Source organism: Theropithecus gelada, chromosome X, assembly GCF_003255815.1.
Source record: "Theropithecus gelada isolate Dixy chromosome X, Tgel_1.0, whole genome shotgun sequence".
Classification (NCBI taxonomy): domain Eukaryota; kingdom Metazoa; phylum Chordata; class Mammalia; order Primates; family Cercopithecidae; genus Theropithecus; species Theropithecus gelada.
The window spans coordinates 21,060,842-21,349,199 of record NC_037689.1 but is presented as its reverse complement, the minus strand read 5'-3'; the positions used below and the strand labels follow the sequence as shown (position 1 = coordinate 21,349,199).

At 38.7% G+C, this 288,358-nt stretch overlaps 2 protein-coding genes and 1 pseudogene across 2 annotated transcripts; all 3 read left to right on the top strand.

Annotated features, from left to right (window-relative positions):
• Window positions 1–57,297: 57,297 nt before the first annotated feature.
• On the top strand, window positions 57,298–285,505 carry SYTL5 (synaptotagmin like 5). The gene is made up of 18 exons (XM_025371943.1): window positions 57,298–57,765; window positions 186,713–187,189; window positions 213,834–214,043; window positions 231,057–231,172; window positions 232,599–232,707; window positions 235,584–235,718; window positions 248,558–248,699; window positions 253,404–253,533; window positions 255,246–255,346; window positions 261,424–261,516; window positions 262,112–262,177; window positions 265,690–265,868; window positions 267,710–267,809; window positions 269,428–269,589; window positions 279,078–279,186; window positions 280,803–280,938; window positions 284,075–284,283; window positions 285,363–285,505. Exons 2-18 carry the CDS (start codon window positions 187,071–187,073, stop codon window positions 285,503–285,505), a joined length of 2,259 nt encoding a protein of 752 aa, XP_025227728.1. The 5' UTR covers window positions 57,298–57,765; window positions 186,713–187,070.
• Window positions 98,725–99,662, top strand: LOC112616377 (annotated as a pseudogene).
• Window positions 146,137–146,630, top strand: HYPM (huntingtin interacting protein M). Its single transcript, XM_025371965.1, has one exon. It carries the CDS (start codon window positions 146,153–146,155, stop codon window positions 146,504–146,506), a length of 354 nt encoding a protein of 117 aa, XP_025227750.1. The 5' UTR covers window positions 146,137–146,152; the 3' UTR covers window positions 146,507–146,630.
• Window positions 285,506–288,358: the final 2,853 nt, after the last annotated feature.

The window sequence follows — 288,358 nt, the reverse complement described above, 5'->3', positions numbered from 1 at the left end:
GCCCAGGTTGGAGTGCAATGACGTAATCTCGGCTCACCCACCGCAACCTCCGCCTCCCGGTTTCAAGCAATTCTCCTGCCTCAGCCTTCTGAGTAGCTGAGATTACAGGCATGCACCACCACGCCCAGCTAATTTTGTATTTTTAGTAGAGACGGGGTTTCTCCATGTTGGTCAGGTTGGTCTCGAACTCCCAACTTCATCAACCTCAGGTGATCTGCCTGTCTCAGCCTCCCAAAGTTCTGAGATTACAGGCATGAGTCACTGCGCCCGGCCAGGGTTTTCCTTTCAATTTAGTTCTAGGAAGTCAGCGTGAAACAGTTTTAAGTTCCCTGCCTCCTGACCCTATTCTCCTGCCTCAGTTCTGGAGGTCAGAAGTCTAAAATGGGCCCTTAGAGCTGCATGCCTTCTGGAGGCTCCAGGAGAGACTCTGTTTCTTTGCCTTTTCCAGCTTCTAGAGACTGCCTGCATTCCTTGGCTCATGACCCCTTCCTCCAAATTCAAAGCCAGCAGTATCTTTTCTCCTGTCTTGCCTCTGCTTCAAAGGAGATGTGAGGCATCTCTACAAAGGAGAGATGTATAACTCTTGCCCTCCTGTTTCCCTCTCAAGACCCTTAACTTAATCACATATGCCATGTGTGTTTTGCACTCTGTATCATATTCACAGATGCTCAGAATTCAGATGTGGACAACTTTGAGGGGGAGCATTATTCAGCCAACCACAACACTTTTCTATTTTGCTCCCCAGAATGAAAGTTGGAAGCCATTAGTCTTCTAGTCTAACTCCCTTATTTTACAAATAAAACTGAAGGTGAAAAGGTAAAGTAACTTCTATAGGACACATAGGTGTTACCTGGACTCCTGGGCTTCTGAATCTCAGGCTCTTATTTTATGAACTTAGAACCAAACAGGGCTGTTTACTTGACAATATGGTGTTTGTTATTGGTTCTCCTAAGTTGTGGATCATGCAGGGTTACTGCAGAAAAGTGACTGAAATCATAGAGGAAGCGCATCCTCTTCACTCGGGAGGCTGAGGCAGGAGAATGGCATAAACCCGGGAGGCAGAGCTTGCAGTGAGCTGAGATCCGGCCACTGCACTCCAGCCTGGGCGACAGAGCGAGACTCCATCTCAAAAAAAAAAAAAAAAAAAAAAAGAAAAAGAAAAAGAATTTCTTTTTACCAAAGTTTTCATCCTATGAGCAACTCCAGCAGTCTATTCATGAGAAGGATTCGTAGTGTCTTTGTGAACATCATCAGTTTTATTTCCCTAAAGAACTGTTTCTATGCCTGGGTGGGTTAAATCCTTAAGTTACCTAATCTTAATACTGCAAGGGCTGCACCAGCACATCTCAAGTTTGTGTTATGTGATCATTCATGATGCATATAAAGTGAGATGAAGAAGTGTTGTTCCAGTTATCATTCCTGTGTAATAAATTACCCCAGAATTTAGCAGTTTATTTACTGTATTATGCTCATGGATTCTTTTGATCAGAAATTTGAACAAGGCACAGCAGAAATAATTTGCCTCTGCTCTGCGATGTCTGGGGCCTCAGGTGGGGAGACTCAAAGACTGGAGGAAATTCAATAGTGGGGACCAGAATCATCTGAAGACTTGTTCATTCACATGTCTGATATCTGGGCTTGGATGAATCAAATATTAGCACTGCCAACTGGAGCAACAACACATGGCCCCAATGAGTGGATTGGCTTCTTACCATCATGGCAGTCTTAGGGTGGCCAGATATCTTACATGGCAACTCAAAGCTCCAAGCATGAGTGTTCCATTGAGCATGGCAGAAGATATGTCGCCTTTTATCACCTAGTGTCACAAGTTACACAGTGGCCCTTCTACCATACTCTAATCATTGAAACATTCACTCAGATTCAAGGGGAGGGGACACAGAATCTACTTCTCAATGGGAGAAGTGTCAAATAATTTGGGGGTCATGCTTTAAAACTACAAGTGGGTTTATTAACTAACATCCTGTGGTTGCAAGTAACAGAAGACCCAAATAGGATAAGCTGAAATAATGACATTTATTTTCTTATATAACCAGACTGATATGGTTTGGATCTGTGTCCCCAGCAAATCTCATGTTGAATTGTAATCCCTAGTTTTGGAGGTGGAGCCTGGTGGGAGGTGATTGGATCATGGGGCAGATTTCTCATGAATAGGGTAGCACCATCCCCTCAGTGCTGTTCTTGTGATAGTAAGTGAGTGAGTTATTATGAGATCTGGCTGCTTAAAAGTGTGTAGCACCTCCCCTCTCTCTCTCTTCTTCCTGCTCCAGCCATGTTATATGTGCCTGCTTCCCCTTCACCTTCCACCGTGATTGTAAGTTTCCTGAGGCCTCCCCAGAAGCAGGAGTCACTCTGCTTCCTGTGCAGCTTGCAGAACCACAAGCCAATTAAACTTCTTTTCTTTATATATTATCCAGTCTCAAGTATTTCTCATTGCTGTAAAGCAATGAGAGAACAGACTAATACATACACAGAGGCAGAGATATTCCAGGTTCATTTAGTTGCTCAACAAATTTTGGGGGCTTCTGTGCTTTTCATCTTTCCATGCCGATATCCTCAGCATATCAGCAACATTTAGCCTTATGGTCATACATGGCTGCATTAGTTCTGGTATCGCTAGGAACAAAGATACCACGTTCAGTGAATAAGATGAGCATTTTCTGGGGTTGATCGGATTTTCTAAGGAAAGCAAATCTTTATTTCAAGTCCTCAGGAATTTTCTCCACAGGTTCCATTGGCCAAGATTGGGCCACGTGACTCCCCACTAGGCAAAACATATGAGACAACAAATGTTGGTTTTTTCATTCTGTATGGTGAAAAGTGAGTTCTGCCAGCAAGAAAAAAAAAATGGATGTAAAATAAATGTTGGTAGGTTAGTCCTTTCCAAACTTTTCCATGCTATGGCCCACATAGAGGATAATATTTATATGGCACATTGAGGTAAACTGGAGGGGCTTTGTGGGCATCTGTATGGGGCTTGGTGAAAAAATATTTTCTTTACATTATGTAATTATATAAAAAAATAAAATAGAAAGGGTGTTAAAAATGAATTTGTAAAATCTTCCAAATAAAGTCTCTTTCAATGCTTTAGTGAGACCCTCAATCTTGCTTTCACCCATATAATATTTTATATCTGGCTCTATGCATTGAATAGCCATAAGCAATTCCTGTGAATGAATTTTTAATAATGATTTTTCCATAAATCTGAATAAATTATATTGTTGGGAAAGGTTCCCCATGGAAGTAGCTGATAAAAAACATTTGGACCCACTTTACAAACCACTAAAATTATATTTAAAGGCTTCTGTAATGGTAGACTATGTAATTAGGACCATCTCTTTCACTGATAATTACAAAGGTTGGACAAAATGTAATAGACATTTGCTCAAGGGAATTGGATTTTTAACAAGATGGGGAAGAATTATGGATGTAAGACATAGAATAATGAAACCCAGAAAGATAAGCTTGGCATTTGGGATGAGCATGGCATTTATCTCAAGGTGAGAAGATGCTAAGCCTTTTGTTTATGGGCCAAGGGGTAAAATAATCAGACTGCATGGCCTGCCAAGGAAGATGATTCTGGTAAAGAGTCTCGCTTTGGGTTGAAACCCCATGGATTAAACCCTGGGAGTAAAACACTCAAACTTGATCTTGCAGACTGAATCTCAGTTTTAAATTACCCAAACCCCTGAAATTGATTTAAGGTGATCTGGAATTGCTAATGCCTCTAGCCAACTTCTAGAAGCAAATGTAAATTCTCTCTGAAGGAAGAAAACATTATCTTAGGTCTCAAATCAGACATATGATTTTTTGCATACATCAAGTGGACAATAAAACATAACTAGACACATAACGAGACAAGACAACATTATCTTAAATCAATAGACAATGGAAACAGCCCAACCAGGGATGAAGATGATGGAGTTATCAGAAACAGACTTTAAAATAACTATGCTTACTATATTAAAAGAGATAAAAGACAAGGTTGAGAATTTCATCCAAGAACTTGAAATTATAAAAAGTATACAAATGGAATTTCTAGAAGTGGAAAGTACAATAACCAATTTTTAAAAAAGAACAAAGAATCGGTTCTATAGTGGTTCCGACAAAGCTGAAGATTTAGTGAAGCTTAAAAAATTGGACAGAATAGACCGGGTGCAGTGGCTCATGCCTGTAATCCCAGCACTTTGGGAGGCTGAGGTGGGCAGATCACGAAGTTAAGAGATCGAGACCATCCTGGCTAACACGGTGAAACCCCATCTCTACTAAAAATACAAAAAAAAAAAAAAAAAAATCAGCCAGGCATAGTGGCAGGCGACTGTAGTCCCAGCTACTCAGGAGGCTGAGGCAGCAGAATGGCATGAACCCAGGAGGCGGAGCTTGCAGTGAGCTGAGATCAGGCCACTGCACTCCAACCTGGGTGACACAGCGAGACTCTGTCTCAGAAAAAAAAAAAAAAAAAAAAAAAAATTGGACTGAATAAAATAGCCAAAGTGAAGCACAGAGACATAAATTAATCTAAAATACAGAAGAAAGCATACAGAGAAAGTTTCACATACATAATGAGATTTCCAGAAGGAGATGAGACAGAATGGACAGAAACAATATTTGATGAAATATTAGCTGAAGGTCTTCCAAAACCGATGAAAGAACATATTAGTCAGAGTCTCTGTAGGAAGCAGATTAAACTCCCAAAATAATAATTCAGGGAGGATTTATTTACAACGCTGTGTGCTAGGATGGTGGATATAGCAGATCTATAAGGAATAGTTTCAGGAACCCAGTATAGCCTATCACTTTTCTCCATCAATATCCATCCACTTGCCCAGCTACAGAGGCAGGGACTATAGAAACTATTCTGTTACCTCATCCCCTCTCCCTTTTACTTCCACTGATCATTGCTAGTGTTTTTGATTGCAGGTGGTTGTGTGACCAACTTAAATGCTATAATAGATGATGGACCTCCTCTATATGTCAAGCAGCACATTTTATGCTCTATATCTACTATATTTCCAGGGACTCTGAGATTACAGTTCCAATTAATGTCAACTATGTCATGGATCAATGTGATGTGGTATAGCTCTAAGATATGAGGGACTGCCTTAAGTCTGACGTGGAGGTCTTCTAGTTTATGTGTGTATATATATATTTTAGATCTAGTCCTGAATCCAGACTAGTGTTACATTCATGTTCTTCATTTCATATTTACAACTCTTACATTTTCCCTATCTGTGCTTTCTAAAGCTATAATAAAACACCAGGTGACTCCACAATCTTTATAAGAAACTTTGTTGCTATAGAGATTAAGTGCTACAGCCACTTGACCTCCAGTGCCTTGCCCTCTACCAGCATTACATCCTCTGGTGATCAAGTGAGTAATCATTATGCCACATCATGGTCATGAATTACATATGCCCTATTTCTTCCCAGTAAGAAGATTATCCATGTGCTCCGTTAAGTATATGAACAACCAATTCTCAGAATTTCATTTTGAGTATGTGTGTATATAAAGAGATTTATTTTAAGATATTTAAGAGTCCCTTATATTTTCCTTTTTTTGAACTGTTTCTTCCTATCCCTTTCCCATTTTCGAACTGCACTCTTAATCTTTTATCTTGTTGATTTTTGAGAACTTTTTATAAATAACAAATTATCCTTGTGTTTGTGATAAGTTGCACATTCTTTCTCCCAGTTTTTCCTCTTTTTATTTTGCTTAAGATAATTTTTGCCATACACACTTTTAAAATATTAATATCATTAATTTTATCAAAAAATACTTCTTCTAAGTAATTGGCTGACACAATTGTAGAAGCTTGGCAAGTCCAAAATCTCATGAGGTAGACCAAACAGGCTGGAGGCTCAGGAAAGGGTTACAGTTAGACTCCAGAAGCAGCCTGATACAGAACCAGGAAGTACCAATGTTACAGATAAAGCCTGAAGACTATCTGCTGGAGAATTCCCTTTTGCTCTGGGGAGGTCAGCCTTCCGTTCTAGTCAGGCCTTCAACTGATTAGATAAGGCTCACCCACATTATAGAAGGCAATCTGCTTTACTGAAAGTCTAGTGATTTAAATGTAAAGTCAACCAAAACATCCTCACAGAAACATCCACAATAATGTTTGACCAAATATCTGGGCATTGTGGCTTAGCCAAGTTGACACATAAAATTATGGTACCAGTTCTGTATCAATCAAGTTGTCAAGAAGAAGCAGATGGCACACTAAAGTTGGCATAAATTAAAGATGGCACAAAGATGTGGGCAGGTGAACTAACGGCAAGTGCATGGGGCTAACAACAGTGAAGCTGTCACTACTCCTAAGCTGTGAAGTTTGAGGGGAAAGAGGATTTAACAGTCATGTTGACAAGTCCACTTTAAGAGGAAAAATGATCTTTTGTCAAGGGATATAACAAGCCCGAGGTGGCCTCCACAAAGGGAACCCAGGGAATAATTATCCTGACCCTTTCTCCTTCCCTCTGATCCCTTATTGCTGTTTCTCATTAGCTGAACTCAACTGTAAACTAGAGGACATGGGAACGACTGTAATCCATATAGGTCAGTTTCCCAAAGCATGAAGGAGTGTGGACTGTGTATGTGGAGAGACAGAGAATATTTAGCACAGATCTTGAGCCACAGGTCCAAGAATCCCTATGATCCCCAAGCAAAATGAATAAAAAAACTGTATTTTGGCACCTCACAATAAAATGGCTGAAAACCAAAGGAAAGAGAAAAATTGTAAAGTATCACTGCCTCACCCCAAAAAGACAAATTACCTTCAAAAGTGAAACAAGAATATTCAAATCTGACTTCTCATAGAAACAGTGGAAACTCAAAGACAATGTATTTTCAAATTGATACCCCATAATTTTACATATTTATGGGGTGCACAGTGACATTTTGATAAATGCATAAAGTGTGTCATGATCAAATCAGGATATTTAGGATGTCCATCACCTTGCACATTTATCATCTCATTGTGTTGGTGTTTTGGGTTGTTCTTGCATTGCCATAAAAAATACCTGACCAGGCGCAGTGGCTCATGCATATAATCCCAGCACTTTGGGAGGCCAAGGTGGGCTGATCACCTGAGGTTGGGAGTTTGAGACCAGCCTGACCAACATGGAGAAACTCCGTCTCTACTAAAAAATACAAAATTAGCTGGGCATGGTGGTGCATGCCTGTAATCCCAGCTACTTGGGAGGCTGAGGCAGGAGAATCGCTTGAACCTGGGAGGCGGAGGTTGCAGTGAGCCAAGATTGTGCCATTGCACTCCAGCCTGGGCAACAACAGCGAAACTCTGTCTCGAAAAAAAAAAAAAAAGAAAGAAAGAAAGAAAAAAGAAAAGAAATACCTGAGGCTGAGGCTGGGTAATTTATAAACAAAAGAGGTTTTAATTGGCTCGTAGTTTCAGAGGCTGTACAAGCATGATGCCGGCATCTGCTTGGTTTCTGGGGAAGCCTCAGGAAGCTTTTACTCATGGTGGAAGGTGAAGCAGGAGCAGGCACATCACATGGCCAGAGTAGAGAAAAATGGGAGAGAGGTGGCACACACTTTTAAACAAACAGATCTCATGTGAATTCACACACTATCCTGAGGACAGCACCAAGCCATGAGAGATCTGCCTCCATGATGCAAACATTTTCCACCAGGCCCCATATACAACATTAGGGATTACATTTCAACATGAGATTTAGAGTGGACAACATCCAAACTATATCATTTTACCCTTGGCCCCTCAAATCTCATGTTTTTCTCACATTGCAAAATACAGTTATCCCTTGCCAGTAGTCCCCCAAAAGTCTCAACTCCTTTCAGCCTCACTCAAAAAAGTCCCAAGTTCAAAGTCTCATCTGAGATAAGGCAAGTATCTTCCATCTATGAGCTGTAAAATCAAAAACTAGTTGTTTACTTCCAAGATACAATGGAAGTACAGGCATAGGGTAAACACTCCTGTTCCAAAAGGGAGAAATCAGCCAAAAGAAAGATGAGCCCCATTCAAGTCTGAAACAAAGCAGGACACTCATTAAATCTTAAAACTCCAGAATAATCTCCTTTGACTCCATGTCCCACAATCCAGAGCACGCTGATGCAAGGGGTGGGTTCCCAAGAACTTGGGCAGCTCTGCCCCCGTGGATTTTCCATGCTGAAGTTGCAAACTGTTAGCGGGTCTTCCATTCTGGGGTCTGGAGGATGGTGGTCCCCTTTCCACAGCTCCACAAGCCAGTTCCCCAGTGGGGACTCTGTGTGGGGTCTCCAACCCCACATTTCCCCTCCTCACTTTCCTAGTACAGATTCTCTGTAGGGTCTCTGCCCATGCAGCAGGCTTCTGCCTGGATTCCTAGGCTTTTCCATACATCCTCTGAAAGCTGGGTGCAGGCTGCCAAACCTCCTTAACTCTTGCACTCTGCATGCCTGCAGGCTTAGCACCATATGGCAACTGCCTAGGTTATGGCTTGCACCCTCTGGAGCTTGTGGTCCAAGTTGTACTTAAAACTCTTTGAGCCAAAGCAGGAGTTTGGGCAGCTGGGATGTGGGGAGCAGTGTCCTGAAGCTGTGTAGGGTAATGAGGCTGCGGGCCTGGCCCAGGAACCATTTTTTCCTCCTGGGTCTCTGAACCTGTTATGGGAGAGGCTGCCTCAAAGATCTCTGAAATACCTTTTTGTTTTCCCATTGTCTTGACTATTAGCACCTGGTTTTTTTGTCATGCAAATATCTCTAGAAAGTGATTGCTCCATTGCTGGCTTGGATTCTTCTCCTGAATCTTTAGGGCTTTCTAGATAGAAGATCATGTCACTTTCAAATAGGAACAATTTGACTTCTTCTTTTCCAATTTGGATGCCTTTTGTTCCTTTATCTTGCCTAATTGCTCTGGCTAGGACTTTCAGTAATAGAGTGGTGAAAGTGGGCATCCTAGACAATGTATTTTGACACCTTCAAAACACTGAAAGAAAATACTATGAATTTAGAATGTCTATACAGCAAAAAATCCTTCAAAAATAAAGATGAAATAACAAAAATTTAGGCCAATAAAAATGAAATTAGTTGCCAGCAGTACATTTCAAGAAATGCAAAAATTTATACTTTTGGCAAAATACAAACTAATTTTAGTAGAAATTTGGATGATGTAGGAAGAAATGAAGAGTAATTACAGGGCTACATTTAATGATTATGAACTCTATAGAACAATGATAATAATATCTGTGGAATTTAAATTATATGCCAAATTCAAATACAGAATAACAGTAGCATATAAATTGAGAGGAGGATAAATTGAGTTAAAGTGTTCAAATGTCCTTTTATTGTTCAAGAAATGGGTAAGGTATCAAGTAATATTATACTTTGATAAATCAAGGATGCATTTTTGTATAGAGTAAAATGCACTAAATGAAAAGTTTTTTTAAATGTATAATTACCATGCTAACAGAGTAGAGAAATAGAATTTTAACAATACTCAGTTAACCCAAAAGAAGGCAAAGGAGAGAAAAAAAGAACATAGTAAAAGCGAGATAAATATGTAAAAATAATAAAATGATAGATTTAACTCTAAATATATCTTATTTATAATAAATATAAGGCCGGGCGCGGTGGCTCAAGCCTGTAATCCCAGCACTTTGGGAGGCCGAGGCGGGCGGATCACAAGGTCAGGAGATCGAGACCATCCTGGCTAACATGGTGAAACCCCGTCTCTACTAAAAATACAAAAAACTAGCCGGGCGTGGTGGCGGGCACCTGTAGTCCCAGCTACTCGGAGGCTGAGGCAGGAGAATGGCCTGAACCTGGGAGGCGGAGCTTGCAGTGAGCCGAGATCGCGCCACTGCACTCCAGCCTGGGTGACACAGCGCGAGACTCCGTCTCAAAAAAAAAATAAAAAATAAAAAATAAATAAATAAATAAATATAAGTAGATCATACATTCCACTTAAATAACCAAGGACAGAACAAAACACACTCCACTTATATGCTGACTATAAATGTCACATAAAAATATCAAGGATACAGAAAAATTTGAAGTAAAAGGATGCAAAATGCAACATTATTTAATGCTGACATATATGTTTTAATCTCAAATAAAGTAAGTTTTAAGCAAAAGACGTTACTAGAGGAAAAGAGACGTGTTTTATAATGGTAAGAATCAATTCAATGGGTGGACATAAGAGTCCAAAATGTTATGCACTTAAATATGCAAAATAAAAAAGAATACAGTTAAAAGATGAAAAAGATAAATTCACAGTTGTATGGAAGATTTTAATGCTCCTCTCAATAGATGACAGAATAAGCTAGAAAAAAGTACATTAGAAAAGATAAAGGAAATTTGTTCAATATGATTAACACATTTTATAATTGATGTGTGTAGAACTCTGAATACAACAACTGCAGAGCACATATTCTTTTGAAGTACAAGAAGTACTTTATGTGAAGTAGATTATCTTGCTTGAGGAATTTAATCATTACTTTTATGAACAATGATTGTAATATGGTGATAGATAATTTGTCTATTTGTTTTGTAGCTGGCAGTCCTTCAATTTCAAACCATAGAAAAACACATACTCTCATAAGAAAACGTTCCGGGAATTGGAAAGTATTTATTTTACTTCAAAACGATTCATCTTTGAGAACCAGAGTTTATTGATCGAGTCACAACGTACCACTTTGGGAGTGAAAAACTTTGTGGATTTGAATAAGATACTTAAAGTCAGTTATTAATGTTGTCACTAGTAGGCCATGATATAAGTATTCATAGAACTCTCTAATTTAAAATGCTAACTCTACTTCCCTACAGGCTCTTTTGTAGGTATCTTCTTCTATTATTCTTTTGTTTCTAGGATGTAAGCCACTGTAGTCAAGACTCTCACATAGTACTATTTCAAGGCCTTTGTAACATCTGGTCCCAGTATGACAAAATGAATTTTCTTCCATAGCACAAGCCATTATTACAAAAGAAAATTGCAAAGTAATACTTTTTTTAATTACCAGAACTAATTACCAAAAATAGAACACTAATTTTTAAATTACCTTACTTAGGATGAACATAGATCTACAATGGGGCAGGGAATAGAAGATATAAATGGAGCAGGAAGTTACTGTGCTGAGATATCCTTTCTTTCATTTCCAAGGAATTGATCACTAATGTAGACGTGTGAGGAGAAATGTACTGACAATGAGGATTGCTATGCTGTAATACTAGTCTTTGGAGAATAGAAAGGAATAGGATTTTAACACTGGCTGCAAATCAGAAGCACAGGATGAGGTGTTAAAAAATTTATTTGCTAGACCCCACCCCCCTGAGATTCTGATTTAATTGTTCTGGAATCAAAACTGGCATCAGTAGTTTTTCAGAAGCTTCCCCAGTTGGGTGATTATAACATGAAGTCAGTCAGGGTTGAGAAACCTTGGTGCAAAATCTTTTTTTCCCCTTCAGATATTACAACAAGGTAAATTCACTTTTGCTGGACAGGCTGAAACATAGTTCTGCTGGACATTAGAACAATACATTTGCTACTTCTTGGGAATGTTTTTGTGCGCTATGGGTTTGTCATTTATTCATTCATTCATTCAACAAAGGTTTACTTAGCACCTTCTATTGCCAAACGTTGTATTAGAGAAGCAGTCCTTAACCAGAGCAGATTTTTACTCTCGCCCCCACTTCCACCCCAGGGAGATTTGGCAATGCCTGGAGACATTTTTGATTGTCATAAGTAGGGTGAGACCTACTGGCTTATAGTAGTTAGAGGCCACGGATGCTGCCAAACTTCTTACAACGCACATGACCGTCCCCCACAGTAAGTTATTTGCCATAAAATGTCAATAATGCTGAGGTTAAGAAATTCTGTATTAGAAGATGGGAATGAACAAGAAAGATTGCCCATCTCTATGGAGTTTATGATCTATTTGGAAAGGCAGACAATACACAAGCACTATATATATATATCATATATATATCTCACATATATTTATCATATGTAGATATATATATATGAGATATGTATATAATCTGTATTATATGACAGAGCAGGAACATCGCCATCTTGGGTAAGCCCCTCATTCTAAAGTTCACTTAATAAAAAACTGCCTAAATCCAAAGGGCATCAGCCTAATGGCTAAGGTCAGCATGACCATAAACCACAAATAACATCTCCAACCAGAAACATTCCAAACTCCTCCCCGACCATAGACACATGCTAGCCCTGAGATCATCTCCCTTTGGCTGGGAAGATGCCAGCCTCAAGATAATCCCCCTTCAGCCAGAAAGATGTCTGTCCAAAGGTAAACTCCCTTCCTCCTAAAGACATTCCAACTCTGCCATAAAACCTCTCCCTCACACTGAAACATTCCAAGCTAGTGATAAGCCCCCTCACCCTAAAACAAATATATTCTGTCTGTAAGAGAAAGTGCTCCTGACCAAAAAATTGGTCAGAAGCCCCTTTCAGGTTTTATCTAAAGTAAACGTGTCTTTAACTGTCAAGCTGTGTTTCATGTTTCTTTCCTCTTTAACTCTTACATTATATGTGTGTGTGTGTGTGTATATATATACACACACATGACATGAGGTAGCTGTAAGTGTTATAAAGAAGACATAAGAAAAGTAAGGAAATAGAGAGTGACTAGGGTGAGGCTACTATAGATAAGATGAAGAGGGAAGAGTTCTCTGAGAAAATGACATTTAGACAATCACTCAAATAATGTAAAGAAGTTAGATAAGAATATGAAAGTTACATTAGAAGTTATATTTGAAGTTTGACGTTAGATGAGAGAGGACACTGGATTTTCTCAGACTGCGGGGAAAGAAATAAATTAGAAAAATATGGCAAAATCTCAGGCAACTCAATTGGGTTTTGTGGTCATAATTTTAAAATGAAAACAATCATAGATGTTGCAGCCTCTGGCCATGTTCAGCTCTTGGAAGCATATGCAGAAGAGTAGGGTTAACCCGGATTGGGGCTTTTCCAAGTGATTTTGATAGAGGAAGAGAGAATCATGGCCTTTGAAGGCATTTTCAGGGGAGTGATTGGTCTGATAGATTGTGGATTCTAAGCTTGGTAAGTAATGATGGACAGCAAAAAAGTGATAGGATCATTGAACGCTAGGTCCAAATGGTGTCAGATAATTACTGGTGAAAGTTCTAGAAAAAGTGAGATGGAAGGAAAGAGAGTTGGGGTCAGAAAGTCGGATGATTAAATATGAAGTGTGTGTGTATATATATATATATATATATTTTTTTTTTTTTTTTTTTGAGACAAGATCTCTGTCTATCATCCAGGCTGGAGTGCAGTGGTGTGATCTTGGCTCACTGTAACCTCTGCCTCCCAGGTTCAAGTGGTTCTCTTGCCTCATCCTCCCAAGTAGCTGGGACTACAGGTGTGCACCACCACGCCTGGCTAATTTTTGTATTTTTAGTAGAGATGGGATTTTGCCATGCTGGCCAGGCTGGTCTTGAACTCGTGACCTCAAGTGATCTGCCCACTTCGCCCTCCCAAAGTGCTGAGATTTCAGGTATGAGCCACTGCATCTGGATGAACATAAAATATTTTTGAAGCCAACATCTAAGCAGGAGTGAGGATTCCTCTTTTTCTTGGTGCCTCTTTTACATCCTACTGCAGGCATTGTAGCCAGGAGAGTGGTACAAGAAGCTTTGTATTATCAGCTAGGGGACAACATTTATATCAGGTTCTGTGATTTTGACTTGGTATTTTTCCCTGGCTTTTTCATACATGTGAGTAGGAGTGAATAGGGACAACTGAGTACAAATCCTAGAGTACAGTGCCATGATAAACATACTGGGCGGGGGAAATAAGCAGGCACCAAGGAAAAACAGGAAATAAGACTTTTCCATATAGGTTGATCCCTTTTCTCCAGACGTTCATAGATTCTATATGAGACATCTTATATCCCTTCTTTTTTTTTTTTTCTCCTGCCCTTGTCTCTGCCGTACAATTTTATTATGCTTTAGTATTTGTTCATGTAAAGATGAAACTACATTTATGTTTCAGGCATGCTCTGCCTGCATAATCACAATAAGAATGTTTTTGGCTAAGGTTTGGAAAACTTAGTTTTTTTGTGTTTTGGTCCCTCTTGTGCCTACCATTTCTAGTGAAGGTTGTGATTTTTTAACCATTTATTTAACTAAAACTTCTACTAGTGTTGTGGCTAATTTATGCCCCACCTCATCCTCATATTACAAACTTTAAACAAATATCAAACTGAGAATATTTCCTTCCCTCACAGAGAAAAAAATCTGTTTTTTATTTAGTGTCTGTCTTTTAGTGGAAAGAATGATGGCTTTTTGATACAGGGTACATAAACTGACCCTGTTGTTTATTATAATGCTTTATTGCACTGAAGGGGAATATAAACTGGATAAGAAAAATGCTTGTGCTGCATGAATTGGTTCGGTACTGTTTCAGGGAAAGAACACATGCAAGGAGATTCATTTAGTTATACTCAGCTCTTAATCTTTGTAATTCCTCTAAGCCATGTCTCACAAAAGATGTTTCTTGGTGTTTTTGAAGAGCTGGAGTAATGTATTTACAAGCATAAAATGGCTTCATTAGGTATAGTCATTTTGCTCATCAAAAATCTGCAGCTTTATCACAGGGAATCATTCATTGTCAAAGTGCATACGCTAATGACCTTCTTCATAGTCAAAGCACATTTTAAATATTTATTCATAAGCCAGATGAGGACTTTTAAAGTAGTTAATTTTAAAACAAAGTGACCTTTGTACAGGGAGGAAAAAAACACTGAATATGAACAAAATGAGCATTTGTATCATGGTTTTACATATAACAAAGCATTTGCCAAGCATCAGCACCAATCATGTATACTTATTAAACCCATGATGCAGCCCTGGTTTTCAAATGCATAATCAAATGTAAACATATATAGATTGGCCTCAGTTGACATTAAGGGACTGTGGATAATTTTCTCCTTATAACAATCATAATTATATTCCATTCTCCTTAGGTAAAGACATGGATGATGTCGATGTTGAACAAGGTGCTGAAGTAACATGATTATACACATTTCTCATTCCTAGTGGGGCTGTTTCAAGGTGTAAAAATTAGAAATAGGCACTGATTGAAACATTCAAGTCTCAGTTTTCTCCTTCTAAACAGAGACAAAGACTTGGAGAACAACAAAAACTGTTTACAAAGGGTTTTCTGTCCACATGGTCTTATCTCCATTTTACTCTGAGTTAATGTTTGATAGAATGGGGGTATTTGGAGTCAAGAGATTGCCAGTCATTATAGTGAGGACATCAGGTCAGTGTGGTGGAATCGTGTTTAAATTTGTATGAGGCCCTCACTGAGGGCTTTTAACTAGGATAATCTCTCCTGGAGTCATTTTGGTATTTGGTTGTTGGCTATTTCTTTTAGGAATTGTCACATAGCAAAGAAAACTGTAATTTTTCTCTGATTCTTTGTTGGTTAAAAAATTAACCCAGCTAAACTCTTGAATTGATCCAATTCATAGACTTTTCTCCACCTAAATCTAGGCTGGTTGAAAATGTCTCTCAATGAACAGACTAGGGCTCTGTAACTCTGTGGTCTGCATCCACAATGGGGTTCTCAGAGCAGGAGGGGAAACCTCTGATGATTCTCTGATCTATCAGCTTTGGTTCCCCACCACAGCCATTTCAAACATTTTCCCACTCTCCAACTCTCTGACTCCAGAACATTCCTGTCACTATCAACATATTGCTTCCCACTTTAGCAAGAAACTGGATCCATCATTTGAGGGCTCCTTTAACTTCTTGCCATTGAATGAAAGAACACACTTGCATGCTTAGCTATTATTTGCTTCCCTTATAACAGAGTGGTAATTCTTCCACAGGTTCTTTGACAGTTCGTTCCTTCTATCTTATTCATAGACCATGGAACAACATTTTTCTTCTTTCTCCTTTGTTTTTAATCCCACTCCTTCCAGTGTTTACTGTAACTGCCAAACTGCTTATCTTGTATCTCTTACTCAAATGTAAACCCCATAAGAAGCAGGGAACTGGTCTATCCTGCTCCCCATTGTATTTCTAGTGCAAAGATCTATGCATGATTCAATAAATGTTTTTGTTTTTAAGTTAATGAATGAGAGCTAAGAGGGGTGTGTGGTGAGGCAATGTGGTGTTGTAGAACACAGAGTGTTTTAAAGTTCAACTGCAGTGGGGGTGATTTGTCCCATGTGTAATCTCAGCACTTTGGGAGGCTGAGGCAGGTGGATCACTTGAGGCCAGGAGTTAGAGACCAGTCTGGCCAACATGGCAAAACTCAGTCTCTACTAAAAATACAAAAATTACATGGGTGTGGTGGCACACACCTGTAATCCCAGATACTCAGGAGGCTAAGGCATGAGAATTGCTTGAACCCGGGAGGTGGAGATTGCAGTGAGCCAAGATCATGCCACTGCACTCCAACCTGGGCAACACAGCAAGACTCTTAAAAAAAAAACATGTTAAAAAATTTAAAAAATAAAGTTCAATTGCTATAATTTTGGTTTTATTGAGGTCCCTTATGATGGTCTATACTAATAGGTAGTCTTTGATCAACAAATCAGTAGCACTATTAGAAGATTTTTCTGTAGTTGCTTGTTTATTTCTAACTCAACACAGAGTCTATGTCCTCATCCAGTTGTCCAGTTTATGGCATTCATACCATGCCCTGTTACGCAGTGACTGCTAATGTGTAAATTTCACAGTAAATTACTTATCAGAAAGGTAGGCATTAACACTCAGCTTGATGAGGGTAAGCTGCATAAGAAAATGTTTTGATAGAATTATGCTTATTCTATCAAATTTAATGGAGCATTGCATAATATATGTTAAATACCAATGACATGGTTGAACATAGTGTGCTTTCCCCACTGTATTAGTCCGTTCTCACGCTGCTACAAAGAACTGCCTGAGACTGGGTAACTTATAAAGAAAAGAGGCTTAATTGATTCACAGTTCAACATAGCTGGGGAGGCCTCAGGAAACTTATAATGATGGTGGAAGGCACCTCCTCACAGGGTGGCAGGAGAGAGAATGAGTACAAGCGGGGGAAATGCCAGACACTTATAAAACCATCAGATCTCCTGAGAACCCATTCACTGTCATGAGAACAGCATGGGGGAAACTACCCCCATGATCCAATCACTTCCTACCTGGTCCCTCCCATAACAAGTGGGGATTATGGGAACTAAAATTCAAGATGAGATTTGGGTGGGGACACAACCAAACAATATCATTCCACCCTAGCCCCTCCCAAATCTCATGTCCTCACATATCAAAACACAGTCATGCCTTCCCAACAGTCCCCCAAAGTCTTTTTTTTTTTTTTTTTTTTTTTTTTGAGACAGAGTCTTGCTGTGTCGCCCAGGCTGGAGTGCAGTGGCTTCACGATCTTGGCTCACTGCAAACTCCACCTCCCGGGTTCACGCCATTCTCCCGCCTCAGCCTCCGAGTAGCTGGGACTACAGGCGCCCGCCACCACGCCCGGCTAGTTTTTTGTATTTTTAGTAGAGACGGGGTTTCACCATGTTAGCCAGGATGGTCTCGATCTCCTGACCTCGTGATCCACCCGCCTCAGCCTCCCAAAGTGCTGGGATTACAGGCTTGAGCCACCGCACCCGGCTAGTCCCCCAAAGTCTTAACTCACTCCAGCATTAACTCAAAAGTGCAAGTCCAAAGTCTCATCTGAGACAAGACAAGTTCCTTCCACCTATGAGTCTGCAAAATCAAAAGCAAGTTAGTCACTTCCCAGATACAATGGAGGTACAGGCATTGGGCAAATAAATACACCTGTTCCAAATGGGAGAAGTGGGCCAAAACAAAGGGGTTACAGGGCCCATGCAAGTCCGAAATCCAATAGGGCAGTCATTAAACCTTAAAGTTCCAAAATGATCTCCTTCGACTCGTGTAGGGAGACCCCCTGAAACTATTGTTATGGAATAAAAGATGAAATGCTCCTGATTATTGTAAATACAGAATTGCATGCAGGATTGTGTAAAGACAAAGCCAGGTTGGACTGCCAGAATGAGCCAACAGCACGTGATGTGCTTCTCCCTGCAGAGAGCCTATGAACAGACGTGCAGTCAGGGAGGTTTCACATAACCAAGATTCCTATCCCAGAAAAACAGATGTTCATAGCTCTGGGAATGGAATGCAACCCTCGTGGAGAGCCTATAAATGGATGCACGAGGGGCGCCTGTTCATATGGGTAAGATAGGGCTATAAACGCCCTCATCTTGCCACGGCTCTTCTAGGCCTCTTTAGGCATACTCCCTTCTGAGAATTTCTGGTCTAACTGGTTGTCTAGCTTCACGTCCTGTTTCTATTGATTGTTTGTAACCAGCTTTTGTTGCAACTGTTACTGCTGATTAATATCTTGCTAATCATAGTTTATGGAAAGACTGTGTTTCTGTTTTAAGGCTCTGTTAGAAATTACTGATGCACACACTATATTGTAAATTCTTATCTCTGTATACTGTACTTCTGCATACAGATGTTATGTTAAAGAATTACTTCATCCCCATGTGACCATCTCACCTCATATCAAATGACCCTAAATCCCTCACTAACCTACTCCTGCCCTCACTAAACTTAATAATAGATGCTAGTATATCCAGTGCATTGGTGGCATCACAGGACCAGAAGACGGTGACCCCCCTGGACCCAGCTTTCACTATCTTGTGTGTGTCTATTATTTCTCGACCTGCTGATCCACCTGGGAACAAAGAGAGAGCCCTGTTGCATTGTGGGCTGCTGGCCAGATCCCGCAATAGACTCATATCTAGATCCTGCTGATGCAAGAGGCAGACTCCCATGGCCTTGGGCAACTCCGCCCCTGTGGCTTTGCAGGGTACTAAGCCTCAAACCCCCAACCCCCGGCTGCTTTCACAGGCTGGCATTGAAAGTCTGTGACTTTTCCAGGTGCATGGCACAAGCTCCAGGTACATGGCACAAGCTCCACTAGGCAGTGCCCCAGTGGGGACTCTGTGTGGGGGCTCTGACCCCACATTTCCCTTCTGCACTGCTCTAGCAGAAACTCTCCATGAGGTCTCTGCCCATGCAGCAGACTTCTGCCTGGACGTGCAGGTGTTTCATACAACCTCTGAAATCTAGATGGAGGTTCCCAAATCTCAATTCTTTACTTCTGTGCACCCACAAGACCAACACCACATGGAAGCTGCAAAGGCTTGGGGCTTGCACCCTCTGAAGCAATGGCATGAGCTATACCTTAGCCCCTTTTAGCCATGGCTGGAGCAGCTGAGACACAGGGCACCTAGTACCAAGGGTGCACAGAGCAGGGGGGTCCTGGACTTGGCCCAGAAAATGACTTTTCCCTCCTACGCCTCCAGGCCTGTGATGGGAGGGGCTGCCATGAAGGTCTCTGACATGCCCTGGAGACATTTTCCTCATTGCCTTGGTGATCAACATTGGGCTCCTTATTACTTATGCAAATTCCTGCAGCCAGCTTGAATTTCTCCTCAGAAAATGGGGTTTTCTTTTCTAATGCATCAGCAGGCTGCAAATTTTTAAAACTTTTATGCTTTGTTTCCTCTTGAATGCTTTGCTGCTTACAAATTTCTTCTACCAGATACCCTATATTATCTCTCTCTAGTTCAAAGTTCCACAGATCTCTAGGGCAGAGGCAAAATGCTGCCAGTCTCTTTACTAGAGCATAGCAAGAGTTACCTTTGCTCCAGTTTTCAAGAAGTTTCTCTTCTCCATCTCAGACCACCTCAGCCTGGACTTCATTGTCCATATCACTATCAGTATTTTGGTCAAAACCATTCAAAAAGTCTCCGAGAAGTTCCAAACTTTCTCACATCTTTCTGTCTTCTGAGCCCTCCAAAGTCACTTCCACATTTTTGGGTATACTTGATGCAGCACTACACTCCCTGCAGTACTAATTTACTTTATTAGTCCATTCTCATGCCACTATAAAGAAATGCCCAAGACTGGGTAATTAATAAAAGAAGTTTAATTGACTCGCAGTTCCATATAGCTGGGGAGGCCTCAGGAAACTTACAATTCTGGCAGAGGGCACCACTTCCCTGGGTGGAAGGAGAGAGAATGAGTGCAAGCAGGGGAAATGCCAGACAGCATGGTGCAAGCTGCTGGTGGATCTACCATATATAATGCTTATATACCATATGATGCTTATAAAACCATCAGATCTTGTGAGAACTCACTCACTTTCATGAGAACAGCATGGGGGAAACCACCCCTATGATCAAATCACTTCCCACTGAGTCCCTCCCATGACACATGGGGATTATGGGAACTACCATTCAAGATGATATTTGGGTGGGGACACAGCCCAGCCATATCACCCACCAAAAATACATTCAGCCATTTACACATAAGATGAAAGTGAAAGTACAAAAGGTCAACTCCAGGAAGCAATGCCATCCACTAAGTGGGAAAAGAACCATTTAAGGTCTATCATTTAGAGGTTATATTTCAGGTTCAAATAAAATGAATCATTCACTCCCAGCCAGTATGTATCATGTTGTGAATCTTTCTTGAAGAGGAGTAGGAGGAAAAGAGCAGTATAAAATCTGGTTATATGTCACCTTTCATCTTAGTAGTCTAAAACAAATTCTGGTGTTATGTCTTTGCCAAACAGACTATGACTTGTTTAAAATTTTGGAACAAAATGAAATGCATGCTACTTTTATTTTAAATAATTATTTCAATAACAGTTTGTCAATAGCCTATTATGTTCTAACACTCGCCTGGTCTTTGAAGTAAGAGGAAAAAAAGAGAAACTGATGCTTCAGCTGGTCTGATTCTTGGAGAAGCTATAGATGTGAATGAAGCTAAGGAAGGTGGAACTGCCGGGAAAAAGTAACAGAATGTACGAAGGCATAGAGGCATGAAAAAGCACGTGTGGAAAATTACAAATGCTTCAATTTGTCTAAAGAAGGGTACATGTGGAGATATAAATTTGAGAATCCTTAATATATAGGGGATAGTTAGATCACCCAGGAGGAGTATGCAGAGAGAAAAATAAGCACAGAGGCTGACATACCAGGAAACACTCACATCCAAGGGATGGGATGGGCAGTAGAAGAGTCCGTAAAAGATAGATAATAACAATTGTAGAAGAAGTGATCATACACACACACACACACACACAGAGAAACAAAAAAGGTAATAGAGTAGGTAAATTGCATTAATGACTAATTTTTACCCCTCCCTATATTCATTCCCATTATCCTGTACATTTTCAGTGCTCTTCTACTCTAACTCTAGGCTCACTCATATGGCATACTTTAGCCAGTGAAATGCCAGAAAATATGACAAAAACAGAGATTTGAAGAGCAGCTTGCACAATTGGTCCCGTACTGTTATGTCTCTGCTATGAGAAGGACAAACCTAGGTAGCTTACTGCCCACAGCAGAATAAGTTATTCTCAGCTGAGCCCAGCCTAGACCAACCAACCCCCACCTAACTCACAGACTTGTTTTGTAATAATAAATGATTGCTTTCCTTTAGTCACTGAGTTTTGGGGTGGTTTGTTATGCAGCAATCGTTGACTAATACACAGAGTTTTCAAAAAGAGAGTGAATGACAAATAAAGAAAATGAGATAAAGATTGAAAAGACCATATTTGGGCAATTAGAAGGATTCTGCTTACCTTAATTAGAGCAAATTTAACGGAGTAGTGGGTTCTAAACCACAACTGCAGAAGATTTGCAGAGTGTAAAAATAGAATAATCTACTGTTTTGTGGAGACAGACTAAATGCAGACTGAAGACTAAACGCAATGTGGAGAGGTAGAGGGCAATAGGTAGATGGGTATGAATAAAGAGAAAGTGTGCTGTTTGAAGATAGTGGAGATACAAGTACATTTATATGCTTAGGAGACAAAACCAGCAAAGAGAGAGTAGTTGAACAAACAGAAGAGGGAATGACTTAGGCAGAGTGATCTCTGAGCAGGTAGAAGGCAATGACCACTAGGGCACAGTAAAGGGAATTAGCTTTGGTTAGAAGAAGGGGTATTTCTCCACTGAACTGGGAATATAAAAATAAGGATGGGAATAGATAAAGATAAGTTTTCGGGAAAGAAGGGAGAGGGAGAAGAAAAGTGAAATGGAGTTCCCATATTATGGTCTCTATATAAAGTACAAAATGATATTGGGTAGGGCACTCTGCGAAGTCACATTGCAAAGAGTAAAAAGAATGATAAACATTAATAGCTGTTACTAAGTGAAGACAGGGAAGATTTACTCTAGTACTGAGGACATACTAAAGCTGCAAATGATAAATTTGTAGTGGTAAAAATACATGCTTGTATGATTTCTCTAGAAGGACTTTATAATTCAAGTCTAACAGAAGATGGGCGGTTTCAGAGATTCTAATTTGAAATATTTCAGGATAGTGTGATAGAAGGCAAGAGTTAATAAATACAGAAGGAATAGCTGGGCACGGTGGCTCACACCTGTAATCCCAGCACTTTGGGAGGCCGAGGTGGGTGGATCACGAGGTCAGGAGTTCGAGACCAGCCTAATCAACATGGTGAAACTTTGTCTCTACTAAAAATACAAAAATTAGCCAGGTGTGGTGGCACACGCCTGTAATCCCAGCTACTCAGGAGGCTGAGGCAGGAGAATCGCTTGAACCCAGGAGGCAGAGGTTGCAGTGAGCCAAGATCAAGCCACTGGACTCCAGCCTATGCGAGACAGTGAGACTCCATCTCAAAAACAAAACAAAACAAAAATCCAGAAGGAACAAATAGGGAAGGACATTGTATCAGTATAACTTTACAGTACAGTCATGAGCAACAGAAAACCTTACCATATGTAATAGATTAAATAAGTAAGAAATTATTTTTCTCATACAACAAAAGTCCTGAAGAAGGAGTTTTGGGTCATGTTTTAACTCCACAGTAACATCAATATATCATTCTTCTTCCTCATCCTTTTTGCATGGCTTTTATTTTTGTTGTTGTTGCAATATAGCTACTGAACAAGGGCATCATCCCATATGAGTTCCAGGCAGAAAGGAGGAGGAAAGGATCAAAAACTTTCTCTTAATGAAGTGTTACCTTGGGAGGGCAGTTTTCAATTGAGTCTCCCCTTAACCTCTTTGGACAAAAGTGTGTCACATTGCATCTCTTGTTGCAAAGAAGACCAGAACTTCAAAGCTTTAACATTCTAGCCACTATAATAGAAGGAGGACCAGGAAGAAGGGTTTGATGTTGGAGTTAAGTGAGCCAATGAATAGTGTCTATCATTTAAGCGAGAGCAACAGGAGCTGACAATTGCAGAAAATAAAGGAACCAAGGATAGAAACTAAATAAATTTGAAAATCAGATATGATGAGACACGAGAGGAGACTAACAGACGTTAGAGATTATAATTTCTGGTGTGAAGCAATTTAGGCAAGAAGAAATGGTTGTTGAAGAGTCATAGGGTTTAAGTTTCTTGGAATTCAGAAGGTCAAGAAAACATCAAACTAGAAAGGATCTTCCATATGGATTTTGACGTTTCTTAAGATGATGGAGGGACTTGGGGTTTTAGTAAAGTAAAAAGTCTATAATAAACAATATCCTCTTCTGAAGATTACATCAGAATGAAAACATGTCCTGTTGCACATTCTTAAACCCAAAAAGAAATTAGAATGACTTAAATTGCGCAGCAGTTCCCAGAGAAAGTTAATATTCACTGACATATCACTTACCGATTTCTTTGTAATAAACAATTTCAAAATGTAATGACTTAAGGCAACAACCATCTATAATTTTTCAGAAGTCTGTTGGTTAACTGGGTGATCAGAGTCTTGCTAATTTGGGCTGCACTCAGCTGATTTCAGCTTGGCTCATTCACAGATCTATGTTCAACTGGTGAGTCAGCTGGTGGCTGGCTGGTCTAGGTTAGCCTCAGCTGGGATGACTAAGCTCTGCTCCTCCTGCTCTGTCACCTTTCATCAGGCTAGCCTAGACTTATACAAAGGAAAGAATCCAAGAGGGAAAGCAGAAGTAAGCAAGATTTCTTGCCACCTAGGCTTAGAATTGGAACAATATTACTTCTTTTGTATATTGGGCAAAGCAATTCATAAGGTGGTTAGATTCACAAGGTGGTTAGATTCCTCTTGGTGGGAGGAATCTACCGCATTGTTTTCTCAAGTCATTATTGTAATTCATGGCCATAGAAAGTCTGACTATTATATCTACTTCATGAAAATAAGCATAAATGTTTAGAGCTTGACTAAGTGGCCTCTTTTAGATTAGTCAGATTTGATTATTTGAAATGTCAGTGGATAGCAGTCATAAACATGGATAGACATACCTCATTTAGAATTTTGTATAGGTTTTTTTTCTTTTTCAGGTTGAATTGCTAACCCAAGTAGCTACTACACATATTGAGCTCTTGACACTTGTTTAATAATAATTTTTTTCATCATCTCCCAAGCCATGTAATAAAGTATAAACTCATCATTGCATTGCTTGGCTACTATGTGCCTGATTTATTAGGCAACTTTTTAGAACACTGGTGAAGCTCGAGCACAGAGTAATCGCTTCCTACTATTTCCATGAGAATGATAAGAGAGAAAAAACTTTTTGTAAATCCAATGACCCTTCACAGGTCTGAAACAAACAACATCAAGCCTGTTTTTCTCAAAGCTGTGACTACCAAATGTTCCCCTGACTGTGTTTGCCCCAATCCAGAGCACACACACATCCAACTATGTCCACATGGCTCATCCTCTCCCTGCTTCTTTTTGCCTTTCCTCTTACCCGCCCTCCAAGTTAGCTCTATATGAACGTGGGTTTGGAAGAGAAAGAAAGTAGAACACTCAGCCTGTTTCTCTGGATGAATGAGTTTCTCAAACAATGACACTCCCCAATGCCAAAAAGAAGCTGTTACCAGGTGTGCGACCTGAGGAGAAATACAACTCCCTTACCAGTTGTTCTTTGATGCACCACTTCAGGAGCCATGAAACAGAGGAAATTTAAGATCAATCATAGCTCTTCACACAGTTCCATAAAACATTTTTTCCCTTGAAAGTCACTTTATTTCTAATGATACTTTCCATGCCAGTGTGTTAAATATGTCACTGAATCAAGCTTTTTATTAAGCTGTCAGTGTAGCCAGTGTTTCACAGAACCTCTGTGGGGGACTTCCTTGTCTTTTAAACCTACACATTGCCACATAGGTTTTCCTCCATAATTAGCACTGACAGGTTCTCGTTAGAGGAAATATCCCACTCTCAGAGTACAAGAGGGAGCAGGTGGGTGTAAGTAGATTTGAATCATTTGTGAGACAGGAAAAGGGAAACCAACAGTGCTCATGGCATATGGCTGTGAAGAGAATATTGAACGAATGGGTTCTGGACAAGTGAAGTCATACAAGTCAACAGTGGATTGAGGTAATAACACAGGCTACTTATTCCAAGAGAGATGCAAGAGTTTGGAGTGAGATTTTCCCCAAATCAGGATCACACTGCTGAGTACATAACCTTAGTCTACATTTCTGTGGTCTGAGACTATTCTGGGAACCATAATATTACCCTGTGGCCACCTATCCATGGAAGTCTTGGCAAGTCAGAGCCTCTTGGTGTCTAGGTGGTTTCTGTAGGATATCTTCTTCCTTGGCTCTACTGATTTTTATGGCACTAAACTCTGAACACCCATTCAGTTTCCTGTCCCTTTCCCCATCCTAATGGACTCAAATCTTTAGGAAACCATGAGTCCACCCTCATGTCACTAGAAATTCATTCACTTAGCTTAAGGTAAAATTCAAATTCACTGAATGTCCTTTGACATAAGCCAGGAAACTGTTTGGTGGTTTTAGTAGAGCCAGCCCAGAAGGTTCCCATCTATGTATTATGATCTGAGATGGTAGACTTAGCCTATAACATCCTGATATTTTTAATTTATATGAACAGCTTGCCAGGGAATCCAAAGATCCTACTACTGGAGTAAATGATCCTTTGCACCAGATCTAAGTTTCTTTTTTTTCTTTTTCTTTTTTTTTTTGAGATGGAGTTTCACTCTTGTCACCCAGGCTGTTGGGCAATGGCGCTATCTCAGCTCACTGCAACCTCCGCCTCCCAGGTTCCAGTGATTCTCCTGTCTCAGCCTCCCGAGTAGCCGGGATTACAGACTTCCACCACCACGCTCGGCTAATTTTTGTATTTTTAGTAGAGACGGGGTTTCGCCATGTTGAACAGGCTGGTCTCCAAACTCCTGACTTCAGGTTATCCACCCACCTCAGCCTCCCAAAGTGCTGGGATTACAGGCATGAGCCACCGTACCCGGCCCTAAGTAGCAAATTAAAAAATTCATTTATAATTTCCATTTAAATTCAGTATGGTATACAAACATATTACAAGTTAAGATAGCATGTCGTTGGACTCCTTATTTCAGCTCTAACATGTAAAGAGCTCGGAAAGTTGTCACACCCATCCTTATGACAGGAAAAGGTGAACTAAAAGGCAATTATTTTTTTCTTGGACCCATCAGAGAACTGAAGTACAGGGCAAACCATCACCCTGAAATCTAGAGAGATGGGTGAATTAAAGGAGTCACAGATGAGGTCTGTTAACCAGGAGCGGAAGCAGCTAGAGCCATAAACCGGTAGGAATACTTAAATGGCAATAATAAGAAGTTGCTAGAGGTAGAGTGTGGACTAAAATGAGAGGAAGAAACTTCTGGAATGCAGTCTTATGGTGGGGGGAATCCATATTTTCTTGGAATTTACCTCCAGGATCCCCACCACATACTTATGGGAAAAAAATTGAGCATGATCTCCTGGTGGCTCTGACAGGGTAAAAGGAAGAGCAACCATCTTGAAATATGCCCAGGGTATTCTATATGACAAAGGCCTAATCTCCAGTGGAAAAGATTTTAACCAGGATCTTATTCCAAGTTAAGGAAGGGCATTTTTCCTACTCCATTCCCTTCTAGCATAAAGCCAGGAAACACTGGTGATGGTCACAGCCCAAAGATACAGGCCTATTAAAAGATTAAGATTTCATCATAAGTTTGTAGAATGCTTTCCCTCCCCAGTACCTTACCACCACACCAATAGGGGTCTAGTAAAATGGCAGTGGATTTTAGCTGAAATAGCAGCAAGATGCAGACTCTTTGAGGAGTATTAGGGAAGCCCAAAGTCAACAGGTGAGGCAAAAACAAAAACACTAGAGGAATTTGAAGCCTCAGATACCTACAGCTACAGCAAACATTAAACACAGCCCAACTTCTAGCCAGGTTAACATGAACATTTACATTAAAGGCCATAATTTCTATTTTCTGATACATTATGTCTGGCTTTTAACAAAAAATTCAAGCCATTCTAAAAGGCAATAAAAATCACAGAATATAGAAACAAAACAAACATCAGATCCAGATCTGGTTCTGACAAAGATCTTAGAATTATCAGACAGTGGATTTAAAATAATTATAATTAATATGTTATGGGTTCTAACAGATTAAAAAAATAGATAAAAACAGATAACACTCAAGAACAGTTGGATAATTTAAGTAGAGAAGTGGGGACTCTTAGAAAGAATTTTTAAAGTGCTAGAGATCAAAACCACTGTAATAAAAATTTAAAAATGCCTTTGATGATCTCATTAGTATACTGGACATGGCTGAGAAAAGAATCAGTGAGCTGGAAGATATTGAAACTTCCCAAAATGAAATGCAGAGATATAATACTATCCGAAAACCTTCAATAACATATCAAATAGTAATTTTATCATAATTACACCCATCAAACAATTAAAACATGTTTTAGGAAGAAATATGAGATTGCATAGGGGCCATATCTTTCAATAGAAAAACTATATTGGTCCATAAAATGTTTCAATAAGTTGATTACTTATAATCAATTATTTCTGAAACAGGAGGAGGGTTCTTAGCAAAAGCATTGGATAGTGTCTTATTTCAGAGAACTGGAATTATTGTTATCAGCTTCTGTATATTGCTTTAGCTGTTTTAGCAGAGAATAAATAACAATGGCTTTAACGAGAAGGAAGATTTGTTTCTTTTTTTGTTTTTGGAGATGGGAGTCTCGCTCTGTTGTCCAGGCTGGAGTGTAGTGGCATGATCTTGGCTCACTGCAACCTCCACCTCCTGACTTCAAGCGATTCTTCTGCCTCAGCCCCCAGAGTAGCTGGGACTACAGGCACTTGCCACCACGCCCAGCTAATTTTTTGTACTTTTAGTAGAGATGGGTTTTCACCATGTTAGCCAGGATGGTCTCGATCTCCTGATCTCATGATCCACCCGCCTTGGCCTCCCAAATTGCTGGGCTTACAGGCATGAGTGGCACCCAGCCCAATTTGTTTCTCTTTTATATGAATGTCCAAGCTGCTAAGTAGGACAAAAGGATAAAGAAGCTCTGGTCCATAAAGTCATTAAGAGATTTTCATTTCGTTCTTCTTGTTGCTCCGCCATCCTCTATGATGTTTTTCTTATCCTCAAAGTCACAGGTGACTCAGCATCATCATATCTGTTTTAACCTATGTAGAAAAAAGGAGAAAAATAAGTAGAGGTCACTCATCTTCCTTTTAAGAATGTGACCCAAGAGTTGCACAGACCACTTCTGTTCACATTGCTTTGACCAGAATGTGGTTGCCACGCTTAACTGCAAGGGGTCTGGAAAAAGTGGCCTTTAGCTGGGTGCCTAGCTACCCAGTTTTAAAATGGAGATTTCTTGTACAAAGGAAGGAAGGAAGGAAGGAAGGAAGGAAGGAAGGAAGGAAGGAAGGAAGGAAGGANAAGGAAGGAAGGAAGGAAGGAAGGAAGGAAGGAAGGAAGGAAGGAAGGAAGGAAGGAAGGAAGGAGAAAGAAAAGAAAAAAAGAAAAGAAAAGAAAGAAAAAGTGAATATTAGGGACAATTAGCAGTCTGTGCCACAGTGTACCTTCTGAACACCCAAGTATCCATGAATACCACTTCCCTCCAGAATACAATCGAAACAGCAAAGCGGTTACTTTTTCCAGCTCAAAACATGGCATCTAATATGCCACTGGAGGGGTAAGACACAGATTGCATTCACAAGTGTACCAGAGTTGACTTGCACCAGCTTGTACTAGTTCACAAGAAGCATTTGTTAAAAAGTTTCAATTTTGTGAGCCAGTTGTTAAACACAGTCATTACTAAAAATTAAATTGTATACAACGTATCATTAAACAAATTATATTAAAAATAAGGTAAATATTCCAAACTCATCTTTTGAAAATTATTTTACTACGTTTTACTATTACCAGGCAGATCTGTGCTTCACTTTGTTGAACTTTGCAGATACGTTTTTCACAAATTGAAGGTTTATGACAATCCTGTGTTGACCAAGTCTACTAGCACCATTTCTCCAACAGCTTGTGCTCACTTTATGTCTTTGTGTCACATTTTGGCAATTCTCACAATATTTCCAACTTTTCATTATTATTATATTCATTATGGTGATCTGTAATCAGTGATCTTTGATGTTACTATTGTAATTTTTTAGGGGTGACATGAACCATGCTCATATAAAATAGTGAACATAATTAATAAATGTGCATGTGTTCTGACTGCTCTACCAACTGGCCATTCCCCTGTCTCTCTCCCTGTCCTTGGGGCCTCCCTACTCCCTGAGACCCAACAATATTGAAATTAGGCCAATTAACAACCCTACAACGGCCTCTAAATTTTCAAATGAAAGAAAGAGTCACATGTCCCTCACTTAAAATCAAAAGCTAAAAATGATTAAGCTTAGTAAGGAAGTCATGTCAAAAACTGAGACAGGCGAAAAGCGAGGCCTCTTGTGTCAGTTAGTCAAGTTGTGAATGCAAAAGAAAAATTATTGAAAGAAATTAAAAATGCTACTCCTGTGAACATGCAAATGATAGGAAGATACGGAGAAAGTCTTAGTGGACAATCAAACCAGCCATAACATTTCCGTAAGTCAAAGCCTGATTCAGAACAAAGTTCTAACTCAAACTCTATGAAGACTGAGAGAGGAAAGGAAGCTGCAGAAGAACAGTTTGAAGTTGGTTGGCTCATGAGGTTTAAGGAAAGAAGCTGTCTCCATAACATAAAAGTGCAAAGTGAAGCAGCAAGTGACGATGTAGAAGCTGCAGCAAGTTATCCAGAAGACCCAGCTAAGATCATTGATAAAAGTCACTACACTAAACAGTAGATTTTCAATGTAGGTAAAACAGCCTTCTATTGGAGAAACATGTCATCTAGGACTTTCATAGCTGGAGAGGAGAAATGAATCCTGGCTTCAAAACTTCAAAGTACAGACTGTCTTATTAGGGACTTAATGCAGCTGCTGACTTTAAGTAGAAGCCAAAGTTCTTTTACCATTCCAACAATCCCAGGACCCATAAGAATTATGCAAAATTGACTCTGCCTGTGCTCTATAAATGGAACAACAAAGTCTGGATGACAGGACATCTGTTTACAGTTATTTTACTAATATTTACTAATATTTCTTTACTAATTATTTTAAGCCCACTATTGAGGCCTCCTGCTTAGGAAAAAAAAATACCTTTCAAAATATTACTGCTCAGTCCTCATAGACAATCCATCTGGTCACCCAAGAGCTCTGATGGAGATGTACAAGAAGATTTATGTTGTTTTCATGCCTGCTAACACAACACCCATTCTGCAGCCCATGAATTGACTTTCAGGTCTTATTATTTAAAAAAAATATATTTCAATAAGGCTATAGCCGCCATACACAGTGAGTCCGCTGATTGATCTGGGCAAAGTAAATCAAAAACTTTCTGGAAAAGATTTACCATTTAAATGCTATTAAGGACATTCATGATTTATTGGAGGAGGTCAAAACATCAACACTGACAGAAGTTTGAGAGAAGTTGATTCCAACCCTCATGGATGACTTTGATGGGCTTGTGGCTTCAACTGAGGAAGTAAACTACAGATGTGGTGGAAATAGCAAGAGAACTAGATTTATACGTGAAACTTGAGAATGTTACTGAATTGTTGCAATCTCATGATAAAAAATTTAACAGATCACAGTTGTTTCTTATGGATTAGCAAAAAGTGTGGTTTCTTGAGATGGATTCTAATCCTGGTGAAGATGCTCTGAGCATTGTTGAAATAACAACAAAGTATTTAAAACATTACACAAACTTAGTTGATAGAGCAGCAGCAGAGTTTTGGAGGATTGAATCCAATTTTGAAAGAAGTTCTGCTGCGAGTAAAATGTTATCAAACAGCATCACATACTACAGAGAAATCTTTCATGAAAGGAAGAGTCAGTCAAAGCAACAAGCTCTATTGTTGTCTTATTTAAAGAAACTGACACAGCCACTCTAGCCTTCAGCAACCACCACCCTGATCAGTCAGTAGCTACTGGTTATGGCAAAAGCCTCTATCAGTAAAAAGATTATGACCTGCTGAAGTTTCAGATGATTGTAAGCATTTTTAGCAATAAAGTATTTTAAATTACAGTACGTGCATTGATTTTTAAAGACATGACACCATTGAACACTCACTAGACTACAATACAGTGTAAACATAACTTTTATGTGAACTGGGAAACAAACTTATTTGTATGACTCACTTTATTGTGATAACCATTTTATTGCAGTTGTCTGGAATTGAACATGCAATATTTTTGAGGTAAGCTTGTATCTAGGCTATTGAGGTTATTTGCATCTATGTCATCTGTATGATGGAAATACCATCTAATGGTGTGGAAATCTCTTCCCAACTTTGCATCGAGGGACACTGTATCTAGAAATTACACATGATGGGAGTATTTACACCACAGAGATCAACACTTGCTAGAAATTAGCTCCCACTTCCCCAGCTGAAAGCTAGTTGCTAAACAGCACAGTACTGTTTCCATTATATCTCTTTGACTAGAATTTACCCACACGGCCACACCTATCTGCAAGGGAGGCTAAGATATGTAGACTCAAGCTGAGTGGCCATCTAAAATTTGGGAATTCTGTTAGCAGGAAGAGAGAGAGAATATACGTTGGCGGATGATTAGCACTCATATTTTAATGTAGAAGAGCAAGTTCCAGACAAGTTTCTATACCTGGGATCCACTCTGTCACTAGTTCATCTTTCTGGGGAGGGCAGGTATCTAGTCAGCCATCTTGAACCAAAATTTTGTCACAGGTTCATTAGCAGAGATTATAATAAACTCAAAATAGAGATTTTAGTACCTGTGTGGTCCCTCATCACAGGGTTAGTGAAAATTCAAGATTTCAATTTATGATAGTAGATTAATCCCATAAAGCAAGCTTTTTTGTCTTATGCCCAGTTTCCAGAAAATGTAAAAGATAATTATAAATATATAAATAAATCTATAAACATGCTGAAAAACAGGAAAATGAGCCCATTACAACCCAGAAACTATGAAGAATCACTGAAGGGAAGAAAGGTGAGATAGGATTCAATTATGTATCTAAACCCCAAAATGTGCCTAGGTGAATGGGGGCTTTGAAAAGTGGAAGCCACTCACAGAGAGCTCCATACCTGGCTCTGCTTTCAGGAAGATTCAAATGAAGACATTGGATATATACAGGTATAAAAGAAAGTCTGTACTTTTGATTTGCTGAGGAACTGGAATGTGGGGATACCTAGCCCCTGGCTCCTCCTTCCTTCCTTAGTGAAGTTCCTATACAGGTTCATCTTGTTTTAAACTTTTAAGCCTGTGAGTATTTTTTTTTCAAGTGATATACGAAGCTCTACAATTTAGTGCTCAATAGAGGCTCCTAGGTTAGAAGAGACATGATCAGTGACTGAATGCAATGTTTGCATGTTTGTTTACAAAGCAAACATCCTCAAAAGCTGTTTGCTTTTTCTACATTAAAGTATAATAAGGATATTTAGACGATATAATATGGTCAGAGACTTGTCTTATGCGTATACGACTTATATTAAATGAGCATTGTACCCAAATATTTTATCTTTCAAAAATCATGTTGGAACTGAGAACAAAAATCCAAAAGTAAAACTATTAATATTCCTAGGATGATGGATGTTGAAGTACATACTTCTTCCTCACACACACAAAAAATGGTGAATATTTATTTTTAGCAGTATTTTCCCTCAGGAGATCAGAAGAGCCATTACAGGGTTATGGATGAATTCTCGGTTCAATAATAAGAATGACTAATGTTTCTATGGATTTAACAGAGCTGGAAAACGCTTTTCAGATAAATAATATATTTTAGAATGTTGGAAATTTGCATTTTGGAAGGAAGGAAAATAAAATTACAATTTTATTTTTAAATGATTTATCTGTTTCTCATTTTTGGATCATTAGACACATATCTTGAAATAATAGTAATTGAGCAGTTACTATAAGTAAAGTGCCACTAAGCCCTAAAGTAAACACAATGATGCCCTCAGGGGGCTTACAATTTAGAGAGAAATAAGAAAAAGATATCTTAGCTCAACTTTTTAAAAAAATGTTGAGGCCAAGTACACATTGACTGTTTCATCTTTAAAGCAGGTTCTGTCTTTCTCAACAAGTTGGGAATGCCCATGCTGTGAGATTTGTAATATTAGGCAGGATATCTGTAATTCCTCAATTTCTTCAGTAGAGTATAGCCTGTGTATCTTAGTTTAGAGAGGAATATAAATCCTTTATAACAAGTCCACCTTTACCCTAAAGGGGATGAATTAGGAGAAGAGGAAGAGAGGACAGGACTGAGCTGATAAATTTTCACCGCAAGTGCCTTGAAAGTCTGTTTTTAGCTATAACAATAATCGATTTTAGTAATGTGTATACATTCCCAGCCTTTTGCCCTCTTTCACCTTTTGAGAATCCTTGGTTGTTGGATTACTGATGCTAGGGTATTAAGTGAAGAGAAGAATTAGAGAAAGTGAAAACACTAAGTTGATTTACATATGAAAGAGTATAGAGCTACTCCCAGAATAGAAGAATCTAGAAAGGCTGGAGATCTATGTGAGAGAGTCATCTGGGAGATTAATGAGAGAAAGGAGAAAGATTGAGAGATGCTACCATAAATGAATGTGCGGAGTGATGCCTAAAAGAGTAATTTCTAGAAGCTTTGCTCCCTGTTAAGTATAGATCTTCTTTACTGCTCTGTGAAAGACTTTAGGATATTCTGTCATTCCTTGGTATCTGAGAGGGATTGGTTCTGTTACTGGAAAGAGGTCCCAATCCAGACTTCAAGAGAGAGTTTTGGATCTTATGCAAGAAAGAATTCAGGGTGAGTCCACAGAGTAAAGTGAAAGAAAGTTTATTAAGAAAGTAAAGGAAGGCTGAGTGCAATGGCTCACACCTGTAATCTCAGCACTTTGGCAAGCCAAGGCAGGCAGATCATTTGAGGTCAGGAGTTCCAGACCAGCCTGGCCAATATGGTGAAACCCCGTCTCTACTAAAAATAAAAAATTAGCCGGGCATGGTGGCATGCACGCCCGTAATCCCAGCTACTTGGGAGGCTGAGGCACAAGAATCGCTTGAACTCAGGAGGCGGAGGTTGCAGTGAGCCGAGATCGCGGCACTGGACTGCAACCTGGGCAACACAACAAGACTCCATCTCAAAAAAAAAAGAAAAGAAAAGAAAAAAAGAAAAAGTAAAGAAAGAAAATAATGGAATAAAAGAATGGCTACTCCATAGATGGAGCAGGGCATTCCCAAAAGCAAGAGGAGGAAAATGCCCACGTTAGGTACAATGCTTGATTATATATAAAATAAAGCAAAAAATCATGGTGGAGATGTGCTCTATTACAAGGGCCTGTAACAAAAGTTTGTTAATGTTTATGTAAATACTGTCTTCTGCAAGAATATATATTATCATCTTTAAAGTTAAACTTATTCTTAAACTAAGAATGCTTTTGTTTTTAAGGTATCAGAACATCAGAACATTTCCAGGGTCTGTTATTTCCTGGGTCTATTAAATCCTGGCTCTGTTCAGTAAACAATATTAACTTGTTTCCTTAACTGTAAACATCCTCTGACTAAGAATGCCTAACCTCCTGGGAATGCAGCCCAGCTGGTCTCAATCTCATTTTACCCAACCTCTATTCAAGATGGGCTCGTTCTGGTTCAAACACCTCTGACGTATTTCCTCCTTCCTTTTACAAGGGGACCCTTAATTCTAAGGAGCTTTTTTTCAGGCTAAATAGGGGCAATGATATTGCTGCATTAACTATTAGGATCTCTTGTATTCATGGTAGAGAGGAATTCAGTTAGAAAGTGTCAGTAGGGTGACAGTCAGTTATATAACTCTGGGTCCCAACAAAAGGTGATATTTATTCATCTTGTTTCTTTGGAGTAGCAGCCAGAGATCGTTGGTTGGTTCACAGGAATAAGCAGGGTCAGTCTAAATTCCAGAAAAAACTGAAATACAATGGATAATACTAGGATCTAAAAACAAGTGTTCCATAGTTGTTTAAAAATATAATCTTTTTCTCTCCAGTCCCAATTTTTATTAAAAACAAATCATAGTAGGATTGATTTGTTTGCAAAATAAGCTTTAGTATTATTATATTCAGCCTGATTATTTGCATAAAGTACAACAAGAATGATTATTTGCCATGTAGGCTCGTTTTTAAAATTGGCTTTATTGGAATCTCAGGTTAAACTTTTTAAAGCCTTGAGCCCAGCCATGGGTTTATCTGTTCCTGAACATACTTGTACAAGTTGGGTAAATTCCTCTTCTTTCAAAGTCCCAAGATAACTTGGGCCTCCTGAGCCTGTCAGAAAATGGCATTCTTTACTTATTGCAGTTCAGGGACCTGTACAGGGACTGTGTAGACAAGGTATGACGCCAGTTTTTCCATGGGGCTTTTATCAGCCTATGAGTAAAATTCGATTCCTTAAAACAGTCTACTTATATCTGAAAGCACACCATTCCAGTCAAAGCCTTGGTAAAATAACAAGTGTCTCCAATTGTGTCCTGCTATAAAATAAAGCAGATTCTTATTGTAGTTATTATGCCAATAACTGTATTGCCCTAAATTAATAATGCTCACAGATAGTTTCTAAATTCTGGAGAAATTTGGTAGAGAGAAAGAAATATGCTCCAAATTTTGTTTACAGAAGTGTACTTTACTCAATTGTTAAAAGCTGTAAATAGTTCAAAAGAAAAGTCTCCTTGATTCTGAAAGTTTGTCAAATATCAAAGGTTTAAAACACTTGATATTATAAAATAGAATCTCAGGTTACCGTAAGTCATTATTAGCCAAAATGATAAAGATTTTAAAAATGCAAAATCCTTTACTTATTGATGCAGGGAAGACTTAGCTTTCCAAACAATCTTTCTTTTTTTTTTTTTTTTTTTTTAACAAAAATTTTTCATTATCTCTTTAATATTACATGAAAGCCTTGTTCAAGAGAGAAAGCCAACTTTCAACTTTGTATTAGTGTACTATTAATGTCAAACCTAATTCTTAATAAAACCTTATAGACAAATCTATCCAATCTTAATCTCTTTGGCAAAAAGGTAATATTTTCAGAAAACTTTTATAACACTTTACAACGTTCTGCAAAAGAGCACATCAGTGTGCTAAGAAAACTCTGCTGTGCTTTTATTCCAATGTTCAAGTTATGGGGAAACTAAATAATACCCCTTCAGCTTTAGCCAATATGTTCACACACAGAATTTCTATTACAAGGTTAACCTTTCAAAAATGTTCCACAACATACTCAAACCTTTTGCTTTATCCTATTGAAATTAAAACAATCCTTTAACCCTCTAAGCTAGGCAAAAATCATGCTCCTGTGCCTTCTTATAATCTTTTATCAAAAACACATTCCACTTTCCTTACAAACATTGCACATGAGACTGTTTCACCAGTAGTCTCAATTACGTATGCTACAATGTTAACTTTTAGCAACTTTTACTTTTGGTAAAAAACCTGGTAAGTAGTCAATTTTAATTATGTACTGAGTGTGGAGCTTAGGACACTAGACAGAAATGCAGATAAGGTTTGATTCTTTCCAGCACAGCAAGGGGGCGTGGCTAACTCTACATGTCCCAAGGCCTTACCTAGAATCTAACAGCTCTAAAGTAGGTAAGTTGAACAATTATCAAAAGTGAAAGACCCAGATTGTGTAGTTTAGTAAACACAGTATCTGAGCGGCCTAATTGAGATCAAATGTCTACATTTTCAAAACATTTTTATTTTACCAATAACCTTTAAAATTATCTTTATTTCCCAAAGATTACTAAAGCCATGTGAACTAAAAGGCATTAAAGTTTCTTTTTTCTGGAAAGATATTTGACTTAAGTGCTTATTACTTTTAAGCCCATTAATCAGAGCTCTCATTTATTTTGGTAGCAAGATATCAGACACACACAGCACATAAATACACAGATGGACAGACAAGGCAGAGTTGATAGTTAAAGATTTTTCATTGGCTAGCTTTTAAGTTTTTGTTTCACATTTTCATGCCAAATTCTGGGTCACTAAAAAGAGGGAAATGCTATAGGACCAGACAGTGCAATGCCTTTACCATGAATTTTACTGCAAGGACATTCCCCTGAAGCTGACAGGCAATCCAAAGCCAATCAGCCCATCTCCCATGAGAGTTTTAACTTTTGAGGGAGGGGATGGTGGTGGACATTTTCATATTTTGCAGGTGGCTGAAACCATGCTTCTCTGATTCAAACATGCAAGTAGTGGACTATTTCTCCCCTATAACTGCCATTAGCCAGCCCCAAAAGTATATTTCTTACCTAGTTATTACATGCCAAGGCTAAAAGCTCTTTAATAATGCAAAGTAATTTTTAATAGCCCCAAAAGTCAAAAAGTCAGGTAATGCAATGCAAAATGGAGGAGAGCCTTAGATTTTTACAGGTATCTATTCACTTACAATTCCCGGGGCTTTATGAGGAAAACAGAAGTTTCTCTCCAAAAAGGGTCTGTGGTGCCTTATCTGTATTTTTCCAAGGAGTGCCAGGCTGTCAAAAATCATTTTAGGCCCCCTCATTTGGGAATTGAGGGCAAGAAAATAGACTGGGGAGATAATTCAGTCAATTGATAAGAACAAAACAAAAAACTTTTTATCAAACAAACAAGACCCAAGAAGAGAAAAAGCATAAAGGTCTTTTAAATAAGTTTATAGATTGGACATATGCTTTTAATTAAGCTGATTTTTAGCCAAATCTCTTTTACCAGATTCTAGCCAGGACAAACAGCCAGTATTTCTGGCTTTTGAATTTTACCAAAGGTAACCAACCAGGTGAAACCAATAAGCCTTAACTAAGGGTATGACTTAACCATGGACACAGAAGGTGTCTTCAAAGAAATGGCAAGCAGCTTTACAAGATTTAGAGTATCCAAAGGTAGCTTAGAGAAAAGAAAATTCAAGAGAGGAAGTCAGAAGTTGTTCATGGAGGGGTAAATAATAAGTCAATGGCAAAGGTCACACAAACATAAAACCAGAAGGGACTCATTACCTAAGCTGGGAATTGAACACGAGCCACCATTGTAAAGAGATAAAACCGACCGGGTGCCGTGGCTCAAGCCTGTAATCCCAGCACTTTGGGAGGTCGAGACGGGCGGATCACGAGGTCAGGAGATCAAGACCATCCTGGCTAACACGGTGAAACCCCATCTCTACTAAAAAATACAAAAAACTAGCCGGGTGTGGTGGCGGGCACCTGTAGTCCCAGCTACTCGGGAGGCTGAGGCAGGAGAATGGCGTGAACCCGGGAGGCGGAGCTTGCAGTGAGCTGAGATCCGGCCACTGCACTCCAGCCTGGGCGACAGAGCGAGACTGCGTCTCAAAAAAAAAAAAAAAGCGATAAAACCTTAGCTACTGAGCTATAGCATGGAGCAGTCTCTAGTGCTCTTCCCAGAAGGAGCCTAGAGCAGCCAATTTTGAGTTTGCAAATGCTTTTAACTGCTCAAGATAAATTTATGGCTAAGTATGACATGAACTTTAAAATTCCCACACCCCAGATGGTGGATACCAAGAGAAGGTACCCTGCATGGTCACAAGGTTAAGCTCCCAAGGACATAAAACAAGACAAGGGGTAAACCTCACCTAGTTCTTGCTTCAGGGATCTGTAGCAAAGTTTGTACCTGACCAGTTTGTTAAGCCAGCTTGAATAGTGGGCTTAAAGGGGTCCTAGGCCCACATTTTATTCTGTTACCCCTTTTTATGACAGAGTGACACAGAAAGACTAATTCATAGCACAAAATGCACTCGATTCACTATAGCCTAAGACTAGCCTCACAAATCCTTTTTCCAATTAATCAAAACCTTGCAGAGGAGACAAATAGTGATTTTTACCATTTATTCAACTGGTTTACACAGAAAGAGAGAGACCAGAATCCTGACTGCTGAGAAATTCTTACACTTTTGCTGGGCTTCCTTTCTCTGGGCGTTTGATGGCCCTGCTTACTGTGCCATAGCTTTGTGCACCAAGACACATTACAAAAGAAAATCATGTTTTTTCATTTTTGCAAGATGCTGCATGGGGGAGCCAAATTAACATTTTGCACTCTGGCTGGGACAAAGTACATGTGACAAAACATAGACTTTAGCCATCCCACTTAGTACCTAATATCAACCTGGCCTGGCTCAAACTTGCCCTCATTGGCCCTTGTTGTCTTTGGTCCACTCAAAGTGGGGTGGAATGATCTCTGACCAGGAGTTTCCACACAGGGTCTCTAGGCAAGATGGAAGAACAGTCGCCCTGAGTGATAGAAAAGATAGAAAAGGGAAAAGAGAGAAAGATAACAAGAAAAACATTGCTTACAGCAGAGTGGGGGAAAGTGAGGAGCTCAGGGAGGCCAGAAAAAGATCCACCCATTGCAGCGACCCTGAATCAAAAGTTCAGGCAGTTGCTTGTCAGTCACGAAGGGATCTTTTCCAGCAATCCCATCAGCTCTCAAGTTTCCCAGTTTGGGGGAGAAAGAAAAGCTCCCCATGTCCCATCATTTTGCACGTGCCTAATCGTGTCAACCACAACCATGAAATACCAAATTTCAATAGACAATCTTAGGGATTGAGACTTAAAATGAAACTAAATTCTTCAGTGCCTTATTGTCCCCAGTGTTTCTCAGCTTTGTGACAGAGCCAACAAGCAAACAGATGGAAATCAGGTGGTGCATGGGGTAAGGGTGAAAGGAATGAGGCACATCCCCCATATATCTCCCAACTTCCTGAGTCCAGCACAAACACATTCCTCCATATTTCTTTCAAACTTCAGAAAAACATCACCTGGGAGATCTCCGATAAGGAATGCTAAATGTATAATATTAACCAATTGTAATGCTGTAACCGAGAGAATTACCTTGTTCCCTGTAACTTTACATATCCTGTTTACATCGGGCTATAAAAAGCAAGCACTCGCATTGTTCGAGGCCCTCCTGTATGCTGTGGAATGGAGGGACCAAGTTCGAACTTGTAGTAAAGATCCTTGCCGCTTGGCTTTGACTCTGGACTCTGGTGGTCTTCTTTGGGGAACAAACGGTCTGGGCATAACAAGGGAAAGTTAAAATTCCCAGAACCAATTAAGCGAGGTCTCCTGAAAGTGGCATTGAGCCACCGCACCCGGCCACACTGGAGTAGATTTTGAAGTCTGAAACCTAGAACTTGTCAAATAAACCGCCCTAATAAAGCACCCCTGTCAACGAAGGGCAGTTCTAAGGCTTGAAGTCAGGTCTGACCCTCTAAGTTGACACTCTAGCTTCTTTGACTCTCAGATCTTTGAAAGAAAAGGGAAAGGTCCACCGTGACTTAATTCCAGAGTGAATTTCTTTAGTTTTCAGAAGCCGTTTTACCATAAATAGATATGCCTTGGGAAGTGAAATTCTCTAATCTGAAACTTTATTGCAAAAATTGTGGGCATCTAGGAGAACTGGAGTTGTGAGCAGGTCAGAAGAGAAACTTTGCTGCTTCCTTCGTCAATGCCGTATGGAGAGAAATTTGAGATGCTCTGGATATTAAAAGAAAGACAGGATGGCAGAAGATACTGAATTAACCATACCAATGAAGAGTGGTAAGCAGACCATGCAAGTAGCAAGACTATTTCTGCAGAGTTCATGATAGGAGCTGTAAGTGACCCAGAGAACACTCACTGTGGAACGTTGAGATATCATCAGGCTCTATAGGACTTCAGGTCGTAGCATTTTACTTGTTGCAAATTATGTAGTGGAATTATACTTCTTTATCATAAAAATCTCTTGCGTTGTGGTGTGGCCAGGGCTCTTTCATACATGGGAGTTGGTGTCAGTCTACTAAACAGTCCGGTGGAGACAGCTCTTTTTGTTTCCTGTTGAAGTCTCATACTAAAAAATAAAAGTTGACTATTTTACTACAAATATCATTGATCCTAAAAATAGTTTTAGATGGTACACAGGTTTTAATGTTTTCATAATAAGGGCATATGAAACCAAATAACTCCTGGATGTGGGATGGGCTTGAGTGGGGGGATAATCATACAAAGAGTCTTTATTAGATACATTGAAAAGCAAAGTAAAATGTACCTAATAATAGCCCACCCAGTGGAAAATAATTGCTTTAACTTCTCTTGGATATTTTAATCTCAATTCTGACAAAATGAAGTCCTCAATTGAACAGTTCTTTGGCTTTTAGCTGAAAGAAAATAAAAAAAAAAAAAAAAAGGAAGTGCTGCTAATGCTTGAGATAAATACTAAGTCTTGCAGGACTGGAGTTAAGTTGTTTTCCAAAGAGATAAAAACATATCACAATTATGCTTCATTTAGGTTTTATTCTCTGCATTATTTTATCTTCATTGTGTCATACTAACATGGCAGACCAGGACTCACTAACGCAGGCCCCCATAACAACTGTTCCTGCACTGACTGAGTGGTGAAGTTAAATATTAAAAGCTGATAGAGCCAGTGCCCTTACACAAAGGGTGGAAGGTAACAAAAGCCCACCAAGAGTTTTGCCCAGGCCTTTCCTGGGCCTTGAAGCATGGCAAGATAGTGAAGGAATTCTTAATAGGACCCTTTTAGGATTAAACAAGTTTTACTGGGGGTCTGAAGAAACTCCCCAGGCCTCCACAGACAAGCTTTATTGGGGACTAAAGGAACTCCCCAGACCTCCATGACTTACCAGGAGACAAGATAAGGGTAAACACTCCAGCACCGGGTCGCATTTAGATTAAATACATTTACTGAGGCTTCAGAGGAAGGTCTTCAGGACTCACATCTTAGTTATAGATTAAAAGAAGTTAATCACTTCTATCTTTAGATGAACGCACATTTATATCTAGACATATAGCTTAGAAGGCATATAAGCTCCGAAAAACTTTGTTCATTTTGGGTTGGTCTGGCAATAATTTCCAGGCCTTCTCCCTGTAACTGGTTACGGAAATAAAAACTCCCTTCTCTCCTAGTTCATCTGCATCTCATTATTGGGCCGCGAGGATCAGCAGCCCGACCCTCGGTTTGGTCCAGGAACACTAATACCTGATATTCCCAAATGTATGTTGGCCTTGCCACTGTGAAGGAAAATTAAATGGGAGTCACATGTCCTCTTATGTTTTGCATTTGTGTTTTGCTCTGCGTAAGAATCGTGCAAACACACTCCAGTTAAAAGTGGACACAGAATCTAAATAGACATTTCTCTGAAAAAGACATACAAATGGCCAATAAGCACATGAAAAGATGCTCAACATAACCAATTATTAGGAAAATGCAAATCAATGTAACAGTTGAGATACCAACCCACTAGGATGGCTATAATAATAATTTTAAAAAACAGGCGAGGCATGGTGGCCTATATCTGCAATCCCAGCACTTTGGGAGGCCAAGACAGGAGGATCACTTGAAACCAGGAATTCAAGACCAGCCTGGGCAACAAAGCAAGACCCTGTCTCTACAAAAAAATAAAATAAAAATGTAAAAAGCAGATAATAATGAATGTCGATGAGGAGGTGGAGAAATGGGACCCTTATAGTTTAAACATAGAGTACCATATGATCCATCAGTTTCACTCCTCAGTATATATCCAAGAAAAATGAAAACAAAGTCCACACAAAAGCTGATACATGAATGTTCATAGGAGCATTATTCAAAATAGTCAAAAACTGGAAACAACTAGAATGTCCATCAATTCATCAATGTATAAACAAAATGTGCAATGTCCATACAATGAAATATTACTCAACAAAATAAATGAACTAAGTATGGATACATGCTACAACATACATGAACCTTGACAGCATGCTAAGTGAAGGAAGCCAATGACAAAAGATCACACATTGTGTGATTCCATATATGTAAAATGTCCAGAATAGGCAATTCAGTAGAGGTAGAAAGTAGATTAGTGCTTGCCTAAGCCTGGAGGATTGGAAAAATGAGAGGCAACTGCTGATGGTTAAGGGTTTCTTTCTGGGATGATGAAAATATTGTAAAATTGATCGTGGTGATGGCTGTACAACTCTGTGAATATACTACTATTGAATTGTACACTTTAAATGGGTGAATTACGTGTTATGTAAATTATATCTCAATAAAGCTGATATACACACATATACATATATGTGTGTGTATGTGTGTGTGTGTGTATGAATTATCCAAAGGATTTCATATGAGTGTTTGTGTTTTCAGGCAAATATCATAGGTATACTTATAAAGAAACAAACATGGTTCTCTTTATGTTCTGTAGGCAATGCTTTGCAACTCTCTTTTTCCAATAACCTTACATTCTCCGGACATCTCTGATAGATGTATGGAAAAGCAAATCTGGGAGCAAAGAATGCTTGGGGCAAAAAGCTTGCATGCTACCTCTGCCTCAAATTGTTCATCTCCTTGGAAAATTAGATGTGGATGAAATATGTAAAGCAACTTATTCTGTGGTTTAATTCAACAACTATATTGAAGTTCCTTTGTTGGCTTTGCACTGAGGCAGGAACTGTGGGAAAACAAACACATATGAAACAGAGAGATTACTGTGTAACGGGCTGACAGTGCATGAATAAATAGGTCAACTACTAATCTGAGAGATAAATGTAATACAAGCCTTAGGTATACCTGGGATAAGGGAGGCTTTTGAGTAGAGCAGTAAATAATAGGTTGCCTTCTGACTAGACAGATAACAGTAAAGGGGCATGATTTTATCCAGTGAATGTAAAGCACACGACATTGGAGCCAAACATATATTAAAGCAACTTCTCAGACAAATTGATTTCTAGTATATGACAAAGGTTTTATTTATTTATTCATATATAATATATATAATACTTCAAGAAAGTTAAGAATAATCCTATTCACGATTCTTTACCTTCATTTGCTGTAAGTTTGAATAACACCTTTGACATATACAATATCTATGTGTATATGTGTATATACGTATAGAAGGTATATAAGCTCTGAAAAACTTTGTAATTTTGAGTTCGTTTGGCAGTAATTTCCAGGCCTTCTCCCTGTAACCGATTACAGAAATAAAAACTCTCTTCTCTCCTAGTTCATATATATGTATATACATATATACTAATCTATGCATATATACAATTATATACATACACACGAATATATGCATATATACAATTATATGCATATATGCTAATATATGCACACATACATGTTAATGTGTGTGTATATGCATATATGCTAATGTGTGTACATGCATATATGCTGGTGTATGTGTATATGCATATACTATACTATATACGATATATGTGTATATAATATACTATACTATATACTGTATATGTATATATAAGTTTGAATAAAACCTTTGACATATACTATATAGTATATATAATCTGCATATTATATATAGATTAGTGTATATAATCTATGATTAAGTATGTTATGTTCATCTTAGTTGCTTGATAAATTTTTAAACCTGTGTAACCACAATTCACAATTCAGATTATGGTAGAGAACATTTCCACCCCGCCAGGTTGCTCCCTTGTGCCATTTCCCAATCAATACTACTTTATCTCACCCAGGTAACCATTTACAAGTTTTGCCTTTTCTTGAACTTCATATAAATGATACTACACTATATGTCCTCTTTTGTGCCTAGTCTTCTCTTGCCCTACAAAAAAATGTCTGTGAGCATCATCCATGCTTTTGCATGTAGCAGTAGTTCATTCAATTGCCATGTATGTATATTTTTATGACTATATCACAGTTTACTTGTCTGTTTACCTGTTGTTGGACATTAGAGTTGCTTCCAGTGTTTGGCTATTATAATTAAAACATCTGTGATCCTTATTGCTTAAAGCTTTTGGCAGAACGTGCACTAATTTCTTTTGTGTACATACTCAGGAGTAGAATTGTTGGGTCATTGGGTTTGCATAAGTTAGCATTTGGAAATACTGCCAAACAATTTTCCAAAGGAGTGGAAGTGTACATATTTACACTCCACCAAGCAATGCATTGGAGTGCCAGTAGAATATATTTTTTAAATAAGATGAAAGTATGGCTAGATACTGTCATGCACGTCCGTGTGAAGAGACCACCAAACAGGCTTTGTGTGAGCAACACGGCTGTTTATCTCACCTGGGTGCAGGCGGGCTGAGTCCGAAAAGAGAGTCAGCGAAGGGAGATAAGGGTGGGGCCGTTTTATAGGATTTGGGTAGGTAAAGGAAAATTACAGTCAAAGGGGGGTTGTTCTCTGGCGGGCAGGAGTGGGGGTCACAAGGTGCTCAGTGGGGGAGATTTTTGAGCCAGGATGAGCCAGGAAAAGGAATTTCACAAGATAATATCATCGCTTAAGGCAAGGACCGGCCATTTTCACTTCTTTTGTGGTGGAATGTCATCAGTTAAGGCGAGGCAGGGTATTTGCACTTCTTTTGTGATTCTCAGTTACTTCAGGCCATCTGGGCGTATACGTGCAAGTCACAGGGGATGCGATGGTTTAGTCTGGGCTCTGACAGATACTAATGTTAAACTGGATAATAGAAAGAAGGTCTGGTTCTGGAATCCAAACCAAAAAATGACTGACTGAGTAGTTAATGCATTGTGAGCATAGATTTAACTTCCCAGACCGGTCTTGTGATGGCTAATTTCATGTGTCCATTTCACTGGGCCAAGGGATGACCATATAATTGGTAAAACTTTATTTCTGCAAGTGTATGTGAGTTTCCTGGAAGAGATTAGCAATTTCAATTGGTAGACTGAGTAAGGAAGCTTGCTCTCACCAATGTGGGTGGGCATCAGCAAATCCACTGAAGGCCTGAATAGAACAAAAAGGTGGAGGAAGGGTGAATTTACTCCCTGTTTGAGCTGAGACATGCATCCATCTTCTCTTGCCCGTGAACATTAGTGACACTCCTGCTCGTGTCTGCATCACTACTCCCTCTTTACTGGTCCCATCCCCACTTGTTTTCAGTCCTTCGGATTCTGTCTGAGTTATACCACCAGCTTTCCTGGTGCTCCAGCTTGCAAAGGGCAGATCATGAGACTTCTCAGCCTCTATAATTGTGTGAGCCAATTCCTGTAATAAATCAATCTCTCTTTACCTATGTCTATGTCTACAACTATATCTATCACCTTTGACTCTGTTTCTCTGGAGAATCCTGACAGAGCTGTAAATCTCAACATCTATTAGAAAAATGCTCAAACATTTTTATCAGAAATGCAAAATACTTTCCAGGAGTGGTTGTTAATTACATCCTCAAAAAGCTCTGCTCAAAGACTTAAGTTCAAAGCTAGATATGCCATTTAATAATTGTATGATCTTTGGTAAATTATTTAACTTCTTTGTGCCTTTGTTTCCTTAGCTGTAAGCTGGGGACAATAATATCTACCTTATAGGACGAGTTTAGGGTTTTAATGTCTGGCACAGAGCAAGTGTTCAATTAGTTTTCTTTCTTTTCCTTCTTTCTTTCTTTCTTTCTCTTTCTTTCTTTCTTTCTTTCTTTCTTTCTTTCTTTCTTTCTTTCTTTCTTTCTTTCTTTCTTTCTTTTCCTTTCTTCTTTCTTTCTCTTTCTCTCTCTCTCCTCTCTTTCTCTCTCTGTCTCTCCTTCCTTCCTTCCTTCCTTCCTTCTTCTGAGGTCAAATGTAAATTGCTAAAGAGTAATGTCATTTTGAACTCTTAAAATTATCTTAACAAACAAAATTATAGGCCAACATTGAGAAAAGTGGGATGGTGGAGGGTGGTTGGGGAAAAGAAGAGAAAAAACGTAGGAAGGCAAGACATTATGTCCCCATCCTTAAAATAATGTTCTCTCTCGGAGGTGGTTAAGTAATGTGCAGAATAGAACACCTGATATTCTAAAAATTAAACCTCATTGTCTGTATCAATATTAAGCACATTAGAAAATAGACTGATCCAGCTTTAATGATATATTACAAGTGAATTTGCATTGAATTGAAGCTAGGTCCATGTGAAAGTGTATCAAAATTAAAATCTCATTTGCATATATAACATCAGTTAGCACAAATGTTCTTTGCATGATTATGCTCCCTCTAGGAGAAGCCATTAGGTTGATTTGCATTCATTTAAATGTTCATGTGGGATGTTGATTTTGTCTGTGCAATTACTAGGGTAGTTAATACATTGTTCTGTTAAAACAGCTAAAAGACTGCACAGATGCTGTTACATACAAATGTGGCAATTGATGGATTGATTGGAAGGAAACCTTCTCACATAAACAGTCACCTTTTTTTTCAGCGTGAGCAAAATAACTGAAACTGATCCTTCTACACAAATCCCTCTCAACCAGTGTTATTCTTGTGCCCTGGATTCACAAATGAATGGAGAGTCTTTTTTTCAATATGCAAAATAAATAAGTAAATTACATGATATGCTAGAAGGTGTGGTAGATTGCAATATGGCCACAAATTATTCTTATCCCTCTTTGCACATCTCTTTACCATGTTTCCTTGCAGCATATCTTTGCAGCTCTTCTCACCAAGAATTGGAGTCTATTTTCTCAACTCATTAAATCTGAGCTGGCTATGTGACTTGTTTTGGCCAATAAGACTTTAGCAAATAAGACATAAGCACAAGTAGAGGTTTGAAAAACGCTGGTTCACTGGGGCTTACTGTTTTACTGCTCTTGAAATGCTGAGATGATCATGTGAATGAATCCAAGGAAGCCTGCTGGAAGATGAGAAAGCTGCATGCAAGAAAGCAGAGGTCTCCAGCTGACAGCCTGCCAAACACTAGAAATGTGAATGAGGCCATTCTGGATCATCTTGTCACCAGCTGACCTCCCAGCTGACCATCAGTGCATGAGCAAACCCAGAAAAGATGAGCTGAGTCAGTCCAGTCTAGAAGAATTGCCCAGTCAACCCACAGTATCATGGGCTGAATAAAATGTTGTTTCAAGCCATTAAGTTTGTGATGTTTTATTACTCATAATAGCTAACTGGTACTGAACGTTATAATTACTGCAGAGAAAAATAGAGCACAGAAGGAGGAAGTAGAAGTGTATATGTGTATGCATGTGTGTAGAGGACGGGCTGTTGAAATTTTAAAGAATTTTGCCAGGGAAGGCCTTGTTGAGAAGATAACATTTGAACAAACATTTGAAGGAGATAAGCAAGTAATTCACATGGTTATTTAAGAGAAGAACATGGTAGGCAAAAAGAATGGCAAGTGGAAATTTTCCTGAGGCATAGCATGTCTGGCTCTTTAAGAAAAGCAAAGAAGTCAGAGTGCTGGAGCACTATAAAAGATGAGGGCAGAGGGCCGGGCGTGATGGCTCACGTCCATAATCCCAGAACTTTGTGAGGCTGTGGTGGGCAGATCACGAGGTCAAGAGTTCGAGACCAGCCTGGCCAATATGGTGAAATCCCATCTCTACTAAAAATACAAAAATCATCTGGACGTGGTGTCAGGTACCTGTAGTCCCAGATATTCAGGAGGCTGAGGCAGAAGGATTGCTTGAATCCGAGAAGCAGAGATTGCAGTGAGCTGAGATCACACCATTGCACTCCAGCCTGGACAACAGAGCAAGACTTCATCTCAAAAAAAAAAAAAAAAAAAAAAAAAGATGAGGGCAGAGGACAGAGAGTTAACAAGGGGCCAAATACATGTCTCATGTGAGAGCGTGACCACTAATCAACATGCAAGTTAAAAACTGACATGAGCTGAACCAATCAGTTTCTCCCTCCTGAAACTGTGAAACTTAGGACACAGAGCCCCAGAGATTGGGAGATGTTGGAGCTGAAGTCACCTTACTGGTTGTCATAGTCTGCTTAGGCTGCTATACCAAAAGTACTATAAACTGGGTAGCTTATAAACAACAGGAATTTGCTGTTTACAGTTCTGGAGGCTGCAAAGTCAAGGTGCTGCCAAATTTGGTATCTGGAGGCCAGGCACGGTGGCTCACACCTGTAATCCTAACACTTCGGGAGGTCAAGACAGGCAGATTGCCTGAGTTCAGGAGTTCGAGACCAGCCTGGGCAAGATGGTGAAACCCCATCTCTACTAAAATACAAAAACTCAGCTGGGTGTGGAGGTGGGTGCCTGTAATCCCTGCTACTCAGGAGGCTGAGGCAAGAGAATTGCTTGAACCTGGGAGGCGGAGGTTGCAGTGAGCCAAAATCACGCACCACTGCACCCCAGCCTAGGCAATAAAGTGAAACTCTGTCTCACAAAAAAAAATTTGGTGTGTGACAAAGGTCTTCTTTCTCAGAGATGGTGCCTTCAACTTGTGTCCTCACGTGGTGGAAGGGGCAAGGCAATTCCCGAGGGTCTCTTTTGTAAGGTACTAATCCCATTCAAGAGGGCTCCACCCTCATAATCTAATCACCTCCCACTTGCCCCAAGTCCTAATATTATCATATTGGGGATTAGGTTTCAACATATGAATTTTGGGGGACACAAACATTCAGACTTTAGCACTGCCTGAATTCAGGGGTACATAGAATTAATACTTTGTTCTAGTTGCCAAATTTCAGGAGCTAGCTTGCTTCTTGTCCTTGTCAAGGTTTGATAATTGAACTTGTTTTTTGAGTCTGTGGAACACTCCTGAATCATTAAAATGAATTTGCTCCAATACTCAATCTTTCTTTCTTAAATAAAACAAAGTTAATTTCTGTTGCTTGCAAATAAAACCCTTAACTAATATAATTATCTTGTGATTTCTCTCTAGCTCTTTAATATAGTCCTTTTCTTCTGAAATAGATTATTAGTTTCTTAGAGACAGGAATAATTCCTTCAATTTATTTTATATCCTTTGATGCAACTATACTTATAGGACAAGATAATAACAGCTAAGCATTCATTCAATGATTATAATATGTCAAGCACTGTGCTAAGGACTTATGTAGATTATCTTATTTAAACTTCATGAGAATTCTGTGAATAATTACTCTGATTATTTCTCTTTTTTACAGATGAGGAATCAGAAACCAGAGATGGGACATGGCTAATAAATAGTGGAGTGGAGACTCAATCCTGGGCAATCTCACCTAAGGGCCCGTATTCTTTCAGGACCCAGCACTTAGTAGGTACTTAAAAATAATTGTGTATTGATACATTGAAAAGTACTAAGTGTCCACAAAATCACAGTCTTGGGTGATCAACTGGCCTTTACCATCCAGGCAGGGTTGCCCATGCATCTGTCTACTGAGGGTGGAAAGTTTTCATTCTAGGAACAAACTATGGGTGACAAGTTAGGTGGTATGATGAGCAGATGCAGCAAACCATTCCTGTTCAGAATGTATTTTTTTTTTTTTTTGCTAGCTGCTCTCCCATCATAGTGATCTCCAGAGACCTACTGTTCCTGCATTAAAACTTTGGCTTGCAGTAAGAATACTTGAGACAACGTGAAATTTTGAATAAGAATCTTATAACATACCAAGGAAGAAAATACAAGAAGTATTGTTTGTAGAAAAACTCAATTATTCCCAGTAATAAAGAAAAAACATTAATCTATTATTCATTATTATTAATCTTTATTATTATTGTTATTTTAGAGACGGGCCTCATTAGGTCGCCCAGGGTACAGTGCAGTGGCGTGATCATAGCTCATCGAAGCCCTGAACTCCTGAGCTTAAGCATCCTCCTGCCTCAGCCTCCTGATTAGCTGAGCTAGTGAGGCTCAGGCTTGAGCTACCATGCCCAGCCTATATAAATCTTTGATATTTCTTCTAACAGCCCTAAAAGATAAGGTAGGTGTTAGCATGCTCACTTAACTGACGAGGAAACTTAGGCTCGGAAATTTAAGTGCTTTGTCCCAATCTGTTAACACCCAACCCTAAAGGTGCTAGATTCAGTGAGCTGAAAATGTTCACTGAAAATGCAAAATGCAAAATGCCTAACCCTTAGAACCAGACACTCCAGTCACTACTTATTTGTCCACGTCTGAGTTCACAGCACATTCTCTCTCCCTATTTCGTTTGCCATTTAATTATGTGCTGCCCCATGACACTGGCGTGCTACTCCATAATTATGATCGTGCTATTTTAGTACCAGGCAGCTTCATTGTAATTTTACTTGTGAGACCCTTTTTTAATATATTGGGTACCTGTAAGAATGAAATATTTCCATAACAAAACAGATTTAGAGTCAGCTTGTAATGGTTTAATGCCAAGATGTTATAGAACTATCTACCAATGAATAAAGGGTTGAATTGGATCAGATAATGATTATATGGGCTGTTCAAATTAAAAAAAAAAAAAACAAGCAACACTTCAGAGAGAATTTATATAATTTGCAAATATAGGTAAATATGCAAGCGAATCTTCATTATATCATATTCATTATTTGTTCTCTTAAGCGTAAGAGTTTTGCTTGTCCGTATAGAATAGGCTGAATGAAACTGAAACAAGTCTTGCTTTCTGTAAGCTAATATTTGGGAATTGGTCACACACACACACACACACATTGGTGAGGGAGGGGCTTACCTCTTTTATTTACTGTCCTATTCCTAATGCCTAGAACAGTGCCTGGTGCACAGTAGGCAAATATGCACTCAAATATTTCCTTAGTGCCTACCACAAGCCAGATAGTGTTCTAGGCACTGGGGATACAGCATTGAATAAAACAGAATTCATGCTTTCATAGAGTTTATATTCTACAAGTGGGAGACAGAAAATAAAGACATAATTGAATACGATATTTAGTATGTCAGATAGTGATAAGGACAATTAGAAAAATTAAGCAGGAATAAGGGATAAGGTGGGAGAGTTGCCATTCAAAATAAAGTAGTAAAAGAAGACCTCAGTAATACATGACTTGAAGGAAGCAGTCAGGAAACATTTCACCAGAAGATGACAATTAAACTGAGTCTTGAAAAACAACTAGGAGTTTTCCAGGAAGACAAGAAGGGAAAAATATATAGAAGATGAATAATTTACTTTGAATTCCAATTTGCATCTCCTTTTCCATGTAATGGCATCATTTTTAAGGCAGATGGTGTATAACTTTGCTCCAGAGTTAAGAATTCTCTTTCCTGAAAACTCCAGGGATAATTCTGATTGGTTCTGCTTGGACCATGTGTCCATCTCTGAAACAATGACCGTGGCCAGGCAGGTAGTGTATTCTGATTGGCTGCCCTGGGTCATGTGCCCACTCCTGGGATTTTGTTTTTTGTGTGTGTAGAGGGGGCTTCAGAGCCCCTACTCTGTGTAATCTTCCCCAGTAGATCATCAGTTAGGGGAGGCAAAGACAGTAACTCTTCTCTTTTTGACCTATCAGGGTTTGCAAGTTCCTTTGGAAGAAGAGAATTACAGACATATTGAGACTGGAAGGAGCACTTAGCACAGGACCACAGGATGATTGATTCCTTAGCACAGCTTAGCATCCTGGTGCCAAAGTGGGTGCTTCACAAAGATTTTTTGTATGAATAGAGTGGACCATCACAAACCACATGCTGACTGAATGCCTTCACCATTGTCTAACCACTGATTTGGAGGGGATCCCTTGGGACTATCCCATGGATCCAAGTTCACCTTACCTTGGGAGCAGATGGAACCAGACCCCAGGTGCTCTGCCATGCATCTCCCTCGGGGAATCCGGGCATCCCACAGATCTTACCTCATAGGAGCTACTGTAGAAGCAATTGCAGGAAGAGGCATTGATGCAGTGTTGTTGTCGTTAAGCAAAAAGCCAGGACTGCAGACACTACCCTGCCAGCAGACAGTCCTGCAGCTGGGCCTGAGGCTCTCACAGGATGCAAGGCAAACACAGGATTCATATGGGGGACAACTAACCAATCGGAAAACACAACCTCGATCAAGCTTTCGCTCTGCAGCTTTTCTCTGAGATCTTTCCTGCCTCTCCTCTACACAACCAAACTGAAGTTCTTATCTAAGAATTAGGCCCATATTATTCAATCATAAGAAGGAATGAAGTTCTGATGCATGCTACAACACGGATGACCTTGAAAACATACTTAGTGAAAGAAGCCACACACAAAGGCCCATATATTTTGTAATTTCATTTGTATAAAATGTCTAGAACAGGCAACAAACAAAAGAGTTGAGTATTGTATAAGGGAAGTTTGAGATTCTTATTGCCATTCAGGTGAGGATGTGGAGCAGGTTGCTCAACAGGTTGCTTGATAAGTGTCGGGAGTTCAGAAGAAATAACCAGTCCAGAGACATAAATTTGGGAGTCATTAGCAAATAATTGGAATTTTAAAGCATGAGACTAGATTAGACTCCATGGGCCTGATAAATAATTGATAGGTAATAAACAAATATACAAAATCTTTTCTGCTATAACACATTATCTATAACAAATAGTATGTATGTAATTGGAAATAGGGGAAGAATGTCAATAAAATGTGGACGTTGTGTGGAAGTAGAATTATAACCTTCAGCATGAAAGGAAAAATCCCTCAATTTGGCTGCTGCACAGTCAAAAGCTCTTTTAGCCTTTTTTTTTTTTTTTTTTTAATTAAAAGTGAGGTTCTACACCCAGAGCTTCCTCCCCAAGGAAGCAGACCCTCAGCCTTGCATGATTCTTGCCTCAGGCGGAGTGTACTTCTTCCTGTGCCCACCTTAACAGCAGTCTTTCTGTCTTAGACTTCCACTTCCATCTGCATTGTCTCAGCTCTCTCAAGTAGAATTTCCTCTCTATTGGTTTCTTGTATGTTTAATATCTACTGAGGTGGCCTCTAGCCATAACAAGCTGTGTGTCTGAGCTGTGCACAAGTCATCACCTGGTATATTATTTTTAAAAAAATTGTTAATGCTCTGCTTATAAAGGTGCATAAGTTTTGAATGATCTGCCCTAACTCTTATGCCTTGTTAGTTTTAGTGTGTGATTTTGAAAAATGAGAGATTTTTCAGAGTCAGGTATATCATTTTATGTCAGAAATGCTTGTATACATATAATTGACATGCTACTTTTGTTCTCATCTTTCCTGGCAGGAACTGAAAGGTATTTATATTTATGTTTCTCTCTCCAAAAAAGAACAAAAACCCAGGAGTGGGCACATGACCCAGGCCAACCAATCAGAATATACTACCTACCTGGCCATGGTAATTGTTTCAGGGATGGACACATGATCCAAGTAGAACCAAGAATTGTCCCTGGAACTATCAGGGAAGAGAACTCTTTTAACTCTGGAACAACGTTACACACCATCTGCCTTAATAATGATGCCATTACAAGGGAAAGGAGACCCAAATTAAAATCCAAAGTAAATTACTCATCTTGTATACATTTCTCCCTTCTTGTCTTCCTGGAAGACTCCTAGTTGTTTTTCAAGACTCAGTTCAATTGCCATCTTCTGGTAAAACGTTTCCTGACCACCTCCTGCCTCCTCCATGAAGTACTGTGTGCTTCCTTCTTATTCCCACAGCACCTTGTACACATTTCTCTTACAGCATTGTTGTGTAACTTTGTTCTATTATCTGCTCTTCTCCTTCCCCCACCCCTTGGTCTGTGGCATTCTTGATGGTAGTCACATTGCCTTATTCATTTCTATAAACCTAGGACCTAACACAATGTCTGGTACGCATTAGGTGCACAGTAAATGTGAGTTGAGTGAATTAATGAAGACATGGTTCTGGTAATACATGGTTGATTGCTTTGCGCGAGAAGACACATTGTCTTGGATGCACACGCGCACACGCACACACACACACTTACTCTCTGGGGAATGTAAGATTTTTGATAGGTAAGAATTTTGATCCAACCTTAAAACAAACAAACAAAAAAGGTGTGTGTGTCTGTGTGTGTGTGTGGGGGGGGGACAGTTCCTGCAAGGTAGGGCTTGAGGAAAGGCACTTCATTAAAATTAAACTTGAAAACATTATTCTTAGTGAAAGAAGCCACACACAAAGGCCCATATATTTTATAATTCCATTTGTATAAACTGTCTAGAACAGGCAACAAATAAAAGAGTTGAGTATTGTATAAGGGAAGTATTGTATAAGGGAAGTTTGAAAATAGGGCATCGGAAGAGAAAGCAGAGTAGGGGGACTTTAGAAAAAGAGAACAAATAAAATTGGAAATGAAACACTGCCTTATAAAATTAGAAAACAGAGGTAGAAAAACTGAAGGTTGGTATTATTCAGGGAAGTAGGTATAGACAAGGAAGAAAAGTAAAGGGAAAGAAATGGGAAAAGATGAAAAGAGGTGGGAGCCAGAGACAGGGGGAGGAAGGTCCTGGATACTAGACTTCTGAGCTTTCAATAAAGCTTCATTTTCCACTATGTGTTAGGCCATGTGCTGGATTACTAATACATTGAAATGAGTAACTTATAGTCCCTATGTGTCCAGTTGTGGGGGAGATCTCAGTTTATAATGGTAGAAGAAAGCAATGGGATGATAAGAAAGGGCGTGTGTTAGGGGATATTGCCCACTTTTTGAAATTGGACCCCCATCCTTTTTTTTTTTTTTTTTTGAGACGGAGTCTGGCGCTGTCGCCCAGGCTGGAGTGCAGTGGCCGGATCTCAGCTCACTGCAAGCTCCGCCTCCCGGCTTCACGCCATTCTCCGGCCTCAGCCTCCCGAGTAGCTGGGACTACAGGCGCTGCCACCTCGCCCGGCTATTTTTTGTATTTCTTAGTAGAGACAGGGTTTCACCGTGTTAGCCAGGATGGTCTCGATCTCCTGACCTCGTGATCCGCCCATCTCGGCCTCCCAAAGTGCTGGGATTACAGGCTTGAGCCACCGCGCCCGGCCTGGACCCCCATCCTTTACCAGAGTTACAAGAAGTCTGACAGCTGAAATGCTGTCCTCAAGTTGAGAAAATGACCCACCCCTTCCCTATTCTTGTTTCTTTCTCTCTGAACTCTATAATCCCTCACCCTTGCCAGGGATAAAGGAACTCTTTTTATACATTTTCTTCTTCCCCCCAGTTTTGATATGGTGAAGGCAGGACTGAGGGTTCATCACCCCTACCCCTCCTCCTAGCAGAACAAGATGACCTTTACCAGAACACACAAGGTCGTGAGACAGAATTCCCATGCCATGTTTGCTGACGCTATTAACCCTTCTATAACCTGGCACCCTAGGACACCTTGACTGTCCCAATGAAGCACTGCCACCAAACCCAGTTTGGGTGGAGTCTTGGCTTTTCTTATTCCATGTCAGATTAGAGAGGTGACCCTTGGCACCAGGGTCCCATCATTCCCCACAGTACTTTTCCAAGACCCAGAGGGGATATGAGAGAGGAGAGACTTGCAGACTCCTCCACAAGGAACGGGGCTCCTAGGAGATGAGATGGGAGTAACTTGTGCCTTGGCTGTGGTGAGCAGTAAGGGTACTCCTGGTATAGGTACAAACTGTGGGAAGTTTGGACATCGCCATATCCACCTTGCAGGCGGATGTGTCAGATGGGCCACGGGTGTGTGTGTGGCGGGGGGTGCGGGAGGGTGACAGTTCCTGCAAGGTAGGGTCGGAGGAAAGGAAAGACCTATGGAAAAGGATACACCTGGGGTCTTGAGGAGCCAGCTGCACCTGTTTCTGGGCTGAGAGGCTTCCGGAGCCACCACAAGGTGGAGACCAAGGATGGCGGGGGTGGGGTCTTTTCAGACCGGTTGTAAGTCCTGGGGCTGGTTGTACCTCCTGAAGCCCGTTTGGCACAGCCTGCAGGAGGGACTTTGCAAGGCCGCGTCCAGGTAGTATATGAAAGGTGTGTTGAGCTCAAATGGTCAGCCCGGGGTCAGGGGGTTCTGGGGTGGCGGGGAGCCGAGAAGAGTGAGATCCACGGAGGAGGCTCTCACCCCTTGGCAGCGGGCGGTTGCCTTGAGGGGCGGGCTGTGCCTAGCGCGACTCTGGCGCCGCCGCCTGGGGGCAGCCGGCTGTGAGCCCCGTGGACAGGGGCGCCTGGAGACCGCCTCTCATGAGGCACTAGGTCCTGGTACTTGCTGGGGGTGGGGAGGGAGAGGGGCGCACAGCGCCCAGAGGCGGAAGCCAAGCGCGTGAGTCACTCTGTTCCCCTGGGTTAGGAGCGGGACTTTGCCTCCCGCCTGGGGTCTGCATTTCAGCTCCAGCTTCAGCGACTCATCCCAGCAGGCTGACCCCCTCCAGAGGCTGGACCAGCTGCTTCTCAGTCTAGGTGAGGTCCAGGCAAGTTTCTCGTCTTCTGATGCTTACTGTTTGGGGGACTCGCGGGGTGGGGGTCTTCCAGTCTGTGTCTGTCTGCCTTTGCTTCCTCCCTCTGGCTCTCTCCATTGGAGACAGAAAGTTAGATTTAAAAAACGCAACAGAGAATATAAAATCTATGCTCAGACCGCAGATAAACAAAACTCTGGGGCCATATTCTTAATTTCCCAAGTACCTTCACATGTCCGAATGCGGCGTTTATGGAGCTAGGAATGTTTTGTTTGTTTCGTGTATTTCCCTCCTCCCCCACTTTCCTCCGGTGTAATTCTTAGAGGTGGGGACAGGAGAGTCAGAGGGCTTAGCCGGGATCCTTTGCCAGAGTGGCTTCTTCATTCTCTGCGAGGTGGCAGATGTTTTACTGTAGCCTGAGTTGGGATCTTGGAACAACCCTCTCCAGCCCAGGACATGCCAGCGCTTAAGGTAACTGCAGTTGTTGCATATCTATCTCGCTATCATTGACTGAATCAAAATGTTCCGGAGGCACAATTAGTGTGAATGCCACAATGTTGAAACATTCATTGAAGGACACTATTGAATGTTTTATTTTTTAACGTATTGTATTCCAGGAAAATTTTAGAAGACTATTGCTGGTTTTATTTTCTCTATTTTCAGATATGCTCCAAAGCCTATTATTCCCTTGCAAGACAACCAGTGAGGACCTGTTCTGTTTCTTATAAGGATTTAACAGTGCAAAACTACGTGTTAGTTTCTCCTCTAAGGTTAGGGAGTTCCTTCTATTAACCACTTTTAGAAAAACATTTTGGTGGTGTGGTGGAGGGGGGGAGATATTTCCCCTTTCTCTATCACTAAATGCAAAATGTTTCTGTGACTGTTAAGTAAATACTAATTATTGTCATTTTTGCTTAAAAGGAGCAGAGGAGAGCATCTCCTGGAATGCATGAATTTGTGGTTCATGTTGATGATTGATTGCTTTACCATCAAATTGTTTGGTTTGATGCAATGTTAACAGGTGGTCTTAATTCACAACACGGAAGTATTCTATTCTAGAAAACAACCCTGTTGATATGCACACCACCGCCCCCCCACCCCCAACATGCACACACGAAACCATGTTTTTGTCTTGCTTTGTGGGAGAGAAAAATGGATGGGGGACTCTTTTCTGGCAGTTGATTAATCCCTGATCTTTCTTGAATTGCCATTTGTTTTATAACCTATAATTATAGAAAAGACCCCTCCTTGAAATAAAATTAATAAAACCTTACATGTTTAGTCAGATCACTGGAATAATTTTTTAGAGTTGAATGGAAGCTTCCATGATCCTCTTCCAATGTCCTCCCCAGGGAGCCGTTAAGCTTCCCACTTCTCTGATAACATAACTCCTCTCCTCTACATACCTCTGTCTTAGCTCTTACCACCTTATGATTCTTGGTTTACATATCCATCTTGCTTAGAGTAATAACATTGATTTGAAAACAAGGGTAATGCCTTATTAATCTCTGTATCCCTGGAGTCTAGTAAAGTAAGGTCTGTTTAAAAAAAAATGAATGAAGAAAATAATTTGGCAGTCCAGATTAGGTTTACCATTCCTTGAAATCCACCTGGGCATTCTTTCTCTTCACTCCTAAAAGATAAGTCATTTAATTCAATGATACTCAAAGTGTGGATCCTCAGAATACACTGTGTCCTAAATAAATGAGAGTTTTCTATATTTGAAAAAATCTGTATATTGTTGTGAACTTGAACTTTATTTTTATTTATTTATTTATTTATTTTTGCTGAAAGTAACAGAAAAGCCAACTAAACATGGCTTGTAATACTACAGAAGTGTAGCTGGGCATAGTAGCATGTGCCCGTGGTCCCAGCTACACAGGAGGCGGAGGTGGGAGGATCCCTTGAGCCCAGGATTTTAAAGCTGCAATGGACTATGATTGCACCACTGCATTCTAGGCTGGGTGACAGAGTAAGACCCTGTCTCTCAAAAAGAAAAAAAAAAAAATAGAGAAGTCTGACAGCAGGTGATAACTGGAGTTGTTTCAGTGACCCAACAATATCGGGGTTCTGAGTCAGTGTCTTACCCTCACGGCTTCAAGATGGCTCTAACAGCTCAAGACACTGAGTCCTGATCCCATGTTCAATGACAGGAAACAGGGTGGAAAAGGTCAGAGTATTTTTCCTCATGCAACTTTCTTATCAAAGAAAAAATATCTTTCCCCAAATTTATCTAACAGAATCCTACTTTGATCTCATTGGCAATATCTGGGGCACATAGCTGCCCTTAGTGGCAAAGGAGACTGGGAAAGTATCAGTTTTTTTCAGCTTCTATAGTGGAAAGGCAGCCAGGGAGAGGCAGGTAGGTGATGTATCTGGGGAACTAACCAGAAAGTCTACTAGACTGTCAAGAAGATAAGTCTATTTGAACCTGTGATCAATGTTCGGGCCAAGTAAAATACTACACGTTAATCAACATAGCAAAAGCACACATTTAGAGCAGAGTTCCCCTCTCCACAAGGGTGTATGGTATTTTAAGGGTGCCAAATCACTTTTATGGAGTGTGCTAACTTTTAGAGACTGCACCTTGCGCACGCGTGTGTGTGTGTGTGTGTGTGTGTGTGTGTGTGTATAATCTCATAGGGTTTCTATTAAGTCTGAATCAAACCCTCGAGTTCCTGGAAAAGAGTAAATATTCAGTAAATAGTTGTCCTTTGAGTGGAGTGTTGAGTTTGGGAGCTTCAAAAGTTCACAGGGACATGGGAAAGGATTTAGTGAAAGAAAAAAAAAAAACTGGTTAGTGGTTTGCTGCCAATGCCTTGGAAGGCTGGTTTACAGCATCTGAGTGTCCTTAATTTGGATCCTAGGAGCCTTGAGGGAACCTTAACAGGAGGGAAAAGAAGAACCTAGGGAGAGGTAGTGGCACTGACAACTTGGTTCAACAGATTATCTTTGGGGACCTTCCCTATACCTGTACTGGGGAAGATGTACTACCACACACACACACACACACACACACACACACACAAAGTTCAAAATGGTCCCTAGCACACACACACAGACACTAAAACTTAAAAAGTTGAAGCACGAAAAGAGTGTATATTATTGCCAGCTTTGATTTAACTTTCTCTTTTCCAGTAGAATATTCTCTTAAATACTTACAGAAGGTAGTTTCGGTACATAATGGTAGGAGATCAGGTAAGCAAGTATCAAGAGATTGAAATTTAAGAGTTACAATTGTCTTAGATTTCTCATCAGTGAAAAGAATGGAGTAGACCAAGCTTGTCCAACCTGCGGCTTGTGGGCCACATGCAGCCCAGGACGGCTTTGAATGTGGCTCAACACAAATTTGTAAACTTTCTTAAAACATTATGAGATTTTTTTTTTCGATTTTTTATTTTTTAGCTCATCAGCTGTCATTGTGTTAGTGTATTTTATGTGTGGCCCAAGACAATTCTTCTTCCAATGTGGCCCAGGTAATCCAAAAGATTGGACACCCCTGGAGTAGATTAGCAGTGGTATTCAAACTTTGTTGCACATTAAAAATTACCTGGGGATTTTTTTTGTTTGTTTTTTGTTTTTATTTTTTTTGAGATGGAGTCTCACTGTTGTTGCCCAGGCTACAGCGCAAGTAGTGCGATCTCAGCTCACTGCAACCTCTGCCTCCCGGGTTCAAGCGATTCTCCTGCCCCAACCTCCTGAGTAGCTGGGATTACAGGCACCTGCCATTACACCCAGCTAATTTTTGTATTTTTAGTAGAGAAGGGGTTTCGCCATGCTAGCCAGGCTGGTCTCCAGTTCCTGACCTCAGGTGATCCACCTGCCTCAGCCTCCAAAAGTGCTGGGATTACAAGCCTGAGTCACTATGCCTGGCTGGAGAGGTTTTTAAAATCAAGATTTATGAGCTGATCCTCAGACCACTTAAATTGGAACCTCTGGGAATGGAAACCAGGTATCAATATTTTAAAAACTCCCTAGATGACTCCTGAGTTTGGAAACTGTATTAGTTTGCTAGGACTGCCATTCAAAGGACCACAGACTGGGTGATTTAAGCAACAGAAATGTATCTTCTCACACTTCTGGAGTCAGGAAGTCCGAGATCAAGGGTTGGTTGATCCTGAGCCCTCTCTCCTTCACTTGCACCTGACCATCTTCCCCCTATATCTTTACTACGGTCTTTTCTCTGTGCATGTCTGTGTCCTAAGCTCATCTTATAAGGATGCTGGTCGTATATTGTGTCAGGGCCTAGTCTAAAGACCTAATTTTAACTTGATTACCTCGTCAAAGGCCTATCTCCAAATAGTTATATTTAGAGCCCCTGAAGGCTAGGACTTCAACGTGTGAATTTGGGGAAGACACAGTTCAGCCCATGAAAGAACCCATTGGACAAGTATGATATTTCTCAAACTTTAACATGCGCACAAGTCACCTGGAGACGCTATTAAAATTTAGATTCTAATCCAGTAAGTCTAGGTGGGGTCTGAAATTCTGCAGTTCTAACAAGACCCTAGTGATTTCAATGTTACCAGTTGACAGATCGTACTTGAAGTAGCACGGTTCTGTCTAGATGAGTGGTTCTCAAACTTTAATGGACATCGGAATCACCTGGAGAAATTGTTAAAATTAGATTGTTGTGATCCAGCCCCAGAATTTCTGATTCCACAGGTGTCGGGGTAGAGCCCAATAATTTGCCTTTCTAACAAGTTCCTAGATGATGTTGATGCTGCTGGTATAGGGATGATACTTTGCAAACCATGTATCTCTGACATTTTGAGACTTTATGGTATTGGATGTGTCAGGGTCATTATATACATCATTGTACGTGAAGTTTGTAATTCTAATTGCTGATAGCATTACTTTTTTTTTTTTTTTTTTTTTTAACAGAGTCTCTCTCTGTCGCCCAGGATGGAGCGCAGTGGCACCATCTCAGCTCACTGCAATCTCTGCCTCCTGGGTTCAAGTGATACTCCTGCCTCATCCTTCCGAGTAGCTGGGATTACAGGTGTCTGCCACCACACTCAGCTAATTTTTTAAAATATTTTTAGTAGACACAGGGTTTCACTATGTTGGCCAGGCTGGTCTTGAACTCCTGTCCTCAAGTGATCTGCCCACCTCGGCCTCCCAAAGTGCTGGGATTACAGGTGTGAGCCACTGTGCCCGGCCAGCATTACATTTTTCTTTTTGCCAAGCATAATTGCTTTTTCTGTTAATAGGAGGAAGGATGAGAAAGTGGGAGAAAATGCTGTATTGGGATTTCTTTTAATCTCATACAAATAGAAGTGAATAAATACAGAGGCTACACATCAGCCCATTAGTCTCTATTCATGTTTGTTCTCCAATCATAGAGCTATTTTGCAGCTTGCTCTTCTAGAAGCTCAAAGTTGATTTTATGAGATTGGTTGCATACTTCTCATAATGCGATTTTTAAAGGATTAACCATTCTAGAGATTTCAAGAGGCATTGCAAATTTCCCCCAAAAACATTAATTTTAAATTATTTCTAATTTAATCACACAATTGTTTCTACACGAGACCAACAGTGAGCTACATCAAACAGTATCCCCTCCCCAAAATTATTGGATATGAAGAAAATATTTTACCTGATTTCATAGAATTAGATCAGTAAAATTCACATTTTGCTACTATTATTAGAAAATTTGATATATATATATGTGCTATATATAGGTGCTATATATACACACACACACATATACGCACGTGTGTATTGTATACACATAGGTTACGATTTTCTATTTGCTTAATTTAAAGCATTTTATATTGTTTTAAATTGTTCTTAAATCTTTATTTATATCTCCATATGAAACAGTGAAAATATTTATATTTTAAACTTAAAAATGTATTCAACTTGCAATCCAATAAATTTTTTTTATTTTTTTATTTTTTATTTTTTATTATTTTTTTTTGAGACAGAGTCTCGCTCTGTTGCCCAGGCTGGAGTGCAGTGGCCGGATCTCAGCTCACTGCAACCTCTGCCTCCTGGGTTCACGCCATTCTCCTGCCTCAGCCTCCTGAGTAGCTGGGACTACAGGCGCCCGCCACCTCGCCCGGCTAGTTTTTTGTTTTTTTTTAGTAGAGACGGGGTTTCACCGTGTTAGCCAGGATGGTCTCGATCTCCTGACCTTGTGATCCGCCCGTCTCGGCCTCCCAAAGTGCTGGGATTACAAGCTTGAGCCACCGCGCCCGGCCTCCAATAAATATTTTAAACAAAGATGTAATCAGGTTTCTAGCTGCCCCATTTACTCTGGGCCTCTTATCTAAAGAATGGGTCTTGCTAAAGTATTTCCCTTACTTACAACTTATCCAAAATTATGCCAAATGTATAGGGCTTCTATTCAGAATAGATTTACTATGCCATAATTGTTTTAGTTTACCCTCATAGCTTTTCCACATGTTCCACATTCTTGGTGAATTTTTCCAGTAATGCACCTCCTAGCACTGTCAATGGGAAGAGGTTACCTGTCATGTTTCTAGCCTGAGCTTCCGACCACCAGATAACAGAAGCCCAATTGCGGAGATGGATACAACAGGCCCAATGCCACTAAAGATCTGAATTGTATAATGAATTCCGTTTCTCCTGACTTCATGCTCAGCAATCAACCTTAGTATGCCACATGTTCATTGCCTTCAGGGTGAGAATAACCTGGTCAGAGTGTCTGGTCTCCCTCACAGTTATATTTCCCATTGTAAATTACTAAGCCGCCACTCTAGCTTTAAACACTTATGAGTGTTGTGGGGGTGAGTCAGCACCCAACACCCTCAAACCTAATAAATGCAGGGACACTGATAAAGATCAGTTATCTGGGGGTTGGCTCAAAGCTAGGCCTTGATGCTGATGACTCATAGAAGTGAATTAATACCAGCTAGCATTTATTAAGTATTTTCTGCATACCAGGCACTGTGCAATTTTATTTACATTATCTAATTTTTCCTCATAGCAACTTTGTGAGGTAGTCATGTTAATTTCCATTTTACAAATAAGAAGACTGATACATGTATATTAAAAACCTGCTCTAAATCAAATGACTACTGTGGCAGGGACTTTTAGTTGCCATGCAATATCTATTCCCACCTTCTCCCTTAGTAACAGAATACCAGTTTTATTACTGGTAGTGATGTATCTAGCAAATAGTTTCTATTTCCTGGCATCCCTTGTATCAAGGTGTGAGCCTATGACTGAGTTCCACCAGTGAGAGGTAATTGTGTTGGGTGGTACTTCTAGGAAGCCTGCTTAAAGGGAGTTGATTTGGCTGGGAGGAGGGCCCTTTTGTCCCTCCCCCTGCTTCCTCCTGCTGCCAGTCTCCAACGCAGGCATGATGCCTGGAGCCATCTTGGACCATGGAGTGACTGACTGGATGTAAGCTAGCATTAAAGATGTTGGAACAGAAAGGTAGAAGAAATCTGGGCCTGTGGTGGCACCATGGAGCTACTGTGCCAGCTCTACCCCAGAGATCTTTGTCTGCTACTGAAACCAATTGGCATTCTGTCAGCAGAGATGAAAATTAGAGATGGCTATTGGTAGGCAGTGGACAATGTTTTCATGCTATGTGCCAAGTACCTAATTTTGATCTGTGATGGATACATGTGTTTGAGTTTCATCTCTGCCACTTACTAGCTATGTCTATTGGACATCTCTTGTGCCTCACTGCACAGCCTTATAGCCTACCATTTAGTTAAGCCATTAGTCCATTAACCAACTTTATGTGGGTAAAACCAGAGAGTGCCTTGCCTTAGCCTCAGAGCGAATATCTCACTTCTCATCCCAGGACTTCTTCAATGTTTCAACAGGAAGGCCTGTTGGAACACCCTTGTACCCACACATGTGTGTTATGGAATGTGAGGGAGTTAAAGGCCCAAGAACCAACCCTTAACTAATGTGAGATGGGAGCCTAAGATAAATAGTCCCTCCTCCATTCTTGGCCAGATAATTCGCAATTGCATTTTAATAGTGTTTGTTTCCAAGAGATTCTCAGAGGGTCTGACTAAGCAGGATTAAGTCCTAGTTGTCTACAGTTGTGACCAACTCAAAAATATACTCCCGTATTGGTTTTCTCTCTTCTTTTCCTTTCCCGAATTTCCTACTTCTATTCCCTAGAATCACTTCCCCAAACAAATTATCTACATTGAAACCCTTGTTTCAGCCTCTGTATAACCTTCTTTGTAACCTTGAAGTAAGCTATGCTGACAAAACTTTTTAGCACTTGCTGACATTTTTATGTCCCTTCTATGATGAGGCAAAATACTCTCTTTGGTGTACAAAGATGAGAATACATCATGAGATCTGATAATTCCAACTATTGGATGAATGTGGATCAATAGGAACTCATACTTTGTTGATAGGAGTACAAATTGGTACCATTCTGGAAAAGAAAATTTAGTACTATCTTGTGAAGTTGAACATTTTGTATACCCTATGACCTAGTAACTTTACTTCTAGGTATGTCACCTAGACAAATTCTCCTGCATGTGAAGCAGGAACCCTCCTTAGGAATGGCCATAGCAACATGATTCATAATACAAAAATTCTGAAATAATCTAATTGTCCATTGATGGAAAAATGATAAATAAATTTGATATTAATTATTTCAACAGAGTAAAAATGAATTAACCATTTCTCTATGCAAGAACACTGATGCATATTATTAACAAAATCACCAAAAACTTCATGCAGTTGGGTATCATTTTTATAAAGCTCAAAAAAAGCAATACTACACAACACATTCTTAGGAATCACACGCACATGATAGATCCTAAAGCAAGGTGAACCCAAAATTCAGAACAGTACTGGGGAGACAGGGATGGGATAAGGTAGGAACAGGTAGTAGAGGTACTAACATTGATGATGTTCTGGGTCTTGAATGGGGTGATGGGTTCATAAAAGCTCATTTAGTATTACTCTTTATAACTTACTTAAACGTGATACAGATTCTTTTATATACATCAAATTTTATGGAATAATTTAAAGAAATGAAACCATCACCAACAAAGATGCTGTACTAACGAAGGACAGCCTCAGTGAAAAGCCTCCTCTAGCCCTCACTCTAAACTAATGGCTCTCAGAGTCAATATTTCTCATCATGTAATGTATTTTTTTCTTTTGTGTTATTAAGTATATTGTAATCAACTAGAATGGCAGGGTACAAGATTCCTTTTTTCTCATGGCCCTTAAGGGTCACATCTTCTACTATATTTAGAAAAAAACAGTTTGCTGTGTCCTCTCTGCACCTGTGTCCATTTGCCTGTGATTCTTCTATGTCCTGAAGCTGCCCATTGCTCTTTGCTGTGCACAATCCACCTCTTATTTTACTGCTGTCTCAGTACAGCACACAGGGGCTACATTCCTCCTTGTTTCGTGTGTGTGTGTGTATGCGCGCGCGTGTGCACGTGCACAGGCGTGTGTTGAGAGGTGGTAAAATGGTAGTGAGTAGGGAGGCAGTTGACATGACCTTTTTCTTTATACTTCCAAACCTACTCCTTGCTTTCCTTAACAATGCTGCCAAACAAAGCAGTAAAACTGTACCAGATTTTTAAACTCTGGGCCAGGATTTATAATATTTAAATCATTTGTGCCCTGGAAACTTTGATGGGGTCGGTGACCTCCTTATCAAAATAGTGGCTTAAATACATGCACTCAAACTCATTGGATTACAAAGGAAGCAAATTTTATTGAAATACAGTTATCAGAAATTAAAAGCAATTGTGTAGTATAGTAATCTACGTACTTTTTAATTAAGTTATTAAGCAACAAGATCTAATGGTGGATCTAATGACCTAAATTTTAAAGTAGTAATGATTATGAAACATATTATATGATATCTACAATAACTGTAATATGATATGAAAAATATCTGTTTCTTTGGTGACAGTCACAGGTACTGCTAATACCATTGTGGTTTGTTGCTTACATTCATACTTGCAGGAAATATTAAATGTCAGATAAAGATTAGTGAATGTAAGGATGTCATTTTTTTTTCTTCCAAGTTCATGGACTCTTTAAATTCTACTGATATATTCTTGGGGGTTCGTGGATCCCAGATTGAGAAACTTGCTCTAAGCAAAGCAAAGGAAACTACAACAGACGTGGGAAATAATTTTAAACTGGATACCAAATATTATCTAACCCATAGCCCACAAAGAAAGCAGTTAGCTGTAACCTTTCATGGAGGGTAGGAGAGTCATCTCAGTTTCCATTCTTACCTCACAGATCTTTTTAAGAGGACTTTACTTTTCAATTTTCTGCAGACAAGTCTCCATACTTCTGTTAGGAACTCCTGCCTCATTCTCAAAGGATCTGATCTTGCTCTTGGATTCATCAGTCTTCCTTCTCCACTATATTTTCCCACTAAGAGTTGCCCACTTTAGAATAACTCCCTAATGGCTCCCACACAACAGCATAAGGTGGGCTTTGGCATGCTGAGCCTTGTTTCCTTTAAGACCTTTACACTGGGGTGAGTTGTAATGATCGGAGCCCATGCACCCCTCCTAACCTTCCACTAAAAACACTTATTTTCAGGGATAGCACAATCTTAACACATAAGGAAAAAGAAGCATTTTCCTGACTTTCCCATATATTAAAAGACTGCTGAAGCATACAGGAAAGCTAGTACTGTACACTTATTATGCAGATCAGGTATAGTTATTTATTCATACCATAGCTGCTTTCAAATGGGCTCACTACTGAGCTATGTAGATCTTGTGATGGCTGTTTTCTGAGCTACACAAACACCTGGCTCCAAGTTTGAAGTTTCTGTTTGTATGAGTCCGATTAGGTGTTTAGATAGCGCTACTTGTATCTTCTACAATACCTACTGATTGAATGACTGATTGATTGATTATTTTAATTACTTTTTTCAGGATTAGTAATGGATTTTTAATAAACTTTATTTTTAGTACAGTTTTGGTTTGCAGAAAAATTTTGAAGATAGTAGAGAGTTACATATACCTATATCCAGTTTACCCTATTAAAATCTTACATCAGTATGGCACATTTGCTACAGTGCAGCAATATTGATACATCTTCGTTAACTAAGGCTCATGTTTTATTCAGATTTTCAGAATTTTTACCTAATGTCCTTATTCTGGTCCAGGATCCCATGCGGTCTTCGTGTCTCCTTAGGCTCCTTTTGGCTGTAACATTTTTTCAGATTTTCTTTGTTTATGATGATCTTGACAGTTTTAAAGAGTACTGGTTGGACATTTCATTGAAAGTTCATAATTGGGATTTGTCTGATAGTTTTCACTGATTAGACTAGGGTTCTGTGTTTTTGGGAGGAGTGCCATTCTCATAACATCATATAAAGGGTATATACTATCAACATAACTTATTGTTGATGTTGACCTTGATCACCTGGCTGAAGTAGTGATTGTCACATTTCTTCACCATAAAGTCACATTTTTTTCTCCCTTTCCATACTGCATGCCCATATTTAAGGAATGAGGAATTATGTTCCACCTCCTTGAAGGTATTTACAAAAATTATTTGGAACTTTTCTGCCCTTAAGATTTGTCTCTTCCTTCCTTCATTTATGTATTTATTTATTCAATAATTTATTTGTGTTTGTGTGGATTCATGGTAATGACTTTTTAACTAAACAATTCCAATCTTATTTATGACCAGTGGCATGAATTTCTGGCTAGCCCTATATTTCCTAAGCACAGAAAAGAGTAAAACCAATAGCTACACATAGAATTTGTTTCACTATTGGTCTATTCATCTATCTCTTTCCATTTCCTTATCTAATTTTTGGTCTAATTTTTCACCAAAAGAATAATTCAGTAACATGTTAAAAAATTCAATCATAAAAGATCACACAGTGAAAATTACTTTCCACCTTTTCATGTTTTTGTATCCCTCTTCAGCGGCAACTCCTGTTAACTGTTATTGATGTTTTTTCAGACGTTTTCAATGCATTTATTAGCAAATAGCTATCATTCTGCTTCTTTATACTCTAAGGAAAAAGGCCAGGAAAGGGACAGCAGGGCAACAAAAGGAAATAAGAAAGGGGAGAGCAGGAGCAAACCAAAGATCATGAGGTCAATCATAGAATTCTTAATTCAGTTACTATATTTGCTTGGCAAACAATTCAGTTTTCCAAGATTTTTTTCTGGTGTAGTTTTCCCACAATTGTGAGTTTCAATCCCTGATTATCAAGCAGTGTGGGTATATTACTTAAGTTTTTTAGTTGAAAACAACTAAATCCCCTCTGCCCAGTTTAAGCAGAAGAGTTTATTTGAAGGTATTGGGTGGTACGATTTTTATGGCCCCAATTGTCTCCATCCCTAATCTTGCCTTTTGGACATGTGACTTTGTAGTTTCTCTCATTAAGGACAATATCTATATGTCCCTTGATTCTAAGGTTGACTATGTGACTTGGTTTGGTGAAGGAGATGTTAGTGAATATGAAGCACATAGAGGCTTGAAAAAGCATGTGCACACTTCTACTTCTGGTTTTGTTCCTCTGTCATCTTCAAGAAGATGACAAGAGCCAAAACTAGCCTGCTGAAGGATGAGAGACACGTGGTACAGAGCCAAGTCATGAAAGTTACCCCAGCTGAAGCTGTCCTGGATTGTCTGATAGTCACTTGATCCCCAGGCATTTAGCAAGCTGAATTGCAGCTGTCTATAGATATATTAGCAAACTCAGCCAAAATCAGCCAAGGCCAGGTCATCTGAATTCTGTAGATTTATGGGATAACTAAATGCTTATTTTTGTATGTCACTGAAATTATAGGGTTGTTGTGCATCATTTTATGGCAATGAATAACTGAGGATCGTACTTCAAGGAATTTCTGGGAGGGGCAGAGAAGGTGGTTTGGATGCTACATGACCAGAAGTACCAGCAATCACACTGCAGAATGTTTCTAGCAAACAGTTCACCCCTGCTGCCTTATGGTGCTCAGCATCTGTCATTCTAGAGAACAGCTATTAGAACCTTCACCAGTGCTCTCCAAATGAACTGAATGCCTTGAACTCACTGCTTGCAAGAATCACTGACATCCAGCACAAAGTTCACGTTCTCATTCCAGTCATCCTGTGGATGCATCCGACTACTAGATTATAAACCACAATTAGAACTCTAGCTGCAAGGGAGTCTGGAAAGTGTGTGTGTGTGTGTGTGTGTGTGTGTGTGTGTTTAGCTTTCTAGCATCTCTAGTACAAGAAGGCCTGCTAGAAGGGGTTTGGAGAAACTGTGAGTCATTCTCCAGTATCTGCCATGGAGGCATAGACAAAAGAACTCAACTTCCTGATCCCCTGAGTTTCTTCCATCTCTGCATAGAGAGAGTCAAGGTGTTGACAGGACTTAGAATCCTGAGGGGAGGACCCCTGGACCCCCTGACTACTCTACACCAAACTTGACATGGCAATTTTAGCTCTAGAAAAGCAGTTTCATTCTGATATTAATGACTGGGAGTATTCCTTGATTTTTCCTCCCTTGGCATTTGGCAGAGTGAGTAGCCAGGTGAAGCAACACTTTATTTTAATTACATTGGACACTGTAAACAAGGAGTCTGGCCTCATTTCACTTTCTCTATAGTTGAGTAAAAAGCTATAGTAAAAACACTTAGAGAAGTGTATTGTATATTCTTATATGGTGAGAATATAAAGGAAGAAATAAATCTCTGTCTGCCCCATATTCATATGCCAATTCCCTTTGATCTAAGTATCCTAAATACCTAAAATGTGACCATATTAGGCTGATACATTGTAAACTCACCCTTGCTCTTTAACTCTACTCCCACCACAAGCTAGAATGGTTATCTGCAGTGTCTGGTCTAGGACACATGTCATTAACTGATTGATAGAAGACATTTCCACAAAATGAAAAGGCTTTGGATATAGATGTATTTATTTGTAAAGTGCCACTTGTAAGATTGGTCACATGAAACCTTTACTTGTTCTCCTTTATTTTTCTTCTGAAGATCTTGTTCTAGCTAAATATTTGCTGAAACATTTTTGTAACCTTTTTGTGTTTTAACTTAATAGACAAAGCCATGCTGTTGCTGACACTAAAAGCACTGAAAAAAATTACATTTGGGCAGTATTTTAAGGTGTGCTTTTTAACTAAACTTGGTGAGAAATTAAGTATACCTAATATCTGTATAGATAATATCTGAATCCTTGACTGGTTACCAGTAAAAGTAGGAGAAAATCTATTGGAATATATATATGCTTCTGAAGAGCATATGATCTGTGAACATTCCCAACAGTGGAACATGATGAGAGCATTTACTGGGAGGATCAAAAGGTATTCTGATGTTGCCAAGATGCTATTTGGGCCATGGGCTTTGCGCATTCGATCAGTAGGTTTAATATCCTTTGGAATTGATGAAAAAATCTGAATAGGAAATAATAATCCATTCAGCTCACTGGGAATTTGTGATAACCACTCATTATTATTGTTATTTTCTGAAGTAGTTTTCCTTGTATTTTACCAAAAATATTTGGGACAAGGTCTGAAACTTCTGCTCACCAAGGTGCCAAACTGGAATCAAGACTTCAGGCCATGGAAAAGCTACCTCCACAGATGGAGTCAAATCTGTGGAGGTAGTTTTTCCTCCTACACCTCTCACTGCAGCTCCCACTACTCCTCTACCTGTGGAATCTTCTCCTCTAGCCAATTGGTAGAACTGTTGGACTCTAGTCATATCATATACATTTCTATATTTTTCCTGTACCCTTTGCCATGCCTAGAGGACCTCCCTGGCTCTCTTGGCATCTATGATCTGCCTGGATGATATCAAGATAAAACTTGGCTGCAAATCCAGAATTCTCCTGGTTTGCTCAGCCTTTGCCCACCATTCTCTTCTTTGAACTTCTAACGCATCTATATCTAGCATCTAGGCTAGCCCTTCTGTACCCCCAAGATGTCTACTCATAACTAAAATGATAGTTTCTGGAGGATAGACCGGTTTGCAATTCTGTGTATCCCCATTCCCTACATCAGTGCCATATGGATACAATAAATCCTCAGTTGATGGAATATGATGCCTAGAACATCTAGCACAAAAACCACAATGTTTAAGGAGCAAAATTCCTTGCATTTACCTGGAGCTTCCTTCACAGGCCCACCTGACTACTGACTTCATTCTTATTCTTAAAAGGGTCACATGATCCCTTTCTTACAAAGGTGACACGATTATTTTACTGCTTCCCTCCAGTAATAAAGAGGAAAGGGCTCTGTATTGGTCTTTCATCTCAATTTTCTTCTTGTGCTTTCTGTGCGTGAGGTGCTAAAGCAGTATGGCCCTTGACCTATGCGCTTGACTGATTCTATTGTTTAATCCCCACAACAACCCTAAGAGTAAGCGCCGTTATTATTCCAATTTGGAGATATGGAAACTGTCATGGAGAAGTTAAGTAACCTATTATCTCAAGCTATTAAGTGGAGGAGCCAAGATTCAAACCAAGACATTATGTCTCCCAGGTCTGTGCTGTTAACTCCTACATGAAACTGCACTTCCTGATGCCCAGGTATTCCATTAGATGATCCTTGAAACCTCAGAGTTTCCTGGGTCAGAAAATTTAAGTAAACGGAAGAAATTATAGCTCCGGGAACCTCTTCTGTTATTCTCATTGTGCTACCAAGAATGCCACAACATCCTCTTGGTGGAAGAAACAAAAGAGTAGGAATTTAGTATATGATATTCCCTCAAGGCTGCAAAATACAGTACTTCAGAATTATTCATGTCATTAAGATCAAATCTGGTCTATAAGTAAATGCAGAGTCAGGATATGAACTCACACTAAGTAAAGCACAGTGGTTGGAATTCTGCTATTGTCACTTACCAGTTATAATATGGGTATGTTACTTTACCTCTTTTTTTTTTTTATTATTATACTCTAAGTTCCAGGGTACATGTGCACAACGTGCAGGTTTGTTACATATGTATACATGTGCCATGTTGGTGTGCTGCACCCATTAACTCGTCATTTACATTAGGTATATCTCCTAATGCTATCCCTCCCCTCCGCGCCACAATAGGACCCGGTGTGTGATGTTCCCCTTCCTGTGTCCAGGTGATCTCATTGTTCATTTCCCACCTATGAGCGAGAACATGCGATATCTGGTTTTCTGTTCTTGCGATAGTTTGCTGAGAACAGAAGAAAACCTAGGTAATACCATTCAGGACATAGGCATGGGCAAGGAATTCATGTCTCAAACACCAAAAGCAATGGCAACAAAAGCCAAAATTGACAAATGGGATCTAATTAAACTAAAGAGCTCCTGCACAGCTAAAGAAACTACCATCAGAGTGAACAGGTAACCTACAGAATGGGAGAAAATTTTTACAATCTACTCATCTGACAAAGGGCTAATATCCAGAACCTATAAAGAACCCAATCAAATTTACAAGAAAAAAACAAACAACCCCATCAAACAGTGGGCAAAGGATATGAACAAACACTTCTCAAAAGAAGACATGCATACAGCCAACAGACACATGAAAAAAAATGCTCATCATCACTCGCCATCAGAGAAATGCAAATCAAAACCACAATGAGATACCATCTCACACCAGTTAGAATGGCAATCATTAAAAAGTCAGGAAACAACAGGTGCTGGAGAGGATGTGGAGAAATAGGAACACTTTTACACTGTTGATGGGACTGTAAACTAGTTCAACCATTGTGGAAAACAGTGTGGCAATTCCTCAAGGATCTAGAACTAGAAATACTTTACCTCTTTTATCTGGCACTTAGTAAATACTAACCAAGTATTAGCTACTATTTCTATACCACAATATTTCCCTGTTTCTGTAGCCATCTATGCTTCCTTACAACAAAGCACAGTGTAAAGCTCTTTGCCTCTACCTCATTGGATTAAATAAACAGGTCTGTAAATATAAGAGAGAACAGTAATAGTGAAAAAATTGGATACTCAAGAAGTCTGGATGATCAGAGTGACTTTTTTTCTTTTGTTAATGAAAGGATGAGTTGGACGGAAAAGGAGTGAGTCACCCTGACAATGAAATGCTACCAATTTAGGATTTGATTCATTATTTTATGACTGTTGCTTATTTCCTGATGCTATTCATTTCTTATTCATTGGAGGAACAATAATCCCGTTTTGGCTTTTTTAGTTTTATAGCTGAGACATCCACTTCTAAGTACATCAGCTACACCTCTCCCTTTCCCTACTACTTCATCACCATCTCAAGCATCAGAAAATCAAATTTCGAAAATTGCCCAGAAGTATTGGGTGTACAAAAACATTGGTTTCTCTTTTGGAAGTTCTTCCTGTGATAGTTTAAGCATGGGGATTTTATAGAGGAGATGAACATCAGGGATATTTGTGGCAAAGTCACTTCCCTTCTCTTAAAATGATGTTGGATGGAGAGCCTCCAAGGTAAAGATTCTCAAATTGTCTGCAGTTATAATGTCCAAATATTCGGGGGAAAATCCCATACGGCAAGCAATAAAACAAAATTATTATGACTTCCCGTTGATGATCCATTTTTTAAGGGATAGTTTGAAGTAATAAAGTAAGTAAATATTAGTCTAGGGAAAATGTGGATATACTTTATGGAGTATTTAAATACAGATTATCTTTTCATTTTGTGCCGTGACCTGAGACTACTCAATGAATTTTCCATGTGTATGCATTTGTTCTTACACGTCCCTTTTGGCAATGCCCTTTATTATCCTTGAAAACAAAGGCACCACTATAGTATAATTCAAATGTGTCTAGTTCTTTAGTCCTTAAAGATTGGTGGAGGGGCTGCATTACTTCTCCCTTTAATATAAACTAGGAACATGATTATTTGAGAATGTTGGGAGTCACTTTCCTCTCCCAGTAAGATTGAGGAACCCTGGGTATTTTTACGTGTGTCACAAGCTTAACATGAATTTTCTCTTGTCCCCTCACTTAGTATCACATACATCACAGCTTTTCTTTCAGTTACCCCTGCTTCCTAGTAACTGGTTCTCCATGACACTACTACCTCTCTCTGACTCATTTCATCCCCAAACTGTGGAAAACAGCCTCTTTCTCAAAACCCAGCTAACACAAAGTTGTCTTGTTTAAGGCTTGAGGATAACATTAGGGATTTACAATGCAGAAAGGAAATTTAAAACTTGGTATCAGATATATTGTGCTTTCACTCCATTGGCCCTGCCCCTTTGCAGGGAGGCACACTGTCTTTACCCTCCTTATCTCTTGGCCTGCAGCTGTGTTTCAGATGTCCACTTATTCCCCTGCTGTAAGAGTCATTCTTTTCATGTCCTCAAATCTTTCTCTTCCTCTGTGCCAGAGGAAGCAAAAGCCGTTTACAAATTGATCCTGGGCATAACAAAGGCACTGTTCTACGTTGTTCTACAGAATCTGTTCATGGTTTCTCCAGTAGTTTAGTCTTGGGTGTGTAGTAATCTCTCACCTGCTTGGTTACGAAGATGCCCTTAAGTAGTGTGTCCAAGAACGAAAGAAGTACTGTTTCATTTATTATTCTGAAGAGTAAAAATGACTACAGGTTCAAACAATATCTTTGATCCTCTAGTCCAGTGGTTTTACAAAGGGAAAATATGACTATGGAATCTATAACAAACATAAATTTTATATATATAGAAAGAATGGCATATATATACATATATATATATCTGTGTTTATATACAATTCTCAGATATATTCTCAAAAGGTTAAAGGTCATGAAACTCATGTGCCTAGCAGTAGGAGGGGCTCCTTGTGTTAGAAAAACACCACTACCAACAACAACAATCAACACTTTGCTTCAAAGAACACTCAAACCCACTTAGTCAATATTGTGAATTTCACCTGCAGATCCTGTTTCTAATTTTATTTAAGTGCTTATGATTTAACTATTCATTACCTTGGTAGAAGCAGATGACATTCTTAGTTACCATAAGACTTTTCCCTAGTGTGTTGTTCGAAAAACATTAGTGTTATATGAGGAAAGGCTTAATAGTTAGTGACTTAATTCTAAGTTTCTGGGTTTATTTCATTCAGTCAAGTATTTAGGCACGTGTTTAATGGGTTCCTGCCAAGGTTCTGACACTCTACCAGACACCAAAGATGATTCAGACACAGATGCCACTCTCATAAAACTTATATAACCTCTTGGGAAAAATTGACACAATATAAATAAATACAAGGTAGAAAGTTCTGCATGCCCTAAGGTAAGTCTAGATAAAAAGTAAATTTACATCACTTAATATGCAAGGCAGTATAATTTCTCTGACTGGCACTTTCTAGTAGCTACCTAGGGCATCCAACTTTAGCTTCATGACTTTGAATCCCATCAGACATGGGTTCAAATCCTGCCTCTGATATTTAACAACTATATGGTCTTGGGTTATTCACTTATTTTCACTGAACTTTAGCATCCCCATTTATACAACAAGCTTACTAATACTTCAGAGGTTGATGATGAGGATTAAATGAGATAACATATATCGTATATAAAGCGTGTGGCACATAGTAGGTACCTGGAAGGTGGCTTCTCTTTTCCCATTGCTCCATAAACTGACCAAATAGATGTAAATACCTTAATGTGTGAATACTTATTGTATAGTTTATAGAAGAAGTAAGAAGTTACATCTTCCAATCTGAAGGCATAAAAATTTTATGAAATACTTGTAAGTTACTTTATCATGAAGCTTTCCCTGACCGCCCTGTATAAAATAGCAACAGAGTACTCCTAACCTCTTTTTTACTTCATTTTTCCCTACCATATATCTGAAATATTATATATTTATTGTTTCTATTAATTTTTGCTGATAAATATTAGTTGTACATATACCCCAAAAGTTGTACATGTTCCCAAAAGGAATACATGCGATATTTTGATACCTGAATACAATGTGTAATGATCAAATCAGGGTAATTGGGATATCCATCACCTAAACAATTTATCTTTTCTTTGTGTTGGGAACATTACACATCTTCTCTTGCTGTTTTGAAATACATAATAAACTATTGTTAGCTAGAATTTCCCTACTGTACTATCAAATGCTGGAACTTATTTCTTTTATCTAAACGTCTGTTTGTATCCCTTAAGCAATCTCTCATTCCCCCTCCCCCTACCCTTCCCAGCCTCTGGTACCACCATTCTACCTTTCGTCTCCATGAGATTCACTTTTATAGTTCCCACATATGTGTGAAAATATGTGCTATTTGTCTTCTGGCTTATTTCACTTAGCGTAATGACTTTCAGTTCCATCCATGTTGATGTAAATGACAGAATTTCATTTAAATTTTTAATCTTTTCTAATCTTTTTTATGGCCAAATAGTATTCCATTGTGTATATATACCACATTTTCTTTATTAATTTATCCATTGATGGACACTTGGGTTGATTCCATAACTTGGCCATTGTGGATAGTGCTGCAATAAACATGGGAGTGCAGATGTCTTTTTGATATATGGATTTCCTTTATTTTGGAAATATTGCCAACACTGGGATTGCTGGAGCATATAATAGTTCTATTTTTAGTTTTTTGGAGGAAGCTCCTTACTGTTTTCTGTAGTGGCTCTGCTGGTTTCCATTCCCACCAACAGTGTATAGTGTTTCCTTTTTCTCTGCATCCTGCCAGCATTTTAAAATTATTGTCTTTTTGATAATAGCCATTCTAACTGGGATGAGATTATATCTCATTTTGGTTTTAATTTTTTTATTTCCATAGGTTTTTGGGGAACAGGTGGTATTTGGTTACATGAGTAGGTTCTTTAGTGGTGATTTGTGAGGTTTTGGTGCACCCATCACCCAAGCAGTATACACTGAACCCAGTGTGTAGTCTTTTATCCCTCACCCCCCTCCTCCCTTTCCCTCAAGTCCCCAAAGTCAATTATATCATTCTTATGCCTTTGTGTCCTCATAGCTCAGCTCCTACTTATGAGTGAGAACATATGATATTTGGTTTTTCCATTCCTGAATTACTTCACTTAGAATAATAGTCTCCAGTTTCATCGAATTTTCCGTGAATGCTGTTAATTATTTCCTTTTTATTGCTGAGTAGTATTCCATCACATATATATGTACCACAATTTCTTTATCCACTCATTGATTGATGGGCATTTGGACTGGTTCCACATTTTTGCAATTGTGAATTGTGATGCTGTAAACATACCTGTGCAAGCAAGTATCTTTTTCGTATAATGACTTATTTTCCTCTGGGTAGATACCCAGTAGTGGATCAAATGGTAGCTGGATCAAATGGTAGTTCTACTTTTAGTTCTTAGAGGAATCTCCACACTGTTTTGGTTTTGATGTGCACTCCCTGACGATTAGTGATTTTTCATATACCTGTTTGCCATCTGTATATCTACTTTTGAGAAATGTCTTTTCAGATCACTTGCCCATTTTACAATAAGATTAATTGTTGTTTGATATTGAGTTGTTTAAGTTCCTTATGTATTCTAGTTATTATTTACTTTTTTTTTTATTGGCTGACCCCCTCCCTGATAGAACATGTTTCACAAGAGCAGGGGCTTTGTCATTACACTGCTGTATTCCTGGAGCCTAGAATAGTGTTTAAAATATAGTCAGTGTGCTCAATAAATATTTTTTAGATGAACGATTGCAGGAATTAAGTAAAATTTTAGTCAAATAAAATTGAGGAGTTTTTCTATTGGTTTTAGTAATAAATAGAAAACTTTTGACAAGTGAAGTGGTAGTCGCTGCTATATTGGATACTGAGGTTTTACAATTGCATCATGTCTGTTAGTAATGATCATCTCTTAGCTATTTTTAAAAAATTTTTCATGTGTGCTATCAGTCTCCAGAATCTCTTTCTCTCCATGAACCTTATCATTCTCTCTCAACTCTGATAATTTATTTCTGTCAGGGGTATCCCTGATTGCATATTTTGAATTTCTAATCTTTGTTTCTTTTTTCTCTCTGACTCAGTGGTTTCTGTGTGATAGCTGCTCTGTCATATTTTCACCAGTAGGTGCCAGTATTTGCTATAACTTATAGAGACAGATCTACAACTTATGGAGGATTGACTTTCCAGGAAATGTTTTCTCTCGTGTAGATAATTTAGAAAGAGCAAACCATTCTCTCTGCTTGCAGTAAGCCTGCATTGAATCTTCTTTGCCTACAAAAAGATGGCGTGATTGGGGGGTGAACAAAAGGCTCTGATAGCATATTTTCACATAAATAAATGCAAATTCATGATGGAATCCTTCTGATGGATATGTCTACATACTGGAAAACTTTAAAAGATGTATTTCAATCAACCTAAAAGGTAATTACACCATTCCATTCCTCAAATATTCAAGAAACTTTTCCATGCATTTGGGCTACACATCAGCGAATCCATAATCATGGTTCCCAGTTTGCGTCTTAGTTTTAGGGTTTTGTTTAAGGCTCTGTGGTTGGGGGAAGAGTTTAATGTAAGATCATCTTAAACCAAATCAGGATACTTCTGAGAACAAAGGGATTCTTATGAGAGACTAAAGCAGGTAAACAAAGGCAGCTCTGACTGATAAAATACTTGTTTGAAGGTGTATGGAGGAGATGGTGGTATGCAACTTTTAAAAACTGGCAGGGCTGGGTGTGGTGGTTCACTCCTGTAATCTCAGTACTTTGGGAGGTTGAGGCGGGTGGATCACAAGGTCAGGAGATGAAGACCATCCTGGCCAACATGGTGAAACCCCATCTCTGCTGAAAATACAAAAAAAAAAAAAAAAAATTAGCTGGGTGTGGTGGCATGCACCTGTAGTCCCAGCTACTCGGGAGGCTGGCAGAATTGCTTTAACCCGGGAGGTGGAGGTTGCAGTGAGCCAAGATTGCACCACTGCACTCCAGCCAGGGTGACAGAGCAAGACTCTACCTCAGAAAAGAAAGAAAGAAAGAATAACAACAACAACAACAAAAACCTGACAGAATCCACAGATACTCCTGTCTTATCATGTGCTTCCCCCAGATTCTACTCTACAGCATCAGTTAAGCCACCATAACTTTTCTTGGAAGTGAAAAAATGGCCTGAAAATATGGCTAATCCCCAAGATAACTTTAAAATACTTTCAGAAATAGTTTCAAAGAAAACAATGGAAATGGTGAGGTTGTACAGGTCTGGCTCAAACTTTGTGTGAGCTAATATAGAAAAGAAAATTTGATTTTATTACTTAAAGATTTTACATGAATTGCAAAGAGGAAGTGAAGACATTACATATATACCTGTCCCAGAATCATTCCCTGATTTCATGACATTTCCACATCTGTATCTACTTGTTCACTGCCTACGCACGGGGGCTGTATCAAGTTTTGGGGGGCCTGCACCTTATACTATTTAAGTGGTTGCCATTAAGAAAATGGTTACAAAATAAATATCTCACACATTCAACCTAACTAGTCCCCTTTTCCAGAGAAGGAACTTTCTCATCCATTCACTGCAGTCCCTTACCTAATATATACCCTCACACCCAGGGTCAGCAAGCTACCACTTTGTGAGCCAAGCCTGGATCACCACATGTTTCTGTATTAGAACATAGCCGCATCCGTTGAGTTACAGATTGTCTATGGCTACCTTTGTCCTACACTTACCAAGTTGAGTAACTGCCACAGAGACCATAAAGCCCTGCAAAGCCTAAAATATTTACTCTCTGGCCAACTACTCAAACTGTTTACCAACTCCTGCCTTACACAATAGCTGTGGGTTCTAGACCCACTTCTCTCTGGATCTACTCAAGAGAATCTAAAAGAACCGTTCACCACATCATAGGATCGTATAAGACGCATCAGGTTAATCAACTAGACAAACACTCATGCTTTTTGATTTTGTCTTCTAAGAAGTCCGAATCAAATTTAGTCCTAATTATAATAACTCATCCCTGATTACTGGCACAATTATTTTTCCATTTCTCATTACATTTTATTTTTTGTTTATCTTAGTCGAATGGTGGTGACTTTCTAGTAAGCCATCTCATTTCTTATCCAGAAGGTGGAATTTAAGTGATACATTAACATGGGAAAGTATTATCAGCCTGCCTAATTAGTCATATGTGCTTTAAAAGCACGACTAAAAGTTGCTATTTTTAAAAAGCTACCTTGGAATTTTTGCTTGTAACTCCCAAGGTGAAGGCAGAATTTATCACTGGGATGCCTGAGCTTTTGTGTACACAGGAAAAATACTACTTTAATGTATCTCTTAGTTATGCAGAGGCAAGGCCCAGATCTTATGATGCATAAAAATGTAAAATGTTCTTCTCTTTGGAGGAAGACTACATCTCTGAAGGATTATTATGCTATGAATGGGCTTTTCACCTGTTTTTTCTTCCTTAAAGGGAGTGTGCTGTAGGCCCAAGAGTTTAAGAGAGAGCACAAGACAGAGGTCACTAATCTGAGGAGATAAGGGCTTTTCTTCTCAGCAACAGGATGGCATGCTGAGTGGCTAAAGAGGAAGGGGGTCAGTATGAGACTTCTGGGAATGAGTAAGACCTGTGGGCTCTAGAAAAAAATATCTCAGAACAGGTTTTAAATCTTTCCAAATTAGTGTTTAAATTACCCTCTGTTTACCACAAAGCTTCAACAAAGTATTTTAAATAATAGCCTACTGTTTATTTTGCTTTAGCAAAAGATGGGCAAGGCTGTATCGGATGTTTTGCATCAACTATTGTTGAGATAAGTGGAAGTGAGGAAGGCACCATGCAGAGGAAAACAAAAGGGAGGGGCAGTTACAAAATGGGTAGGGGTGGTCTGGGGAGGATTGAAGAGGTGATCCTAGCCTGATTTGAGACAAATGGCCACCTTTGGGAAACCTCAGGAGCATTTTAGGAAGTTATTTCCTTTTGCTAAATCTAGAGAGATATCTCAGAAAGCTGGAATGCCAGAGTTGCTTACGTAAAGCACTCTGATGATGATGTTATTAGATGACGTTAGGGTTATGACTGAGAGACATGAAAACTGTAACTGATTTGGTTTTCATCCTTCTAAAAAAGAAAAAAAATAATAAGAATTCAGAATTCAATCAGGCTGCACAGAGGTTGACTGAAGGAAGTTAGCTGAAAATTAATTGGAATTCAGGGTCGACTTCTAGTTCAGTCAAATGGAGCCATTAACTTTAGGGTAAAGCTTGAAACCAACAAAGACCAGTCGCTCTCAAAAAAATAGAGTCTCTTGTTTTCATAGCAAATGTATAAAAGGTAAGGACACCTATTAGGGCCTTACCCTAGTAGTTTCTGTGTCCTGACAACCTGGCCTGTCTGCTGAGATGGTAACCCTAGTTTAACTAGTTGGTAATTCCAGTTTGTTTAAGCATTGAGATTGCAATGTTGAGATAGCTGGTTATCCTTAAATATTATATTTTACTTTTTTTATTTTAATAGAACCCCAGATTTTTAGCTGGGCATATGTGTGCTCAGAATCAAGATTATATTTTCTAGCCTTCTTTATAGCTAAGTTTGACCATATGAATGTGTTTTTGTCAAAGTGATATAAGAAGTGATGTACAACATCCAGAAGCTATCTCTGAAGGGAGAAAAAGCCTATATTTATTCTTTCCCTTTTTTCCCTTCTTTGTGGCTGGAATATAGATAAGATGGCTAGAAGTGGGGTAGTCATCATTGACAATGAGGTGACCTATACTAGAGCAAAAAGATAGAAGGAGCCTGGGTCCTTGACATGATGAAACTGCTGTACCAATCTGACTGCCTTTCTCTAGACTTTTACATCAGGGGAAATACATTTTTCCTTGGTCAGTTACTTTTGCAGGTGAATCTCATCTTGACTAATTTTGCACAAAACGCTCAACTCCCTTGAAATGAAAACATTTTGTCTTAGTTGTTAAGTTTATTTTCTACCCATGGAACATGAAGAACAAATACAGGGACTGTATCAGTTATCTTTCTCTACTATAATGCTGTGTAACAACCACAAAATCTCTGTGATGCAACTCAAATTTCCTCCATGTCTCCCTCATCCTCCAGCAGGATAGCCCTGGTATGGTCTCATGGCAATGATAGAGGCAAAAGAGAACAAGTACTTTTTCAAGCCTCTAGTTGTCTCATGTTTGTTAACATCACATTTTCCAAAATAAGGCACGTGCCTGGACTCAGAACCAAGGGATAGGAAAATATATTGTCTCTTGATAGGAGGAGCTGCAGTCAATTGGCAAACGGCATGGATACAGGGAAGGGTAAAGAATTTATGTCATTATTTCAATCATTCTAACCTTAATACTAATGTTTTAAAATAAGCTTAGAATTAAATTTTGGGATAGATTTTCATAATCATTACAATACTCTATACATTTTGTATGTAATGTTTTTGCAATATCAGAGAGAATTTGGCATGTTAGAGAATATGCAAGACTTAGATTATGATTTCAATTTCAAATGTAAGATTTTGTCATTGATTTTAGTCTTTTGATTGATATTTGGAAAGTGTGAGATAGATTTACTAAGTTGGCAAACAGTACTGAAGGCCTAAGAGAGGTTCAGGTTCACTAGGTCTCAAGTTGAATTTTTAGATTTTCTAGCATTAAGTTTTGTGAAAATATCTCATTTGGTACTCTTCTTAAATGTTAGCCCTTCTAAAAGGCTTTCCCTGACCATTCAATAAAAAATGACTATATCACTTTACTTTCTCTTCTATAGAGCATTTATCAGTATCTGGAATGATATCATATATTTATTTATTACCTATTTTACCCACTAAAATATAGTCTCCACAAAGGCAAGCAATTTGTTTTGCTTGCTCCTGTATCCAGAACATTTATAAAGGAGCTTGGCATATAGTAGGTGCTCAAAAATTTGCTGAATGACTGAATAAAGCTTTTAGTTTTAGGTCATGCCTTTGAAATACTTAAAGAGAAATTTTAATATAATAAATTTATGAATGTAATTTAATTTTTGTAAATGAATTAACTGAATTATAAACAGGGCTAAAAGTTTAAGGAGTTCAGTCTGGTCAATTTGAGTTGACTGAGTATTAATCAAAGGTTTTCTAGTCAGTGACTGTTAAGATTTAGTGTGTATATAAATAGAATAATAGGATTTGCAAACTGGTCTTAAAGACTTGAAGGAAAGCTAGCTTGTTAAATGTTGTTTCAGTAATTGAATATTATTTTTAAAAGTAAATTTTGAGAATTAATAAAGTAACAATATTGACTATTTCTGAATTTAAAAAAACTGTGCAAGGACTTAAGAATCCTCATGCTGTCCACACGAAGTCTGTATAATACACATATCGAGGGGCATGGAGCAGTAAACAGCTGAGTCCCAGAGAAGGAGCAAGGAGACATTATTTACTGGGATTGCTGTCACTGTGGGGAATGATGATGGTGTAACACAGGAAATGTAGGGGTTGGGGTAAAATGGAAGGGGGAGCCATCTTTACTTTAAAGAGATGGGTAAACCTTTCCATGTCTCCAAAACTGAAATTGACTTCTGTCTCTCCAAAAACCCCATGAGTGAAGACATTAGAGTTGAGGAGAGAGAATAAAGGAATATTTAGGAGGAATTATGGTAGCCTTCCTTTTACAAATCAATTGAAAAGGGGAACAAATAAACAATTTTCAACGACTTAATGATAAAGGTACCCACTGGGAGTGTTGGAATAGCAGTAATGGCAGTCACAATGACTCTGGTTTCATCAGGGCAGAATCTCCTGTCTCTGGCTTTAATTATCTACCATTTTGGCTATATTATCACATAACAACCACCTCAAAAACTAGTGGCTAAAAATAACTATTTTATTTTGTTCACAATTTTGTGGGCTAAGAATTTGGGAAAGGCTCAGCAGGACAAATTTCTGGTTCAGATTGTATGAGCTAGAAAAGACTGCAAGGTTAGCTTCCAAGAAGGATTTTTTTACCCATGTGCCTAGTACCTTAGTGCTCTTTGATCTCTCACTCTCTACATGTTGTATCATTCTTCAGAGCCTCTTGTGTAGCTTGAGATTCTCATAGCATGATGGTCTCAGGGTAGTTGCCCTTCTTACAGGATGGCTGGCTTCCAAGAGGCAGAAAGTAGGATTTGGCAGGTAGTTATGGCCTACAAGTAGAACTGGAGTAGCATTACTTCCACTGACTCAGTTGGTCAAAGCACTCACAAGGCCTGTACAGATTTAAAGGAGGTGGAGATATAGACTCCACTTTTTAATGGTGTGGTGTCAATGTCACATTGACTGAAAATGGCACAGTAAGGACCTCTGAAAATTCACTCCTACATAAAAATAATAAGAACACTGAAAAATGGTCAGAATCAACATTTTCAGAACTCTGGAAATTAATCAAAGGGTTGTGCTAATCTGGGTAGCATTTATTCAAGCACAATGGCTAAAACTCATCAAGAACAGCAAGCTTTCTGGCATTTTAACTTTCCATATTCCCATCCCCCTCTCTTCAGCTCCATGGTAGCCTTAAACACCAACAGCCTACAATCAGTGAAAACCAGCATCCTGACAGCCACCGGAACGGGTAGAACAGAGTTGAAGCACTTTGCGACATTCCAGAGAATTATCATTATTTGACCTGTCTGTGGTTCCCTGGAAAACATCAACCTCAAGGCTATCTTTATTTTACCTGACTTGGAGCTTGCTCAGTATGTAAAACTTTCTCTTCAGAGAATTCATCAAAAACAACGGAGGCAATTGTTGAACCTTGAAGCTGCCTGAGGTGGTAGATAGATTGCAACTGAGGTAGACAATAGGCTAAACAAAAAACTTAAATGGAATAATTGAGAAATGAAATGTCCATGGGGGCTTCAAAAATTGTAACATGTTCCTGGAAATCTGGAGGGCCATGCACATATATAGGGCTCTTTGCATGCTCAAGAAAAACCTGAGAAGTCTCTAACTTTTTATGTCTGACTAACTTCAAGGTGCTATTCAAATAAGAAGTGAAGGCTAAGGCGGAGTTGTCAACTCTGCCTGAGTGTTGAGGGGGTGCCTCAACATGCACTCAGAGACCCTCAACAAAGACTGGGAGACTTATTGGTTTCAGACATGAAAGGAAATCTCAAGCGAATCATTAGCTAACAGAGTAGAAACTTCACTGGCCACACATGACAAGGAATACAGATTTCACCGAATTAGTTTAGAAAAGTCACTAAGCAAACAAGAAACCCTGGGCAAGTAGGAGAAATTGATTTCCAGAGTTACCACGTTATATTATTTTAAATGTCCAGTTTTAAATTACGAGGCAAGCAAAGGAACAAGAAACTATGACGTATCCACAGTAAAAATGAGTCAATAGAAACTATCTTTGAGGAAACCCAGTTGCTGGGGATACTGACTTGAAATCAGCTATTTTATAAAGAGCCGAAGAACTAAGGCAAAGCACAGAACAATGTCTTACAAGTACAGAACAGAACATCAACGAAGAGAGAAAGTATTTAAAAAGAAACTTGCAAGCTGAAAAGTTCAGTAACTGAAATAAAACTTTCAGTCAAGGTGTTCAACAGATTTGGGCAAGCAGAAGAAAGAATCAGTGGACTTGATAATAGACTGATTGAGATAATCTAATCTGAGGAGCAGAAAAAAAAAAAAAAGAAAGAAAAACATAGCCTAAGAGACGTGTGGGACACCAGAAGGCATACTAGCATACTCAAAATGGGAGTCCTAACAGGAGAAGAGAGAGAAAAGACAGCAGAAATAATATTTCTTTTTTCTTTTTTTCTTTTTCTTTTTCTTTTTTTTTTTTTTGAGATGGAGTCTAGATCTGTTGCCCAGGCTGGAATGAAGTGGCATGATCTTGGCTCACTGCAACCTCCGCCTCCTGGGTTCAAGTGATTCTCCTGCCTTAGTCTCCCAAGTTGCTGGGACTACAGACACCCACCACCACGCCTTGCTAATTTTTGTATTTTTAGTAGAGACAGGGTTTCACCATGTTGGCCAGGCTGGTCTCAAACTCCTGACCTCAAGTGATCCGCCTGCCTTGGCCTCCCTAAGTGCTGGGATTACAGACGTGAGCCACTGTGCCTGGCCGAATACTTCAAAATAAAATGGCCAAAAACTTCACAAATTCAATAAAAGATATGAATCTACACATTTGAGAATCCCTATGAATTCCAAGTTGGATAAACTCAAAGAGATCCACATTTAGACAAATAATAATCAGACTGTCAACATGAAGAGAAACTTTGAAAGCAGCAATACTATCACAGATCAGGAATCTCCAATAAGATTACCAGCAGGTTTCTTATCAGAAACCATGGAGGACAGAAGGCAGAGTGTTGATATATTTGAAGTGCTAAAAGAAAGAGACTGTCGGCCGGGCGCGGTGGCTCAAGCCTGTAATCCCAGCACTCTGGGAGGCCGAGACGGGCGGATCACGAGGTCAGGAGATCGAGACCATCCTGCCGACACGGTGAAACCCCGTCTCTACTAAAAAATACAGAAAACTAGCCGGGCGAGGTGGCGGGCGCCTGTAGTCCCAGCTACTCGGGAGGCTGAGGCAGGAGAATGGCGTGAACCCGGGAGGCGGAGCTTGCAGTGAGCTGAGATCCGGCCACTGCACTCCAGCCTGGGCGGCAGAGCGAGACTCCGTCTCAAAAAAAAAAAAAAAAAAGAAAGAGACTGTCAACTAAGATGCTAAGACTTCTATATCTATCAAAACTATCATTCAAAAATGAAGGAGAATTTAAGACATTCCAGATAAATAAAAATAGAGAAAATGTGTCACTAGTAGACCTGTCCAACGGGAAAAATTAGACAGTCTTTCAGGCTAAAATGAAAGGACACCAAACTGTTACTCAAAACCATGTAAAGAAATAAAGAACCCAGATAAAGATAACTATATAGTTAAATATATATAAAATACAGCATAAATTTATTTTTTAAACTATTTTTTTCTCCTCTTTGATTTAAAAGGCAATTTCATAAGGCAATAATTATAAGTCTGTATTGATGGGCATGCAATGTTTAAAGCTTTAATTTTTATGACAATATCTACACAAATAAGGGTGCATAGAATGGAGATAAATTGGAGCAATGGTTTTTGTATTCTGTTGTAATTAAATTGGCATTAATCCGAACTAGTTTGTTTTAAGTTAAGCTGTTAATTGTCATTGCCAGGGTAACTACTAAGAAAATAACTTAAAAAAATACGGTAAAAGTAATGACAAGAGAATTAAATGGTACACCAGAAAGTATCTTTTTAACACAAAATAAGGCAATAATGGATGACTAGAAGAACAAAAAGGCATAAGGCATATGAAAAATAAATTTCAAAATGGCAGATACAAATCCTGCTTGACCAGTAATAGCATTAAATATAAGTGAATTAAACAGCATAATGGATTTTAAAAAATGATACAACTATATTCTGGCCACAAGAGACATACTTTGGATTCAAAGTTACAAATATGAAAGTTAAAGAATGGAAAAAGATATACCATGCAAATAGTAATCAAAAGAGAGCTGGAGAGGCTTATTCTAATATCAGACAAAATAGACTTTAAGACAAAATTGTTGCTAGAGATAAAAGAATACATTTTATAATATAACTGTCAATCCAACCAGAAGATGTGAAAATTATAAACATATATGCACCCAAGAAGAGAATGTCAAAACACATGAAGCAAAAATTGACAGAAAAGCGTACGTGATGGGAGTTATTGTTGTGGTCATCTTTAGAAAATATAATCTGCCACATGCACTAGAAAAATAACACTATGTTTAGTGTTCACATTATCTTGTTCTAGTAACTCTCATTTAGATATCTGTTATAGAAATTAATGGACTGATTATCCCTCAAATCTCAAGATCATTTATTAAGACTTCACATTAGCATCCAAAGGTTGAGGCAGTGCAGAGTTCATATGATACAGCTCATATAATTTTAAAAAGAAAGCATCCTGTTGTCTAGGTTTTTCATCTTTTATATATAAGCCTGCCTTCCCCTAGAGGTCTAGATGTGATGTATTGATAGCCAGCTGTTGAGGACTGTAGGTGATTTACTCACCTCCAAGTTCTAGAGGCAAATTCTTGTGGTGAACCAGGAAGCTGAGGCTTCCTTCATTGAACATTTAGAATGTTGTTATTCACCCAACAGTTGATATAGTCCATGTCATACTTATAAATTGTTCCCACAAGGGGACAGCATATATCAAAATGGGCTAGGTGCAGTGGCTCACGCCTGTAATCCCAACACTTTGGGAGGCAGAGGAGAGCCGATCACCTGAGGTCGGGAGTTCAAGACCAGCCTGACCAACATGGTGAAACCCCGTCTCTACTAAGAAAAAAAAAAATACAAAAATTAGCTGGGCGTGGTGGTGAGTGACTGTAATCTCAGGTACTTGGGAGGCTGAGGCAGGAGAATTGCTTGAATCCAGAAGGGGGAGGTTGCAGTGAGCCGAGATCATGCCACTGCACTCCAGCCTGGGCAACAGAGCAAGACTCTGTCTCAAAAAAAAAAAAAAGTACGTTGATAGGTGTGGTAGGTACATTTTCTAGACATTCTCCCCATGATTCCAGGTCCCAATCCCCAGGACCTGTGAATGTAATTGGGTATGAAATTTGTGATTGAGTCTTGTTACAACTGTGTTACTTCATAACACAGTTGTAAAGGTAAGCTATCAGGGTATCAAGTAGCCTAATCTAAACACATGGGCCCTTAAAGTAGAGAATTTTCTCCAACTGGTGGCAGAAGAGGGCAGACGGGAATGTCAGAGACATTCAAAACACAAGAAGGCTTTGATTCACGACCATTCCTAGCTTTGAAAATGAAGGGGACCACATGAAAACCGTGGATGGCCTCTACAAGCTGAGGGAGGCTGTCAGCTGCCAGCTAGAAAAGGAAGGAGGACTTCAGTCCTACAACTGCAAGAAAATGAATGCTGCCAACAACTTAAATGGACTTTCGGTTGAAGCAGATTCTCCCCCATAGCCTCTTGAAAAGAGCTCAGCCCAGCCAGCACCTTGGTTTCAATCTTTTGAAACTCAGAGCAGAAAATCTAGCCACGTCCACCCGGAATTATGGCCTACACAACTGTGAGGTACTAAACGAGTATTCTTATAAACTGCTCAGTTTATGGTAATTTGTTACACATCCATGGCAAATCAATACAATGGATCAACAGAGTACCAATGTGGAACCCCCGTTAATTCTTATCTTTCTTCTTCCCATGATCACATGAGTGAGCTACACAGATGTTGTATATAAAGCAAATGTGAAGATGTCTATGACAAGCGATGGGCATTGCAAATTCAGTGATTTCCCCAATACAGACGGAAAGTCTATGGATTTAATGATTGTTGCATATGTGATATGGGTTTTATTATCGCTTCAAAACATTATGTTTCATTATGGAAGGGGGTTGGGCTGTAATCCTGGTTGGGGGATATATGAACTAAGATGATATTCTTACACAAATGATTGGGGGGAATATGTGAGAAATGAATACATGATATATGGGCACAATTTCAACTTTATTTTTACTGCTGCAGATAATGATAAGATGTATTTTCACTGAGCCTGTAGAACTTAAAGGGCTTGTCCAGGGAGATTTTTTGAATGTACAGTTTTGGAAATCTTTTCAGAAAATGAATAGAGAAACTTACCTTTGGTTGTCCTTTATTGTTCAATCTTCCCTCATTGAAAATAACCCTGTGTCAGACACTGGTGATAACTATCAAATTGTTAATCATTCTGCAGCCCCACCAAAGTAGAAAATCTTTCTGCTCTCAGATGCTGCATCTCTCTAATAGTAGCAGCCTAATCTTGCACCTTGACATGAATCAACTCATGACTGACTTTAAAATGCTTAAACAGGCCGGGCGCGGTGGCTCAAGCCTGTAATCCCAGCACTTTGGGAGGCCGAGACGGGCGGATCACGGGGTCAGGAGATCGAGACCATCCTGGCTAACACGGTGAAACCCCGTCTCTATTAAGAAATACAAAAAACTAGCCGGGCGAGGTGGCGGCGGAAGCCTGTAGTCCCAGCTACTCGGGAGGCTGAGGCAGGAGAATGGTGTGAACCCGGGAGGCGGAGCTTGCAGTGAGCTGAGATCCCGCCACTGCACTCCAGCCTGGGCGACAGAGCGAGACTCCGTCTCAAAAAAAATAAAAATAAAAATAAAATAAAATAAAATGCTTAAGCAAATGCTTATTTGCATTGAGTTTTCCATTTCTTTATACTATATCCCTGTTGTTCATAAAGTCACATGCTTTAAAACTTTGGTTTGAATGGAAAAGAAACTTAAAGATACAAAGAGCTGAGATTGATCCTTAACCCACAAAATAAGAATTTTCCATCTCTGCCATTCATTGTGTCATTTTGTCATATTCTCTCTCTCTGTCTCTCTTTCTCTCTCTCCCCCATCACTCCTTTCCTCCTTCCTTCCCTCTTTGGCCTCCTCCCTTGCCCCTGTTTTAAATATATATTCCTATTCCATTGTAATGCCAAAATGCTTTAGACTGAGCATAACCCTCACTTGAGCTTTTTCCCTTTTATCAGCTAAGCTTGGAAATTTTCAAAAGTTAGATATGATTAGTTACTGTGAAATACTAAGACAGACCTTTTGGCAATTGTCCTCTCATCCAAATGGAGGGTTCAACTTTCAAACAGTTCATTTACTAGGTACTGCACCTATTCAAATGAGCCTGCATTAATACAAACATTTTTGAAACAAAGTTGTTGAGATCGTTTGAAAGATGGCCAGGCACGGTGGCTCACAGCTGTAATCCCAGTACTTTGGGAGGCAGAGGCGTGCAGATCACCTGAGGTCGGGAGTTCGAGACTAGACTGACCAATATGGAGAAACCACGTCTCTACTAAAAATACCCAAAAAACTAGCCAGGCATGGTGGCAGGTGCCTGTAATCTCAGCTATTTAGGAGAATGAGGCAGGAGAATCGCTTGAACTTGGGAGGCGGAGGTTGCGGTGAGCTGACATCAAGCCATTGCACTCCAGCCTGGGCAACAAGCAAAACTCCTTCTAAAAAAAAAGAAAAAAAAAGAAAAAAAAAGAAAGAAAGATAACCCATTCCACAAGAAGAAGATCAGTTTCCTTACAAGCAGGTTATTCTCCTAGTCACAAATGTATACATAGGCTTAACTTCTTTTTATATTTTAGCTTTATCTTTATCCTTCCTCTGCTGTGCTGGTGCTGCACAGAAATTATCTAGAGGAAGACCTGTATAGGGCAGGGGCAGGGCCTAGCTTAAGATGAGACCTAGAGAATATTGCTAATAATTACAACAGGAAATGGAAAGGCTGTCTTAGAATATTTTATGTGCTATTCATTGTCATCCTAGGTGCACTGGCTGAGCGCCATCAATTATACACAGTAATGCAATTAGTCAACACACAGAAGCTTGTATTCCAAATGAAAATTTCCTACATCTGAGGCATCTGTGTAAAAGGTAAGATGCACTACATTTCCAAAACTGTGTCTAAAATTCTATTTACAATGGGTTACGAACTCAATACCCCTAGAGGCAAGGCAGGTAGACAATAAGGAAACAGTGGTAACTATGATAAATTGGGTGTGTCTGCCCTATCTTTTTGTCTTGTTTTGTTTTGAGATGGAGTCTCCCTCTGTTGCCCAGGCTGGAGTGCTGTGGCGTGATCTTGACTCACTGCAATCTCCGCCTCCCAGGTTCAAGCGATTCTCCTGCCTGAGCCTCCTCGAGTAGCTGGGACTACAGGCGTGCGCCTCTATATCCAGCTAATTTTTTTTGTATTTTTAGTAGAGATGAGGTTTCACCATGTTGGCCAGGCTGGTCTCAAACTCTTGACCTCAGGTGATCCGCCCGCCTCAGCCTTCCAAAATGCTGGGATTACAGGTGTGAACCACTGCGCCTGGCTGTGTCTGCCCTATCTTAAGGAGACAGCCATTCTCCAACCTCTGCCTCTTGTTGCCACACAGATTCTGAGACCACTGTTGCCTGATACTGATTCTTGAAAGAGGAAGCGGAAACATGGATTATTTTATTTGAATTCCCCCATATATAAATGCTTATTCTTTTTTCATACAAATGAAACATAATAGACAAGACAAACAAAACACTCCTATATGCTGAATTTAGCCACTGGATCATTAATATCAAGGTGACCATTAAAATCAAGGGTTCCCAGTGATCTCGTTTCCCTCATTGGTTCTGTCTCTTTTACTAGGTAGACATGTTTAGTATAGAAACAAATATTTTCAGTTAGGGATAGGTGTATATGTATGTGTGTGTATATATATGTGTATATGTGTGTGTGCGTATATGTGTATATATGTGTGTGTATATATACGTATGTATATCTGTGTATGTATATATGTATATAATTTGTGCAAAGATGTTATCTTTTGCATGAAAATCAATCTAGGTGTATGAACTGGGCCTGGGAGATTTATTGGAAGTCAGTAATAAATAAATATGACCACTGTGTTTATTTTACTGTCTTCTGATTAAATTTTATGTTGACTCTGGGGTCACTTATCTGATACGCTGCAATGGGATATTCCAGGAGACTTATTTGGAAAACCTGATTAGAACCCAGTAGAGGGTAAATGACAGAGTCCAGTAAAAGAAAACATTCTTGGAGGCAGTTGTATTCACTCTTCGTGACTATTTCTGGAAATAAGCTTTAGGGAAGGATGTTGCCTAACTAGGGCTTACTATAGAGGGATTTTCCTGTTCCTGCTGGCAATTTATGTGGTTACTATGAATCAGTAGTAGAATTAGATGAATTTGTTGACTGAATCAGTTGGAGTTTCTGTTTGTTTTAAATCAGGCATACAATATATCATGCCCTGCAATGACATTTAAATAGAGATTTAGAATCACTGGATAATTGAATATAAGTATCATATGGACAAGTAAAACGCATCAACTTCAGGGATTCCCCGCCAGAAAGTCATGCATACTGGATTCATTGCACAGCCGTATCTGGGACCAGTTCCCCACCACATTCAGCTTGTGCAGGGACAATCCCAGAAAGAAATGTAAAGTGGCTGATTACAGTTTTGGAGTGTATTTCCTGAGACCCCTTCCCCCTTTCTGACTGTGTAATTCATCATTGATATTAACACAATAATGATGATTGAGGTAATAAAACCTAGATCTTTCTCATATGAAGTTCAGAGACCGTAGCAGAGGCTGCTGGTGCCCTACCATATCCCTTCGATGTTCACCTGGACATGCAAAAGGCTGCTTGCTACAAAAACCTGCTATGGTTACTCTCTGTCTGAGAGCTTTTTTTCCCCTGTGGTCAAAGAGGCAAGCTCTCCTTCTGTCTAGGATAAGGTCCCCAGAAGTAGCCTTTAACCAATGACTGACGGGAAGTTGATGGATAAAAACATCCCAACCTCGTTGACTGTCAAATGATGATTCTCTAAGATGTGACTTTGCATTTCCAGCAAGTTCCCATGTGATGCTTATCCTGCTGGCCAGGGACTACACTGTGAGAACCACTGTACTAAAGACATTGAGCCACATCAAGGACTGAAGCATTTTAGGATTTGATCACATGTTCTTTTCGTAGAATAATTTTCTAAAATCTATTTTTAGTTATGCCTCCTACCCATGGAAGTCAGTTACTGAAATAACCTGTAGGGAAAAAAAAACTTTTCATTTATATTTTATCTTAGCCTTTCCCTCATTGGGATTTTGATTTTCTTTCTGTCAAAGTTAACCTTTTTGGTAGGCCTAAATTACCATTGAAAGTCATTAGTGGTATACATTTTCTAATAATTCAAAAAAATTCGATTGCATTATTTGTGAATCTAAATGGGTTAATGAGTTTTATTCTACAAATAATATTTATAATAATAGGCCTTTCATAAACATAAGCACAAATTCTTTCATTAGTACATTTTTCCTGTATGTCAACATTTTAAATAAAGTACATATGTGAATTTTATGGCATTTTTTTTTTCATTTCTGATCATATATTTCTTTAAGGGAAATAACACATCACTTCAGATTCCTGTTAATTTTACCTGCTGTCATCTCCTACCTAAATGAGTCATGTCAAGTATTACATGCTGCTTCTCCTGACAAGAACCTGAAAGTTGGAGCAATTTTCACACACTGTGTCCTATTCTTCTGTCATAGTTCTTTAATGCATTATGGGCAGGAAATGACTTTGACTGATGAAAAGAGTTAGTGGGAGGATGTTCAAATCAAATGGCACTTATCCTTGCCCTCCACCCCCTTATCTCTCAGAACTCCCCAGAGATGGCTTACGTCGTCCTGGGCTGGTTTATGGTATAGCACCATTCTCTGCTAAGCTCTTAAACAGCAGTGCATCTGTTTAATTCTACGTCTTCTCTATCTGTTCTGGGCTCTCCTATCCTCTTCCCCATTGCTGTGCTTCACTTTATTCCTTTTTTCAAATAAAACTAACATATGGCTTTTGTGTGTGGCCGATTTCTAAATCCTGGAAATAACAGGGAAGGGAAAAAATGATGACAACCCAGCCCAGTACCACAAACTTACAACAGAATATCATGCCACCATGTTCTCAGTTCTCTAGCTATGCCCAGTCACAGAGAATTTCTCCTCAGGCCTCCATATTGCTTATATCTTTGCCTCTTCGTCTTTCTCTCCCCTGCTTTCATCCCATCTTCCCTTCTTGCTGGCCTCCCTCCCGGCCACCTTAGTCTCTCTTACTCTGTTTCATGGTGTAATTTGGCTTTCATTCATTTAAAATTTGAGCAAGGATCCTCACATTTCTCTATGAACAAGTCAGTCAAGGCCCATCATCAAAGTATTTTTATAAACAAAAGAGCTATCTACCTCAGAGAAGATTTGAATCATTCCCCTAGAGAGGATGAAGTGACTATAGTCAGTATTGTTTTAAGTACCATTTTAAATACCCCCTACATTTGTTGAAGGGAAGACAATAGGGAGGCTTACTGCTGAGAGTATTTTTGTGAATTGACACAGGTCTGGAAAGGAAAACTAAGGTGAATTAGGAAGTGCATTGCTGGCTTACGTTAAAGAAGAAAATGTTTAAGGACTCTTGCTAAAGATGGTAATGAAGGCTTTATTTGGGGAGACTATCGCTGTAGGTAGAGGAACCACTGCAATGAGGTCTTGAAATGGGGGAAGGATATTGGGCTGAACTCCAATAAGGACAAGTGGGGATTTACAGCCAAGGAGCAGGGTGAGGATCAGTGGGTGGAAAATTACTAAAAGGAAACCTCAGGGTAAGGGTGACTCTTACTAGACCAACTCAACATAATTCCTGCTGAAGGCTGGCCAGGGTGATTTGATATCGACGATGGGGGATGAGAAATTTGATGATACAAAGTGTGGGGGATTTTCAGTAAAGTAACTTAGCCCCATTCTTGCTTATACTTGATTCTACAGGGACAAAGAGGGAAGTCCAAGGTCAGAACTAGGTTAAAGGAGAGAGTCTTTGTTACTTGGAAGTCAGATTCCTCATTCTAGCTCTGCTTCTGTCTGGCAGTGTGGTCTTTTACAAGCCACTTAATGGCTCCCAGCCTGTGTTTCATTTGTAAATCGAAGAGTTTGTTCTGTGTTTTTCAAGCTGAAGCATAAGCCTACACAAAACAAACAAAAATTCACCATGGCTCCTGTTGAAGCAAGGGAGGAGTCCAGACCCACCCCTTTATTTTTTTCTCTTCCATGGCCTCATGGGCACAGTTCTGAAAACACTAATCTAGATGGTTTTCATAAACAATTGTTCCCTGCTTTTCTGGAGCTTTTCATCAAAATTCGGTTTACTATAAATGCTCCTCATATGTCAGGCAGAAGCCTCTCAGGTGGAAGCCTGAGGAAGGAACTTCCCATGGCCTGACATAGCTGAGGAATTTTGGAGCACAGTCGTTTCGTGTTTATGTATGGGTTGTTTATGGCCCTAGGCTAAGCTATAACCAAATCTTACTCACCATCCTATGTATTCCTAATATTTAAAAGTCTATCACAGGTCTGGTCTATTTTGGAAATGATGTACCTGTTGAAAAATATTTTTTTTTCTGGGAAAAGAGTCTGGGGTTCATTTTGATTGAGATTTGACATTTGGCAATAACTGATGAGTATGTTTTTTATCTTAAAATGCCTGCGTAATTGATAATATACTTAAAGAAATCTATTACATTAGCAGGTGATTCCATGAAGAAGGCAGAAATCACTTAAACCTCTATAGCAGGAATTTGTGACATACCACAAGACTGCCCCAACCCCTTGGGAACTTGATTTCCATTCACTCGTGGAGATGAGTCCCCTGCACTTGCCAGAGACCCATGCCAAGTGGGCAGTGGGGCAAAAAATGGAGGGTCATTCCATGAATGCAGGCACAACTGAAAGTAAGTTAACACCTCCACAGGCAATCCTTAGCCAACGGTGAGTAGGAGTAGGTAGATTGATGCCCCAGCCACTCCTACTTTCGATGGTATGATTTTGAAGGGTATTCTGTGCAGTTCTTCACAGTATCCTCAAGGAGACTGAGTCTCATTTTTCTATAGAAGTAGCATACATTTGATTTTCTTTCTTCCTTTCTCCATTTCACTTTCTCTGTCTCTCACTTTTGCATCTTGGGATTACCTCATAAATACTTATCTGCCTCCAATTCCTTGCCTCAGGGTCCACTTTCTGGGGGAACCCAAATTAAACTAACTTCCAATGCTGGTACAACTTCCTATACTAATAATTAAATAGGTGGTAGACTGATTTCAAAGCAAAGCTTTTGCATTCTGCAACTATTCTTAACTACATATATGTTATTGTTTCAGTACATTGTACTGTGTTCTTGAGAATACAATCTGAAGTGAAGCAGAGGAATAGGTACAGTAATTCTATTTTTACAAGAATTATAAATTGAGATAACCGTGAATTATATGATTTTAGAATTTACCTTTTTAGCTTTCATGGAGCAAGTTTGTTGAGGGTTTTTAATTCAGTAAGAAGATAAATATGATGTGGTTTTATTTTTGTCAGTTAACTATCCCCCAACTGTGTCAACACCCCTTTCCCAAAGATTTTATACTAACTTTATGACATCTTAGATTCCATGACTCTCATCTTACTTTGTATTCCTGTAAATAATCATTTTATTTCAGAAAATTATTTTCTCCTCAGTGGGAAGGGAGGGAATTATCAGTCTCCATGAACACCCCCTAGAAGACTGGTGACTTTTCCACCTTCTGCACAGTTCTCCAGTCTTTATGGGAAAGCAGGGTGGTGTTGGTTGATGATAAGGGTGGCACTGTCCTGGCACCTTCCAATAAACCTGATCTCTACTGTAGGTGGCTCACTGAAGACTCAATGAACTTAGAGCGTGTCTTCAAATTGCTCCTTAAACTCCCATCTGCATCTTGTTGTGGTATGTTTACTTAATCTTAACAGTAAATGAATTTGTACTTCCTGAGTTCACATCAGTAAGTCTGTTATTAGAAGTCAGTTTGAGTTTTAGAAATTTATTAGGTATGATTTACTCATAGTAAATGAGAGTTGGCTAAAACAGGTGGAATGACAAAATCAGAAGCATCAAAAATCATGGCTACAGTCACCTTATGACCATCCAGAATTAGAAGGCTATCTGCAGAGATTTGAGAAATGGCAACAAATGAAAGTGCCAACATCTTTAGTTCAGCATTTGTAACTGTGGAGTATGTAGATTCACTTTTACCTGAGAGTCCTCTGCAAGAACCATTTTAAAATGCTTGGAATTATATGTTAATAATTATACAATGTTCTAGATTGCAACATGGGGATGTGCTATCATTCATGAAAGCTTTTATTTCTTGTTCTTTTTGCTTGGATTTCTATTTCAATTTATACCGTGCATTAAAAAAAAATAACATTGAAAAATATAAACCAGAGACATGGGAAAACCAATGGAAATGCTTTACAGTACTTCTCTTTAATCACTTTTATATCCAGTTGTTTTATTTGTGGAACCTATCATTTTACAGAGTATATCAATATTATTTATGATTGAAAAAGAATGACAAAATGGTATATGCTTTTGGCAAGGTGCTTTGGCTATACTACAGTCTTTGATATTACTTGGCACTATTTCTAAGCCTGCATAAATTCTTGTACCACAAAAAGAGTATGTAAATAGATTCATAAAATTCATCAGAAGTTTGAAGTTCCATTTGGAATAGAAGCTGAATATGCACATCCTTTGGAAATTCTAATTCTTGGAACTGGATTTTTCGTTGGAATCACGCTTTTGTGTGATCCTGTAATGAATTCTTCTTTGGACATGGGTGACAATTTATTTGATAGAAACTATTGATGCCCATCGTGGTTATGATATTCCTCTCAAACCTTTAAATCTCATCCTTTTCTATGCTGGTTCTCAGCATCATGATTTACACCACATAAACTTCATCAGAAAGTATGCTTCTACATTTTCATGGTGGAAAAGAATTTTTAGAACACACTTTCAGTTTAACGTTTATAGTGAAAATATGAAGAAGTTTGAGAAAAAGCTGAATAAATATCTCATAAAAACCTTTCTGAAGATATACATTTTCCTGAATTGAAACTAGTAGCTAACATTGCTTCTGGGGAGCAGAAATAAGCATGTGGCTTTGGTTGCTGAGTGATAAAAGGAATATTAATAACCTTTAGTTATCTTCCTAGTGGAGACTTTTTCTACTTTACACACAAATTCTGTATATGTAGAAATACACAGATAATAAGTATTTCCTGCAAAACTAGGCCCCTGTTCATCACCTCACTGCCTTTCCCTCTTGCCCCACTTTCCTCTCTCCCTCATTTCCTCCTCTCCTTAAACTTTCCTCTTTCATTCACTGTCCCTTATTTCTCCCTCACTTCTGAGGGGCCAAATTGGCTGTCTTCATATTATAAGGCTCACCTTTTTCTTGATAATCTCTGGTCAATCAGTTTCATTCAGTGATTGCTTTGTGAACATTCCTGTGCATCATAAGACATTTCCTATTTCCATCTGATATGATTTGGCTCTGTGTCCATAACAAAATCTCACCTCAAATTGTAATCCCCCTGTGTTGGGAGAGGGACCTGGTGGGAGGTGATTGGATCATGGGGGAAGTTCCCCCATGCTGTTCTCATGATGGTGAGTGAGTTCTCACAAGAACTGATGGTTTAAAAGGATGTGGCTTTCTTTGCTCTCTCTCTCTCCCGCCACCATGTAAGACATGCCTTGCTTCCCCTTCATCCTCTGCCATGATTGTAAGTTTCCTGATGCCCCCCAGCCATGCAGAACTGTGAGTAATGTAAACCTCTTTCCTTTATAAATTACCCAGTCTCAGGTACTTCTTTATAGCAGTGTGAAAACGGACTAACACACCATCAGAAAACTGATATCATTTCAGCTAAGATTTATATCTTTTTGGGCATGTGTTCTGATCTCTCTTTCTCTGTTGGATAGAAGAAATAGAAACTGCATAGATTTGGCAGACAGACTTTGATGTAGATCCTAATTTTCCCACTTTGGAAGTTTGGCTAAGCTGGTTATTTTTTTCTGTATTCAGTTTCCTCACATTAAGTGAGACTAGTAATAGCCACCTTGAAGGATTTTTCTGAGATTAGATAAGATGAACTGTTTGATTATTTGTTAACATCTTAATCTGAAAACATTTTCTCCTGTGCCCCCCAACTCCATTTCATATTTCTTTTCCTGATGCTTTTATACATTTCCAAACTAAACCAAAGTACCAAATGACTCAGTCACTTTAAGCCCAAATACACAGAGTTTCAAATCTTCTCCATAGCTTCATTTTTTTTCAGTATGAGAATATTTCTTAAGTGGGCAAATTCTACTCCAGGAGGCTTCGGAATTGTCAGAATCTTTTTTTCTTATCTTCTTACACTTATTTCATTTAGATCCTGCATAATTTCTCCCAAGTTTATCCTATTATCAAGCAGTCTAATGGACAATAATGACAGGGAACCTCATATAACAGAGTAGTAAAGGTTTATGACAACGAAAGGTATAACATGAGCTGCTTTTATTTACTAGGAATATTAGTTTTTCTAGAATTTGAAGTCCAAAAGCATCACTGGAATTGATTTTCTAAGCATTAGTTTTATGTTTTATTTTTAAAAATAAAAAAGTATATATTATTTTAAGGAATATTATTATATAATATGTTATAAAATTATATATTCTATTATAAAATCATTTACATAGTTTTTGCTTAAATTATTTTTTGCAACTTTATTGAAATATAGATGATGGTTAGAATTTATATATTTACATATATTTTTATATATATTTAAAGTATACAACTTGATGATTTGATTATATGTATACATTTCCACTTTCCCCATCTGCCACCACCTCCCACCTCAGCCTCTGATAACTACCACGCTACTTTCTACATTCAACTTTTTTAGATTCCACATATAAGTGAGATCATGGATGTTTGCCTTTCTAGGCCTGGCTTATGTCACTTAACATAATGTTCTCCAGGTACCTCCATATTGTCACAAATGATAGGATTTCCTTCTTTTTTTATGGCGGAATAGTATTCCATTTTGTATATGTACCACATTTTTAAAATTCATTCATCCATTGACAGACACTTAGGTTGGCTATTGTGAATAATGCTACAATGAACATAGGAATACAGATATCTAGCGGGCAGAGATTTTAAAACAAACTGAGCCTCAATTTGTTGCTATTTCTTTTCTGTATGTAAACTCTAAAGGTTCCTATGCAATTTCAAGCATGTTATCTGATATGGCAGGCATTCACATTGGAATCTAAAAATCATTTCCAACCCCTTTCTTCTCTCATCCACCTCTACCATGGAGGCTGAAAAAGCCTGAGACTCACTTTCCTATTCTCCCTTGCCAATGAGATATAAGGGAAGTTATTATGGGGCTTCATGGAAAGTTTGTACTTCCTAATAAAAGGAACAAAGTACGTAAATGACTTGTCTCAGTCTAATTTCTATGAATTCCTGCCTTTAAATGTTACTTTGTTATTGTGATGCTTGGAGCTAGGAAAAGCATCTTGAAACTATGAAGCAACCATTCAAAGAACAAAATCCCATATGCTAAGTATGGTCAAACATAACAGTAGAAAAAGCCTATGTCCTTCATGACATGGGTGTGCCGCCAAACCAACCTGACATTGAGGTACCTCCAATGGTTTATATCATTGTAGTTTGTTTATTATTGTTGTTGTTATTGATATTGCTATTGCTTGCTGCTCAAAGCATTCCTCATTGATTAAATCTGGAAAGAGTAAGCTATCACGCCATTAGTGCTTCCACCTTAATCAGCTTAATTTCTTACACCTCACAAGATCTGAGAAGAACAGGTACATTTTGATTGTGGTTGGAGGGTAGAACATGAAAAAAGGAAAAATAAATAATGTTCACCATAATGAGGGAAGCTTATTCGGCACCAAGGAAGACAAAAAGAGAAAATATACACTTGTTAGGGGAAATAAAAGGAAATGTAGAGTACACGTTTCGCCCTTTTAGTTGCACCTGGGTGCTGAGTTGATCCTGGGTACAACATTAAAAAAAGAAATGTAGTGTTTAATTTGTAATTATATGCTGTTTAATTGCATGTGAACCATGACAAATTATTAATTCCACTCTAGATCTCGCCTGTCACATAGACAGTGGTTTGAATGCTTAGGACATGGAAATCAATTTCTTGACTTGTCTAAAGTACACATCATTAGAAAAGAATATCTGTTGCAAAAAAAATTTTTTTTTTTTTGAGACGGTGTCTCACTCTGTCGCCCAGGGTGGAGTGCAGTGGCTGGATCTCAGCTCACTGCAAGCTCCGCCTCCCGGGTTTACGCCATTCTCCTGCCTCAGCCTCCTGAGTAGCTGGGATTACAGGCGCCCGCCACCTCGCCCGGCTAGTTTTTTGTATTTTTTTAGTAGAGGCGGGGTTTCATCGTGTTCGCCAGGATGGTCTTGATCTCCTGACCTCGTGATCCGCCCGTCTCGGCCTCCCAAAGTGCTGGGATTACAGGCTTGAGCCACCGCGCCTGGCCCATGCAAAAAATTTTTAAATGTGAGTGATTTGTTTCCTTTGTTGTTTCGGACTATTCACGCTCCCAATGCTTTTCTGTATTTTAATAAGTCTTTCATCAATACCTATTTTAATCTTTGAGGAATGCCATCATGATCAAATTGGAACTTCAGGAAGTTTAAAAGATTTTCTCTCAATAGATTAAGTCATTGCCTTTCACCTTTTTTCCTACTTAAGGAAATGTAAATTATGTATTTAAACATTGTCTTGCTCTCAGATACGGTATATATGCTTCTGGAACCCTTTCTGTTGGCAACTGTTCCTCTACCCTACAGTATTTCTCACTTAGAGGAAACCTGATAAATGTATATCTAAAATATATTGCTCTATTATGCATATATATTTTATGAAATAATTATTTGCTGAAAGTATTTTCAGAAGAGCTGTTTTAGGTAGGAAGACTTTCAAATACCATTTGATAACTTATATGTGAATTACTACCTTTCAGAAGTAATAACTGTAAAGCAGAAAATATATTTATTTACTTTTACTTTTCCTAAGGTTTGATATATGCTTTCAGTCTTCAGAACCTGTACTTGGAATTCTGTTTCTAACCGAGAAGTGTGCAATGCTTTCCTATTTAAGAAACTCAGAAGCGTATTGCTTTTTTGGTGGCTTTAATATTGGTTGAAATCACCTTTAATGTGTGATATATATTCAGTTGGTTGTCACAGAAAACATTATTCATTAACAGTTTTATAAAAGATAGTAATTGAAAATACACCAAATATTGATTTTCGACCAAATTAAATAAGTACTTTTTCTGAGAGCTTTTCAGGCTACGTAAGTGTAAAGATGTTTGGAAACATACCTTGATATGTGTTCATTTTAAGTTGTACTGAGGTTTTTCAATTGTTAATCAGTGCAGCACATGATGGATGTTATCCGTCCAACATGTAATACAATTTTACTTTTATAGCAATTACCGAAATTGACTAAAGAGCCTGAATAGAGCAAAAATCATTGAAGAAATTGGAATATGTGTAAATTGATCTGATCTGAAGGGCAGAAAGACTTTCAAGGAATAAAAAACAGTTATGGATCCATAAAGTAAAATAATTTTTTTTCAAAGTTTAGTTCACTATTGTATACCAAAGAAAAGTGCAATCTGACTAAGAGGCCCTGTTCTATTAAATTCTTACTAAATATCTGTTTCTATGTGGAAACAAATGCTAAACTCCGTTATCTTGCTTTCATATTACTAACGTCAGATCTGTTAAAAGATCCTCGGTAAGTAAGTGAATTGATTTCAATGGTGATTTTTTGAATCACATGTATTAATAGCAAGAAAAAATATATTATTTGGGAGTAGGAACAGAAAATATCAAAAGCATTTTCATAAACAGTATAAATATGTTTTATGAGTTTTTTTAAAAATCAGTCATTCATTCATTTACTCACTAAATATTTATTTAGCATGTCATACATGTCAGGTTCTGCCCTAGGGCGGGGGATTCAAATTAAAGCACAAGTAAGACAGTCTCCCCTCAAAAAGAAAGTAGGAGAGATAGATTGATAGGTCATTATGCTGTGGTAAGTACATATAAATATGTACAGCAAATTGTGGGGAGCAAGAAGGAGAAAACCATAAACTGGGGTAAGGCGATGCTCAGGGATTGCTTTCTGGAGAGATTTTGAGAAACTACAAGCAGTGTTGCTATAGTAAAAATTGCAAAGCAGGAGTGGTGAGGGATGAGTCTGAAGAGTTAGCCAGGGCCAGACCGTGAGAGTCTTGTTTGGAAGTTGGACTTTATTCTGTGGATGATGGAAACCCATTAAAGAATTTTTAGGAAAGAGGAGGAAATGGGGAGAAATGGCCAAATTTCCTTAGAGAAAGGTCCTTTGGTGGATACATGGATCACATTCTTGAGGAGGATGGGCTAGACACAAGGAGACCAGGTAAATCTATTGCAGCAATCCAGGATCAAAGATATGAGGGTTTGAATCAGAGCAGTGGCAAAAGAAATACAGAGGGGAATTTGGATTCAAGAAATGTCTGGAATATAGATTTGTAAGATCTAGGAATTGTTGGAATGTAAAGGTTAGGGTGAGGAGGGAAAATCAAGGATATCTTTAGGCTTCTCTTTTGGGTGAATTCAGTATTACTAACTAAAATAGAGAGGGGAATTGTGTCAATAAGCTATTGTTCCATTAAAAAGCACAGCAAAATTTACTGGCTTAAAACAACAATAATTTATTCTTCTTCACCCTTCTGCTATTTGATTGGGAGTTAAATGTTCTGCACTTGGGTTTGTCTAGTCCTGGGTTTGTCTGCACTTGGCTGCAGGTGGTAGACAGGGTCCAATTTTTGCTGACCTGACTCTTGTCTTTATTAGACCTAAGGGCTAGCCAAGAAATGCTCTTTCCACGACAAGGTCAAAAGCACAAGAACTGAAGTTGCCAAACTCCTACTTGAGTTACATCTGTGGTTATACTGACCAAAGCTAATCACCTGGATAAGCCCAAAGTCAAAGGGTAGGGAAATTGACTCCATCTCTAGCGGAAGAAACTTCAATGTCATTAGCAATGGTAACTGGGGTAAGGACAGGGCCAGGGATTGATTTCCGAAGAGGACACTAGGAGGATGGACACTAGGACGGATGAAGAATTTGGACCAATAATTCAACGCCCTTATTGTTATTGTGGATGATAGATTTGAGAGGAAGAAGACTGGTGGTTAAGAGGCTATTTCAAAGATGGTAAAAGTCCAGAGCAGTGGCAGCTGGAAAAGAGAGAAAATGATAGAGTCAAGAAGTGTTCAAGGCCTGGATATTGTTATAACATGGAGGACAGATTCAGGGGAAAGAGTCAAGGATGACTCTAAGCTTCCAATTTGACTGACTGAGATATGGAAAGAAGGATAGTGGGTTCAGTGTAGGAAACATTGAGTCTGAGAGAGAGTGACAATGAATTTTATCCTCAAAACCAGGACACTTCAGAGAATGTGAAAGAGTGCTATTAATAATTACTCCAGAACCACCAGGGTAAACATGTCCTGGGACTGACCTCAGGAAAACGGGTTTATATTCACTCTGGAGTGAGTTGCCCTTGGGTAATCAAAGTGAAGTTATTGGGCATCAGAGAAAGACTTGGTCTAAAAAATAAATTAATTAATTTAAAAAAGTGAAATTATTTAGTATAATGTTGGCATTTGAGTATGAAATTCAGGGGAGAGAACTGGTCTGGTGATATAGACTTGGGAGTTATCAGTTCATAGTTTAAAGTTTGAAAGCATGAGTCTGGTTGAAATCATCAAAAGAAGCATATGCAGGATGAAATGAATATAATAGAGTGAGAAGATGATGCTGGAGTAGATGACAGATGAGGAACTTGAGAAGGAAAGGTCAACAAATAAGAATTTGACTTAAGCCAAAGAGTAGAATTTAATGGATAAAATAATCATATCAGGACACTCAGGGTCAGAGCTGACTTTGAGTATGACTAAAGCTAGAAATTTTAACACCGTCTTTTCTTCCCTCAGACTCTCTGTTTTTTTTTTTTTTCTTTTAAGCTGAGTGATGCTTTGAGGCTAGAGTCATGATCTTAGGCAGTTCCAGATTCATATTCTGTTAGCTCCAAAACCAGAAAAAAAAAGGAGTTTTTTCCTTGTTATCTCAAAATACAAAATAAACCTGAGGGAAGACTCTGATTGGTCAGGTGTCAGTCACATGCCCATCCCTGTACTAATCACTGTGGCTAGGGAGTTGGGACTCCCACATTAGTGAAGATGCAAGAGAGCAGTCGGGGTAAAAGTCAGATTACAGCAACTTGAGAAGTGACTGACAGGTGGGATGGACGCAGCAAGTACAGATAAGAATTTTAATAAATGTACTATAATAAATACGAAGAAGAGACAAATTGTACAGTAGATTACACGAAGGGCAATGCATATGTATTTTTCGACTTGTTTATAGGCTGAGATAAAGGAATCAGTGAAACTTGAGATATTCAAGTTAAAGAAAAAAGAGAATGCTTGTTGGAACAAGATCGTGGAGCAAGTCTGAGGAGATGAGATTAAGGACAAAAAAAATGAAAGAATGTAGATTTGAAAAGAGAAAAGAACATCTAGTCCTCTGAACCTATGATGAGGTACAGCTAAGTGTGAACATCAGTAAGTTAATGGAAGGGCAGTATATTGAGAGAACCAAGGCTAAGAGGGAGGGCATCAGGGCCTGAGTAATTTCAGAAGAGCATTGAAAAGTCATTGAGGGCACTGTCTTCAGGAACTGACCAAAGATAAGGAAAAGAATGCACAGGTGATTAGGCTTAGCTGATTGGTGGACCACGAGTTTGTCTTCTCACCCAGTCTGTAGGGCTGTGTGATTTTTCTCTAGCTGTCCTGGATATGGACATGAAGAACGCAGATTGATCTAGGGTTGATGCTTTGATGAGTTCACATAAATGGGGACAAGATGCTCCCCTCAAGGAAACATACAGCTTTAGAGGCAAATACAAGGTCTTAAAGATAAGTAAGCAAGAACAAGAAGGGAACTTTACTTATTCCTGGCATTCTGATATGGTAATGGTAGACCTCTCTATGAGATAACATTTGTAATTGATCTTTGCTTTCAATTTCTGTTGTGATGAGAAGTTTATAACTCTTGGACCATGCTGGAATAAATCAAAACATAATAGACATTTCACAATTTGCAAAATTGATTTAATTATGTTTTATGTTGCATTATATTTCTGATAGTTATAACTTTCCTCCCCATCTTTCACCACACACACACACACACACACGCACACACACACGCACAAATGGATATATAGCAACATTGTGTGCAAAGATCTTTAGGTGGTGTCACTATGAAGCTATAGTGAGTTAACCAGTTATCAGAACATAATTTCAGGTCTCTAAGTTTCAAGTCCAGCATGCCATATGAAGAAAAATTATTATCAAAAATAGAACGACTTTATGTAACCTTTATTTAATGATACCAAAATTCTTAGAGGTCATTGCAACAAAGTCTTATCAATAGCAGGAAATATTTCGCAGCATACTGTAAAGAACACTGGATCTTTTTACCACTAATGAGATACGAAATCCAGGGCAAATGAGTTTTCTCATATCTGTAAAATTAGGGTTATGGTCCCTTCTTTTATACCTCACAATGTGGTTATTAAAAAATCAGAGAGGATGTGGCAAAAAATGTTTTATAAATAATAAATGAGATTATAATTTATTGATCAATTTTTTTAACATTACATTTATATTCATTTGGCACCACAGCATGGATTATTTAAAAACTGATAATTACACATTGGTCTCTTTCCAGGGAACTTAGAGGAATTGTTTGAACTGGTTGCCTATTATATGTAAGTTTGCTTAAAAATATCTAAATTCTTTATGCTTCTTTCAATTTATGTAATAGATTTTAAGAGTCCAAAGATGATGATGCAAACTATTTACTTTGTTTTACTGTGTTTGCAAAATTAGTGAGGTAAAAGACTGGAATTATCTGCCAACATCGTCTGTATTGTGTTATGCTAGAAACATATAATTAGATGAACATTTTTTACTTATTTTTGTTCTTAAGGTTAAGAGATGACAGCCTTTTCTGACTGGGCAAAATGCTCACATCTTTTTAGTTGAGATTCACCCTTATGTAGCAATACACTGGCCAGGAAATGTAAGGAAAGTTCTAGGTTTTAGGTAATTAAATTTATGATTACCTTTCCTTAAGGGACTCTGTGAATTGGCTCAATAGCTATTTCCTACCTCAGGTTTCAAGTTCCATGTTAGGCTTTGGTAAGGACTCCTTCACTCCTACTCCTAGACTGAATCCCAAGCTTCCAACCTGAGCATCTGTATCATCTGGAACAAATGATCATCTTAGGCATCACCACAAAGTGATCACGAGAGGAACAGGAGACAAATGCAGACCTTAGTCATTTACTTATGGCCTGTTTTCTATGGTGGACCATGTTAAAATTGAACACACCTGTATACAAACATACATATTTTATTGATTCTCCTAAGCCAACTCTACTGGTTGAACTGTGTGGGAGAGATACAAAATGTAACTACATGGACTAATCTTGCAATTTCAAGTTAAACAATTATTTGGCATATAATCTCAGCTTAACATGCAAAAGCAGAAACTACTGTAGCTAGAGAATTAGAATTCAACATCTATACTTGTAGTTCACTTTGCCTAGTTGCTGGTTCTTGTCTTTGCTCAGTGTAATTTGGGACACTTTACTGAAAAATCTGTACTTAAATCAAGTCATTTAATTAATTAGATAATTAATTTAGTTCATTTTTATTTTGGTAAGAGCATTTAACACGAGATCTACCCTCTCCACAAATTTTTAAATGTACAATGGAGTGTTATTTACTATAGGCACAATGTTGTACAGCAGCTCTCTAGAACTTAATCATCTTGCATAAGTGAAACTTTGTACCGATTGAATAGCAAGTGCCCATTTCCCCCCCCGCCAGTCCCTGGCAACTGCCACTCTACTCTCTGCTTCTGTGAATTTCACTATTTCAGATACTTTATATAAGTAAAATAATGCATTATTTGTTCTTCTATAACTGGCTTATTCCACTTAGCATAACGTCCACAAAGTTCATCTATGTTATCTCATGTGGCAGGATTTCATGATTTTTAAAATAATGAATACTATTCAATTGCATTTATATACCACATTTTTTATCTATTTATCCCTAGTTGGACATTTAGGTTGTTTACATGTCATGACTATTGTGAATAATGGTGTTATGAGCATGGGAGCTCAGATATGCCTTCGAGATCCATATTTATATTTAATACCAGTAAATACCCAGAAGCGGGATTGCTGGATCATCTGGTAATTCTATTTTAAATTTTCTGAGGAACCTCTGTATTGTTTTTTGTAGCAGATCCACCATTCTATAGTCCCACTAACACTGTACCAGGGTTCCAATTTCATCACATCTTCACCAACGCTTGATATCTTTCCTTTTTATCGTAGCCATTCTAAGAGGTATGAGGTGATATCTCATTGTGGTTTTCATTCACATTTCCCTGATTATTAGTGGTGCTGAGCATCTTTTTATATGCCTCGTGGCCATTCGTATGTCTTGTTGGGAAAAATGTCGATTCACAGTTTTGCTCACTTTTTAAATTTGGTTATTTGTTTTTCTGCTATTGAGCTGTAGGAAACCTTTATATATTTGTATATTTGCCCCTTATCAGATACATAGCTTGCAATTTTTTTTTTTCTCATTCTGTAGGTTGCCTTTTACCTGTTGTTTCCTTTTCTGTGTAGAAGCTTTTGGGTTTGATATAGTCCCCTTTGTCTATTTTTTGCTTTTGTTGCCTGTGCTTTTGAGGCTATAGCCAATAAATCATTGCCAAGAACCAACATTATGGAGCTTTCCCTACTGTGTTTTCTGCTAAGAGTTTTAAAGTTCAGGTCTTACACTTAAGTCTTTAACTCATTTTTAGTGAATTTTTGTGTATGGTGTATGACATGGGTAGAATTTCAGACTTTTGCATGTGAATGTTCAATCTTCCCAACACCATTTACTGAGAGGACTCTTTCCCAGTTGTGTGTTCTTGGCATCCTTGTTGAAGGTCTGTTGACTATATGTATGGGTTTACTTCTGGGCTCTCTGTTCTGTTCCATTGGTTTTATAGGTCTGTCTTTATGCCAGTATCATACTACTGGGTTACTGTATTTTTGTAATATATTTCGAAATAGTGAAGTATGATGACTCTAACTTTTTTTTTAACAAGACTGTTTTGGCTATTCTGGGTATTTTGTGGTTCCATATGATTTTAGGATTGTTTTTTCTATTTCTGTAAATAATGCCATTTGAATTTTGATAGAAATTGCATTGAATCTGTAGACTACTTTAGGTAGTATAGATATTTTAACAATATCAACTCTCAGTCAGTTTTCTGTTGCTATCACAGAATACCATAGACTGTAACTGGGCATGGAGGCTCACGCCTGTAATCCCAGCACTTTGGGAGGCCAATGTGGGCAGATCACTTGAGGTTGGGAGTTCGAGACCAGCCTGGTCAACATGGTGAAAACTTGGATCTACTAAAAATACAAAAATTAGCCAGGTGTAGTAGTGGGCACCTGTAATCCCAGCTACTCGGGAGGCTGGGGCAGGATAATTGCTTGAGCCTTGGAGACGAAGGTTGCAGTGAGCTGAGATCGTGCCACTGCACTACAACCTGGGCAACAGAATGAGACTCCATCTCAAAAAAAAAAAAAAAAAAATACCACAGACTGTGTAATTTATAAAGTTTTTTTACCTCATAGTTCTAGAGGTTGAGAAGTCTGAGAGCATGGTACCAGCATCTGCTAATGGCCTTCTGACTGTGTCATAATATGGTGGAGGACATCTTATGGCAAGAGGGAAGAGTTTGTCAGTTCAGATCACTCTTCCTCTTCTCATGCAGCCTCCAGTACCATCATGGGGGCCCTAGCCTGATGACCTTATTTAATTCTAATTACCTTTCAAAGACCCCATCTCCAAACACCATTAACATATGAATCTGGGGATTAAGTTTCCAACACACGACATTTAGGGAACACCATAAAAACACCGTAGCTTTCTGCCCCTGGCCCCCAACATTCATTTTCTTTTCACATGCAAAATGTATTAATTCCATTCCAGTAGCCCCATAGTCGTAACTTATTTCAGCATCAACTCAAAAGTTCAAAGTCCAGAGTCTCATCTGAATCAGATATAGATGAGACTCAAAATGTGCAATTTCCTTGCCAGCTGCAAGCCTGTAAGATCAAAACAAGCTATATACTTGCAAAATACAATGCTAAGCACAGGACAGTCGTTCCTATTAAAAATGGGGAAAATAAGCAAGAAAAAATAAGTAACTGGTCTTAGCAAGTCAAAACCCCAACAGGGAAACAACATTAAACCTTAAAGCTTAGAACGATCTTTCACTCCATGTGCCATCTCTGGAATGTACTGTGAGGGGAGGGGTTGGAATCTTCAAAGCCTTGGGCAGTTCCATCCCTGTGGCTTTGCTGGGCTCAGCCCATGCAGCAGTTTATACAGGTTGGAGCCTCATGCCTGCAGTTCTCCCAAGGGGACTGAATGCTTGTAGCTCTACAGTTCTGAAATCTTATGGGCAGTCCTTCCCCTGCAGCTCCACTAGGCATTGCCCTAGTGTGGACTACCTGTGACAACTCTAGCACTGACTGAGGTGTGACTCCTCACAAGAGGGCATTAGCTGCGGGGATCTGCCCACAGGTCTGCCCACAGACCCTGACCTAAACGACGGATGAATAAAACGCACACTGACACACAGATATTCTGTTTTGCCAGTCCTGCTGAGCGTCCGACCGCCTGCACACCAAGAGGGATTTGCCACTGCGGCCGGCCCTGAGCGGCTCGCACTCCAGCCATTTATTTAGTATAGAATTAACAACAGAAGCTTTGAGTAAACACACTTGTGGATAATTAACATGGTTAAGAGAGTAGTTCTACGAATGATTAAAGCTCAGGTACTGTGGTTTAAAGTAAATACTATTATGGGGCAATATGCTTGGTCGACCTTCCCCCATGAGGGCCATCTGGCCTAAAGGTTAGTCATTGGAGGTAGGGTAAACAGACTTAAATGAGGAAGCCTCTATTGTCCCTAGTATTTACCCTATGACCTAATGCTCTAAGGTAAGAACCGGCTGCCTTCAGCCTGTTCAATTATTACAAGCTATGTAACCTTTCGGCCTTCCAAACAGTTTGTGACTACTCCCTATAACTTTGCCTAATATTTCCCTTTAATATTTCCGCCACCATCCCGCGTGAATCCCAACGACTGACCTTACATTTCTGCTCAGCATTGCCCTTGTAGGCGCTCTCTGCTGTGGCTCTACCCTGTGACAACTCTCTGCCTGGGCCTCCACGCTGTTCGTGCCATCCTTTGAAATCTGGGTGAAGGAAGCCATGTTCCCCCAGCTCTTACATTCTGCACATCTCCAGAATTAGCACCTCATGGGTGCTGCCAAGGTTTATGTCTCGTACCGTTTAGGGTGGCAGGTCAAGTTGCACCTGGAGCATCTTGGGCCACAGCTGTTATGATAAGGAGTGCTGCACCAGAATGCAAGGAACGGAGACCTAAGGCAGCCCTGGCCAGTGGCCCATCCCTCAAAACCATTCTACCCTCCCAGAGCTCTGAGCCTGTAATGGGAGGGGAAGACTCGAAGATCTCTAAGAGTTTTTCTCCTATGTCCTGATACTCTCTGGCTTTGTTTCATCCATACTAATCTCCTTATCAATTGATCACTTAGTCATACCCTTGGTTTCCTGTGCTGAAAATGCTCTTTCATTCTCTACCACATGTCCAAAATCATTTCACTCTGCTTTCATTTTAATTACAAATTCTCTCTTCAAATCATCTCTTTCCTCTTTTGTTTTACTATAAGCTGTTAAAAGCAGCCTTGAAACATCCTGAATGCTTTGCTGCTTTCGTATATGTTCCACGAGCTAGTCCAGTTCATCGCTCTTAAATTCTGCCTTCCATAAAGCTCTCAACCAGGAACACAGTTCAGCCAAGTTTTTTGCTACTTTATAACAAGAATGACCTTTTCTCCAGTTTCTTTAGTTCCATCTGATACCTCATTAGAGTGGCTTTCACTGTCCATATTTTAATCAATATTTTGGTCAAGGCCACTTAAGCAATCTCTAAAATGTTTTAGAATTTCTCAGGTCTTCTCTTTTTTCTGAGCCCTCACAAGAGTCACCTTTAATGCACCATTTATGGCAATACAGGTTTTTTTTTTTCCTAGTCTTTTCCTCCAGATTCTTTTTTTTCTTTTTTTTTTTTTTTGAGATGAGTCTCGCTCTGTCGACAAGGCTAGAGTGCAGTGGCGGGATCTCAGCTCACTGCAAGCTCCACCTCCCGGGTTTACGCCATTCTCCTGCCTCAGCCTCCCGAGTAGCTGGGACTACAGGCGCCCGCCACCTCGCCTGGCTAGGGTTTTTTTTGTATTTTTTAGTAGAGACGGGGTTTCACCGGGTTAGCCAGGATGGTCTCGATCTCCTGACCTTGTGATCCGCTCGTCTCGGCCTCCCAAAGTGCTGGGATTACAGGCTTGAGCCACCGCGCCCAGCCTCCTCTAGATTCTTACAGCGTCTACCCATCACCCAATTCCAAAGCTGCTTCCATATTTTCAGATCTCTGTTACAGCAATGGCCTCACTTCTTGTTGCCAATTTTCCATTGCTATGGCAGAATACCATAGACTGGGTAATTTATAAAGAAAAGAAGTTCATTTATTTCATAGTTCTGGAGTCTGAGAAGTCCAAGAGCATGGCATCAGCATCTAGTTTGTTTGAAAGCATTTATCCCATTACGTTTACCTGATTAATTTAGTAGTTTACCTAGATTATTTACAAAAACTGTGACAGCCAATATTTAAAGTTATTTTTCTATTAACCATTTTTATAGCTGTGAGTTTCAGGTATTTACTGAGCTGTGCCCTAGGGTTCTTGTGTGGTGGATCCATGTGTGCTATTTGTGGGCAGGACTCCACCGTGTGTCACCACTGAGTCGTTTCTGCCCTCTTAGTGTCTCAGTTTCTCCCTCCAGAGATCTATGACCTCTGAAAGGGCTCAAAACGCTAGGTAATGAGCCCTTATATGCGCTTCCTGGATGAGCCATTTTTTAAATTAATTTTTGTTGGGGATTTCCCTGCAGGACCGCTGAGCATCGCGGGGAGTCAACCCCTCAGACACTCCCACGAGGCTCCCGGTCACCCAAGGGTGCCTTTCGGCTGGGAGGAGCAAATGCCCTTTCTCTTCAGAGCTGAAAAACTCAAGTCCCTCTTTTATCTAGGAAAACAACAGTTCAGTTCCTCATGCAAATGCACACAGACAAACCGAATAAGGATAAATTTTAGGAAAAAAAGCAATAGATAATTCCCTTTAGAATGCATCTCTGAACTAGAATTAGGATCCTTAAACAACTTCCTAGGAGAAAACCAACTCAGAATAAATCAAGGACAATCAACCAAAGTGAGGTCTGGGACTCAGGAGGACTCACCAGTTCCACCGGAGGAGAAGCTCCAATTTGGTGGGACTTCAATGGGCCCCTGCTTGTACCTTAGCTCCGGTTTCGGGCAACTCCTTCGGGGTCCTGAGTCTTCTCTGAGGCCCCACAGGTTTTGAGAGTCAGATTATTGTTGACGAAAATAGTCAAACTCTGTAAAATATTCTAAGAGATTTATTCTCAGCCAAATATGAGTGACCATGGCCCATGACACAGCCCTCAGGAGCTCCTGAGAACACGTGCCCAAGGTGGTTGGGGTACAGCTTGATTTTATATATTTTAGGAAGGCATGAGACATCAATCAAATACATTTAAGAAATACATTGGTTTGGTTCAGAAAGGCGGGACAACTCAAAACAGGGGGCTTCTAGGCTATAGGTAAATTTAAACATTTTCTGGTTGACAATTGGTTGAGTTTGTCTAAAGACCTGGGATCCATAGAAAGGAATGTTCAGGTTAAAGATAAAGGATTGTGGAGACCAAGTTTTATTGTGCAGAGGAATCTCTCAGCAGACTTCAGAGACAGCAGTTGTAAATTGTTTCCTATTGGACTTAAAATGGTGCCTTGCTCTTAGTTAATTATCTCCTGGATCTAGAAAGAAAGGAAGGAAAACAAAGGGGGAAGGGGCTTCTCTATAGAATGTGGGTTTTTCTCACAATAGACTTTACAGGGGAATTTCAAGGTATGGCAAGGAAATATATTTTGGGGTTAAATATTTTTTTCCTTGTCTCATAATGTTATGTCAGAGTCAGATTGAAAAGTAAGTCACAATACAGAGGGTCAAATAAAACTCATCTGATGAGAATTTATGGTTTGAAGGGCATGACTCCCTCGACCCCTTAGGTAGGAATTTGGGTAAGAAAAAAATCAGAGCTTAGTCCTCAAATGCATCATCAGAAAAGGTCACCGAATTATTGGAGTAGGGCACTCCAAAACCCTGTTCTTCCACTAAAAGAAAAATTAAGCAAAAGTGGTCAGAATCAAGCTTTTCAGAACTCTAGAATATAATTCCAAATTCACAACAACTAGGGGAGTGCTTAATGAAAGAAGCTGCTGAAGTTCGGTAAGATAACTCTGATGATTTAACTCCTCACTTTCCATTCCCCACTCCCACCGCTCAGTGGTATCACAAAAACAGCAGCCCACATACCTGGTGCAGCTTGCTAGTACCAGAGGAGCAATATAAAACTTTTTTTTTTTTTTTTGAGACAGAGTCTCCCTCTGTCGCCCAGGCTGGAGTGCAAGTGGTGTGATCTCAGCTCACTGCAACCTCCGCCTCCCGGGTTCAAGCGATTCTCCTGCCTCAGCCTCCAGAGTAGCTGGGATTACAGGCACCCGCCACCATGCCCAGCTGTTTTTTTAATAAATATTTTTAGTAGAGACAAGGTTTCCGCAAGTTTGCCAGGCTGCTCTTGAACTCCTGACCTCAGGTGATCCGCCCAATTGTACTTGTTTAAAGACTTAAAAATAAGGACACTATGCTAAGTGAAATAAGCCAAAAACAGCAAGAAGAATACTGAATAATTTCACTTATATGTAGAATCTAAACAAGTCAAATACATAGAAACAGAGTAAAATGGTAGCTACCAGGGGTTGGTGGGTAGGAGAAACAGGGAGATGTTGGCCAAATGGTACAAAGTTGCAGTTATATAGGATTAATAAGTCTAGAGATATAAGGTACAGTATGGCGACTATAGTTAATAATACTGTATTGTAGACTGAAAATTTGCTAAATAAATGTCTATCAGCTAATGAATGGATATCAAAATGTGTTACCATCCATACAATGGAACATATTCTGTCATAAAAAGGAATAGAGTGCTGATACATACTGCAACGTCAATGAACCTTGAAAACATTATTGTAAGTGAATAAAACCAATAAAAAAATCACATATTATATGACTTTATATATATGAAATATTCTCAATAGGTAAATAGAAAGAAACAAAACTAATGGTTGCCATGGACTGGGTGAAGGTAGGTATGGGAAATGATTGCTTGGGTAGTGAGCTTTCTTTTGGGATGATGAAAAGGTCCTAGACTTAGGTAGTAGTGATGGTTGTACAATATTATAAATGTACTAAAGGCCACAGAATTGTGCACTTTAAAATGGCAAATTTATGTTAAGTGATTTTTACTACAACAATAATTTTATAAAACAATGAGAAACAGAATAATGAAGCAAATGCGGTAAAGTATTAACATTTGGGAGTCCTGGTTGAATATGAGAACTATTTGCAATTTTGCAGATTTTCTATAAATCTAAAATCACTTCAAAATAAAATGTTACAAAAAGTTTCAAGACTAATGAATCTAGATAACAGATTGCTGGGTTATTCTCTATTTTTTTTTGTTGTTGTTGTTGAGATGGAGTCTCGCTCTGTCGCCCAGGCTGGAGTGCCGTGGCGCGATCTCGACTCACTGCAAACTCTGCCTCCCGGGTTCACGCCATTCTCCTGCCTCAGCCTCCTGAGTACAGGCACCCGCCACCACGCCCGGCTAATTTTTTGTATTTTTAGTAGAGACAGGGTTTCACCGTGTTAGCCTTGATCTCCTGACCTCGTGATCCGCCCGCCTTGGCCTCCCGAAGTGCTGGGATTACAGGCGTGAGCCACCCGCGCTGGGCCTGGGTTATTCTTAAGCGAAAGAATAGGCAACTCTTCCACTGAGGGTGAAGGGCAGAAGGGAAGTATGTGTGTGGATTTAATTAAGCTTGTAACTGGATCACCAGGGTTATAGATCACCCCTGTGATAGGGCTGGGGTCGTTGTTCTTTCTATGTAATAGGAGGTTAGTGCTTTTGCCGAAAGAGAATGTCTTAACATTGTACCCTCAGAAGCTAATACTGAGACAGGGTTTGCGTGAACGTAGTTTATTTGGATGTTAATTCCAAAAATCACCATTAGATTTATTTAGGAAGTTAGACAGGTAGGAGAAGGAAGCCAATAAAATGTGTACTATGCAGCATGTTTCCGCTTTGGCCAACTGTGGCTCAGTCTTGCTGGGAAATGCTAGGAAACAGAGCAGAACATACATCAGAATTACCCCATTTTAGAAGCAAGGGAACTGGAATATTTCTTCTCCAACTTCCACTAGTCATTGGCTGAGAGCTGCTCCCAGGGACATTAGCTTTCCATGACTCCAGTCCTCCCCAGGCCAACTGAGATAAAAGATTTTAGTTGAGAGGTATGGGTGTTTAGAGTAAGGTGAAGTCAGCATGTACTGGAGTGGCAGGGACTGAGGAGTTATTGGAAAGCACTGACAGCACCTTCAATAATGAGATAGAAAATGAGGGAAAACATAGTTCGAAGAGAGTGATGAGGTTAAAAACATACACTAGTTAGGAGTGGGCAAAGGGATCCTCTAGGGAACATGTATATTTGTTGCCATGATTGCCATGCAGGTTTTTGAACCTGATGAAAGTTGGTGTCCATGGATTTATCATGGCACCAGTCCTCTCATGGCCACAGAGTAGGTGGAGTATAGAAGCTGTGGAAGCAGTCAGGAATTTGACCTTTTGTGTTTTTCTTAGCAATTGTATAAACCTATTAGCACATCTCACTGAGACTTTGGACTACAAAAACATTTGCTCATATATTTTCATATGAAGTACAGTACTCTTAAGCTAGTTCTCTTTCTTATGCATACTTAGGATGTGAACCTCAATATATAAGTTTACATTTATATAATCCTGTTGTTTTCAGGATTTCCAGGCTTTAGATATCAGTAAATTTCATAAGGTCATGAAGCTCTTCTTCAGCACTGGATGAATGTACCAACTCAGTGCATAGTAGTGGGTACTATATACAATTAGAATGGCCTCTGCCCTCAAAAGCTCAAAAACTTGCAGGGGAGAGAAACCTGTAAATCGATAAGCAGGATACAGTGGATTCAGTGCTGTGATAGAGATACATAATAGATGCTCAGTTAATATTTGTTGAATAACTGAATGAAATGTGATCCAAAATACAATTTTGTTTTGTTGGAATATGCTTATCTTTAAGGGTGTCATCTAAGTTGTCAAAATGTTGCAAATGGCATGTTCTTAGATAAAGTCAGTGACTACAGACTTCAACTGTTATCAAGGAAAGATGTAAATATTCACCATCACATGGTGAGAAGGTTTTCTTAACTCTTGCATAAGCAGACTAGGGAAAACAGAATAAGACACTGTGACCCATAATTTTCCAAATTTGTTTTTATGGGAGGGGAGAATGAGACACATGAGTCATTTTCACTTGTGTTACTTGATTTTTCTCATAATTATTAAGCCACAGAGGCCACGTTGCTTCTTCTATGGTGATCAAGTTTAACAGAGAAGTGTCATGAGTCCTGAAAGAATCTCACTCCATAATGATGAAGTGTGTATATTCTGAGAATAATAAGGAACTCATCTTACCTTGACACTCATAAAAATGAAAGCCTTCAGTAGCTAGACTTTAAATATTTTACAATTGTTTTATTAGCCATGCAACAATTTCTTAACATTTATTTTCATCTAACAGTAGAGACAAATAAAGAAAAATCCTGGCCAGGCGTGGTGGCTCATGCCTGTAATCCCAGCACTTTGGGAGGCCAAGACGGGCAGATCACTTGAGGTCAGGAGTTCAAGACCAGCCTTGCCAACATGGTGAGACCCCTGTCTCTAATAAGAACACATTTAAAAAAAGAGCTGGGTGTGGTGGTGCACACCTGTAGTCCCAGCTACTTGGGAAGCTAAGGCAAGAGAATCACTTGAACCTGGGAGGCAGAGGTTGCAGTTAGCAGAGATTGTACCACCGCACTCCAACTTGGGCAGCATAGCAAGACTCCATCTCAAAAAAGAGAAAAATCCTGCTCTATCTCAAAGAACTCACAATCTTCTGTTTACTAACATCACTTTACTCCTTTTTTTTTTNTCCCCCAGGCTGGAGTGCAGTGGCCGGATCTCAGCTCACTGCAAGCTCCGCCTCCCGGGTTCCCGCCATTCTCCTGCCTCAGCCTCCCGAGTAGCTGGGACTACAGGCGCTGCCACCTCGCCCGGCTAATTTTTTGTGTTTTTAGTAGAGACGGGGTTTCGCCGTGTTAGCCAGGATGGTCTCGATCTCCTGACCTTGTGATCCGCCCGTCTCGGCCTCCCAAAGTGCTGGGATTACAGGCTTGAGCCACCGCGCCCGGCCACTTTACTCTTAATAAGAATTTGACTTCATTTTGAAAAAATTACTTATTTACTCAACCAATATTATTTAGCACTGATTATATTCATAAGAATGTGCTAGAGACCAAGCACAGTAGATGAAAAAAGTAAGGTCCCTACCATCGAAAAACTCAGATTCTTGCAGAGGGAGAGAGACCTGTAAGCAGGCAAGAACAATGATTTCAATATTGTTATAGGCCAGGAAAAGAAGAGAAAATATCTGCCTAGAGAAATTAGTGGAGACTTTAAGAGGAGGAGACACGCTACCTAGTATTACGGATGGAAAAAAAAAAAAAAAAACTTCTTGTAGACATCAGGGAGAAAGAAGGTGGCTTGGGAGTAGGAATAATAAGGAACTCATCTCACCTTGACACTCATAAAAATGAAAGCCTTTTAGTAGCTAGACTTTAAATATTTTAAAGGTAGGAAAGGGAAGAGGGAAGTGAAAGTATGAAAGGCGTTCCAGGTAAAGGAAATAGGAGATATACAATCAGCAATTGTGACAGGGCATAAAATGTTCTGGAAATGAATGGTCAGTGGGTTAAATATTGGTTTGTGTGGGGAGGAGGAAATGAGGAATGATGCAAGGGAGGTAGGATAGGGAGAAATGGTGAAGAGTCATATGAGATGTATTTTGTAGTCTACTTTGTGGGGTAGCGGGGACTGAATGTTAGGGAAATACTGTTGTGTCCATTTTAAAGATCCAGGATGAAGAGCCACCCAAATTTGATGCCGGTGTGGGGACCAATGATCACACACACACATACACGAAGAGGGTATGAAGATTTTTTACTCACATAATAAGGTTTTCTAGGAAGAGTAGGGTGACTCACAAGCAGTGAAAATTGCTTGAAGTTTTTGCGGTGATTAGTGAGTCAGGCCACGGTGAAGGTTCCCATGCACGGGAAGGGGTCGGTGGCGGTTTGAATTTCCCACTGGCACCAAAGGAGAGAATACCTAGACTTTATTGTTAGCTTGACCACTTGTAGGATAGAAGAAGAAAAAGGAGTGGGGCTGGCCAGGTGCGGTGGCTCACGCATTTGGGGGGCCGAGGCGGGTGAATCACGAGGTCAGGAGATTGAGACCATCCTGGCTAACACGGAGAAACCCCGTCTCTACTAAAAATTCAAAAAATTAGCCTGGCGTGGTGGCAGGCGCCTGTAGTCCCAGTTACTCAGGAGACTGAAGCAGAATGGTGTGAACCCGGGAGGTGGAGCTTGCAGTGAGCCGAGATCGCACCACTGCACTCCAGCCTGGGCGACAGAGAGAGACTCCCGCCCCAAAAAAAAAAAAAAAAAAAAAGGAGTGTGGCTTAAAAGCTCTCAGAAATCAAACTTTTAAAAAAATGGAGTCAGTCTCTTCACCTCACTAGTGCAATCATATTTTTGAAAATTCAAGTCAAAACCAAAAAGAACCCAGTAATAGTGAGAAAATAACCTGGAAAAGGATGAGAATGGACCAGAGAAAACAGCAGGAGGTCGTGGCAAATACCCGGGCAAACGAAAACGAGGGCCTGAACTATCACACTGACAATGAGGATGGTCTGGGGAATATTTCTGAGGAAGAATTGAGAGTTGGTGCCCATAATGAGTGAGAGAGGCTGTTAGATGACTTTGAGAGCTGATTGGGCAACTGGAGAAAAAATGACAACTAATGATGGGATATATGGGAGGAAAGACAGGTGGTTAGGGGGAGAAAATGAGTTATTTCAGTTTTGAACATGTGATTGAAACGGCTTAGAGCCACCTTGTCTTTCGAGAAATGAACCACAGTAGTTCCAGGCTCTATCTTTTCCCAGATCAACTTATGTGATCACATGACCTGGTCACACATCATAATGCTTACAAATAAAGCCCCTCTGTGAAACTTAATTGAACATGATTTAATTTGCATTTTCTAAGGAAATTTTATTGTTTCTTTCCCTATTACAAAAGCAATTCATGTTTTATATAAACAATTATGAAATCTAGACAAGTAGAAAGAGGAAAATACAAATGACTTTTCATGCAGAAGTGATAACTAATACCATATTGGTGTATTATCTTTTAGAGAGTACCACTGGAGCCCAAATATGAGAACAAAATACCTAGAAAACTGAGGAAAAGCTTCAAAGATGAAAAAAAAAGTTTTATTTGGATCTTTAAGGATGTTGAGTACATTTGCTGGCTATAAAGGGGAGAAGATGAGCTGAAAATGGAAGTTCAGGGGAAGAAGGAAGGGTGAACATTTTAAAGCTAAGGTTGTACAGTACATTCTGTATTATAACAATAATTTTTAACTTAACATATTATTTAACTTAATATTTAATCTATTATGAACACAAATTATAAGTGAAATTTTTGCAGTGAAATATATACACTGATTTTGACATTTTGTTTTGTAACGGAAGAGTGTCTGAGACAGGTCTCCATCAATTTAGAAGTTTATTTTGCCAAGGATAAGGAAATGTCCTGAAGAAAAAAACATGAAATCACATAAACAGTCTGTGGTCTGTGCCTTTCTCCAAAGATGATTTTGAGGGTTTCAATATTTAAAAGGGAAAAGTGGACTGGAGGGGAAAGAAGGAGGTTATAGTCACATCACTGAATCCACATGTTGCAAGAGAAAAGGAGCAGGTAGGGGAAAGGTTAATTATTTATTCATCTCACTTTACATAAGATAAGGTGAACATAGCATAGCCACTGTGGGGATATTAAATCTTATATCTCTAGCTGTCTGCTTTGGAACAAAAAGAAAGACAGTTTCTTGCATGGCTCAGCCTTCAACTTAATTTTTTTCATTTTGGATAGTGAATTGGGTTCTGGTTTTTATTTTTTTTCTTTCACAGTTTGTATTATGAGTAAAGCATACTAGATAGACTATCTTTCTGACTCTGGAATTAAAGTAAGGAGGTTTTTAGTTGTGATAATACCCACTCTCCTCTTTCTCTCTTGTTCTGGCAAAATGTCTGAGGGAGGATCTCACTCTGCAAGTTTAGCTTTCATGAAATGTTGATTTCAAATGGAGTGATGGCTCCTCCTAACTGAAGACAGATCTTCAGTCTTGTTGTGTTTGCTTGCCACTGAATTGTGAGAGTACTTTTTCTCTGCAATAGAATAAATGACTGGCCATTTCTTACTGCCTAAAGAATTAAACTTCCTTCGCACCTGTCTATAAGTCAAATTCTTCCAATATGACTTAGTTTGTCACTTTTGGAAATTACATAATGAAGTGTTTTTCAGACCACTGGATTGTGTATCAAAGAAGTGTTTTCATGCGCTAAATCCGTATGGTGGTTTCAATTGACAATAGAGGAAATACTCTGGATTCCCCACGAAGTACTGGGAGCCTGGGGTTCTAGTGGTTCCACAATTAGGTAGTGTGCAACAGTTATCTATTGCCCCAATAATGCTGTGTAATAAACTGCCAAACCTTAGTAAATCAAAAAACAACCAGAATTCCACTTTCAGCATAACAGTGTGAGATGCTCTGCAAACTCAACCACTTCAAATCTCTAGAAATGGTTCTAAAGGCATATAGCAAGTGAAAAAAATATTTATTTAAGAAAATCTATTAAAATTGGTGAGAATAGCAAAAGTCTATGGTATTTGAACTAAGACCCAGCCTATTCTTGTCCCCTTCAAACTTAGTGCAATGGAAACTCCACTTAGGACTGGTACTGCAAAAAACACAGGGCTCTTTCTCCCTCCAGTTTCCATTCCAAGGGCTACCTTTAAGAGAGGTTCAAGACTTCAGCATTTTTTAACCTGCCCCCAACTACTTGTTGCTAAGTTCTGGACAGGAGTGACCAAGAAGTGGGGGCTTCCTTCTTCATCCTAGCCTCCACTGTATAGGATGGAATCTCTACCTTAGGTGGGGCAACATTGAGTACACTGGGACCTGATCATCTTTGCATAGGTTCTAATCCATGTGTGATCCACGTGGGGAGAGGCAAGCTGAGAAGAACTAATGTTACTATCTACGTTCAGAAGTGTTCAGCTCCTATGACAAGAGATGTTACTCAGAGAAGGATGTGCCATTATTTCCATTCCCAGCTTTAGAGCCAAGGTATAGAGATTTTTCCCTGGAGGAGAAGCAGACCATAAAAGAGAGAACTGTGAATCTGTTCCAAAGGAACTGACTTTACTTGCAAGAGGAAGTGGAGAAATTCAAGCCTAATGGCACTCTCAAAAACTGTGGAAGTTCTTTTAAAAGACAGTTTAGGGTAGATTGGTAAATTAATCAGATATATAGAGAAAACTGTAAGCTGACTACTTTGCTGGAGAGGAACTTGGAAAAGGACAGCTGTGAGGAGCCCTACTGGGGATAGAACAAATTTTATTTTTATTTTATTTTCGAGACAGGGTCATCCAGGCTAGAGTGCAGTGGCGCGATCACGGCTTAATGCATCCTCAACCTCCTGGGCCCAAGCAATCCTCCCACCTCAGCCTCCTGAGCAGCTGGGACTACAGATGTATGCCACCATGCCTAGCTAAGTTTTGTATTTTTTTGTAGACATGGGGTTTCTCGATGTTGCCCAGACTGCTCTTGAACGCCTGTGCTCAAACGATCCAACTGCCTCAGCCTCCCAAAGTGCTGGGATTCTAGGCATGAGCCACCGTGCCCGGCCTGAGAGCAAATTTTAAACATTGACCTAGGAAACTAACCCATCAAGAAAGACCACACTAGATTGGATCAGTCTGTGGAGCAATTTATGCCCTATGTTAGAAGCAATAGAACAATCAGCCAGTAATTAGTGGAATTTAATGGCTGGATGTGATCAGGGAAAGAGAAAAAGAGAGCTCTGCCCAAACCAATGTCATCCCAGGGTGACTATGGTCATTCCCAAGTCTGCACCCCATAAGGAGCAGCATCAAAGGTTTTATACTGCAAGAGAGGGAGAGCGGGTTGAACTAGACTTCACTAAAATAATCCAACAAGTCACTAAACAAACAGGCAGAAAACAGCAAGTACTTAGGGGGAACAAATACCCAGAGTTGCCACAACATATTATCTAAAATTTCTGGTTGCCAACACAAAATTATAAGCCATTCAAAGAAACAGGAAAGTATAATCCATACACCAGAAAAAAGCAGGCAACAGAAGCTGCCCGTGAGAGCAACAAGATGTATGATTTAACAGACAAGGACTTTAAAGTTGTAATGATAAATATCTTCAAAGGACTAATGGAAACTGTGATTAAAGAAGTAAAAGAAGATATGAAAATGCCACATCAAATAGAGTTTGCTAATAAAGAGATAGAAATTATAAAAAGGAACCAAATTGAAATTCTGGATTTGAGAGTTATAATAACTGAAATGTAAAGTTCAATAGAGGACTGACTAGTATATTTGAATGACAGAAGAAATAACCCATGAACTTCATGATTTGTCAACTGTGATTGCCCAATTTGAGGAGCAGAAAGAAAAAAATAATTTTAAAAAATTAAAGAAAGTTCTTCAGACTGAAAGCAAGTGATCCCAGATAGTAATTCACATCTATGCAAATAATGACTAAATAAGTAAGATAAAGAGAGCACTGGTAAAGGTAATTATGTAATTATGAAAGACTGTATATGTATTTTTTCCTATCTTCTCTTAACTGATTTAAAAAGCAATTGTATAAAGCAATATGTAAATAATGTATGTTGTACATGTAGTATATAGAAATGTAATATAATTTTCCAATAATACCACAAAAGAGTATGGGTGGGACAAAAGCCATATTGGGTTAAGGAAGTGACTCCAGATTTTAGCTGAAATCCACAGAAACAGATGAAGAGAGCCATAAATGAGAAATAAGAAGGTTCATATAACAAAAGCTGTAAGTATATGTTTGCTCTTTTTCTCTCAGCTTCTTTCCAATACATAAAATATATGAAGTAACAATTATGTCAATGTACTGCTGGGTTTGTAGAATTTATAGTTTTGATATATATAATAATAATACCATAACATGGGGAAATAAATAGAACTATATAGAAATAATGTCTCTGTATCTCAGTGGAATTCAGTTTCTGATAAGTTAACATATGATAAGCCCTAAAGAAATGACTAAGGAAATAACTCAAGAAAATATAGTGAAAAAATAAAGAAAATTCTACATCAGAAAATATTCATTTAATGCAAAAGGAAGCAGTAAAGCAGTAATATAGGAACAAAAAGGACATGTAAGCTGTAAAAAACAGAAAGTAAAATGGCAGAGGTAAATCTAGCTGTATTAGTAATAGCATCAACGGTAAATGGATTAAACAGTTCAAATAAAAGGCAGTTTGTCAGCCTTAATTAAAAAACAAGATCCAACTGTGTGTTGTCTATAGAAAACATACTTTAGATTCAAAGATAAAAATTGTAAGTAAAACAGTGGCAAAACATAAATCGTGCAAATAAAAACCATAAGAAAGCTGGAGTGGCTATATTAATGTCATAGGAAACATATGTTAAAATAAAAAAAATGTTACTAGAGATAAAGAGGGACATTTTCAAATGATTAAAGGGTAAACCCACTAGGAAGATATAACAATTATGATCATCTATACAACACAGCACCAAAATATATGAAGCAAAAACTGACAGTAATGAAGGGAGAAATAGACAATTTAACAATAATAATTAGAGACTCAATACCACACTTCCAGTAATGGAGAGAAGTAGGTAGAACATAAATAATAAAGAGGATATTTGAATACTACAAACCAACTAGACCTATTAGGCTTGCATAGAACACTCTACCCAAAAGGTAGGATGTGTATTTTTCTCAAGTGCACGCAGAACATTCTGAATAGACCACATGCTAGGCCATAAAATAAACCTCATTAAATTTAAAAGGGTAGAAAAAACATCCACTGTTTTTTCTTTTCACAATAGAGTGAAACTACAAATGACAGAAAGAAATGTAGGAAACCCACAAATATATGGAAAGTAAATGACATGCTCCTAAAAAACAATGGGTGGAAGAAGGAACCAAAATGAAAATTAAAAAATAATTAGGAATGAATGAAAATATAAATATCACATACCAAAACTTATGAGATGCAGCTAAAGCAGTGGTTAGAGGGAAACGTATAGATGTAAATACAGATGTATATTTAAAAGGAAAGAGGATCTCAAATCATTAAATTAACCTTCCACCTAAGAGACTGAAAAAAGAAGGACAAACTGAACCTAAAGCTAGTAGAAGAAAGGAAATAATAAAGACTGGAGCCGAAACTAATAAATAGTTAATTCAAAAAAAATAGAGAAAATTAAAGAAACTAAAAGCTTGTTCTTTGAAAAGGTGACGAATTTGACAAACTTTTAGCTAGACAATAAAAAAGAGACAATTCATGTTGCTAGAATCAGTAATGAAAAGGGAACATTACTACTGACACTGCAGAAATAAAAATTATCATAAGGAAAGACTATGAACAATTTTATTCCAATCAATTAGATAACTTAGATAAAATGGACAAATTACTAGAAAGGCATAAACTACTGAAATTGACTTAAGAAGAAATAGATAATCTGAAAAGACTTCTTCTAAGAAATAAATAGATTGAAATTGTAATCAAAAGACTACCTACAAAGAAAAGCCAGGCCCAAATGGCTTCATTGGTGAATGCTACCAAATATTTAGAGAACAATCAATAGTAATTCTTCACAAACTCTTACAAAATAATGGAAAAAGAGGGCCAACTTTCTAAATCATCCTGTGATGTCAGCATTGCCCAGATACCAAAGCCAGATAGATACATCGCAAGAAAACTACAAACCATATATCTTATGAATATGGTTACAAAAACCGTCAAGAAAATAATGGGAACTGGAATCCAGCAACATATAAAAAGAATTGTACACCATGACCAAGTGGGATTTATCCTAGAAAGTTCAAGTTGGTTTAACACCCCAAAATCAATTAATGTAATATTCCATATCAATGGAAAAAACATGTAATATTCTCAATTGATGCAGAAAAATAATTTGATGAAATCCAAAACCATTTCACGATGAAAAGTATTCAACAAGCTAGAAATAGAAAGGAACTTCCTCAACTTAATAAAGGGTATCTATGAAAAATCTACAGCTAACATCATACTTAATAGTGAAAGACTGAATGTTTTTTCCCTAAGATGAGGAACAAAACAGGATGTCTGCTCTAACCACTTCTACTCAATATTGTACTATGGGTTCTACCCGGGATAGTTAAGCAATGAAACAAGTAAAAGCCATCTAGGTTAGAAAGGAAGAAGTAAAATTAACTCTATTCATGAATGACATTACCTTATATATAGAATATCCTAAATAATCCACTAAAAGTCTATTAGAACTAGTAAATGAGTTCAGCAAGGTTTATGGGATACAAGATCAATATATAAAAATCAATTGTCTGAGTTACAAGCATAAAGGTAAACGAAGAAAAAATATCAAAAACAAAACTATCAGTTGTCTTTCTATACACTTCAAATGAACAACCTGAAAAAGAAACTAAGAAAAATAATTATAGTGCCACCTAAGATAATAAAATATTTAGGAATAAATGTCACAAAAGAAGGGCAAAAACTATACTCTGAAAACTACAACATATTGTTGCAAAAGTAAACATTTAAATAAATGGAAAAACATATCATTTTCATGGATTAGAAGGTTTAATACTGTTAGATTGGCAATATTCCCCAAATTTACCTACAGATTTAACATAATCCATCCCTATCAGAATCCCAGTTTATTTCTTTTTTAGAAATTCACAAGTAAATTCATGTGTAAAATTTCATATGAAATTTCAAGGGACTCAGACTGATTAAAACAATATTAAAAAAACAAAATTGAATAACTTACATTTCCTTATTTCAAAATATATTACAAAGCAACAGTAATCAAGATATTGGAACTGGTGTAAATACAGACAAATGGATCAATGGAATCAAATTGAGAGTCTAGAAATAAACCCATACATCTATAGTCAAGTGATTTTTGACCATTGAATGGGGAAGAAAGAGTACTATCAAATGAATTGTGCTGGTATAACTGCATAGCCACATGCAAAAGAAAGAAATTGGACCCTTACCTTAGACTATATAAAAAAAATTAATTCAAAATGAATCAAAGAACTAAATGCAAGAGCTAAAACCATAAAACTTTTGGAAAAAATATAGGAAAAAAATCTTCATGACCTTTTCTCGGGCAATTGATTCTTATATGTGACAAAAGCACAGGCATCAAATGAAAAATATAGATAAATTGGACTTTATTTTTATCAAAATAAAAACCTTTGTGTTTCAAAGGACACTATTTTAAAAATAAAAAATATTCTATATCTTGGCTGTTGTGAATAGTGATGCAATAAACATGAGATTGCAGGTATCTCTTTGATATACTGATTTCCTTGCTTTTGAAACTATACCCAGCAGTCTGGATTGCTGGATCATGTGGTAGTTCTATTTTTGGTTCTTTGAGAAACCTCCATGCTGTTTTCCATGGAGGTTGTACTAATTTACATTCCCTCCAACAATGTATGAGGGTTCCCCTTTTATCACATTTTCATCAGCATTCATTATCCCCTGTCTTTTTTATAAAGGCCATTTTAACTGGGATGGGATGATATCTCATTAGTTTTGATTTGCATTTCTGTGATCGTTAATGACACTGAGCATTTTTTCATATACCTGATGGCCATATGTATGCCACCTTTTGAGAAATGTCTATTCAGATCTGTTGCCCATTTTTAAATTGGATTATTTGTTTTGTCCTATTGAGTTGTTTGAGCTCCTTATATATTCTGGTTATTAATCCCTTATCAGATGGGTAGTTTGCAAATATTTTCTCCCATTCTGTGGATTGTCTCTTCACTTTGTTGAGTGTATCTTCTGTAGTACAGAAACTTTTTAGCTTGATGTGATCCCATTTGTCCATTTTTGCTTCAGTTGCCTGTGCTTTTGAGGTCTTATTCAAGAAATCTTTGCTTAGACCAATGTCTTGGAGTGTTTCTATAATTTTTTTAGCATTTCATAGTTTTAGTTTTATATTTATGCCTTTAATCCTTTTTGATTTGATTTTTATATTTGGCAAGAGATAGGAAATCAACCTAAGTGTCCATTGAGGGATAAATGGATCATGAAAATGTAGTACATATACACAATGGAATATTATTTAGCCATAAAAAAGAATAAAATCCTGTCATTTGCAACACCATGGATGAAACTGGAACACATTGTGTTAAGTGAAATGTCAGGCACAGAACAACAAATAATCACATGTTCTCACCTAGACGTGGGAGCTAAAAAAAATTGGAACTCATGGAGATAGAAAGTAGAATGATAGTTACCAGAGGCTGGGAAGAATAGTGAGGAGGAGGGGGATAAAAAAGGGATAGTTAATAGGTACCAAAATGTAGTTAGATAGAAGGAACAAGATCTAGTGTTTGATGGCACAACAGGGCAACTATAGTTAACAATAATTTATTGTGTATTTCAAAATAAAAAATGTTAAACACTAAAATTAAAATGTTCCTAACACAAAGAAAGATAAATGCTTGAGGTGATGAATATTGCAATTGCCCTGGTTAGATCATTTCACAGTGTATGCTTGTATCAAAATATCACATGTACCCCATGAATATGTACAACTATTATGTGTCCATAATAATTAAAATAAAAAAATTTAAAAGACATGAAAAGACAACACACATAAGAGAAAATATTTGCAAATAATTTAGCTGATAAGGGACTTGTATCTAGAACATAGCACTCTTAGCAATACAATAATGAAAAGACACTCAATTAAAACATGGGCAAAGGATTTGAATAGACATTTCTCCAAAAATATACAAGGCCAGGTGCAGTGGCTCATTCCTGCAATCTCAGCACTTTGGGAGGCCAAGGCAGGAGAATCACTTGAGTCCAGGGGTTCAAGGCTGGCCTGGACAACACAGCGAGACTCCATCTCTACAAAAAATTAAAAATTAGTCAGATGTGGCACACACCTGTAGTCTCAGATACTCAGGAAGCTGAAGCAGGAGGATCACTTGAGCCCAGGAATTGGAGGCTGCAGTGAGCTGTGATCATGCCACTGCACTCCAGCCTAGGTGACAGAGTGAGACCCTGTCTCAACAAAACAGAAGGTATACAAATGACCAACAGGCACATGAAAAGATGCTCAATGGCATTAATAATTAGGGAAATGCAAGTTAAAACTACAATGAGATACAGCTTCACATCCACTAGAATGGCATTAATACAAAGAAAAACAGAAAATAACAACTGTTAGTGAAGATGTGGAGAAATCGGCATCCTCATACATTGCTGGTGGACATGTAAGATTGTATAGCCACTTTGTGAAACATTTTGGCAGTTCTTCAAATGGTTAAACATGACCCACCAATTCTATTTCTCGTTACATATCCAAGAGAAGTGAAAACATGTCCGCATAAAAACTTACACGTGAATGTTTATATAAGCATTATTCACACTAGCTAAGAGGTGAAAACATCCCAAATATCCATCAAATGATGAATGAATAAACAAAATGTGGTATATTCACACCTTTCCATGTGCCTGGCCAAGTGAAAAAGACACAGTCAGAAAAGACTGCATATTGTATAATTTTATTCATATAAAATGTCTACAATAGGTAAACCTATTGAGACAGTAAGAAGATTACTAGTTTTTTGGGGGATAAGGGGATAGAAAGGTGATAGCAAATGAGTACAAGGTTTCTTTTGAGATGATGAAAATATCTTAAAAATGACTAGGACAGTTGCACATATCTGAGTATACTAAAACCTATCAAATGGTACACTTGAAATGGGTGGATTGTATGATATTTGATTTGTGTTTCAGCAAAGGCTTTATAAAAGCAAAACCCCAAACCACGTATTTCTGATGTGTTTCTGTGGTTTGGCAATATGAACTGGACTCACGTTGGTGGTGGTTTTCTAAATCTCAGCTAGGCTTCCTTTATACCAGTGGTTACCTGTGAGTTGACTGTACTGATTGAATGGTTTGGCTGTGGCCCCACCCAAATCTCATCTTGAATTGTAATCCTCATAATCCCCATGTGTCATGGGGGAGGCCCAGTGGGAGACAATTGAATCATGTGGACCGTTTTCCCCATGCTGTTCTTGTGAGAGTGAGTTCTCATGAGTTCTGATAGTTTTATAAGCATCTGGCATTTCCCCTGCGGGCACTCATTCTCTCTCCTGCTGCCCTGTGAAGAGGTGGCTTCCCCCATGATTGTGAGTGTTAAAAGAAAAAGTCAGCTGAATGAAATTTAAGAGTTTAACTGAGCAATGAACAAGTCATGAATCAGGCAGCCCCCAGACTCACAGCAGATTCAGAGAAACTCCAGGGATGCCCCGTGGTCAGAACAAATTTATAGGCAAAAATAGGGAAGTGATGTACAGAAATTAGAAGTGAGGTACAGAAACAACTTGGTTGGTTACAACGTGGCATTTGCCTTATTTGAACACAATTTGAACACTCAGCAGTGTATGAGTGGTAGAAGTACGGCTGCTGGGATTGGCCAAGACTCAGCTATTATTACAGGTGCATACTCCTAAGTTAGGTTTTCAATCTTGTCTACCTATTAAGTTAGGTTGCAGTTCATCCACAAGGACTCAAATACAGTAGTACAGAGTCCTTCTTAGGCCATATTTAGTTTGCTTTAACAATTCCTTCCTTTTGGTATTTTCTCAATTTTGAGAGACTGACCAAAACTTTAGTCATTGATGTCACCATCACCATCATAAATGTACCTATTTGGTCTTGAAACCCACTGGAAATCAGTGGAACAGTGAGTTTTGCAAAGGTAGGAACAAGGACTGAGTAGAGGATACCTCCTTATGCTGGAATGTCTTGTTTACAGGAGAGAAACAAAACCTGCTCTGTTCTGGTCTAGGACCTATGTGTTTCCTAAAAGTCTTAGTTTGATTATGTCACATTTAGCATGAACGACTCCATTTTTGTTTGGTTTAGTCTGTTGGGGCCTAGTGCATGAGCTCGGTCCAAAACAATGACCTCCCATAATTTTGTTTTGAAAAATTCCCCCTTTTTGGCAAGATTCTCACTTAGGTGAGAGTGTGACAAAAACTTAGGGCCTTAGCATCACTTTCAATTACCATCATTTTGGGTTTCTGGTCTCAGCATGTCACTCATAGGTTATGGTGCCTTCATGGTCGTACATTTCTTTCAGCTCTTGTCATTCCAATTGAAGAGAGACCATTTGATGTTCAAGAGATTGCTGCATGCAAGCATTTAAAACCTTTGAGAGAATACAGCACACCAGGGAGAGTGTTAGGACTATCAGGAGGATAATACTAAGAGTTTGGAGTATGTTCCTTACCCAGGGTCCCTATAAATCAAATCACCTAAAATTAAATTGATCAAAGAATGAGCTAGATAAAGAGTCTACTTACTTAACTAAGCAGTCTCTTTGTTAATCCCCTGCAACTGAATCTCTTTAATCTACATTTGATGTATTTCTTCATAGGTCACAAGTGCCAGCAGCTGCACAGATACTTCTCTGTTTAGCCAATTCTATTATTTAGCATAACTTTCACAAGATAATTTAAAGTCTGTTGTGTAACTATAGCCTTTACAGTAGAATCTGCTCTAAAATCTGTCATGAGGGATACATTTCTGATCATTGCCTCTTTTACTCCAAACCATGCAAAAATGACCTAACAAATGATGCCCTTCTAGAAGAGTGCAGGCTTCTTGGCAATGCTCTCTTTAACCCATGATGTGGGTTAAGAGGAGTGAACCAATGTTCTGTTTCTGCCTGATTGTGAGGCAACATGTACCATTTAAGTTTCTTGCCTACACTGGCCTGTCATCTTTATTAAAATATAAGGTTATCCATGTATAAAGCTGGCTGCAAAACAAAATCCTTCACAAATATAAGTATGCCCCATAAGTGAACACAACAGACCCCCTTTTCATTTCTATTGCTCATAGAGGCATAAACAAGGAAAAAATATTTAAAGATAAGAGTCTCATGATGCTAGAGAAGTCTTGAACAGTGATCTTGGGAAAAGCTGTTCATATCAAGGAAGTCATCTTCTTCTGGGCAGTGACATCCCTGGTTAGCTTTACCTTAAGGGTTCTAATGAGGGTACATTGTCAATAGTGCAGAGGGATCCTTCTCAGTTGTAAGATTATGAACCCAAAGTTCAAGATCCTAAAATTTTGTTGCAATGTGGATGGCAAGGAAAGTCTTTCTATGATGTTCCCAGAAGATCCAATCTTTGGGTTCTAGATTGTGAAGGGGTTGATTGTCCTCAGTTAACCATAAAAAGTTTCCTTTACCTGGTGAAATTACACTGTGGCATAATAACCTAGTATGATAGCATCAGCTGTCTTTCATGGTAAAGCTTTTATACAACCAGAAAACATGCATTGAAAATGACAATAGAATGAAATCCCTTTATAAATGTTTAAATGACCCATCAGGTAACTGAATGTACCTGAAGCTTTAATTATCTTCCCAGGAGTATGTAACGAAACATCAGTTATAAGCTGTTTTAGCAATTTATAAGTCACTAAACCAATATATTTAGTTTGGATCATTTTCCATTTTCCATGATGAGTCACGGAATGCAGAACTTTTAATAACAAAAGCTAAAGCATTTTTTTTAAAAAGGACTCTGGAAGGACTCGCCGGCCATCTTGGTTCTCCATGAGTCCATGCTTAATTAACATTAGACTTATATCCTCTTGAATACCAATTGTGTCTCCAAATTAGGTGCATAGCACTGATAGCTGATGGGTTATCATATATAATTTGACTTAGACCATGGATTTCATTTAAATTGTATATCTAAACAATTTTAATATTAGCTGACTTAACATGAAAATGTGGCAAAGTATTTTCTTGCTATTCAATTAATTTTTGTTCCACTTGGGTTAGCAGTTTTGTAACCCAGTCAGTCTTTTCATTAAAGTTCCAGGAATTCTTACCCAATTAAAATGATATGATTCTAAACTTATTAGAAATCTGTAATCAAGAATGCTTTTTAGGGTCCTTTCCATCCTTTGATAAACCTCCTAAAAGACACCATGCTTTTGAAGTTTTCAGAAACTGCATCAGCATTAAGCAATTAGCTGTGGAAATGACTTTAAGTAATCATAGCTAAAAACACAATTGACAAGGAAATTTGGTTATTTCTATGGTTTACAGTAACTTAACATAATAACCATAAGTATGATTGATAGCATATAATGTGACATATTACAATTTTAGAAAGCCCATACAATTTTGGAACATATGTTAATGTCATTTACTAAAATACAACCTGAAGAAAACTAAAAATTACTTTTTTTATTTTGACAATGTTTCCCATGTAATTAGCATGTCAAACAATCCTGTTTCCCTCTCTTTTGGATGTTTCAGGGGTCCTCTGTAGCTTCTCAAAGTCAGAGGTTAGAAAAGACAATTTTGAAGCTGAAATTTGATTTGGAGAAGCCTATCAAATATGTAAAAAATTTAAAGCACTTGATATTATGAAATAGAATTGCAGGTTACTGTAAGTCATTCATTTAGCCCAAATCATGACTCAAAAATTTTTTAAAGGGCAAAAACCTTTAGTCATTGATAGAGGGAAGACTGAGCTTTCCAAACAGTCTCATCTTTCCCTTCTTTTTTTCAGAAGTTTATTCAAGAGACAAACAAAAATATTTCATTATTCTTTAATATTATACAAAAATCTGGTTCAAGAGAGAAAGCCAAATTTCACCCTTGTATTAGTGTACCATTAATGTCAATCCCAATTTTTAATAAAATCTTATAGATAAGTTGATTCAATCTTAATCAGTTTGACCATAATGTGATATTCTTATAAACCTTTTATAACCCTTTACAATTTTTGTGAGAGAGCAGATCAGTGCTTTAAGAAAACCCTGTTGTGCTTTTATTATATTTTCATGTGCAATTTACAGAAAAACTGAATCATAACCCTTTAAATTTAGTCAATATGTTCACACACAGGATTTCTTTTGCAAGATTAATTTTTACAAACCTTCTACAACTTGCTGTAACATTTAGCTTTATCTTATCTAGTTTAAAAAACCTTTTACCGTCTAAACTCAGCAAAAATTTATATTCCAAGGCCTTCTTATAATCTTTTACCAAAACCACATATTCCTCTCCTCACACATCTTGCATGTAAAACTATTGTTTCAATAGTATCAATCATGTGTTATAATGGTAACTCTTAGCAACTTTTACTTTTGTTGCATAAATTTTGTTTCATGAATCCTCTGCAACTTATGCAGATCATCCACAACATGCTTGAACTTTCTGACTTGTCCTAAGCATTCCTCTTTTTAAACAACCAGTTATTTTACTTTAGGACAAGAATTTACCATACAAGATCCTTTCTTATATAAAATCTCTTTTATTTATAACCTTCTTTGCATAGCTGGGAGACATGGCTAATTCCACATGTCCCCAAGCTTTATCTAGAATCTAATACTGCAAAATAAATTGAACAATTTTTAAAAGTCAAAGAAACAGCTTGTGACCTTAAAGCATTTAGCAGCCCTAATATCCGACCTGCATAATTTAGACCAAATGTTTACATTTTTGAAGATATTTTTATTTTACCAATAATCTTTAAAGCTGTCTTTATTTCCTAAAGATTACTTAAGTCATGTGAACTAAAAGCAGTACAGTTTTTACTTTTCTGACAAAATATTTTATTTAATTGATTATTTTTCTCTAAGCCAATTAATTAGCGCTCTTTCATATAAACATCACACACGCAACACATATATTACTACACAGACAGACAGAAAAAGATCCAGTCATTGTAAGATATTTTTATTTTCCAGTTTGAAGCTTCTTAATTGGATTACTGGCTTTAAGGTAGTCCTTCAAGAAGCAGGGCTAAGAAGACACACAGTTTTTTAAAAAACTTCTAGAATCTTCAAAGGTAGCTCAAAGAAAGGAAAATTCAAGAAGGGAAGTCAGAAGTTGTTCATGGAGGAGAAGAGAATTAACAATTGGTAAAGGTCACACAGATATCAACCAGAAAGCACTCATTCCCTAAGCCAGGATTGAACCTGGGCCGCCATTGTAAAATTGCAGAGACCAAAAAAAGTACTGCCACATGTTGCAAGGTTAAGCTCCCAAGGACGTCAAATAAGATGGAGACCTCATCCACTTTTTTTTTTTCAGGGTCCTGAAAACTTTTATAACTTTCGTTTAAGGGCCGTCTTGAACAATGGGCTTACGGGTGTCCTAGGCCCACATTCTACCCTAAGATACCCCTCTTCCTGACAGAATGACACAGAAAAACAAATTTATAGCACAAAATACACCAGATTTGCTACAGCTTAAGGCTAGCCTCAGAATTCTTTTTGCATTAATCAAAACTTTACAGAGGAGATAAACAGTGATTTTTACCATTCATGTAACCAGTTTGCACAGAGAGAGGCCAGAAGTCTGACTGGCAAGAAATTCTTACCCTTTTGCTGGCATGTCAGGTTTCCGGGTTCACCTTCCCTGAGCGCCCCTAGCAATCGTACTCACCACACTACAGTCCTGGGGGACAAGCTGTAACACAAAAGAAAATTATGGAACCACAGGCAAAATCCTCTCAATTTTGCAAGATGCTGCCCAAGGGGTTGCATGGGGTAACCAAATTAGCATTTTTCATTCTGGCCAGAGCAAAATATGTGTGACAAAACATACACATTAGCCACTCTGCTTAGCAGCACCCAAAATTTAACTGGCAAGGCTCAAATTTGCCCCTGGTTGGGCCCTATCATCTTTAATCCATTTTTAACAAAGAGGAATTTTACTGAGGGGAGTGCCTCTAACCCAATCCCATCCTTTAGTCAGGTAAAATGTACCCCATTACTTGTCCAAAGTCAGCCAGTTGGTGCTGCAGTCTACTTCCTTTGGATCAGGATAGTAACTAAGTTAAAAGATTAGCAGATTTAATTTGGGGGGATCTCCTCATTTTTAAATGCACTGCAGTGCATTGTTGTTTATTCAGAAAGTTCTGCTGTAAGTTATCTTTAGTTAAATTTCACCATTTCTCTAAGACTTTGCAGCTTCTTGGGACTATCATATAAGCTGGAAGAAACTCAGGTTTTCGGAAATTAAGGACCCAATTTTTACCTAAAATATTGGCTTTGCTCTCAGGTTCTGTTGATTAACTTAGCCAATGATTTTTCCTACCTAAGCACTCAAGAAAAATGAAACAAAGGGGCAGAACACAAAAATCCCTGTGGATTTTCAAAAGCCAAATTTTACAATCCCTACAATATTACCATTTGCTACCAGTTTTTTTCTGAACCAGTCATAGGTAAGAGGTCTCTGACTGAATCCAAGGCAGTTAATTATCGGATTCAATACAATCCCGAACCCAGTACCGTTCCTGTCGTGACTTCCAAACCCAATCTGGAAGATAAATTTGCTCAAAGAAATTCAGAGATCTCAAAACACAAATCTGTGGAGTTCCAAAATCCAAAAGAGAACTTATCATGATCCCCAGGCACTCAGAGATCAAAGGACACAAGTGGGTCCAGCAAGTACCTTGCTTCTTCACTCAGCACTCCTGGAGGTCATTAAAGCTCTACTTTGGACCATGCTTCTGACATCATCTGTTGAAAGAAAAACTTCATCCAAATTAAATTTAAAGGAGTTCATTCAGCAATGAAAGATTCACGAATCAGGTAGCTCCCAGAATCATAGCAGATTCAGAGAAACTCCAGGAATGTCTCATGATCAGAGCAAAGTTATAGACAAAAAAGGGAAGTGACATACAGAAATCAGAAGTGAGGTACAGAAACAACTGGATTGGTTACAGCTCAGAGTTTGCCTTAATTGAACACAGTTTGAACACTCAACAGTGTATGAGGGGTAGCAGTACAGCTGTTGGGATTGGCCAGGGCCCAGCTATTCTTACAAGTGGATACTCCTAAGTTAGGTTTTCAATCTTGTCTACCTATTAAGTTCATATATTTGAGTCCTTGCAGTTCATCCACAAGGACTGTGATATAGAAGTACAGAGTCCTTCTCAGGCCATATTTAGTTTGCTTTGCCATAGTTTCCTGACCCCTTCCCAGTTATGTGGAACTGTGAGTCAATTAAACCTCTTTTCTTTATTAATTACCCAGTAACAGGTATTTTTCCATAGCAGCATGAGAATGGACTGATACAGTAAATTGGTACTGGGGGTGGGATACTGCTATAAGGATACCCAAAAATGTGAAGCAACTTTGGAACTGGGTAACAAGCAGAGGTTGGAATAGCTTGGAGGGCTCAGAAGAAGACAGGAAGATGTGGGAAAGTTTAGAATTTCCTAGAGACTTGTTGAATGGCTTTGACCAAAATGCTGATAGTGATATGGACAATGAATTCCAGGCTGAGGTGTTCTCAGATGGAGATGAGGAACTTGCTGAGAACTGGAGTAAAGGTCACTCTTGCTATGCAAAGAGACTGGTGGCATTTTGCCCCTGCCCTAGAGATGTGTGGGACTTTGAATTGAGAGACATGATTTAGGGTATCTGGCAGAAGAAATTTCTAAGTGGAAAGCATTCAAGGGGAAGCAGAACATAAAAGACTGGAAAATTTGCAGCTTGATGATGCAATAGAAAAGAAAAACCCATTTTCTGGGGAGAAATTCAAGCTGGCTGCAGAAATTTGCATAAGTAATGAGGAGCCAAATGTTAATACCCAAGACAATGAGGACAATTTCTCCACGGCATGTCAGAGACCTTCACAGCAGCCCCTCCCATCAAAGGCCTGGAAGCCTGGGAGGGAAAAATGATTTTGTGGGCCAGGACCAAGGGCCCCCTGCTCTGTGCAGCCTTGGGACATGGTGTCCTGCATCCCAGCTGCTTTCAGCTCCAGCCGTGGCTGAAAGGGGCCAAGATACAGCTTGGGACATTGCTTCAGAGGGTACAAGCCCCAAACCTTGGCAGTTTCCATGTGATGTGGGGCCTGCATGTGCACAGAAGTCAAGAATTTGAGGTTTGGGAACCTCCACTTAGATTTCAGAGGATATATCGCTTCTCGGCCTTTTGGCTAAGATCAAGTGTGATTTCAGAGGATATATGGAAAAACCTAGATGTCCCAGCAGAAGTTTGCTGCAGGGCTGGAGCCTTTGTAGAGAATCTGTGCTAGGGCAGTGTGGAAGGGAAATGTGGGATTGGAGTCTCCACACGGTTTCCTCACTGGGCCACTGCCTGGTGGAATTGTGAGAAGATGGCCACTGTCCTCCAGACCCCAGAATGGTAGATGTACCAACAGCTTGCACTGTGTGCCTGGAAAAGTTGCAGACACTCAATGCCAGCCCATGAAAACAGCTGGGAAGGGAGCTATGCCCTTCAAAACCACAGGTGTGGAACTGCCCAAGGCTGTGGGAGCCCATCTCTTGCATCAGCATGCCCTGGATGTGAGACATGGAATCAAAGGAGATAATTTCAGAACTTTAAGGTTTAATGACTGCCCTATTGGATTTCGGACTTGCATGGGGCCTGTAACCTCTTTGTTTTGGCCAATTTATTCCATCTGGAATGGGTGTATTTACCCAAAGCCTGTACTCCCATTGTATCTAGGAAGTAACTAACTTGCTTTTGAGTTTACAGGATCATAGGAAAAAGGGACTTGCCTTGTCTCAGATAAGACTTTGGACTTGCACTTTTGGGTTAATGCTGGAATGAATTAAGACTTTGAGGGACTTCTGGGAAGGCATGATTTTGTTTTGAATTGTGAGGACATGAGATTTGGGAAGGGCCAGGGGTGGGATGATATGGTTTGACTGTGTCCCCACCCAAATCTCATCTTGAGTTGTATTTCCCATAATCCTGAAGTGTGGTGGGAGGGACCCAGTGGGAGGGACCCAGTGGGAGGTACTTGAATCATGGGTGCAGTTTCTTCTATGCTATTCTCATGATAGTGAGTGAGTTTTCATGAGATCTGACAGTTTTATAAGTGTTTGGCATTTCCCCTGGTGGCACTCATTCTCTCTCCTGCGACTCTTTGACGAGATGCCTTCTGCTATGATTGTCAGTTACCTAAGGCCTCCCCAGTTATGCAGAACTGCAAGTTAATGAAACCCCTTTTCTGTGTAAATTACCCAGTCTCGGGTATTTCTTTATAGCACCATGAGAACGGACTAGTACACTGATCATGGCTGGGCTCACTTATCTCAGACCTTAGAGGGGACAACTGGACTGACTTGACTCAGTCCACATGGTCTCTCGTCCTCCAGCAAGTTAGCTCATGCTTGTTGACATGACAAATGTAGATGTTTAAAGTGAGAGTGAAAGAGTACAAAGTTTTTTGGGAACCAGGCCCATTACTATCCCACCATCACTTCCCCATCTTATTTTTCTAAGTATGTGGGAAGGCCAGCTCAGATTTAAGAGGTGAGAAGGTCAGCACAATGTCTTTATTGGATGAGCTGCAAAGTCACATTTTAAAAATATGAATACTCAGAGTAGATACAGAGGATGGGATAACTGTGGGCACTTCTGAAAATAATCTGCTATAAAGTATTACAATCATTTATTTTGCACTCTTGCCCTCTCAGAATCTTTTTGTGTTTTATCAATAGTTCATAAAAATACATAAATTATGTTCATGTTCATTCACATTTGAGAGATGGATCCAACTGCCAGGACGTCTATAAGTTCAGATTCTTCATTGCTTGGGGATGAATACAAGGTCATCTTAAACCACTCTCATTTTTTGCACTCAGGTTCAGCATACTTACTAGCTTTCATTTAAAACACGCCAAATACTTTACCAGTCTGGGGATTTGTCCATGCTACCTTCTGGAATTTTATTTTTCTTACCACTTCTCTGACTCATTCCTTATTCTTGTGACAGTTCTAAGGTTCAATGTCATTTCGACATTCCTTCATAACCCTATGTAGATTACATCCCCTCACTACATCTAAAAGTAACATTTTAAACGTAAATAAGTGATTATCAATTGAGAATAATTTTGTCCCCTAGCTACTTTTTGGCATCACAGCCGGAAGATGCTACTATCTAGTGGATAGGGGCCAAGGTACTGCTGTCCTTTTATACCAGGAGCAGCCTTTCCACCACAAAACAAAGAATTATTCAGTCCAAAATGTCAATAGTGCTAAAGTTTATAAACTGCTTTTGATCATGCACAGTAAGTTTGAAATACATATTTGTTTGGGTGTTTGTTTTAACATCTGTCTTTCCTACTAGACTGAATGTTTCATACAGATGAGATAATACCTATTTTGCTTAGCATTGAATATCCAGCGTCTTCCTCAGTGTCTGATGCCAGGTAGCTACATGAAAGGATGAAACAGCAGGCATGAGGTAAGAAGAAAATGAAAAGCTTTATTAGGAGGGTATACAAACATTTCTTGGTGTAGAAGATGTTGTCAGTGCCCTGTCCATACTCCAACAGCTCATACCATTTAAGTAGATATTTGCCTGACTTTCAAATGTCAGAGCCTTTATTTCTTTGTGTGAGACCTTTCATTAGGTCACCAGAGTCCATTGTGCTCAATAATATGACAGTCCAGAACAGTGGGGCATCATCTGCCCCCTGGAAGATGTGTTTTCTACATGGTTCTCTAAAGTTTTTCAGTAACATTAGCTGCTTGATAACAAATACTTTGTTTGCTTCCTTTCCTTCTCTGTCTCAGTTCCTCTCTTCCCTGCCAGAGTTTCCTGGGAATAACTCCCATGGTAGGCTGAATAATGGTCCCCAAAGGTACTTCGATCCTAACCCCTTGCACTTATGAAGTTGCCTTATATGGAAAAAGAGAATTCACAGAGATGATTGTGGAAGATGGGAGATTATTCTGTATTATCTGATAGAACTTAAAGGCAATCACACACGTTCTTAAAAGAGGGAGGCAGAGGTGGATTTGACACAGAAGAAGGAAATGTGACTACTGAAGAAAAATACTATGCTGCTGGCTGTAAATAGGAAGGAAGGGGTCCATGAGATAAGGAATGCAGCTCTAGGAGCTGGGAAAGACAAGGAAACAGACTATCCTTTAGGGTCCCCAGAGGGAGCATGGCAATGTTGACACTTTATTTTCAGCCTAGTGAAACTGATTTTGGACTTCTGACCTCCAGGTTTGAAAGATACTAAATGCATGTATTTTAAAGCTACCAGATTTACAGCATTATAGCAGCCATAGGGATCTATTACAATTTTTGGTCCCTGGAAGTGGGTTGCTGCTATAACAAATATCTAAAAATGTGGAAGTGGTTTTGCAACTGGATAATAGCTATAGACTGGAATAATTTTCAGGAGCATTATATAACAACCCTAGATTATGTTGAACAGATCATTAGTAGAAATATGAATGTTCAAAGTGTTCCTGGTGAGAGCTCAGACATGAGGAGCACAGTAGAGAAAGTCTATATTGTCTTAGAGAACACCTAAATTATCATAAACAAACTATTGATAGAGATAAAATGTCGAAGGTGTTGCTGGTGAAGGCTTAGAAAGAAATTAGTAACATAGTATTGGAAAAGGGAGTTTGTGTTAGATAGCATCAGAAATCGTAGCTGACTTGTGCCCTACAATTATGTGGAAAGCAGGACTTGTAAGCAATGAACTTGAATATTTAGCTGAGCAGATTTTCATGCAAAGGATTAAATGAATGGCCTGCTTTTATTGCTGCTTATAGTAAAATGCTAGAGGAAAGACATAAATTGAGGGAAGAACTGTTAAGCAAAAAGAAAGCAGGATTCAATGATATGAGAAATTTTCAGCCTATCCAGATTGCAAAAAGACACCAAAATTAGGAAATTCATTGCCACGAAATCATCCTCCAGAGATAAAATCAAGGGCATGGCTAGACATCCTTTTGCTAGTGCCTTTAAGGGATCAACAGATCAAAGTATTCAATCACACAGATGGTGTTTTGAAGAGATATGGGGTGTGCTTCTCAGAATAAGCAAGGGATTGTCTATGAGGGATCTTGAAGAAACCTCTTGTCTAATCACATGAATCCCCATGACATACCTAAAAGACCTATAAGTTTTTGAGAATGTTATATCAGCAGAAACAATGCCAGCTTAGACTAAAAGGGACAAATTAAGGAAGAAATGAAAGAAGGCCATAGGACTCCCAAAATTTGACAGGAGAAAGTAGGCTGATAAAACTACTCAGCTGTAAACATATGCTACCATTCAAAATAAAGGAACAATGACTGAGGGCAGAACCTAGAGGCCAGAGGGCAGATTTATGACCCCAGGTGAAGTCATAGGATCAGAGCGATCAAAGGGAGGAGTCTCAAGTCATAGAATATTCCCAGGCCTTGAAACCTAATGGTTGGATTTTGAAATTGTTTGGATTTGAGACTCTTTTGTTCTTTCCACGTTTTCCCCTATGGAATGGCAAAGTTATTGGCTATAAATGAACCAAAGTCAAAGGGAAAACACAGAATTGCTAGAGAGGAAAATTAAATAATAGAAAAGAAACATCTCTTTGTGCTTTTGCTTCACCTAGGAGAGACAAGAAATACACATCTGGGCTTAAACTGAGCACAAGATGCACTTCTCTATCAACTGCTTACCTGGCACTGACAGGTAAACTTATTGAGCATCTTATTATTAATTGAAAAATGATTAAAATTTATTTTTCAACCATTGTGGAAAACAGTGTGGCGATTCCTCAAGGATCTAGAACTAGAAATACCATTTGACCCAGCCATCCCATTACTGGGGATATACCCAAAGGATTATAAATCATGCTGCTATAAAGACACATACACATGTATGTTTATTGTGGCACTATTCACAATAGCAAAGACTTGGAATCAACCCAAATGTCCATCAATGACAGACTGGATTAAGAAAATGTGGCACATATACACCATGGAATACTATGCAGCCATAAAAAAGGATGAGTTCATGTCCTTTGTAGGGACATGGATGCAGCTGGAAACCATCATTCTCAGCAAACTATCGCAAGAACAGAAAGCCAAACGCTGCATGTTCTCACTCATAGGTGGGAATTGAAGAATGAGATCACTTGGACACAGGAAGGGGAACATCACACACCGGGGCCTATTGTGGGGAGGGGGGAGGGGGCAGGGATAGCATTAGGAGATATACTTAATGTAAATGACGAGTTAATGGGTGCAGCACACCAACATGGCACATGTATACATATATAACAAACCTGCACATTGTGCACATGTACCCTAGAACTTAAAGTATAATAATAAAAAATAAAAATAAAAAAAAATAAATAAAATGCATTTTTCAAATAGGGTAAAATCATGACACTCATACAGATACGAAATGAACACATGCTAAAAGAAAAAGATGTTATGACTGCTTCTAAAGGGAAACCAAAGAGTCAATATGGGAATATTCATCAGTAATATTAAATGATTGTGCACATGGAGGCAAAACTGGTTTCATAAGGTGAAGACCAACTGAACCTCTACTAAAGAATATACTGTACATGTATCAGCAGCCTACAACTAACAAAAGGCTATAAAAGACTTCACAGATAATGTAAGGCTAGAATCAGATAACCTGCAGTGGTGTCCTAAAGATAGAGAAAAGTTTTCCATTGAAAAACACTTTTGTTTTTATAATGTCAAAATCAGGTAGAGAGTTATAGTTCCCTCAAAATCAGGGTTCAGTCATTAGGGTGACTAGATCAGTGTCACAGACATTTCTAAGCTGAGGTCTGATCAGGGACCAGTGGACACCAATGAAATCACAAAGCCTACGGATGTCACAAAGGCAGCTAGCTCCCTGACCAATCAGGGCCTGGAGCAGAGGGATACAATAGGCAGCACCAGTGTCCTCAGAGACCTACTTGAGCTGGAGAATCAAGCAGAGCTGATCAGAGCCAAACCCAGCAAATATCATGTCAGAGAAAAATAACCGTAAGAACTCCTCTACAAATAACAACCAGACTCAAGACCGGTCTAGAAATGAGCTGCGGGTCCCTATGAGCTTCGTGGACCGAGTTGTGCAAGATGAACAAGATGCCCAAAGCCAGAGTTCCTCCACAATAAATATCCTCCTTACCCTGCTCGATTGCCTTGCTGACTACATCGTGGAGCAGGTAGGCTTGGAGGTCATCAACAATGGCAGAATGCGCAACACTTCACAAGATGGGGAGAGAGAAGTGGACAACCACCATGAGCCCCACCGCACTGAGAGTGATGGAACCCGCTTTGTGTTTGATGAGATGCCCAAATCCGGAAAGAATGACTGAAGACTGGGTCCCAGAGCCTTGAGGGGATCCTCACAGGCTTAGCCAGGGCAAAAATGTGTCACAGCTGAGGAATATCTGCTGCTGTCATCAACAAGTGCTACTAAAGGATGTAAATCCATGAGTATGTTTCTGACTCCTTCCAGTTTCCGTCTCTTTGGGTTGTAGGTGTCTGTGAGACATCAAGGAGAAGCTATCCCCAGAGAGCTGAAGTAGGGGGGGCGGGAAGTGGTGGCCAGTGTGGAGTGTTTGAATCAGTGATTTAGAGGGGGCAGTTTCCAACGGTGACAGAGAGGGCACGGGCCCTGTGGGGAGGAACTGGCTGGGATAAAGACACCGAGACTTCCTCATTGCCTCTGAACAGGAAGGCCTTGTGAGACCGGGGAGTTGGCTGGGGGCCTCTGAGGCTTGCTGAATTCCCAGCCTGATGCTGGGGCCTGGGGTGGAGCTGCAGACTCTGGCTGAGGTGCAGGAGGCAGAGGGTGGTGGCCACAGGGGCGGGTGGAGAGGGGGCACACTGGCTGGCATGAAGTTCATGGGATAGGGACTTTACATGGAGATTGAGAGTGAAGGAGAAACCATGATGAAAAATGCAAAAAAGAAATGATGGCCTGCTGGATTTCATTTCTTATTTCTTTATGCCCTGACTTATTATGAAAGAGGATTTGAGACAGGGATTAGTAGCTAGTGCTGTGAATATATCTTTCTGTCCTCTCTTCAGGACACTGGTAAAATAAATCATAATAATACATAACACTTATGATCTGGCCTAAGATGGGCAATTCAAGAAGTTCTTAATGGTTGTTAATTATTAATGAATCAGCTTAATTATATATGTATTTCATTTAAAACACAATTAACAATTTCATTTTTAAATTAAATACCTATTCATTATAATTACTATATATTGCATAGAGCACCAAAGAATTATTAGTGACTCAATACATGTTTTAAGAGGTATAGAAATAATTCTGTCCCAAGTGACGGCCTCTAAAGCATGTGCAATCCTTTTCAAAACTTCCTGCTCTGTGCTAAGTTTAAAAGAGGTGTCACATCAAACGTTGTAGCAATCTGTCCCCTCGCCTGTGAATGCCCGCATTTGAGGTTTCCACCTGTTCCTTGGGTCCTTGGGTGCCACAGTCTGCTGCCTGCTGGCCTTTCACAGAGGATTGGTCAGAGGCTGCACAGGCAGCTCCCACAGTGGGAGCTGAGGGCCTGGGTTTCAGATCCCAGTTCACCACTTCCTGGACATGTGATATTAGACCTTCAATTACTACCTCTGAGCAGGTCTCCTCATGTGTAAGATGGGGATAATAAGAGTCTCTCCATCTGTGGGTTTTCCCAAAATCGAGTCTACTTGTGCCTATAAACGGCTCCTCCACACGGTGCATGCACAAGGTCGCCCTTAATAAACAGCTGCATCTCCTTTCTTCCCTAACAGCAGACCTGTAGGCAGGCTTCCCTAAGGTGCAGTGGGCCTGGTTCTCAGGTGACCGCTGGGGACTTAGGCCACTGGCTGTGAGAACCACATCCTGCTGAGCCCTGTGGAGAGACAGGAGGAATTTGGGAATATTTAATTTATGTAAGCAAAAGAGACTTTATAATCCAATACGTCAATACCATCCAGAGGCAGGAAAACTTTACATAATCACACAATCAGAGGTGGAGTTATTTCAGAATTACAAGCACATAGATATATAGGCACAGAGAAATAGAGCTTAGAGCTTCAGTTCCACAATTTCAACCATGAGTCAAGTGTAAATAGAAACAGTAAAGTTCTCTGATCCAAATATATATATATATATATATATACTGTTCTCCTCTAAGAGAGTATAAAATTCTTAATTGATTTGAGCCACAAATAGACAAATGGACAAATAAAAAGACCGTCAAACCAGATTTTCTGTTGTCTTTTACACAACAGACTGGATTTCTGTGAATCATTAACTCATTTACACAACTCTCCAGATGGTCAGATCCTAAAACTGAATTCCCAACCATTTGGTCAACAATGCAAATAAGTTACCTAATATCGATGAACAACAACAACAACAAAAAATACAAAATTAGTAGAGACAAATACTGAAATCAAAATTAAATGTTGAAACTAAAATTCGAAAAACACAATGAACAAAGACCTATTTGGGCTTTGCAGTCACCTAGATGGGGCAAGCAAAGACATTGCTGGGTTTAACCGAGCATGAGGTACACATCTCTGTCACCAAGTTTGCCTAGCTCTGACAGATGAATCCACTGGGTATAACATTGTGACCTTTAAAAACAGGTAAAAGGTATTTTCCAACAGAGTAAAATCGTAACACTGAAACACCTATGATATGGAAATGCGTTGAAACAATCGGTTAACTCATGAGGAAATTTTCAGATATTATAAGCCATTCAAAAGACAATTCAAAGAATAAACATAGGAATATTGATCATGAATGTATACAGGGAGGCAAAATCGGGGGCAAGGCCGTGAACACTACTGTAAGTGACTTACAGCTTCTAGGGGGAATGTAAATTAGCTCACAGACAATGCAAGGCTAAACTTAAAGAATCTGGAGTGGTGTCCTAAAGACGGGACAATACTTTCATTGAGACAACTTTTTGCTAAAATGTTAAAATATGAGCCTTTCCTTAAAAAGAAGTTCCAGCTACTAAGGCAACCGGGTTCCTCTCAAAAAGAAGTTCCAGTTACTAGGGCGACCAGGTTCCTCTCAAAAAGAAGTTCCAGTTACTAGGGCGACCAGGTTCCTCTCAGAAAGAAGTTCCAGTTACTAGGGCGACCAGGTTCCTTTCAAAAAGAAGCTCCAGTTACTAGGGCAACCAGGTCCCTCTCATAGGCTTTTCTAGGCTGAGGCCTGATCAGAGACCAATGGACACCAATGACATCAAAAAGTGGAGGTTGTCACAAAGGCAACCCCTGACCAATGAGGGGCTGCAGCATAGGGATACAGTGGGCAGCAATAAGCACTGGTACCTTGACAGGCTCAGGCCAGCAGGAAAATCAAGCTGTGCCAATTGGGGCAAAACACAGCAATCCTCATGGCTGGAAACAAACGCTCCGTAGGCCTAGGAGACAACGCCTTTCCTGTTCCAGAAGAGCAGAGCTGCAGTTTCCTGCCAGCAACTTGGAACGCTGCCTGCGAGAAGGTCAGTATGCCCGGCGCCTGAGCTCAACCACACCTGTTTTCCCGGCTGGTGTTCTCGAGTACCTGACAGCCAACATCCTGGAGAAGGCTGGGCAAGGAGGCCGAGAATAGCCACAGGGTGTGCATCACTCCAGAACACGTGAAGAGGGCACTGCAAAAGGATGAACAGCTCAGATGGCTCTTGGAGTTGGAAGATGACACCCACTCTCAGGAAGAAGAAATGCCCCAACCCGAGGAGGAGGAGGAGGAGGAGGAGGAAGAGGAGGAGAAGGAGCAGGAGGAGGAGGAGGAGGTGGCGGTGAGGGGGGGAAGGAGGAGGAGGAGGAGGAGGAGGAGAAGGAGGAGTAAGGATTCCTGAGTTTCGGAGCTGTGCAGGACTTCATCGGCAACCTCCTCCCAATGCCAAAATTCCCACAGATGAAAGACCCCAGGTTGCTTCCATCTGCCCAAGCTATTAAACTGTGTAAATGCATGACGGTGCTCCTGACTCCTCTCAGTTTCCACCGCTTTGGGTTGGAGGTGCCTGTGAGACATCTAGGAGAAACTATCCCCAGAGAACTGAAGTGGGGGAAGGGGTGGCCAGTGTGGAGTGTTTGAATCAGTGATTCAGAGGGGGCAGTTTCCAATGGTGGTGGTGAGGGCACGGGCCCTGTGGGGAGGAACTGGCTGGGATAAAGACACCGAGACTTCCTCATTGCCTCTGAACAGGAAGGCCTTGTGAGGCCGGGGAGTTGGCTGGGGGCCTCTGAGGCTTGCTGAATTCCCAGCCTGATGCTGGGGCCTGGGGTGGAGCTGCAGACTCTGACTGAGGTGCGGGAGGCTTTATTCAGGATAGCAAAGGTCTGAAGTCAGAGGGCGGTGGCCACAGGGGTGGGTGGAGGGGGGGCACACTGGCTGGCATGAATTCATGGGACAGGGGATTTACATGGAGATTGTGTTGGGGTTGTCCTTAGGGTCATTTGGGAAATGTGCTTGTCTGAATCCCAGAAGCCTTTCTTGCCACGTGATGTCCACTGAACCTCATATTCCCAGGCAACTCATTGTGAAGATGCCCACCCCACCACTGGGTGATTCCTTATGGAGAGCTATAGAGCATTCCCAGCCTTAGCTCAGATCGTCACTTTCTCCTCTGTGCATTTGAGAAGCAAGCAGGCGTCTCTCCAGCATCTGCAGGTAGCGAGTCTCCTTCAGCTGATCACATCATGGTGACAGCAGCATCCCCTCCCCTTGCCAAAGTGAAACATCTTTGGTTTCAGGGTATGTGTTCCTGCTAGTCCAGTGTCCTCCAGTCAGAAGTGAGTGCCTCTAGGATGGGTAATGGTAGCGAACTGAGTATTTTCCTCAGATCTTGACATATTGGCTACGTAGCTGTCTGGTGTTCAAAAGCTGTTGATGTTGCTTATGGCTGTGGCTTATTGTAGAGCTAGACATAATGTCCTGGATACTTCACTGGAATGCACATCTGAGGACTTCATTCAAGGCAGGAGAAGCCATAGTAGGTGGGTGGCCCGTGGCGGGTGAGTCCCTCTGTGCAGTCAGGTGGTCACCTTACAGTGTATGCAGTCGTCAACACTAACGGTCACTCTGACCTTGTAAGGACCCGGGCTTCTGGGCTCTTTCAGACTCTGTTTCATGTCTGAGGTGGAGTTTGGAGGTTGACCTTGGATGAGCCCCTGTTGCAAGCTCTCTGCAGAATCAAGGGGCATGGGACAGCCAGCAGGAGTGACCGCCATCCCTTTAAGAATTGTGCTCAGCTGTGCTCGTGGGTTTCAGAGGAATCGTGGGGGGCCACAGCCAGCATAGCTTCAGACTAATGCAGCACTCTGCCAGACCCCCCTTCCACACGTGCAAGGAATCCTACACTCAGGGGAGATGGGGAGGCAGAGAGAATCACTGCCATTGGGAAGGCGTGAGCCCACCCATGTTTAGGCCTTTTGTGCATTTCTAACAGGAGGGAGGGAAAGGTGAGGAAGGAGTCCCTCTGGCCTTTATCCTGTGGACAGGACGGCACTGGTGGCCAGTGCCCTATTGGGAGTGTGAAAATTAACGCCCAAGTAGGCAAGGACAGAGGCTGGGGTGACTGTGGCTGCCAACCAGGCCGGTGATCATAAGCCGTGTCAGGGCAGGCCGGTGCCAGACTCAGGTCAAGACTGCAGAAAACATCATGTGTGAAGAGAGACAAGCCCCAGAGTCAAGCCTGAGGGCAGGAGACTTAGAGGGTAAAGGCAACTTTTTGTTGGCTTTAACACAAGGCCTGGTTATCAGGCTGGTCTCCCACCTAGAGCATCTTTTGGGAAGCAAAGCATTTTGAAGGCCCAGGCCTCCTGTTCCCTTTATGCGATAGATCCTACATGATGTAGCCTATGGAAGATGGCCTGACTCCTTAGAGAGTACCTCTCTTACTCCCAAAATAGGAGTCTGGAAAGAGAGGTACTTCTGTGAACATCTAATACATCATTTTCCCAATGCTCAGATTACAAAGCGGCAGCTCACATACCTCCTCTGGACAGCAGATGGGATCATTAGGACTACAATGATGTTTTTAAGGAAAATTATTTTGTTGCCAACATTGAAAAATCTAGATCTTTCATCTGAAAATTTCAATTTCTAGGTTTCCTTAGAAAATCAAAATGTCTCAGTATATATGTGGCTACAGTTAGATAGAAATAATTAGCTCCTACCCCATTAAGACGAGATATCTCGTTTCCTACATTCCTCATGATGGCAGTGGTGACCCATCTGGGGTGGCCGCTGCCATCATGCCAGCTGCAGCAGGGAGTCATGATCGGGGCTGCACACTTTGTGGAGCTGGTGGGAGCTGGGGACAAGTGGGAGCCCTGTCCCTTTCAGATTGGCGTGGCAGTAGCTCCCTGGTTGCAGCCGCAGCTGCCCGCGCGGTGGTTGTGGACCCAGGCCTCCCACTACATGGAGCAGGCAAGAGTCTTGCCCTCCCAGACACAGCTGCAGCCACCCAAATCGCGGCTGCAGACCCAGGCATACCTACCCTCTTGGAAATGTCTGCTTCCACTGCTTAGCTTCTCCCTGCTGTCAGTGCCCACTCCAATCTCAAAGCAAAGTCAGGGCTGATCCCGGGTGCTGTCACAGCCAGGCCACGTGCGCACATGCTTGAGGCAGTGCTGACACACCAGTTCACTGCTGCCTTAGCCCCCTCCAGATCTTGGGCTCTGACAAGCATAGGAAGGAAGCCAATGAGGGGAGTCAAGGGCAGCTCGGTGCTGGCCTGCAGACATCCCCTGGCACCTACAGCCTGGGTGCCATGAACGGCGGCATGAGGCAGACAGGTTCCTAGGTGGAAGATCCACAGTGAGGCCCCATGTTCAGGCCAGGAAGGGCCTGAAGGCTGGGGGCTGGACTGCCAGTCCTACAGACCGGAGCGGGAATTTGTGGTGCTTTATCTGGGCCCACCCATGGCCACCCATGGGCCAGTCAGCATGCACTTCCTCCCCTCTGAGGCCCTTAAAAGTCAGAGGACTCAGCCAGAGCTGAACAAATGTTGGGACCACCAGCTGCAGAGAGGAGCTAGCTGCCCCAGGTCCTCCTCTCTGCTGAGAGCTGGGAAGATGACAGGAAGACCTGCCTACAGTGAGGAGCTTCCCCCTCCAGGGTCTCCTCTCTGCTAGAAGCTGAACACTCATCAGGACACCTTTGCTGCAGAAAGAAGCTGCCCCTCTGTGGGAGACTGAGCTCTTCTATTGCTCAGTAAAGCTCCCCTTTGTCTTGCTCACCCTCCACTTGTCTGTGTACCTCATTCTTCCTGGTCACAAGACAAGAACTCAGGACCCGTCAAATGGTGGGGCTAAAAGAGCTTTAACACGAACAGGGTTGAAACATGCCCCTTGCTTGCCATGTTGCAGGCAGAGAGAAGGAGAGAAGAGTTTTGCCCCTTCGGGGAGCCCAGACCTGGGAACTCCTTGAGCAAGGGCTGTCACTCCCTCTTTGGGGCCCTGTGGTTCACTGGCATCTCCAAACTTCCGGGTGCCACCATGTTTCCCGGTGCCAGCTGTGGAAGCTGCTTGTCGTGCTTCTGGTCCAGTGGCAGCCTCACAGAGAGCCGGCACCTGTTCTGGCATCTGGAGCTGCCTGCCTGCCCTGTTGCAGCAGCTGGCATGTCTGACTATGTGCGGTGGCTGAACCCCATGCTTGCTCACACACCCCTTGCCGTTCCATACCTTACTTCCCCTTGGCAGATGTGGGACCCAGGCTGGTAACATGAGCCAAGCACAGCCTGCCAGGCTGAGTGGGCAAAACGAGCCCAGCAGGACTGAGCAAAACTCAGACAAAGGTGCCACCTGCCACAGAGATTTCTGGCCAGAAAAACGACACCCTAAAGATCCCACAACACAGGCCGGGCGCAGTGGCTCACGCCTGTAATCCCAGCACTTTGGGAGGCCGAGGCGGGCGGATCACGAGGTCAGGAGATCGAGACCATCCTGGCTAACACGGTGAAACCCCGTCTCTACTAAAAAATACAAAAAACTAGCCGGGCGAGGTGGCGGGCGCCTGTAGTCCCAGCTACTCGGGAGGCTGAGGCAGGAGAATGGCGGGAACCCGGGAGGCGGAGCTTGCAGTGAGCTGAGATCCGGCCACAGCACTCCAGCCTGGGCGACAGAGCAAGACTCCATCTCAAAAAAAAAAAAAAAAAAAATAGATCCCACAACACTTACTCTTCCCTATTGTATCCAATTACTGACTCATCCCATTCCTTAAAGTACCTGCCTGGCTCCTACAGATGAGTTCATTATTCTCACTGTAATTTAAATCTCCAACTCTAATGTTCAGAAGGGTTCCTTCTCGAATTAGTATAGTGCAGTGCAGCACTCCTCAGACTATGTATGGTGTAAAGCCACCATTTTCTGTTTTTCATGTTCTGTTTAATTTAGAGATGATATGTGGTCCTATTGTGCATGACTAGTGTATGGCTCACCATTGAATCATCACTGGAGTTTAACAACACTCAGACTGGTATACACTCTGTCCAATAAGATGACCTCACTCACTTAAATGTGTGGCAAAGACAAATTTCTATAAAGGATCCTGAATGGTGGTATTCAATTCCTGTACCTGTTGCAATCAATCAGTAATAAAAAAGTTTGTAGCCATACACTGTTCCTGAAATCACAGTGTGTATAACACTGGAATAGTGAATTTATTGTATTGTATGATTTAAATGTAATGAAAGGCAATAAATAGAATCTGCATTTGGCATTTTCTTAACGTGTGTCTTCCAAAGGACTTTATGAGAGTAAAAGATTGGTTCCTCTTAATGTTCTAGAATAACTATGGGGAAATATCTCTAACTTATTAAAGCAAACTCTAGTAAAGGAAACCAGTTAGCATCAGGGAGGCAGGTTATACACTGTGGTGGGGAGTTACTTGCATTCTGAAATGTAGGATGAAAATAATTCACCAGCTCAACTGTGAAGGGGAGTCTTCATGCCAAGAAAGAGGAAAATAGTGAAAGGAGGGGCAGAAGAGCTGGCTTCTGGTCCCCTCAGTAGAATTTACTTGGGGGACCATCAGCTTCTGTGGCTGTAAAATGAGGTTGAAAAAATTATTTCAAAGGTCTTCCCGAGGTATATAGTTACCAGACTATGCTCTTTTCCTAAGAAAGAATCTACTGAAAATGGGTAAAAAGGGACCAAACTTTTTTCTAAGGTCTCCATTTTACAGCTGAGACCACTGTGGCCCAAAGATGATAATCAGCTCTTTCAAGGTCGAAGCAGGGATGAGAGCTGTTCATCCCACCTGTTGTTGAAGCTCTTTCCTCTCCTTTATCCTTAGAAATAGTCCTCAAGATAGAAGGTGTTTAATATTCTCTTCTGGGAAAAAGAAGCTCATGTGTTCAATGTCAAGATATTGGGGGGTCTCTTGGATTTCTAGGAAAGCACTCACAAGAACTTTTGAGCTCTCACTCTTGATAGTGAGTCTTGACAATACTCTCACTTAACAACTCACTCTCGAGAACTTTCACTTGTGTTTTATTTGGGGAAGCCCAGACAGGTTGGGAGAAAATGGCTGATTTTATAATACGGGTCCTTAGACTTTGCAAACCTACGTCTTGTTCCACTGGACATTGTGTAACCATGGTGTGAACACAAATACTTCTCAGTTAAGGTGTTCTGGAAATTCTGACTGTGTCCACTAACATTGTCTTAAATGTGGTTATGGGGTGATATGATGAGCCCATGCCCAAAAAGTCAATTTTTTAAAAAATGTTATGGGTACCTAGTAGGTGTATATATTTATGGGTTACATAGAAATGGGAAAAGTTCCCTTGTCCCCCTCACAGGCCTGTAATGGGAGTGTGGCTCACTCCTTTAGTGCCCTGCTGCTCAAACCCCTAGGGGAGCATGCAGATGTAGGTTGTGGGGCTCTGACCCCACGGCAGTGTCTAAAGGTGACTGTTTACAGATGAAGCCTCAGTGGGCATGTGTTACAGTAAGCTCTTTCAGTTTAGCCGTCTGTAGGTAGCTTCTGTTAGTCAGCTCAATTAGGCCCACTGACTTATCGCAAGGACAGAGGTCTTTCTGTATCCTGGGGTTTCTTGCCCTGGTGTACTGGAAGGATTGGATTACACATGGGTTTGGAGAATGAGTGCAAGGTGCAAGGTTTTATTGAGGGGAAGTAGCTCTCAGCAGATAGGGAAGCCAGAAGGGAGATGGAGTGGGAAGTTGGGTTTCCCCTGGAGCCAGACCCGCTCAGTGGCCGGGTTCTCCTCCTACCACCCCAGCCAAACTCCACATTGTTCTGCTGGTCAATGGCCTGCCAACCCGCCAGCATCTGCCAGTGCCTGTCGGTGTGCTCTGCCAGCGTGCTCCTCTTGACGTCCAGCTGCTTGTGTCTCTACCTGCAAAGGTCTTGGGGTTTTTATAAGCACAGGATGGGGGTGTGGTGGGCCAGTGTGGTCTTGGGAAATGCAACATTTGGGTAGGAAAAAATGCCTGTCCTCACCTAGGTTCTTGGTCACAGGCCCGGGGGTGGAGCCCTAGCCAGAGACCACACCCTCCCTTACCCAGCACTTCCCTGCCCTCCTCCCGTATCAACATGAGATATTTTGATATAGGTCTTCAATACGTAATCATCACATCAGGGTAAATGGGGTATCCATGACTTCAAGAATTTATCCCTTGTGTTACAAACAATCCAGTTATACTCTCATAGTCATTTTAAAATGTACAATTAAATTATTTTTGACTATAGTCACTCTATTGTGCTAGCAAATACTAGCATGGAAAAAATAGAAAGAATTAATGTCTTATTTATTCTTTCTATTTTTTGCGCCCATTAACCCTCCCAACTTCCCTTCCAGCACCCTACTACCCTTCCTAGCCTCTGGTAAACATCCTTCTACTCTTGTCCCCACGACTTCAAATATTTCAATTTTTAGTTCCCACAAATAAGTGAGAACATGTGAAATTTGTCAATCTGTGAATGGCCTATTTCACTTAACACAATGCCCTCCAGTTCCTTCCATGTTGTTGCAAATGATAGGATCTCACTCTTCTTTATGGCTTGGTAGTACTCCATTGTGTATATGTACCACATTTTCTTTATCCATCTGTTGATGGACATATAGGTTGTTTTCAAATTTTGTCTGTTGTAAATGGTGCTGCAATAAACATGGGAGTGCAGATATCTCTTGGATATACTGATTTCCTTTCTTTTAGTTATACACCCAGCAGTGGGATTGTTGGATCATATAATAGCTCTATTTTGAGTTTTTGGAGGAACCTTCAAACTATTCTCTAGAGTGGTTGTACTAATTTATATTCACACCAACAGTGTACAAGTGTTCCCTTTTCTCTAAATCCTCACCAGCATTTGTCATTGCTTTTCTTTTGAGTATAAGCCATTTAGCTTTAACATTTTGGGTATAAGCCATTTTAAGATGACATCTCATTGTAGTTTTGATTTGCATTTCTCTGATAATCACTGATGTTTAGCACCTTTCCATATGCCTTTTTGCAGTTCGTATGTCTTCTTTTGAGAAATGTCTATTGAGATCCCCTGCCAGTTTTTAAATCAGATCATTAGATTTTTCCCTATAGAGTTATTTGAGCTCCTTGTATATTATTCTGGTTATTAATCCCTTGTCAGATTGGTAGTTTGCAAATATTATCTCCTGCTCTGTAGGTTGGCTCTTCACTTTGTTGATTGTTTCCTTTGCTATGCAGGAGCTTTTTAACTTGATGTGATCCCATTTGTCCCTGTTTGCTTTGGTTGCCTGTGCTTGTGGGGTATTACTCAATAAATTCTTGCCCAGTCAAATGTCCTAGAGAGGTTTCCCAATGTTTTCTTTTTGTTGTTTCATAGTTTGAGGCCTTAGATTTAAATAGTACAATTGCATGGAGAACAGTCTGGAGGTTCCTCAAAAAATTCAAAATAGAGCTACCATATGATCCAGCAATCCCACTGCTAAGGATATACCCAAAAGAAAGGAAACCAGTATATTCAAGAGATATCTGCATGCCCATGTTTACTGCAGCACTCTTTACAATAGACAAAATTTGAAAGCAATATAAATGTCCATCAACAGATGAATGGATAAAGAAACTCTGGTACATATACACAATGGAGTGCTACCATCTATAAAGAAGAATGAGATTCTGTTGTTTGCAACAACATGGATGGAACTGAAAGTCATTATGTCAAGTCAAATAAGCCAGACACAGAAAAAAAAAAATTGCATATTCTCACTTACTTGTGGGAGCTGAAAACTAAGATAATTGAACTCATGGAGATAGAGAGTAAAAAGATGGTGACCAGAGGCTGGGAAGGGTAGTGAGGTGCTGGGGGGAAGTAGGGAGGATTAATGGGTACAAAAATAGAAAGAATGAATAAGACATAGTATTTCTTAGTAAAACAGGGTGACTATAGTAAAAAAAGAATAATTTAATTGTGCATTTTAAAATAATGAAGAGAGTACAATTGTATTGTTTGTAACACAAAGGATAATTGCTTGAGGCTATGGATACCCCATTTACCCTGATGTGATCTTTATAAATTGCAAGCCTGTATCAAAATATCTCTGTAACCCATAAATATATACACCTTTTATTTTTCCATAAAAATTACAAATAAAAAATCCTAAAAGTCAGCCCTTACAAGATCTACAGGGGAGATAGAATTTGTAGGTTGCTCTCCCCAAATTCATCAGGCTTGGAAAGGACCTTAGGCTTTCTGCATAACTACATTAGCAAAACCAAACCAATTCTATGGAAATGCCAAATATTAATAGAACAAATATTAATACTCCTCAGAGAGAGATAGCAGAACTCAGTCTTTACACTATATGATCCCCATTGTCCAATATACAGTAAAAAATTCAACATGCAAAGAAACAAGAAAATATCACCTACCATTGTAAAAAGAAATCAATAAAAACAGATCCAAAAATGTCCAGTTGTTAAACTTCATAGAAAAAGACTAAATCAATTATTATGTGTTCAAAGAACAAACAGAAAATAGTTTCAAAGAATGAAAGGAAAATATGATCTTTATGAATGTACAGATAGTGAATTTCAGCAGATAAATGGAAACTATGAAAATAACCACATGGAAATTTTAGAACTTAAAAAATTATAGTAACTGAAATTAATAACACACTAGATGGGCTCACGTTAGTTTGGAGATGACTAGAGTCAAGTGAGCTTGAAGACAGATCAAAAGTAATCATCCAATCTGAAAAAAACAGAACAAAACATATATCTCTAAAGCTTTTTAAAGGTGTTGTATTGACTTCTCTGGTATGAGTTTTTTAACATAAGAAAGTAATAACTCTCTTGGTACCTCAAGCTGGACTCATGTTTTCGATTCTCCAGGACACCACCTTTGGGGTTCCCCGCTGCAGCTAAAAGGGACCTGGCTATGGTAACGTAAATGGGTAATCATCTTGGGGGCAGTAATCTCAACAAAAATTTCAATTACTTCAACTAAAGATTCAGTATCGTACAAGCACTGAGAAAACCTCACTCATTCTCTAATGTTCATCTGAGAATTCACATACTGTTACACATTTGTCTTCTAAAAGTCATACATACATAGTACAGTGCTATGATTAGATACCTGGACTATGGTTATTAAGTGCCTGGATTTAACGTTTGACTCCAGCACTTACTAACTAGGTGACTGTTGGCAGGCTACTTAGCTTGTTCAATTGTAATATGGGGATAATAATAGTACATACCTAATACATTTGGAGAATTATTGGAGATGATATATGTAAAGCACTTACAACAGTGCCTGGCACACATGTGTTCATTGTTATTATTACATTTTTCCCAGGTTTTTTGAGAATAGAGTTTTCCAGGGGTAGAAGAATATTAAAAGAGTGAATCACCTTTAAAACACTGGTGTAAAAAATACTTCATGTCAAAAATGTTTTTAAATGTGCTTTTGATGAAACCTGTTACCTTTCCCCTGCTGATCAACAGAGACATTCCTTTTTGAAAGCTCAGCTTTAGAGATACTGCCTTCTTCTTGGAATAGCTGTCTGCAACAGATAAGCATTACTCTGTGCTACTGGGTGTGTTCAATGTGTAAACAGATTGTGGGAATATGAGAGGCTGGTTTTTCAAGTTCTTGCTCCAAGTAGTTCACAAGGGTCAAGTAGTCCAGCATTCTACAGTTTGTGTGTCTGAGAGAAAAATAAGCCCACAAAAACAGTCTAACCTTCAGATTAAGGTAAGACTAATGTGTTTAGGGATCTCCAATGTGATATCTGATTTCTTGATTTCTGTATTTTGTGTGTAGTGGGGGAATACTGGGATTTGCTGGTCAGGAAGAAAACAGCTCCTTCCACCATTCGATATTGGATTTTACAATAAAAAAGGGATAAATACATACAGAAGGGACATTTTGGCCACTGGTCGCTATGAGTTTAATGGATTGAGGAGGGAAATATAAGTATCTTTTTGTTATTAACACTTGATTCTATCTACAAAGTGAAGCATTGCACTAGGTTCTACTGAAGAGTGAGTGCCTCCAGCAACAAATATGCCTTCTAGTGACAAAAAAGTCAAATTCACAGCAGAAGTGTTGCATCATTTTGCTATAAATCTCTTACACCTGTCTATATAAACCTCTCACATCTCTAACATAGATGGTCCTCTTGCTCTGAATTTCTTTCATTTATTAGAAAACTTAGATGTTTCATTTGGAATTATTTAATTGTTATTACATTCAGTTCGGTTTTTGATAAGGACAAATATCCAGTATGGATATAAATTCAGTAGAAGGATTAATAAAGTCTGAAAACCCTGTAATAATTTCAACATGAATATGATATTGCAACAGCTTACAGAAATGAGATATTAACTGTGAACACTAATATACTCTGAAAAGATGCATCAGGGTTTAAAAAATTTATCCTTAATATAGATTGTTTTAATTACCAATACTATCTTCCTCATTTAAATGAAAAATGTAATTTTACAACTATTAATACATAACTTCTGTTTGTTCTAAATATATGTGTATGCTTGGAGAAAAGCATATGCCTGGAGAAGACAGGAGTTGTATATTTATAGCATTTGATTCAAAATAGTATAAAATATTGTTTACATGTAATAATGCATTTAGGCTACTTAAGTAGTAGTCTCCTTAAAAAGTATTTTAAACACAGGAATTAAGTATTTAATTTTTTCATTTTATAATAAGTTGTTTATATGTTATTTGGACAACAGCTTACACACAAAAGTGTTACAATTCATACCCTAGGTCTTAAATGCATGAAGCCATTTTATTTGACTCTAGTGAAATCCTTAAATTGGTCCTTGCATCCCTCAGTATATATATGTACATACCCACATATACATGCATATTTACATGTGGGGAACTAATATCTGAGAAAATGTCTTACTGGCCTTTTAGTTGTTGAATCATGCTTTTTCTATGTATTTATGATTTCCTGAAATTCTTTGCTATTTTAAGTTTGGGTATTAGGTATGTTATCCTTCTATTTTTTCAGACTCATTAAAGTCTTCTGATAGGTTTGGTGAATAAAATTATTGAGTTTCTACCTCTTTTCTTTTGGAGGCACATTTAATATTTTTGTTGAAATTACTTCCGCATTATTATTTAGTATGTTAAGGGAAGGAAAAGGAAATGCAGCTTTAATATGTAAAATGAGCAGTTCATTTTACTTAAGCTCTATTATATGATGATATATATTATGACTATTTTGCCAGCCTGCGTAAGCACTTAGCTAATCATCTTTAATGCATTCTACTTATAATCTACTTGTAAATATGCTTTTGTACATTCATATCTTACTTGTATGTGCTCTCTCATCCTCTTTCTCTCTCACCCCTCTATATACATTCACACATTTTCCATGATTTCACAGAACTTCTCTTCAACCTGGTTCCATTCCTGGTTATCTCTTTCTGTGGGGAGTATCATCATTTCCTTTTACCTCTGTTTCTCTACATCTAATATCATACTCAGCCCATGGACTTTTGATTTTACTGAAGACAGCAAAAAAGCAGATGGTGCTTCTGTTACTTGCGGAGTTAGCAACTGCTGTGGCTACCTTACGTTCTGGAAGATTATCTAAAATAGGGAGGAGCTCTTAGAGGAACAAAATATAATAAATATGTAGTGTACTAGGATAGAAAATTCACTTGATCTGGTCTCTCTCTCCTTTTAACAAAAACATTTCTCTAAGAAGTGATTAATAAAACATACCCTACTGCCTCACTTTCTCTTTTAAAATCTTTCTTTCAAATTCCTCTATGACATAAAATCAATCTTGATCACTTTATTGACACTGTACTTCCAAGGGTCACCTGTAGTGCTGCTAGGAAATCCAAGTACGTTTATTTATTTATTTATTCATTCATCCATTCAATAAATATTTATTTAGTGACACATATGCATCAGGCATTGCTGAGCACTGAAGTTACAGCAGGGAACACTTAAGTCTGCCTTTATGTACCTCCAGTCTAGTTAGGAAGGACGTTAACTCACCCAAATACTTCATTACAAGTGTGATAAGGGCTATAAGGAATACTTTTCCAAATTCTCATCTTATTAATTCCCTTGACTGTATGTGACACACATGATCAATTCCTAGTTCTTAAATTTTCTCTTTCCTTGTTGTCCATGACTCTATACTATTTATTCAACTACTTTTCTACCACTTCCTCTCTTGTCTATTTTTCATTTTCTCTTCCTTAAGTTTGGGTTTCCCTCAAAGGTTTAGCATTTATTTAGCCTATAACCTATTACGTTTTTCCTTTCTCTGTAACTTATCATCAACCCTTAGTTTTAAATATCACCTCTAAGTGGATACCTCTAAGACATCCATTTCCACATCTTATCTTTTCCATCTGCTATACATTTTCCCACTGTATGTCCAAGGATCACTCGATATTCATCATGATTATAGCCAAACTCACAGCTTTATGTCAAACCACTTCCCCTTTCTTTTCATTTGTTTCTGTGAATGACATTAACGGTCTCCTCGTTTCTCACATTTGAAACCTTGGAGTCAATTTTGCTTCTAACTTTTCCTTTGCTCTCGATATCCGAACCACTACCAAGTCCGTTCATTTATTTAATTATAATGTATCCAGAAGCCATCCTCTCTCATCTCCTTTTTCTATTATTTTTTTCTTTTATTCTCTATTTCTTCATCCTTTTTTCCCTCAGTCTAAGAGCTACCTACAATTCAAGGTTTTGGTCAGGCCCCATCTGCATCAGAAAGTCCACACCTCATGGATATCTTCGTTTTCTAAGCCCCAGAATCATGGGGGTAGTAAAAAGAATGTAGTCAAAGAGCCAGATTTAAGTTTTGATTCTACCATTCACTGCCCCCTGTGTACTCTTGTGAACCACAGTTTCCTCAGACTCATCCTGTCTCATATAGTGGCCACAGGAACAAATATGGTCATGGAGATGAAATCATTTTGAAATATGAAGCACTATACAGATATTAAAGTAAGATTTGTTGCTGGAAGAATAACTCAGGAGCAGAGACCAGAGCCCCAGGTCTTCACTATTGACATAATATTGCCCTGGGGACAAGAGTGTTGACTTTGCGGTCAGATGACTTGAGTGAATCTCAGCTCTGCTACTTACCAGCTGCATGAAATTGAGAAAACTTAGTTAGCTTTCCTGTTCCTGAGTTTCCTCACTGTCAATTGGAGATAACAATAGTTTCTACTGATAGTAGTCATGTAGGATTAGAAGGGTTAGTAAATGTAAAATACTTAAAATAGTGCCTAGCTCATAGTAAGTGCTCTGCAAATGTGTAAGGGGTAGTGGGGGTCTATGAGGCTAAGTGTGGTTACGAGGTGAAAGCCAGGTATTAGAACTGAGCCACCAGATGAGGATTAGGTACAGCAAGGATGCAAGCACAGAGCTACAGACTGGACACATGTACCTAGATGAATCCCTCATGATTCAGATTAAAAAAATAAAAGATAGATCTTGCCATTTGGGACAGAACTGAGCAAATGATGGAGGTATGATCGTTCTGAGCGACCATTTGGGGCACAAAAATGGGGATAACAGTCTTTCAGACACATTTGCTTTTTGTTGCCCTTTTGTGTTGTGAAATATGTCAGTATATCATGAAATCAAAATGTCAGTATCCAATTAAATGTCCAAATGTTGAGAAAGCTGACTCAACTGTCCTCTATATTCTAGAAATCCCTCTCTTTAACAAGCATACGCTTATTGCATTTCAGAGGACAAGGGCCCTTAGAAATGTCATTCCTCACAATTTATAGGATTATTGCCTAGAGTGTGTATTTTTACTAATACACTTGGAGATTAGTTTGTTTGATTGTTTCATGTCAGAAAGAAAAATAATAATAATACTACTTAGAATATTCTAAGGGTTGTTCTAAGTGCCTTAAATTTTTTAACTCATTTAATCTTCACAAGAACCTCATGAGATAAACATCATCATCATCAACATCATCGCCACTACCATTTACATAAGAATAAACTGAGGATCACAGAGGTTAATTGGTAATTGGACCAGATTTCAAACCCAAGCAGCCCAGCACCAGAGCCAATTTTCTCAACCACTGAATGCTATCATATCAGCAACTCTGTGTTTTAGAATCTGGTTAAGAGGGCATGCTCTGGAGTCCTAGACTGCTGTTACGTGTTACATCTCCAGTTTTCCTTGAGAAGTGGTAATAAATGTTTCATATTTTTCATAATTGATAAAAATTACTTACATAAGATTTACACTAAGTAATCCAGTGTCCAGTAATGCTGTGCAAGAGGAGTCTGGTTTTTCTCATCCATTATTCTGTATCTGAACATCAAACAAAGGTCTCAAATACTGATGCCCTCTGTTTCCTAGAGAGTATATTATACTGCTTTGCCCTGTACTTAACTGATGTTGTACCCATGTACTTAACTGCTGCTGCTACCCGTGTGGATATTTTCTAGGGTATGTATGAGTTTCCATCTTTGTCTTTGCTAACTATTTCAAAAGTTCAGGCTCAATTTTTGGACTTGCTATGTTTGTTTTCTATTTCCTATTTTAACTACTTCTTGTTCATTTAAATGTTCTCTCTCCATAGTTTAATGGGACTTTTTTTTTTTTTTTTTTTTACTTTTCTCTAAGTGTTAGCTACAAAAATAACTTAATAGACTTTTAGTTCATTTTCTTCTTCACTGAATAAGAATATTAAAATCAAATTTACCTTCACCGAACACTTAATAACTTTTTTCATTTCCAAGAAGGCCCAGTGCCACTTGTAACTCTTGTTAAAGTTTAATTTAGCAGTTTCCAATTTTTGTAACAGTTGACTTATCCAGGCTAATTTGATTTAATCTTTCTAACAGAATGCCAGGAAACACTCTGTTCCTACAATAAGAACATGTCTGATTCATTTAAATGAATAAGAACACGTCTGGTTCATGTAAATAGACTTCAGTAGCATTTTTGTTTTGGTGTTGTGCAGTCAAAAAATATTTCCGAGAGAATATCAGGACTTGGAGGGAAACCAAGAAAATGAATACAAAACAACTATAAGATACATATCATTGTAAAGCAAGTAAAATCCTCAAGACCAAATAATATGATTTAAACAACCATTTAACATTGACAATGTTTACTAAGAATGGAAGTGGTAGACTTTTCCAGAAAATATAGTTGAGTTGGGGTGGGAGGTGGGGGTGTGCAATAGAGAAATCAAACTTGGAAAGTAGCCATCAGATAATGATGTTCTAGGTTCAAATATAAACTTTAAATCCAAATATACTTTTATCTGGATTATAAAAGCGAAAGTTCAGCAACAGCCCACTTGGTAAACAGAGAACAAGAGCGATCATATCAAACAGGTTTACTTAATACAAGCAGCAGAGTATAGACAAATCCATTAATATATCCCCCTAAGAGCTATTTATGTACAACAATAGTCTTCAGTCCCTTGTGTGAACTTACATTAAAATCAGTATATGATTAAAATTTTTGAAATTGATTTCATTAAATCAAGCGACGTTATATCAAAGATCAATTTTCAGACAAAGTAGTAAGAGCCTATTGCAAAATAGGCATTTTTCCCAACTTTCAACAGATAATGGTATATCCAAAGATGTCTGTGGCCACAAACAAATGTGTAATTTTTAAGTTGCGTATTTTGACTAGAACTAGATATTACTAAAAAAACATTTTGTGATGAAGAATCACTTCCCACTAATTGAGAGACCAGCACAGGGAGAATACTATTGATCTTAACTACAAGGAAGTCCAGACAGTAATATGGAAAAAATATAGATTGGGATGTCCTGTTTGCATTAGCCATGTTCAAGAAGGAAGAATTTAACTTGCTTTGAACTACTCACAGTTGCCATCTAATTACTTTTGTTGACTGTTACAGAGTTTGAACTCCAAACACAGGAAGGTTATTTCTAAATCAGTTATACACAGCAACCAAACAGCTATTGATTTTCTTTCAAGTGAATTCCCATCTGATTATTGTTCTTGTGAATAATAGTCATATGTCTGGCTTTATACTTAAGCACAATAGGATATAACTAAATATTGGCTCAAGTCAGACCTATACAGTAGGTTCCTGAACAATGAGAATAACATCTAGTGATAATCTTTCACTGTTTATACTGGGAAAAATATTGAACCTGGGTCAGCAAACATGAAATGTAGGTTCAGTACTGCCCCTAATAATAATGGCAAAGGCTCACACTTTCTGAGGATTTACCATGACTCAAGAACTATTCAAGTGTTTTCTGTGTAACCAAGGCATACAGAGGTTCAGTCATGTTTCTCAGAAATGTTAGAGCCAAGATTTAAACCAGAGTTCCTGCTCTGTACCAGAGTCACTTTGGTCAGCTTAAGTAACTTTCAAAAGCATCTTCATGGGATATTTTTTCCTGCTGCACCAATTTTTACTTTTCTTCCTGATTCTCAGACTCACCCAATCTATACTGGTATCTGTGAACCTGTCACTGACCTCACCCCGTCTCCAGCATCTCACTGATTGGTTTCCTCTCCATGATCTTTTCTTAAGGGGACCCTGCATTCTTTGGGCCCCTCATCATTACTCAACGTCCCTAGATCTACTGGCCCCCTCAGTCCTCCTAGTCCCTCAACCACCACCAACTCCTCCTCTCCTAGCTTAGCTCCCTCTATTCCTGCTCACAGAAGCCAGGTAGCATCAGGCCCTCCCCTATCTCATTTCCCTCTCTACCCTCTCTACACTCTGACCACTGCTGCAGCTTTTATTTCTTTCTTTAGTCAGGGCAATCTGCTCTGATGTTGTATCCTACATCCTCTTTACACTGTCATATAATAAAACTCTTTCGGGAGTGCTGGGCACTGGTATAAATTTGACCAACACAAAATTAAACACACACACACCCCTATGTGTTATGTTGTATATTATGTTATATATAATATTGTGTGTGTACATATATATTATATGTATGTATGTTTAATTCTACAGTATATTATAGTGGTCAAGAACACAGTCAATAGAGTCAGACCCCTTAGTCAGAATCTAGCTTCACCACTTACAAGTTGTGTTAACATTGGACAAGTTATTTAACCTCCCTCTGCCTTGGTTTTCCTACCTGTAATACGGGAATAGTGAAAGTATCTAAATCAAATGATTGATGTTGTAAACCAAAAGGTATCTGAGACAGGTCTCAATCGATTTACAAAGTTTATTTTGCCAAGGTTGTGGATGCGCCCGTGACACAGCCTCAGGAGGTCCTGACGACATGTGCCCAAGGTGATTGGGACACAGCTTGGTTTTACACATTTTAGGGAGGCAAGAGACATCAATCAGTATAGGTAAGATGAACATTGGTTCAGTCAAGAAAGGCGGGACAACTCTAAGTAGGGAGGGGGCTTCCAGGTCATAGGTAGAGAAGAGACAAATGGTTGCATTCTTTTGAGATTTTGATAAGTACAATTTACAGGAATAGTCACTTATGCCTTGGTCTGCCTTGGTGAAAAAATAGGGCAAAGGAAGCAATCAGATACGCATTTGTCTTCTGTGACAGAGGGATGACTTTGAGTTCTCTCTGTCCTTTGTCCACAAGATATTTCCCTGTGAGAAAATTGTGAGGAAGGGATGTAGCTTTTTTTTATCTTTGTAGGTATCTTATTTAGGAATAGAATGGGAGGTGGGCTTGCCCAGTGAAGTTCCCAGCTTGACTTTTCCCTTCAGCTTAGGGATTTTGAGGTCCAGAGATTTATTTTCCTTTCACAATGTAAAGATTGAACTGTTCGTATGTATAAACCAAGAATTCGTAACAGGGCCTGAAACTTGTATATAAGTGCTGAGTGTTCACTACCATTATTACCATGACCCATAAGGAAAAAGCATTGAGACAAGTATAACAAAGGAGCAGAAAATATACATTTAAGTGGAAAATATAGTACAACATGGATAATATGACATGTGTGATTAATTGTGACTTGAATAATGCGAAGCATATAATTATTTTTTGGTTTTGCATTTGATATCTGAGGAATCCCAGATATCAAATGTGACAAGGAATCTTCCAGGAATTTTGCATTAGAAGTTCCTTTTGATCCTCCTCAAAACGCCGTGAAGTTAGTTCTATTATTATCTCCACCCTGTATGAAAAGAAACTGAGGTTCAGAGAGGTTAAGTAACTTAGTTTCTGTAACATAGTAAGTGCCAAAGCTGGGATTTGAACTCAGAGCTTCCTGAATCCAAACCTGACTCTTTGCAATTCTCCACTTGAGGTGTCCATTGGAACCCCATAGGACGTTAAAAAAAAAAAAAAATGAAATCCATAGAACACAAACTCAGAGATTCTATTTTTTTGAAAAGCAACTTTTATGAGATATAATGTACATACTATACAATTCACCCATTTGAAGTGTACAATTCAATGGTTTTTTATTTTTTTCTAGTCTATTCAGAGTGCGTTTAACCATCACCACAATCTAATTTCAGAACACTTTTGTCCTGGGTGGGCGTGTCAACAGAATCCTTGGGGTCTTAACCTCAAAGCCACAGACCTTGTAGGAGTCCTGAATGAACTTCAAATGATTTGTGAACTTTTTCTAGGATACACAGCTTTCACTATCTTCTCTAAAGTGATAAAAAATATAAGCCAAAAAAGTATTAAGAAACTCTAGACCAGAATGGCCTTGAACTTTAAGGTACAAATCACTGGGGGACCTTGTTAAAATTTAGATTCCAATTCAGTAGGTCTGGAATGGACTAGACCTACTATCATTAATTTTAATGCTCACTTTAAGTTAGATGTTATGTGCCATAAAATTCCATTCTTTTCTTTAGTAGAGTTATGCTACGAAATAACTGTACTCAATTATTATTGTTATATTGTTAATGTCATTGGTAAAATATTGGTAGACATTTATTTTCTTGATTGATGCATAATTATCCACAAAAAAGCTATGGTTTTGGCTCTTGGCACAAAACATCTAAAATATTTACTCACTGTTCCTTAATAGAAGTTTGCCAACCTCTAATATAGACCATGGGGGAAGGCCACCTTTAAGGAGCAGAATGTTGTTCATCTTACTCTCCACAGCTCCTTGCTACATGTGGCAGACATATTATCAATCAGACTTATAGGAATCCTAACCAAGTATAAGGGGCAGCAAGCTGGCTATGTTTATGTATAACTCCTCCTCTAGAGGAGAGATCTGGGCAGATGAGGGTCAACTTCATGTTTAGTTTAAAAATACATCTCCCTAGAGCTTCAAGCTACTCTCCTGGGTGATAGCATGGGTGGGTGTCCACAAAAGACCTTCGTGCCTTTTCAGTTAGGTCACGTCTCTGTGATCTTGGAAGCAAGATTCCGTAAGAGTAATCCGCAATCCATATAGAGAGCTTGGTTAATTGGGATTGGATGGTGGTTCACCAAACTTACAGGTAGAATATTGTATCTTCTTACACTCACCTTCAAGCTACTTACATTAAGGTGTTTGTTCAGAGCACTGAACTTTCAAGAGCTGTCTGACCATGCATTTCATATGCCTTCATATATGAAGGCATTTCTGCTTATTTTCCAACACTAACTCACTTTGAATCCTACAAAAATGATCTATGCTATGTTAATGCCTGAATATGCATGACTTCAAAATTCTCCATGTTTCAGGTGGTCTCCTGCACCACAAGCCTCTATTGCAGAGCATCCTCTCAGACATCCATCTTGAACTATTTTTTCCTTATGTCTTAGTCTATGACAACTTTAGATCTCCTAACTAATGGTTAATTTTTCAGCCAATTTTTTTGTCGTTGTCATTTTTTGATGCGAGAGGTTACCCATTCTCAAAACCCACTTCCTTCTTCCAACCAATCCCCATTACCACAAGGCCCACAACTGTGGTCAGCTTTCAGCATGCTCCAGGGGAACAAGTACAAAGTCTGACCTGGATGGGATTAGATTACACACCAAAATAATTCCAGGATTTACTAATTTATATCATTAGAAACCTAGAACGTTAGGCCAAGGAAGATGTAATATAACACTGGATAGGCTGAATGTATTGATATGGTGCATTTTTCAGAGATTCTGGGTTTAGTGTGACACTTCTTGCAGCTGGAGGTGTTAACAGTTTACTTGATTGTTTAGTTGAAATCTGAACTTAGCAATGACCTACATCATTGACTCTGTGTGATATACTTGACTCCCAGTTCATTAGACTTAACTAACTGCTCCTCCCATTCTGTTGATCATCCCTCTTCAGTCTCTTTCATCATCTCATTTATTCCTCTTGTTCCTGGACCAAACCGAAGACCAGGCTGCTTATTCTCAGGGTCCAATAACGAGATTCAGATAAGCTGGGAAAGAAGGAAGTTTATTTCTGTAACCGAGTACAGCTGAAAAATATCTCCAGTACAACTCAAAATTACAAAGTCAAAAAACTTAGATTAGAAGAAGTGATTTACTTCTTCTGAGTCCTGAAGACCTTCCTCTGGAGCCTCAGTAAATTTACTTAATCTAAATGGGTCCATGTGCCAGGGGTGATTACCCTTATCTTGTCTCCTGCTAAATCATAGAGATCTGGGGTGTTCCTTCAGACCCCCAATAAACTTGTTTGTGGAGGTCTGGGGAGCTTCTTCAGCCCGCCAATAAAGTTTGTTTAATCCTAAAAGGGTCCTGTTAAGAATTCCTTCATTATCTTGCCATGCTTCAAGGCCCAGGAAAGGCCTGGGCAAAACTCTTGGTGGGCTTTTGTTACCTTCCAGCCTTTGTGTAAGGGCACTGGCTCTATCAGCTTTTAATATTTAACTTCACCACTCAGTCAGTGCTTAAACAGTTGTTATGGAGGCCTGCGTTAGTGAGTCCTGGCCTGCCACACTCTGTCCATTCTTTAAATATTGTTGCTTCTCATGATTCTATCTTTTGCCCCTTTCGCTTCTCTTCCTGGAAATCTCGCTTGCTTGCATGGCATCAGCCACCATCCACCATCTAGGCACCAATGATTCCCAATTAAATACCTCTAGTATAGACATCTGATAAACTATGAACAGTCTATTGGAAGTTTCCTATTCTAAATGCCCTTCTGGACAGGTCTTTGTTGTTGCATCATAAGTACCTGGACCTCAACATATCTAAATTGCAGTTAATTATTTTTTTTCTCTTTCAGCTTTTTTTGTCTTGTACTCTTCATCACTGTGAACAGTATTATTATCAACATTTCTAGGCTTTACCCCAGTGGTACTGAATCAGGCTCTCTGAAGATAGACACCCAGAAATCTATTTGTAACAATCTACTTAGGTATTCTTATGCAGACTAAAATTTAAGAAACTTTGCAGTTCCCCATGGTGCAAACCTCAGAGTCGCTCTCTTTTCTCTTCCATACCACCCACATCTAGAAGGTCACTGGATCTTATTGAGATTATTCTAAAACATCTCAAAAATGACTCTTATTTCCCTTCCCACTACCACAGCTTTAGTTCCTAATCTCTCCCTGGCACTCCTGCAGGAGCCTCCTCATTTTGTCTACCTGACCTTTCCCCTCTCTTTCATCCAGTCACTGAGTGCTGGTCTTTCAAAAAACAAATCTAAAATTCAAATACGATTGTGCTGTTCCTTGGCTTTAAAGCATTCAACAGCTTGATGGCATGAGAACAGTTTTCAGGCTTCTTAAGGTCATGGAATTCTTTCTTCAAGTAAAATCCTACCAGGAAATCCAACTTATAGAACAGATGAAAACGGAGCTGCTCTGTTTGAAGCAGGCATCGGCGCCACAGGCTTGGCCACTCAGCCTCTTTCGCTGTGTTTCGTAAGAAAACATTCCTGAAGATACAGTTTGAAAAACACTGGATAAAGTCCATATTCTTTGGATGCCAAATTCCTCCCACTCTGACATCCCCCTTTCTCTTAGCTTTCCAATATTAACCCAGACCCCAGACCTGGAGTTAGTCACTATTTCTTCTGGACTAGTTTTGTGTTCTTATGACTTTTTCACATTTGCTGTCTTTACAACCTAGAATGACCACTTTTTTTTTCCTAATTGTTTTTTCCTTTATGTTCTCGAAGCCAAAATTGGGATTTATGAAACCGTGATTTTATGTTTATGTTTGTCTCCACCAGAAAATAATAGAAAATAGAGAGAAGCCCCTTGAATACAGAACCTATGCATTATTCATGAATGTGTCCCCTAGATCTAGCATAGTTTCTTTTTCTGTTTTTTTGTTTGTTTGTTTGTTTGAGACAAAGTCTCACTCTGTTGCCTAGGCTGGAGTGCAGTGGTGTGATCTTGGCTCACTGCACCCTCCACCTCCCAGGATCAAGTAGCTACTCAGCCTCCCAAGTAGCTGGGACTACAGGTGCGTGCCACTATGCCCAACTAACTTTTGTATTTATAGCAGAGATGAGATCTCACTATATTGCCCAGGCTAGTTTCAAACTCCTAAACTCAGGTGATCCACCTGCTTTGGCCTCCCAAAGAGCTGGGATTACAGACCTGAGCCACTGTGCCTGGCCCCACATAGTTTCTGACACATGATTTTATACATGTTTACTGCATGAACATTTATAAGCTCTATAACTCATTCTATCTGTTCTTTGGTTTTATATTTTCTTCAGACTAAACATGTCTTTGTGAATTAAACATTACTTTAAGAACTAGATTTATTAACTTCAAAACTATATGGCACTCATACTGTTCTTTTCCTGTTCAGTAGTCTAGCATGATAATTATTGATAATCAGTGGATATATGCATTGTGTATCATGACATATGAAGCAGAGGTAATATGGCTATAAGATATTTTTGACAGAAATGCCATTTGCTGTGTTTTTAAACTGATTTTATATGTAACATGTATTCATTGTAAAAACATATAAATAAATAAAATTATAAAGAAGATATTACAATACACTTATAACTATCCAGAAATAGACTTAATATTTTGGCTTATTTTTCTCATTTTTTCTTCTATAATACATATATGTGTGTGTGTGTGTGTGTGTGTGTGTGTGTATATATATTTCTTTTAATATAATTGGGACCATACTGCATAAGTAATTTTGTATCCTGAGTTTTCTTTTCACTGCCTTTGTGTTGTGAACCTTCAAGCATGCCATCACATATAAAAAGAATATTAGTATTATTAATAATTGTATTAATTAAAAATTATGATGTTTCTAAGAAATTGTTAAGATTTATAAATTATTAATAGAAAGTCTAGGAAGCCAGAGACCTCTGGGTATTTTGTGAATCAAAGGGAATGGAGGTTTGTATTGGACTGATGCATTTTAACGACGTATTGCTTAACTTCAGTAAGAATAGAAAGGATGGAGGGGTCTAAATTTTCTGAGCATCTGTTATGTGCCAGGCATTGTGCTAGACACTTTTTATACATTAACTCATTTTAATATTCACTTCAAACCCAGGAAGTAGATATTAATATGCCCATTTAACAGATGGATAAACTGAGATGCAAAGACAAAGTAGCACGTCTATGTTATTCTCTCAGGGAGTAGAATTTTAATTCCATTAGTTTCCAAAGCCCACACCCTTTCCCTTACCCCACACTTTTTCCAACACCAACTCTGAGAGAGTCCACAAAGTCAGTCTTTTATTCTGAAGATGTTGTATTAGCAGTGCTTACCCTGTGGACCATAAGCCCTCGGGTGACCACAGTTTATAAACCCCTGAAATTACCTCCCTTTGTCGTTAGAATGTATGTGTATATTTTTTAGGTGAAGAGCCTATAGTTGTCATTGATGATCTAAGGGACCAACTGTTGCCAACAATATTTATGAATCTCTCCTGCAAACAAAGAGATGTATGCAAGTATTGCAGAAGCCCTTTGAGGAGTCTTTAGTTTTGCTTGTCAGGCCTTGTGGTGAGGGGCTATATTCCAATTTCCATTTTAAGCACCACTTCTCAAATGTTGTATTTTGCATTGAATTCATTAATTTATTCATTTGGCAATATTTTCAAATACCTACTATGGTGCCAGGAGCTGTGAGGTGTTAAGAATACAGGGCTGATCAAGACAAAATGAGATATCCCACAGAGCTTAGACATTAGCAGGGAAAACCAATGCATGTTGGTTAAAATCAGCATTTTAAATCAGCATGATGTGTGCTTGGCATAGTCCTTAGCATTGTTCACCAAATATTTATGATTTCTTCCTCTTGTAGGCAGATGGTAGGATACCATTTACTGGCCCCCTTGTAACTGGGTAGGGCTGAGTGACCACCAGTTCTGTTTAAGGAGTTGTAAGTAGTAAGTAGAAATAATGCTTTTCACTTCCAGGCCAGGACATTTAACTCCTAGAATGAGACCTTTCAGAACTCTTTTTTCCCTCTAGTGTGGCAACTGGCAGTGTTCAAGATGGTAGCTACCTAAACAGCCTGGATTCTTGAGGGATACATAACATGACCAAGAAATATGAAATAAACCTGTGCTGTTACAAGCTGTTGCAATTTGCAAGTTATTTGTGTCACAACATAGTCTACCCCAGTATTGCTCAAAATATCTGTGGTGAAGGATCAGGTTGTTTGTTTTATTTTCAACCTGGATAGAATAGTATTTTCGTAAAATACAATTTAAATAAATTAGCAGATAAATGAGACAGGAAATACATAAACATTCAAGTATAAATTTTCATTAGATGCAACAGATTTAAAATTACTCTGTCAAATTGCTATAAACATTTCTAAATGCTTATTCTCAATTTCTTTACTTATATAATTGCAAACTCGTAAGTTTACAGATCTGCACTGGTCTGCAAGCCACACTTTGAATAATGCTGTATTAGCCTATCCCAAATGATACAGTGTTACTGTAAGAGAAGTATGAAAATGTATTGAATAGATACTATGAGTTTCCAATTGCTGCTGTAACCAATCACCACAAACATATTGTGTTAAAACAACACAAATGTATTATCTTAGAGTTCTGAAGGTTAAAAGTCCAAAATGAGTCTTGAGAGACTAAAATCATGGTGTTAGCAGGTTGCATTTCTTCTGGAGCCTGCAGGAGAATCTTTTTCCTTGTCTTTTCCAGCTTCTAGAGGCCATCTGCATTCCTTGGCTAGTGGCTATTCCTCCAACTTCAAAGCCTATCACCTCAGCCTCTGCTTGTGTCGTCACACCTGCTTTTCTGACTTTAACTCTACTACCTCACTCTTATAAGGACCATTGTGATTACATTGGGATCACCCATGTAATCCAGGCTAATCTCTTCATCTCAAGATCTTTTGCGTAATCACATCTGCAAAGTTTTGCCATCTAAGGTAACATATTCACAGGTTCTGGGGATAAGGACGTGGACTTCTCTGGGAGCCATGATTCAGTTTATCATAGATAGCTAAGCTAAACTAGGAGTCAGCCATTTAAGCAGATCCCTGTGGATACTTAGGAATTGGGAGATGGAGAAATGGGGAAAGTATTCCAGGCAGAGTCTTACAAATAGGAGGATCTGGAGGTGAGGAAGATTACAGCTTTTTTAGAGGAATGAAATTTTGAGCGTGATTAGAGGATAGATACGTTAGAGAGAGGTAAGCAAGGGCCAAATCATGAAGGGTTTTGTAAACCATATTAAGCAACTTGAACTCTTAAAAAGCAAAGGGAAGACATCAAAGGGTATTCAGTATAAGAGCAACAATTATCAATTTGTATTTTGGAATTGCACATAGAAGAGCCAGATTGGAGGCACAAAACTATGATGCTGATGAACCATGGTGGTGTCACCCAATTCACAGCATATCTGAAACCCAAATCCATTATTTCCCACAGAAGCCAGCACATTTTTCAGCTTCCATGTTCCTAGCAATGTCACCTGTATTCTTCTAGGATTCAATTCTTAACATTATTTTTGGCCTCTTTCTTTCTTTGGCTTCTTACTCTAGTCAGTCACCACACCTTACTGGTCCTTGAAAATTTTTTGAAGACATAAAATAATATATGGTTATATGAATACATCCAAAATAATAAACAATATGGAAATAAGTCCCTGTTCATCCCTTCTCTGACCCCTAACAATCCAACTCTCATCTTCATATGCAACCTGATTCACGATCAATATGCATTATTCTGTGCCTTTTATTATGCATTTACATTTATTATATACATGCATATATCTACTGCATTGTTTTAAAAGCATTTGCATTAAAAAGTGTAATTATCTTGTCTATTTTCAGCTCAAAATATAACTTAAGATATTTTCCATGTCCATGTATATTAAATGCCTCATTTTAAAATTGAACATTGGTATTGTTGTCTTTTCCAGCTTCTAGAACTTCTAACTCTAATAGAATCTAACAGCTTCTAACTTTAGACTATTGCAAAATTTCTACTATTGATAATTACACTATAAAGTAAGTGTATCTTATAACTTATTTTCCAAATCTTTCTCTTTTGAAATGTTTATTAAGGCTTTCTCTTTGCCAGCATTTTTAAAGGTAGAAGTAGTCTTCTCTTTAAAAATATCAAAATACACAATGCCAAGAAAATAACCAATGATCTTAAATATTAGGTTGGCACAAAAGTAATTGCAGTTTTTGCCATTTTGCCTTTTTCCAAACTGAGAGTTCTGTGAAAATTCACATGGACATTAAAGACTCTGAGAAGTTCTGTAGAAAAAGAAAATATTTAACTTGGTTTAACTCTAAGTATCCAAAATTTTTGTTGAATGACATCACTTGATATAGTTTGGCTGTGTCCCCACCCAAATCTCTTGAATTGTAGCTCCCATAATCCCCATGTGTTGTGAGAGGGACCTGGTGGGAGGTAATTGAATCATGGGGACAGGTTTTCCCATGCTGTTCTTGTGATAGTGAATAAGTCTCATGAGATCTGATGGTTTAATAAAGGGCAGTTCCCCTGCACTCGCTCTTTTGCCTGCCACCACGTAAGATGTGCCTTTGCTCCTCCTTTGTCTTCCACCATGATTGTGAGACCTCCCCAGCCATATGGAAATGTGAGTCCATTAAAGCTCTTTTTTTTTTTTTAAATAAATTACCCAGTCTCAGGTATTTCTTCATAGCAGTATGAAAATGGACTAATATAGCACTGTTAACAATTCCACAGAATATCTAATAACATCTCATGGGATACTGTTGTTCCATGAAGGCAATGTGTGGCCTCAAATGTAGTGGTTACAAGCAGGGTCCCTGAAACCAAACTGTTCTGAATTACTTACCAGTTGACCTTGGGCAAGTTACTTAACATCTCTGTGCCTCAGTTTTCTCATCTATAAAATAGGAATAATAACAATTTTTTTCATTAGGAAGTCATAAGGATTAGTTGAATAAGTGTTAGTGGTTATTATTTGGAGCATTCTGAGGATACTGCTCTTGAAGCATTGGTATGAAGTTGATGGCACCGTTAGCCTCTCTATTGTTATTTGGATAATCAATATCATTGTGAAATTTTTAAAAATCTTGACTATGGCACTCCCACGTAATGTACCACACAGAATTGCCCGTGTGAGAAGAAATGGCTCTGTTGCAAAGAAATGCCTGCAATTTCATAGCATCTATCCTTGAATCATTTAGTTTGGGGTTCGTTGTAAAAGTACTACTTTTATCTCTATCCACAGCGTGGCAGTTCTCACCTTTTGACAGTCATGTGGACTGCTGTACTTGTGGTAATCCAATCACAGCTGCCTTGCAGGATGACTGCTCCTCTATTTGAAAGGCATCCTCAAGGGAATTTTGCATATGTGATTTAGCTTGTATTCTAAGCATCCTAAACATGTCTGTAAGTGTGCTGAAAACTCATCTAATTTGTGTTGTCACATGGTGACAGGCAAACAGGAAATTAACTTTATTTCTATTAATTTCATCCTAGGAGCACTCTCAGAAATATTCTATATTTAAAGCTGCATTTCAAGTACACAGTAATGAGATATATTTAGACATACCCTTTCCTTTGATTCAAATATCGGCCCCTATTATTTTTAAGTGTGTGTTACTCAAAACAGATGCTTTTTAAACTTATGTCCCTTTGTGATGCTATGAGAATATTTGATTATCACATCTTTTTGATAATCAGAAGTTAATGACTTGTCCAAAGTTATCTATGCTGAAATGCAACAGAATGACGTACAAAGCATCTTGTCACCTTTTTAAATAGCTTAGCGTAGTTCAACAAGGTTACTGGCCACAGAGGGAAAAATCTACATCTACATTTAAAGAGAGAGATCTGTTTAAGTTAGGAATTGAAGAATAAAAGAAAAAGGAATTTCACTCTCCTAATCTGACTAGTGTTTACTAGCCACATTTAACTAAAAGAATGAGGATCAATTACTCATTTTTTCTCTACTTGATTAAAATGTGTAATGGGTAAGGGATTCTCCAGGTGAGGTATGAGATAGCTGAAAAGAGATACGCAATGATGATATATCCTCAGGTGAAGTCATTGCAGCCCAGATGCTGGTCTTCAGTGCAAAGGCTGAAAAATTTGATTTGGTTAGCACACAGCAAACAGATCTGAAATGGGTTCAAACTAAACCAAACATGGAGAACTCCATAAACAGGACCAGAACATTCACTCCTCAAGGGAGAGCTCTATGGGAAGCCAACTTATAATCAAAAGTGTCTGGGAGGAAGTGAGATTGAGCAAGGGGAATTAGCTGTATGATTTGAATGATTCATGGCATGAAAATTTCCCAGAATGAGGCTCCATCACCTAGTGTGGAACATGCACTACAGGGAACAAACAATTATTTTCATTTTCATTCCCTTTCTCTAGTTGGAGTCTGGATGGGCACTGTCATCACCTAGCTCCTTAAATCTTCCTTGTCTATGCTTTCGTTCACTGTCTCCTTTTCTTCACCCTGTATTTCTCTGGAAGGACTGTGTTATCATCAACTGCATTCTATCTTACTAAATTTATAATCATAGTCCAGTGCTGCCTTCTGGAGAAAACATCCTGATTTTCTTGATAGAGTTTTGCCTACTTCTGATCTCCTTAGCCAACTGTTACTGGAAAGGGGTCCTGATCCAGATCCCAAGAGAGGGTTCTTGGATCTCACACAAGAAAGAATTGGAGGTGAGTCCATAGAGTACAGTGAAAGCAAGTTTATTAAGAAAGTAAAGGAATAAAAGAACGGCTACTCCATAGGCTGAGCAGCCCCGAGGGCTGTTGGTTGTCCATTTTTATGCTTATTTCTGGATTATATGCTAAACAAGGGGTGGATTATTCATGCCTCCCCTTTTTAGACCATACAGGGTAACTTCCTGATGTTGCCATGGCGTCTGTAAACTGTCATGGCACTGGTGGGAGTGTAGCAGTGAGGATGACCAGAGGTCACTCTTATCACCATCTTGGTTTTGCAGCTTCTTTACTGCAAACAGTTTTATCAACGAGGTCTTTATGACCTGTATCTTGTGCTGACTTCCTGTCTCATCCTGTGACTTAGAATACTTAACCATCTGGGAATGCAGCCCAGTAGGTTTCAGCCTCACTTTACCCAGCTCCTATTTAAGATGGCGTTGTTCTGATTCAAACACCTCTTACATTTTCCCCTTCCCTTTTACAAGAGAATCCTTAATCCTAAGGGTTGCAGAGAAATGAAGATCCATCTTCTGTAACTTCTTCATGCTGAACAGGGGTGATGATATTCCTGCCTAACTATTAGGGTCTCTTGTATTCAAGGTAGAGAGGAGCTCAGTCAGAAATTGTCAGTATCGTGAGGGCCATTCATAACTCTTGAGTTCTGACAAAATGTGATATCTGGAAGATTAGTAAGTATTCAATTTAAGAAAATTTTCAGTAAACTTATTTTGCATTATTACACAAAGAGTACAACAGCAATATATTCCATAACAGTAAAGCAAGATAAGCAAAATTATCCCAAGTAAACTAAATTAGAAGGCTTTCCATGAACTGGGCAACTGTTGGAAACAAGCTGATATGGAGTCACTAGCCAATTTCAATATGTGCCCAGAATTAGAATATTGAACCATATTTTTACATTACACATCCCTTTTGTGTCTTTTGAGATGCAGTCAGACATCACGAATTGGTTCACAGGAATAAGCAGGGTCAGTCTAAATTGCAGGAAAAAAACGACAACAACAACAACAAAAAAAACAACTGATGAGAACTAGAGTTTAATAACAGGAGTACCATACTTCTGGAAACATAATTTTTCTCTCTCCAGTTTTCCATTTGTATTAAAGACAAATCATGGTAAGACCGATTTGATTGCAAAATAATCCTTAGTCTTATACTTATCCTGATTATTTGTATAAAGTGCAGGAAGAATAATTATTTTTCACATAGGCGTTTTAAATTGGCTTTGATGGAACTCTGTTCCATGAGAAATCTCAAATAATACCTTTTTTTAAAGCCAAGCCCAGCCATGGGTTTATATCCTCAAATATCTATGAATAAATTCTTCTTTTTTTTTTGAAATGGAGTTTCACTTTGTTGCCCAGGCTGGAGTGCAATAGTGTGATCTTGGCTAACTGCAACCTCTGCCTCTTGAGTTCAAGATACTCTCCTGCCTCACCTTCCTGAGTATCTGGAATTACCGGTGCCTGCCACCATGCCTTGCTAATTTTTTGTATTTTTAGTAGAGATGGGGGTTTCACTATGTTCGCCAGGTTGATCTCGAACTCCTGACCTTGTGATCTGCCCACCTCAGCCTCCCAAAATGCTGGGATTACAGGCGTGAGCCACTGCGCCCAGCCAATTCTTCTCCTCTTGAGGTCCCAAGATAACTTGCAGCTCCTGGACCTATTAGAAAGTGACATTCTTTACTTACCACAAGTCAGAAACCCTGTACAGGGAATGTGTAGAGAAGGTATAAGGCCAGTTTTCCCAAGGGGCTTTTATTAGCTCTGCAAGTCAAGTTTGAATCCTTAAAGGAAAATGCACCACTCCAGTCAAAGCCTTGGTAAAATAACCAGTTTCTCCAATTGTGTCCTGTTGCAAAAGAAAACAGATTCTTATTGTGCTTATGCAAATAACTATATTGCCATAAGTTAAAAATACTCACAAATAGGTTCCAATTCTGGAGAAGTCAGGTAGAGAGAAACAAATATGCCCCAAATTTTGTTCACAAGAGTATACTTTACTCGACTGTTAAAAGCTGTAAATAGCTCAAAAGAAAAGTTGTCTCGACTCTGAAAAACAAAACAAAGGATCAGCAATGTTTTAAGCAAAAAATCAAAAGATCACTTTGGTCTTCTATTAGTTCAATCCATGCAGTTAACTCCTGTCCTGCTTGATATTTATTAACATTTCAGCTTTTCATGAGAGTCCTGAAAGTTTTTTTATTTATTCTAATGTCATAATCCCCAACGTTATCAGAAACCTGCATTCAAGAACACCTGTCAGAGTCCTTTAGCTGACTATAAACCACCTTTTAAATAGGACTAAAATAAGACAACTGTTGGTGGATGACAAAAATTTCTCAGGGCAGCCACAGTCAAAAAACATGATTGACAAAGAAATTTGATTACCTTGGTGGCAATGTTGACAATGTTTCCTGTATGATTTTTATACCAAATAAGCCAAATGTCATTTTTATATTAGTGTACTATTAATGTTAAACCCTATCCTTCATAAAACTTTATAGATATATCCACCCAATTTTAATATTTGACTTAAGGTAAGATTCTTATACCTTTTATAAACCTTTACAAATTTATGTTAAAAAGCAGATTAGTGCTCTAAGAAAAACCTTTTGTGCTTATATTCCAATGTTCAATTCATGGAAAAACTGAATAATACCCCTTTAACTTTAGCCAGTATGTTCACACACAGAATTTCTTTTATGAGATTAATTTGTCACAAGCCTTTCACAGCTCACTCAAACCTTCAAGTGTTTGAGTGTCTAATTTCAAACAATCCTTTAAACTCTTAGGCAAAAAAATCCATATTCCTATGACTTCTTATAATATTTTACCAAAAATGCATTTCAGTTTCTTTACACACTTTGCACGTAAAACTGTTTCTTCAGTTGTCTCAATAACATATTACAATGTTAGCTTTTAGCAATTTTTACTTTTGGTGGAAAATCTGGTTAGTAAGCGATTTTAGTTATGTACTAGGTATGGAGCCTAGGACAACAGATAAGATGTGACTTTTTCAAGCATAGCTAGGGGGCATGGCTAACACCACATGTCCCCAGGTCTTATCTAGAATCTAATGCTCTAAAGTAGGTAAATTGAACAATTTTCAAAAGTCAAAGAAGCAATTTATGACCTTAAAGCATTTAGTAAACTTAATATCTGACCTGTAAAATTTAGACCAAATGTGTTTATTTTATCAATAATCTTTAAACTCTGTTTATTTTCCAAAGATTACTTAAGTCACATGTACTAAAAGGCATTACACTTCTTACTTTTCTGACAAAATATTTGATTTAAGCTCTTATTTTTAAACTAATTAAAGATATTAAACGTATCACACACACACACACAACACATAAATATACATACAGGAGAAGATTCAGTAATTGTAAGACTTTTCATTTGCCAGTTTCTAAATTTCTCTTTAAGGCATGCAGTTTCTAGGGCTTAACTTGCAGGCACAGCTGGAAGGCAAAACAGATATACAAAATTAACGATCCCATTTTCATGCCAGATCCTGAATCCCAAAAAGAGGGAATCAGCCCATCTCCATGGGAGTCTTATCTCTCAGTGGTGGGTGGGGACTTTTTTTTTAACCTTCTAGGTTGCCAACAGCATGCTTCTCTGATCTAAACATGCAAAAAGCCACATATTCCCCAATAACTGCCATTAGCCTTCCCCAAAAGTATATTTCCTACCTAGTTATTACACACCAAAGTTATCTCATAATACTAAGCAATTTCTGACTCCCCAAAAGTAAAAAACATTGGATAATGCAATGCAAAACAGAATAGAATCTTAGATTTTTAAAGGAATCTATCCACTTCCAATTCCTGGGGTTTCATGAAGAAAACGGGTATTTCCCAAAACCCAGTCTGTGGTGCCTCCTCTGTTTTTCCCAAGGAGTCTCATGCTGTTAGAGCTTGAATATCCACTTAAAAATAAGCTAACTTTTAACCATAGCACTCTTTTTAAAAAGTCCTTTTAAATATCTTATTCCTGAACTTTAGCCAGGCCAAATGGCCAATATTCCTGTCTTCTGAGCTTTACCAAAGGAAACCTCCCAGGTGCTCAAAGAAAGGAAAAATTCAAGAAGTGAAGCCGGAAGTTGTTCATCATGGAGGGGAAGAGAATCTACAAATGGCAAAGGTCACACAGATATCAAACTGGAAAAGACTCATTCCCTAATCCCGGAATTGAACCTGGGCCACCATTGTAAAACAGTGAAGCCTCTGATGCTGAGCTACAGCATTGGGCAGTTTCCATTGCCCTTCCCAGAAGGAGCCTAGAGCAGCCAATTTTGGGCTTGCAAAGGCTTTTAACTTCTCAAGATAATTTTTAGTGCTAACCATGACATGAATTCCAAAGTTCCTGTTCTCTGGAAGGTGGAGACCAAGAGAAAGTACTGCCACATAGTTAAAAGGTCAAGCTCCCAAGGAAATAAAACAAGATGAGAGGGAAACGTTACCAGTTTTTTGTTTTTGTTTTTGCTTTTTTTTAGGGACCTGCAGCAAAGTTTTAACTGACCAGTTTGCTGGGCTGGCTTGAACAGTGTGCTTACAGGAGTCCTAAGCCTGTGTTCTATCCTAAGGTACCCTTCTCCATTATAGAACAACACAGAAAGACAAATTTATAGCACAAAGTACAGATTTTCACTACAGCTTAAGACTAGCCTCACAATTCCTTTTTCCGATTAATCAAAACTTGATAGAGTTTTGGCTACTTCTGATCTCCTTAGCCACCTACTTACATACCAGTTCAGATAATATTAGTCTGTTGGTCCAGGTACAGAAGAATAAAAATTCATTTAGGCCTAATTTTGTTAATTACACTCTCACAGGGCAATTTTATTTCTCTTATATTCTTACTTGATCTCTCATCTTCTCTGTCACCTTCATATGCTACCCATGGTGTTACTTTCCTCCCTTCATTCTCTTCACAGGCCAGACTCTTGGATTTTTAGAGAGCAGATTTGTATTTATAGCCCAAGGCAGGGATACCTATAAGCTTCAGGTCAAGCATTTTTATAGCTACCAACCCCTTGAATAATTTCTGAATACGATTCTATAAAATATTCACAGAGTACAGTCTAAGTCTGACATTTTAAACACAAAATATGTCTTCAATGAATGCTGACTGTAATGATAACATAGTCATTCACTGAGTTTTCTTTTTTTTTTTTTCCATTTCATCACAAAACCAGATGAGATACACAAGGGATGGAAAAAAACAACTGTGTTCTTTCTCTGCGGAGACTGTAGTTGACAGTGATGCAAAAAAACAAACAATTAACCTTTCTGAAAAGCCCGGTTGGTCCTAAACTAATTGCTTCCTCTTCTTTTCAACCTTGGAGCACTCTGGGCCCTGTTGCCTCTAGAGCTTTCAAGATGGAGGGAAGACCTAGAGCAAATCCAAAGAATACACACTGACCTGAGCAGCTTCTTAAGAGGGGGTTGGCTCTAGGTCTGTAGGAAGCAGTTCAGTTCTGAGTCATTTCAGCAAAGTTCTGGTTTGGTGTACACTGTATAGAACAAACATATGGGGGTTTGTGGAAGTTGAGAAGGATCTAGACAAGATCCTCTCCTTTCAGATCTCCTGAGATTTAGGGGTCAGCCTGACCTTATGGTTACTGGGAAGCCCCAAAGTAGCCTTTAAGTATGTATCTAGTTATTCGTGGAAGCCTTACTAGAGGCAAGCAAACCAAGTGTAACTTGCAGGTAGACTGTAGTTCATAGCTCTGGGGGGAAGCTAAGGGACAGTATCATGGGATGATACCCAATCACAAAAATCAGGTAGATTACCCAAGAAGTCATCATTCTTAAGCAGCTTTAGAGAGAGAATCCAGGTAACAAACCCATGAAAGAATGTGCTCAAGAGTTAGGATGAGAGTCAGGGCCTGGTGAACTTTTTATGTTGACAAAGGGGTAGTTTTAAAACATCTATTTTACAATATATGATATGTACCTAGAATAATTCGCAAACAGCCATGTACATCAGGAGATATAAGCACTCATTTTGGGAGTAAAACATTACCCAATGCATTGAAGCCCCTGTGTTCTCCCCTGTAATTGAATACCTGTGTCCCCCAGAGGTAATCATGATCTTGAATTTCCTTATTTGCCTATATTTATACTATGAATGTATGTGTTTCCAAATTTTATATATATGTATATATTTGTAAGTTATACAATTCATGTGTGTGTGTATATATATGCGCTATCATTTTTTCATGAATTCTTGCACAACGTAATTTTTTTGTTTTTAAGAGACAGGGTCTCACTCTTTTGCCCAGGCTATAGTGCAGTGGCGCAATCTCAAAGCTCACTACAGTCCTGGGCTCAAGTGATCCTCCTGCCTTAGCCTTCCAAGTACCTGGGACTACAGGTGTCTGCCACCATGTCCAGCTAATTTTTAAATATTTTGTAGAGACATGGGTCTCACTATGTTGCCCAGGCTGATCTCAAACTCCTGGCCTCAAGAGATCCTCCCACCTTGGCCTTCCAAAATGTTGGGATTACAGACGTGAGCCACCACACCCAGCCTGTAACTTAATTTTTTTATTCAGCTGTGTTTGTGAGATCTATTTAGGTTGATGCATGTAGCAGAGGTTCATATTTGTTTCAACAGCAGGGCTTTCTATGCTGTGGGCCTAGTTTCGGAAGGGAAGGAAGAAAGAAGGAGGGAGCCACTTAAAGGCCCTGACCTGTTATAGGCAGTCCAGATTGTGCACTTAGTGTCCCAAAGTGGTGACCCAATTCACCCATCAGTCAGCTGCAAGAGTGGCGATGTGATGCAGCTGGTGGAGGAAGCTAATTATAATGGAGAAAACTGAATTTGCATAGAGAACCAGGAATCAACTAAATACAAATAACATTTCCTGGTTAAAAAAACACCAAATAAGGATTTAAAAAATGCATGTTTACTGTTTTAAAAAATAGTTTTTTGAGTTAGATACAGCAAAATTTCAAAATTAGGCAGTTTTACAAGTGCTATGGGAAAAATAGCCTAATTAAACTTTTCTCTCCTCTTTTTTTTCTCCACCGTCTTAGTGTTTTCTGCATTCTGTCCCAGCGGATCTGATTCCTGTTCTGAAGAACTGAAGTTCAGCATCGTTAGTTAAATTCAGCTGCTGCCTGACTGTACACCACAGCAAAGGCTTTGGAGACATTTCACAGTTAAAACTATAATGACTTTCTTGGAGTGTAATCCCAGTGGAGGCTGTTCTACATATAGCCTGAAAGAATACTTAACTACCATCAGCAATTCTGCAGAGACCTTGTAAAAAACACACTTTACACCAAACAACTGAGTGATTCTGAGTTGGTTGGGGGAACCTTAGTTGTAGATACCAATTTACCTTCTTGAAGATTCAACCACTGCTACTCAGAGAGCTGCTGCTGAAATACCATGTCTAAGAACTCAGAGTTCATCAATCTGTCATTTTTATTGGATCATGAGAAGGAAATGATCCTGGGCGTCCTAAAGAGAGATGAATATTTGAAAAAAGTGGAGGACAAGAGAATAAGGTAGTATTCTTTTTATTTTTTCAGTCCTCCTTGACTGCTTTCTGTTTGTTTGAAGCAATTTGGATCAGAAATGGGCCAAGTGCAACCACACTGGGGACAGAGGTCAGTTAGGAACTTCATGAGTTCTCAGCAGTAGCCCAAATATCAGAAAACTTTGGTGTTTCACCATTTAGCCAGATATGAAAATGAAATTTAGCTAATAAAATGGTGTTGATGAGAACACTTAATTTGCTAATAAAGTCATAATTTTTAGTTAAAAGGAAGGACTACCCAAGTTTGAGTACCAGCTCTGGCAAGTATTAGTCGTGTGACTTTGAGCAAGCTACTCAACATCCCTGTGCCTTGGTTTCCTCGTCGGTAAAACAAAGATAATAGTACCCACCTCATAGGGTTGTTGTAAAGATTAAGGAAGTTTGTACATATGTAGTGCCTGTCACCTAAGTGTTCAATAAATGTTAGCTATTATTTATTTGTAATGCCTTTGTCAGATCAGTCTTACTGGGGATTTGCCTCCAGGACAGCTGGGAGAAGAAAGGGACCTGGAGAGTAAAAAGTTCCCATCATACCCCAGAAACCACTGAATTTTTAAAAACAAGTTTCTTGTGAAGAAAGTTGAATAATATGAGCACAGCTGAATTTCATATCTACTGTAGGCAGAGCTCATATTTAGCTGGTTTCCTGGGTATGACTTCACCTACTATTTCAGCCAGCATCAATTCTGATTGGTTGCGTCACCTGCTCTAATTGGTCACATCATTGTTCTGATCATGCGCAAGATCCACTGTGATTGGCTGCTGCCTGTACTGTCTTTGTTTTAAAATATATTTGGTCATTACACGTCACCCCAGAAAAAAAGGAGCAGAAATAGAGTTCCCTCCTCAGTCACTGCCAGCTATACAATGTGTAGGTTTTTTGTCTTGTATGGCTCCCCAAGTTGCAATCAGAAGCTTATGTTTATTTTACCTGAGGAGAAAACTTGTCATATGATTATCTTCACATGTTGAAAAAATCTTTCATGTGCCTAAAGCCACTAGGATCTTAAGAAATGGAAATACATCTAAATATTCTTGATTTATGTTTATTTCACAGGTAAGAGCCCAGAAGCTTCATTTCCATTTTTCCAAGATATTCAACTAATCTTGAAGAAGCAAAAGTTTTGATGAAAATTATTGCACTTTTTCTATGCATACAATTCAGGTGGCAACAAAATGTAGTTAATGATTTTAAAGAAATCATGAATAGTATTTCTGACATTAGTAGTCATGAAAAGTAACTGATTTGTGCAATGCACTGCCAAAAAGAATTATGTTGTTTATAGGGGTGACATATTAACTAGGAATTGATGACATTCTAAGGGGAATTAAAAATCATTTCTGGCTGGGAGTGGTGGCTCACACCTGTAATCCCAGCACTTTGGGAGGCCAAGGTGGGCAGATCATGAGGTCGGGAGATCGAGACCATCCTAGCCAACATGCTGAAACCCCGTCTCTACTAAAAATACAAAAATTAGCAGGGCATAGTGGCACACACCTGTAGTCCCAGCTACTCGGGGGGCTGAGGCAGGAGAATCACTTGAACCCAGGAGGTGGAGATTGCAGTGAGCCAAGATCTCGCCACTGCACTCCAGCCTGGTGACGGAGTGAGACTCTGTCTCCAAAAAAATATTATTTCTATAGGAATAAACAATTTAATAACCAGATGCCCAGAAACATTGAAGTTCAATTTAATAACCAGATGCCCAGAAACAATAAAGTACAATGAATAGGACTTTGTTCAGAATATTTGTTTCTGTCATTATCAATAACTTGTATTAATAATTTTTGGCCAGGCATGGTGGCTTACATCTGTAATCTCAGCGCTTTGTGAGGCTGAGGAGGGTGGACCACCTGAGGTCAGGAGTTTGAGACCAGCCTGGCCAACATGGTGAAACCCCGTCTCTACTAAAAATACAAAAAATAGCCGGGTGCAGTGGTGTGCACCTGTAATCCCAGCTACTCAGGAGGCTGAGGCAGGAGAATTGCTTGAACCCGGGAGGTGGAGGTTGCAGTAAGCCAAGATCGTGCCATTGCACTCCAGCCCGGGTGACAGAGCCAGACTCCATCTCAAAAAATAATAATAATAACTATTATTATTATTATACCCTATCTTCCTTTTTCTCATTCCATTTTTCTTCCCTAGTCTTCTTTCCTTATTCCCTACAAGTAAATTCAGTTAAATTGTGTAATATACAACAGAGTATCAAGAATAAAGTCATTGATTTCCTGGCTCTTCAAACTTTTTTGAGAATAGCATAAGAAAGGCTGTTTATAAATCCAAGAGATACTTTTACAGAAAACAGATTTTCTGAAGCTGTGTCTTATCTCCTTGTTCGATCTGCATTAACTGCATCAGATGTGTTATCTCATTTTGTTCTGAGTTCCTGTAATATGACTCAGGCTCCACCACTCTTAACAGCTTGGTGTATTGAAAAGTCATTCCAAAGTGGGTGGCATGATGTTGAGGGTGTATGCTATTGAATCACACAGCCACAGTTCAAATCTTACTTTCGGCATGAAATATTTGTGTCATTTTAGACAAGATGCTTCCATGGATAAATCTAGTTTCCCCATTTGACAATAGAAATAATATTAATGACCTCATAAGATTGTTCTAAGGATTAAATAAGCTAACATTATAAACAGTTTAGAGCAATGCCAGCATACAGTAAGCACTCAAAAACTGTTGGTTATAATCATTAGCCCTATAGTTGGTTTGTGGTGCCCTTGATTTGCTAGTTGCAGTGGACACTATCAGTGCTCTACTCAGATCCCCTGGAGTCCCTCTCACCTCCTAGTTTTCATGCGCTTTACTTCTAAGGACTTGAAGTTCAAAATTACCTTCAGGTGACTGGAGTTTCCCATAGGATTAAAGAGACACAAGTGCCAGGTAAACTTGAGTGTAAACTGGGTAGCCCAAAGCCAATGGTTGACAGGTACAGAAATCCTTTGCCTCAAGGCAGGACAGACTCTGCGATGCAACTTGAGCTTCCTGTGGAATGATGCTGAGGCTGGACTTCACCTAAAAATCACATCCTTGCCTAGCCCCTCTCCCTACCTTCTCCTGCCTCCCTCACTCCCTTACAGATTTCTCCTGAGAGCACTCCATAAGCCGCTTGCACACAAATCTACATAGCAGAATTCGCTTCTGGAAAACCTAGTCTGAGACACTATGAAGTTTGTATTACCAAAGCTATTGCTATTTAATAAAGTTCGTTTCAGGGGAAATATAATAAGTCTGCAAGGTGAGCATTAAAGTAAAGGATTTTGGTTCATTTGATTTACAAGCTATGATCTTCCCAACAATTTTTATCACAGTCATTGTGATTTACATACTGGTAAAGAAAAAAGTCCAAGCTAAAGAAAAATCCCAAGATTAAGCATCTTGGTCAGATAGTATAACTTTCTGTTGGCTTTTCTCCTTTTATCTCCTCTGAATAGCCCTCCTTTTATTATGAATTTAAGTACAACCTAAATCAGTTCAGGGTACCTTAACTCTAGCCCAGTAGGTCTGCATGGCAATTAAATTCTGCAAGCATTTTTTTATAGATAGATGATAGATAGAGATAGATAGATAGATAGATAGATAGATAGATAGATAGATAGATAGACAGTTAAAATTATTTATTATAAGGAACTGGCTCATATGAGTATGGAGGCTGAGAAGTTCAGACCTAGGAGAGCTGATGGTATAATTTGAGTCTGAGTCCAAAGGCCTGAGAACTGGGAGAGGTGATGCAATAAGTTCCAATCCATGTCTGGCAGTCAGTAGCAAGGGAAAACTGATGTCCCAACCTGAAGACAGAGAGAGAAAATTCATTCTTACTCAGCTCAGCTTTTTACTCTATTCAGACCTTCAGCAGATTAGACGAGGCCCATCCGTATTGGGGAGGGCAACCTGCTTTACTCAGTCTACTGATTCAAATATTAATCTCATACAGAAACACCCTCACAGAAACATCCAGAAATAATGTTTAGCAAAATATCTGGGCTCCTAGTCATCCAGTTAAGTTGACACAAATACTTAACTGTCTCAGGAATTTATATAAAGCTGGCTATAGCCCCCGTTCCCACACTTCTGTGAATTGTATAGCTCATCCCGGCTCTGTATCCCTGCTTCTGTTGAACTCTCCTCTCTCCTTGAATCTCACCTCTTATGGCCATTCCTTACTCTTTTCTTTGCCAGGCCAGAGAGAACTTAGTCCTTTTTCCTTGATATCCTCCAAAACCATCAACACAAGAAATTTAGGTGGGTAACAGATTTTATTACAACAGTAAGCTTTGGTGCTAGCTATTACAATAGTTTTCATCATGCTATAGAGGTACAAATTGATATTTTGGGGGGAGTCTAAAGGAAGAAGTAATTAATTATGAGTAAGATAGAAATTGAAGCAATGGTTTCACAGAAAAGGTGAACATTTGTGCTTGCCTTTGAAATGTGCAAAGGACTTTTCACATTGGCAAATATAGGTCAACTATGTTTGGCTGTTTACCATGAGCCCCAAAGCCCCCTTCAGACTGTACTAATCAGTTTCAGAAGGAAATGGAAACCAAATGTTTTTTTAGACTGAAAAAGATTACAAAGAATAAACTTATCTGAAAAGTTGATAAAGTGGAGTTTGGGAGGCAGTGGATTTATTGTTTGTTTGCCTGTTTATTTGTTTGAATAGGTAGGTTGTCCTTTGAGATAAAAAAGTAGAAGAGGGAAAAAGTGTAAAAACTGTACTGAATCAATATTTTAGGCCTGACTCCCAAATGTGTTTCACAGTCCACATACTCACTAAAGTGTGACATTGATTAAGGTGGGACTGGTCTTTGGGGACTCGTAGAGGTGCTCCATACCCAGAAGGCACATGGCAAGCCTGATAATTACCTCCAGGCATAAATCATCAGCTGGGGAATAGGCATCTGCCGACTACCATTGCATTTTAAGTTCATTCAAGAGGCTCAAATATATTTATATACATTCTTCTCCTTCAGACTAAGCAGGAAGGGGTGGTAGGAGATAGCTACACACAGGTTTTCACTGTTAGAGGGTAAGAGTATTTTTAACGTTCTCTATGGAGAACAAGTCACTCAAATTTATTGACAGCTTTACTGCAATGAAGAAAAAGCAGAAATGTTGCAAATAAAAGTGAGTTATCAACAATTATTGCAAATGGATAAAAATACTGACAGGTTGGAAGAACAAAATGGAAATCGTTGTTGATTATTTTGATTTTGTACCTTAGATTGCTTTTCACTTACTTCGAAAGAACTCAGACTAACATGTACATGGGTCATAATATCTACTCCAAAAAAATCTCATTAACAAATTCTTACTCTACTTGATCTCCCACATCTAAAAACAAATACTGTTAAATATCTACTTTGTGGTATTGACCTGTATTTAAAATCCTCAACTTATTAATGAATATTCATTTCAGCAGCATATTGTGAGCTTTATTCTCACTAAGGGTACATCATTTCCATTTGACCACCATGCATGAAAACATATCTGCACATATTTTCTTTGGCACCTAATCTTGGGCTTGCCTCAGGGGTAAACTCTATTGGTTGCCCTGCAGCATACATTTCTCCTTTCTTCCTTTCTATCCAAATCTAAGTTTTATTCAACTCTAGCAGTGAATTTTTTTTAAAATTTTTTCTTAATTTTTTTTTATTATTATTTTTTAAGAAATGTTTTAGGCCAGGCGTGGTGGCTCATGCCTGTAATCCCAGCACTTTGGGAGACCGAGGAGGGCAGATCACAAGGTCAGGAGATCGAGACCATCCTGGCTAACACGGTAAAACCCCGTCTCTACTAAAAATACAAAAAATTAGCCTGGCGTGGTGGCATGAGCCTGTAGGGCCTACTGGGAGGCTGAAGCAGGAGAATCGCTTGAACCTGGGAGGTGGATGTTGCAGTGAGCCGAGATCGTGCCACTGCACTTCAACCTGGGCGACAGAGCAAGACTCTGTCTCAAAAAAAAAAAAAAGTTTTAAATATTTGTGGGTACATAGTAGGTGTATATATTTATGGGGTACATGAGATGTTTTGATACAGGCATGCAGTGTGAAACAAGCACATCATGGAAAATGGGATATCCATCTCCTCAAGTGTCTATCCCATGAGTTACAAATAATCCAAATAAATTCTTTACTTTGAAATATATTAAGTTATTATTAACTATAGTCACCATACTGTACTATCAAATAGTAGGTCTTATTCGTACTTTCTATTTTTTTAACCCATTAACGATCCCCCCACCTTCCCCTCACCCCAGCCCCACACTACCCTTTCCAGCCTCTGATAACCATCCTTCTACTATCTATGTCCAGGAGTTCAATTGATTTGATTTTTAAATCCCACAAATAAGTGAGAACATGCGAAGTTTGTCTTTCTGTACTGGGCTTATTTCACTTAATATAGTGATCTCCAGTTCCATCCATGTTGTTGCAAATGACTGGATTACCTTCATTTTTATGGCTGAATAGTACTCCACTGTGTATATGTACCACGCTTTCTTTATCCATTCATCTGTCGATGGTTGCTTCCAAATCTTGGCTATTGTGAACAGTGCTGCAACAAGCATAGGAATACAGATATCTCTTCAATATACTGGCTTCCTTTCTTTCGGGTATATACCTAGGAGTGGGATTGATGGATCATATAGTAGATCAATTTGTAGGTTCTTGAGGAACCTCCAAACTGTTCTCTATAGTGGTTGTACTAATTTACATTTTCACCAACAGTGTATGAGAGTTCCTTTTCCTCCACATCCTCGCCAGCATTTTTTATTGCCTGTCTTGGAGAAAAGCCTTTTTAACTCGGGTGAAATGATATCTCCTTGTAGTTTTTTCATGCATTTATCTGATGATCAATGTTGTTAAGCACCTTTTCATATGTCTGTTTACCATTTGTATGTCTTCTTTTGAGAAATGTCTATTTAATTATTTTGCCCTTTTTTGGATCAGATTATTAGATTTTTTTTCCTGTAGAGTTGTTCAAGCTCCTTGTATCTTCTGGTTAGTAATCTCTTGCCTGAAGGGTAGTTTGTAGATATTTTCTCTTATTCTTTGGGTTATCACTTCACTTTGTTGACTGTGTCCTTTGCCGTGCAGAAGCTTTTTAATTTGATATGATACTACTTGTTCATGTTTGTGTTGGTTGCCTGTGCTTGTGGGGCATTTCTCAAGAAATATTTGCCCAGACCAATGTCCTAGAAATTTTCTGCAATGTTTTCTTGTAGTGGTTTCATAGTTTGAGGTCTTAGATTTAAGCATTTAATCCACTCTGATTTGATTTTTTATATGGTGCGAGATAGGGGTCTAGTTTCATTCTTCTGCATATGGATATCCAGTTTTCCCAGCACCATTTATTGAAGAGACTGACTTTTCCCCAGTGTATGTTCTTGGCACCTTTGTCAAAAATGAGTTCACTGTAGGTGTGTGGATAGCAGTGAATTTTTAAATAAATAACCGTACCACTACTGGTATTCCTCTGGAAAATATCATTGATCTGGAGGTGGACATGAGACCAAACATGACCCTCTCAGACATGTGGTCCAGATTTTATCAAAGGTCCTCTTTCCCACTGGATGTATTCAATGAAACATATTATCCCAGTTGCCGTTAAGGACAAAAACTAGCATGTCAACAAAGCTGAGCCAAAAGAATGGCAAAAAATTATTGTTAGTATACTGATATACTAGAACCTGCCACACCTCTGAGATTGTTATTTAAGCAATAAAATATGTTTTCTTATTACTTATAGCAATTTGAATTGGATTTTCTGTTATATACAGCCAAAAGCACCCTACGATCCTCAGAAGTCAGAATTAATCAATGTTTGTTGAGCTCCTTCTATGGTTCAAGTGCTATTTTTATTGTTGGAATAATGGAGATGAGCAGAGATGCAATGTAAGGAGTTAGCAATTGTGGATTGGGCTTTATCCATGATATAGACTAGGGGTTAGCAAATATTTTCTGTAAATGACCAGATAGTAAATATTTTAGGCTCTATGGGACGTATGCTCTCCGTTACAACTACTTTGCCATTTCAGTATAAAAACAGCAATAGACAATATGTTTTTTTTTAAAGAGAGTGGAGTGGTTTTGTTCCAGTAAAACTTAGTTTACCAAAATAAGCAGAGGGCTGGATTTGATCCAGGGGCCATAGTTTACTGATCTTTGGTGTTTAAGACAATACCTTGGTAGGTTCTAGCCTTGGAAATAGCTACATTATACCCGAAAGCCCTGATAGCTATCTCAGGAAGAAAGAGAATATCTGTAGTCCAAGAAATTATATGGAGTTGGGATAGAGATGGCTGTCAGAGATGGAGCATGGGCACCTGTCTGGGAGGTTAGATGATTTCACAGGGTCTCACCACCTTCAGATTATGCCCCACCCAATCTGTAGTGCTCATGTCCTGAAACAATTTAAATGTGTTTTGTTGCCTCTAGTAGAATAACAGTAAAGTAAATCCGGAGGTATAGAAAATACCAAGAAATAGAAGATTCTACAACTTTGTAAAGGATAGGATATACATTCATTTTACCAATGAGATAGGAACTATTAGTATCCCATTTACAGATGAGGAACCCAAAGTTCAAAGTTAAATAACTTGTCCGTGTTTGCACAGCTGTTAAGTGGCAGAACTGTGATTTCCAGCCCTGCAGCCCGACTCCAGAGCCTGCACTCAACTCTTAGGCCACTTTTAACCTCTGAAAAATTTATCTGACCTTGCAGGGGCCCCCCAAAAAATAAATAGTAAACTATACAATGCCTACCTCACACCAGATAATGTATTATCCAATTCACAAATGTTTCCTCGCTTAATCCCCATGTCATCTCTGAAGTGAGTAGTGCTATAATGTACTACAGATATGGTACCTGAACTGTAGAGGGATTAAACATTTTTCCAGCTGGGAAACAACAGAGCTGAGGTTCTCTCATTCCATACTGCCACCCTTTCCTCTTCGCTGTGATGCTTATGCTAGGACTGCACCTATTTGGACCCTATTGAAAGTCTACCCACAACCTTACTAATAGCTATCAGAGAAATGGAATAAAACAGAAATCATTTCCTTAGCCTGGTATTTACTGACAGTGTTGACCTCTAAGTCGTGTGGCATCATCCAAGTTACTATGACTTTTTATTGAACCATTGCTCTTGCACACTGAAACCTGATGAGCATTCCTTAAATTGTTCTACTCCTTATGCTGACTGAAAACCAGAGTGCAAATGTATTGTGATTTCTTCTGTAAAGCTGGCTCAGCTAAAATGGGCCACTAAATAAGCCAGAACTTAGTATCTTCAAGAGACCACAGACCCCAGCCTAGTAACTGCCATTCACCTTATGGTTTTCTCTTAATGTGACTGATTTCATCATTTCAGTGCTAGGAGAAGAGAAGGAAGGAGAAACAGGAGGGGAACGTGTATTCAAATTGCTTATTAAGAATCCTGCAGATAAGTTAAATATTTGGTTCAAACGGACTTTGAAGTGATTTCAAGAATTATACATTCAGCCTGGAAGTCAGGGAGTCTAAGCGCCAAGCAATAATACCCTTTTAATACACTACAAATGTTTGATCATTTGTTTGTTTTTCCAAATCTTATCACTCTACCACTAAGAACAAAATTAGTTTGACCTTCTCAAAAGCCTAAAGGCTCATCGTCCCCATAAAACACCAGGAGAACTGCTGGACTGGACTTCTAGTTTGGTAAACACTTTGGTTTAATCCCTAATAGAATTGCCACAAAGCTTCTTAATGGATTAACAGAAACTCCCAGCATGAACATATTGGCTCCCTAATGGAACTCAAATGCTTAATGAGTCACAGAGAAATGAACAAAAATATCCAGATCTGCCTTAAACCTTGGACGTTTTCCTAGCAAAGACCTTACCAATTTCAATATATAATTACATTTAGGGAAATTAACTTAAATTTTGATTCTATAGCATTTTTCTCCAAGGAAGTTTTACTTGTAAGGCTCACCATAGGCACAGGGCCACAAATACCTGATATTCAGAGACATGTTAAACATTGGATTGTCCAAATAAATAAACTTACCAGACCATTTTAAATATGTTTTACATTTTATTTTATTGATACTTAGTAGATTTACATATTTTCAGGGTACATGTTATAATTTCATACATTTATATAATTTGTAAAGATCAAATCAGTGTAATTGTGATATCTATCACCTTAAGTATTTATCTTTTCCTTATGCTAGAAACATTTGAATTATTCTCTTCTAGCTATTTCAGACCATTTTCTTGGGGGTTTGAAATAATAGGTCACCATAGTCATAAGTAAGATTGTTAGCTGAGACTATATCTATTATCTGTATCTATATATGTCTCTATATAGAGATCTATATTATTTCAAATTATTAATGTGTCTATATTATATTCATATTATTATAAGGTATATATTATTTCAAATACCTAGACTATATATAGAAATATAGAGATAGATAGGTTTTCTCTCTACATATATATCTATACTTGGAGACAGTCTATATAAAGAGAGACTCAGTATAGGCTGGGGAATGGTTTCAGGGCCCTGGTGTATACCAAAAGCCACACATACTCAAGGCTACAGTTGGCCTTGTGGAATCTGTATATAGGGAGAGTTGGCCCACTGTAAATGCGGGTTTCATATTCCACAAATACTGTGTTTTCAATCTTTGGTTGCAATGCAGAACTCAAGGTTACGGAGATCCAACTTTGTTTATTTTTTAAAATCCACGTATAGATGAACCTGGACAGTTCAAACTCATGTTGTTCAAGGATCCTCTGTATATGTTTTACTCTTCCCAGTATTCCCATTTTACTACCCTTTCCTTTCCTGGTGTATTGTCTCTAGCCAGAATTGGTATAGAGGTCATGCCTCTAGGCAGCAGGGGTTAACTGACACTCACATCCCAAGAAACTACCATTCCCTTTCAATGCAAATTGCAGAAACAGAACAACAAAGCCAATGTAATCCAGAACATGGCTGAATGTTGGGGCTGGAAGGGGGAGTAAAGAAGACCCATCCCCTCAAAGGTAAGTCAGTTCATAAGGGAATATTTAATATCAACTATATCCTTGGAGAAATAGGTATTTTATTCCTAAGAAAATGATATAAGTGAAAACTTTACTAATAAAAATGTCACCACTATTGTGAATAGTGCCGCAATAAACATACGTGTGCATGTGTCTTTATAGCAGCATGATTTATAATCCTTTGGGTATATCCCCAGTAATGGGATGGCTGGGTCATATGGTACATCTAGTTCTAGATCCTTGAGGAATTGCCATACTGTTTTCCATAATGGTTGAACTAGTTTACAATCCCACCAACAGTGTAAAAGTGTTCCTATTTCTCCACATCCTCTCCAGCACCTGTTGTTTCCTGACTTTTTAATGATCGCCATTCTAACTGGTGTGAGATGGTATCTCATTGTGGTTTTGATTTGCATTTCTCTGATGGCCAGTGATGATGAGCATTTTTTCATGTGTCTGTTGGCTGTATGAATGTCTTCTTTTGAGAAATGTCTGTTCCCTTTGTAGGGACATGGATGCAGCTGGAAACCATCATTCTTAGCAAACTATCACAAGAACAGAAAACCAAACACCGCATGTTCTCACTCATAGGTGGGAACTGAACAATGAGATCACTTGGACTCGGGAAGGGAAACATCACACACCAGGGCCTATCATGGGGAGGGGGGAGGGGGGAGGGATTGCATTGGGAGTGATACCTGATGTAAATGATGAGTTGATGGGTGCTGATGAGTTGATGGGTGCAGCACAGCAACATGGCACAAGTATACATATGTAACAAACCTGCACGTTATGCACATGTACCCTAGAACTTAAAGTATAATAATAATAAAAAATAAATTAAAAAAAAAATGTCACCACTAACGTTTCAGATTTCAGGCAGGTGACAATTTTGTATCAACAGTAATCCTATAAGAATGTTCCTATGTTAATAGGAGTTATGGTTTAACCAATTTAAATTTATAATGAGATTAGGCTAACATGCATTTCATAATTTTTATAATTATTCTTTTATTGTAATTAAGCACAATGCAAATATTTAATGCAAATAACTAAATTAATAAAATTCTTACACAGCAAACAATTTTTTAAAGTTTTTAATCTCAGTATTGTACTAGGATCTATAAAGGGCATCAGTGTGTGCAACTTTTAAAATATCATAAACCTCAACCTGCTTAAACATTTAATATCTTCTGATACATATTTTCATTATAGAATCAATGGGCTTATTATAGAAAATTAGATAACCATATAATATGAACATTAAAGTCTCACATAGAATTCCACTTTCCAGAAGTGAATAGTCTCCATTTGTGTTGACTTTCCTTCCTGTCACACACACACACACACACACATATATATACATATATATATGCAATTTTCATATAGTTGGAAATTGCATGAAATTTACATATACATACTGTATAAAATATCATAAACATCAATCCACTCAAACATTTAATATCTTCTGATACATGTTTTCATTATAGAATCAATGGGCTTATTATAGAAAATTAGATAACCATATAATATGAACATTAAAGTCTCACATAGAATTCCACTTCCCAGAGGTAGTCTCCATTTGTGTTGAATTTCCTTCCTGTCACTTTTATGTGTGTGTATATTTTCATATAGTTGGAAATTGCATGAAATTTACATATACATACTATATAAGTAAATTTTACTTTATTTTTGCTTTACATTATTTCATGAACATTTTTCATGTCATTAAAAATTATTTGTAAACATTTTTATTGGCTGGATAAGATTTCATAACATAAGATTTTCCGTATAACATGAATGTGCCAGGTGTTTCTTAACTATTTATTCTTATTTCCATGAACGTTCTCATTCATAAATCCTCTTATATTGTGATTCATATCTTGATTAATATTTCCTTAATTTTAAAAACCAGCAATCTGAGAAAATCGATTCAATTAAGACTATGCATCTTGTGAATCAGATTGCTTATTGCTTATCAGAAATCTCACCTTCCTTTCGTAGAATCTGAAAATTTGTAATTAATTGCCAGTGATGGTTTCCGGTGAAGCATATAAGGAAAGGACAACGCATAAAGGAAACATTTATATGCATATTCAACAAATTTCAAAGCAATGGTGACAACATTTCTTGTATCATGTACTGTTACTGACAACTAGGAAAACTGCTCGAAATGTGTTTTGCAATAACCTTTATCTATGAAAATGTGAATCTCCATAAGTATCACCTAAAAAGGTAAAATGGGAAAAATTAAGTACTGATAACTGCCTTTGATGAACATATAACCCCTTCCCCACCACATTTAAAATAATTTAGTTTGCACAAATTCAATTTAGAGTCATTCTAGAAATAAACTTCAGTTATATATCTACAAAAACTAAAATGGAAACCCTCTACTATGTGTCCATATTCAGCAACAGAATTGGTTTTAAAGAGTTTTTCATGAGCAACATGTTCTCTTTAAAGTATCAGTTTTTTGTATAAATGCCTAGTTTTCTTCTATCAAGTCAGTTCTATCATTGCATTGTGATACCAAATATTTTAAGAAGCCCAGCATTTTATCTTGGTTGTTTTTTAAAGAAATGCAGCTTTCCTACTTCTTGCTATACTGATTCTATCTCCATCTCCGTTTTTTTCTGAGTAATTTATCATATCCATAACAAGACTTTCTGATGTTTTTAATGCTTAAGCAAGGTATTCTTTAGCTTTCAGATTAGCAAAACACATTCTTGTTCCTTGATGGGCCAGGAAATTGAGGCAATAATTATATTAAGATAGTTCCATGTGGGAGATTTGTTTGCTAATTACTATGAGATAAATTTCTGCTATGATTTTAAGACTATAGTGAATAAACAGCAAGGTATCAAATTGCGGTGATTCCTAACTCCTTTAGAGTTGTAACGAGCTGTTTTTGTCATATAATTTATAAGATCCCTGTCTTAGGTTGAATTCCCCCAGAGGTAGACCTTGAGCTCATGATTTGTGTGCAAGTGATTTATTAAAGAGTAGTTCAATATTTAATATTAACTATTAATTAATTATATTTTTATTAATTGATTATATCTATAGAATTATCTTATTAATATATTAATTTATAATTAATTGATTGATATAATTAATTGAATTATAATTTATTTATTAAGTATAATTAATAATTATTTAATAAACTACTAGTAGGGAAAGCAATACAGGGAAGGAGAAGAATCTAAGCAAGGGTGAGATGTCAGGCAAAGTTTGGCAGAGGTCACTATCAGCATGACTTTACAGGGACAGATAATGTTTGCTGTTTTGTCTCCATTGTCCTTTTTAAAAAGAATTCAGAATGAATACTTGAGTCATTGTCCCTTTGCATATATGAGCACATTTAATGTTTCTGGAAAATCTGTAATAAGTCATTGATTCTCTTGGGTTATAAGGGATTGGTTAAGTTCTTCCTTGTATTTCTACGGTTTTAATTATTTTCCCTAATGCTGTTGCTTTTCAGCATTATCGCTCCTTTTTTTTTTTTTCCGGTTTTTTTGGAATTTGGGTTTTTTGGGGTTTTTTTCAGTCAATTGCCTGTCAGTTGACATGGTTTTGTGAGATTTTCCGGTGTATTCCTATGAGCCAAGCTTTTTAATACCAGGAAGTGTCTTCTGCAGATATTAAGATTTCACAATGCCCTCTTTCCTTGAGACTATTTGTTGAGACTATTTGTAAACATGAAATTGGCACAATTCACAAGACTTCTTTATCTGAACAAGTGTTCTTTTACTCCTCCTCCATGTTAGTTTCTCTTAAGCAGCTTTTTATCCAGGCAAAACTTTTTCCCAGTTCTCAGAGAGTCTTGATTCTTTTTAATAGCCTTTGATTTAAAAACTAATCAAAAGTCGTACAAAATGTATTAAGATAGAGTCATGCTCGTTGAAGAATGGCTCTGTTGGGGAATATTTGTCATGAGAAACTTTGTGATAAGATCCAATTTGGGCAGATGCCATATGTTGAAAGAAGCCGAGCCGGCAGAAGAAACCCTCTATGTTTACTGAGGCTTAACTTTGAGTGTGCTCAGCATGGCTTTGCACAGCTAGGAAAGAAACAGCAGTCATTAATAAATATAGGGTCCTTTCTGAGCAAAAATATTTTAGTATATTGAGAGCCAGTGAGAGGATACTGATGTGTGGGAAGAGTGCAGATTTTGGAATATAAAATTCAGGGTCTGAATCCTGACCTCCTTATTTAGTAGCCCTGTGACCCACAAGTTACTTCTCGGAGATTCCACTTTCTTATCTATAAAATGGGATTCATAACGTATTTTTCATGGGTTGTTGTCAAAGCAATGGTATGACATGTGTATTAATTCATTTTCATGCTGCTGATAAGGACATACCCGAGACTGGGCAATTTACAAAAGAAAGAGGTTTAATGGACTCACAGTTCCACATGGCTGGGGAGGCCTCACAATCAAGACAGAAGATGAGAGGCACGTCTCACATGGTGGCAGACAGAAGAGAACTTGTGCAGGGAAAATCCCCTTTATAAAAGCATCAGATCTCATGAGACTTTTTCAGTATCATGAGAATAGCATGGGAAAGACCTACCCAAATGATTCAATTATTTCCCACCAGGTCCCTCCCACAACACATGGGAATTATGGGAACTACAATTCAAGATGAAATTTGGGTGGGGACACAGCCAAACCATATCATTCAGCCTCTGGCCCCTCCCAAATCTCATGTCCTCACATTTCAAAACCAATCATGCCTTCCCAACAGTCTCCCAAAGTCTTAACTCATTTCAGCCTTAACTCAAAAGTCCACAGTCCAAAGTCTTATCTGAGACAAGGCAAGTCCCTCCCACCTATGAGCCTGTAAAATCAAAAGCAAGTTAGTTACTTCCTAGATACAATGGGGTACAGGCATTGGGTAAACACAGCCATTCCAAATGGGAGAGATTGGCCAAAATGAAGGGGCTACAGGCCCCATGCAAGTCTGAAATCCAGGGAGCAGTCAAACCTTAAAGCTCCAGAATCATCTCCTTTGACTCCATGTCTCACATCCAGGTCACACTGATGCAAGAGGTGGGTTCCCACGGTCTTGGGCAGCTCCGCCCTTGTGGTTTTGCAGGGTACAGCCTCCCTCCTGCCTGCTTTCACTGGCTGGTGTTGAGTGTCTGTGGTTTCCTAAGCACACAGCGCAAGCTGTCAGTGTATCTACTGTTCTGGGATCTGGAGGACAATGGCCCTCTTCTCACAGCTTCACTAGGTGGTGCCCCAGTAGGGGCTCTGTGTGGGGCTCCAACCCCACATTTCCCTTCCATACTGCCCTAGTCGAGGTTCTCCATGCGGGCCCTGCCCCTCCAGCAAACTTTTGCCTAGGCATCCAGGCATTTCAATACATCCTCTGAAATCTATGCGAAGGTTCCCAAACCCCAATTCCTGACTTCTGTGCACTTGCAGGCTCAATACCACATGGAAGCTGCCAAGGCTTGGGGCTTGCACCCTCTGAAACCATGGTCTGAGTGCTACATTGCCCCCTTTCAGCCACAGCTGGAGCAGCTGAGATACAGAACACCAAGTCCCTAGGCTGCACACAGCATGGAGACCCTGGCCCTGCCCATGAAACCATTTCTTCTTCCGGGTCTGTGATGAGAGGGGTTGTCACAAAGGTCTCTGACATGCCTTGGAGACATTTCCTCCATTGTCTTGGTGATTACATTTGACTCCTTGTTACTTATGCAAATTTATGCAGCTGGCATGAATTTCTCCTCAGAAAATAGGATTTTCTTTTCTATCACATCATCAGGCTTTTATGCTTTGTTTCCCTTTTAAAACTGAATGCTTTTAACAGCACCCAAGTCACCTCTTGAATGCTTTGCTGCTTAGAAATTTCTTCCCCCAGATACTGTAAATCATCTCTCTCAAGTTCAAAATTCCACACATCTCTAGGGCAGGGGGAAAATGCCACCAGTCTCTTTGCTAAAACATAACAAGAGTCACCTTTGCTCCAGCTCCCAACAAGTTCCTCATCTCCATCTGAGGCCACCTCAGCTTGGATTTCATTGTTCATATCATTATCATCATTTTAGTCAAAGTCATTCAACAGGTCTCTAGGGAGTTCCAAACTTTCCCACATTTTCCTGTCTTCTTCTGAGCTCTCCAAACTGTTCCAACCTCTCCTTGTTCCCCGGTTCCAAAGTTGCTTCCACATTTTTGGGTATCTTTTCAGCAGTGTCCCATTCTACTGGTACCACTTTACTGTATTAGTCTGTCTTCATGCAGCCGATAAAGACATACCCGAGACTGGGCAATTTACAAAAGAAAGAGGTTTAATGGACTCACAGTTCCACTTGACTGGGGAGGCCTCACAATCATGGTGGAAGGTGAAAGGCACATGTCACATGGTGGCAGAGAACAGAAGAGAAATTGTGCAGGGAAATTCCCCTTTGTAAAACCATCAGATTTCATGAGATCTCACTATCACGAGAATGGCACAGGAAAGACCCACCAAATGATTATCTCCTACCGGGTCTGTCCCACAACACCTGGAATTATGGGAGCTACAATTCAAGATGAGATTTGGGTGGGGACATAGCCAAACCATATCAACATGTAAAGTGTCTGTTATTATGTGGCTAAGTGTTGTGAAATTTAGGTTTTAATGATAGGTGCTGCATGTGGAAGCTACAGTCAAAATGAAAGTGTAATTTTTTTATATTCAGAGTACAGAAAGAAGGTCTAGTCAGCCCCAGATTTTCCTCAGGCAAATATGAAATAGCACAGTGTTGCTGGCATTGTCTCTGAATCTTACAAAACATGGCAGTGCAAGGAGGTGTGCAGGCATCGGAATCAGGCTACTGTGACATTATTCTGTCCGCATATATTATTTTAGTGATTTTTGTCTCATTGTTGACAATAGACTTTGTCAGTTACTATGGCCTTGCTCTCTTAATGGAATATGAAACACTAGTTCTAGAGAAGTGCTTAGCTTGCAGGCATTACATCAGAGGCTGAAGCAAAACCTGACAGCAACATCTCTGCAAGTGGAAGCAAGAATACAAGCTAATATTTCCTGAGTTCTTATTGTATTTTTGGGGAAATAGGTTTGGCTGCTGGTGACAGAGACACATTATAATAATGACTTAAGATGGGAACATATTCCTGTCTAATGTAGAAGTCTGGGTTGATTGGTGGCTTTTGTGGTATTGTTATGGGGGCTACATTAAAGTGGGGGTCTGGACTCCCTATCTTCTGTTGCTCCACCATGTTGAGAGTTTAGCTCTTGATCCAGGATGGTTCATTCCTACGTTCTCATCCCAGCTTCTGGGAAAGGAGAAGGGGTCAAGGGAAAGGGATCCTCCCTATTCTGTTAAAGGCATGACCTAGAGGTATATCATTTCTGATTACACTCCCCTGGCCAGCATTTAGTATCATAACAAAACTTAACTGCAAGAAATACTGAGAAATTTAGTTTTTATTCTGAGTGGCCATGAGTACAGCTAGATGTTCCACTAATAAAGAAGAAAGAGAGAACAGATATTGGGAAACGCACACCAGAATTGTCTATTCCATAATTATTACGTGTCAAGCTGTGCTAAACACTTTCAAACACTGTCTTACTTAATGCTCACAACAACGCTGTGAAGCTTTTACAGAAGAAGTATTTTGAGACACAAACAGGTTAAGTCTCCTTAAGTCTTGAGACAGACAGACATTAAGTAATTGTCTTAAGGTCTCAGAGGAAATAAGTGGCATAGCCAGAACTTAAACCCAGGCACTCTGACTTTAGAACCCTGTGCTCTGGGCCACTGTGTAATCCTTGCTTGCTCATTATCTCCCTTAGGCCTTGATGTGCTCTACTAGCTGAGATAGTTTAAAAGCATCAAGGAATTAAAGATGCTTTATAAACTGTTTATTCATGGCTTCCTCTTCAGGGCAGCTAATTGCTTCCATTCTAAAATTCCTATCTTATTTGGTGTAAAATGGTGTTCAGTACATTTTGGTCCAGACAAGATAACACAAGAAAAACAACGCCACACAAATGTGAAAAGAATTTTAATGAAAGCAGTTCCTGATTTGAAAGAAATATGTCTATGTGATGATAAAGCAAAAAGTCTTTTTAAAACATGGAACATTTTTGATGATGGGGAGGGAAAAAACCTTCAATATATCACTAGAATACAGAAATGAAAAGATTCTATCATTCAACAACCATCAAGATGGTTAATCTTTTCAGTCTTTACTATTTCAACTACATGTAGGTCACCAATTTATATGTTAATAGAAATGCATCTACATAGCAACAAGGAAAATTAAAGAATGTGAAGCTGCTGTAGATGTGGTGGTCAGAGAAAATCTCCCTGGGCAGCAGTAGTAAAACTAAAATAAAAACAAAAATAAGTGAGAGCCAGCCAGATTAAGAATTAAGTTGTGTGTTTATCAGTCAAGATAGGTTAAGTGATGCTGCAGTAACAGCTCCAAACTCTTAGTGGCTTAAAACAACAAAGATTTCTCACTCATGCCACGTGTTAATAACAGGATGTCTGGGGACTCCACTTCATGGTATCCTCGGACCAGGGTCCAGACTTGCAGAGCAGACACTATTTGGAACGTTGTCATTCTCTATGCAAAGAAAAGGGTGTGTGGTGAACACTGCCCTTGATTTTAAAGCTTTTACCTGGGGTTACTTACCATATTTCATTAGACATTGTGAGTCACATGATGACATCTAATGCCAAGAGGGCAGAAATGTGCAATCCCAACTTGCTTTCAGAAGTAAGGAGAATGGGAAGTATTTAGTGAACAGACAAATGACTACTGTGTTCGGTTATGGAGTGTGAAGGGAAGGCATACCCAGCTGAGGAAATAGCATGTTCAAAGGCCCTCAAGTGGGAAAGAACTTGGCATATTTATGAAACTTTAAGTTGAATTATGTTACTGAATCCTATCTCCTATCTGTAGATAGGAGATGACCAGAGGGAAGAGGGAGCAGATTAGGCAGATCTTTATAGGCTATGGGAAAGAGGTATGCACTTTATTAAAAATATAAAGGAAAACTACTGGTTGGTTTTAAGCAGAGGAACCACATGATATAAGAAATATTTTAAAAGAGTATTGACTAATGACATTGATTATTCCATGGAGAGTAGATTGGAAGGGAATTGAAAGTAGAGACACCTAAAAGGCACCTTTTCAAAATTCTAAGTGAGATTGCATGGCGGTCTCAGTTTAATGCAGTCTTATTTGAGGCAAATATTCTATCTATTTTATACATTTTTTAAGTTATTCATTATTATCCATTTCAATCTCCTTCCCATATGCCTCAAATTCATACAGCACTTCAAGCCACTGCAGTGAGCCACAGGGAAGGAATAAAGGTTTTCTTTTACTCTTCTTTTACTTCGTTTTCTCTTCTCCTAGTAAGGATCTGTGCCTGGTTATGTTGAAGGAAAGGAAAGAGAAAAGGTATGCATCATTGCTTGAAATATTTGGTAATGGGAGAAAGAGGCCTCCTTTCTGTTGTCATTACCATTTCTCCATGTGAAACTGATAACAGAAGGCTGTTGATATCTTCTCACTCTGTTTAATCCACATGAATGTTCAAAGAGCTGATCTTCTGCCTCCAGGATGTTTGTAGGGTAGGAGACGCACAATCCCAAGCAGGGTTCCTTCTGTTCTGGCTCCAAGGGGAAGTGAGGCTGAGAGGAGAACTGATGGATAATGAGAAAGTGATATACTCATTAGAACTGAATAATGGCTTCAACGGTGCTTAAATTCATGATTTTGGATATAACATAATTTCTAGAGATAACAAGTTCCAGGGTTTCTTCATGAGAGTGAATGGTGCACATGGACAGAAAGGTCAAAGAAGATGACCAGGTCAAAGAACTGAAAGCCCAGGGAGTTGGGTGTGTTATGCCCAGGAATGTTGTACTCAGTAAGAAATGAGGCCAAATCGAGGGTATATCCATTTCCTGTGGCTGCTGTAACAAATTACCACAAACTTGGTGGGGACGTAAAAGTGCTTAGTATGGCTGCCTGTTGCAACACATGAGTCATCATGTGTCATTTGTCTCTTTAACTAACATAAAGGGTAATGGTAATTCTTAGTAGATGTTTTGTTTAGACTCATTTTTTTCTCAATACCAGAATGCCTAGCACAGTGTAGGCTACTATAAGTGCTTATTGGATGAATGAATGAGACATTAAGTCAAAGATTTTTAAAACTTTGCTCTACAGTTTGAAAATTCTCTTTTTCTGAATCTCTCATCAGGCTGGGAAATAAATGACCTGGTTTCTGATTCCATCTGTACTACTTATTATGTTTAACATGAGTCTTATAATACCTCAGAAGCTAGTTTGAAAGATCAAAAGAAATAATAAATAGCTTTAAATATTCAACTGCTTTATAACCTAGCATGGAATTGGATCCTGACCAGTATATACAAAAAACTAAGGCCTTTGTTCCTGCCTTTGGGAAGATGCTAGTCTAGATGGGCATGACAAAGTTTGACACCACAAATGTAAAAGGATATGGTATAAAACGTGTGGGATGATTCTCAATTTTTTTTCCTGGAACATAGACATTCTATGTTGAAGAAGGGATTGACTCAGTAACACAAAGCAATGACATGTCTGTGAAGCATTTAAGTGAGAAGGAACCTGTCTTCTGGAGCAGTGTTTTCCAAATTTGGCAATATATTGGAATAAACAGTGAAGCTTTTAAAAATCCCATTACCTAGGCCACATTCAAAGCTAATTACGTTAGAATCTGTGGAAGTGAGATTTGCGAATCAGTATTTTTAAAATCTTTCCAAAGTGATTCCAATATATAGCCAAATTTGAGACTGAATCTGCCAAAGCTATGCTTCTCAAATTCTAATTACCTGAAAATTTTGTTAAAATGTAGGTTCTGATCCAATAGGGTCTAAGGCAGTGCCTGAGATTCTGCATTCCTAAAATGTTCCCAGGTGATGCCGATGCTGCTGGAACAAGGACCACACTTGGAATAGCAATTTTCTAAAGGATAGATAAATAAATTCCATGTCAGGTAGTAAAAGAAGGGACATGGAGCTAACATTTCTTTAGAACCAATGTGCCAGGCAGCATGCTGGGAACTTTAGATTTATCATCTCATTTAATCTTTAAAACAATCATGAAGGAATATTATTACTCGCATTTTAGAAATGAAGAGACTGGGGTTGAGGGGGTAAATCATTGCCTGAGGCTGGACAGCTTATTCATTATGGAACCCGGATTTAAACATAGGTATGTCTAACAGCAAAGCCCATAGGCTAATAGAAATTATTGGAAACTTTCAAATGCTAAGCGGAAGCTTTTCAGTGTGAAATGGTAGGCAGTCTACAGCCATACCACCCTGAATCCACCTGATCTCATCTGAAATGATAGGCAATGTCTTTGTTACTTTTCTTTTTTTATTATTATTATACTTTAAGTTCTAGGGTACATGTGCACACTGTGCAGGTTTGTTACATATGTATACTTGTGCCATGTTGCTGTGCTGCACCCATCAACTCGTCAGCACCCATCAACTCATCATTTACATCAGGTATAACTCCCAGTGCCATCCCTCCCCATAATAGGCCCCGGTGTGTGATGTTCCCCTTCCCGAGTCCAAGTGATCTCATCGTTCAGTTCCCACCTATGAGTGAGAACATGCGGTGTTTGTTTTCTGTTCTTGTGATAGTTTGCTGAGAATGATGGTTTCCAGCTGCATCCATGTCCCTACAAAGGACACAAACTCATCCTTTTTTATGGCTGCATAGTATTCCATGGTGTATACGTGCCACATTTTCTTAATCCAGTCTGTCACTGATGGACATTTGGGTTGATTCCAAGTCTTTGCTATTGTGAATAATGCCACAATAAACATATGTGTGCATGTGTCTTTATAGCAGCATGATTTATAATCCTTTGGGTATATCCCCAGTAATGGGATGGTTGGGTCAAATGGTATTCCTAGTTCTAGATTCTTGAGGAATTGCCATACTGTTTTCCACAATGGTTGAACTAGTTTACAATCCCACCAACAGTGTAAAAGTGTTCCTATTTCTCCACATGCACTCCAGCACCTGTTGTTTCCTGACTTTTTAATGATCACCATTCTAACTCGTGTGAGATGGTATCTCATTGTGGTTTTGATTTGCATTTCTCTGATGGCCAGTGATGATGAGCATTTTTTCATGTGTCTGTTGGCTGTATGAATGTCTTCTTTTGAGAAATGTCTATTCATATCCTTTGCCCACTTTTTGATGGGGTTGTTTGTTTTTTTCTTGTAAATTTGTTTGAGTTCTTTGTAGGTTCTGGATATTAGCCCTTTGTCAGATGAGTAGATTGCAAAAATTTTCTCCCATTCTGTAGGTTGCCTGTTCACTCCGATGGTAGTTTATTTGGCTGTGCAGAAGTTCTTTAGTTTAATGAGATCCCATTTGTCAATTTTGGCTTTTGTTGCCATTGCTTTTGGTGTTTTAGACATGAAGTCCTTACCCATGCCTATGTCCTGAATGGTATTACCTAGGTTTTCTTCTAGGGTTTTTATGGTATTAGGTCTAACATTTAAGTCTCTAATCCATCTTGAATTAATTTTCGTATAAGGAGTAAGGAAAGGATCCAGTTTCAGCTTTCTACTTATGGCTAGCCAATTTTCCCAGCACCATTTATTAAATAGGGAATCCTTTCCCCATTTCTTGTTTCTCTCAGGTTTGTCAAAGATCAGATGGCTGTAGATGTGTGGTATTATTTCTGAGGACTCTGTTCTGTTCCATTGGTCTATATCTCTGTTTTGGTACCAGTACCATGCTGTTTTGGTTACTGTAGCCTTGTAGGATAGTTTGAAGTCAGGTAGCGTGATGCCTCCAGCTTTGTTCTTTTGACTTAGGATTGTCTTGGCAATGTGGGCTCTTTTTTGGTTCCATATGAACTTTAAAACAGTTTTTTCCAATTCTGTGAAGAAAGTCATTGGTAGCTTGATGGGGATGGCATTGAATCTATAAATTACCTTGGGCAGTATGGCCATTTTCACAATATTGATTCTTCCTATCCATGAGCATGGTATGTTCTTCCATTCGTTTGTGTCCTCTTTTATTTCACTGAGCAGTGGTTTGTAGTTCTCCTTGAAGAGGTCCTTTACATCCCTTGTAAGTTGGATTCCTAGGTATTTTATTCTCTTTGAAGCAATTGTGAATGGAAGTTCATTCATGATTTGACTCTCTGTTTGTCTGTCACTGGTGTATAAGAAAGCTTGTGATTTTTGCACATTAATTTTGTATCCTGAGACTTTGCTGAATTTGCTTATCAGTTTAAGGAGATTTTGGGCTGAGATGATGGGGTTTTCTAAATATACAATCATGTCATCTGCAAACAGGGACAATTTGACTTCTTCTTTTCCTAACTGAATACCCTTTATTTCTTTCTCTTGCCTGATTGCCCTAGCCAGAACTTCCAACACTATGTTGAATAGGAGTGGTGAGAGAGGGCATCCCTGTCTTGTGCCAGTTTTCAAAGGGAATGCTTCCAGTTTTCGCCCATTCAGTATGATATTGGCTGTGGCTTTGTCATAAATAGCTCTTATTATTTTGAGATACGTTCCATCAATACTGAATTTATTGAGAGTTTTTAGCATGAAGGGCTGTTGAATTTTGTTAAAGGCCTTTTCTGCATCTATTGAGATAATCATGTGGTTTTTGTCTTTGGTTCTGTTTATATGCTGGATTATGTTTATTGATTTGCATATGTTGAGCCAGCCTTGCATCCCAGGGATGAAGCCCACTTGATCGTGGTGGATAAGCTTTTTGATGTGCTGCTGGATTTGGTTTGCCAGTATTTTATTGAGGATTTTTGCATCGATGTTCATCAGGGATATTGGTCTAAAGTTCTCTTTTTTCGTTGTGTCTCTGCCAGGCTTTGGTATCAGGATGATGTTGGCCTCATAAAATGAATTAGGGAGGATTCCCTCTTTTTCTATTGATCGGAATAGTTTCAGAAGGAATGGTACCAGCTCCTCCTTGTACCTCTGGTAGAATTCAGCTGTGAATCCATCTGGTCCTGGACTTTTTTTGGTTGGTAGGCTATTAATTAGTGCCTCAATTTCAGAGTCTGCTATTGGTCTATTCAGGGATTCAACTTCTTCCTGGTTTAGTCTTGGGAGAGTGTAAGTGTCCAGGAAGTTATCCATTTCTTCTAGATTTTCTAGTTTATTTGCATAGAGGTGTTTATAGTGTTCTCTGATGGTAGTTTGTATTTCTGTGGGGTCAGTGGTGATATCCCCTTTATCATTTTTTACTGCATCAGGGACCCACTTGAGCAGGCAGTCTGTCTGTTCTCAGATCTCAACCTCCATGTTGGGAAATCCACTACTCTCTTCAAAGCTGTCAGACAGGGTCATTTGCATCTGCAGAGCTTTCTGCTACTTTTTGTTTAGCTGTGCGCTGTCCCCAGAGGTGGAGTCTACAGAGACAGGCAGGCCTCCTTGAGCTGCTGTGGGCTCCACCCAGTACAAGCTTCCCAGTGGCTTTGTTTACCTACTTAAGCCTCAGCAATGGCGGGCCCCCCTCCCCTAGTCTCGCTGCTGCCTTGCAGTTAGATCGCAGACTGCTGTGCTAGCAATGAGGGAGGCTCTGTGGGCATGGGACCCTCCTAGCCAGGTGTGGGATATAATCTGTTGGTGTGCTGTTTGCTAAGACCCTTGGTAAAGTGCAGTATTAGGGTGGGAGTTACCCAATTTTCCAGGTGTTGTGTGTCTCAGTTCCCCTGGCTAGGAAAAGGGATTCCCTTCCCCCTTGCGCTTCCCAGGTGAGGCAATGCCTTGCCCTGCTTCAGCTCTCGCTGGTCGGGCTGCAGCAGCTGACTAGCACCGATTGTCCGGCACTCCCCAGTGAGATGAACCCGGTACCTCAGTTGAAAATGCAGAAATCACCCGTCTTCTGTGTCACTCGTGCTGGGAGCTGGAGACTGGAGCTGTTCCTATTCGGCCATCTGGCTCCGGGGGCCTTTGTTACTTTTCTTAAGTGCATGAAGATTGTGCCTACAATGATGCTGAGTTTGATCTCACACTCTTGCCTCAAGTAGTATATATAGGCAGGTAAAGAGCCAGGTACTATGTATACCTATAACCTGGGACCATGCTCTCTAGTGTTATGGTATCAAATATATCCTAGAGAAGTTACAGTAGAATGTGAATAAATACTAATAGCAAAATAATAGTGCCAGTAGAGAATGTCAAAATTCAAAAGTAAGACACAAACATTTTATTTTTTGGTTACTGATATCAAAGGATTGTTGCTTCTGGAGGGAGAAATTGTATTTCCTGAAAATATTTGGCTCTAACTCCTTGATTCAAATGTTCTTCCAAATGAAAATATCTCTTAAATAAAGAGATGGGAATTGAAAGTAGCGACACCAAATAGGCACCTTTTCAAAATTCTAAATGAGATTGCATGGTGGCCCCCAGTTTAAAGCAGTCTTGTTTGAGGCAAATATTCTATCTGTTTTAGACATTGTTTTAGACATTGTAGATATCTCTGCTCCTGTTTGTTTGTTTGTTTGTTTTAAGTGATTTTTTTCCCTCTTCTTTCAGGAAGCTGAAAAATGAACTCTTAGAAGCAAAACGTAGAAGTGGGAAAACTCAACAAGAGGCCAGCAGAGTTTGTGTTCACTGTCAGAGAAACCTGGGCCTAATCTTTGACCGGGGAGACCCTTGTCAGTCTTGCTCACTGAGGGTATGCAGGGAGTGTCGAGTTGCAGGCCCTGATGGCAGCTGGAAGTGCACTGTCTGTGACAAAATCGCGTGAGTTTCTTGCCTTTTCATGGAAAGTGGAGATTGATGACTGAAGGGATTGGAGTGGGGAAAGCAAGAGAGAAAAAGAGTATTTTAAGTTTAAGGATAGAGAGTGCAGGTGAACTTACATCCCAATCACAGGCTTAGCAATGCCTTGGCAGAGCTCTGGGGTGTGCGTGTGTGTGTGTGTGTGTGTGTGTGTGAGAGAGAGAGAGAGAGAGAGAGAGAGGCAGATACAGAAAGAATATTTTTTTAAAAACTGCAAAGCATTGTAAAATTGGAAGCCTCACTGAACCATATATCTTTCTTTTTAATCATTATTAATACTATTATTTTAGGGACAGGATCTCACTCTGTCACCCTGGCTGGAGTGCAGTGGCTGTTATCATGGCTCACTGAAGCCTTGACCTCCTGGGCTCAAGTGATCCTCTCACCTCAGCCTCCAGAATAGCTGAGACTACAGGCGTGCACCACTATATGCAGCTAATTGAAGAGGCAGGGTCTTGCTGTGTTGTCCAGGCTGGTCTTGCACTCCTGGACTCAAGGGATCCTCCAGCCCTGGCCTCCCAAAGTGCTAGGATTACAGGCATGAGCCACTGCACCCAGCCACTCTTTCTGTATTTAAAAACTGCCCCTGAGCATCCTTGTCTCAGGACCCCTCTTGGCTTCACGTGGCTCCTCAGAAGGCACAGATAATTCCCCTGAGACATTCTTAGACATTTGAGGTGACTGGCAATATGATTCTCACATGTTCAGCCTGCTCTGCACATTAGTTGACAAGTAAAGCTGGAGTAGTTCCCGAATTTCCTCCAAACCTACCTTTCCTTGAGAAAGAACGAAGGGAGGGAATCTTCCCATTTTCCTGTGGGAGTGCAGTGAGCACAAATTTCACTTTGCCAACGTGGGTGAAAGCCAAGAGTCCTTGTTTTCTCAGTTCAATTAAACCAGTCTTAGTCTGATGCAGTCTCTACTATTCTCACCCTTTCGAGAAATTTCCCCTGAATCTACTGGTATATTTTCTCCCTCCCAATGTCTGTCTCCTCTGCTCTGGGAGGTGCCTCACAATCTCATCTCAAGGCAGCTGAGTGTTGATCTACCTTTCCTGTGAATGAAGTAGGGGATGCTGGCATCACTCCAATTCATTGGTTTTTGTTTTGTTTTTCAACTAATTAACTCATCCTGTTATAATAATTTAGGGGTTGTCTTGAGAGGAAAAGTAAATAGTGAGGTAGTCGAAGTGATCTTTCATTTTCAACTTCTCTAAATGAGGACTACTGTTCTGTTGAAGATGCCTATATTCAGTGCTTACATTTTTAGCGAATGTTATGTTCCCTGTACTGTTTCACAAAAGTGATCCTGAATAGAGCAATTCAAACTATGTTTTAATACTGGATTGAGATAAGTAGGGTTACTTTTTCTCTTCTTTAGTTTTTAATTTTTGTGAGTACATAGCAGGTATATATATTTATGGGGTACATGAGATGTTTTGATAGAGGCTTGCAATATGTAATACTTATATCAGGGTAAATGGAGTATCTATTACCTCAAGCATTTATCCTTTGTGTTACAAACAATCCAACTATACTCTTTTAGTTATTTTTAAATGTAAAATTAAATTATTATTGACTATAGTCACCCAGTTATGCTATCAAGTACTAGATCTTATTCATTCTGTCTAACTATTTTTATACCTGTTAGCCATCTCCACTTCCCTCGACCCCCACTACCCTTCCCAGCCTCTGGTAACCATCCTTCCACTCTCTATGTCCATGAGTTAAATTGTTTTAATTTTTAGCTCCCACAAATAAGTAAGAACATGTAAAGTTTGTCTTTCTGTGCTTAGCTTATTTCACTTAATATAATGGCCTCTATTTTCATCCATGTTGTTGCAAATGACTGGATTTCATTCCTTTTTATAGCTGAATAGTACTCCATTGTGTATATGTACCACATTTTCTTCATCCATTCATCTGTTGATGGTCACTTAGGTTGCTTCCAAATCTTGGCTATTGTGAATAGTGCTGCAGTAAACATGGGAGCGCAGATATCTCTTCAATATACTGATTTCCTTTCTTTTGGGTGTATACCTAGGAGTGGGATTGTTAGATCGTATGGTAGCTCTATTTTTAGTAGTTTGAGGAACCTCCAAATGCTCTCCTAGTTGTTGTACTAATTTACATTTTCACCAACAGTGTATGAAAGTTCCTTTTCCTCTACATTCTCACCAGCATTTGTTATTGCCTGTCTTTTGAATAAAAGCCATTCTAACTGGAGTGAGATAATAGCTCATTGTAATTTTGTCATGCATTTATCTGATGATCAATGTTGTTGAACACCTTTTCATATGCATGTTTGCCATTTGTATGTCTTCTTTTGAGAAATGTCTGTTCAGGTCTTTTGCCCATTTTAATCAGATTATTAGATTTTTTCCTAGTCAGATTATTAGATTTTTTTGTAGAGTTGTTCAAGCTCCTTATATATTCTTATTATTAATTCCTTGTCAGATGGGTACTTTGCAAATATTTTCTCCCATTCTGCAAGTGGTCTCTTCACTTTGTTGACTGCGTCCTTTGCTGTGCAGAGGCTTTTTAACTTGATATGATCCTATGTGCTCATGTTTGCTTTGATTGCCTGTGCTTGTGGGGTATTTCTCAAAAAGTGTTTGCCCAGACCAATGTCCTAGAGATTTTTCTGCAAAGTTTTCTTATAGTAGTTTCATAGGTTGAGATCTTAGATTTAAGCATTTAATCCACTCCAATTTGATTTTTGTATATGGTGTGAGATAGGGGTCTAGTTTAATTCTTCTGCATGTGGATATCCAGTTTTCCCAGCACCATTTATTGAAGAGACTGTCCTTTCCCCAATGTATGATTCTGGCACCTTTATCGAAAATGAGCTCACTGTAGATGTATGGATACATTTCTTGGTTTTCTATTTGGTTCCATTGGTCTTTGAATCTGTTCTTATACCAGTACATTGCTGATTTGCATATGTTCTACAGCATAAAAACATAGAAATTATAGTTCTATGGTATAATTTGAAGTCAGGTAACGTGAATCCTCCAGTTTTCTTTTTGCCCAGGACAGCTTTGGTTATTCTGGGTCTTTTGTGGTTCCATGTAAATTTTAATATATTTTTTTTGCAGTTCTGTGAAAAATGTAATTGGTATCTTAATAGAGAATGCATTGAATCTGTAGATTGCTTTAGATAAACAGTTTTAAAGAAACGAATCATTTAAATTCTTTTATTGCTTACTTTGGATACGTTATTTTGATTTATGTCAGCAATTATTCTCAATTCTTTATCTCATGTAAATAAAGTTTTCTTAGTCCTTTCTGTCATCAGCAAACTTCCTTCTACAGATCTGGGAGGATGAACACCAATGAAATAAACAATATGTGGATTTCAATGTAATATTTTACTGATTTGAAGGAGCTCTTTCTATATTCTATGTACAAGCTATGTTGGTTACCCATATTGCAGATATCCTCTCTCACCTCCTGACTTGGCTTTCCACTGTCTTAATGGTATCATTTTATGAACAGAAATCTCTACTTTTTAGTAGTTCCATTTGTTAATTGTTTCCTGGATTACTAGAGGGATTTTTTTCTGAATCCTGTTGAAGAAAACTTTCCCTAACACCAAAATCATGAAAGTATTCTCCTATGTGATGTTTTGTAATTGTTATTGTCTTACCTTTTTTCTTTAAACTTATAATCCACCTGAAACTTATTTTTTGTGCATACTGTGAATTAAAAACTGATTTTTATATTTTAATATGGGAATTATGCAGTGGCTGATTTGAGTACCCTAGATAACTCTATTCAGTGATGTTTGTTAATTGGATTGTCTAAGTCTTCCATATACTTAGTGATTTTTAATCTGCATATCCAGTCAGATATCGAGAAAGGTATGCTAAATTCTCTCAATAATAATTGTGGATTTTCTATTTATCCTTTTAGTTCTGATTATATTTGCTTATATATTAGATTTACTACATAGTTCCCTTCCCACTGCTCTTTATTCTTTACTATATCTCTACGCTTCCATTAGAATAATTTTTCTTCTTCCTAAAGGGTACTCTTTAGTATTTCCTTTAGTGTGGCTTTGCTGGTGGTGAGTACTCTCAATTTTTTTCTTAGCATGGCTTTATTTCACTCTTAATTTTCAAATATGTTTTCACTGCTTATTGAATCCTAGGTTGGACGTTATTAACTTTCAGTAATTTGAAGATTCTGTTGGCTTCTGATTTCCAGTGTTTCTATTAGGAAATCAGCTATCAGTATATTATTGTTCCTTTGAAGGTAATATTTTTAAAACGTTTTTAGTATTTTCCCTTTTTCTGTTGTGTTTTCAACAGTTACTATAACAAACCTATGTCTGATTTTCTTTGTATTTATCTATCTTGATGTTCCTAGAACATCTTGAACCTGTACATTAATATCTTTTGTCATATTTGAAAATTTCTCAGGGAATATCTCTTTAGATATTTCTTTTCCCCCATTATCTGTCTCCTCTATGCCAGGTAGTCAAGATATACATCTTAGTAATATTCAACATCTTTTAGATATCTGTATGCTCTTTTCTGTATTTGTTATCCATTTATATCTATAAACTCAGTTTGTATATTTTGTCTGACCTATATTTCAGTTCATGAATCTTGCCTTTGTGTCTAATTTGCTATTAAATATATCCATTTAATTCTTAACTTCAGTTACTGTGTTTTTCAGTTTTAGAATTTTCATTTTGCTTCTGTTATGTTTTCTAACTGTCTGCTGACCTACTCATTTTTTTCTTGCAATTTTTTGAAATAATTATTTGGAGTTATGTTAAAATGTATAAATTATAGCTCTGTTATCTGAGTCCCCTGTGGGACTATTTCTATTGTTTATTGTTTCTTGTGGTTTTGGTCATGTCTTTCTTCCCATAAACTTAGTATTTTTTTATTGATGATCAAAATATATGAAAAAACAGTAGGACTTAATGAGACTCTGTGTAATATGCCTCTACTGAGAATGTACATTTTTCTTCTGGAAGGGAACTAGGATAAGGCTCTTGCATATTCAAGATTACCTTAATCAAGTTAAGGATTGAACTAATTTCAAAATTGGGACCTTGGTCCCCATGAGGGCTGATCTGTTTCTGGATCACATAAACTCATAGGGAATACTCCTTCCGAGACTCATAACACACCTATTAGATAACATAGGCAACTGGTTTTACATTTTGTGGATAGTGTAAACAAGAACGCTAAGAGTCAGATGTGTGTTAGTAAAGTTGGGATGAGTTTAAAAGTTTTGGGGGTTTTTGTTTGTTTGCTTGCTTTCTTATTTTTTCACACAGCTCTTTTCCTACCAGATTCTGCCAGGATGAGATTTTCCATTTTAGAGCAATGAAGAAGAAAATGGAATTTTAACAAATCACTGATTTGCTAGTCCTCAACTATGGAGTCTGAGGATTTATGGGGGAATTTCTCAATAACTATTTCTCTAAATTTATATAATACTATTTGATCCTTAGTATTTATTTTTTTCATTTATATATCATGTTTGTTCACCCTATTCTTTACACCTGAGGCCCTCACTCACTTAGACAACAGTAACCAGGGACTGTGACTCAAAAGCTCTTCAATCAATTATAAGTCATCTCAAGCTTCTGTATGGGGAGAACTTTAACTTCTAAATATCACTTGTAATTACTGAAGTATACTTTTCAATAAAAGATCCAAGGATATTGTGGATTCACACATTTTGCCATCAACTAATCTGCTATTTAGTACGGATGGTAACTAGAGGCCTAAGTCACTCATACCTCTCTCCTACATTTTATCAGATTAACTTTAAGTTCCTTTAATGAGAAATTAACTTCTAAAATAAGCCAGTGAAATTCAGAGGTTGTTTTAGAAGCTAGCCTACCCAAATTAATACAACCCTTTCCTGTGGTTTTTCCCTTAATACTTACATACTCTATATTTTACTTATTTATCTTATTATTTTTCTTTCTCCACTAGAATGTAAGGGCAGGAGTTTTTATCGGTACTGTTCACTGATGTAGTTCTAGTGCTTAAAATAATGCCTATAGTAGATACTCAATGAATATTTGTTAAATGAATGGATAGATGAATGGATAAACAAACAAATGAACAACTGAATGGATGAATAAATGGTTGGCCTCTACTTAAAGCGTCTCAGGCTTAAGCAAGTGGAACAAATGTGGAACACTTGTGGTTTTCTTCTGTCAGGAGCATGGGATTAAAAAGAAATGAGCCATGCCAAATACATTTGCCCTCTGGACAAAGTCAATTCCTAACTGTCACATAAAGATATGACATAAGTGGTTGTCAGAGGGTACAAGAATAAATAATAACAAATCAAAACTTCTGTGTCTTCCTTGGGACATGTTAGTGCATTGATACAGAGCTTCTGAATCAATTGCGCTAATTTTATTGGTGAAACAATAATTTAATAGACCCGAATATCCACCTATATGATTAATCCATTCATTAACCCATCCGTCTATCTTTCCCACACGTTTATTGATAACCTGTTAAGTATACTAGGGACTAAGGATACAAAGTTGAATAAAAAATGGACTATCCTCAATGGTTACACAGTATAAGGAGGAAGATGAGTTTATTATTTCATTCATAAATTTCTGTCTTGATGCCTTAAAATGTCCTAAGGAAGAAACAGCTCTTTCAATGTGTGATTCTAACCCTTCTATGACAACAACCTGTCTTACAGTTATATCTTTCTGTGACAGCTAGAAATTTACATGATGAGTATTTAATTTGACATATCAAAATTACTTCTCACTTTTAAAGCTGAAAATCAGAGTATGTTACTTCTCCAGTATTCCAACTGTTAGTCTGTATGATATTAGAGACTTAAAACTATCTCTCAGTATTGGAAGTATCTTGTTTGCTATTCAAGGAGTAGTTTTCAAAAAGGAAGCATAAATGATATTTTATTGGCAGCAAACACTCTTTGTTTGTTGTGAGAGAATACTGCAGCCTCACTGGGCTGTCTCTATGTTTAATAGACCATAAAATTGAAATTCCCACTCTGACCTCTAAGAGATGAGATGAATCAGAAGGTGACTCACTCTCTAATCAGTTGGAAATAAATGACCTTTATTGTCATTTACGTTGGATTGGGTAAAAGTAAAGAGCTTTTATTGCTTTAGCACTGAAACGATTACAGCAAGGACTGACAGAGGAAGGTTACCTGTTATAATGGGCTGAGCAGCCCCTGACATTTTCTCCAATCCCTTCTGATTCTAACAAGTTGGCGACTGTAAGCCTAGTTTTTAAACTCTATAAAAACATGATAAAAGGGACCTTGACACAGCCAGTTAATTCATTTTTCTATCTTAATAAAACCTACAAAATTCCACATTGTTATGTTAGCTGAGGTAGTTGCTGTCCAACACAAAGACGGTCATAAAGATCGTATTTTCTAATTAGTACCAAATTGAATTCAGAAAGGCCCAAAACGTAAAAGCAGCATGAGTTGGAACAAAACATGAAATATTTTTTCTTTTCTTTTTTTTTTTTTTAAGACAAAGTCTTGCTCTGTCACCCAAGCTGGAGTGCAGTGGTGTGATCTCGACTCACTACAGCCTCTGCCTCCCGGGTTCATGTGATTCTCCTGCCTCAGCCTCCCAAGTGGCTGGGACTACAGGCATGTGCCACCACACCCGGCTAATTTTGTTGTATTTTCAGTAGAGATGGGGTTTCACTGAGTTGGCCAGGCTGGTCTCAAATTTCTGACCTCAAGTGATCCACCCGCCTCAGTCTTCCAAAGTGCTGGTATTACAGGCGTGAGCCACTGTGTCTGGCCAAAACATGAAATACTTCTAATATGGCATTGATGGGCTGATCTTATGTTCATGCTATGTTGCAACATATTACACTGCTATATGTCCTTGTGAGAATCTTTGTCCTTTTAAATTAGGAAGATCCTGATATTTTTATTTTTGATTAATTGGTAATGATTACTGCAATGGATAAAACATAACTGAAATAGAAGAAAAGTATTGAGTGTTTATCAGTAAAATAAATTTCAAAAAAGATAGTACTGATGGGTGGAACATACACAGAGTGCAGAAGAGAATGTATACACCTTTGTTATAAGAAAGAGAAATACAGCCCCTGACATCTGGAAACTGGGCTCACACTGACAAACCTAGTCCCTTGATGTTAAGAGCTGGTCTTGCACTTACAAGTAGGCCATACTGTTATCCTGTTGGACATCAAGCAGTCTCAGGGTACCAGAATCCCACAAGATCATTCTACAACAATAATAAAGTAAACAAAACAAGAACATTTTATAATCTTATCTAAGCATAGATGAAAACAAGGTGACTGTTGAAAACGCAAATTACCAAACATTCCCATTTCTTGACTAATGTGAATAACCTACTCTCTTACCAATTAGAGCTTTAACCTAGCATTAGTCTGCCATCCTTCTAAATAAAATTTATTGAGATACCAATGATAGAATTGTCTCCACTCTCTGACATCTCTTAATCCAGAGAAAATCCCTGCTCCACCGAACTCTCCTGAAAATTACTAACATAAACCCAAATCCTATAGTAAATCCTTTCAAGTACCCTCTTACTGAGACTCTCCATGATTCCTCATGGTATGTGGGGTTTATTTATTTATTTATTTTCATTACTATGGGCAAAAATCTCAACTTGTTTGTCCATAGGTGGAACAAACATCTGGTCATCTTTGGCCTGATGAGTGAGTATTGGTAATTGCCGCATAGGTCATTTCAAAATCACCTCTAACTTAGCAAATTTTCATAGTGCAGCTATAAGGGAAAGATTCATATTGGAGTAGTCCCACATTTACTCAAAGATTTTTTGAATGGTAAGAAGCTATTTTGAGTCCCTTGACATGCTCTTTTGCATCACCTATCAATTATATACAAGTGCCTCCACGCTTGTATAGAATGAGGTGTTCACTATGAGTATGGTACCTTAATATCTATATAAACTGGAAAGATTTTTAAATCTAAAAATACAGTACATATCCAAGATACTCTATAATACCTATGGTTTAAACAATAATAAAAATAGCCCCTGTGTATTCGTTACCCAGTCAAAGAATTAGAACATCTTGTTTTGCATTTTTCATTCCCTTGCTTTATTTTATGGTTTTACTGCATTTGGATGTGTCTCTAAGTAATATATTTTCCAGTTTTGCATTTTTGAGTGTTATGGAAATGGGAATCACACTACCTGTATTCTTTTATGATGTTTTTATCTCAGCAACATTTTTGTAAAATTCATCCATATTCGTGTGAATAACATTATGTTCATCTACACTGTTGTTACATTCCCTTAATGCATCTATTTTCTGGTGAATAGACATTTAGATTGTTTCAGTTTGTAATTTTACCAAAAAATGCTGCCATGACATTCTTATACAGATGGCCTGACAAACATGTATGAGTATGTACACTCAACGGTGGGATTTTTAAGTCTGTGGATCATGACCTATTGGTAGGTAGTAACCAGCATTAAAAACAAGTGGTGGGATTTTTAAATCTGTGAATCATGACCCATTGGTGGGTAGTAACTAGCATTAAAAAAAAGTGGAGTAGAAAACGTCAGTATACATATATATGTGTGTGTGTGTGTGTGTACTTATACGTGTTATTTATTTTCTGAATTGTGACATAAAATGTATTTCTTACTGCGACCTGTGCCAAAAATGCTTGAGAAGATTGCAGGGTGTGCATCTAGGAATGAAATTGCACACCAGACAGTGTCAGCATTTTCAGCTTGACAAGATGATGTTAAATTATTTTTTATAGTGGTTGTACCAATTAAAACCCACTAGCATTGTATAAGTGTTTCCTTTACTTCCTGATCTTACCAACACTTGGCTTCATGAAAATTTTTTACTTTTTTCAAACTGATAGATATAAAGGAATATCTCCTTATAGTTTCAATTTACATTTTACTGTTTAAGTATGAGGTTGAGCATCTTTTCATATATTTATTATCTTTTTGTGGTTCTTTTTCTGTGATATGAGTATTTATGTGTATTGCACAATTTTATTTTAGGTGCTGGTCTTTTCCTTATTAATTTGGAGTTACCCTTTATGCTTCATCTCTAAATATGTTTTTGCTTTGAAGTCTATTTTTTTTTTGTTGAGACGGAGTCTCCCTCTGTCGCCCAGGCTGGAGTGCTGTGGCCAGATCTCAGCTCACTGTAAGCTCCGCCTCCCGGGTTTTACGCCATTCTCCTGCCTCAGTCTCCCGAGTAGCTGGGACTACAGGCGCCCGCCACCTCACCCGGCTAGTTTTTGTATTTTTTTAGTAGGGATGGGGTTTCACTGTGTTCGCCAGGATGGTCTCGATCTCCTGACTTCGTGATCCGCCCGTCTCGGCCTCCCAAAGTGCTGGGATTACAGGCTTGAGCCACCGCGCCCGGCCTGAAGTCTATTATTTATGTTATTAATACAACTACATCAAATTTCTTTTGGTTAATAGCTGCATACATGTTTTTCCAACATTTGACTTTAAACCTTTCTGTGTCCATATGTTTAAGGTGAGTCTTTTTTATGTGGCATATATGTTATTTTAAAATATAGCATATGTTATATGTATTTTAATATTTGCTATACTTATATACTACATACATTATATATGTGCTATATATACATATACATGATATATATATTATATGTAATTTTTAACATTTAATCTCATAATATTGTTTCTTAAATTATAGTTTAGTCTGTACTCACTGATCACTGCAATATTTACATGTATTTCTGTTATCATTGCGATTCCTAAAATATTTGCATTTATTTATTTTATCTGTAGATTCATTAAAGTGTATTTTTCTCATTCCATGTTATTCTTTCTACTGGTATTCGTATTATACGCTTTTTTCATTTTCAGTGGTTACCCTGGAAATTATAACATTTATATTTAACTTTGCAAATCAATAGCAGAAAGAAGCTTGGTATTCTTAAACTCTAAATACCATCTTCCTGGCTGATACATGATTTTTGTCCTTTGTTTTAGACATTTCTCATTATATAATCCAACAATTTATGTAATCTCATTTTTCTTTATAAATCAATGTTTGTTTAGATTTTATATATTTTATCAATTGCATTGTTCACCATTTCCTTTTGTACCTCAGATCTATTTTGCCTCCTCCTGAAATATAGTTTTTAAAAGTTCCTTTAGTGAGAATCTATTGGTGATAAATTATCTGTTTTCATTTTGTTGAAAATTTCTTTATTTCATCCTCATTCGCGAACAGTGATTTCTGTGGATATGCAATTCTAGATTGATAGTATTTTCTCCCAGAACTTTGAAGATATATCATTGGTTTCTGGATTTCATCATTGCTATTAAAAATCAATTGTCATGCTAATTGTGATTCTTTTGTAGGTTTCCTTTTGCCTTCCTAGCTGCTTTTAAGATGTTCCCTTTGTCTGTAGCGCTCTATAGTTTCACCATAATGTGTCTAGGGATTTCTTTTCACTTTTCCTGATTGGAAAGGAAGAAAGGAATAAATGTACACCAGCATCTTTGTATGGCCAAGGTCCTTGTTTGTCTTCTTCACCTCTGTATTCTTAGCCTTAGCCCAGGGCCTGACACATAGTAGAAATGAAATAAATATTTGCTGTGTAGGCCGGGCGCAGTGGCTCATGCCTGTTATCCTAACACTTTGGGAGGTCGAGGTGGGCGGATCACTTGAGGTCAGGAGTTTGAGACCAGCCTGGCCAACATGGTGAAACCCCATCTCTATTAAAAATACCAAAAATTCAGCCGGGTGTGATGGTGAATGCCTATAGTCCCAGCTACTCGGGAGGCTGAGGCAGGAGAATCTCTTGAACCTGGGAGGTAGAGGTTGCAGTGAGCTGAGAGCATGCCACTGCACTCCAGCCTGGGTGACAGAGTGAGACTCTGTCTCAAAAAAAAAAAATCGCTGTGTAATTAATAAATGTATAAATAATTTGAATTAGTTTCCTTATGAATAAGAGAAGGGAACTAATATCTTATCTCAGCATGTCTAATAAGCATATCTTATTGCAGATGTCTCCAGTAGTTAATAGAAAATAAAGGAGCAAAATGAATCTTCTGGTCACTATTCTTTTTTGAGATAAAATTACCTATTTTCCCCTGTAAAACTATAAATAATTTAATTTGACTTTACATTCATATAAGCTTCCAAGTGAAGGTTTGAAAAGTCCCAGAGGTTTAGTGTTAAAGAAAACCAGGACCTAGCAAATCCTGAACTGTCAGTAATCATTATTCACAAATAAGTGTAGCCCACCATAATTTTAATCAAGCCCATTCTTCAGAGTATGACTTAGAGTACATAAAGTCTATGTCAAGTCTTGTGTTTTTCAAATACTAGATTGATGTGACAGACAGGGATATAAATTTTATAGTGGTCGGCATTTTTATTTTCTTTTGTCTTTTACCCCTTCTGTATTCTTACCACTCTACCCTCAACACACAAACATGCACACACACACACACCCCCCCCGCACAATCACAACCAATCATATGAAATACTATGTTTGTTATTCCTTGGACTCTATAGGTTTTCACCCTTCCTCAAAGCCTTGTTATAACTGACAAGTATGAGTTCTCTTCAGACAATTTTCCCAAATATAAAGCATGTGGGATTTCAATACAAATCCTGTCTCTGACATAATACCTTTATAACTATGTGAGCTTTAGTTTCCTTGTCTGTAAATTGGTAATAGTAATAGATACTTCATGGCTTATAGTGAGAATTAGAGATACCATATATAAAGTGACTAGCCTATTACTTGGTGACTGATATGCGCTCACTAAGTATTAGTTTTTTGTTGTACCAAGCCTTCTGTCTGCCTCCTGACAAGACCTGACACCTGAGAGTGTGACAAAGGCATAATCCCAACAATCTGGTCTGATATTTTCTCTGAAATGACAAATGACTCAAGTACATTATCTGAGTTGAACAAATACAAGATTTATAGTTATTATTCTCCAAGGGTAACAAGAGGTAATGACTAACAATTCTGGGAAGATCTTATTTGTGTTAGGTGTTGGCAGCTCTAAGCATACGTGGTAAAAGTGATATGGAGGCCCATTTCCTGGAGAGTGTAGACTGGAGGTGTCCACTTTCTTCTGTGACACATGAAACTGCTGTCAGTATGCTATCTACTCCATCTCACATCCAAAGAACTATCAAAAAAAAAAAAAAAACTAAGGCCTTGGCATGCCACTATTTAGCGATTTTTAGTCACTGAACTATAGTATTCCCCTTGTTCTTATTTCTTTTTGTGTACTCTTTGCCTCCTGCAGAAGTTAAAAACTCTTCTCTTTTTTTAATAAAACACCAGAGAGTAAATAGCTTAGGCTTTGAGAGCTGTGTGGGCTACCGCTGCAACTACTCAGCTTTGCAGTTGTAGCACAAAAGCAGCCAAAGACAGCATATAAACAATTGAGCATGGATATCTTTCAATAAAACTTTATTTATACGATCAATGAATAAAGGACTCCTTATTTAATAAATGGTGCTGGAATAACTGGCTAGCCACATGAAGAAGAATGAAACTAGACCTCTATTTTTCACTATATACAAAAATTAACTCAAAATGGATTAAATATTTAAGCGTAAGACCTCAAACTATACAAATCCTAGAAGAAAACCTAGGAAATACCATTTTGAATATCAGCCTTGGCAAATAATTTATTACTAATTCCTCAAAAGTAATTACAATAAAAACAAAAATTGATAAATGAGACCTAATTAATCTAAAAAGCTTTTACACCACGAAAGAAATTAATAGAGCAAACAGACAACCCACAGAATGGGAGAAACTATTTGGAAGCTATGCATCCTACAAATGTTTAATATCCATAATCTGTAATAAAGTTAACAAGCAAAAAGCAAATAATCCTATTAAAAAGTAGGCAAAGGACATGAACAGACCCATCTCAAAAGAAGATATACAAGGAGCCAACAAGCATATGAAAAAAAAGTTCATCACTAATCATCAGAGAAATGCAAATCAAAAGCACAGTGAAATACCATCTCACATGAGTCAGATGGTTGTTATTAAAAAGTCAAAAAATTACAGATGCTGGTGAGGTTGTGGAGCAAAGAAAATGCTTATACATTGCTGGTGGGAATGTAAATTTGTTCAGCCACTGTGGAAAACAGTTTGGAGATTTCTCAAAGGACTAAAACAAAACTATTACACCATTCGACCCAGCAATCCCATTACTGGGTATATACCCACAGGAGAAAAAAAGTCATTCTACAAAAAAACACATGTACTTATATATTCACAGCTACACTATTCACAAAAGCAAAGACATAGACTTAACCTAGGTGCCCATCAACAGTAGATTGGATCAAGAAATTGTGGTACATATACAACATGGAATACTATGCAGCCATAAAAAATAATGAAAGGAGGCCATTATCCTAAGCGAATTAATGCAGGAATAGAAAACCAAATACTGCATGTCCTCACTTATAAGTAGGAGCTAACCACTGGGTACATATGGAGACAAAGATGGCAACAATAGACACTGTGGACTCCTGGTGGTGGGGGCAAGGATTGAAAAACTACCCATTGGATGCTATGTTCAGTACCTAGGTGACAGGATCATTCATACCCCAACCCTCAGCCTCACACAATATACTCACATAACATATGGATAATCTAGGATAATCTCACTATTTAAGGTCAGCTAATTACTAACCTAATTCCATCTGTAATGTCTGATCATATCAGCACCTGGATTAGTGTTTGATTGAATAGCCAAGAAACAGGAGACATCTTTCGAATTTAGAATACCACAATTGTCACCTGGATTTCCAACATTGTGATACATAAGTATATAGATCATTTGAAATGTATCCATAAATAACTTAACCTATTCAAGCTTTTGGTTTTGGTAGGTTATATCTTAGATTTGAACATATTCCATAAGCATATTTTATATAGTTACTGTTATGGGGCTTATCCAATAGTCTGGGCTTCTCAGTAGGTAATATAGCCACTTGGGAGTAAATCTATGATAGACAAACTATGGTCTGATCTTTCAATGAATACCTTTCTCCAAGGTTAACATTTTCACTTTTTTTCCCAGTAGTGGAATGGTGTTTCATATAGAATTTACCTTTGCCTCATAGATTCCGAAGCAGATTTCAGGATAATTGCTGTGGGGAACAAGGTTGACATATTTTTCTGGAGTGACTTTTCTATTTGGGATCCAGCTATTGATTTTCAAGTCCAATAAGTTGCTGAATCAAATGGGTATAATACTCTGGGACTTGAAATGTCTATTTGACTCTCAGTTGCTTTTCCTCAGCCACCATATCAGACATGTCACCAATTCTTACTGATTCTCATTCTCAATGGCCCAAGTGTCTGTGTCTTTCCCTTTACTCCTCACCTCCATGATACCCTGATTTGCATCTTCACCATTTTCTATCCTCTTTATTGTTTAACTTTCTAATTTGCCTGCCTACCTCTGGTTTCTCTCGTCATATATTTATCCAGAGATTATGTGATTCAATCTAAACTTTAGAAAAACTGCTAGAATGACACTCCAGTTCTTTACCTCAGCATTCAAAGATTTGGCCCCAAATCCTACCTTTTAACTCCACTTTTCAATAGAATTCTCCACAAATCCTTTACCCTAGTTACATAGTCCTATTTACTATTTTCAGAACTTGCCCCATAGAGGTTTTGGGACAGTAATGCTCACCTAATCAGCTAAAGCCGTTTCTTAATTTTTAATTAGAAATATATTTAGTCTACCGAATGACTTCTACGGCTGTTAAAATCATTGTGATATGCCTGAAAATGACTTTTATAGCAGCATAACTACTATAGGTTGAATTCCAGGTATTCTAATTCATTCCACAAATATTTCCTGAGTGCCAGTTACTGCTCCTAGAAGTGGTGAACAACACAGCCAAGGTCCCTGCCCTCATTTCACTGACAATAATGAGAACTATGAGGATATGAAAAGAAGGGTAATGTGTTAAAATTATGGGAGAATAGTCAGCCATTCATTTGAAAAACATTAATTGAGATCATAGTCTGTGAAATACTTTCTTGTAGGTACTATGAAAAAAAAAAGATGAAGCAGACAGAAATCAGTTCTCAGAGCATTTACAACCTAGTAGACATGAGAGGATAGAAATAATACTGAAGGATGCTATAAGTAGTGGGAGAAGTACAGACAAAGAAGAGGATTATAAGCATTTCAGGAGGGAAGATGAGGGTGATTTCATGTAGCCATTGCAGGTAGGGCTTAAAAGATGGGTGTGACTATTCAAGGATCCTTCTTTCCCATCTTTAACACTGAATTTATTACCAAATCCAGGCAAGCAGTTCCACCACTTACAATTTGAATTTATTACTCCTCTCTTAGTCTTACCATTGCCCTAGCATGGATGCCATCATCTGTCTCCTGGACTATTACAATGGCCAATCTGTCTCTTCATCCTACTCTCTCATCAGTCTAACCCACTGTACATGTTATATCAAAGAATCTTTCCAAAACAGAATCTGATCATGACCTCTTTTTCATTCAGAACCTATATTTGATCTCTATTGTTTGCACTGAAGATCATTTATCCACTAATGCAGTGGTTAAGAACTTGAGCCCCAGGTCAGACTTACTGGGATGGGATCCTGGCTCTACTACTTACCAACTGTGTGATAGGAGGCACATTATTTTATTGCTCTAAGTCCCAATTTCCTCATCTATAAAATTAGGATAATAGTGTCTACATAAGGTTGCTATGTGGATAAAAATATATGAAGTGTGAACTGCAATTAGCAAGTACCTAGCAGATAGTAAATATTCAATTAATACTGGCTATTATTATCACCATAAAATACTCCAGAGATTGAGATAAACTTTGTAAATAATTAGCTGTTTTCAGTTTATTAGGGATTTTTGAGAGTTAATTATGTGGCTAAATAATTGAATTTCAATGCTCTTCCCTTTTCCCTTGAGTAGGCAGCTAAGGATTATAACTGGTGAGTGGTTTTTTGAAGAAAAGGCAAAACGTTTCAAGCAAGTCAATGTTCTCGGCACTGATGTTGTCCGACAGTCCATTTTAAGAAGAAGTCCAGGTAATTAAAGCAAATGTGTGGTTTCACAACTATTTTCATCTTCATTTGGCTAACTAAATAACTTCCCTATGTTATGCAGTTAATCGGCACAAATGAGTTTCCTGAATCCCTTAGGTCATTTCACAACTTGGTAGCATGAAATCTAAATACGTAATTCATATAGGACAAGAGGAAGTCAGTAGAAAACAAAATTCACAGTGATTTTCCATATATCTCACCCACCAAGATTTTCAAAGAAACCATTTGTCTCCATCATAGACAGTTCTCTTTCTGAATGCACATCCAATATTTTACTGAACACTTAAGAAAGTAACATAAAAAAGATGAATTAAATGATTCACATTGTGAAAATAATCCTTGATTTTTTTCAACAATATTTATTTCCGATTTCTTTTAAATGTTACTTTTTAAATCCAGTGGTTCTCAACCAAGGATTGATAATGTGTACCTTGTCTCCCTCCCTCAAAACGGGAGCATTTGGAAAGGCAAGGGGGACATTTCTGGTTGTCACAATGACTGGTGAGTCAATGACATTTGGTGGGAAGGAGCCAGAGATGCTAAATGGCTTGAAATGCATAGTCTTACTGAATGAATACTGGCTTCAAATGAAAATAACACTCTACCTTGACAGTGCTTTTTGGTGCAATTCAAACTACAATTCAGTTAAAGATGGAGTAAATCTTGTGATCGGGAGCGTGTTTCTCATATGTGGTGTAGTAAAAGCAGAACAAACACCTTTCGGCCTGTTTCTAGGCTTATCTCATCTTTCACACAGAGGAGACAGGTGCCCTTGTATTTAAGTCTGGCACATATGGCAAGGAGGCTTGGAACTGATTCCAGTGTTACTTCTGGGTGTGGCACTAGCAAGGAAAGGCTTTTGCACATGGGTCACACGGAGAAGATACTACAGAGAGATAGTGTGGAGTACAGTTAGAATTAGACAGTCAGCCATGGCCTCTTCTTCCACTCAAACCTCAGTACCTTCCAGAATGTAGGCAGTTCCTAAAGTCACAATGTATTGCACAGATGCCCACCCTCCCAGGAAGTGTGGTTTATATGCCCAGAAATTAGGACATCATTTCTATAACCTCATGCTAGAACTCAGTCTCCAGGGATTTGAAGATCTTAGGAGACCATGTTCCCCTGCTCTAAAAATATCAGCAGAAGGCTGATGCAGTCATCCCTAGAAAGGTTATCTCAGTAAACCTCCCACAGATGAGTCCAGGATCTTTGTCTTCAGTTAACTCTAGAACACTCAACAAATTAGAAATAACTGTGTGACAGAAAAACTTGGGATGGGAATGGCATTGCCAATTATTATAGACTTCCTTGCCTTGAGCTAATCTGGGAAAGTGAAAGCAGAATATAAATTTGCTCTCATTTCTGGCCATTTTGTATGTCAATTTCTCTTCTGATTGTTAATGAGGAGCTGAAGAAGTACAGAGCCAAGAGCAAACCTGCCAGGATGCAGAAAAGTCTGACACTTCACCTGTTGCTGGGAAGAAGGCCAGCCATGATGGACCCAAGAGAAAGGGGTAAGACATGGTCTTTCTGAGGGAATTTTTGATCTTTATTCCAGACGCCTCTGAAATGAAGACTCCTTAATTTTTCAAGTTTGATGTCACATCAGTGACCCAGAGGAGGTCAGAGACTCAAACAAAGTAACACTGTCTTATCATTCTCCTCAGGAAATGCAGTTTTAATACTTTTCAACAAGTAAATATAAGTCCTGTCTGACCTAAGCACAGAAGAGTTTTCCTTTCATTTGACATATCCGGTCTTGCACTATATGGTTCCCATTACTTATAGGTAGAAAGTTTCATGCCAGGGCCAGTCTATAAAGAGGTGACAACAGTTTCTGTTGTACAATGTCAATACTTGTCCCCTCCAACCTGTGTGCTGATATATGATTTTATCCAAAATAAAGATTTATTAACTGAGCTTAAAGCATCATATTCCCTATTTAAAATTCAGGCTTCCTTAAGAAAAAAAGTCACATTTGGCCATCACAGTAACTTAGTTCAGTAAATGAATACAGGATATAGATGTCAAGTACTGAGAATAGGAATGGGAGGTACATAAGGGAGCAAGAAGTTTCTTTCAAGGGAGAAAAGTGGATCCCAAAATATAGGCTATAAGGACCAAAAGGAAACTGCATTTTTCAGTTTTTGTTTCTCAGGCAGCTATTGGCCAGTTTTTGTGGCTGAAGTAGTGAGAGTTCTAATATGCACCAAGTCATTGTATGGTCCTTTCTGTTTTTTTATTATTACTGAGATGGGGTCTTATTATGTTGCCTGAGCTGGCCTTGAACTCCTGGGCTCAAGCAATCCTCTTGCCTTGGCCTCCCAAGTAGCTGGTACTACAAGTCGTGTGCCACCATGCCTGGCTAACTTTATGGTCCTTTCCAGACAGCATTGTTTCATTCTCTCAGTAGAATACAAAGTGAGATGGCGCTAGTGTTAGAAGCTTTATCTGGCTGTACAAAATGTCTAGGGTTCTTTTAGAATCTTGGGCTGTCAGTGGGAATACTATCTAAATTTCATCTAACTCAAGCACTCATGACAAACCATGTTTTCATTGATGAGCAGAGATGAGTTGGAAAGATAGCCTAGAGTATCCTATGTATTCTATCCTATGTATTGACCCTTCCTACCATCTTGAGTTCATTTATCACTCTTTGGGTCATCCACAATGCTTTGTGCCTTTGCACCACCAATCATATTGCACTCTGACACCCCCTCAACACACACACACACACACACATACACACACTTAATGGTAAGCTCCTTTAGTGGTAGACCAGTGGTTTCTTTGCTTCTGTGTTGCAGTATCTAGCATGGCACCTGACTCATCAAAAACAATCAATGGCTTGATTGAATAAGTAACTCAGAGCCCACAAATGCCTCTAGGAGTTGTCATTTGCAGACCCCAGCTCAGGCATCATAGAGTAGGTTACAGAATAGTGGACTTGGAGATGGGAGACAGTAACTAACTCGCCAGCACAATCAATTATGCAAATTCTGAATCATTCAAACCATTATAGCACTGGGTTGAGCCTTAAGTTCTGATTGTTCTCAGTCATCAAGGAATATAACATCTAGTTAGGGAGAAAAGGTACACACCTGAAAAGTTACTAAGTATAAAAGAATTGCAGGAAAATTTAAGATGGCAACGTGAGCTTCCTAAAAGCCTTTCTAAAGCAGAGGAGGGTGTTCACCACAGAGATATCCTAAGGTAATAAATTACTGAGTACATATAAATAAATGGGTAGGTAATAAATGCCAGCTGAGTATAGGAGCCATCCAGAAAGACATCAAATTGTACATGAGACTTAAGGAGGAGATAAATGGGGTTCAGGATCGCAAAACGGAGGAAGAGTGACTCCAGGCAGAGGAGATACCTTAAGTAGAGGATATGCATGAGGTGGTTCTCAGAGCAGCATACCTTGACATTGTATTAAGTGCTATTCTCACCAAAGAAAAATGTAATTTTCTAGTAGATTGAAGCTTCAGATGCTTTGACAATGACACTATTCCAGGAGTCTTTGAAACAGAGACAACATGGTAGATTCTATTAAAATTGTGCCAGTGCCTTTGGAATCCATTTTTTTCTCTAGAAAACTGTAGAATGTAAATGAAGTGTATCTCCCAATGCCATTACAAAAAGGAATACAGCTTTGATTTTGTTATTAAAGTACATTTGGAAACACCCATGTTTTGGGCACACGGTATCCTGGATCAGGACTTTAAGTTCCTAAAAGCCTGTTTTTGCTTAAATCCCAAATAATTTAGTGAAATGGGAATCTAATCAGATTTTATCCAACATGAGGAACAAGAATAAATGTCATGGAAGATAATAAAGGTGGTTTCCACCACATGAGTTTAGTCATTCGTTCCACAAGAGTTGGTTGGATTCTAGTATGTACCAGGCATCATTCTAGACTCAGGAAATCTGTCAAGGAGTAAGAAAGGCAGAGTCACTGCTCTCATGGAGCTGCAGTCTAATAAGTAGTTACCTCAGTTTGTCCAAGAGCATCATCCTGGTTCCCCTCTCTGAGCAAAGCGAGTTCAAGCTCTCTATTCTCACTGTTCCTACAAACAGACCCAGCTCAAGGAATGCATCTCCGTTCTCAGGTGACAGTGCTGAGTTCTCAGAGTAGGCAGTCTTTTGCTTAGTAGTGACCGACCAGCAAGTGGTATGGTCTTGAGAGAATGGTGTAACCTTCTCCATTATCAATCACCCTTGATACTGTATTGCAGAGGCACTGGGAACTCTCCTGATCCTCTCAGCCCTAAGGCTGCTTTATTGAAGAATCCTTTATTATTAAAAGTCCTAGAAATTGTATTCTTGAAATGATATTTTTAAATGCTTTCTTTCTTATCTAATTTTAAATACATATATATAATTTCAGATTTCTTCTTAGCAAGTTCAGATCAGCAACCAGAGGAGAAATCATAACTCCCAAAACTCAAAGTGGGCGGAGCTATAGCTTGGACTTAGACGGTCAACATTTTAGGAGTTTAAAGTCAGCTCCTGGTTCAGACAGGTAAGAGTCATACAGATTGAGCAATGAAGCAGATTGAGCAACCTGAAGATAAGGTTGATATACTCCCATTCATAGGGGGATTTTAGGTGTCTGTGAAATATTACCACTTGGAGAACTCCTAACACATAATATGAAAATTCAGGAAGATATGTTTTAGTTGATATGGAAAGCGCGCACCCTACTTCTAGAATTACAGCTATTGGAATTGCTTATGTCACCTGCAGGGATGAAACTTTATGTTCTGGTACTTGGGGCTGCAGTTCAAATGGAAATGTACGGGGCAGGTAAATGTTTTTCATTGACTTCTTGAGCTTTTTCTATTTAAGCTTCTGAAAAAAAGAAACCTCTGAGTGTCAAGTACATTCCTTGCAGCTTTTAAAAAATTATTAATAATTTTACATTTGAATTGCATCAGAGACTTTTTCATAAATTTCACTTCCTTTCTAGTTCCACCTCTTCTGACTGGAGGAGGAGGTTGTCAGTGGAGCCAAGTGAGAACGTCTTATCCACAGATCTATCACTTGTCAAGAAAAATAATGAGAAACACAAAGGATAGCCAAGAGCATAGTCATTTTGTATCAGGCGTGATTTTCTGTGTCCTATTGGAGCATAGTCAAGACCTATTTTCATGGTTCATGTATTATCGAAGCTAGCAATGAGAAAAAAATATCCACCCTCATATTTCACTGGTTTGTCCAACTGTTAACTCCCTTTCATTTGCTTGGATCTGGGGTAATTCTGCTAAGCCAGATAGTACAACTGGCAGATTTTTCTTTTCTCCTTAGGTTAGGAAGAATGCAAGCAGAATTGCATTCTTCCCTGTGATCCGTTTTAGAATGCAGACCAAAAAATTTCCTTAGAAGGGACACTATTTTGACTATTTGGTTATTTTTTCATGGTGACTCTCCATAGCTGTTTCTTTTGTCCCTATAACAGTCCTTTAAGCAAGCGTTACTTTATGTAAAACTATACAGAAAAAAAATTACAAGGAAGCATAAAGTCATTTGTCACCCATTATCAAAATATTAGCACTGTATTCAGTATTTCCCAAACTTTCAAGAATACTGATATATTCCCTTTTATGATTACAAACTGTTAAGCTATGGTTGCCTTTATCCTTGAAATAGTTTCATTTGTCTTCCCTTGGGGTAGCTTCATGTTGTGTCCCACAAAAACTTTCTATAAAAATCTCATTTTGGCTGGGCATAGTGGCTTACGTCTATAATCCCAATGCTTTAGAAGGCTAAGGCAGGAAGATTGCCTGAGCCCAAGAGTTTGAGGTTACAGTGAGCTATGACAATGCCACTGCACTCCAGCATGGGTGACTGAGCAAGATCTTGTCTCTAAAAAATAATAATAAATAAATCTCATTTTTGTTTTTCATAGTTGGACTCCTGACTCTGAGATAGTAGTGGTCAAAATTATTTAGAGACAGTAAGCAACTAATTTGGTGTTCTTTTTGCTCAGCCTCCTGGGACTCCATGGATGAGCCACCTTGGCTAACACTTGAGGCTAGCATTTAAGAAAAACAATATATACGAAAAGACAAAAGACAACGTTCCTTGTGAAAGAAAAAAAAAAAGGCTGCCACCCTAACAAAATTAGATCATGCTATTTTAAGTTATATGTCTCACAGTTACTCAACAAGAATAATAAGGGGCATGCTCTCCAGTATCAGTGCTTATACCGTAATGGAATCTGTCTGCCTGGGTTTACTTTTTGTGATCTTACCTACTGGTAGGTATAAATAACCAAAACTATAAAGCCATATGGACATGCATCACCAAATACTGGTATATTGACCCAGGAACATCTTGTTCTTGTTGTAAGCTGAAAGGAATTCCCTAAGTAGACTTTATCTTAAATTGTAAATACCTGAAATGGCTTACACATAGTCAGAACATTGTAGTTAGGAGTGCTTTGGCTTAAGCATGCTAAGAACAATGTTTTCCCATGAAGAAAGTGAGTAAAGATGCTCGGGAGATCAATAGAGCAAAATGTCCTTTCCCTTGAACGTGCATTTATCACAATGATGACTCATTAATGAACTGCCACAGTGAGATGAGTTCCATTATTTCAAAATGAGTCCTTAGAAAATTGAGGCAGGAGATAGCCCATCTTTTCTTAACTCCCATCATCTAAAGAGACTGTAAGATCCCAGTCTCTTTGGTCTATTGCCTGACCCAGCTTGCTAATAATTCCCCTTTCTCCTTTACAATGCATATTTTTTTCATGGATCATTGATCTTTTCCTGGAGCAGCTGGGCTTCGGCATTCCTTTTTAAAGCTCACATCATATAACAGTGTAAATGATGTTTTATCAGATGTCCAGTTGGCTTTATTTCTTTTCAGTAGTTTCAAAGCAGGGGAAAGTATGAATAGATTAAAGAAGCCCTAGCAGCCTCTCAGAAGAGCTTGTCAAATGGATGTTCACCAGTTGCTAGGGACTTGACACATGAGACAAAGAATATTTTTAGGAAAATAAATGTAAGCTCTGGTTAATAAACAGAATATTATTCAAGGTAGTGATTTTTAATCCCTACAAAGTTGTGATGAGCTGTCACTGTGGTATGATTTACAAGATCTCTAACTTAAGTCATGCTCTCCCAGAAACAGACGCCTAGGCAAGAATTTATAAGCAAGTGATTTATTATTAATCAAGTGATTCCAAGAGCAACCAGGAAGGGAGTAGGAGAGACAGAATAGAGAAGAGGAAGAAGCTAAACAATAGTGCTAGCTCCAGTGAGGTCTGAGGACCCAGCCTGATCCTGTAAGAGATTCTGGAGCATAAACTATATCCCTGAGCTTTCTCCACGTTGAGGAGCTGGACCATTGCACTCCTATACCAGTCATTCATTGACCATGGCCTCCCTTGAATAGAGTCTCTAGACTTAGCAAATGAAGATACAGGATGCCCAGGTATATATAGTTGAGACTAACAACTGTTTTTTAGTATAAGTGTGTTTCATGCAATATTTGGGACATCCTTATGCTTAAAAATTATTTTTTATCTGAAATTCAAGTTTAACTGCGAGCTCTGTATTTTATCTGACTACTCTTCTGTAGGGGTGAGGGGAAGACAAACTCCAGGGCACTTCTAGGCGTCCAGCTCCAGTGCTAGAGGGAATGCCTCTGAAGGTGGCAAGTGACATCCATTAGTAGAAAAGAACTCAGGAGCTAGGGAGGAGCATGCACAGCTGGTAAAAGGAATCTGAGGGAGACACCAACAATGTTATTTTAAAAAAAAAAAAAAAAAACAAAGGAAAAGTAGAACTTTGAGCCTAAAATGTATTTTGTTCAGTAAAAATGGAGGAAGAATGATGCTGTTTCTCAGTAACCTTTCTATCATGTCATTGGAGAATATGGCAATATTTACATGGACTGTGAACAGATGGTGGGACCTTGTTTGGTCTCGTAACCAACTAGGTTCTCATCTTTCTGCCCTCCCACTCCTTTGCCCCACGCACACCAGTTTCATCCAGTTATTCCCAGTTGCTTTTCAGGGAGTCTGGGACTGATGATCAGTCTCTGTGAAGCTTCATAAGCTGCTTTGCTTTGGCTGTGATCCACCAAAAGCAGAGACCACACCATTCAAACCAGCCCTTAACTAGTTCTCATCCTCATTTCAAGCACTGCCCCTCTCTCTTTCTCTCTCTGTCCAGGAAATATGGCACTTCTGGTACTATCATGAATTTGAAGAATCATCCATTCCTCATATCTATTATTTTGGTAAAGTGAGTTTATTAAACCCATTCTATCACTAAATGATACCTTCTTTTTCATCAGAAATAAAATTATTCTCCTGTCCTGAATGTAATTTTCATTGACATCTTTGCAATTAAGGTGCCAATTAGGTGGCAACCTCTTACTAGAAATTTGAATATAGCAAGGCGGGAGTGTTTAACTCTGAGTCAGGACCACATCCACAAAGTCAACAATGGTCTGTTTTGTGTATTAGATAAAACACTACATACCTAGTTGCTAATGCTAATAGCCAACTCCATTCCTTACCAGGCTTAAAAAATGTTCAAATGTACAGCATATCTCTGAAAGTACGTACATTTTATTCTATAATGATCGTTTGGTGACTCAACAGGATAAAGGCTGTGAGCATTGTCCTCCAAAGGAAAATTACTTTCACCTCTTTCCTGTGCCTTTCCCTCCTTTGTCACTGCTAATTCCTTTTTTTCCATTTTAATCTCCTTTGGGTAAGCTCAGCCCTCCTTACAGGGAGTGAGGGGTGGGCAATCAGAGCCACAAGCTGTAGCAAATGCTAACAGCCTAAAGCAATTTGCAAAACCATGGGAGCCCGAGAAAAGTGAATTTTAATTCCAGGGAGCAACTGACACATGATAAAACAGGAGGGGAAACATGAATTCACCAGAGTATTTTGTTATACTGTGACCATATCAGTGGGAGATACACAGTCTGAAGTTGCAAAAAAAAAAAAAAAAAAAGAACTTTAGCTAGAAACTTCTATTTAGAACTCAAAGCCATCCTTTTCTAAACTCATCCTTTGCCCACCATATGCACCAATATACACTTGATTTGGGTTCCTTTGGAAGAAAATCCTGACATAAGGATTCAAGAGTAAGTAATATGTTCAGGATGTGGTCTAGGGAAACAGAGATAGGAGAGTGGGGAAATGAGCCAGGGAAGGGAAGAAGGCAAAAAGGATGTATCATTAATTAAGCCAGTTGCTATTGTGGGCAACTAGAGCTCCATCTCACTGGCCAATTCTAGAAAACAGTGCTGAACATACATCAGAGTTATCCAGTCAAGAGGTAGGGAATCTGGGGTATTTTTACAGCAGCTGTTCAAAATTTATTGAGGGCTGCTTCTAGGGCACTAACTCTCTGGCACTTCGACTTGCCCTGTTCACAGGGGCTCCATGCTCCCATGATTCAAAAAACTACTCAGGCAGGGAGTTCTGGGTATTCCCAATAACCAAGATTCTGTGGGTAGAGGTGAGTGCTGAGGGCAAATGGGCAGGGACACTGACAGAGTCTGCTACAACCTACCTCCCAAACTCCTCTCAGACCTCCTTCAAAGATGCAGTTTGTCAGACCATTGTTCAGCCCCTGATTTCTGTTTACTTTATATTACCTGTGACTTTCCTCACTATAATGTGAATAATGTGAGAAGGTATGGAGGCTCAGTAATTCAGCCACACCTATGCTTAATTCCTGTGATCAAATGATTGTAAGCCTGAAGCCTCCTCCTTGCTGTTTTGTCTGTTTCTCCAATTGTTTCCCATGGATGCACTGTCTTGGCATGCTCTATTTCTGTGAACTAAATCTAACACATCCCCCTCCTCCAAATTAGTAAATTGCCCTTTTACTCACTGCTATCTAAATATGTATTATGTGACATGTTACGTTTCTCAGAGTAGCTAAGCTACAATAGATGACCTTTCTTCTACAAATCATTGAGGAGCAGAGATATATGACTTGGTCATCTATGCATTCTATTCATACAAATGAATTCAACACACAGCTCTGCCAACATTACTGACGTAGTACTATATATGCCAGATGGTAAATGTGGAAGTTCTTAGACAGTAATACTGTTCCACCCTTTTATGAGCTTCCAATTTAGCAGGAAGGCTGGGATAACTAAACAAATAATTTAAATACAATATAATAATACAACTTTAAAAATATGTTCTACGTGCTATGAGAAAACCAAAGATAAGCATTTATCCTTCCAAAGGATTCAGGTACGCTTCATTGAAATGATCCCTAAGCAGCTTTTAAGAAATGAGGAGGACTCGGCCAGGTAAAGAAAGATAGGAAGAGCATTCTATGCAGAGGAAATAAAAAGTACAAAGGAAAATAGACATAAGGCAGACTGCGTGTGCTGAAAAGAAACTGTTCAGAGTTTCTAGAGTATAAAAATTGAAGTATGGTGTACAAGAGATGAAGAGATGGAGAGGTAATTTGGACCAGGATGTAGATGTCTTTGGATGCCTTAATACCTATCTTCTTATATGCAATATAACATCCTACTCAGAACAAGTGATTGGCAATTCTGAACTACTAAGTATGGAGTAAGTATTTGTTCCGTTTAGTTGCTGAAAAGTGAAGTTCTGTTAAGCACTTCCTTTTTTGTGTGTCTATGGGAAAAGACACGGGAGCTTTCTTCTTGCCCCCGACTTCTAATTGACCCAAGGCTTTTCATGGCTGCTGGCCTCTCTCCTCAAAATGGCTTCTGGTCATTATTTAGAAATAAGAAATTAGATCAGGATTTTAATGAGATGCTAAAAAACAAAAATATTATCACATGGAGAGTACCACCTGTTCTTAAGATCTATTTCTTCATACCCAGCTGGAGTCCCTTCCTCATGGTAACTGTCTCCTCCGTTTTAGAGGGAGTTTTCTTAAAGGAAACCAATCCATTAAGGAAACACTAAACGTTTTAAAACCACCAAACAAAGCAGCTTTTGTTTTATTAAGTCGAATTATAAAGCTATTTATATAATTAACACTGGGATTCATTTGGCACAATTTCATTGAGTGCCTACTACATTATACTACTCTTGTCCTCTTTCCAAAAAGGAAAAGGAAGATATGTGTGAGTAAGCCATATAAGGCCAGTGGCTTCAGGGGACATTGCAGCTATAGAAGCTGCTTGAGGAATTTCCATGTCTTTCTCATCTCTCTGCTTCCCTAATTCTGCTTTCAAGGGATCCTATGATGGCTCACTTGGGCCTAAGTGTAACACACAAACACCCAATACCTGAAATTTACTTCTTTTAGGTGTATTGGCTTCTCCAAAGAGTTTTGTTTTTAAATAGACTCATCTCTCTCTGTGTGTGTGTGTGTGTGTGTGTGTGTGCGCCTGTGTGCATAGGCACTGTGGTGTTTATATATATATATATATATATATATTCTCATCTATAGTTCCTGCCTCCTAACTTCCATAGTCCTTGTTATGCTGTTGGGCCACTTTAGGCCTCAGAAAACATAATCTCTCGGACCTTCTACTGTCCTTCTTTCACCTGCCAAAGCAGGACTGTAACCTGATTGTGGTTCAAAAGACCCTCATTCTGGAGAACCCTGCCTCATAACCTAGAGGAAGGAATGCTACACAGAGAAACCAAGAAAAGCCTGAACAGACAGGCCTTGCTGGGTTTAGATCATGCACTTTCTGTCCAATCACATTTTTACACAGTTGTCAATCATGCCTATGTAATGAAGCCTCCATACAAGTACCCTAGACCAGATCATAAAGTATAATAAAAAAAATAATTAAAAAGTGTAAAAAAATCCAAGAGGACAGAGTTCGGAGAACTTCTGGATAGCCACAAATGTGGAGGTGCCAGAAAGGTGGTACACACAGGGAGGGCATGGAAGCTCTACAGTCCTATCCCCATACCTCACCCTACGCATCTCTTTATCTGTATCTTTTGTAATATCCTTTATAATAAACTGGTCGATGTAAGTGTTTCCCTGAGTTCTGTGAGCCACTCCAGCTAATCAAACACAAAGAGGGGGTCATGGGAACCCCAAATTGAAGACAGTTGGTCAGAAGTTCTGAAAGCCCAGACTTGTGACTGGTGTCTGGGAGAGGACAGTCTTGGGGACTGAGTCCTCACCCTGTGGGATCTGACACTCTTTTTTAATAGATAGTGTCAGAATTTAATTAGAGGACACACAGCTGGTGTCTGCTGCTTGGTGTGTGGGGAAAAACCCCACACCTTTGTTCACAGAAGTCTTCTGTGGTGATTGATGATTGTTGTAGTACTGTGAGAGCAGAGGATAACCATGCTTAGAGTTTTTCCCCAAACTGGCATACACGCAGAGATCAACAAACCTTTTCTGTAAAGGTACAGATAATATTTTTGACTTTGTGGGCCATATGATCTCTGTCTCAACTACTCAACTTTACTGTCAGAACATGGAAGAAGTATAGACAATACATGAATGAATGGGCTGCCTGACTTGCAATCAAATTTTATTTATGGGCTCTGAAATTTGAATTTCATATAATGTTCAAGTGTCACAAAATATTCTTCTTTTGACTTTTTTCAACTATTAAAAAATGTAAAACTTACTCTAAGCACATGACTATATAGAAACATTTGGTGGGTCCAAATATGTCCACAGGCCATAGTTTGCTGATTCCTAGTGCAACACATTCACTCACTAAGACAAAGTGTCCTTCCATGTATCACAGTCTGAACCACAAGGACAACTGAGCTCTTTTCACGTCAGTACTGCTGAATTAAAAAAAAAAATAGTGGTAGAAGGGGAGGGAACAATGCAGGTGGAGAGATGTCTGAGATCAATGAACTTTTACCCACAGCTTAGCACAGTGGTTTTCAGCCCTGGCTACATATCGGAATCACCTGGGGAGTTTTAAAACATGCTGGCACCTAGATCCCACACCCAGAGAGTCCCATGTGACTAGCCTCAGTATAGTCTGGACATGGGAGTTTTAATAGCTCCCCAGGAGTTTCTAATGTGCGTCTGAGGATGAGGGCCACTCATCTCACATAAGACTATTAATAAAGACACAGCATTTGGGGATCACCAAAGACTAGAAGATCGAGCTACATTCATTTTTGGTTATCTCTTTCCCAGTTAGCAGGCTCATCTCACTTTTTAATTGCAGTCTCTGTTGGCCATCTTTCCTGCATGTTCATTGTAGATCCAAAATAACTATAAGAAGTTAGGAAAGCTCATAAACCTCAGAAAGAATATTGTGCATTGTCTCTGTGTTGTGTTGCACATTAGTCTCATCGTCCCAGTGAGTTTTAGGATCTCTCAGGTTCAGGCTGCCTTAGGAGAGCACACATTTAACCATATGGGAACAGGCTCAACACTGTCAGTCACCCTGGGAAGGTTGGATCCTGGGAAATTATTTCCTGGCTACAACTCCTAGGAGACCTTTATGTAAAGCAGAAAGGCAGCTCATTACATTATGAGGATCCTACCCTTGGATCCTCTGTCTAGAAATGGATATATCTGGGAAGCTGTTATCAAGATTTTTGAGCAACATGGTGCCGTGCTGAACCCCTATTAACCTCAATAGGGAAGCTACCAGGTTCAAAAAACTCAGAGCCGGCAAACGAGACATACGATTTTATTAGCATCTTACACACAGGGAAGAGTCCACCAGTGGTGGGCTGGGCAGGAAAACCACAACCGCTTGCAAATAACAATGTAGTTTATATAACATTTTCACTTAAAACCTTCCCCCTAAACAACCTCCACCTGGAAACCTTCATTTATCATTTAACCCAAAACTCGGGGCCTCAGTCCCTGGTATGGCCCGTGTTCCATGAGAAGGGCCAGGGGCTCAGATGGTTTTCATAGGTAAGAAACAAATCTCAGGGTTGGCCACTCCTGAGTTCCCTAGCTTGGAACAAACATTCATATGCATCTGCCATACAGGGTCATTGTAAGAGTATACTGAAATTATTGCTGTTGGATGTGTTTACCCTACCCATGGAATTAGAGATAACAAAACAGAAGGCTTTTAAAGTATATTTCATAAGGTAAAGTAAATGAAACTCTTTCCTAATCTGGAAAATGTGTCTTTCAGCAACTCAGAATATCCAAACTCCCAGACAGTGACATATCCCCACATTTGGGCCTTTTAGAATGAGATAAATGTATCTCTTTCTTGCCGGTTTTTACTTAACCACATTTTAGCCTGAAGGTTTGTTGCACTGATTTATCATACTTTTTATTTAAATCTAAGTAACATGATAGCTGAATCAAAAAATTGCTTTTTCTTAGTTGACCTTTAAACTTCACAACTTTAATTTTGACTTGACATAGCTTTTATCCTTTTCCAATTTAAGTGGCAAAGATTCATGTATTTTATGTCATATTTTACATAACTTCTAAATGAGTTGGCACCCAAATATTTATGACAATATGCCTTATTAGACTAAACCTTTTCCGAGTTTAATCAACTGGAAAAAACATTTTTGAGAAGCTCACAATTAATGTCAGGGACAAATGTGAAAGTCTATGTCATTTTTGAGATAATGCTGCTGGCAATGATAATTTGCAGTAGCTGACTTACAATCACAAGAATTTTTTCCTTATTATAGGATAACCTCTTGAATGTCACCACCACAATTAATCAACTTCTGCCAGAGCTTCTACATAAGTAGCACTTTTGGTTTCAGCAAGGCTAATCCATGATGAGGCCTTTCTCAAAATCACCTGGCTCTGGGAGGACCTTCCACACACACACACAGGCAGAAATACCCACATGAGTCCCTTTGGTTCATAACTTCTTGGCTCATATCTGCAAGATTCACCCCTGCCCTTTCTTTTTAAAGAAGATTTTACCTGAAACAGTAGGGAGACATATTTTTGTGTTAACATTGTTCTAGAGAACCTATGGTCACAGTACAGCATCAACAGGAAAGTCTATATGCCTCTCCTAAGTAGGACCTCTGAGATGAGCGGAAATACTTGGAAGGGTACAAATGTGGCTAACTGTTGTCAAATGTAGAAATGTCATGCTCCAGGTAGAAGGGTTCAGGAAAATCACCAAGAAAATTAGAGTTCCAAAGTGTATCAATTTACTTAATCACAAAATTTTACTCTCTTGTTGTCAGAATCAACAGACACGGTCTTAGACATCTTCTCAGCTGAGTCCATAGTACTATAATTTACTTATAGTGCCATCTCTACAAAGAGGAAGCCAGAGATCCTTTCTGCAGAGACTCTTTAGTAAAAAAGAAATGCCACCCTTTAGTAACCACTCTTTAGTAACATAGAAAATTTTCATAATTCTCATAATCAAGTCCCAAGAAACTAACTCCTAGCTCCTTGTTCCTTTGATTATCTTCTGTTTGATAGTTCACTCTATAAATGCAAAACCTGCCAGGCTGTAATGACTTGTTCTTAGTGAAATGATGAGTAAGCAGTATGAGAAACTAGAATGGTCACAGGCTTTGGGTAGACTGATAATACTGTTTTTATGCTGATAGCATGGTGGTTTGTCGGTGTGTGTATGCATGTGTGTGTGTGCACACATACATGTATGGAATAATTATTTAACCTCTCCAAGACTCAATTTCTTCATTTAAAAAATATTAAATAATATTCTAAAACATATTTTACAGGGATATTGGGGGATGGAAAATGGCTAACGCCTAGAAGATACTAAGTAAATGCCACTGCTATTCATGATTATTGAAGGTAGTGGTAGCTGGTAATGTGGTCCAGGACAAATTTGGTTTTGGTGACTTCTCTGGTGCACAGCTTTGAAAACACTTAGGAGTTGTGGTTGACAGTTCTATCCAATGGTCATTGCCTATTCTTCTGCCTGATTTGTCTTCTAGTAATGATATGTGCACATTTAAACATTTAAACATTCTTTTAAAAAATATTCCTTTATTCTATTTAGTCTTTCCTCTTATTGGCTTAACTGTAAGTCCTCATCACTATTAACCACTGCTGGTATGCTTCACCAATAAGATGTGTACTATTTTTTTTTTTTTTTTTAGACGGAGTCTCGCTCTGTCGCCGAGGCTGGAGTGCAGTGGCGTGATCTTGGCTCACTGCAACCTCCGCTTCCCGGGTTTACACCATTCTCCTGCCTCAGCCTTCCGAGTAGCTGGGACTACAGGCGCCCGCCACCTCGCCCGGCTAGTTTTTTGTATTTTTTAGTAGAGACGGGGTTTCACCGTGTTCGCCAGGACGGTCTGGATCTCCTGACCTCGTGAGCCGCCCGTCTCGGCCTCCCAAAGTGCTGGGACTACCGGCTTGAGCCACCGCGCCCGGCCAGACGTGTGCTATTATATGTGCATTTGTAACTTATTAAGACAGTAACTGAGAGAGTAAAACTCATAAGGACTTCTGTTTTACCACTTAGCGTATTTTGTGCCTACTGAGGAAAAAGAATAAAATGGGAACAAACACTTCTCTTAAACTCCAATTTGTCAAAATTTATGTTGACTTATGAAGCTCATTTAATAAGAAAATTGTGAACACCTCAAGGGCAGGAACTGCTTTTTCATTTATTGTTATTGGATTGAATTGAATCGTTTTAGCACACATGAAAGTGATTCAAGCTCATTTACCAAATGTCACTATTTTTGTACCATATTTATTAAATGTCCACCATGAATTAGACACTAAAACAACACAGAGAAATGAAATATAACTTCTAATCTTTGATTAAATACGTATTGAGTGGCTTCTTTGTACTAAGTCACTACAAAGCTGCTGGAGATACATGATAATTATGGCATAGACTCTGTTCCCAAGGAGTATGAAACACCCAAGCTCTCATATGTGGATCCACTAGGGAGCCAAACAAGACATTGTGCAGTCAAGTACTAAATACAGTAGTCAGGCAAAGACCATAAGTCAATAGGAACTGAGTGGAACAGAGGTTGACAAGGCTTCTGCTTGACAGGAAAGGCCTAATGGGGAAGGCTGGACTTCATTTGCCTTTGAAGACTGAGAAAGATTTGCATAGACGGAGAGTGGTTAAGAGGGCATAACAGGTGGAGAGAAGGTAAGAAAAGGCCTCAGGAGGTGGAATTCAAGATGGCGAGTTGAGAAAATGGTAAGGAACCAAACTGGCTGAGAGAATGCTGGTAAGCAGAAGGAAACAAAATGAGAAAGATGGGGTGAAGTTTAATTACAGTGACCCTAGAGTCAGGCAAATAGAGACAAATCTAGTGATACCCTCAGGGTCTTTGAGGAGGAAGGTGACATGATAGTTTCTGAGCAGTTCCAGTGTGACTCTTGTGAACTCAGTGTGGTTCACATGTTCTTATCAGTTTCGTCAGCTTTACTCTGCCTGTGTATTTGGTTGCTGCTCTGCTTCCATGTTAAAGTCAGAATATGCTTTCTCATTTAGGGGAAGCACTGGCTCATCAGATCTCAATGACCAGGAAGCTGGTTCTAGGACCCCAAAGAGCAGTAGGAGCAGTGGTGTGACCCCAGTCACTCAGAGGTCTCCAGCCCCAAGCACACGAAGTGTGACCTCAGTCATCAGTAGAGTAAGTATACAAACCTGATGAACACTGTATTAGTTCGTTCTCGTACTGCTATAAAGAACTGCCAGAGATCGGGTAATTTATAAACAAAAGAGGTTTAATGGACTCACAGTTCCGCATGGCTGCAGAGGCCTCAGGAAACTTACAATCATGGCAGAAGGAGTCTGTCAAACACTTGTAAAACTATCAAATCTCGTGAGAACTCACTATCACCAGAATAGCACAGGGGAAGGCTCCCTGATGACTCAATCATCCACCACCAGGTCCCTCCCTCGATACATGGAGATTGTGGGGATTACAGTTCGAGATGACATTTGGGTAGGGACACAGAGCCAAACCATATCAGACACGGAGTCTCTGAAATTCAACCTCACCACTGCATCGTGGCTAGGTTTCAACTCTCTATATATCAGAGCATGTTCTTTATGCTCTTTAAAGGTAGAAGCTTCATCAGGACTGAACCTCCTGCATCTTAGCTCCCGGAAGGAAACCCAAAGTGAAAAAGGGAAGGGAAAGACCAGATTCAAAGGTAGTACTTGTATGATGGAGGTTTAAATTGCTATATGGTTTAAATAAATATAGAACATTTTAGAAGGCTCTGATTTTGATCCTCTCTGTTACTCTTTAGAGAAAATATTCATAGGTTGAGTGCACAAATTTTTCCAAACTGTTTTAAATCTGGAAAAGTAGAACTGTTATCTAGTTTTTAAAGTAGAAATTTTTATAGTTTTCTTTTCTATACATCTGTTAAAATAGGGGGTCAACATATAATGAAGGCTTAAATTGTATTTTTTATATATATATATATGTGATCAATTATATTTTCTATTGGTTTTCTCTTTTAAAAGAATATGAAAAAACTATTTTGAGAAAAATGTTCTCTTTTATTAAATATTCCATTGGAAGTTGTATTTGGAATGAATTAGCATATACTAGATTTTTTTATTTAGCAGGAAGCTCCATCCATTGCTGGCATCTATATTTGATAAATCTTTATATGAGCAGTGAGTTCATACAATACAAACAATTTTTGACTCAACCAACATTTAATGAGAACCTACTATATAACAGACTCTAGTCAAGCAAAGACTTGAAGGAAGTGAAAGAATTAGCAATGTAGTTTTCTGGGGCACGGTGTTCCACCAGGCAGAGACAGCACTGATATTTAGCAGGTACATGCAGGGAAGGCTGCTCCACTTCCTTGTAGCTGGCCTCCATCTTGATTGGTCAGTGCCCTTGCTCAGCCAGTTTCTAAAATATTTTTAATGCCTCTAGAAGAACAGCCAGTGTGGAGCCCCTGAGGTGGGAGCACACCTGGTATGTTCAAGGAAGAGGAAGGAGGCCAATGCAGCTGTGGTGAGTGAATGAGGCAAAGTGAACTAGGAAATGAATCCAAAGAGGTCATAGGGCTGGAGAGAGCCTTGAAGAGTGATGTGTGCAGTCAGCATTCACACTGATTAAGATGGGGGAAACTGGAGGTTTTACAGCAGAAGAGTAACATAATCTGCCTTCTCTTTAAGCAGGATTTGGGGGTTGTGCTGAGAACCAGCTGTAGAGAACAAGAGTGAAAGCCAGAAAAGCAATCAGTAAGCCATCGTCATACCCCGTGTGAGAGACTGGGTTTTGAAACAAAGAGATAGTGGAGGTGGCGAGTAGTCAAATTCTGTTAAGGCATTCAGACAGACTGAACAACAATAATAGATTTATTTAAACATTTATAGTGTAACTCGTAGTTGCTAAGATAAAAGGCATATTTAAAATTTCATAAATATTTATGCTAAGGTCAGCAAGCCATTTCTGTTCAATAGCTAGAAAGGTGCATGGATAGTTGACGAATACACTCAACTCTTGGAATCTAAAGAGGAATGGTATTCAAACTACTTAGTGACCAGTCTGGCAGGGACGTTGAGAAATCACAACAGACACTGGCACAAGGCTGGGGCAGTATCCTGGGGACCCTTCCATGTCATGCACTAGATCTGAATTATGGGGAGACCTGGGCTTATGGATGAGGGTGAGCACAGGGAAGTGGGGGGTGGACTGGGAGTAGTGCTGTTTATCAACTGACACAGAAATATTTTTAAAAATTTTACATCTAGTACAGTTGTCCCAGTGGGTAGCAGCTGACAATCAGTCCAATGACCAATAAGTTAATCAAGTTTATTCTCACAACAAAGTTTATCTTCCTACGTACAATTTGAGATTATTAGGGGGGAAATCACCCTTTTCATGTGCTAATACCCTCAAAACTAACAGCCCCTACTTGTGTATTTCTTTGTTTAACAGCGCCCAGATTTCCCCAACAGAAATTCCCTGCAATTTAGTAGACTATATGTACATATATGTAGGCAGTGCCTATGTTGAGCTCATTCTTGCAATCTACGTGGTCTAAGTTGGTCTTTTCTAAGAGAAAAAAAGAGAAACAAAGAGAAGAACTTTCTATTGAATAAAAATAAGACAGCACAGTAGTTTATGAAGTACATTTGCTCTTTCATTATACAGGGAAGTATATAGCCTTAGATGGGAAGTATATAGCATTAGATGATGAACAAGGTAACAACTTCTCAATTTCTCCAATTTCTTAGCATCTCTTTGTTTCAATGTTCTTTTCTGCTTTAGCATGAAAGAAAATACATTAGTCAGGGATCTCCACAGGGATAGAACCGATAAGATATATGCAGATATATATAAGGGAGTTTATTAGGGAGAATTTGTTCACACAATTACAAGACAACGTCCCACGATAGGCTGTCTGCAAGTTGTGGAAAGAGAGAAGACAGTAGGATGGTTCAATCCAAGTCCAAATGCCTCAAAACCAGGGAGGCTGACAATGTAACCCTAGTCTGAAGCTGAAAGCCCAAGAGCCCCTGGGAGGCTGCTGGTGTAAGTCCCAGAGTCTAAAGGCTGAAGAACCTGGAGTCTGATGTCCAAGTACAGGAGGAGAGGAAGCCAAGTGTCTGGTGCAGCTTGGGAAGAGAAAGAGTGAGCAGACTTAGCAAACAAGCTGCTTATCCCTGTTATTTCATGTGCTTTGTTCTAGCCACACTGGCAGCTGATTGGGTGGTGCCCACTCCACACTGGGAATAGGTCTTCCTCTCTCAGTCCACTGACTCTAATGTCAGTCTCCTCTGGCAACACCCTCACAGACGCACCCAGAATAATACTTTATCAGCCATCTAGGCATCCCTCAATCCAATCAAGTAGATACCTAATATTAACCATCACAGAAAACTTTTAGAGCATGAAAGTCTCTAACCTGTCCTCTACTATGATGTAACCTATTAATTTTAGACTTGACATCCTGAACCTCTGGGGTATGTATTGCTTGTTAATGACACTGTAATATTAATTGGCCTATTATTGCACAATACTAATGATACTCACAGATCACCTGTGGGAAAACTTGCCATTAACATAATTGCCTCCAAGGAACTTGGTCTTGCTTCATTAGAGGACTCCATGTGTGAACAACTTTTTGAAGAGGTTGAAAATTGACCTAAACTAATTTATCAAATTGACCTCTGTCACACTCTTGATAAACTTTGCTTGTCTATGGCAATTAGAGGAAGTTAGAAGCTATATACCTCCTGCTACAGGTATTATATGTTGGAGAATAATAAGATACTAAAAACAGTCTAAATTGAAACTGAATCAATTAGCATGTTAAGCAAGTGAAAGCCACATTTCACTGTAGTGAGTTCATCAAAGTGTTCCTGAATGTCTAAGATATGGGAAACAGGGAGGAAATTCTTCCTCTAGGGTTTCAAAAGGCACTTTTTGATTGTTTATAGAAGGGAGAAGTGAAAAATCTGTTTTAGATTTGATCATTATCATACCATGATGTAATTTGAATGGACACTTAACCTCAGCCCAGTTCTGGAAAGGTCCAAAATTTGTTGTAGTTGTTGTTTTAACACTCAAGCAAGCTTCAGATGAGGCAGCAGTCAAGCCCTGCCTTGGTCTGTGGCAGGGCAAAGGTCACAGACAAAGTTGGGTCTATGGTCATGGGCAAAGTTGGGACAGAATTTTCTTTAACATGTGTTACAATAAAAGCAAGTCCCAGACTGAATTCTGCCACATGTACAAGCATTTGTTAACAAGCAGACACCACACAAAAGAATACTATTCCTGTGAACTTGGGAAGTTTTCTCTCTTTATCTTTTTATGAACATTGATAAGTACCATGCATGAAAGTCATTCCAAAATAGATGTGACCATCCATATTCTGACCAGCGAGCCTTCTAGATGGAAAAGGTACATGGTGTTCTGTTAAATGGGAGTGGAAGAGGTAAGGGATGGTTGAAGAGAGGGTATGTTGAAAGAGGGAACAAAATAGGACCAAACAGAGTTTTAAGCCTGAATCTTGCCAGATTATTATACATAGTTCATATAAGATTGAGGGTACCTGTATAATCTTTCTTATTAATCATATATTAGAACACTCATTAATTTGGGGAATGAGAAATTGTCCAGATACTTTTTGCACTAATTAACAAACCTCTTGGAATAGATTTTGGATAGCAATTATTGATGGTAAATTTTGGAGTTACATGGACTCCTGGTGAGGGTCCTTCAAATGTCAATTAGGTCCTCCTAAATAGTAATACCTATAAAGGTGTTTATACTGGAGTATATTTTATATAGATGAATTTTGTAGTAAATTACAGTCAGTATAATTTGTTTTTCTCATTTTTACTTTGTGGGAAGGAGTATGGTTTTGAAAATTCCACAGATTTGGCTGCTCTTGAAGGTACCTCTCAGGAGTTCACAAAGAGTCACCGCAGAAACACTTCTGGCACACCTTCCATAGCAGTGTCTGGAACCTCTCTCTCCTCAGGTGGGTATTTACAACGTGCCTACTCTGTTGTTTAAAATGACTAAAACTAATGGAATTGACTGATATGTATGGTATTAAATGGATGTCTCATACTTTAAAAAGTAAGCATCCCTTCTTTGACCTATGGTGGTAGGCCACTCCATAAGAACTGCTTGAAGATAGACCCAGGTAATGCTTTGGGCACCTTACGTTTGTGAAAATTCCACTTATTTAGTATATACTCTTGCCAGGCATCATCACTGAGTTTCAGTGCTACATCAGAATATCAATATTTGAATGTAGGGAATATAAACGGTTCCAAGATACATTTGATATGACAGATAAGAACGCTAGCTCAGAGTTCAAGGAAATGGTAGTTCAATTGACATAGTGGTCAGAAGTTTCCTACATAAAGACAAAAGAAAATCATTCTGTGGTTTAAATAAGAAGTTATTTGCAAGCAGCACTAAGATATTAATAATTACCCCTTTCATTTGCATAGTACACTCAAATATGTCATTTTACTTCATTATCACAACTGTCCTCTGAAGCAGCTATTATTCATTTTGAAATGTTAATACCTATGACTAAGAAAATTCTTCAGAGAAATTTGTCATAATTATGAAGCTTATGTCCCATGCATGGAATAAAAATCATGATGAAATCTTCAACATTAAAAAGTTACGTGTTCCTAATGATGACATATGCATAAAGCCTAAGGCAGGATTCTGTATGCTGAATTGAGGAGTCTGTTCTAGCCAGCCAGCTCCCAAAGGGTTTTCTAAATGTGTGTGGTTATTGCTACATTTTGCTCAGGAGTAAAAAAGCTGTTCACCTGTTAATTAAATTTTTAAACTAGTTTAGAAACCAACATCATAGGGTCTACTTCTATTACTACTTCGACTCAAAAACTCCTGTTAATTGAGTACATACTCTGTGTCAGGCCTATGCTAAGCACTTCTGCATTATTTTTTTCATCAATTCAAACTTAAGTACTTGATTACTCTCTCCAATCTTTCTCATTTAAAAGTAACTATATCAATCTCAGTAGTGCTTTGGTATAGAACTATTTTGTGGCAATAAGCTGTGCTGACTTGGTAAGCTGTCTACAGCATTACTAAGAGGTGTATTGCTCTGTAACTTATATTTTCAAAACTGAAAACAAGATGTTCTTCTGATGAAAGAATGTTTAGGTCCCTTAAGAAAGAGAATTTCCTCTCGTTGCATCTATAGCGTCTCCTTTTTGTGTGAAAGGAACTTGCTATATCACTTCAAAGTGGCAGTTTAGAATCAGTTGCATTGAATTTTATGTCAAATCTGAAAACACAGTGAATTCTCTAAATATTGCAAGCAAGAATTGTTAAGGTTTTATTTTTTTCTAAATTTAAGGGCCCAGTCTAAGAGAGTTTTTTAAAGTCTAGGAGCAAAGCAGTTGCCTTAAACAGCTTAAAACATAGCATTTTACAGTAAAACATTTAACCTCCTGTGATAGAAGGAAACATGAACACATAAGTGTAATTTGGTCCAAGGCAATTACCAAAATATTATTAAAAATGGAAGTATATTGTCATAAACAGCATGAAGTTACTGACTCCGACTGTTGCTTTCATGGCACTATTTATGATCTGTGCCTAAAAAGAACTGAAATAAAGGTGAAACACTCACAATAAAAAATGAAATCTTCTCACAAAATATGATGACTCACGTCTTTCTTTTTCCTTTCCACCTTCCAGATCGGAGTCGATCTGAGTTAGATTTGAGTGAGTCATTTACAGAAGACTTAGAGGATACAGTAAGCATAAGAAGCAAATCTGTCCCTGGGACTTTAGACAAGGTAAGTTGGATGAAACTATAATGATGAGGAGGAAATAAGGGCATAATCTTGTTGCAAGTGGTTACACTTTTAGGTGATGATGAGTTGAGAGTAAAGAGAGGATATACAATCATCTCTTCCTGTTAGTCTTCACAGTCAACACATAAACACAGAAAGAATAACTTAGAAAACGTAATGGTTAATCATGTTAATGAGTGAAAGTTATGTCTAAGAAAACACATGTTGGGGATTTCGGTTTCCGGCTAAAGGCTTATCACTTAATCTAAACCTGGGAAATAAGGGATCCTAGCATTTTCCTAAGCCAAATATTATTAGGCATATCTGATTACATATTTATATGAACATTGCTATATCTCAAGTTACCACTAATAAATTCACTTCTAAACTGAGACAAAATTATGTGAAAATTAATGTTTCAGTGAACTCATTTCTAGAATGAGAAGGTTAAATTAGATTATTGTAAAGGTTATTTCCCAGTCTAATATTCTGATATTCAGATTTCTGTAATTGCTATAATAAAATTTGGACTCCTTGGAAGAAATAGAACAGAAATGTAAAATGGTATTGATAGTTTTTCCAAAGCAAACTAGGAAACTTAGAGTTATAAAATGAAATAACATTTTCTATAGTACAAAAAACTGGGAAAATACTTTAAAATCTACCTCCAAAAGAGAGGTAGGCAGTGAGATCAAATTATTTCAAAGCTTACTTATGTTCAACCTTTAAAGAATTACTAATTCCAACATTATTAAACTATTAAACTATTCCTGATCTTAGAAAACCATTAAAATCTTTACATTAATTGTATGCAGCCAGTATAATCTTGACACTGAGACTTGATTTTTAAAATAGTTTAAAAAATAAAACTACAAGTCAAACTAGTTTATGAATATATATGCAAAACTTTAAATATAATATCAGTTAAAATCTAGCAGTGAATAAAAATAGCAATAAGTAAGTTTTATGCTAAGTATGGGTGGAAGAATGAATCTATATAAGAATATTTGTCAGCATAATTTATATCAATATACTAAAGAAGAAAATGACATGATTCTGTATGTAGAAGATATTAAAGGATCTACAAAAATATGACTAGAACTGATAAGTTCAGCAAGGTTGCAGGAGATAAGATCAATACACAAAAATCAACTGTATTTATATATACTAGCAATAATCAATTGGAAAATGAAATTAAGAATATAAGTCCATTCATAATAGCATGAAAAATAATTTTCAAAAGTAAGGAATAAATTCATTTTTAAAAGTTAAGACATGTGCATTGAAATTAACAAAAATATTTCTGAATTAAAGGAGACCTAAATTAGTAGAAATATATTCTGTGTTAATGGATTAGAAGATTCAATATTTTTAAGATGGAAATTCTCTCCAAATAAATGTATAGACAATGCAAACCCATCAAAATACAAGCAGGATAATTTCGTAGAAATAGAAAATATGATTCTACCATTTATATGAAAATATATGGGACCCAGAATAACAAAATCAATTTTAAAGAGCAAAGTTGGAAGATTTATACTACTAGATTTAAAAACTTACCCTACAGTTATAGTTATCAGTACAACACAGTATTGACATAAGCATTGGCAATCAATGCAATAGAATTGAGATTTCAGGAAAATAAAAAAACTTTATGGCCAATTGATTTTTGGTACTTCAGTGGGGGAAAGAATAACCTTTTCAACAAATCATACTGGGACAACTGGATATCCAAATACCACAAAACATAAAAGAACTTTGACTCTTAACATATACCATACAGAAACCAAGTAACGCAAAATGGATTATAAACCTAAATGTAAGAAGTGAAACCATAAAATTCTAAAAGAAAACCTAGGAGAAAATCTCCATGACTTTGAGTTAGGCAAATAATTCTTAGATATGGCACCAAAAGCATGACGCATGTGTTCAAGAAAAAAAACACCGATAAATTGAATTTCATCAAAATGAAAAATGTTTACACTTCAAAAGACAACATTACAGACATGAAAAGTCAAGCCACAGACTGGAAAAATATTTTCAAATTATATATTTGTTAAAGGACTTGTATCTAGAATATATTTCTTAAAACCCTTACATTCAATATCAAAAAGACAAATAATCATATTAGATAATGGGGAAAAGATTTGGATAGACATTTAATCAAAGAAGATTTTCAAATGCCTAATAGCCACCTTAAAATATGTTCAGCATCAGTAGTTATCAGAGAAACAAAAATTAAAATCACAATGAGACACCACTTCACATCCCCTTGAATGAATGTGATTAAAAAGACATAATAATAAGTGTCAATGAGGATGCAGAGAAATTGGAACCCCCCTACATTGCTAGTGGTAATGCAAAATGCTACCTACAGCCATTCCGTAAAAGAGTTTCACAATTTCTTTAAAAATTAAACATAAATTTACTGCATGACATAGCAATTCTGATCCTAGGTATCTACCCAAGAGAAATGAAAACGTATGTCCACATAAAGACTTACACACGAGTGGTTATAGCAGCATTATTCGTAATAAACAAAAAGTGAAAATAATACTCTCTAGTGAATAGATGGAATACAATGATATATTATTCAGAAGTAAAAAGAAATGAAGTACTGACACATACTACAACATGGATGAACCTTGAAAATATTATGCTAAGTGAAAGAAACCAGGTGAAACTATATATCATATAATTATATTTATATGAAATGTCAATGAAAGGAAAATTGATGGGGAGATTAAAGCAGTATAATGGTTGCCAGGGACTGAAGAAGTAGGGACTGACTGCAAACAGGCATGGGGTAACTTATTGGATTGATGATATACTAAAACTGGATTATGTTGATGTTTGCTCAACTCTAAATTTGCTAAAAATCACTGAATTGCATACATACAATAGGTAAATTTTATGGTATGCAAGTCATACCTCAATAAAGTTGTGGGAGAAAAAATAAGCAGCAAGGAAAATAGCTGGAAAAGTGATCATTGTTAAAACTGGGTAATCAGTTATAAGGGTTCATTATGCTATTCTTTCTATTTTGTGAATGTTTGAATTTTTTAATATCCACTTTTAAAAAGGAAGTAAAGAAATACGAAGACTGGTACTTTATGTGATGATCACTGGGTAATTGTACACCGAGAAAGAGCAAAACATAAAAATATAGAAAAGGGACAATTTGAAAAAATAATAGGGATACATGTTTTCAGAATTAAAGAGCTTATTAGTTTTGGCAGCTTTTTGCTGAAGTTTTTAGGGTGTTCTATATATAAAATCATGTCATCTGCAAACAGACAATTTTATTTCTTCCTTTCCAATTTAGATGCCTTTTATTTCTTTTCCCTGTTTGATTGCTCTGGCTAGGACATCCAGCACTATATGGAGTAGAGTTGGTAAGAGTGGGCATATTGTATTTTTTCTGATCTTAGAGGAAATGTTTTTAGCTTTTCAATGTTGGGTATAATGCTAGCTAAGAGCTTGCCCTGTATGATTTTATGTTGAGGTAAATTTTTTCTTTATCTAATTTGTTGAGTTTTTAGTACGAAGAGATGTTGATTTTGTCAAGTGCCTTTTCTGCATCTATTGAGATGATCATATGGGTTTTATCCTTCATTCTGTTAATGCAGTTTATCACAACTATTGATTTGTTTATGTTAAACCATCATTGCATTCCAAGGATAAATCCCACTTAGTCAGGTTGAATGAGCTTTTTCATGTGCTGCTGAATTCAGTTTGCTAGCATTTTGATGAGGATTTTTGCATCTATGGTTTATCAGAGATATTGGCCTGCAATTGTCCCTTTTTTTTTTTTTTGTAGTATCCTTGTCTGACTTTGCTATCAGGGTAGTGCTGATTTCATAAAATTAGTTTGGAAGTGTTCCCTCGTCTTCAATTTTTGGAAGAATTTGACAGGAATTGGCGTTAATTCTTCCTCAAATGTTCAGAAGAATTCATCCATGAAGCCAGCCCTTTCTTACAAGATGCTATTCTACAAGATATTCCAACTCATCTTGTGGGATCATCAGTGAGAAAAAGGCAACTACAATAAGTTCTCATTTAACGTCATCAACAGATTCTTGGAAACTGCCACTTTCAGCAAAATGATGTATAACAAAACCTTTTTTTCCCTCATCAATGTTTTAATGAAATGACATTATTTGAGGACCTGCTGCACATCCTTTCACTTAAAGTTGCAGTTTTCAAGAACCTATGGATGCCGTTAAGTGACAACTTACCATAAACCAATATAAAAATAAGCAATTTTTGAACAAGTATTTCACAAAACAGGAAATCCAGTTGGCCAACTATCACAAAATAGTATTCAACTTAGTAAAAGAGAAATGGAAATTAAAATCATGAAGACCGTAAACATCTACTGGATTGGCAAAAATGAAAAAAAATCTAACAATACCGTCTGTTTGCAGGCAAGGATGTGGAGCAACAGGAACTCTCATACACTACTGATTAGACTGTGAATTGGTATAACTACTTCTGAAAATTTGACATTATCTTTAAAATGATGTAGATAAGCATGTGGAGATATGCTCACCCCATGACTTGACAATTCCTCTCACTGGTATATATTCAAGTGTGTGAATATATATACTGTGTTGTGTGTATATGCGCCAGGGTACATATTCACAGAATATACATATCAGTGTTGGTCACAATAGAAAAAAATCTGAAAATAACCCAAATATTCAGCAACAAGAGAATGGATAAAGTTTTGGATATCATACAATGGAATATTAAATGATAATAAAAATGAATGGGCTGCAAAAATATGCCACAATTTTGATGAATTTTAAGGCAATATGAAGCAAAAAAAGCAAAATGCAAAGGAATGTGTAGCATTTAATTGCATTTACACGAAGTTCAAAAACAGGCAAAATGAAATCTTTTTGTTTCAGAGTATATGCTTATGCAGTTAAACTATAAATGAAAGCAAGGATGTGGTTAACCGTAAGAGTTAAAATACTAATTATTCCCTGGGGGAGAAGGGGCTTGTGATATGGACAGGATACACAGGGAGCTTCTGCCTGATCAGTTGATGTTGTTATTATACTATACATCTACATTTTATGTACTTTTTAATATGCTGTATCTTATAATAAACACTTTTCTAAAGCAAGCCCAGAAGTGTACATCATAATCCTGATTTGTAAAACAATAGTTAAAAAAATCAGAATGTATACTTAGATTTGTGTGTGTATGTTTTTATATGATTTTTCACATAAACAAGGAGAAAGATATGGAATATAATATGTGCAGCAGGATGCCAAATATTAATTTCGCCTGGTGTGAAAGGAGGGGAAGGAGGAGAGGAGAAGCAAAAAAAAAAGTGCCCTTAATAAAAAGCAGTATGCATGATATAATCTATCTATGTGTATATGTGTATGTGTGTATATATATATGTGATCATATAATCAAAAATATTGGAATTGGTCATTAATATGTTAATGAGAGACCTAAGTTTTTAATTTCCATTTATTTATATTGCTTAAAATGTTTTTACTAGGAAAATATATCGCTTAAATAACTAGGCAAAAAAAAAGAAGCCACTTTATCATGAAGGAGAAAAGGAAACGGGAAAGGAAAAGTAGAATCTGGGATTTGAGATGAGAGTCCAGTATCTAGTTCACCTAGTGGAAAGATTTTTGAGATATACTTTACCACCTTGGCAGAGCGTGTGTGTGTGTGTGTGTGTGTGTGCGCACGTGCACACAATTTTTTTTTTTTTTAAATTTTAAAGTAACGTAAGTACATTGCCCAACATGAATCACCTTACAGGTAGGAATTGAACCCAGGTCTGTATGATTCCAAATTTCATGTTCTTTCCATAAAGTAAGCACCATTAGAAAGGAGACCCCACTCTCCACCCACTATCCCTGCCCGCTTCTCCGATGGTATAATTCAGATTGACTGGAGAGAAAAAGAGGAAAACCTAGGAACGGAGTGATTTCTAGATATTTTTATCTGATTCTCAAAGATTTATGAAAGAAAGTGGTTTTTCAAGTGAAAAGACATTCTAGAAAAACAAATAAACCAACCCACTGATTTTTCCCCTTCTTTTTTAGGACTCCTTGGAAGAGACTGAAGAAAGCATTGATGCCTTAGTGTCCTCGCAGTTATCTACAAACACGCACAGTCTGGCAAGTGGCCTATCAACTGTAAGCAGTTCACTAGGACATGCGGAAAGTTTCTTTTCTCTCGTTTTGATTTGCTGTGCATTTCCAAAGGAGATATAAATGTTCTTAGAACAATATGTGATAACGAGTTAAAAGTCATTGTAAGATCCTGCTTGCCCTTTGCCCACAGAGTACCTTTCAGTCTAATTTGGTCTGAGTTTTTTCTCAGGCTCCTGATTTCTTCCTTCTTCCACAGTCCTCACCCAAGTTTTAAAAATCTCCTCACTCCCTAGTTCAGGCTCAGTCAGCTCAAGCCTATAAATTATTTTTCAATTATCTGCTGACACATTTCCCTGACACCATTCTCTAAACTCCCCAACTGTCCTCCAGACTGCTGCCAGTCATTTTCCTAAAACACATGCCCAATCAGGTCTGTCCGCTACTCAAAACCCGTCAATAGCTTCCCACCGCCCACAAAATAAAGTCCTTTCTTATGTTAGTGTTCAAGGCCTTTTCTGAGAGAAAGGCCCTGTGTCCTTGTATCTAACTGTGTGTCTGTAAGTCTTTTTCTTGGCTTCTCTGATTTCTGTTGCTCTGATGCTTTTTTTCTTTTGATCTTTGGATGACTTCTCTAAAGAATTCTCAAGCAGGTTCTGACAGGAAGTGGACCTACCTAAATGTGCCTGATGCTGACTCAGACACTGTGAGTTTTCAACCTTTCCTTTTTGTTCTTTCCAACCATACTTCACAAATTTCATGGCCTGGGAACTATGATTAAGCAATTTGTCCCATATTTATCTTTTTCGGACTTATATACAATTAACCAGAGGTTATCTTTTAAAAGATTGATGAAGTTATCAGAACCCAAGTATTCCAATTCATTAAACATTGGAATCCGAACACCACTCAAAAGACACATGGTCTAAAATGATGTATTGTCAACAAAACCTTTGAAGTAAGCATCTATTTTAAATCACAGCCTTAGCTTGGTTAAGAGCATATGGTTTAGTTAGTAGTAAAATTGCCATAGCTGTCTTAATTTCTCACAAGCCTCCGTATTTGCGGGTTCCTAAATTTCCTTCTATCCATAGGGGCCCTCTGCTTACAGAGGATTTTCTTTGAAAATGTGGCTACAGAGATGTGGTATAGACACAAATCAGTGATACAGGGAGGTAATCAGGTATGGTGGGGCAGTCCTCAGACTAGAAACCTGGAGATCTTGCTTTATTTCTTGGCCCTACCAACAATTTTTGTGAGCCAGAATTTTCTCATTTGTAACATGAGGAGGTTGGGGCTTATTCTTGAAACCTTTGCTACTCAAATCTCCATGGACCAGCACATTGCATCACTTGGAACAGATACCCCAAAACTTTCTCAGTTCAAAAAGCCCCTAGTGTCTCAGTAATTCTTTCCTGGCACTCCTACACTAAAAGTAGCACCTGACTAGTCCATTTATTAAGTAGTTAGACCCAAACAATTTAATAAGCACTGCATCCTAACAACTAACTAGCCATTTGAAAAAAATGCTACAAGTAAATGGAAAGAAAAATAGTATTTTTATTTCATCCTTAAATAGCACCTATTACTTACTACTAATAGGATATATGTGCCTATTGAGCACTACACAGTTACCAAATCTTGGAATCTAATTGGACATCACTACTTTCATTTCCCATTTCATATTCATCTTTGTGCAATACTTGCTTTTTGTTGCAGCAACTGCCAAAAACTCAGCTTCAAACAACTAGGAGTTCATTGAAAAGAATAAAGCGTGGCTTAATGTTGACACTGTGAATTACTAGTTAGTAGCTTACATGGTGTCTGATAGGTGTTTTTGTGTTTCCCTTGAGAATTTAAAGTCTTTCTGTGATTCCCCTGTGAGTTTGCTGTGGTGCTCTGTGGTACCTCGATACACAGTTTGGGAACTGCAGGCCTAGGAGTTTGTTAGAACAGTCAAATCTCAGACCTCATCCCAGACTGAAGAGAGAAGCATTTTCAGTTTAAAAAGGTATCTGGGTGATTTCTATGCAATTAAAGTTTGAAAAGCACTGCTCAAAGCCACCTGCTAAACATGAAAATTCTGTTGCTTTGTTTTAGGAATAAGAAAAACAGATTAGGTCACTCACTGACTTTCTTTAAGCTCTAATTTCCAAATAATTATGGAATTATTGGTCTGCTCTTGCCCGTGAAGAAGCTTAGAAGACATGTGACCACATCACCCACATCCTGTTCTTTGGTCAGTCTCTACTCCCAGAAATTGGTGGAATATAATGGCTTTTACCAAAAGCAAAGTACAAAAAAGAGGACAGTCTAAGGTCCCTGTGTACTTATTGTAGTCTTGACTTCCCAGTGGTTCACAGAAAAGTGGTTTTGAAACTATTGGGTCAGCCGTGAAATACCTCCAGGTGGTCTTTTGTGACAGTTACTAAGATACACAGTTTTCACTTCTAGTGCCAAAGCGTAATTTTATTACATTTACAGTAGTCACCTTTATCCACAGATGATACATTCCACCCACCCCAGTGGATGCCTGAAACCTCGCATAGTACCAAACCCTAGCCAAGGAGCACCAAGGTCACATCTTCACTTAAAGAAAGCACTTTTGGCTTCTCTTTGACGTATATAAATTACTACCATCATTACTCTTAACACTTTGGAATCATTATTAAGTAAAATAAGAATGAGTTGAGCACAAGCTCTGTGATAGCAGGACAGTCAATCTGATAACTGAGACAGCTAAGTGACTAATGGGCAAGTATCATCTACAGTGTGGCTCCAACTGGACAAAGAGAGGCTTCACATCCAGGGCAGTGGGATGCAGCAGTATGATGTGAGAGTTCATCATGCTACTTGTGAACCCTGAAAATCTGAGGCAGGTCTCAGTTAATTTAGAAAGTTTATTTTGCCAAGGTTGAGGATCAGCACCCCTGACACAGTCTCAGGAGGTCCTGACAACATGTGCCCAAGGTGCTCAGAGCACAGTTTGGTTTTATACATTTTAGGGAGACATAAGACATCAATCAACATATGTAAGATGAACACTGGTTGGGTCCGGAAAGGCGTGACAACTCCAAGTGGGGAGGGGGCTTCCAGGTCATACGTAGATAAGAGACAAATAGTTGCATTATTTTGCGTTTCTTATTAGCCTTTCCAAAGGAGGCACTTAGACATGCATTTATGTCAGTGAGCAGAGGGGTGACTTTGAATAGTATGGGAAGCAGGTTTGCTCTAAGCAGTTCCCAGCTTGACTTTTTCCTTTAGCTTTGTGATTTTGGGTGCCCAAGATATTTTCCTTTCACATATTCAAAACAGCATACAATTTAAAACTTATGAATTGTTTGTTTCTGGAGTTTTCCATTTAATATTTTTGAACCGCAGTTGACCATGGGTAGCTGAAACTACGGAAAGTGAAACTGTGGGTAAGGGGGACTACTGTACATTAAAAGCTGTCTCATGTCATTAGTGTCTTGTCGAAAGCCTCATTCATTCTGGTAGATTTGGACTTTTTTAAAAAACTTTTTCCTGATTGGTTGGTGTGTGATTTTATTGTGTAGTGGTATATTTTGTGGGCTGCTACTTTATACAGATTTACAAAGCCATGGTCTCATAGTACTCGTGTAGCCACACAGCTAGCTACTCAGTGGAGGGAAATCGTGGAAGCTGTGGGTATGTAGTGTTCTTCTGGCATGTCCTTGTTAAAGCTGCAGTTATGGCTCCCCAGAGACTGATGGGATGCCCCCTGTAGGTGTCAAAGAAAGCAGTATGTGGCTCCTGGTAGCACAGAATATGAGATAAGCTATTCTTTGTCCCGGTCAATGTATTCTACACCTTGTAGTAGATTGAACTTGAGTCTACCAGTGAAAATGAAGAAAGCTGCAGGGATGGAAGAGAAGTGAGATTTGAAATGCCTCAATTACCCTGTATTCATTAGTAGAAGTGAGTAAGCAAAGGGTATTCTCTAACCCAAGAAGGAAATGCTTCCCCTCTAAGCAAGTTTTCTACCTTTTTTTCCTGATGGTACTAGCTCTGTTGTCTTTTCTCCAGCTGGGATTTTATACAATACCAGCCAAACAAGCGACTCTTGTTTTCTTTCCTCACCCTAGACTTCCGTGCTCATTAGAAAGAACAGGAACTATAATTGAATGAAGTCGGTTGATTCTGTGAAGAGATCATTAGAATGACACTAGATGCCTTTTTCCATCTTGTTTATTTCAGACCAGTCTTAACAGCATGATGAGTGTTTACAGTGAAACCGGAGACTATGGCAACGTGAAAGTCAGTGGTGAAATCCTTCTCCATATCAGCTACTGCTACAAAACTGGTGGGCTCTACATTTTGGTCAAGAATTGCAGAAATCTGGCCATAGGAGATGAAAAGAAACAGAGGACAGATGCGTAAGCACGTAGCATGTTCCTCAGACTATTTCAATCACTGCCTTTTTTGTCTGTATGTATGTTTCCTTTTCAAAAGAGTCTTAGCATTCTTCTTGATTCAGTCTTCTCAGAGAGTTGATTGTCACGTTCCTCCTATACCACACTTCTGGATATTCTCTGAAGCACATGTATGCTGGTTGTGTCCTTGATTAACTGATTTTTAAAACATAATTCCGGATTGACATATTTGAAATTTACACAGAGGCAGCTCTTTGAAGTAGAATGCTGACATGTTGGCACACCCAGGATATACAAAAGCATCTTGTCAATTTTTGTTCTGGGAAATCCTCCAGAGAAAATTACCAAGCTGTTACCCAATTAAACAACTCAAAAAGGCAATTATGAGGCTCTCAGGATTCTAGAGATCAGCCTGGGAGGGCAGGTATGGACCATAGCACATTGGAGAGAAGCTAGATATAAAGGTGTGTCAGGGGTCCTCAAGACCACTGCCAGGTTCAATGATTCACTAGGAGGACTCAGGACTCTGCATGCAGTTATAATCAGCAAAGAGGCACATGGGGCAAAGTCCAGGGGAGATCAGGCTCAAGCTTTGCAAGGGTCCTTTCCCAGTGGAGTCACATAGGATGCATTTAATTCCTCCGGCGATGAGTTCTGACAACACTTGTGAAATGTTGTCTACCAAGGAAGCTTGTTAGAAATTCAACTGGTCACATACCAATTTCCAGTCTCTCAGAAGGAAAGAACCTGTTCAGCATAAGCCATTTTCTTTGTACAAACAATTTAGGAAGAACGAGCCACTTTTATCCGTTCTGGGAATGGTGGGAATCCTCCTGAAATCCAAGTTGCCAGGTGCCACCCAAGGGCCATATTTGCAAGCAGGCATTTAGAAGAATGATAGTCTCAGGCCCACTATGTTAACCCTTTTCTGCACAGTAGATGACCTAGGTCCAATAAATAACTCAGTGAACCTGGTTCCAAATACCCTGAGATAGACAAATGAGTGGATTCTGACTACAAATTGGTCCACCTGCCTCCTCAACTAAATTTCAGAAGGCTACAGGACCCATGTAATTATTTTGACTAGCTTGGAAAGGGGTGTTCTAAAACTCAACAGGTATTCTGTAGAACTCTGGTAGCATCTTATACATTTCAACCTCGTACACATCTTGTACATTTCTGAGTTTGCTGTGGTACCCTGCTTCAAGAGGCTCTTGAGATAGCTCAAGCTAAAGTGTTGGGTAGAATTGCTATCACTACTTCAGGTTGTCGTTGTTTATTTTGTCTTTTTCACTATTTTCTTTCACTCACCCATTACCATTGACCCCACTTTCTGACATCAGAGGGCAAGACTAGGAATAGAGAAAGAAGCATCTAATCCCAGGAAAGTTTGTGAGACCGTTAACATTAATAATGTGTTATATTTGTTGAGTAGTACAATACGGTAGCTCCTTGGATGTGTCAACTAATTTAATCCACAGAAGGCCATCAGTTAGACACTGTTATTTTCCCAGTTTTACAGATGAAGAAACTGAGGCACAGAGTGGTTATTTAGTAAATTCTTGAGGTCACCAAAACCTCTGAGGCATGGAGTGATTCAAAACCAGGTGGCTTGACTCCAGAACCCACACTCTTTTATCATTATACTTTACCACTTCTCTCTTATGAAAGGCCCAGGGTTCTCATTTTAAGGTATCCTCTCATATAGACAAAATTCTCTTTGGTATTTCCTCTCATGCACACTGGCACTGGCCCTTTGCCCCTTTTATTCACAATGAAGTCTTTGAACATTTCTTGCAAATAAATGTTTCACAATAATTACATTTATATTTTCTTACCTGTAGTTATGTCAAGTCATACCTTCTTCCTGACAAGTCCCGAAACAACAAGCGTAAGACCAAAATCAGAACAGGCACCAATCCAGAATTCAATGAAACACTAAAGGTAAATAAATATGGTCTCATAGTAACTCATGTGATACTGTTCACAACTTCAGTGGTTTAGAAGTAACTACAGAGAATATTTTATTTGCATGTCAAGGCTTGTATATGTTTTAGAAATTAGAATTTGAATAAATTAACATAATACCCTTGACTTTTCTAACATCTTTTGAGGAAACGAAAACACTCTTATTCTGTTTATGTCTCTGCTGCTACTGAATTTTAACCTTGAATAGAGATGATCCAGCCAAACTGCATCTGTGCTGATGCATCTTGCCAAAAAAATCGGTTTTACCCTTGGGCAAACAGTGCTTTTTCTGACTTCCTTAAAAGAAGTTTGTCACAGTTTTGACACTACTTAACAGTCATTTTGCACACATTCATTGTTCTGCTAATATAGCATAGATCTATACTGTTTGTTGTTAGGATTTCAGAATTTGACTAAATATAAGTATGTGGTTAATGAATAGTGGAAATGAAGAGCCAGATTTGAGAAATCTCAACAAAAGTGGCCTAGATAAAATATAGCCCAATCCAGCTCAATGATCCAGAAAATAGGAATCTCTTTCCAATGAGCTTTCACATAATTAACCCCTTCCCTTGCTATGGACCAATCTGGCCTGGTAAGAAACATCCAGGGAGAATGGAATGAAGAAATTATTGCCAATTCTATGGAAATTTATGGGCTTTTGCCCAAGAATGATGGAGGCAGAGTCCATTTTAGGAGGAAATTGGTAAAGACAGAAAGCCATGAGCCTGCATGTGTCAGTGGGAGCATGTGTGGAAGCAGGAGCTAATATTAAGACAAAACAAACTGACAAATGAATAAATACAGGCAGAAGGTATATTCAATGGCCATAACAGGATTGAAAAGATGAGCCCAAATACAGGGAGAGGGTAAATTTAGGAAGCAGGGAGCCAAGGTTAATTATGACAATAACAGCAAGAACGAGAATAGACACTAATCCAAGATCAGGAGTCAGTCAGTCTGAAGTGTGTCCCAGATGCTGGTTGCATAGAACAAGCAGAAGGTTGGAGGGTGTGTGAGCATGTGGCCCTGGATAGTGCTGTTACCAAAAAAAAAAAAATGCTAGCCCAGCAACATCTTCTTTCTGTGTAATATACATGTACACCTTTTCACCTCTACACTTAGGCTGGACTTTATAAAATTTGGTGTTTGCGAGTTTCTCATTGTCAATTCTTTTCTGGATTTGGGGATTCTCATTATGAGTAAGATAAGAAAGAAGTTGGAGAATTTATATATTAAACCTTGAGTTTACAAAGTAGGTGTGAAAAAATAATTAAGGAAAATGAAAAACCAATAAAACTGGAAAGAGGATAAGCTTCATCACCTAACACTTTGTATACAGTATCTGGAGTTTACCTCTACCTCAAATACTACCTCAAATATCTTTCAATGCTAAGTCTGGCACAAAATGAGTTTATGGCATAGAACTTCAATTGTAGCAGAAACAAAGAAAAACAAAGAGTTTTCTTTGGGTTTGTTTTGTTCATGTTACTGATGTATATGATCTGAAAGATGTCGGAAGTAAATTTCAACCTGTCCTGGAATTGGATAGAGCCCTCCTTGTGGAATGTAATGTTGCAAATCTCATTTGCAGTACACCATCAGCCATACCCAGCTGGAAACAAGAACTCTGCAGCTGTCAGTCTGGCACTATGATCGATTTGGACGTAATAGCTTCCTCGGGGAAGTAGAGATTCCTTTTGACTCATGGAACTTTGAAAATCCAACTGATGAGTGGTTTGTGCTTCAACCCAAGGTAGGAAATGCTCTTAGATTAGTCAGTTATGCAATGATACAAGTTATGAGCGAAATTGATGTCATAGGCCTAAAGAACTCGAAGACTTTCAAATTTCAAGTGATAATCTGCAAAAAAATTTGCACAGGAAATTTTGGAATAATATTATAAAAATGTTGTAAATCCACCGCTTTGGAAATTCTTTGTCAATATAGGTCTTTTGTATAATGAAAGCCACATAACCATATATATTTTTTGCTAAAAATGTGTATTATTTGACAGTCTTATTGGATAACTGAAAGCAACACATTATATGATCTTATTAGAGAGTCTTCATTTTCACATAGGCAAAACCAAATTCATACAGCATAAACAATCTCAAAACATTACCTTTATTTCTCATTCTCCACAATTCAGACCATAAGCAGGAGTGATCTTGCCTTTGCTTATACGAGGGAATAACCAGTAGCTATAGTATCTGATTTTCTTATGTTCCTACTTTTGGGATTCATGACCCAGGCCTTGAGTTACATTCAGAAAAAAAAATCTTAGAGCTGATAATTAAATGCCAATACTGTATAGCATGTTCTAATCTAGACCAACAGTGCCTTGGATTCACTTTAAGTGACTGGAGTCTCTATGCATTTACAGTACCTTTTAAGCCAAAATAGAGGTGAGTAAAGGTCACATTTATGCAGTCAAAGATTATTCTTTATATACAGAAAGGCAAAAACACATTATGATGAAGACAGTGGACTCAAATCAAACTTACTTGGTTCAGTCCTGGCTTCATGACTGCCCATGTGACCTTGGGCAAATTATTTAACTTTTTATGCCTTAGTGTCCTCAGTTGTAATATAATCATTGGATGTAGCTTATAGGTCTGTGGTGAGGCTTGAATAAACATTGTATACATGGCTGTCAGCATTTTATCTGGAACATTGTAAGCTCTCAGTAAATGTTAAATGGTATACATGTGACTTGGGAGTCCTTGTATTGCAACTGACAGAAACTCCAGCTCATACTGCTCAAAATATAAAGGGAGATTATTGGCCAGCAGTGATTAGGCATGGCTTGATCCAGATGTTCAAATCTTATCAAAGTCTTGGAATTTCTTGGTCTCTCTTTTTAACTTCATTGGCCTCATTTTCAGGTTCCATGCAGTATTGTCCTCCCTGACTAGCTCCAAGCATGCCTCTCTAATGACTACAGTGGCTGAAAGCCTTTCATCTTTGCATCACACTGTTCAGAAGAGGAGAGAGTTCCTCCTCCTCCAGCAGCCAAATCAGCGCATTGGGTCTGGTTCTCCTAATTATAATTCTATCATTTGCCTATTCTAAGCTAATGACTGTGGCCAGGGAGGTAAGATGCATTAGGTGGCTTAAGACAATCAGAATATACCCTGGTTCTGAAGGAGGGAACAATAGCATCCTTCCAGTCAATTTCCTGGAAATAGTTGAAGGACTTTGCTGGAAGGATATGTAAGCTCTCCTAGACCTCTCCCAGGCATCCTTTGTGCTTAGAAATCAGCATTTTCCTCAGTAATCACTTCCACATTGTCGATGAGTGATTCACAGCCTATCATAAGAGGGAAGCATCTCTGAGTCTTTCTGAGCCTACTGAAGGTAGAAAAGTTCGGATCGCATTCACTGTGGAATACCATGGGCCCTCGGCCAGATCCTCTTAGGTTCCTAACCATGTCTGTTAGGAGGTTCGCCGCAACAGCCTCCACCTGAGACTCTCTTTAGAAGACTTCCCTCGGGCTACTGTAGCTTTTTGCCTACATAGGCAGAAAGCCAGAAGTCCTGGGAATTTTTGTACCCGCTGCCACGTGACAACCCTTCATCAATAACTGATAGGTGGGGGAGTATGAAGGCCCACTTCCCTTACTGAAAGTGGGGAAAAGCTCCAAAGTGTTACGTATAGTACCACCTCAGGTAGAAGCTACCTTCCATGGAATTTTGCCCAAGGTTAGACTCGTCCCTGTTCTGCTTCCCATATCGCTTTACTGGTCTCTCTAAGAGAACTTCCTTAATAATTCACTTGCATACAAATCTTCACCTTCGAGTCTATTTCTGAAGAACCCAACAGAAGTTAGTATCTCTAACCTCTGCCATCTTCCTCTGCCCAGCTTCCTCTGTTCTATATAGAAGAAAAGCTGAAGACTCAGACGTGCTTAGATACCATGTCTTCTGAAAACGCGGAGGACAGGCACAAAGGCATGCTCTATAGGCTGCCTTGTGCTTCATTAGTGGCTCATCCTCAGGCTGAGCTGGGCTCTGTGTGGTTGGTTATCAGCCAGCTATGTAAAGTGGCACTTCAGTTTCAGTTTCCTGCCTTGGTCATTTCAATGCAATTGTCACTCCAGCAGCTGCAGGTGTAGTATGAGCAGCCTTGGAGACTTGACGTTTCTTGTAGATTATGCAGTTGAGAAGGTGAAACGTGAGTTACAGGGACTGATTTCCCTAGTAATAGGGGATCAGAATTAATAATCCTTAATAATTCAGAAATTCTGACATACTTCTGCACTAGGAGTGCCAGAAAGGCATGGTGCCTTATTGCTTATTGACTCTGTTAGTGAAGGTTCCTCAATATCTATCTTTGCATGGGTTAGGTCCTACAGTGCTAAGCCAGTGAGGAGGCTGGTGCAGAGAAAGGACTCAAGATGCCAAACATACTGTAGTTTCACAGTATAACTTCCATTTTACTTCATGGTATGGGATTATTTATTAGCTGTAAATCATTATCCTTCTGAAAGGCATGTCAGGTAGTTAGACAAGAAGGTTTTATCAGTATGAATTGCCTTTCAAGCCTTCCCAAGGTGTGCTATGGGACATCTGAAAATCAACAGCAAGCTTAAGTGGTTTCCCAAGGAAACATTCTCTTATTCTGCCTTCAGGCAGAGAGTAAATGTATGTTCCTTAGGAATTATACCTAGATTAAAGGCTCTCTCTCTTTTTTGGCAGACTTTTGTCTGTAATTCCTTACTCCATGTTACACGTGTAAATGCACTGGGAGTCTCTTCCTTGCTCCGACGGAAAGTGGACCTCTCTTTTTTTCAGAAAGCAGAAGGTAGTGGGTGTCATCTGCTTATTTCACATCCCTGCTCAGATAGTCTCAGTGGTTCCCTACTGCTTTTGGATATGGCTTGAATAAATACCCTCACCCTGGCACTCAGTGTTCTGTTGAATGGCCCAGCCTACTGTAGCAGCAAAAGATGTTAGTTCTCTACGCATCCCCATTTTCTTGCAAACAGGGCTCCCCATTGCTTTCACTCCCACCAGCCAACCCCTGCCAATTATTGTAGGAGGGGAGCCCTCGGGCTGCTAGAGAGGGCTTGGTTTGCAGGCCAGAAAAGCCAACATAGCCTGGGTATTTAAGTCTCCTGGGGGTGAGCAGATTCTTGATCAATGACTGGTGGATTAAGGAGCATCAATACTCCCACGTTCTTGCCTCTGATTAGAACAGCTCTGAAGCGTGATCTGTCACATCTCCAGAGTACCCCTATGGGACTTAACAAAAGTTACTCTCCATGGAACTTTGCCTGAAATCACATCCTTAAACCTCCTTCACTTTCAGTCCCCCTTCCCCAGTACCCTTCCTAGTAAAATACTATAACTTAAATTAGTGCCTTAGCATCTTCTGGGAAACCCCGAGTTGACACCTTATTTCCATCCTCCTTGCTACTACCTCCCTGTACACACTCCCCTGATCACATTTGACTTTCTGTCAGTCCCTAAACATATTCTACACAGCCCCCATCATATTTTGCTCTTACTGCTTTCTCAAAGTGGACTAACCTTCCCAATCCATCTTCATCTGTCATCATGTCTCCCATTCTTTAAGGACCAGGCAAGAGCCACCTGTTTTTCCCAATCCGGATTAATCTCTCTCTTCCCATAATAGTTTCTTTTTACTTGTGTTGGAATAACTGTCACCATTGAACTTTCTGTATAGTCGAAACATCTTACATTGAACTTTCTGTATAGTAGAAACCCTCTTCCCCTAGAAATGACCACCAATAGTAGGTCAGTTAATAGACAACATCACAGAAATCACCCACATACAAACACACACACTCAATGCATTTCTTTTATTTTTAATTATTTTGAACTAACACATAAAAATTGTATATAGTTATCATGTAAAATGTGGTTTTTAAATATGCATATATTATGGAATGGCTACATCAATCTAGTTAACATATACGTTACTTCACATAGCATACTTTTTTATGGTCAGAACACATAAAATTTGCTTTCTTAGCAATTTTCAAGAATACAAAGCATTGTTATTATTAATAACTATGGTCACCATGTTGTAAAAGAGATTCTTCAAATTTATTCCTCCTATCTAGCTGACATTTTATTTTGTTTGGCCAACATCTCCCCCAGTTCTGCCCACCCCCAGCCCCTGATAACCACCACTCTACTCTCTGCTTCTATTAATTCAACTATTTTAGATTCCACTATTTTAGATTTACATCTATTTTAGATATAAGTGAGATCATGCAGTGTTCATCTTTCTGTGCCTGGCTTATTTTAATTAACATAATGTCCTCCAGATTTATCCACGTTGTTGCAAATGCACATGACAAGATTTTATTTTTTAAGTCTGAATAGTATTTCATTGTGTATATATACCATATTTTCTTTATCACTTCATCCATTGATAGACAATTAGGTTGTTTCTATATGTTGGCTATTGTGAATCATGCTGCAATGAGCATGGAAGTGCAGAGATCTCTTTAAGATACTTATTTCATTTTATTTGGCTATATACCCTGTAGTGGGATTGCTAGATCATATATACGGTGGTTCTATGACACTCGCTGTATTTAGTCCTTTTGATAGTAGCCATTCTAACAGGTATAAGATAATAGCTCATTGCGATTTTAATTTGCATTTCCCTGGTGATTAGCGATGCTGAGCATTTTGTCATACACTTGTTGGCAATTTGTATGTCTTCTTTTGAGAGATGTCTATTAAGATCCTTTGCCCGTTATTTAATTGGATTATTTGTTTTCTTACTATTGAATTGCTTGAGTTCTTTATGTATTTTGGATATTAAATTATTTAACTTAAACTATATCAGATGTATGATTTGCAACTATTTTCTCTCATTCTGCAGATTGTCTATTCACTCTGTCGATTGTTTTCTTTGCTCTGCAGAAGTTCAGTTTGAGGCAGTCCTATTTGCCTATTTTTGCTTTTGTTTCTTGTGCTTTTAGGGTCATATAAAAAAAATTTCCCAGACCTATGTTATGGAGCTTTTCCCCTATGTTTTTCCTAGTGGTTTTACAGTTTCAGGTCTCATGCTTAAGTCTTTAATCCACTTTGAGTTGATTTTTGTATACGGTGTGAGATAAGGGTCCAATTTCAATCTTCTGCATGTGGATGTTCACTTGTCCCAACACTGTTTACTAAAGAGACTGTCCTTTCCCCATTGTGTATTTTTGGCACTTTTGTTGATAATCAATTGACCATAAATTTATTTCTGGACTCTCTATTCTGTTCCATTGGTGTTATGTATCTGTTCTTATGCCAGTACCATGCTGTTTTGATTACTATAGCTTCCCAATACATTTCTTAAACATTTATTTTTAACTTAAACCAAATAAATGTACATTCATTCGCAAGTCTTCTAATACAGAGACAATTAATTTTGTTTGAATTTCATTCAGTAAGTAAAATTCTGCCATATATTCCTTGCATAAATTCTCCTCCTAATGCATCATCATCAGCAGATTCAAATTTGAGTTTTTTTCTCGAATGAAACAAGAACATAAGAATACTTTCAAAGTAAACTAAATGCAAATTCTTCTCAAAAATTTATGATTTTTTCTAACCTTTCATAGATTCAAGCCCACATATAATCCAACAGCAACTTTGTTTTCAAATCTTTAGTTCTTCTAAAGTATTCAACAGAATTGTTATAGTAGCAGCTGTCTTTTGCACTCATCAATTTATGTGACATTAAACTATATAATTACAATCACAAATATGCCTGGCCTAAAGAGCTTGGGGGACTAACTAACGCAGCTGACTCTCAGTGTGCATACAATTCAACTGATGGGAGCAGATGCATGTTCTTTGCAGGAAGGATTCTGCTATTCACTAGGGATGAAGAACACTAATTAAACCGATGAGTCAGTTAACTAAGTGTGAATTAATAGATCCTGCTACTGCAAATATATCTACTACATAGACTGAAAACTCATTGAAAGCAGGGTCTGTCTTATGTGTCCCCACAGCACTTAGCAAAGTGCCTTATAAAAATGTAAGCATTCCATATGTGTTGGTAGAGTTGAATTGAATATGATTGGATTCTGCTAACTTTTTCTAAGTAATAGTTGGTTGGATAATGACAATGGTGTTATGCCAGGAGAGGGTGTTGCTTAGGAATTTCCTGGCAAAGTATAAGTATCAAAAATACCCTAAGACATTAGACATGTGCAGACTGCAATATGACTCTCCACTTTAATTTTTTGTATGTGATTATAATGCTACAAGCTTCATCATTATTATGTTCTCCTTTCTTAAGACTTGAGGTCTATATTTATATGGGGTCAACAGTATATTTTAAGCTAAAAACCAATGGAATGTTGGTAAATCCCAATAATGCATGTTTTTGATCTCTAGTAGCACACTGTATATTAGTATGTGATTCCTACACATATCACTTTTTCCTACCCGAAGATCTCACTCAAAAAGCCAACACAGCCTGCTCTGGTTAACTATTGCTGTATACTGAACTACCTTAAACCTTTGTGGCTTACAGCAAGAATTTATTCTCTCTCATGATTCTATGGGTTAACTAGGCTCATCTAGGTAGTTCTCACTTAGGGTTTATCGTGCCACTGCAGCCAGATGGTTGACTGAGGCTGATGTCATCGAAAATCTCAACTGCATTGATTGTTCGAATTGACTCACTTCCATGTCTTACACATGATGTTGACTGCTGGCTGGAAACTCAGCTAGGCCTGCCAGCTGGAGCACCTACGTGCGGCTTGTCTCTGTGGCTTGGGCTCTCTTAGCATGGATTCCCAGAGGAAGCATTCAGAAATATCCATTCCAAGAAAGAAAGTAGAAGCTGTCGATCTTAAGACCTGGACCCCAAAACTGGCACATTGTCACTTCTGCCATATTCTATAATACTAGTCAAAGCAATCACAGAGCCCACTCAGACCCAAGGAGAGGTCACAAATACCCCATCTCTCATTGATGACAGTACCAAAAAAGTGGTAACCATCTTTAATCTGTCCTAACATCCATTATTATTTTCTACTTATGATACTCACCTAAACTAAAATTTACTGAGATTGTCAAAACAAAAAGAAGAGTCCAGTTACAAGGAACTTGATCTAAAATAATCAGATTAAATATTAGATGGATAGTCTATTTTACCATATATTCTCATTTTTGCCCCCGGTAAGAAGGTTGAATAAAATATTTCAAGCATTTTTCCCACCCTTACTAGTAAGTTTTACTATCACCAGCAGGAAAGAAAAGGGAAAGTCAGGCAAGGATTCCTTTTCTTTTTAATAGTCTCAGTATGTTTAATTTTTTTTTTACTATTTATTTGCTTATTTATGCCAAGTCTTGAACAGTCTCTGGCTTAGCTATGAGTGGGCTAGGTTTCTGAACTCTCATTCTGCCCTCTCTGAGAGAGCAGTTCTCTGCTCTTGACTCAGAAGTCAGATCTCTAAAGGAAAACCTTAACAAAAGTTTCCTTTCCTGCTCTACCTGTGAAAGAACTCAAAGTTCAGTTGACTCAATGGCAAGTGGGAGACCTATAGAACAGAGGTTCTGGGTGCATGTGCACATTGATTTTCTTTAATTTGAACTTTATATTTTGAGATGACTGTAAATCTACATGCAGTTATAAGAAATACTACAGAGAGATCCCATGTACTTATTACTTGATTTTCCCCAATGGTAACCTATAGCAAAGCTGTACTATAATATCAAACCAGGTTTTGCTTAATTTTTTAAAGGCAGGGCCTCACTCTGGCATCCAGGCTGGAGTACAGTGTCAAAATCATAGCTCATTATAATCTCAAATTTCTGGGCTCAAGCTATCCTCCCACCTCAGCCTCCCAAGTAGCTGGGACTACGGTGCATGCCACCATGCCCAGCTACGTGGGGTCTCACTGTGTTGCCCAGGCTGGTCTCAAACTCCTGGGCTCAAGAGATCCTCCCACCTACACCTCCCAAAGTGCTGGGATTACAGGCATGAGCCACTACACCCAGCCACAACCAAGATATTGACATTGATATGATCCACCAATTTTATTCAGAATTCCCAGTTTTGTACTCATTTGTGTGTGTGTGTATGTGTGCACGTGTGTGTGTGTATTTAGTTCTATGCAATTTTATCACCTTTATAGGTTTGTGCATCTACTACCACAGTCAAGGTACAGAACAGTTCTAATACCACATGTGTCCCTCAGGTTGACCTTTTATAACCACATCTAACTCCCTCCCACTACTCACATCCCTAACTTCTAGCAACCACTAATCTGTTCTCCATCTCTATAATTTTGTCATTTCAAGAATGTTACTTACATAAATGAAATCATAAAGTATATGTCATTTTAAGACTGGCTTTTTTTCACTCAGTAGAATTCTCTAGAGATTCAACTTGTTGCATTTATCAATAGTGTATTCCATTTTTATTAATGAATAGTATTCCACGGTATGGATGTACCACAGTTTGTTTGACCATTCACCTGTTGAAGGAAATCTATGTGATTTCCAGTTTTTTACTATTACAAATAAAGCTGATACAAATATTAGTATACAAGTTTTGTGTGGATATAATTTTTTCATTTCTCCGGGATAAATGACCAAGAGTGCAATTTCTGGTTAGATGGTAGTTGCATGTTTAGTCTTACGAGCAGCTGCCAAACTGTTTTCCAGAATGACTCCACCATTTTACATTCCCACCAACAATGTTTGAGTGAACCACTTTCTCCATGTTGAATTTTGATTATATGAATTACCAATATTGCTTTTAACAGTTGAAGACTGGCAGCCCCATGTGAATCAAGCATTATTGCCTACTTTTCCCTTCTTGATCACTTGGGAAAGCCTTAAAAGACATCAAAGATGACACGGAGAAGTAATTTCTGGAGGTACTTTCAGTGGCATTTTTATTCCTGCTTCTTCACATCCCAAACTATATATGTAAACTCAGTGATAGGTCCGGTCATCAATGCATCACAGGTGCTCAATATCTATTGACTGGCCAAATATAAGTTATATGTCTTCTTTCAAATTCCTTTTACTTAAATGTTAAAGGTTATATGTAAATGCCTTCATAGAGTTTTCCAGCCTTTCTTTTCTCTTACCTAAGGCATCTCTTAAACCAATGAGAGCCAACAGAGTTGAAATGGGAATGGATTGTCACATTTATGCCACCAAGTAAATACTGCACATTCAAATGTGGACTACAATACTAAGCAAATCATTCATACTCTTTCAATTTACTTGTTTCTCCTTGGCCAGGTGGAGTTTGCTCCTGATATTGGCCTTCAATACAAAGGAGAGCTGACAGTTGTTTTACGTTACATTCCCCCGGAAGAGAATCTGATGCTTCCACCAGAACAACTCCAAGGTAGAGTAAAAATCAGTGACTTTGATCAATGACATTCTGTTTCTAGAAGTGTGGTAGTAGGAATCAGGGATTGGTTGCATTCTATGTCTTTCATATTACACAAACAAAACATAAAGGATTAGGTGTCACTGTCTTTTGGGGAAAGTTGATATGTATATACCGTATATGGAAGAATGCAGGATTCTTACAAGGAAAGGACAAAATTCATACTTAGAGATCAGCCTTGGTGGTCAGATTTGTTTTCTGTTAGTCCCAAAGATATAGGATCTTCCCCCAGGGCTGGGGGAAGGCAGGCTGCTGGGAGGCAAGCATAGGAAACTGCTCCATGGATTTATGACATTCACAACTATTCAGGGAGTCTTGATGAAGAAGTTGTTCTAGAACACAGGATTTAAAGGAATAAATCAGATGGAGTCAATTTAGAAATCTCTCTTCCCCTTTGTATTAAGCTGTTATTGCATTGCTATAAGAAATACTCAAGATTAGGTAATGTATAAATAAAAGAGGTTTAATTTGCTCATGGTTCTGCAGACTATGTAGGAAGCATAAAACAGGCATATGCATCTGAGGAAGCCTCAGGAAGCTTACAATTATGGCAGAAGGTGAAGGTAGAGCAGGGGTCTCACATGACAGGAGCAGGAACAAGAGAAAGAGAGAAGGTGCCACATACTTTTAAACAACCAGATCTCACAGGAATTCACTCAGTATCGTGAGGACAGCACCAAGGGGACGGTGCAAAACCACTCATGAGAAATACACTCCATGATCCAATCACCTCCCACCAGGCCCCACCTCCGATAGTGGGGATTACATTTCAACATGAGATTTGGGTGAGGATATACATCCAAACTATCTTGCCCTTCTTTTACCATCAACTCTTGCAGGCAGCCTCCTCTGTCCTCCCATTCACTATAACTCTTTTCAGTGTGAGCTTGTGCAAGTAACTCACTATCTCCTGACCTCAATTTCCTCACTTCAAAGGGTTGTTGTGAAGAATAAATAGGTTCATATATGTAAAGTGCTTAAAATAGTACTAAATAAACATGTTGGTTGTGGTACTGGTTTATATCATTCATGTTGAACGTATTTCATAGAATAGAAAAGTGAGGTGGAAAAGAGATTTCTCTCACCCTAAAATGTAACTGCTTGGGCTGTAGCCTCTAGAGCTGACTCTGACTAAAACTGACTATTTGTAAGACTAAACTGTCAAAGGGAGTTATGGAATTTTCTCTTTCGGAGTTGTGGTGTGTGTATATTGCTTTCATCATAGTTATTTCTCACTAAGAGCAGGAATGGTGCTCCGGAAAACTCTTAGGCATTCCATGCCTTTATACCCTGTGAAAAGATATGCTTTGTAAGGGAGTGTTTAAAGTTTTAAATTTATTTGTTCATTTGTTTCAACAAACACAAATGAAAGGCCTATCTGGAAGGAATCCAATGGGGGCAAAAATGGTTAAATGAGTAAAAATATACAACAATGTAAAGGCCCAATTCAGTCAGCAAATGAAATATATCTTTGTATATGATCTTTGTAAATTTTGAAATGGAACCCATGATTTTTCTATTTTTTTTTTTTCTCTCTCCCCACCATTCCCTCATTTTGGTGGCTGACACAGGAAATAAGACTTTTAAAAAGGGAAAGAAGAAGGAGTCACCTGTAATCTCTGGAGGAATACTAGAAGTGTTCATCAAAGAAGCAAAGAATTTGACAGCAGTGAAGTCAGGAGGCACTTCTGATAGCTTTGTGAAGGGGTAACTTTGTTTTAGCTCTTTCTGGATGATACTTAATAAGAGATGAAAGGATCTGTGATCCATAAGCCAGTGGTGGCTGTGAACCTTCCGTGTTCTGTTTACTAGAAGTGTATGGGTGAGAACTACCCTTAAATGCTGGCTCTTACATCTAAAACAACACAAATGTTGAGGGAACTGCTGATTCTAGCAGTCACTCTGTTTCCAACATATTTCAGGAATTCCCATCATTCTTACTTTCAAGACAGGCAACTTTTTTCTGTAAGATTCATTTGTTGAAAAAGTGGAAAAAATATGATTTTCTAGGTGTAATGTATTTTTATTGTTCATTATTATCATTTTGTACTGGCAATGTGCAATGATAACCAAAATATCAGATCCTTGATATTTTTCTCTCTTGTGGGAAATTGTAAAAAGTAGAGATGTCAGAGCATTCTCGCTGGACTTATCCACTGTCGAATGCTTTGGAGAGGCTCCAAGACCACCTGCTAGACATTTGTGCCCAAGTTGTGGAGCAAAGGGCAGCTTCTTGAGGGAATGCAGCCCTTAAAATATATACTCTTGCCCAACTCTAGGCAACTCAAACATCAAATCCCTTTTGATTTCTGACTATTGGATATTTTTATCTTGGAAATTGAGGAACTAAGACTGCAAGGTTATTTTTCATTCATTTGAACACACACAAAAATTCACATGTGCCAAGCACGAGGTGCTATGCTTTCAAAAATGAATAACATATTATCCCTGCCTTCATGGAACTCCATAAAGCACATAAGGTAAAACAAATTCCCATGATGCCAGACCATGAGGTTCATTCTTTGAGTCAGATGGCAATATTGTTCCTCTTCTCATGCTGTGTTAGAAAAGTGTATTTTTTCCTACAAAGAAATGGTTTGGGTTCACTCTCACATGTTCTAACTTTGCCTTTTTGTTGTTTTTTTGTTATGTTGCTTTTTTTTGTTTGTTTTTGTTTTTGTTTTGAGACAGAGTTTTGCTCTGTCGCCCAGGCTGGAGTGCAGTGGCACCATCTCAGCTTACTGCAACCTCCGCTTCCCAGGTTCAAGTGATTCTTATGTCTCAGCTTCCTGAGTAGCTGGGATTACAGGTGCGTGGCACCATGCCCAGCTATTTTATTTATTTATTTATTTATTTATTTTGTATTTTTAGTAGAGGCGGGGTTTCACTACATTGACCAGACTGGTCTCGAACTCCTGACCTCAAGTAATCTGCCTGCCTCAGCCTCCCAAAGTGCTGGGATTACAGGCATGAGCCACCGTGCCTGACCACATGTTCTAACTTTGGTAAAGCCAGTAGTGGGGAGAAGCAGTTTTGGGGCCTCCCCATTGGTGAGTGTGTGTGCCTGAATCCTGGCACATCTGCCCTTCACTCTTTCTTGCAGTAGATTTGAGCATAGAAGAAATGCTTTCTTTGGATACTGCAGTTACAATTTGTGTCATTAGCCCTACCATCCAGTTTAAGCCTGTGCTGCTCACTGTCTGGTGGAATGAGGAGATGGCTCCCAACCCGTGGCCACATTGTGACCTTGCGGCGCTACTTGACATCTTCTGGAGCACTATTCACTTTATCTTGTGGAAAATTTATAAAGCAGAAATAATAAAAGACTATTTTTGTTCTAGAAAGAAAAACAAAAGCCAGTAACTTTCTGGTAAATTCTATCTATAATAATACTTAAACATTAGGCTGATTCTAAAAAGACATGAGATTTTTTTTTAAAGACAGCGAGGGAGCAAGAATAGACCCTCTGTAAAGTTTAATAATATAAAATATATCCATTAACAATATTTCTGGCTGTGAGCCAAAAGAACAGTGGCTTAAACAAGACTAGTTTTTTTTTTTTTTTCTCTCTTACATGTAAACAAAGACTGAAGGTAAGGTCTCCAGGGCAGATATGGAAGCATCATGATTATCAGGGACCCAGGATTTTTCCATCTCATTATGGTATCCACCTAATGGGTTAGGATAGCTGCTCATGTTTCAGCTATTCCATACAAATTCCAGCTGACAGGACACTTTCCAGATGTAAGAAGTAGTTTTATAAGCACTGCTTCTTATATCCCAATGGCCAGAACTCAGTCACATGGCTATTCTAGCTGCAAGGGAGGCTGGGGAATGTAATCTTTATTCTGGGCAACACTGTGCTCAAATAAAACCACAGAGTTTTTTAGAGGAATGTAAGGAGAGAATGGATATTAGGAGATAATCAGTCTCTGCTTGGGACATGAAATGAAATATTAAGTGACTGAATGTATCTTCTTTATTGTAAAGTCATTTGTTTGTAGCACTTTTCATTTTTGTTCCATGTACTAATTCCATATGTACGTATGTCTTCTTTTCTAAAGTATGCTCCCTGAAGGGGGAAAACAGCCATTTTTATCACATACCTAGAGCCTCATACAGTGTTTTGACCATAGTCGAGAAAACCTAGGATACAGGTGTTTTATTTGAAGAGCTTTCAGGAAACGCCAGTGAGGAAGTGGAGAAAATGAGACAAGGAAGAAAGAGAAGTTGATTAAAACATATATTAATGGGCAGGTTACCACTGTGGGCAACTGCAACTTGATTCCACTGGGGAAGCAGTGAGGAACTCTGTGGAATATACCTTAGGATTGTCACTTCGAGGGACAGGGAAGCTGGGGAATTATCCACCAATTTCTCAAACTCATCAGTTAAAGGTTGCCCCAGGGGCATTAAATTCCAAGTAATCCCAGAGTTTCCTGCACATAAGCTGAGCCAGCTAACACAATATCAGATAAATTCCTTAATTAGAGGAATTTATTCCTTGTGTCAAAAGACACAAGCACTTGAGGTAGGAAGCTGAAAGCATATCAGGAACTTCCCATCCTGCTGCAAGTCAGCTCCAAGGAGGGCCAAAAAGATGTGAAGCAGGGCATACAATAGTGTCTATTGCAGGAGGTATTTTCTTTTCAAGATGGAAGGAAGGACAAAAATAGGATTAGAAAGGAGAATGAGGGCATTAAAGTCATTCCACTATATAAATCCAGATTTAAGCATATAGAAGCCTGGGAAGAAAAATCAGATAGACACATCACACTTGCGTGCACGTTGACATTTTCTGTCTGCTGTCTTACTGATGGTTTGATTGTTTTTCCTCCTGCAGCTACCTGCTCCCTGATGATAGCAAAGCCACCAAGCACAAAACTCTGGTAATAAAAAAGAGTGTTAACCCTCAGTGGAATCATACATTCATGTTCAGTGGCATCCATCCCCAGGATATAAAGAATGTTTGCCTAGAACTTACCATCTGGGACAAGGAGGCCTTTTCCAGCAACATTTTTCTGGGAGGAGTTCGTTTGAATTCTGGAAGTGGTGAGGGATTTGGGGACCCACAGGGATGGTCTGTGACTGGGTCCGTTTGGGGGCACTATTCTTGCAGGTGTGATGTGCAGTGGATATACATACGTAGTTTCAGCTAAATCCTGAAATTACCACAAATGCTTCATTCCTTTAGCTAAGGATCTATTCATTGTTAAAATACAAATATAACTACAGTACCTTTATATCCTTAGGCTAGAAGATTGGAAGATATAATGTTGACATTCAGTCCTTTCATAGACTAACATTTACACTTTAGTCTAAGTGAATTTTAAGTACTTTCTTGGACCTTGCTTCAGATTTTGCTCAGAAGATGATTACCAAGACAGCACAGCCTTCTGATAGGAGGACAGCGACTTTCAAGACCAACATTACTTCATCATCTTCTCAGTTCTGTCCAGCACTTGCAGCTATTATTCATACTGGTTGAATTGAAAAGAAATCATTTTTTCATAAAAATAACACCAATGTTGTTAAAAACAGATCAAGGAAACCCACCACTGGTGCCACAAGACACAACTGTAGCAGGGTGAATTGGAAAAGGGATTACAGTAGTAGAGCACGTGCAGTCCCCCTAACTCTCATTATCCCATAGCCTAAGCCAGACATAGATGAGACCATCTGCATACACCATGGTAAATACTTCTATTGAGGAAGGTCCTATCACTATGATAATTACTTATTTATAGATTAAGGGGAGCCAAGAATATCTATACCACTAAAAGGAAAACTCCCCAGGTCAGAAAAGTGTCCTTGTTAGAAAAAGAGAGCCAAATTCATCCCGTTCTTCTGTCATGTTAGCACAGTCCAGATGAACCAGCTCTCTGCTAAAGTAGGGAGGAAGTGAGTCACCAGGGCCACCCTGATTTGCCTCATATGGCCTAGGCATTAGAGAATAGAGCAGGCTGCAAATGATTGATTCAATTCTAACACCACTCACTATATATACTAAGTGAGAACAAGCCAGTAAAAGGTACTCTGGTCAAAAGGCCCCCTCAGAAGTTGATAGATGCCTTGCAGGAGAGAAAAACATTTCATGTGTGACATATAATGTTCCCATTTCGTTTCTTCAGGTGTGAGCCATGGGAAGAACGTGGATTGGATGGACTCTCAGGGGGAAGAGCAGCGCCTTTGGCAGAAGATGGCCAACAACCCTGGAACTCCTTTTGAGGGTGTACTCATGCTTCGTTCCAGCATGGGAAAGTGTAGACTCTAGAGGGACCAGTTGTCCAAGAATGAGGCCACCAGGGCCTATCTGGCTGTCTTTTCCTACCAGTAGCAAACTGAGACCTGGGATTCTGCTTCCCTGCCATTTCTCATCTGACAGTATCGGGACATGAAGGGAGAGATGTCAGTAGTATGAACATTTAGGGTCTTGTTGAGTGCCTAAAAAACATATATTTTCTTCCAATCAAGGCCTTCTTGATTGGATGATAGAAAGTGTACTACTCTGTCCTGTCAACGAGCAAATTGTGCAAAGGTTTATAGGGTTTATACCATAAAAGAAATGGCACAAGCTCATTTGAAACTACAATTGAGATTGGCGTCCTCCGTTTGCTAATTATAAGTTACTTTAGAGTTCCTCAAATCCTTTGAAGAGAAAGGGGACCACTGAGAAGGTAGATCACTTGAAAAGTTAGAAGAAATGATACTGGCCAACTGTTGCTCACCCTAGGAATCCACATGCTCTCAAGAAGGCATTGTGGGGATGGTTGCTTGAGCAAGGGGGTTGTCCTGTTATTGCAGCAAACTTGTGGATTAACCAAGTAGTATTTCAAGATGGACTGACAGGGCTTTCTATGATTACTATAGAATTTATCATCTAAATCAGTTTATTTTTGAGAACAAAGAGAGCTAAATAACTACATCAGAACAATTGATGTTGATTAGAATTGACCTGGGAAAATTGGGATGTAGGGTTACCCTACTGATGACCTAAGAGAGCTCTGTTGTTAACATTTATTTTATAAAATGTTCTAAGCCATTAACTAAAAGGGAATGAGAAATAATGGTCAATTGATGTACCTTTTCACATTGTGTTCATTGATGAGACTAGTTTAATGTAAAAGGAGGTACTCTACCTGCTATTTTACTTCTGTTTCTCTTCTGCCCTGTTATAGGAGAGAATCAAGGACTCCATCTGCTCTCTCCCCGCTTGTCTTCTCCTTCGTTGAGTTTTTCTTATCTCCTTTTGCAGTGGTTAACCATTGTCACAATAATGCTGAATGAAAAAAACACACCAAATGTCAGTGGCTTAAAATGACAATCCTTTTTCTCATAGTTCTGAAGACTGGCTATGGCACCTCTGCTTCCTGCTACAGGCCTGAGGTTCTAGGTTGGCTTCTTATGCCTCATCCTCTTTGAGCCCAAGGGATAGCCAGAGCATCTGGATGGCCGAATTGCAATAGGATGAGCCCCACTGCTCGGGTACATTTTCAGCCCCTGGTTGTGTCATGTCTACTGATATCTCATTGGTCAAAGGAAGTCAGATGGCCAACATGAAGAGGCAGGGAAATATGCACTGCCCACAATGAAGCCATGACAAGAGTGAGGATGCAGGAAGGGATGAAGAATTGGGGCCAACAGTTCAATCTACCATATCTTCTCTCACTTGGAATTCCAGATGCTTGAGCCACGAAACTTAGATGCAAAGAAAGTTAAAGCTAGAAGGAACCTCAGGCCCAGTTCCTCATTTTGCAGATTCCAAACGTGAATTTCAGAGAGCTGAGATAACTTGCCCAAGGCCATATAGAGACTGTGACTAAATCTGGACTTAAATCCAGGCTATCAATCTTAGGCCAGTGTTCTTTTTTCACTGCAGTCCTTGGCATAATGCTATGCTTATTAAGGTGGATAAGAGGGCATATGTCAAGAAATTTGGAGCAGAGTCCGATTACTTGAGCATGAACATACCTGACCAAGCTATGTTCTGGAGTCATATTCTAGCCTCTGAGCTCATTTTTTTCATATGAATTCATATAAAATCCTCGAAAGTTTAGAAACTGAGTTTTAGTAGTAACAGAGCTAGAATCAGCTTCAGGCTTATTTCTGCTAGTTGTTCCATATTTCTAGATTTCCTCTTGAATTTTGAAAACTGATTTAAGAATATATTTAGTATTATTATTAGTAAGGGAATAAGCAATCCAATTTCAATTTTATTCAGAAATAGGTCACCTAATTCTAGAAAATGGTTATTAGTCTAGTGTCGCTTAGCAAGGTACTTAAAAGAAAAAACTGCACATATCCCTGTGCTGCCCTTCTTAAAAACAGAAAACAAAAAGTGTAAGATCATCATTGCTTCCCACATAGGAAAAATAAAATGTCTTCAGACTTGATGTGACTCATTCTGTCTTCAATTATATTTTTAGGGGAGGTAAGAGGGTGGTGATGGTGAAATCTGGAAGCATATCTGGAATAGACACAACAAAGTGGATTTATTCATTAATAATAAATATGAAGGCTGGGCGCGGTGGCTCAAGCCTGTAATCCCAGCACTTTGGGAGGCCGAGACGGGCGGATCACGAGGTCAGGAGATTGAGACCATCCTGGCTAACACGGTGAAACCCCGTCTCTACTTAAAAAAAAAAAATACAAAAAACTAGCCAGGCGAGGTGGCAGGCGCCTGTAGTCCCAGCTACTCGGGAAGCTGAGGCAGGAGAATGGCGTGAACCCGGGAGGCGGAGCTTGCAGTGAGCCCAGATCGCGCCACTGCACTCCAGCCTGGGTGACAGAGCGAGACTCCATCTCAAAATAATAATAATAATAATAATAATAATAAAAAATATGAAAAATAATAAATCTTAAAATTTATAACTTGAACTCAAGAAGAGCATGAACTTTATGTGTTCAGATCTTTGCCACACATAGAGCAACTCTCTGTATCATGATTTCATAAAATCCAACATCTAACTAGGTATTCCCATAATGCAAAACTCAAGTATGCAAAAATCTATCAGAAACCTATTGGTGTTGCTCTTGGAAATAAAAGGCAAAAGTATGGGCTAGAACTACAAATAGTATTTTTAAATATAGGTAATGCATGTGAATGGCACAGAATTCAAATAGTTCA

Coding starts and splice junctions, on each gene's coding strand:
- HYPM (XM_025371965.1), top strand. CDS start 146,153: ATGTCAGAGAAAAATAACCGTAAGAACTCCTCTACAAATAACAACCAG.
- SYTL5 (XM_025371943.1), top strand. CDS start 187,071: ATGTCTAAGAACTCAGAGTTCATCAATCTGTCATTTTTATTGGATCAT. Junction 214,044..231,056: donor ACTGTCTGTGACAAAATCGC/GTGAGTTTCTTG, acceptor TCCCTTGAGTAG/GCAGCTAAGGATTATAACTG. Junction 248,700..253,403: donor TGACCTCAGTCATCAGTAGA/GTAAGTATACAA, acceptor CTTTGTGGGAAG/GAGTATGGTTTTGAAAATTC.